At 45.9% G+C, this 252405-nt stretch overlaps 11 protein-coding genes, 3 long non-coding RNA genes and 7 other non-coding genes across 61 annotated transcripts; 8 read left to right on the top strand and 13 right to left on the bottom strand.

Annotated features, from left to right (window-relative positions):
* Positions 1 to 5869: 5869 nt before the first annotated feature.
* On the bottom strand, positions 5870 to 6802 carry LOC115246638 (uncharacterized). Its single transcript, XR_003885747.1, has 2 exons — positions 6744 to 6802; positions 5870 to 6181 (listed from the first exon to the last, which is right to left on the bottom strand). It is a non-coding gene; the product is annotated as an uncharacterized lncRNA (long non-coding RNA).
* A 361-nt stretch (positions 6803 to 7163) lies between these two features.
* On the top strand, positions 7164 to 15611 carry LOC101066823 (uncharacterized). 6 transcript variants are annotated; one of them, XM_029825581.1, is made up of 24 exons: positions 7164 to 7575; positions 8433 to 8465; positions 8526 to 8635; positions 8749 to 8853; positions 9063 to 9158; positions 9282 to 9392; positions 9752 to 9875; positions 9956 to 10394; positions 10649 to 10716; positions 10902 to 11148; positions 11234 to 11412; positions 11499 to 11721; positions 11802 to 11947; positions 12040 to 12355; positions 12429 to 12577; positions 12661 to 12913; positions 12987 to 13102; positions 13173 to 13407; positions 13470 to 13600; positions 13674 to 13920; positions 14023 to 14153; positions 14237 to 14489; positions 14623 to 14729; positions 14883 to 15611. In XM_029825581.1, the coding sequence occupies exons 1-24, from the start codon at positions 7536 to 7538 to the stop codon at positions 14900 to 14902; spliced, it is 3879 nt and encodes a 1292-aa protein (XP_029681441.1). In that variant the 5' UTR covers positions 7164 to 7535; the 3' UTR covers positions 14903 to 15611. The 6 variants fall into 6 exon arrangements, with proteins under 6 accessions (XP_029681441.1, XP_029681440.1, XP_029681443.1 ...); XM_029825582.1 differs by having other exon boundaries at positions 7173 to 7575; positions 8433 to 8635; positions 12040 to 12128; positions 12198 to 12355; XM_029825580.1 differs by having other exon boundaries at positions 8433 to 8635; positions 14065 to 14153.
* A 10798-nt stretch (positions 15612 to 26409) lies between these two features.
* LOC101068410 (putative homeodomain transcription factor 2) lies at positions 26410 to 44041 on the bottom strand. Of its 5 annotated transcripts, XM_029825611.1 has the most exons (23): positions 43917 to 44041; positions 43535 to 43826; positions 38208 to 38305; positions 37469 to 37549; positions 34398 to 34454; positions 34144 to 34155; positions 31830 to 31899; positions 31604 to 31762; positions 31356 to 31521; positions 30711 to 30872; positions 30054 to 30270; positions 29844 to 29987; positions 29606 to 29762; positions 29463 to 29533; positions 29264 to 29392; positions 29100 to 29185; positions 28836 to 29028; positions 28609 to 28740; positions 28304 to 28390; positions 28069 to 28224; positions 27890 to 27985; positions 27690 to 27815; positions 26410 to 27616 (listed from the first exon to the last, which is right to left on the bottom strand). In XM_029825611.1, exons 4-23 carry the CDS (start codon positions 37511 to 37513, stop codon positions 27596 to 27598), a joined length of 2286 nt encoding a protein of 761 aa, XP_029681471.1. In that variant the 5' UTR covers positions 37514 to 37549; positions 38208 to 38305; positions 43535 to 43826; positions 43917 to 44041; the 3' UTR covers positions 26410 to 27595. The 5 variants fall into 5 exon arrangements, with proteins under 5 accessions (XP_029681471.1, XP_029681469.1, XP_029681473.1 ...); XM_029825609.1 differs by lacking the exon at positions 38208 to 38305; XM_029825613.1 differs by lacking the exons at positions 30711 to 30872; positions 38208 to 38305.
* An 11-nt stretch (positions 44042 to 44052) lies between these two features.
* Positions 44053 to 45534, top strand: LOC101068029 (transmembrane protein 60). 2 transcript variants are annotated; one of them, XM_003972810.3, is made up of 3 exons: positions 44053 to 44195; positions 44440 to 44531; positions 44676 to 45534. In XM_003972810.3, exons 2-3 carry the CDS (start codon positions 44448 to 44450, stop codon positions 44991 to 44993), a joined length of 402 nt encoding a protein of 133 aa, XP_003972859.1. In that variant the 5' UTR covers positions 44053 to 44195; positions 44440 to 44447; the 3' UTR covers positions 44994 to 45534. The 2 variants fall into 2 exon arrangements, with proteins under 2 accessions (XP_003972859.1, XP_029681474.1); XM_029825614.1 differs by lacking the exon at positions 44053 to 44195 and adding an exon at positions 44216 to 44327.
* Positions 45535 to 45719: 185 nt separating this feature from the next.
* On the bottom strand, positions 45720 to 63014 carry LOC101066603 (round spermatid basic protein 1-like). 2 transcript variants are annotated; one of them, XM_029825603.1, is made up of 10 exons: positions 62222 to 63014; positions 58386 to 58614; positions 58113 to 58256; positions 56806 to 57311; positions 56573 to 56731; positions 53357 to 53494; positions 52639 to 52781; positions 49734 to 49904; positions 49548 to 49656; positions 45720 to 49338 (listed from the first exon to the last, which is right to left on the bottom strand). In XM_029825603.1, the coding sequence occupies exons 4-10, from the start codon at positions 57202 to 57204 to the stop codon at positions 47734 to 47736; spliced, it is 2724 nt and encodes a 907-aa protein (XP_029681463.1). In that variant the 5' UTR covers positions 57205 to 57311; positions 58113 to 58256; positions 58386 to 58614; positions 62222 to 63014; the 3' UTR covers positions 45720 to 47733. The 2 variants fall into 2 exon arrangements, with proteins under 2 accessions (XP_029681463.1, XP_029681462.1); XM_029825602.1 differs by lacking the exon at positions 58386 to 58614 and having other exon boundaries at positions 62222 to 63002.
* Positions 63015 to 64206: 1192 nt separating this feature from the next.
* On the bottom strand, positions 64207 to 87719 carry ptpn12 (protein tyrosine phosphatase non-receptor type 12). 5 transcript variants are annotated; one of them, XM_029825605.1, is made up of 18 exons: positions 87124 to 87719; positions 78771 to 78879; positions 77951 to 78027; positions 77751 to 77846; positions 77191 to 77229; positions 76807 to 76878; positions 76594 to 76653; positions 76378 to 76520; positions 75589 to 75655; positions 75419 to 75496; positions 75051 to 75149; positions 73873 to 73958; positions 71219 to 71399; positions 70170 to 71121; positions 69014 to 69085; positions 68214 to 68267; positions 67792 to 67864; positions 64207 to 67265 (listed from the first exon to the last, which is right to left on the bottom strand). In XM_029825605.1, the coding sequence occupies exons 1-18, from the start codon at positions 87223 to 87225 to the stop codon at positions 67256 to 67258; spliced, it is 2370 nt and encodes a 789-aa protein (XP_029681465.1). In that variant the 5' UTR covers positions 87226 to 87719; the 3' UTR covers positions 64207 to 67255. The 5 variants fall into 5 exon arrangements, with proteins under 5 accessions (XP_029681465.1, XP_029681464.1, XP_029681466.1 ...); XM_029825604.1 differs by having other exon boundaries at positions 67796 to 67864; XM_029825606.1 differs by lacking the exon at positions 69014 to 69085 and having other exon boundaries at positions 67796 to 67864; positions 87124 to 87718.
* Positions 87720 to 89195: 1476 nt separating this feature from the next.
* On the top strand, positions 89196 to 91897 carry LOC115246538 (uncharacterized). Its single transcript, XR_003885663.1, has 2 exons — positions 89196 to 90927; positions 91059 to 91897. It is a non-coding gene; the product is annotated as an uncharacterized lncRNA (long non-coding RNA).
* Positions 91898 to 92488: 591 nt separating this feature from the next.
* Positions 92489 to 95408, bottom strand: LOC105417754 (uncharacterized). The gene is made up of 4 exons (XR_003885662.1): positions 95194 to 95408; positions 94954 to 95060; positions 93403 to 94800; positions 92489 to 93213 (listed from the first exon to the last, which is right to left on the bottom strand). It is a non-coding gene; the product is annotated as an uncharacterized lncRNA (long non-coding RNA).
* A 3671-nt stretch (positions 95409 to 99079) lies between these two features.
* Positions 99080 to 111567, bottom strand: adipor2 (adiponectin receptor 2). The gene is made up of 9 exons (XM_003972809.3): positions 111417 to 111567; positions 106350 to 106390; positions 106049 to 106275; positions 102611 to 102766; positions 101660 to 101831; positions 101178 to 101364; positions 100911 to 101098; positions 100647 to 100840; positions 99080 to 100566 (listed from the first exon to the last, which is right to left on the bottom strand). Exons 3-9 carry the CDS (start codon positions 106124 to 106126, stop codon positions 100438 to 100440), a joined length of 1104 nt encoding a protein of 367 aa, XP_003972858.1. The 5' UTR covers positions 106127 to 106275; positions 106350 to 106390; positions 111417 to 111567; the 3' UTR covers positions 99080 to 100437.
* A 3686-nt stretch (positions 111568 to 115253) lies between these two features.
* On the bottom strand, positions 115254 to 158942 carry wnt5b (wingless-type MMTV integration site family, member 5b). Of its 8 annotated transcripts, none has more exons than XM_029825821.1 (8): positions 158822 to 158908; positions 152833 to 152901; positions 123806 to 124150; positions 122998 to 123085; positions 122593 to 122752; positions 120515 to 120807; positions 116852 to 117010; positions 115254 to 116760 (listed from the first exon to the last, which is right to left on the bottom strand). In XM_029825821.1, exons 3-8 carry the CDS (start codon positions 123979 to 123981, stop codon positions 116461 to 116463), a joined length of 1176 nt encoding a protein of 391 aa, XP_029681681.1. In that variant the 5' UTR covers positions 123982 to 124150; positions 152833 to 152901; positions 158822 to 158908; the 3' UTR covers positions 115254 to 116460. The 8 variants fall into 8 exon arrangements, with proteins under 8 accessions (XP_029681681.1, XP_029681684.1, XP_029681683.1 ...); XM_029825824.1 differs by having other exon boundaries at positions 123806 to 123969; XM_029825823.1 differs by lacking the exons at positions 152833 to 152901; positions 158822 to 158908 and adding exons at positions 124772 to 124834; positions 124899 to 125156.
* On the top strand, positions 132498 to 135923 carry fbxl14b (F-box and leucine-rich repeat protein 14b). Its single transcript, XM_011613369.2, has one exon. It carries the CDS (start codon positions 133133 to 133135, stop codon positions 134333 to 134335), a length of 1203 nt encoding a protein of 400 aa, XP_011611671.1. The 5' UTR covers positions 132498 to 133132; the 3' UTR covers positions 134336 to 135923.
* trnak-cuu (transfer RNA lysine (anticodon CUU)) lies at positions 156750 to 156822 on the top strand. The gene has a single exon. It is a non-coding gene; the product is annotated as a tRNA-Lys (tRNA).
* Positions 158943 to 159490: 548 nt separating the features above from the next.
* On the bottom strand, positions 159491 to 159604 carry trnal-caa (transfer RNA leucine (anticodon CAA)). Its single transcript has 2 exons — positions 159567 to 159604; positions 159491 to 159536 (listed from the first exon to the last, which is right to left on the bottom strand). It is a non-coding gene; the product is annotated as a tRNA-Leu (tRNA).
* Positions 159605 to 159713: 109 nt separating this feature from the next.
* Positions 159714 to 159824, top strand: trnal-caa (transfer RNA leucine (anticodon CAA)). The gene is made up of 2 exons: positions 159714 to 159751; positions 159779 to 159824. It is a non-coding gene; the product is annotated as a tRNA-Leu (tRNA).
* Positions 159825 to 160172: 348 nt separating this feature from the next.
* On the bottom strand, positions 160173 to 160287 carry trnal-caa (transfer RNA leucine (anticodon CAA)). The gene is made up of 2 exons: positions 160250 to 160287; positions 160173 to 160218 (listed from the first exon to the last, which is right to left on the bottom strand). It is a non-coding gene; the product is annotated as a tRNA-Leu (tRNA).
* A 1246-nt stretch (positions 160288 to 161533) lies between these two features.
* Positions 161534 to 225413, bottom strand: LOC101063319 (ELKS/Rab6-interacting/CAST family member 1-like). Of its 12 annotated transcripts, XR_003885788.1 has the most exons (26): positions 225136 to 225412; positions 223888 to 223927; positions 219988 to 220687; positions 218690 to 218767; positions 218409 to 218564; positions 209616 to 209872; positions 209364 to 209535; positions 207092 to 207166; positions 206495 to 206650; positions 206103 to 206195; positions 205015 to 205182; positions 204733 to 204900; positions 203073 to 203210; positions 201491 to 201631; positions 200500 to 200640; positions 199034 to 199227; positions 198631 to 198741; positions 195909 to 195920; positions 191179 to 191314; positions 189201 to 189332; positions 185436 to 185596; positions 175612 to 175759; positions 173313 to 173420; positions 170023 to 170208; positions 163007 to 163233; positions 161534 to 162975 (listed from the first exon to the last, which is right to left on the bottom strand). XR_003885788.1 is itself a non-coding variant. In XM_029825814.1 (25 exons), the coding sequence occupies exons 3-25, from the start codon at positions 220471 to 220473 to the stop codon at positions 163096 to 163098; spliced, it is 3555 nt and encodes a 1184-aa protein (XP_029681674.1). In that variant the 5' UTR covers positions 220474 to 220687; positions 223888 to 223927; positions 225136 to 225412; the 3' UTR covers positions 161534 to 163095. The 12 variants fall into 12 exon arrangements, 7 of the variants coding, with proteins under 7 accessions (XP_029681674.1, XP_029681675.1, XP_029681677.1 ...); XM_029825814.1 differs by having other exon boundaries at positions 161534 to 163233; XR_003885789.1 differs by lacking the exons at positions 161534 to 162975; positions 163007 to 163233 and adding an exon at positions 172923 to 173000 and having other exon boundaries at positions 170071 to 170208; positions 225136 to 225413.
* On the bottom strand, positions 173654 to 173726 carry trnak-cuu (transfer RNA lysine (anticodon CUU)). Its single transcript has one exon. It is a non-coding gene; the product is annotated as a tRNA-Lys (tRNA).
* Positions 219208 to 219280, top strand: trnak-cuu (transfer RNA lysine (anticodon CUU)). Its single transcript has one exon. It is a non-coding gene; the product is annotated as a tRNA-Lys (tRNA).
* On the top strand, positions 219412 to 219484 carry trnak-uuu (transfer RNA lysine (anticodon UUU)). Its single transcript has one exon. It is a non-coding gene; the product is annotated as a tRNA-Lys (tRNA).
* Positions 225414 to 226445: 1032 nt separating the features above from the next.
* LOC105418465 (E3 ubiquitin/ISG15 ligase TRIM25-like) lies at positions 226446 to 229794 on the bottom strand. 5 transcript variants are annotated; one of them, XR_003885773.1, is made up of 4 exons: positions 229713 to 229794; positions 229615 to 229643; positions 227174 to 228302; positions 226446 to 227105 (listed from the first exon to the last, which is right to left on the bottom strand). XR_003885773.1 is itself a non-coding variant. In XM_029825755.1 (3 exons), the coding sequence occupies exon 3, from the start codon at positions 228298 to 228300 to the stop codon at positions 227236 to 227238; it is 1065 nt and encodes a 354-aa protein (XP_029681615.1). In that variant the 5' UTR covers positions 228301 to 228302; positions 229615 to 229643; positions 229713 to 229794; the 3' UTR covers positions 226446 to 227235. The 5 variants fall into 5 exon arrangements, 4 of the variants coding, with proteins under 4 accessions (XP_029681615.1, XP_029681616.1, XP_029681618.1 ...); XM_029825755.1 differs by having other exon boundaries at positions 226446 to 228302; XM_029825756.1 differs by lacking the exons at positions 229615 to 229643; positions 229713 to 229794 and adding an exon at positions 229509 to 229608 and having other exon boundaries at positions 226446 to 228302.
* A 323-nt stretch (positions 229795 to 230117) lies between these two features.
* LOC101066147 (ninjurin-2) lies at positions 230118 to 246115 on the bottom strand. Of its 4 annotated transcripts, none has more exons than XM_029825761.1 (4): positions 245886 to 246113; positions 232351 to 232487; positions 232194 to 232273; positions 230118 to 230308 (listed from the first exon to the last, which is right to left on the bottom strand). In XM_029825761.1, the coding sequence occupies exons 1-4, from the start codon at positions 245979 to 245981 to the stop codon at positions 230145 to 230147; spliced, it is 477 nt and encodes a 158-aa protein (XP_029681621.1). In that variant the 5' UTR covers positions 245982 to 246113; the 3' UTR covers positions 230118 to 230144. The 4 variants fall into 4 exon arrangements, with proteins under 4 accessions (XP_029681621.1, XP_029681620.1, XP_029681619.1 ...); XM_029825760.1 differs by lacking the exon at positions 230118 to 230308 and adding an exon at positions 230323 to 230873 and having other exon boundaries at positions 245886 to 246115; XM_029825759.1 differs by lacking the exon at positions 230118 to 230308 and adding an exon at positions 231027 to 231703 and having other exon boundaries at positions 245886 to 246114.
* Between the last annotated feature and the right edge of the window lie 6290 nt (positions 246116 to 252405).

The following is a 252405-nucleotide window of genomic DNA, read 5'->3' as shown; positions in this document are numbered from 1 at the left end:
AGGATTTGCACCTGACGGCAGCAGTAATGTATTGTTTGTGTACAGTAATGTACGGGTGCCGTGTTGTGCCGTATCCGCCCCCGCGGGCTGCGCTTTTCTCCGTGTAATAAATAATGCTCTTTCGTGTTTCCTGCTTCATTTGTTCCCTGTTGTAACATCCACGCAGCTCAATAAATTATGAATGCCGCCTGTTCAACCTGCCACATATCTGGTTTAATTTGGCTGTCAAACTCTCTGGATGTTGTTGCTTTTGTTTATCGAATGCCGCACGAGCGCTAGTTTACAATTTTACGGGAGGGACGTGAACGTCTCAGCGGATCTGAACACTTCAGGTGTCACATGCGTTAATATGGCGACCGACCGAGTGCTTCATTGGTGGATCAATAATCTGGCGGTTTAATTAACCCTGTCTGTGACACGTGTTGAATTCGCCACCGAGTTGCTACAGATGACGCCACGATTGCGTTGCGGCTCATTAAAGAATAAAGTTACTCGCTATTCCCACGCAAAAATGGCGTGACAGCAGGCAACCGGCCGATTGTTGAGGACCAACTTTACAGGCGTGGTGTGATTCTTTGGTTTTCTTTTCTCAGAGATTTATGTTTTGGGGGGCAGACGAGCTCGCCCACACACACCAGCTGGCCCCTGTCTGGGGGAATCGCCTCAGCCATCTTTATTCTGATGAAATCAGAGGAAACCACACCACGCATCCTGAATAATTCTCAGTGATGGAGGCCCTCTTTGAGCTCTGGCACCGCTCTTCCTTCCAATTAACACAAGGCAAAGAGCCCCACCCCCCACCCCCACCCTCCCCTCTTGTTTGCCGGTGCTCAAGCGGTAATTGGATAATCCCCGAAATTTGAGCGTGCGCACAAAAAAGAATGTAATTAATCCTGAAAGATGGTCAAATATTGACACAGATGAATCCTGCAGAGCGGAGATACAGAATGAGTCAACAAAAACACACAGAGGGAACTTTATGACAAGTCAGGCGCCAATTTTAAATCCCATAATAGAATAACTGAGAAAATCAACACATCAGGAGCATTCCTTCCCACCATCCCTTTGTTAATTAGGGTCACATCCAGCTCATCCTCTCTGGCAGATGAGGAATCAACACTTGTGGCTCTTAACATCTGGGTTTTAGGCCAGGACGCTAACACCGATGAAGGCTACTTCGACACTAGGTGTCGGATCTTTATCCAAAGGTTGTTAGTGTGCTAGCTGAAACAGCAGGTCACAGTGTAGCATCGCGCCCTGTCAGGCCTTAGTCCTGAGTCTCCGGACTGGTTATTAAGACCTTTCGCAAGCGCATCGCATTATCTCAAATGATGAAAACCGGAGAAGCGCAATGCTAAAATACGTCTTCACCTGAGTCACCAGTTTTTGCTACATCTGAATAATAGCGGGAGCCGACGTGGCATTTTGGAAACGATCTAATCCGGCGCTGTGACCCGTAGACGTCCCGTTGTGACACCAGAATGCTGAGCCTCCAAGATTTTTCTCAGCGTCTCGCTAAAACCCATCACCGGTCGACGTTCCCCCCTCTCGGAGTCCACTTAATGAGATTGTGGCGTCAGCGTTCTGGCTGCAGTTTACAGCGCTGAGGACTCTTTAATGATATGTTAATGGCTTGGCTGTATTACCTCTCAGCTGCCCAAACAACATTAAATACCCCGCGGCTGATTAATCTGGCTTCCACAAAAACACCCAATTAGCGCGAAAATGTTTGTATTGAGTTCTGTCAACAACTTGGAAAAAACTAAATGGACAAAAGGGAAAAAAGCCAATAGACAGTGACCAAAAGTGGCAGCTCGAATTATTCCGAGTTAATACCCAAATAGGTATTATTGTAGATAAAGCCTTCTTGTACACAAAACTTCAAATAACTTCTGGCTCTTGTTGCTCAAGGGCACGTTTCCAGCGTGGACAGCTGATGGTAAACAGCGGAGGTCGAACCCGTGACCTCTGGGTTGCGTAACGGTCTGTCCGAGCAGCAGGCCGCCCAGCCGGCATCAAAGTGAGATTATCACTAATTACCTCACTGGTCTTGTTCCACTTAGAACAATCAAACTGGTCAAACAGCGCCGGTCAAATTAGCCTGGCTGCAAAACAACCAGAAAACAAGCTTTCTTTCAAGCTTCACAGCGGAGAGGAGGGGAGGACCTGGCCCGTCCAGACGACAGTAAACCGGGGTTCCGAGATGGGCTCCGTGTCCGAGCGCGTGCAGATGGTGGCAGAAGGTAAAATTCAATTCCACTTGATGTCGCATCTGTTTCAGTCAGGATGTTCCAGAGAATCCAGAGCCTGGCTCCTGAACAAGCAGCAGTGGCAGGAAAAGCTGGCTATCAACAGGGAGAACCCTTGAGTAGGACCCTCCTGCTGAGGAGGGAGATGGAGCAGAATCACTCCAGCCATCAGCAGGAGCTGCCCTCTCTGTGTTAGCCTGGTTTTGCTCAAGGTTTCTTCCTGTTAAAAGCCAGTTTTTCCCTGGCCACTCTTGCCCTGGGTTTCTGTAAAGCCCCTAGAAGATGTGTCAGTGGGGTCAGAGGTCACCGATGCAGGTAAAAGTAGCTAATGTCATCAAAGACTGAATTATAAACAAGGATAAAACGATGTTTTTTTTTGAGGATTGGTGGAGCTCACTGCTCCCTCTGGAACCACCCACTCCTTCCCGCCATCCACCCCGGCCTCCCGCCACACACCTTTGATGTTCCCCTTAGTCTTGGTCCACCAGGTTGCATTTTTGATACCCTGCCAGACCATCCTGCAGCTCCTGAGATCCATGACCCTCTACCCATCAGCCAGCTTGGTCCCTTTTCCTACCTGTCTCCCCCCCCACCCCCACTTCCTGCCCCCATCTCCATTATCTCGGTCCGCAACCTTTCCACGGAGCGATTACAAGCCCTGATTGTATCAATTTGTGGTCTTGTGCGGTTTATAAAGATCGTGTGCACTACTGCTCTGTAACCAGGTAGAAACGATTTCACCAGCCGCAGTTTTGGGCCGAAGACACCGCCCTGTCCACACCTCAGGTCCCCGGTGGCGTGTGTTCCGGTCCTGTCTTAACTTCTGCTGATCGATATCAATATTCTCTTTCATCTATATGTGGCGAAGAGCTCAGCTCTAACCCCCGAGTGGCCATCTTTTTTTCTTCCTTTTTTTTCCTCCCGGCTCAGTCAGTGAAAGTAGATTTGTGCCGCTGGAAACACACTCCCAGACTTTTGCGGTTTAAAGTCAAAACTCGGATTTGTGTGGAAAATCTGTCAGCGGAGGGGATCTGTGGCTCGCCTCCTCCGGTGTTGGTGCCCCTCACATCCGTCAGATTCTGCGGAATCGCGTCGCTTCCGAGCTCATCGTTAGATGCCGATGCCTCCCACGGCAGAGTAACTCGTTTCATGACATTCAAAATGGGAAAAATTCCACGAACAAATGTGCTCCGAGTTCATTTACCGAACTCCACCGAGGCCGACTAATCGCCGGGTTTTGGCGCTAATCATCAGAACGCGAGTAAAAGCGGACGGGAATGGCTCCTGAACGTGCTAAAGTACAAACATCACGCAGGTTTGTGCCTGTAGCTCCGTCTGTTATCACCTCATCAGCAGTGGGGGTGGAAGAACTTGAGGTGAGAGGAAGTGAGGCGAAGGGAGCGGGGGGGTCGCTAAGCCGAAGAGGGGAGCCAACAGGAGGCAGCATCCTTATCAAAGGCCCAGGTTTCCGAGCGCGGGTTAAAAATAGCAACGGAGGGGAGATTGGCATCGATTTCTGCAGGCGTTGACGGCCCGATTGACAGCAGCACCGCGGCGTCGGGCTGTAGAGCCATCGAGGGAATCCGCCAGACTGCCTATGATGAGATGAGATGGGGAGATAACTTCTGACAAGCCCTCCACCCACCGCCCAACTCTAATCACCCCGTCTGCACACACAGAAAAAGTAATTACCACACACGGCCACACACACACACACACACGTGCGTGCACACGCACGTTTGTCTGCCCCTGAGCAAATAATAGGACTTTGGCTGGCTGAGCACCCACCTGTCCGGTGTCTTCTGCCAGGCCAAAGCTCAGACATTCACGCACATACCAAGCACCTCTGGACGTCCCTCAGCAGTCGGCGGCCACCGTCCTTCAGGGTTATGGCATTAAATTATCCTCCACCGGTAAACAGAAACATAATATCCATGAGCTGTCCCGAGCGGGGGTGTCACTGACCTTTATTTTACTGCTTTAATGAACTCCATTAAGTGATTACTGTTGTTACACTCTCCGCTTTACTGCACTTCATCTATTTGATGAAAGAGCAGGCGGGTCGGCGGAGGCTCGCTCGTTTACACTACCTGGAGCTCACACACGTCCTTCCAGAACATTCATTTCGGAGAAAAGATGTTTGTTTATGGAGCTGAAACAGGCCAACGGTGTTTTGTTTTTTTGTGAACTGGGCTGCAAAGAGGCAGCTGAAGCTGAAGCTTGTCAGCAGCCCAGCGTGTGAGGATTTTAGCTGATAAAAGCTATTTGATGACACAGGCATCTTTTGTTTCTACATTGAATTCAATTCTTAGACTTTTGTTGCCATTCAGGCTAAGTTAAGATAGCAATTCTTCCCCTTTTGAATTCAATAAAAGTACACAGAGCCCTTATGTTCCAAGCTGAAAGTCAAAATATCAGATATTAGCAGCTTCAAGAAGAAAAAGCTGCTAACATCTGGGACATTGGTATGCATGAACCTCCCTCCATCTCTCTGTAGATCATTCAATTTTCCCAAATAATTGCCGTTTAACACAAAAAGTTTGTCTTTAACTTATAATGAGACGATTTGGAGCAATCCGCCACCAGGACTCTGTCAATCTGTCAGTGTGATGCTCCTCTTGTTAGAACCGCCTCAGAGACAATCACTCTGGGCTCCTTCTAATTAGAAACTCATTGCAATTTATGAGCGCCCGTTATGAATTATTAAGCTCTGTTTCCTGTGGAGTGATGCCATTAGGGAACTTTAAGCAAGTGAGTGTCTTGCTGGAACCTTCATCATCGTCACCCGGGGTCCACGTGCCAGAGGCTCATGATCAGGTGTTTGCTTCCCCCTAGCGGCGGGGAGTGGAACCTGTAAATTTGAACAATTGATATAACACAATTCAACGATAGTATATTTTATAAACATGAATCCATTGTGGCCAAAGTTGAGTCAATCGGGTAGTTGAGATGAAAAAACATGAGGGGGGACAGTCTAGAATAAACGAATCAGATCCTTTTTGTAGGTTACTAGTTGTAATTATGCGTGAATGTGTATTTTCTCTTTGACACTTCATCGTGAAAATTCTTCATAGTTTGACAAGTGACGAGGCTACAATTTGTGATGGTGGGTGGAGATATTAAATCAAATGTCTTTCACCTGGCTCAGGTTGTTGGGAGAGGTTCAGAGATGTGTTTTTGCCCTCTCTTCGAGGCTAAACAGCAGCTACAAGGTTTGGGCCACTGTAGTATGTGACTCTGCTGGATTTTGTTTGTTTGTTTGTTTGGTTTTTTAAATATCTACAACCCTTATAGTCTTGATGTACCTTAACTGTCGTCTGACCTGGATTATTTGGTTAGAGCGTCATCTAGTGGACAGTGTGGGTTAGCTGCCCGATCATGTCGGGGAAAAGATATTTGATGACCAATTCAAAATGTTCCACATATTTGCAGTATATTCGTTTGGACTTTTTAGGAATAAAAGTTTGCACAGTTGATCAAAAATTATTGAGATAGACATTTACAATGAATGTGATTAATATATCATCAAAACAAAAATGAATGTTGTAATACTATGCATGCTGAAATAATACGAATCGTTAGAAATCAATAGCTCATTCCAGACAAATAAAATACTCAACACCATTGAAACTATTTATTTAAGAACGAAATAAGAATTGCACCAGGATTTGGCTTGATATCCTTTCTACGTACCAGAACTGTGATTTACTATATTTGACTTTTAAACTTTTCTCAGACATATTTAGTCCCCCAGCTGGATCTTATTGTTCCCCAGTGTGGGAGCGACCTTGTCCCGGCTGCTGATATCTGCGTCGCTGTTGCAGCAGCAGCGGTCAAACAGATGTTGACGTTCCTGCTCCGCCAGCTGGGAACATTCTTCTTCTCTGTTTACCAACATTGTCGATTTCCGCCCCATGCTGCCACCTGCTGGTCTGATCATATAAATACAAATAAAACGCAATCGCCACTTTTGAAAACAACTGTTTATGTGGTGATAATCCTATTTATTATTGTCTCAAAAGAAATTAAAACTGTTAAATTGATGACATTTAGCACATTAAGCACCTGTGTTGAAAATTCAATGTGGACAATGCTGTATTAATTTACTTAATACATTAATCAGCTTTAAAACCCCAAAAACCCAGAACTACGGTGAATAAAATATGCAACATAATGTAATGTACAAAAGCGACATCATAGAAATATAGATAGACATTTTTTTCCTCTAATTATTAAAAACGCAACAAAATATTATAGAATAAACAGACATCTATATTTGTTTTGTAAACATTATGTGGAGTCTGTGTAAATTCTCAGTCATCCAGGTCATTGTATCCAAGGTAGTTTTCTCTGTCAACTGGACTGGGTTTCTTCTCTTGAAGACGTTTCGCCTTCTATCCAGAAGGCTTCATCAGTTCTGAAATCGCTGGGGAGAGAGCTTGAAAATATATAGCCCCTGTGGACCATTTGTATGCTAATGATCTGGGTGGTCACCTGAGAGTCGTTAGCAGGGTCGTTGGTCGGGTCGTTCACCTAGTTTCTGTTGAGGTGTCTCCCCTTTGTCTGCTGGGTCACATGGTGATGAGTCACTGGGTCTCTTGGAATGGTGTGAATGTTTGTTTTGCTGTTGGAAGGAGTGGAGGACTGCATTGTATGTGGGTGACAGGAAGTGTCTCAGGCCACCACCTCTGTTTAAGGATGGTTTCTCCAATTTAACATGGATAGCTTCCTTGACCCCCCTTTCGAACCAGCGGTCTTCTCTGGCCAGTATCTGTACTTGGCTGTCCTCGAAGGAGTGCCCACTCTCCTTTAAGTGTAAGTGGACTGCTGAATCCTGACCCGAATTATGTGGAGTGTTGTTTTAATATTTTACAGACCGATAAGTACAATAAATCTTAATTTGTGAACAAATTCGCAACTATTATTATGCTGCGTTCCACTTTCCTGGGAAGTCGGAACCTTTTCTTGCGGTTCGCTAGCGCCACCTAGCGGCGAGTCGCCGGGCTGATCCGGTCTTCGTCAACCAACCAGGAAAGAGGGCTTGCCGTGATCTGGACTGAAGCGGATGAGACCGACAGAAACCTTTGTTCTGCCGCTGCTCCGAGCCCGTGAATGCAGCCTTCCGATCCGCACTCGCGACTCACGCGCTGGCGATCGCATATCGATGCTTTATCGACCGGAAAATTGACAGAATTTATTCGTTCCGCGTTGCCGACTTCCCCCCCACAACGAACGCGACAACCCGAGGTGGACATCTGCACGGGCTGCTTGTCGGTGAGCCGCTAAATGGAAATAAAACGAGGGGCTGAGAATGGAAGCAACCGAGGTGCGTGAACCTTAAAGATCAATTCTTTTTGATAGCGATTTTAAAAAAAACACCACCAGTAAATCCGAACATGTTTTCTCCTGGAGCTTCTGACGTCGGCAGCCTGTCGGGCTGCTCGGCTGTGCTGAGTTTGGGTCTGAAGGCTCCCGGAGCACCTGAACGCATCACGCTCCTATCATCCGTGCACTTGGCTGCCGTAAACAAAGTTCACTCGCGCGGCTTCTGGCGTCAGACGCCTCCCGTTCGCACTTTTTGGTTGATCTGGGCGCACAAAAGAAGCCACTAAAGGGTCAAATAAATGTCCCATCAGCCTCCGCAGCCTGGCCTTGTCCTTGGCAAGGCAGCGGCCGAGCAGATGGTGGGAGAGGACTGCCCCTGGTGGGTTGAAGCCCATCAGCTGCTGCAGGAAGTGCATCCTCTGTGGCACAGATGCGGGGGGGGGGGCGATGGTTGATGCCTCGCCAGAGTCCAGAAGAGGACTTTTCTGGGTGTGCACGAAGCTACGGTGGCATATTTAAGACCTTTGAGAGGTGATCAGCAGCATTCAGGGAGGGAGGCTCTTCCTCCTGAAGGCTGGGGTTGTGGAGGGGGGGGGGGGGCGACCTGGATGTGTGGTCGGAGAGAGCCCCGGGCTCCCCTGGAGCTAGTGGAGCTGCTGGAAGGAGCGATGGGGGATGGTGGAGGCTTTCTGTGCCACGGTAACGGTCATGATGGTTCAGAGATTAGGTTTGGAGTTGCATCAGACCGGCTTTTCAGGCATTAAACCAGGCCGCCGACCAAACGGATCACATGTATTGAACTGGGTTTTATTATTAGAGGCCTCGCACTCAAAAACGGCCTCCTGGATTTGTTTGCAGGTAACGATCTTCCAGTCCAGTATCTGCGCCTCCTGGCCCCGCCTTTGCAGCTCCTGTCAGCTGCGGTGTGGCAAGTAGTGCAGCAGGGACTTGTGGACCACTACGGGATGCTGGAGGAGTTTGTTACCATGGTGACGGAGCTAGTCCCAGAGCTAATGAGCTACAGTCAGAAGGCTCAGCTCATCATGGGCCTTAGGGCCAGGGTGAGTAGAAGCAGCAGCATTCAGGGGCTCGGTTTAGGTTTTCCCTCTTCGAATGACGGCAATAACAGCAGAAATTCAGCGTTGGTGATGGCGATGCTTCGCTTTGTCATCAGCTGGTTCTGGAAATGTGCCGCGGAGAGCACCCGGTGGACATGCAGGCCATCCAGCCCCATCTGGACAGAATTAAAGCCCCCGTCAGCACCGCCAAGGACCACCACGTGAGTCTCCACAGGCCAGGCTGGCCCCCTCCGCGCTATTTTAGTGCTAACGCTGAAGCTAATGTTGCTTAAAAGGAAGAAGATCTGATGTTCTGTTGGTCGGGGATTTGCTGTTAAGGACAGTCTGACCTGTGGGGTTGTTCAAATCTGCTTAACCACATCAGCACTGGTGAACTTACACCCCCCCCCCCCCTCTCCATGTGTGACAGGACACCATTAACCAGGTGGAGGAATCTGAGGTGAACTTTGTGGAGCTGGTGCACTCGTTGCTGGAGGATCCCGTGCAGAGAAAACACTTCTTCCAGGTGAGACACCGTGCACGCCGAAGCGAGTGAAACGAAGCCATATATTTCATGTCCTGTCAATCAAACTGAAGGCTGAAGGCTGTAAATTGCTCAGTGATCCAGAAGTATCTTCATCTGTTACAGGAAATCTTCCCCGCCTACTTTGGCTCAAAGTATGACGCGTCTCTGGAGATGCTGGTGTGGGAATTCATATCAAGGCTGGACGAACTGCTCCCAGTTCCAGATTTCACACAGGTGGCGTGGCTCTTTAAACTCTTTTTGTTTTCCTGATTATTCCTGACGCCAAGCAGGAATGTAATATTTTGGCTCTGGGTTGAGCCGCATTTTACCGCGAGTCTGTCGAAGGTGCCGTCAGAAGCCTGCGTTTCGTATCACGCTAATAATAAAGCAGCGCTCAAAAGGGCCCCAGCTGTCTGATCCCAAGACAGATCCAGAGGAGGGTTAACGAGGCTCAGGTGCGGCACAATAAATCCTCCCCCTCCTCTGACAATCTGCCAAAAACGAAAGCTCGATCAACACGCTGTAAACAGAAATGAGCTCATTTGTGTAGGAAATGTTTCATTCAAATCACACGAATTTTGCTCCTCTCCCAGCTGACGGGGCTTCTGGGAGACGCTCCGACGCTCCTCAACGACTGTTTACGATCCTCTTTCCAGCCGGGGGACATGAAGGCCGTGCTGGAACACCACAGGAAGCTCGGCCATTTTAAACAGAAAGGTGGGATTTTCCAAGCACAAACCCTCATTTATCCTTTCAGTCCTCCGTTTCCGTATTTGTGACCTGATGTTTATCCGTAGATCCTCGATTCTTGCCGATGGACGACTGCATCCTGTCCTCATTGTCTCTGCCTCCCGGAGCTAAACCGGTCATCAGCTCCGCTTCCTCGCCCCAACTCGGAGACGCCTCGGAGCCCAAAGGACACGCCGACGCGCCCATCAACGGTGGCGGCAACGAGAGGTCGGGCAGGAAGGGCCCTGGGGCGGCGAGGCAGAGACAGAAGGACCCGGGCGACTCAGAGGACTGGCAGCTTGGAGACGGCGGGAGCATCTCCCGGGACAGGAAGCCACCGTGCGACGAGATGATCGACCTCACGACATCCGGGGAGACCACAGACACTGAATCAGTGGCTGACGACAGCGGCCAAAGCACGAGGATCGCGCGACTTCTCAGGAAGCGGAAATTGAGCGATGGTGTGGATATTCCCGCAAAACAACCCACGGAAGTGTCAGCGTTCCTGTAAGGATTGCGGATATATCTATTCCTTAATTACTGGTGTGGGGAAATTTTGTCTGTGTTGAATGTTTGATTTGGCTCAAAAGCAAATCCAGACGATAATTCTGCCTGGATTATTCTTTGGACCATGAACATTTAATCCCATATAAACCGTGCAGCGTTGCTGCCATCCATCAGTTAAACCCAATTGCAAAGAAATCTGGGTAATCTGCATCGATAGTCAAATAATCTGTCATTTATTTCCCCCTCCGGTGCAGAGATCCGTCCCTGGATGACGAGAATTCTGGCGAATCTCCTCTGATCTCCATATGGGGAGAGTATACAGGTTGGTAATCTGACAGCCAGCCTGAATCTTATGATCAAGTCATACGCTTAAGTTGCGGAAAGACGTCAAAAACAATCCGAATGTGCCGCTGACCTGCTTTATTTGTAGGTATTTGTAGGTCAAATTGGCTGAAAAGCAGATTTTAATCTTTGTTTTTTATCTTCATGCCACTGTTCCTGTGTTAGATCCCCAGGAAGGATCTTTCTCCGTCATCAAGGACGCTAAAGTTCCCTGGTCTGATGAGGAGACGCTCCACCTGCTGGACATCTGGGGGAAGGACACGGTGCAGAGGGCTCTGAAGGGCTGCCTGAAGAATCGGCACATTTTCACGCAGATCGCGCAGAAGATGGCAGAGCGAGGCTACATGCGGAGCGTGGAGCAGTGCCAGACCAGGATCAAACGGCTGAAGAAGTACTTCCGTCAGAACCACAAGTGGGTGTCAAACGGACCGCACGTTCGCGTCGAGTCACCCTCCATTCCCTGAAATGTTTTTCTTTCCTCTTTCTGGGATCTAAAGAGCCAACTCCAAGATGGAGTACAGGTTTCACGAGCAGCTGGAACGGGTACTCGGCTCGTCGCGCACGTCAAACGCCAGCGAGATCACGTACGACGTGGAAGAGTTCAACGACGACGAGGAGTCCAGAGACGGCGACGAAGATCTGCAGGTTCTCGGCCAAACGATCCAAAGAGAAGTCGGTACGCCCGCCGCCTAAACGGCTCCTCTCCATTGGCCATTTTTCGCCCGCGTGGGTAGAAATGAAAATCCTGTTTGATCGTTTAAGGGACTCGGAGCGTTCCGTGGACGGACTCGGAGACGTTGCTCCTCATCAACACGTGGGGGGAAGACACGCTGCAGCAGGAGCTGAGGATGACGCACAGAACCGGACACATCTTCACCATCATATCCAACAAAATGGCTGCCCAGGGCTTCTCCAGGACGCCAGAGCAGTGCCAGACACGGCTGAAGAGGCTCAAGCTGAACTTCAGGCAGAGCTACCACAACAAGTGTGTGTGCTGGAGGCAGGAAACACCGAAGGAAGGATTCAGGATGCTGATGAATTACTGCTCTTTGTTCCTCTGTCCAGCCTGAAAGAACTGGAGCAAGTTCACTGCAAGTTTTACAACGAACTGGGGCAAATCTTGGTGAAGGACTTCGTTCCGGTGCAGCAGGCAGAGGAACTATCTGGAGAGCTGGACGAGGACCTTTCCTCCTTTACCCCTCAGGACGGGGGTAAATGCTCTCCACCTGTTTAGACCGTCACCCATCAGGCTGCATCTTTCTCTTATTTTCCTGCTCAGAGCTCGAGTCTTTTGTCCCTTCAGAGTCTGTCGGTGCCGTTGAAGACAGGAAGAAAGTGCCCTGGTCTGATAAAGAGACAATCATCCTTCTGGAGATTTGGGGAGACACGCAGGTTGGTAAAGATTCTCAGGTAATTCGGACATGCGTCCGTGTGGAACTCTGGGATGTCTCCTCCATTCAGGTGCAGCGGAGCATACGCCGGTACCCTCACAACGGCCACGTTTTCACCGAAATCTCCGAGAAACTCCGGGCCAACGGCTACTCCCGAACACCGGAGCAGTGTCACTCCAGAATCAAACGCCTGAAAAGCAACTACCGGCAGTGCCGGGAGAGCATCAGGTAGGAGCCGCACGTCTCAGATGCTGTTGACGGGACCCGGGTGTCTGAACCCCACGGGCTTCGCTTTCTTCAGCGCAACCGGCTCCGACAGAATCGACTTCAAGTTCTACGACCTGCTGGAGCAGATCCTGGATAAGCAGCCGTCGACGTCGGCGTCCGCCGTGGAGACGGACGCCATCGAGATATCGGAAGACTCCGACGGCGACGGAGGAAACGACCCGGGTAGATTTGAAGTTTTATGGCGCTAATATCACTTAAATGTGCCTGTAAAGTTGGAAAACCGGGACCTTTTTTTTTCCCGCCAGAGGCAGTTGCCAGCGTGTTGGTGGAAAAGCCGCCACCGAGTTTGTGGTCAGACGGGGAGATCCTGGCGCTCATCGAGATCTGGGGCGAGGAGGACGTCCAGAGGGCGCTGAGGGGATCTGTCCACAACGGCTACGTTTACGCCGAGATCTCGGAGCGAATGCAAGACCTGGGCTTCTCCAAGACCTCAGAGCAGTGCCGCTGGAAAGTCAAATCCCTGAGGAACAACTTCCGACAGTGTTACGACAAGAAAAAGTGCGCTCGGACCGTCAGTCGCTGTCTGACCGTCCGTTTAATCCGCTAACGCGCATCACGTCCTCACTTCTAGGTGCGGGAAGAAAGTGGATTACAGATTCTACACCCAGCTGGAGCAGATACTGGGCCAGGAGGCGGTCTCTATGGACGAGTACGACAGGAGAGACGAGCAGGCAGATCAGGATGCGGGTACGCGTGTTTTCCGTCCACCTGCGATGGTGCCAAGGTCGTTTTCTTTTAACCGCTGCCTCCGCGCCAGCAGCTGCAGATGGCGTCAACTCTTCCTGGACGGAGCCGGAGACGGTGGCCCTGGTCGAGGTGTGGGCGGCGGACGACGTGCAGCACAGCCTGAAAACCTGCGTGCACAACAGCCACATTTTCGCCGAGATAGCGGAGAAGATGACCAGCGTGGGGTTCCCCAAGACGGCGGAGCAGTGCCAGTCCCGGATGAAGCGGCTGAAGAAGACGTACAGGCGCTACTGCAACAGCCGGAGGTAGAACCAAAGAGCTTCGTTCCACCTGTGGGGCATCGCTAAGTTGCTCTTCCCTCCTCCAGAACCGGACGCCCCGTTTCCTTCAGGTACTTTAACCTCCTCGCCCCGGTTCTCGGCGACACCTCCGAGTACGTGGACGAGGACGGTTCCGACGCCACGTCGCAGCCGCTTGTGGAAAAGGGTCCCGACGTGTGTAGGTTGAAGGACGGTCAATTGGACTCGGAGGTAAAGAACCCATCGGGTGAACGTGTCGTTTCTCTACCCAGACGAGCAGGGCGGCCACTTCCTCCAGGCTGACCTGAGTAGAAAGACGCCCTGGTCGGAGCAGGAGACGCGTACCCTGCTGGAGATCTGGGGCGAGGACCCCGTCCAGCTCACGCTGAAAGGTTCCCAGAAGAACCGCCACGTGTTTGAGTACATTTCCGAGAAGATGAGCAACCGAGGGTACTCGCGGACCACGGACCAGTGCTACTCCCGCATCAAGCGGCTCAAATACGGCTTCCTCCATGAAAAGTGAGTGCTGTTTGTTTTAATTTTGGGGGGGGCTTTTTCACGCGACGCTCCTTGCGTGTCGCTGGTGGAGGTTCGTTGTTTTAATCTTTTCGTTGGATGTAGGCAGGATTTTAAATTTTTCAGCGAGATGGATGGAATTTTCAGGAAGCAGCTGAAAGTGGACGACTCGGACTCGGACTTGTTGGTGCCAGAAGAGGCAGAGGAATACGGGGCCGAGGCTGAACTCGGCAGAGGTGAGATTTTAAATTGAAATAGAGGTGATTTTTGAGGGTCAAACCAAATAAGCTGTGGCTTCAACCCCATTTCATGGCTGTAGCGACAGCAAGTGCTCAGTGGATGCCGGAAAATTCCAAGCAGATCTGGACGGACAGCGAGACGGAGGCCCTTCTGAACATCTGGAGGAGCGGAGACATCCAGCAGATGTTGAAGGGCTCGGCGATGAACAAACAGATCTACTCGCAGGTGTCCGAGCTCATGGCCAGCCAGGGTTTCCTGCGCACTCCTGAGCAGTGTCAGAACCGGATAAAGAGGCTGAAGGCTAATTTCCGACAATTCCTGGAAGGGAGAAGGTAGGTTCCTCCGTCCTCTGTCAGGGGTGACGTTCAGGCGGTCTTATCTGTGTTCAAGCGGCGTTGTCTTGCACGCGCGCCAGTTTTTAAAGCTCGTATCAAACCAGCGGCGGCTTTTCCCTGTCGTTTCCAGAGGGGAGAGACAGGAATTCAAGTTCTTTGACCAGATGGTGCAGCTGTTTGGCAAGAAATACGTCATCAACTCGGAGCCTGTGGCCGAAGACGCAGACGACGGCGCAGGTAAGAAGTCGCATCGCTTCAGCCCAGACGCCCAATGATCTGGAATTCCATCATTTTAAGTAATTATGTCAGTGACGCACACACTCATGGACGTGCGGCACTTTTAAAACCGTGTTCTCAGGAGACTTTTCTATTTTTTCTGCCCGTCTACAGACCCGACGCAGCCGTTATGAAGACAAATGGGCCGTGTCCTGACGGCTGGGGGAAGTGTTCCGGTTCACTGGGATTTGTACATATTTCAAAGCCATGACAACCAGGAAGCTCAGGGCTCGAGGAACAAAACTGAACTTCTGATCCTGACTCGGTGGGAGTCACACAAAACGTCCTGTTCTGTCTCTGTATTTTCTTTGCTTTTAAAAGGTCTCACCGGGCACCGCTCTGTCACAACGGTCAACATCTGGCCACACATCTGTATTTAACATCAGGTCATCAGCGTCCAAGAACTACAGAACCCACTTTTCTATTTAGCTCTGCCAATTTTTATAGGATTACTTTTACATTTGCCTTACAAAATATGGAACGATGATCTGGAGTGGACCACTCGATCCCAATGAACTTTTTAATTTCCTGCTTCACTTTTCTAGAAGAGTGTAAAGCTCGAGTGAACGGAAAGTTTGTACACACGCGGATTTTACTTCAAGCTCATCGTAAACTCTTGTCTTTCCAAAGTATGGCGACCAGACTCCAGAGACAAAACTCTTTTTTTACCAAAACACGCAGTACATTTGTTTTTCCGTAATCTACTCAGATCTTCTCTTTTATACAACTTGACTTTGTATAGAACTTTATTTATTTAAATTATTGACTTTGTTCCTTTAAACGTTAATGTGACATTTTCGACATGTTTTGTTTGACAAATAAATTAGTACTGTTAAAATCGGGGGAAATGTTCAGTCAATTCTTTAAAACTGACATTATTCCATTTCCTGTTCTGAGGGAGCTGCTTTAGTAGGGGAATTTGCCCCAGACGGGGTGGGAGGACCTCCAAGGGTGGCTGGAACTTGGCTTTGCTGCAGGAGCTTTGGGTCAACGTGGATGCGCCTGCACCTGCAGGACGCCACCAGGAAGCTGTGGCAGGATCCGCCTTTGATGGAGGCCCTCCTCATCCGGAAGAGAAGGGCGGCGCCGGGATCACCGGACTCGTTACCGGGATCTTCCAAGAACCAAAGGAGAGGAGGGAGCGGCCCGGCCGGCTCTGCTCCCATTCAACCTCCACTTTTATCTCTTGACCTTGGACCTCAATTAACAAAAAGAAAATCCTTTGATTTATTCTGGAACACAATAGCCCAAACGTCTTAAATGTGAGCGCACTTATCGAAGATGCACTTGGGTGAATATTTAAGAAACAAAAACCGTGTTAAGAGTCATTTTCGAGTTTGTTCAGACGTCGGACAGCGAGGAAGTTCTCCAGAAGTGTCGTTACGCAGAAGCTGCTGGAAGGAGCCGAAGTCTTGTGAAGAAAACCATGGACCATGTGATGGGCAACAGCTGGAATTTTACACCACCCTGGGAGTTGATTAAATAATGCATGTTAGCTTAGCATGATCACAAAAGGAAGAAGATGAAAGCTGCTGGACAACTTTGAGTTTTACAAGCAGGAGTTGATTAAATAATGCATCTCGCCTTTGCATGTTAGCTTAGCATGATGACAAAAAGAGGGCGAAGCTGGACAACTTTGAGTATGTGGAGGCCTTTTACTTTCACTTTTTGGATGGAGGCATCACATCAGATTAATGAGACAAAAATAGGCACTAGACACACAATTAACATTGCTTTTTAAATCGCTGCTGAGGTAGGAAAGTAGCAGGAAGTTAAGTTATGAAGAGAATTACTTTATCTTCTTAGCATCTTTTATCTGATTAGCATGTGTTATACTATATGTTTTGTTTTATGTTACAGTTAGTTTAGAAGTTAAGAATACTATATACTCTTTAGTAGGAATACACAAAAGCAAGTCAGTTGACCCTTCCTTGACCTGAAGACTGGTCAGACAGTTGGAGCCAGCCAGACAGGAAAGGGTAGATCCCCATCGTAAAACATGACAACGTAGTTTACTGGTGTTGATAAGTTCCTTGGCAGGAATATGACTTAGGACCTGGCCATCTGGAGAAGATAATGGACAAGAAGGACCACACCAACACCAAAGGAGGCTGGAAGAAGAAGATGGGGTCATCCAAGAAGAAGGACTGGATTGGACTGAATTAGCATCAATAATTTACATATGTCTTTCTATAAAAGACTGGGTCAAGGGATAGTTAGGTCGTCAGACTTCATGCCCTGACAATTGACTTTGTTGTTGCTAGGGTTATGAACTGGCCCAGAGCTCTGTAATATTTGTATCTTGAATTGATTCTGTTTGCTAAATACATTTTGAAATTGACATTTGTTTACTTGAAGTCTTCATTTAAAGAACACGCGGATGGGCAGTGACACACGAGAGGTACTGCAATCCAACAATTTGGTGACCCCGACGTGATGAAGAGAGAAGTCATCTGAGGCAAAGAATTCAACAACGGTCACTTCGGAGGACAACTGACGACAATGGGATCCCTAATAAAAAGGTAAGCAGACACCTGTTTAATCAAGCTCTGCACATTGGCAATTTCTAAAAATTTGTCGTCACTGTCAATTGAAGTGTCCTAGTTATAAATTCCAGATACAAATATAGAAAATATTGAAACGACTGCAGGAATTACGGTTAGAGTCCGGAAGTACTGTTGAAAAAACAGGGAAATACGGTTAGAGGCCGGAAGTACTGTTGAAAAAACAGGGAATAGACGGTTAGAGTAAACCGTAACTAGTACAGTGCTGTATTGCTGTATGCAGTGCACTGTATATCAAAAAGATGTGGGTTGGGACTCGGAGCGCAGTTGACGGGACGGACACTCCCGACGCCCGAGATTTGTGTTTTTGTGTGGGTTGGAAAAGTGCCAGAGTGAACGTGAATTAAAAGGCTCTTTGTCCTTGGGAATTAACCCCCAGAGTGGAACCGGATCAAAGACGTTTGATCTAGAAGCTTGTTTCACTGAGGCATTGAGTTGACCGTTGGAGTCATTCACATTCAATCTCACTTGGGAGCATAGTTAAAGATGGAACTGGAATGTGGTAAAGCGTGTTGGGATCAGGGAGAATGTTCTCCCTATCCTCGGTCTGTGGAAGAACAGTGGAAGTGGACTCTTGATCAGGTGGTGAGTGGCATGAAAGAAGAGGACAGGGAAAGAGAATTGGATGCAATAAAAAAGTTGTGGAAGGAAGCTCGGAAGCAGAAGATACTTCCCTCTCCAGAGGTGAAGGTTAATTTAGCTGAAGCATTGTGTAAGTGGGAGTCAGAAACTCACACCATATTACAGGATCATCTTGATAATCCAAAATTAGGTTTTATAGCAGGAGAATCGTGGCAAAAACAGGGTAAGGAGTTAGAAGATAAGCGTCGAAGGATACATGTTGTGGCTGTGGCATGTGCAGCAGTGCACTATTTCAGATCTAGGGGGGTCACACGAGTGCCCAATGAAGAGAAGCCTTTATTAAAAGATCTAAACCAGACACTGACACTTAACACCACTCTTTATCCATCATTACCTACTACCTCTTCCCCACCCCCGTATCAATTGCCAGTTTTGACTAGTAACAGTGGTCAGTTAGATGTGGACAGAAATGAAGAAATGCAGGAGTTACGTGAGACAGTGGGTGAACTTTGGAGACAGGTTAGAAGGATCAAACAGGGACAGGAAGAGGTTGAAGATAACTTAGGAAAAATTGAATTTAGAGAAGAAGCTCAGGTGGTTCGCCCTAAAATCTCCCAACAAACTATATTTAAAAAACAGGACAGTCAAAAATCAGCATTAAATGTCTTTAAAATACTTAGCAATCAAACAAAACAAGTGAAAAGAGCTGATCCCTCAGGAGGATCTGCCAGGGCTGAGCACAGGGAGGAGAAGGCAAGATTGATTTATGGCAGTGATAAAGAGGAGAGTGAGAGTAAGACAGACACCTTCAAAATTCCGGCTACATTTATTGGAGAATTGGAGGTTCAGGAGCCTGTTGAAACTCAGACAGAATTATATGAATTAGAATCATGGGAAGAGAGTGAGTGTGAGTATAGAGGTGTACCGTTGACAGGGACCATAAATAATGAGGAGGCGAGTCAGATAGGAATACACACGCGGAGTAAGGGGCCTGTTTTAGGAAGACGGCAGCTACAGGCCCCTCTGATACAGAAAAGAGGAGGACAGTGAGTGGGAGGAAAGTGAGTCGGCACATGGATTCCTTACGAGGTGTAAAGAGGAATGGATGTGTGCCACAGGGTGCCATCCTGGTTCTAAACAACAGGGAAAGAAAGAGGAGGTGATGACAGCGCAGGAACGGCTCCTAAAAATGCAGTTAGATGAAGCACTGAAAAAGCTTAATGATAAACACAAGGAAGAGAAACAGATGGTTCAGCAGTTTTCTTGGCAGGTGCAGCCAGATCCGTTAGGTCCGCAACAGGATTTTGCTCTGATAAACCCATATTGGGTCAGTCCAAGGGGAGGCATGTGTGGGAGACGCGGCGGGCAGGGATACGGCTTGATAGGCGGGTACTTAGGCCGAGATCAGTGTCACGCCTGCAAAGGGTATGGTCATTGGCAAAGGGACTGTCCATATCGCAACTACCCGGAGGTACCAGGCAGTGTTCCACCATCTCATGGAATTTAACACCGGATCTGATTTCATTTGACACCGTCGAGCTTGTGGGGTTCTCAGGAAGCCCGGAGAGACTGCCGTTTTCTGGGCCATTAGTGACTCATTTTGCCGGACAGACTGTGTTGCACCCTTTTTTGATTTCACCACATTGCCCTATCAACCTGTTGGGACAAGATCTCCTGGTGAGGACAGGAGCAGCTATTCTGTGTGGAGACAAAGGTCTGGTGGTGCAATTTCCTAATGGAATGAAATTGAATTGCTGTATTCCACACCAAGGGGTGAAGGGACAAATGCTGATGAGTGTGACACCCTTTCCAGAACAAGGGGTGTGGGCGGACATTTATTGGGGAGAACTTGAGCCTGAGACCTCACCTGGTGTCGGGGTTGTGGCATTGTTTCAGAGCTGGAGGCCCTGGCTGTCGATGCTGAGTCCCTTTGCCCCGCCAGTTGATCCCTATCATGTCACTCTATTTTATGACCGTGAGAATAATGAGGTCTATGCTGTGTGCTGAGCCCGTTCCTCTACTCTCTATTCACCCACGACTGCAGACCTGTACATGGATCCAACTCCATCATCAAGTTTGCAGACGACACAACGGTGATCGGTCTCATCAGCAACAACGACGAGACAGCCTACAGAGAGGAGGTAGAGCGCCTGACCACATGGTGCGCTAACAATAACTTGGTCCTCAACACCAGCAAGACCAAGGAGCTCATCGTGGACTTCAGGAAAGCAAGAGGAGGCACACAGGACCCCATCCACATCAACGGGATGGCCGTCGAGCGTGTCTCCAGCTTCAAGTTCCTGGGGACCCACATCTCAGAGGACCTGTCCTGGACCACAAACACCTCCAGCATCATCAAGAAGGCTCACCAGCGCCTCTTCTTCCTGAGGACACTGAGGAAGAACCAGCTATCCTCGGCTGTCCTGGTGAACTTCTATCGCTGTGCGATAGAAAGCATCCTGACCAACTGCGTGTCAGTCTGGTATGGAAGCTGCACTATCGCTGAGCACAAGGCCTTGCAGAGGGTGGTGAAAACTGCCCAACGCATCACAAGGACTACACTCCCTGCCATCGGAGATGTCCAGAGGAAGCGCTGCCTGCATCGAGCACGCAGCATACTCAAGGACTCCTCCCACCCCGCCCACAGACTATTTTCCCTCCTGCCCTCTGGGAGGCGCTACAGAACCCTCAGGACTCGGACCAGTAGACTGAGGAACAGCTTCTTCCCCAGAGCGGTGTCCCTGTTGAACTCCTGCTGACCCTTACACACTCCACACCTCACTACACTACAGCAGTTTACACAACAACTCACTAGCTTAGTAACCAATGTAGCTACTGTCTAAACCTGTCCTGACTCCCACTTACACAATGCTTTATCATCTGTATCTGTATACACGTAATTTATAATTTGCACATCTCCTCTATCTTATGTAAATAGCTAAATAGCTCCTGCACTTATAGTCCAAGGCATTTAATGTAAACACCATCTGTAAAATATGTTTATAGCACAACCTGGTAAACAATTGTAAAATAACCGCCATACTGTATTTATTAAGTTATTATCCTCACTTGCTGCTTCTTTTGCACTTCTGGTTAGATGCTAAACTGCATTTTGTTGCTCTGTACCTGTACATGTGCAATAACAATAAAGTTGAATCTAATCTAATCTAATCTAATCTAATCTATCAGGATGCGTTTAGAGAAAAGTTACAAGGAAATTTCTGGATGATTACATCACCGTGTTTGTTTGTGGGGCCTGAGGGTGTGGCTGCGCAGGTTGACCTTACTGCTGAACAAAATGAGTGGTATGAGATGGCTGAGGAAGCGTGTCCCCACGTTACCCTTGCCATCCATGCTGAACATCAGGCAAAGGACCTTGGTCCTATGATAAAAAGGTTAATGAGTGTCACAGATTGGAGCTCTACTCAGATTCCTGGCCTGTTATATTCTCCTTTAGAAAAGAGTTACAAGATAATGCATACAACTACTAACTAGTAATCTTACAACATCGACAGATTCAGAGGTTTCATGGGAGAGAAAAGACTGATCATCCGGACAGTGCAAAAACTTTAAACTCACTTCCAGAAACTTTATGGTCCTCTGGCCCGACAGATGTGGGGTTGTGTTCTACTGTTGAGCCAGTGACATTCAGTGTCTCGGATTACAACCCTGTCTGGCAGAGTCAATATAAACACAGACCACCTGCTGAGAAAGGTATTCAGGAAACAATAGAAGGGCTGTTAATTTCTGGGGTTCTTGAGTATTCCACTTCAGCATGGAATACTCCGATTTTGCCAGTGAGAAGCAGGAAAAAGGGAAATATAGGATGGCTCATGATTTGAGACGTATTAATTCTATTGTGACAACACCCACAGTGCCAGTTCCCAACCCATATACTGCAATATCAGCTTTGTCTCCTTCCCATAAATGGTTCACATGTATTGATCTGGCTAATGCATTTTTTGTCTCCCACTGGACTCTGCTATGCGTGACATCTTTTCTTTCACATATAAAGGCAGACAATTACGATATACACGTTTACCACAGGGATTTATTTTATCCCCTGGTATTTTCAATCAGACATTACGGAAGTTGTTGAAGGACCTCACTCTACCAGAAGGGGTGGTCTTGATTCAATATGTTGATGACATTTTATTGGCGGCTACATCAGCTGAGTCTTGTTTGCAGGCAACACAGGCACTCCTTACGCATTTGTGGGAAAGGGGATTTAAGGTCTCTAGAAAGAAGCTTCAGTGTTGTCGTCGCCCTGTGAAGTTTTTGGGTAGGGTGGTTTTTGCTCAGGGTACAGGTGTATCACCAGCTCATAAATCCTCTATCCTTGAACATCCTAAGCGAGAGACTGTAAAGGAAATGTTGTCATTTCTGGGTCTCGCGAGCTATAGTAGACACTTTATCCCTGCATATTCAGAAAAGACTACGCCCCTACGTGCAATGGTGAATGAACAGGGAATTCCCGGTTGACATGGACAACTGAGGGAGAGAAAGCGTTCATTGCTCTTAAACAGGCACTCACGACATCTGCATGTTTTGCCATTCCGGAATATAAAGATACTTTCTTTTTGGATGTTTCTGAAGGAGAACATACAGTAAATGGTGTTCTCTTTCAGAAAAAAGGGGGTGAAAGGAAAGTATTAATGTATGCAAGTATAATGCTGGACCCTATTGAAAACAGGCAGACCAGGATGGACAAGATTTTAACGGCACCACACATAACATACACACATGAAGGGATCAATATGGCAGATGTATCCAAGGTAGTTTTCTCTGTCAACTGGACTGGGTTTCTTCTCTTGAAGACGTTTCGCCTTCTATCCAGAAGGCTTCTTCAGTTCAGTTCAGAACTGAAGAAGCCTTCTGGATAGAAGGCGAAACGTCTTCAAGAGAAGAAACCCAGTCCAGTTGACAGAGAAAACTACCTTGGATACAATGACCTGGATGACTGAGAATTTACACAGACAATATGGCAGATGGCATGGGAGAGGGTGAACCACACAGATGTGAAGAGAAAGTGAAGAAAGATGAAAAAATCAGAGTAGATCTTAAGACGGAGCCGTTAAAGGATCCAGATGAAATACTATTCACAGACGGCTGTTGTTTCAGACACCCACAAGAGGGGCTGAAAGCTGCCTATGCAATAGTTAGACAGTCAGAAGAAGGCTTTGAGGAAGTGGAAACAGGAAAGATAAAAGGTAAAGAGTCAGCACGACTTGCAGAATTGAGGGCAGTTATTAGAGCATTAGAAATATCAAAGGGAAAGAGAGTGACCATCAATACAGATTCAGCATATGTAGTGGGAGCAATTCACTTAGAACTTTGTCAATGGTTGCGGGCAGGTTTTATCACAGCATCAGGATCTCCTATAAAACATGAGGTAGAGATGAGGCAATTGGCACAGGCACTCATGGAACCAGCAGAGGTCGCAGTCGTAAAGTGCAAAGGTCACAGCAAAGAGAACTCTCTGGAGGGAAGAGGTAATGAGGCTGCAGATCAGGCAGCAAAGAAGGCTGCAGGTTATAAACCAAGTTACAATTTGTTGTTGGCAGAGAAAACAGTTCATGAAATTCTTCCAAGATACGATAGGGAAAGACTTAGTTGTGATCAAGAAGAAGCTTCTCCACATGAAAAAACAGTTTGGAAGGAAAGGGGGGCTGTGAAAGTTGAAGGAATTTGGCGGGGCCCAGATGGCAGACCTGTTCTCCCGCCCGGTCTGGTAGATGCCGTTCTGGAAGAGGCCCACGGCCTGACACACTGCGGGAAACCACGAATGATGCAGAGAATGTTCAATATGCACACGATTTAATGTGAAATCAACAATTCGATCACACGAGGGCAAGTTTCCAGTTGCCCCCATGGCAGGGCAAGAAATAATTATAGATTTCACTGATATGATAGACAGGGTCAATGGGTTCCGATACCTCTTGGTCGCAGTGGATGCATACACTGGCTGCCCAGAGGCGGTTCCCGTAAAAGCAGAAGATGCAAAAAGTGTTATTAAATTTTTGATTAATCCGATACATGGTTTCCCCAAACAAATTAGGTTTGATAATAGAACTCATTTTAACAAGAAGTAGAAAACCATTAGGCCTTAAACATGCATTTGGCACCGTCTATCATCCACAATTACAAGGGAAGGTAGGAAAAATGAATCAAACACTGAAGAGGCAAAATTGGCAAGATATGTGCTCACAGTGGAATGAAATGGACACAGGCACTTCCAATAGCCTTGATGTCAGTAAGAAGCTCTGTTAGCTCCCGAACAGGATTCACTCCCTTTGAGCTCGAGAGGGGTGTTCCCTTTCTGGGACCAGGAGCAGAAAATCCATAGGCCAGCCCAGCAGTTGTATGAAATATAAATCTTATTTTGTTCAACTAAAAACAACTCTCTCAGTTTTCTCCCAACAGGCAACCTCTGTAACAACAGTCAGGAAGGATCCAGGAACTCAACACACAGCTGAATGGGTTCTTCTGAGAGTCATCAAGTGAAAGTGGTCAGAGCACAGGTGGACTGGTCCCTTTGAAGTTGTAGAGTGAACATTACATGTTAACCCTAACATACTAACATACTAACACTCTAACACATTAACCCTAACTCTGGTATCACTGGAATCAATGTAGCCCAGCAGGTAATTCACAGAGAACACTTGGACAGATTCGGAAACATCTACAGGAGACGGCACAATGATTACAGTTCTACTTTTGTGTGCATTGTGGGGAGGATCTCAAGGCAACGTGGGAGAGATCTGACTGGGTTACACAGGGGTGATTCTTGATTGCACCAAAGGGAGTGATACAACATTTCAGTTTGATTTATCATAGGTGGCTGTAGAGACCCTGGAATTTGGAGGAACATGGACACATGTATGATCCACTTTGTCAGCTCTTTTTCCAGTGGTCTCGAATAAGACAGCTCCTCCTACATTTGTTTCAGTCAGATCCAATTTTACCTGCTTGTCACGAATGGGAAGAAGGTTGGTAGGTGACTTGCCTTCAACATGGTGTAAGTACATGGTAAATGTCACTACATAGAGTAACGCTTCACACTTTCCAGTTCATCGAGCTGATTTGTTTTGGCACTGTGATCCGCACACTCTGATGCCAGCAATCCCACCCGATTGGTCAGGAACATTTACTCTGGTTCGTCTCCTACTCCCTATCACTTTATTAAGTCCAAAGGGGGAGCAGGTGCTACCTCCAATTAGACATAGGAGGGGAACATCATTTGATCTCACACAGGGATCCCCAACATATATTGATTCAATTGGAATTCCAAGGGGAGTCCCTGATGAATATAAATTAGTGGACCAGGTATCAGCTGGATTTGAAAATTTACCTTTAATCTCTGCACTGTTTCCTATTGCTCCACTAGAGAAATGGATGGATAGAATGTTTGGTAAATGGAAAGTGATCATTCTATCTGTTTTGATGTCATTAATTTCTGCAACTGCCGGCTTAATTTTGTGTGGTTGTTGTTGTATTCCTTGTATTCGTTCTCGATGTAATTGTATAATCGTAACTGCAATTGAAGGAAAGCAACCTCCTCCTTACCAGATGGCTCAAGTTCAAGGGAAACCATTCCCTTGATGGGAGTAAGTGATGGAGAGATTTAAGGGAATTGACAATAATTTGGTAGTATTGGCCTAGTTTAGGCTAGGCCAAAAGGGGGATTGAAGAGAATTATTTTATCTTCTTAGCATCTTTTATCTGATTAGCATGTGTTATACTATATGTTTTGTTTTATGTTACAGTTAGTTTAGAAGTTAGGAATACTATATACTCTTTAGTAGGAATACACAAAAGCAAGTCAGTTGACCCTTCCTTGACCTGAAGACTGGTCAGACAGTTGGAGCCAGCCAGACAGGAAAGGGTAGATCCCCATCGTAAAACATGACAACGTAGTTTACTGGTGTTGATAAGTTCCTTGGCAGGAATATAACTTAGGACCTGGCCATCTGGAGAAGATAATGGAGAAGAAGGACCACACCAACACCAAAGGAGGCTGGAAGAAGAAGATGGGGTCATCCAAGAAGAAGGACTGGATTGGACTGAATTAGCATCAATAATTTACATATGTCTTTCTATAAAAGACTGGGTCAAGGGATAGTTAGGTCGTCAGACTTCATGCCCTGACAATTGACTTTGTTGTTGCTAGGGTTATGAACTGGCCCGGAGCTCTGTAATATTTGTATCTTGAATTGATTCTGTTTGCTAAATACATTTTGAAATTGACATTTGTTTACTTGAAGTCTTCATTTAAAGAACACGCGGATGGGCAGTGACACACGAGAGGTACTGCAATCCAACAGTTAGCAGGTCAGTCAGGTGACGCTAATTAGTTCAGCAGACAGGTGAATGCTCTAATTTCTTTGGTAGCATCTAGTTGACTCAAAACAAAGTGGAAACACTTGTTTGTTTGTGTTCAAATCTGGTGTGTGTGTGTTATTGTGCATGTGTTATATCAGAGACAGACACCAGGATGATGAAGCTACCACAAGTTTTTTTTTAATTTTTCTTATAAAAATGTAGCCATATGGACAGTTCTGTTTAACTTTTTGTACAAATCAAGTTCTGTTCCATGAAAACACACTAAAACGTGCCTCGTCTCTTCATCACATACAAACGGTGAAAGACCCAAAAACAAAATGGACGCGGCTCAACAATGGTAAACAAATCTTAAAGCACAAACGCTGCAAATACATTCTTCCTCCATTAGAGACAAGTCATGTAAGCACTTTGGTCTTCCTCCTCGAACACACCAGACATGATTCAGACCTGATTATGCCAGCGGGGTTTTCTTTCACGTACCGTGAGGTTGACTTCAGTTGATGCAGAGCTAACACGGAACAGCAGACGGTACAGTGAGGTACTAAAAAGCCTTAAAACAGGATGTAACTTCTGTATTTTTCTTTTTTTAAAGTGCATATATTCGCTTGCTTTCAACACAGTCTAACTGCAGTGTTTAGAATTCTCTGCTAGCCAGCAGGTTTCTGATAAAACACACCAATTTCCACGGCGACCAGACCGTCTTAGCTGCTCTAATGATATGCAAGTTAAAGCAAACGTCAAAGAAAGTTGATCAACTACGTCGCAACAATCAGAAATAAGCTAGGAAAGCTGAATTTCCACCGTTAAGCCAAAAGGTCCAGCTGAGAATCTACAGGAAGGTGACATGGGGTCACTCGAGTCTATAACATGTTGCATGGTGGACGTAGCCATGCAGGAAACAAGAGGAATGTGGGTCACTAGCTGTGTACGAGAATACTGTAACAGTAGCTGTTCGGTGATGGCGGCCGTCAGAGGATGCACAGCTTCTTCATGCAACAGTGAATATTTTACCGCCTCATATTAACTGTATTTTTTTTCTTTCAGCAGCCGACGGGTTGTGTCACCTAGAGACGGTGAGTTGACAGACTTGAATGGGCATAATTGAGCTCGTTAGCTTTAATTGTCCTGAAACTTGTTATTGTCTGAGGCGGTCACCTTCGCGTTTGCTTGAAATAACTTAATACTTGTAAAATATGTTCGGAACACAAAAATGAGACTAACTACGATTCAAAAAAACTCAAACTTAAAAACACTGAGTGGGTAAAATAAATAGCTTGAGGATTGCACAAAGTCGGAACGTTGAAGGTCGAGGTGTGACGGTCGGGCGCCTCCTCGCTGTCATGATTTGATCTTCCACAGCTGCACACAGAAAAGAGTGTTTAAGGTCCCCCCCCCCTCCTGGTGGGGTTTGAGTGGAGAGCAGCACCTTTACCTTCAGGTTGAACCCCAGCAGGTCCGAGATGACCCCCGACACAGCAGACAGGATGACCACCTGGGTGATGTTGTAGAGCAGAGGGTTCATGGTCAACCCGTAGAGCCTGAAGGGAGTGTCTAGTTCCTGGAGACGGGCAGAGACGCACGTCAGCCGGGCTCGTGATGTAGGTGAAACCTTGCTTGGAGAATGACGCGTACCTTGAGTAGTTTGGTAGCCAGTTTTAAGACATTGTTGACCAGCGTCAGCTCCTCTTTCTTGTTGGGCTTCTTCTCCATCTTCAGATACAGGTTAATCTGTCCAAAAGCAGAATCCAGGGTCACATCTCCAGGGTCAGATTGGCTTTAATCTGCTTTAATCTGACCCCTGTTGTTCTCACCTGTTCTGTCAGCAGGATGGAGGTGTTGCTGTACTTCTTGCTGGTCTCGGAGCCCAGAGTGACGAACCTGAGCAGGAACAGGGACAGACTGGAGCACCAGATCACCAGCTCCCAGTTGTAGTGACACTCCAGGAAGGTCTCGTGGACGTGCAGCAGCTGGAGGAAGAGAGGCAGGCGAACCGTGTGAGTGTTTAGGCGTTACATATGCAGCGTGGGCTCCTCCCCCAACTGTTACCTGAGCACAGCAGATGAAGACCACAGACAGCGTGAGCAGGAAGGCGGAGGAAATGATGACGTCCACCGAGCGCTGGGGGCCCCTCCTCTGTGACATTGGAGGGGTTTAATTAGTGGAGCTCTACCATCACTTTAGAGCAGGCATGTCCAAACCCAGTCCTCCAGGGCCACGATCCAGCCCGGTTTTCTATCCCACTGAATGCATTTTCAGCCTGGTAGGACAGAAAACCCAGCTGGATTGTGGCCCTGGAGGACTGGGTTTGGACACGCCTGCTTTCATCTGGGGGGGGGGGGAGGGGGTCCTACCTTCAGGTAGGAGCGCAGCGACAGCCACATCTTGATGTTCTGCACCTTCTTCAGTCTAAAATGAGGGACTTCAGACTTGCGGGCTCTGCGGGCCGACGTCAGGTGGCCAAAGAGTTTGGCGAACAGCAGTCTCTGAAACAAACGTGCACAGGTTAACGTGCACAGGTTAACGTGCACAGGTCAACGTCTGGACCCAACACCTCCGAACGTGCTCGCGTCTCTCTCACCTGTTTGTAGGTCCTCTCTGCCACACTCAGCAGGAAAAAGAAGAGCCAGGTGAGGCAAATGCGCACCAGGAAGCTGAGCGTCACCATGGTGATGACCAGGATGTCCGAGTCTGGCCCGCCCCCCAGCGCCACGGACAGCAGCTCGTTGGCCGAGAGCGAGGGCAGCTGGTCCAGGTCTCTGTACTGAGCCAGCCTGCGGGAGGTAAAACAGCCGTTTGATTTAAGCGTGACAGTCCGAAGCTGTCGCGAGGCTGCGAGCTGTACCTGTAGGCAAAAGGGGTGAGACCGAGGGTGACGGAGACCAGGTTCCCAAAGACCTGGTAACCGATGCCTGGGGTGTACAGGTTCACCTGCGGGGGGCAGCAGAGAGCCACAGTTTAACCACATGTATTGAATTAAGCCTTGAATTAAGTTAAATCTTTGCTCACTCTGTTCATGATCATGCCGCTGATCTCCAGAACGGACATGTCGGCCTTCTTGCACTCGTTTCCCTCCCAGACGATGGCGCTCACTCTCTCCAGCCCAGGATTGGAGCTGTGCAGCCACGGGACGTGCCCCTGCAGGTACAGGTGGGAACATTTAGGTGCGGGCCTCCAGAGGCGAGTCTGGTATTTGTGCCTTCCAGACCTGATGGAAAGGATCGTCTCTGTATTCTTTCTTCACAGGAGGACAGATGGGCGTCCCTCCACCTTCCCCTTCTGTAAGAACATCAGCGCGTCAACTTCCCGACTATTCCAGAGTCTGAGGAGAATTCCGGGCTCGAGTCTGACCTGTCTCGGAGGTGCAGGACGACCGGCACTCGGCGCAGTGCAGGAAGTCTTCCCACATCAGGTCCTCCGTCTCGGACTCGTGCCTGGTGCTCTCGGAGTCGTGCGTCCTCAGGCTGGAACACCTGGAGCTGCAGCTGGTGCCCGACTTTGGCACTTCCTGACGGCGAGAGCGGGATGATGCTCGTGAGATAAACGGGGCGTGTCCCTCTGAACTGCGTCAGCAGGTGTGTGTCCTCACCTCCACCGTGTAGTGTTTCTTGTAATGAGAGTTCTTGCGGTTTCTAAGCAGACAGTCGCTGTTGAGCCTCTCCGCCCCCCTGCGGAGGGTGCTGTAGCTCGCCTCCGGATCCTCCTCGCTCGATGCCTCGTCCGACTGCAGCTCCTGCGGGACACGGCTGTCAGATGCGTCGGTCCCGACCGCACTGGACTCGGCCGATCACGACGTTACCTTATTGCTGCTCGCCAGTGTCGTCGCCGCCGTGCGGGGGGGCTGGCACTGCGTGGCTTTGACCTGATGGTTCCAGCCCACCTCGTCAGGCCTGGGCTGCGTCTCGTGCAGCTGGAGCCCCTCCTCGCTGCTGCGGTTGGTCACCCGGCCGTCCAGGGACACGTAGCCGTTATCCGTCTCTGTGGACTTGTCAATGGACAGCTTGGACTTTTTGGATCTGGGGGGGGGCGTCGAGACGGAGGAACGATGAAAGGCGAGATTAAAGCGAACCGCGACACAAATCAGCAGATGGGGGTTCAGAAACGGTTCAAACAGCAGCAGTAGGACAAGGAAGCAGTTTTAAAAACACCACATGCTGCTTCTGAACTGCGATCATCTAAATCAGCTGCAAACTCTGGTGAATTAAAAGCAGTGATGCTTTTCTCAGCTGTGTGTTTACATCAAAGTGGAGCCGGAGCTCAAACTGAGAGCAATGTTTCAGTTTGAAGTTCACCCAGACGTTTGCAGCTGAAGCTCAGGTCAAAGCAAAGCTGGAATTCGGTCACCTGTCAGTGAAATATGCTCATTTTGTTGTCATCTACTTCAACCGAACTCCAGCTTTACTGTATATACACGATCTAATTTAAAATGGATGGGAAAGAAACTGAAAATACACACCCAGCTTTACAGATATCATGCCAGAAATCTTGGAAGAGAGTGCCCAGGCTGTATGTACTGCAGGCTGAATGGGAGTGTGGCGCCCCCTCCTGTGTGTTATCGGTAGTGCTAGACCCGTCGCCTTCCCTATGCACCTCCATCTGAGAGGCTTTCCTCAACTTCCTTCAGTTTGGAAAGAATAGAATAGGGGTGGGGAGAGACTTTAAACTGAACCTCAGTAATAATCAGGTGGCACAAGAAAAATAAAATGACAGTAACCCTAAAACCAATTATCCCCCCGCTGCCCTAACCCTTTCCAAAACTGTGGCATGGTCCAATTTTCTTCCTCGGAGTCTGAAAATTGTCTCAGGAAAAAGCAGCCAAACAGCAACAAAACCAGCAGATCCAGCAACACACACACACACACACACACACACACACAGCAAACGCCTCATCTCGACCCCGTTAACTTGGATTTATCATGGAGATGCCGGATCAAACAGCCTTGCTGGTTGGACAAAAGTGGCCAATTATCAGTCTGGACTCGGGCGCCATTGAGGTCCGAGCCAGACCAGATCTCCATGATAAGACGTCACCCTTTGGTTTTCGGTGACAGAATTGGGCAAATGCAACCGAGCGCGGGGGCTCACCGGCGCCGCTCCTTACCTGCGTCTCTTCCCGCCCGTGCTGGAGGCGGATTTGGGGGTCCTGGTGGAGACGATCTGACAGTGGACGGTGCCCAGCAGCAGCATGAGCCAGATGGCCCCGAACACCTCGGTGGCCGGTATCCCATGAGGCCGCGGGATGGTCACGTAGAGGACCGCCGCCACCACTGCAGGAGAAGACCGGACTGTCAGTCCAACGGTTCCAGTCCATGCGTCACATTTGATTCCAGATCGTCACACCACCCCCACCTTGCAGCAGATAAAGAGCCAGCAATAAGAGGAAAATGGCTCTGGAGGTGACCTGAATCCACCATCGATAAAAGAAGGGGAAGAAGACGGCTCTGACGATGCCCTTCCTCGTGAGAGACGTCCACGGGCTCTCTGGTTTGGCCTTGGCGAACGCCGAACCTGCAGGGAGCCAAACAATTAAAGCCAAGGAGCCGGCACGTCGCCGCGACTCGCACGCACGTCTCACCTCTGACCAAGTCCACGTCGATCAGGTCGGGTTTGACGTGTCCCGTTTTCTTTGGCTTATTCCTCAAGCCCTGCAGGGGGAGACAGAGACGCGGCGTCAGCCTCAGAACTCAAACGCGTCGCAGCTACGGAAGCTCGGCTACAAGAGGACTACGTGCAATTTCTGCCCTCAGCGCACCAACACACGCACATCTGTGCAGGCACACCGTGCATCCGTGTGGCCGTGCAGCTGCGCAGGGCGATAAACGGCAGCTCGTCTGTGCGGTTTCCTCTTCGACGGTGCTGAGGAAAACCTCCCCTGCCGCGCGCTCGTTTCCTGTGGGCACCGGTTTCTCCGAAGCATTGAAATACAACATCTGCACCATTTGTTCCACTGACATCTCTTCTGTTTTAATAACACCCGTCATCGCGCACGCAAAACACCGCAGCACGCGCATCAGCAAACAGGCCAACTTTCCCACGACTTGTCAGTGGGAGAGTGAGCGAGTGTGTCAAGCCCAAATATTAGTTCTTCAAGCTGTAAAATGTCAGGAAGAAAATGGCTGCCACCCTGAAAATACTTCCTTATCAGTGACTGAAGCCTTAACTCGGGTGAAATATTGGACGTTTAAAGCGGAGTCACAATGCGTAACGAGAGGGGACGACAGGCTTGTGTTAATATTTACCTGGAGGCCACTCAGTCTTATCTGAGAGGCCTGATAAATGTTCTTATCTTTAAAAAGAACATGAATCAAACTAATACAATGACTTCCCAGTCGATATCCCCCCCCCCCCCCCCCAAAAAAAACCTCAGGGTTGTTATTCACTCATCCCTGAGCTATTCTGTTGTATTTCGTGCTTATAAATGGGAGCTGACCCCACTTGAGTTGACCTTGTGGTGTTTGATGAGTTCAGATCAATTCAGCTGTAGTTTCTGGGTTTAACCGGCAGGTGGAGACACCGCCCCCGAAGACAAGGGTGCTTCTGCAGGATCAATAAACCACTAAGAAATAAGTGTACATGATGCATCTCATCAACAATGATGATCAACAACAATGATGTTACAGCAATGGTACAGTTTAACACTAGATTTGAAAATAAAACCGCTCTTTCTAATAAACTAATGCAAAACCAATAAAATCCATGCTGCTGCTTTTCTGAATTTACACTTGTTAAAATATAAAAATGTCACAGCCGTGTGCATAAGGGCATGAAAAAACCCCAGAACTTCTCAAGATGGGAAAGTTTTTTTTTTTTTGAGGTTGAACAAGCGCATTAACACTTCACAAGGCTGCAGAGATGGTCACACTTCTGTAAATGCAACACCAAAGAAAAAGAGAGAAGAACAGCCAAGTTCACACTCCCGTGTGGGTGGGTAGGTGTGTGGGTGTGTGTGTGTGTGTGTGTGTGTGTGTGTGTGTGTGTGTGTGTGTGTGTGTGTGTGTGGACTTTGAGCTCATGAAAATGTGCCACCTGTTTACAGGTAGAGACAGAGGTGGTGTCCTGGACACTGACAAAAATAAAATGTTCTGTTCAACATTAACAGCTGCTAAACACTGTAAATCTCATGGAATCTACAGAGGGAAAGGTCAAACAGTCACGTGCAACGTGCACACACACACACACACACACACAGTAATTGTGACTATGTGCCTCTGCCCTGGCCCTTCCTGCCCCAAACCTCTAATGCCTCTAATATACATTTAAGAGCGCTCCAACACCAAAAGCACCTCTGTCTGTGCTGTATTAGCTTCCATAGTTGCTGTCCAGTGTTGAAGTTAATCTATTCCAATAGTAGAAGTAGTAATACATTACATAGTCCCCTTAAATCAAAGCTCCTTTGATATTTAAGATTAAACTCCAAGGTATCGCCTACGTCTTTTTAAACTTATGCCTGATGCCCTTTAGCAGATAGAGGCGAATCAGACCTTCAGCTATGAATAAATATACACTTGTCAGCATGTTGGGGGGGGTTCATACTCATTCATACCCCCCACCGCGCTCCTAAATTTAGCATCAGTCGCAGATGCGTAACGTCCAAATAACCCCCAACGCGTTGCACAAGTGGCACAAGAGAGTAAATAACCTTTAAAAAAAATAGAAGTCTGGAGGAAAATTTAAAAAGAAAGAATATTTCATGCTGCACGTGAGCTTCTCTTAATCGGGAAGCAGCGGTGCCACGGACTCAATGCAGAGTGGAGTTATTCAACATAGCAGGGTTCCACGTGGCCATCACACCAACCAATCACAGCCTACTGAGGCACGACTACACTGTGGGTGAGCTGACGTGCACTGTGGAGACACCGAGAGGAACGTCCTCCCTACTGGATACTCACCAGAGAAATAAACTGCAGAGGAGGAAAACAACGGATGAAGAAGGAGGGATGGAGATGAGAGGAGAGACGGGCGCATGCCCCCCCCCCACCCCGATCAAAGAGGAAAGAGTTAAAAAGAAAAAAAACACACACACTGATAACAGAAAAACTGAGTAACAGGATAAATGACAAGGAGAGAAATCTGAAATGAGCGAAACAAGGAAGGGAGAATGGAAAAGGACGCAAAACGAAGACAAGCAGGACAAAAAGGGCACCTTTATTTCCCGCTGCTCCACAGATTTCTCCCAGATCTGCTGGTCGTAGGCGCCGATCTGGAAGCAGAACAGGAGAAAAGAGGATTAATGATGAGGATTGAACGATCCTCCATGTCAGATAGACCGCCGGTCTTCAACATCATCCTCGTCATCGTCCAGCCAAAGTCCTGGTGTTGTTGCACAACTTCACAGCCTCACAATTTATCTGGATGAACCAGAATCAATTTATTTCGTGGTAAGATCATTAAACATGATCTTTTAATCTTGGTTTACAGCCTTTGGAAACTGCATGGATGATGCAGTTTAGGAGTCCTTATCAGTCCAGTTGGAGCTAAATCAGGTCTCAGAAGAAGCTGGATTGTTATTACGGAAATAAGGGCGAATACATCGCCCCCTGTTGGTCTCTTCTGGAAGGACAAGCTTATAAAACGCATTGCTACTTTCGCCTTTTACACACTGAAATAAAAAAAACAACCTGCTGGGCCTTCAATTAAAGCAACATTAATGTCCTTAATAAGGCGTGAATATGGCTCATAGAAGGTCTGGTTTAACCACAGTCACCTATCTAATCTGGGCCTACAGCCAGTGTTTATCAGTCACTCACACACTGAGGGAGGAAGAACGCGTGCAGAGATCTGTGTGTGTGTGTGTGTGTGTGTGTGTGTGTGTGTGTGTGTGTGTGTGTGTGTGTGTGAGAGAGAGAGTGAGAGAATGAGAGGCCATGGGAACCACAGCTGTCCAGATATTTCAAGGTCAAGCCAGACTGTCAGCTTTACTCTCCACGTGCAGACGTGGACGGGTCTGACCTGTTTCAGCGGTTCACACTCAGCCGAGTGTGTCCGAGCGCGCTGGTGATAACGCTGCATCTTTAATGAGGCTTCATTAAAGATGGATATGTTGACGAGAGGAAGAGAGGGGGAGAGACACACGAGACAGCCAGAGCAGGCGGGGAATCATCTGACTGCGCGCCTCCGGGTAATTAGACTCTTATACATACTAATACAAAGGAAAAGAGCAAAAGGAAGCGCGCTCGTCCGTGCTGGGGAGCTCAGATGATTCCCTCGTGTTTATCCATCTGACAGCAGCGTGAGGCAGGGCGGGAAGGGGGAGGGGGGGGGGGGTCAATGGAGGACAGGCGGACCACAGGGAAGCTGGTGAAGAAGAGAAGGATGGAGGGCAGGTGGGGAAGAAAAGAGCAGCTGTGGACCTTCTCAGGGAGAAACGAGGTCACGGAGGTTTGACCGATCCACACCGCTGTTACACGCACGCTCTGGAAGCTCCACCACCACAGGGTCTGATGAGAGGGGGCCAAAAGTGCCAATGCGGCAGTGCCAGGGTCACCATGGCGACCAACGGAGGGAACGATCCGAGTGGGAGAGAGAGCGGGATTACGTTGGCGGAGCGAGAGTTACATAACGGCCTCTCTGCAGTGGAGGTCTCAGCTCCCCCGACACACACCGGCAGCATCGACCGCCATCATGTGGCGTTCCTGTAATCCTTTCATGGCGACGCCCCGGCCTCCGCCAGTGAGGAACGGGAAGGCGCGCTTATTCCACGAGCACGTCGAGGCGTGGTCGGTGTTGACAGGAGGAATTTGTGAGTGAAACCTCAGACAAGCCCCTCAAAGATATCGAACCTCTGAACATCTCTGGTGTCCATTGGCTGCTCCGTACCTGGTGACTAATCCTTTTGCTTTCAGGCGCGACCATGGAAACAAACATACACGCGGGAGCGTTGCCGTAGAGCGTGTGAGCTCAGGTGTGCCGATTGGGTGCGTTTGAATGGGTGAATTTACTATAAAACACATGAAAACAGCCACTTTTAATCAGTGTTTTCAAAACTCTGCCTGGTTTTCCTGCTCTCTGCACAACTATAAATAAATAATAGGAAGTTGTAAAGTACAAGCTTACAGGCTGTTTGAGCATCTCTGGCTATAACAAACCAAAAGCTCTTCAGGAGACTGACGTTGGCAATAGGTGAAACTTTAAAAACAGCCTTAAAGCCACCGCGAAGAATTTGTCAGCTCAAATGGGCTCATTCCAACGTCAACAACAACAACAAGCAACAGAGCGACAGCTGGCAGCAAACGTGATGTGTCAGACATTTAAAAAAAGAACGGGGAAGTCTGGCACAGCAGAGGATGAAGACACTGCAGATTTATGAATACAGCTGCCCCCCCCCCCCCCCCCCCAACTCATAATGAGCAGCTGTCCTCTTCACTCATGGACGAGGCCGAACATTCCACAGACTGTTCCAGCTCATGAACCTAAAGGTTACCCATGATGCCCCGGGACTGATACAGACCCTGTATTTGTCATAATATTGTGGCAGCAGAGTCTTGAATTTGACTTTGTTGTAAATACGTTATGCGGTTTCTCCATTGAGAAGCATTTTCCTGCTCTAGCCTGGTCCTGCTCAAGGGTTCTTCCTGTTAAATGGCACTTTCTCCTGCCACTGATGTGGGTTTCTGAAACTATGCAAGTAAAGTTTGGTTGAATTCTAATTTTTCATGGTCTCCTTGACCTGTTAGGTTCTCAGATGTTCTGCACTCAGAACAGAACACAGATCTGACATCCAGCTAATGACATGAACATGAACCCAGCATCAGGTGGTAAAATAAGCCCCGGTTCTGCTGCTAAATGCCTGATAAACACACGACGGCTAATAACACCCACTCATTTCCTGTTGTTAATGTTTAAAAAAACAGAAATTCATCAGGGTGACACTGTTTCCACTGAAATCTGAAGTAAACCCCTTAATCAGGGAGGTTGGGTTCAGAACCCGTAAGCTGAGAGGTAAAGGGGGGGGACCGGAGTTCCGTCCAGCAGCGGATCCGATATCCGAGCTCAAGGAACAAGTGGACACACAACACCGCGCTAGCTCCTGAACGATGACCAGACATGACCTTAAACAGGTAAAAAATGATGAGCTGAACACACAAAAGGCTCATTTTCACCCCCCCAACTCAGCCTAAATGCACAGTTTCTGGGTTTGCATGTGTGGCCGCCAGAAACGAAGCTGCAACCATTTCCTCCTGGTGAAATGAATAAAGACAAACAGGCAGGTCTTACCTTTTTCTGGTACCACACCACAGCATCTTTCACTTTGGACGCCATTTACATTTCCCTCCTCCTGGCCTAGGGCATCTTAGTCTGAAATCACAGGGAGAGGGAGGATCGGCGTGAGTGAGGGAGTAGCGCGGAGGCACGGGCGGCTATATACCTGCTGGGAAGGTGTGTCACAAACCGCTGACGAAAGACAGCGGGAGGGAACACGCACACACACACACACACACCTTTTACTCATCTCCCTTAACTCCCATCCCACATAATAAACAATTGGTCTCACGATTATCACCATCAACAGATGCTAACATTTGCCACAAAAATAAGATGGTACGCACGTGAATCACGCAAGCGGGTAGCGGTAACCAGAATGAACCATAATAACCAGAACCAGCGGCGTAAGAACGGTAACAGTGACCACCGCCGGATGGAAGCTGGTTCAGTTCCTTCTTCACATGAAGGGAAATTTGTTTTGCTGAGCAAATGAAGTGAAGGGGGAGGAGATAAAGCGATTAAAGCAAGGGTTAGTTAAAGCAGTGATCATCAACCCAGCCCTTCGAGTCCAGAGTTTCCTGTCAACCTGCTGTCACAAAGGAAACTAGGTCGGAAGGGAAACCCGGCTGGACCACAGGACTTCTAGGACTGGGTTCAAGACCCTGATTTAAAGTGCGTTCCCTTCAGCAGCCACTTTGTTTCCTGTGTCCACTTTAGGTCTTTACATTCAACACTTCAGGTGTGTTCCCACCTGGAGTTCCTGAAACTGTTTCGATTACTTGGCGTCTCCACAGCGCGGTCGGACCCCTTGGCGATGTCACGAGGGTTGGGTTTAGGCCCTGGTGTCACCTGGGCGAGTCGCCAAAAGCAAAAATAAGAAAGAAAAGACGTGAGAGCAGCGGTGTGTGCTAGGCCGCTACCGCTGGGTTTCACTCTAGTTTTAACCAATCGGTGCCAAGGAACACTCAAAAAAGGACTTCTCAAAAAAGTCCTAGAAGTCCCTTTTGGGTAAGGCCCAAAAAGGTTCCTGTAAATGGCCGTCCGGGGGCGGTTCCCGCAGTAGAGAGGCAAGCAAAGAGCCCCGGCACGGTAAAATTACCCCGAGCTGGGCGCAGTGGAAACACACCCGAAAATGTCTCCCCCTCTTTCTGGGTTGAACCATCAAATACGAGGCAGCTGCCACGTTCATCAGGTACTTCTGGGAATCACCCATCATCAGTCAGATAACTGGAGAATAGATTCAGCGCGTCACACTGCGACGTTGGCGGGCGGCCCCGCAGCCTATCTGCCAAGAACCGAACCGCAACCACGAGGAAAGCACCACTTCAAACCATCAAAGGGGTGAGGTGTGCTTTTCCACGCCAAAAAGGTAGAACTACCTTTGTCAGAAACAAAAACGTGGTTTGGGGTTAAAAAGAGCTGATTTTCTTCAGAAAAAGACCCCAGAGATACTGTATAAGTGTGTGTGTGTGTGTGTGTGTGTGAGAGAGAGGCAGGATACATTCTTAACAACCGGAAGAAGATTACGATCGTCTCCTTCCACCGAATTCTGCTGAATCACTCCTATACAGCTCCACACACGTTTGCGCGTCACCCTCCGAGCATGCTGGGAAGAAAACATGGCCGCACTGAGAGCGAGAAATAAATGTCTTAATAGGAAAGAGTGCGAAGCTTGACGACAAGGAAACGATCTGCCCGTCTATATAAATAGAAGGGCTCTTCTTTATCACGCGGGTCGAACACGCCCACCGTAAATTCTCGTTATCTCCGAGACGCTTCGACGGGGGAAACGCTTCATGCGTATGATCTGTGGCTGCGGTCTCAAGGGAAAAGGAAATATGAGAAACGGGCGGCTAAACTGAGGCCTTTTTCAATGCTTTTATCATATTAAACTCTTGGATGACACCTAAACAGAATCATTGTTCCGCCCACGCTCGAACGCAGCACAGACCTATATGAACGACACCCAGTCATTAGTGGTTTGGACCATAATTACCAGTGTTTTCTGTTTTTTTTAACCTCCAGAATGTTGACACGGGGACGACGGGCAGGTCTTCCCCGTGTGAAGTGGCGGCGCGCTGATTCACACACGTGAAAAACATACAGACCCAGACGCACACTGTTGCCTCACAGGCGGGATTAGCTGGAAACAGCCAGGTTATTATTTATGCTGGGAACGATGACAGGCGGAGAAGGTCCGGGAGTTCCCTCGCATACTTCCCAAAACACAGGTTTCTACGGCGACAGACACACAAGCTCTCCCCGTCAGCTATATTTAAACCTCCAGGCCCCGTTTTGATGAACCGCAGAGTTCTTAAACGCAGCTGCAACTTTGTTTCATATCAATCCAGACAAATCACAGCACGCCTTATTCACATCGCCGTCGGGATCGGGAGGCAAAATCCCAACAATGGCGATGGGAGCGAGCGGTTGGGAGCGAGCGGTTGGGATCCCTCCGGCTCCCGTCGCGTCACTGTCAGAGGAAAAACTCGCTGACACGCAGTGACTTGCAGAACCAGTGGACTGTCTCAACTGACCTGTTTACACGAGAGAGCGACATGAACGGAGAGAGAGAGAGAGAGGGGGGGGGGGGATTATGTAGGCCAGTTATTAGAAGGGTATTTTTGTGCCAGTGACTGTTCGTGTGTGTGTTTCAGTGTAAACAGCCGTACGTCTTGTTCAGCTACATGACGCGTTCGCTGGCGGGGTCAATAAGATGGAATTTGGAGTGCGCTGCTCGCTCGAGAGTCGGCAGCTAAATGACTGAGCGCCGTCGCTCGAGGCAAATGGAAAATGGGTGTGGGGGCGGTGCGAGCCTGTGTCGTAGCATCTCTTTAAGCGGCGGCAACCACACATACGTTTCATAGTTCTGGTCGGGTTTTAAATCTGACAGCTCGAACAGCCGCTTCTTTTTTTTCTGAAACTGCCGGCGGGCCTCAGATATGACGGCGACGTTAAACCCTCCATCAGTCAAAAAAAAAAGGGTTCGAGGTGTACCAGTGAAAACAAGAAGCAGATTATCAGCCATCAGGTTATCAATGACGTGCTTCTTTCTGAAATAACGACCAATCTTCCCGATACGACAGTTACATCCATGTGCTCCGTGAATAGAAGGATGTCTGAAAACCAGCTCCACCCGCGTAAGACGAGCTGTTCTCGCTCTATATTTCATGAAGGGCGCAGGTTACAACCCCCCCAGTCCGACAGGGGAAAACGTGCACGTGTTTTTAAGCTAATTGCGTGCTCTCGTGGGCCCTGGGGAAATGTAAGGCTATTCTATTGACAACAGAGGTGTGAGGTGTTTTTGCGGGGGGGGTGGGGGGGGGGGGTGGGGGGGTTGGGGACAGTGAGGGTGCGAGGGGGGGTGACACCAGATGTGGCCTAATCATATAGCAACACACGCCACCACAAGCGCTTTTTTCAGTGTTTGCTAGTGACCTTAAAAGCACCAAAACAAACAAACAGCGTTTTGTGTAGAATTTGAGTCAATAAATGTACATTTACATCAAGGAAAAAAAAGCACGAATACGATGAAAATGAGCCGTTCCTGCCAAGCGAACGGCCGCTGCTCTGGTAAACAGTTCCAACCCGAATACGGCGCCATGAACAAGATAAAGGCAGCGATAAGACTGCGGTGAACAGCTTTAAAGCGCGCACAACAGGGTGCCCATTAAACACTTTTGTACGAGAATTAACCACCTTCGTGCGGGTGCTGGCTCAGAAAACCCTGACCTCAGACCAGCAGGCGCAGAACTGTAACTCTAAGAGGAAGTTTCTCTCTTCCATCGTCTTCAGACACACCGGCGATTGACCAGATCAAGGACGTCAATATTTCCCACAAAAGAAGAGCGAGCGCCTCAAAAACTAGAGAATGACGGAAGAGGCGACGTGGCTGCATCTGAACGCACCTCCAGCCTGGCTGCGCTCGCCGACAGCTGCCGCGTCCGAAAGGACCAATCAGGACAGCGGGGACGGTCGGGACGCAGAGCGACGCGCGGCGGCGAGCGTGTCCAGTCGCTGAGCAGCACCAGGCAGCGAGCTGGCCGTGCACGCCGTTAAACAATCACCGCCGCCACTATTTTCCAACGCTGCTCATCTCAAGGGAAAATTTGTCAGCTCCAGGGGACCAAAGTCCTTCGGACGCCTGTCCCCGAGGCCAGAACAACACGGCAAGTTCAAAACAGTGCAGACGAGGGTTTCGGGGGTGGGGGGCAAGTGGACCGTTTGTGTCTTTCCCACGACGGCGATGGCAGAAGGCGCACAGGTGTTGGTGAAAGCACAAACGCCGACTCTGTTCTATTTGCATCCCGCCGAGTCAGCAGGGTCGAGGATGGGAAGGCGCGCTCGCTCGCTCTCTTACTCGCAATCTGACACAGAAAAATCGACATTTAGAAGAAATAGCGAGAGGCCCTCGGAACACGTGACAACATGAAAAAGAAGCCTTTCTCGCCGGCGCCGCTCCACTTCATCATTGACAAAAGACGGCGTTCTGCCTCGGTAGAGAAGCTCTCGGCGCGGCGCCACTCCGTAAAGCCACTTGACCTTCGTGCTAACGGCCTCGGAGGCCGTTGAGCGGACTCAACGTGGCCAGATGACACGGCGGCCGCGCTTGTGATGCAACATCGCTGCAGACGGGTGACGTAACCGCCTCTGTGGGCACCGCCGAGCTGCAAAGGGACGCAAAGAGAGCTCGGGCGACGCACTCAATCGGGGGGGCGCTCTTCCACTGCAAGCGGCTTTGAATGCAAATGAAAAATGCTAATTTCCCTGGTGGACACCCCCTAAAGGGATCAATAAAGTACTCTTGAAAACATTCCACATACACATCAGCCGCGCTGAAAACGAACCTGTCCAACGGCACAAACAACCCGGGCGCCGTGTCGTGGGCAATGTAGACGTGTGATGAGACACCCGCCAAGACAAGCTGGTCAGAGATAACATGCAGGAGTCAACGTATGGAACGCAACAGTGATTTGAGAGGCCCGGCCCGGCCCGTCCGAGACCCTCTGGTCAGCTCTTCACTCGTCTGCTTCATGACACAAAGTAATCTGATATAGTTTTTTTCCCCATTTAGGGCTCTCACCCGAGACAATTGCCGTGTTAATCTTTAAATTCAAGCGTCGCCATGAAGCCTGAGAAGGAAAACTAAACGCCGCAGAGCTCCAGTGAACCAAAAATAGATTCGCCTTGACATTCCTGCGCGTGCACCCCTGGAATCCAGAGGATCCGAGCCCGTCTGACAGCATACCTGCCTGCGCCAGACCCAAAGGCCACGGTCCCGGTCCGGGGCAGCCCCCAAACTCCTGCTGTCAATTATTGTGCATGGACACAGAATGGAAATCTAATTTACCACAGTAGGGTGGGAGGAAGGTTCGTGGGTTTCAGTTAGGATGGTCAGGATGGTGGTGGTGGGGGTTGTTTTACGGGGTCAGATTATGTCTTTGGAAATGAAGAACGGGGGGGAGGGGCCTCATGGGGGGTCATGACCCTGCAAAAGCCTGAGCGTTGCAGGCCGACAAAAACACTGGAAAAATAAATTTGGTGAAATGATGTTGGGGCAGTAGGAAACTTAACACACCAAGTCAGGAAAGTGTCATTAAATTGCAAAAAAAAATTAAAAATAAAAATATGCAAAACCTATCAAGTCTAATTTAGTTAGGCGACAGCCAGCAGCAGACGCGATGGGAAAACTTTGGACCAACAATAGCTGCAGCTCTGCATTTTAGGCGACAGGACAGAGCCTCAAGATGTATCAGGAAGCCGACGGAAGCTTCGAGTTTAATGGTTGTTGCCAGCGTGTGAACGCCGCTCCATTAAGGCAAACTGCAACGTTACTCGCCGTTTTCACTCCGTACAAGGACACCGACCGTGGAGCTACAAGGCAGCTAATCCGCTAGCTAATCGGCGAAGATGCACCCCCGGTGTGTTCCGACAGGCTGCCCCCCCACCCCCTCCTGCTAGCTCCTACCATGCTAAGTAACTAGCCGAGCTACCAGCAGCAGGCACAAAGAGCCCACACAGCTGACCCCGATACCCTTAACTACTGTCCGAACCTGCCGCGGAGCGTATCAATCTCACCTTTTCTTGGCAGCGAGGGCAGCTCCGAGTCCCCGCACTTTGCTTTCCGGGCGCGGCGGACGCGGCACAGAGCTCTAACCGACCCCGTCGAGTGGCCAGAAGGGATGTTTGGTCTCTCCTCCGCGATGTTTGAAGCTGGCTTTTCCCTTTCTGCCTCTCCGTGTAACCGATACAACTCCAGCCCGCTACCGTAAACTGCGGATCAAACGCGCACGTTGATTCGTTACCGCGGGCGCGAATGGAGGCGACAACCAGCGGACCGGCACGTCGCCCCTGTCAACTCCATCATTCTCTAAAAAATAAAACAAAGACGCCGGCATTTAATATTGCGTTTTGATATAATATGTTGTGATGTACTGTGGAAATAAAGACCTATACTTACCTCTGGTGGACGATGTACGTCACTGCAGGAGCTTTCGCCTCTCCAGAAAACGTCCGGTTAAACCCCGGAAGTGGTGACGCCAATCCAAATCTGACCAATCAGCTGTCAGCACGGCCGGGACTAGCTGAGATAACGGAACCAAAATCTCTGCGTCTGTTATTGCTATTAATTGTCACGGCTGCAGATTATTCTGTGAACCACAGCATGGGTTTTGCGATTTCCAATCTTCGCCACAAGTGGAGAGGAATGTGCTGTCCACAGATATAAAGATTCTGTAGAGTAGGTCAATCTGTCATCAGTAGAATACTATTCGATTAGCCACATGCTAGCTAGCTGCGGCTGGATTATAAAATTCCAAAAAGCGATTGACTTAATAGTGCTGATTGCTGATATAAAACCAGCAATGAAATGGTGAAATGTTTTTTTTTTTTTTAAATCTCGCGCTTGAAATCTCAGTCGTGTTATAACGCACAGTAGACTATTCTCTATTTCTGACCTAATTTTGTCTTTTGTGTGTGCCAAGTCGCCGAGATGTCCCTTGCTCAGAGGGTTTTGTTGACCTGGGTCTTCACCCTGGTCTTCCTCATTACCCTGGTACTCAAACTAGACGGGAAGGTAGTTGCTTTTCGGAACCATGTTTTTTTTTTTTTTTTAATGATTCACATATGATTATTATCTTTTACAATCATTTAAAAAAGTTTAACATCTCTGGAAAAGTGGAAAAACTTTTAAAATGATATGGTCATTTTCACCCACCAGGTGCAATGGAGCTGGTTCCTGATCTTCCTCCCAGTTTGGGTCTTTGACGGTATCCTGATCCTCATGCTGGCCATCAAGATGGCCGGCCGCTGCAAGCCCGGATACGACCCACGCAACGGCTCCCCCGACCTGCGTCTGCGCGCCTGGTACCTGACCGCCATGCTCCTGAAGCTGGCCTTCTGCCTGACACTGTGCGCCAAGCTGGAGAAGCTGGCAGACATGAAGCTGTCGTTTGTGTGCATACCTCTGTGGACCATGTTGCTGGGAGCGCTGGTGGAGCTGGGCCTGAATATTTTCCCCGAGAGGAGAGAGGCCTGATTCAGGGGCGTCTCGATCACCTCAAAGCGAATCATTCCGCTATAAACAGAAGTCAGATTGTGAACCGATGAGATTTCCAGAGAGGATTGACTCTGTCATCACCACTCAGGAACCAAATCATCTCAAATATCAGTGTCCATTTTGAAAACAACGTTCAGCAAAAAGACAAACTCGAAAGCTGCTATAAAATCACGTAATTCAGACGTCATCAACAGAGCTCACCCCCTTCCTTTAAAACTGGAAGCATTTTAAACTACTGTGAAGATTACACTGGAAGAACCTCCTTTATTCCTTCTTTATGTTCAATTTTACGAGCTTCTGCTACTTAGAATATTGCCGGCGAATTCTGACTCCATCGAGAAGTTGTGGGCACAGTAAAAGCAGAGCGTAAATGGTGTCAAATCTGGATATTTTTGCACTTTTTCATTCCAGAGAAGCCCGACGAACATTTTCACCAGTTATGATTTAGCTTGTCCCACAAAAGTCTGCGGAAACTGTTCAAAGCGACTGATGACCAAAGTGATAATTACAGACAGTATAAGTGAATTTAAGAGATTCTACGGAATAACGATCACTGGTTTTGTGCCATTTGCTTCTATGTCATAGGCATAATTTGGTTTTGGGAGCTGTGGGGAAATTAAAGTTTTCAAATGCTGAATAAACAGTGTCTCTATGACTAATTGGCCCAACACGGCGACGCTGGAAATTAGGCTCAGAAGAAACAAGTCCATGTTCTCAATACACTGAACCTTTTATTAGCTAGGCTCATATTTAAAGTAGAAACCACACTACAATTTCTGTTTCCTCCTTACAAATCAGTTTATGTACACTACAGTGCTGACAGTTTAAAAAAAAAAAAAAAAATCACAGAAACAAAATAGAAAAACTGTATAAATTAACTCTGAAAACAGCACCAGCTGAAGGGTTTTCAGCTGCACTTGTGTCACATTAATACAAAAAAGGACAAGTTCCTGCCAATTTCTGTAACATTTGAAAGCGTAAAAAGAGCTGCCAAAACTGGCCTTGCGTCAAGTGCTGACTTATTTCACCCCCCACCCCAAAGCCATGGAGGAAAGAGTTCTGCCTCTAAAAGACAGACTTGAAGAGCAGACACTTGTTCTTCTCTGCAGACTTCTCCGGGCTGCTGGGAGAGGACAGGACTCTTTCCCCAGCGCGGCCCTGGACCATCGAGTAGTTCACAGTTAAAGACAGGCACTGGGGGAACACCGTGAGCTACATTAGCGAGTGGGCCGACCTCCAACACAAACAGTAAAATAAAGGCGTCGGCGTTTTCAAAGCAGCGATAAAACAGCGCGACGCTAAAATCAGATATAAACTCTTCATAGTGTACGTCTAAAAAGACTCCAGCCGCTGCTTGATAAATAAAACATCTGTAATAGACTAGAATGCTCCACACGGTAGAGAAACTGGACTTTAGGTCAATAGATAAATAGTGCTTTGGGACTGAAACAGTGTTCCTTTAGTTTGTTTGGAGCGTGTGCTCATAACGCTCGTCCTAAAAACCAGTATCAAAGAGGTGCCGAGGCCTGGAAGAACCTGAAACGGTGGATAATCGGACGTAATCTGGGAGGAGCGGTGCAGAAGTGCTGCCGTCTGTCGCCTTTGGGAGGATTGGACCTTAAGCGTCGTGGGTGTTTATCAGTTTTCCTGAGACTCTGAACGCCCAGCTGTCTGCTTCCTCTCTAAAACTACCTCCGTCTGACACTGGCTCCGACCCGGGGCTCACCACAGAATCCCAAAGTTGGTGTCTGTACGATAAATAGGAAGGCATCCATCGAACGGAGGCATCGGGAAGTGTAAAACATGCAAAGTGGGGACAACACTGGACAACCGTTCCTTTTTAAACCCCCTAGAATAGAAAATATGAAGATCGGGGGGGGTCTCCAAATCAGATGAGTGGAAATAATAACAGCACAAGGCAGACATTTATAACACAGACACGAGTCTCTCTGAGGAGCTCAAACTGCATTCGTATTCTTCTTGGACAACAAGACCCTGGAAGTCAGGGGGTAAAGGTCAAATCAACCACATGTCACTGACATGAAAGCACTCTGCAAAGGTGGCTCGGTCATCCCTTACAAAGACTCCTGCTTTGTGTCAGGCGGCGTTTAAATTTGGATTATTGCAGAGCGTTATTGCTCGAAATACAATATCGAGGAAAAGTACTGCAAAAACACTGGTCTGAGCGACGTTTCAATACATTAGAAAGTGTAGCAACGACACAGTTCTTTTGGATAAAATCATTTGGCCCATCGGTGATCCGCAAACAGTCTTGGGCACAAAGGACACTCTAAAAAACAGAAATGGAAGCATTAGCTGCAGGTTTAGAGGAGGTGGCGATCCAGATTTAGATAAATCAGACCCAAAGTCTGTGCATTTGTTTTCCCTTCATACCTCAGATTGGTAATAGATATGCTGACATCTGCACACTTCAAATAAAGCTGCCACTGTTTACTCCAATTAGGAAGCTCATTACCACCATGAGTCTGGGTCGATGGGGTTCATTCCGGCCTATTTTTGAACCCAAACGCAGCTAAATGTATCAGTATAAATCTAAACCGGGCCAGCTGAGGTTAAATAAATTCACCTGTATAAACTATTGTGTTCAAACTGACACTTCAGCCTATTTTTACATCGACGGCACAGCCCAAATAAAAAATTTGATATATACACTTATCTTTTTTTTTAAAAACAAAAACATCTTTCTGTACAAAAAGCACTATAAAATCTGTTCCTGCTGCTCTTCATGCTGAGAGAGAGACGAAGGGGAATGCAGGGGGGGAGGGGGAGGCGGCGGGGGAGGAGAAGAGGAAGGGGGAGGCGGAGGGTAAGGGTAAGGGGGCGCTGGAGCTTGGTACGGGTGCTGAAGCGGGTACAAGCCCGGCGACTGAGAGAGGAACGACTGCGGGGGTAGAAAATGGTGGGAGGGGAAGTGAGGCGGCTGCGGGGAGGGGAAGTAGGCTTTGGGGTGTGGGCTCATGTAATGGTGAGCCAGGTGAGGAGGGAGGCCCTGGGAGCTGCAGGGGGGGGCGTTCGGCTGAGATGGACAGGCCATAAGAGGAGGCTGGTAGTACGACTGGGACTGCGTGGTGATGCTAGGCTGGTGTGGGTGAAGGTGCAGCGGGCTCAGGTGGGAGAAAGAGTTTAGCGGCTGGGCCTGCGCCGGGGGGGACGGGTTGGGAGGGAGCATGGGATGTCTGTGAGGGAGGTGGGAGGGCGGCAGGAGAGGAGGGAACGAGGGAGGCAGCATGTGAGGGAGGTGAGGGTGGGGAGGAGGGAGCGGCGGGGGGAGGTGCTGGGGTGGGTATTGCTGCATGTAGAGCCCCTGCCTCCCCGCGTCCTGCGGCGGACGCAGCGCTAAGTCCATCCGGGCGTCCAGGCCGCACGTCCAGTTCACCTGAACGTCGCGCGTCCGCAAGTCCGTCTGCATTCGGGCCGTCGCGTGCGGCGTCCGTGCGTCATCGTATGACATCGCAAAAGACGCAGGCGACCCGCGAGGGGTGCAAACGTCGAGCCGAGCGTGCGGTGGGTCCTCGCGGGTCGGCGGGTCCGACGCAGAGGAGGAAGGCAGCCGGGACGCCGAAGCCACAGCAGAAGGCGTGAGGGTGGAGTCCAACGCAGGTTCTGGGGTCGACAGGGAGGAAGGAGCCGAGGCCGAGACAAAGGACAGTGTGGACAGACCGCGGGACGGAGACGAGGTAGATGAGGGTGCAAAAGAGCACAGAGGTGATGATGAGGAAGACCTGGAGACGGGAGATGTGGGAGCAGAAGTGGAGCTGGAAGACATCCTGGTGCCTAAATGATGGTGGTGCTGGGGGGCCGTGCACGCTGCCTGAGCTGCAGGGTGAGGAGAGAGACGGGTGGGAGGGGAAAGCGTCTGACTTCTGTGGAGAGGAAGCGAAAGCTGCTCTTTGTGCTTGTCTCTTTCCACCCCCTCTTTCTCCTCCTCTTCCTCTCTGGTACTGCTCGTGTTCGAGTCCACTGAGGGAAGAGGTTTTTTCTCCTCCTGAACAGCTGACAAAGTCCGGTTTTCTGCAACACAAACCTCTGCATCCTCCTCCTTAAACTTTGTATCAGTTTCTTCCTCCTTTGATTCCTCCTCCTCCTCCTCTTCCTCCTCCTCCTCTTCTTCTTCTTCCCCCTGGTGGTACTGTTTTAAGCGGACGTGCCACGCCAGGCTGCACACGGATGAGACAGTCTTGAACTGATGGACCACATTGCGTGGGATGAAATAGACGTCGTTGTGGCAGAGGCGAATGCGGGCGTAGCGGATTCCCTCTCGGCGCAGCTGGTTAAGTTTGGCGTCATCCACCCACTGCACGCACTGGAAAAAAAGAGGAGGGGCTTGATTTAGGACCACTTCCCTTTTCCTTACATTAAATGTGTAAAGCTATTTAAAACATCGATTTCTTGATCATTCAACTTGTAATATACATGTCCGTCTACTGCAGTTCAACTTATCGACGCCAGGGGGCATCATCGCGCTCCAGAAATCGACACTATTAAAGGAATGATCTGTGTTGGGTGTTAGACCTGAGACAGCGGGGGTTCGTGGAGGTCCAGTTGCAGCCTCTGAACTACATGAGTGAAATCAGTAGCATGGAAACACACAACGTCTTTGGTTACACGAGGAGGCCCCGAGCTGAAAGGAGGAAGGACACATTCAGAAACATCTTTTCCTGAATGTGGCGTATCCCCAGACCTCGCATGGTACCGTACCTGTCGCCGGCGCGCACGGCTTTCAGCACCCCCACGGCCGCCGTGGTGCGACGCTCAAAGCCCTGACCGATGTGATCGGCGTGGGCCCGGGTCCGATCCTCAAACAGCATCTCTCTGGGTTCGCTGGTCCTGGGCAGCGACTGCAGAAGGTTCTTCACCTCATTAGTGGAGCTACGACACAAAGAAAACAAGGGCATCTTCAGAAAAACAGGCAGCACCTTGAAGAATGTAAAAAAAACAACAACACGTCAACGAAGTACAAAGAAATCCCTGCGCTTCCCCGCTGCCTAAACACAGGAGACATGAAGCGAGTGGGCAGTTGGCTCCTCAGCTTTGTTTACAGCCTCATTTCCTGTCTGCAGCGAAAATAAAAAGGGATGCAGGATTTATCTGCTGGCTGAAGCAGTCCAGATGACACAGCGGGTGTTCTGGAGGAAAGAAATGTGTATATTTAAAACTACTGACGTAGTTTTAATGTTTTAAGAATGAAAGAATATTGAAAATAATGCACAAGAGAGTTTCAGGTCTACCTGATAACATACTCGGGAATAAAGACATTTGTTTTTGACACTATAATCAGCATTGATTTTAAAACACACTTCTCTTGTTTCAGTTTATTTTAACATTATTTTTGTTTTACAGTGTTTCATAAATAAAGTTGGCGATAATTATTTAATCTACCAGAATCATTGGATGCTTCCAAGATCTTTTTTCTACTTGTATTTTTTTTAAATGGCAGCAAATTTAAATTTATATATATATAAAAAAGAGTGTATATAACAGAGGGAAAATGAGGCTCCATTTTTCGCGCAGCCCATTTTATGCTGTTCGCTTCTCATTCCGAGTGCATTAAACCCAAACAATAGAAGCACTGCAGTCAGCTCACTCCTGGATCAGTGACTCACGCTGGAGCTGCGGTGAGTCGAACGGTATAAACAGACGTGCACGTCGAGTCTGGGAGACGTTGCTTTGAGAGTGTAACAACCAAGCAGAGAAGGGGGAAAAAAAGGGAAAAAGGCGACGCGCTTAACACTTAATTGTGCATTCGTTCATTCATAGATGAGGCAGAAGAAACCGTCTTGAGGGTAACACACACACACACACACACACACACACACACACACACACACACACACACACACACACGCACACACACACACACACACGCGCACGAGCCTGGGCTGACTGCAGGCTGACAGTAATGAATGTAAAACCATGAAATCTGCTAAATCAAACGGTTTGAAGGGGAGAGAGTGCTGAAAGGGCAATATTCCGAGCAGCATTTGAAGCCCACATTCTTTTCTGTCCTGCAGGTGGTTCAGCCGGGCTGCTTTGCATTATGGGCAAATAAAAAGGGGGGAGGAAGAAGAGGAGGACGAGAAGAGGGGCAGACGGGAAGAAAATGAGGAGATAACAGTCAAAGACAAGAGTGGAGTTGGGGTTGAGGCAGTAATAAAGAAAGAAAGTAAAGATGAGCCAGACATGAGTGAGAGAATCGGGGTTTCTGGCAACGACTGGGGTAAATGCACATTTTAAAGGTGCAGCATACTAAAGGACAGCAGCAAAAGAGCGTGAAATTAACGATCCACTGATCAAATTTAATGAGTGTGTTGCTCCTGGTGGACGCAGCGTCCACACGATGCGTATGGAACAGCAGCAGCAGGTCCCCGGTGAGCTCAGGCTGCTGCGGAGAAGGTGTCCCCAGCTTTATATTCATTGTCTGACCCGTTGGGCGGGGGTCTGACAACTCCAATCAAGCTCAATTCCCAGCTCAGAATCTCTGCGCTGACAGAAAACGCACAAGCGGTCTGACCTTTCCGCCGAAAACACGGCGAAGAACGGGCGGAAGACAGAGGACGTTCCCCCACGCTGCAAAAAAAACACGACATCATCTCGGGAGCTCTCAATAAACTCTCCTCCAGTTCCTGTCAACGACGTCGTAAATATACCTCAGGATGTCAACAGGAGGAAGCGAAGGGCAACTCGTCAGAGAAACGGAGAGAAAACAAAGGGAACATTCGATATTAGAAGGTAACGGGGGGGGGTCGGTGACACAGGGACGAGGCATGAGAAGAGTGACAATGAGGGATTAATGAGAAAGGAGGGAGCTGAACGGAGATGAAATCCACCTTCGCTGTGATGGGACGAGACAGGACCCACATGGAGGAAAAGACAGGAATAGTTCAGCCACCTCTTTCTCTCCTTTTCTCTCTCACTCCATCCAACCGATTCTTTCAGCTCCAGCTGTTACACAAGTGTTTCTGACAGCGTACACACACACACACACACACACACACACACACACACACACACACACACACACACACACACACACACACGTTTTCCACATGCTTTCTGGTAAAAACACCAATGTTCAAAAGCAGGTGCAGAAACTGACGCTGGCAGGAACAAATCTGGTAATAATCAGTAAAACACCGTCACTATTTGATAGTCTGGCTTAAAATTGTAACTTTCTGTGAAAGTAAATAAATAAACAAACAAACAAACTGATCAATAACAAGGATCTAACAGATTTAGGGAATGCTGCTCTCTTGGCCAGCTGCCTTGTAAAGCGACGTCTGATACGGACCATTTATCTGACAAAACGATGATCTCATCGCACACACACACACACACACACAGAGCTTGTGTGTGTTGACGTATGCGAGAGCTCGTGAAAGCACCAAAGACAAAACAGAGAGGGCATAATCGCATCATCCAGCTCTGTCGGCTCTGACAAAGCTTCACGCTGCGACCGTGGTTGCCGCTTCTGATCTCAATGTTTGGGATGTTCCTGCCCTTCCCAGCTGCGCCAGCGAGACCTCATGCACGGGTAACATCCCCAAAATGACTGGCAACTCAGTGTGCATCCAACAATTTGTCTGCGGGTTGCTGCCGGACTCACCGTTTTCTTTTAAAGGGGGACTTTGGTATATCGGCTACAGGTATCATCTGCTCTCCTGGTCTCACCCACATTATAGGACCGTCGTCGCTCTGAGTGGGATTCATCTCATCCAGGCTGGAGAAGGACCCCCACGGAAGCGTGAGCTGCATTCAGACAGGCAGACGAAAGAGGACACAGTGAAAATAGAGTGTGTCAGAACACCCTGTTGTTTTTCTATATGGCGGCCAATTCAAGGATCTCAACGCCACCCGTCGCGCAATTTGCCACCGATTTCCACGACGCGCTCGAGAGGGTTCGAATGGGAGCCAAATCCCTCCGCAGACAGGGAATGCCAGGGGATATTTGTCTATTGATAGTCTGTGTACTCCCACACTGGCATTCAGGAGATTTGTCTGAAGTGTCAAAGCGGAGAAACCAAAAAAAGAGAAGCCTGACGTCTGTGTTTCAGAGACAGCTGTAAACAGTGTTTTGGTGGCTGCTCTTCCTCTGCTCACATTAAGGGAGCAGAAACCAATCACTCAGACGCCGCGCTTAGCGCTACGCCAGCCATCACTGACGAGATCAGGGGTGGTTGATGTGTCCCCCGGTCTCCATCTGTTCGCTTGGTGGGATTTTCCAAATAAAGGGCACTTTGAAATGTTTGCCAGCAAAGTTTGGAGTCGCAGAACGCCACAATTAGGCTAAATAAACTGGGACCGACACATCACTGCAGCCTTACTTTCAGGAAGGGAGACTCCTCCAGCATGCCGAGGAATTCTGGGAAATAATCCCCGACCTCTTCGTCCACGGCGCCCACCAGGCTGATCTGCCTCATGGCCCCGGCTCTGTACGTACCGTTACTGTACGTTCTCTTAACCTGCGGGAGAAGAACGGCGGAATTAAAACCATAATCCCAACGGTACAAACCCAACGGTAACATTTTCATGTTGAAGGTTTAAATAGGTTCCCAAATCCATCCGTGTGACTCAGGTGGAATAAAATGATGCCTGGAGTGCAGAGAACAGAAACTGACGCAGGTGTGTGTGTGTGTGTGTGTGTGCGTGTGTGTGTGTTTCCTCCAATGTGACTCAGACTGTTTGCCGCCTTTCACTTGGCTGACAGAGCATAGGCGTGTGTGTTTAACTCGTCTCCATACCCTGGTCCCTCAGTGTGTGTGTGTGTTCAGCATGTGGCCTGCTTGCTTCGTGAGCCCGCGTGTGTGTGTGTGTGTGTGTGTGTGTGTGTGTGTGTGTGCGTTGGCTGCTCGTCTCTGGTGAGTCACCACTCAACGACAAGGCCGAGATAAGGAAAGTGAGAGAGAAAAGAAAGAGGAGCGGAGACAGATGGAGCAAATACTTGAGATGGCCTGTTTGCGAAGGAGAAAGGGATACGAAATAAGTTCAAATACTCGCACGTGCACGTAAACCCGCATCTTTAAATAGTCTCCTTGAATCGATGACCTACATACTGGCGCAAAAGTTAGCAGAACCGCGCAAACGCTACCATGCGTGAAGGTATTTAAATGTACGCGTGCTCTTTCTCAGCCTGCATGTACGCCTGCTACCCCCCCCCACACACACACACACACACACACATCTTCCTAACAGGGTTATGTCTGTCTGTGTGTGAGTTTATTTACACACTGAATTATTCAAGGGGAGAATATAACCAACGTGCCATCAGCACAGCGTCAAGTCTCAGCAGCACAGGAGTATCGGGACACTGACAGCTCACATAAACACTATTTACGCGTTAAACAGTGATCGAATTTCGCCAACAACACGACGACAGGGCCGTTTTTCAGGCATTTAATCTGAATTTAATGCGTCTCATTTCATATTCCACGGAATTTTAAGCATAAAAACGCCACCGTTATTATCTATAATTATAATCACTGTCATCTCCGTGCTTGCCGTTCACAGATTACCCGTGTCTCTCTCCATCTCCCCCTGAAAACAGCCTCTTTCCCAGCACGAAGTCTATTAGATCAGGGCCGTCTCTGTTTCCTGCTCTCTTCTCCAGATCAGCTTCAGCCGTTGGAAAATGCTCTTAATTCAAAAACAGGCTCCCCTCGCCTCCTCACCCTCCGACTTTATGCAGCGGCGGCGTGGCAAGACTCTCTCTGACCTCGTTCTCTCCTCTATAATCCCGTCTTCTCCCTCAAATCGCTCTGTATCAGCCTTTAAATCAAATCCAGGGAGTCACTCCAGTCTATTATTGTGTCTGCATCACCTCAGAGCTGCGGAGCGCCGCCTCATATTGGGTCGTTTCCTTGATTCGCTCCAACAAAACTCACAGGAAATGCACAAACACCATGAATTATTGTCATTATGCAACAGGCAGCTGGAGTAAAGCTGCACATTTCTAATTCTCTGTGGTGTAAAACAGCCTCTCCTGAAGTCACATGACACTTTACATGGTTATGGCATCGTTGTGCCCTCGTTTGTAGCTACGAGTGGCCCACAGCAGGGACTCGGGTTAATGTGTCATTAAAACTGAACGTCTCTTCTGTCATTTCCTGATGTTACTGCCCTTGCTGACCGAACACAAAGTCCAAATTACCTCACGTTCCAAGCACCTTGTGAATGGCCTGTCAGGCTGCGCTTGCCCCAGAAAACAGAGCACTGTAATCTTCTATAATCCTCAGCGGCACTGAAAACACCTCCAGTCAGGGCCTGAATAGAGAATACTCACACAGCAGGATCAGCAGCAGTAACGCCGATACCTGAGATTCTAATTGAAGCTTCTAATCAAGTTAGAAATGTTGAAATACGTGGGGACGGCAAGCAAACGCTGCGGGAATCAGCGGGGCAAATACGGCGGTCAAACATGGCGGTCGTTCTTCTCTGCGCACGAAACCCCGATGCAACAACAAATCGCTAACGCAGAGAGCGTGGAAGATGGAGAGGAATCGACCGACGGGCGCGTTGGGAGGGAGATGGCCAGGCGAAGCCCGCGGAGGGAAACGGGGAGGAAACCGCGTAAATGGCAATCATTAATCCAGCCTGTGTGTGTGTGTGTGTGTTTGTACACCTGTGTTACGTGTTTATCCGTGCGCACGCTCGCATCTGTAACTGTGGGCTATACATCTACTTCCCAAGGTCACTGCCGAGAGCCAGGAGGGAGGGAGGGGGGGGTGGGGGCAGGACCAGCGGACAATGACGTTAGCCCTGCAAGGAATGCTACTCTTAAAGGGGCAGCTCAGGACGCGGACCCCAAGTCTGAGGACGAGTTTGAATTGGTTATCATCTCATTTTGTTCAGGCTGAAACACAAGTGATCAAATCCGTAATCCGGAGTATCGGGTGGATTATGAATATTTAATAAGACTAGCCAGGAGAGTGGTAGCGAGGGTAAGATGTTAAATCCCCTGTAGAAACACACACCCTTTCCCCTACGAGTCCTCTCAACAGCGCAGGTAGTTACCCTTTAAACCCTTCTTCTTGCATCCACTCTGCTTTTTTAACAACTTCTGCCCTCACCCACCTGCGCCACTTCCTGCCAAGAGAAAACCCTCTTTGCTGTTCAGTCTAGAAAAGAGCAAAAAAATAAATAAAAATCCAACCTCAGACAGCACTAATCCAGTCTGTGCTTAACTGGGTATCTGCCCATTAATCTGTTCTACTTAATCCTTTCCCTCGACCTGCCCTTTCAAAGAAACTCTGTTATTGTGCAACAACAAGCCAAGAACGCATCAGCGTATCCTCAGCACTTCCTGTCGTGCCACTTCTTCATCTTTATCTGAACAGGAAAGAGGTTTATAGCCCTCAAAACCCCCTTTTCCGTGAATGACACAACACAACTGGACAGTTGCAGCGCTCAAAAGCAGCAGACAACAGCGCCAAAGCCCGCGTCGTCGTCTCGGGACCGTCTGCCTCTTCGCATCCAGACAGGATTAAACGAGCCCCATTCGCTCTCTGCCCGTTTTCTCCGCCCCAGCGATCGCGCCCACTGACCTGAGAGTAAAAGTTAGCCATCGTGGTGGTCTCTATGTCCTTCTTTCCCAGTATTTCCATTTTGACTGGCGCCGTGGAGAACCCGGTTGAGAAGTACTCCAAGAAGTCAGGCAGGTAACCGGCCTCTCCGTGGACGATCCCCATGACGTAGTGAGCTGCCTGAAAAGAAGCAGAAATAAGTAAGTGCTTGTTTGCGAGCCCATCCGGCGGCTGGGCAGCAGCACGGGACGCACCTGCGACGAGTCCTCGCTGAAGGACAAGGTCACGAACTCCCGGGCGAACCGCTCCCTCTGGGCCTCGGACAGGGAGGAGAGCTGGGAGGCGTAGGCGTGAGCCACCAGGGCCCCTCCGTTGGGCTGCTTCTCTATGTGAATGTACGGGGCGAACTCCAACCCCCTCGTGCCCGGATAGGGGTGCTGGGGCTGGTGCTTGGCTGGGTAGGGGTGTAGACAGTTGAAGACGCTTTTGGAGACGAGCGGAAAGGACGAAGGCAGGAGATTTTTATTGATGCACTGCGGCGAAACTGGGAGCGGCGACTTGAACGGGGACGTGGAGGAGGAAGCAGGATGGGGTGAGGACGGGGGGAGGAGGAGGAGGCCGGCACAAACGGTTTGGCAGGACCGGTGGTACATCTTCACTTGTTTGTGCTTCTCCCCCTCTTTGTGTTTTTTCTTCTTTTTCTTCTTGGCCTTTTTGATTTGAAGCTCCTCCGAGTTGATCTTTGACTTCTCTTTCTCGCCTGAGTAGAGAAGAGACGACTTTTAAACGTCGGTGGACAGGCGATCAGCCGGGATTATCTCAGAAAACAGATGAAAAGGGGACAAATCCACCACCCTGAAGTCAAATTCTTGTGTTGTACATCAGAGGTACCGTAGCGCTACAAACCAACATGCTCCTTTGTGTACATTATCTGTGTACGTGTATATCAGAGCTGTCTGCATCGCTCTGCAAAGCTGCTTTGTGCTGCTTGATTTCCGCCCACTAGATTGCTTTTGGTACGTGCACGGGAGCGCGTGTGTGCCTTTAATAGAGCTGCTGCTACCTCAGCACATTTCAAATATCAGCTATCATCTCAGTCACACAGCCTCTGAGGGCTCCTATAACAGGCCTTCAGCGCGCCAGATAAAGGGGGAAACAAATGACACAATAAAAAGAGGACCGAGATGCTCGGCTACAGCTTAAACGCGCAGGCACATACGTGCGCTCATAAAAAAAAAATCAGTGTGGTGGAGTGAATACTCAGAGGCCTCAGAGGGTGAAAGCGTGCCGTCTGTCAGAATAGTCGTTTGCTGCTTATTGATTGGCTCTCCGCTCATCCTCGGGCCTCCACTCTGTCCCAGAGTTCTTCTCAACCGTTGGCGTAACAGTTGAAACGCTGGTTAAACATCTGAGCGCCCCCGTTAGACTCTGTCACTCCCGGCAGTGGGGGACTTAGACGTCCATTATCCAATTCTACGACCCGAGAACTCCTCCCTGGTGGAGGGAGCCTCTTCCTCTCAGTATCGAACACGTTTTCCATCGGGCGCATGTTTCCACCAACCTTTAATGGGCTGCTTGACTTCTCCGTTCTCCCTTTTAATGTTGTTCACCACTTTGTACTTCTTTTTCTCCTTCTCCCTGCCCTTGAACTTCTTCTCCCTCTCGTCTCTGTCTCGCTCTTTTGCCTTTTCCTTGCCGGAGTGCTCTGTGGAAGGAGAGAGGGAAGTTTTCAGACATGGTGAGTGCCCTCTCATGCAGCTCGCGGGTGTAAATATCGCACTCAAACACCCCTTCAGCTGCTGGAGTGTTTTCAAAAAATGCACAGCAAGCGTACATGGATGAAGAATCAGCTTTCTCCACCTCCTTCCGACTCTACAGATTTCTATGTCCAATCTTTGCCGGCGCTCCTCTTTTGATTCTTTATTTCCTCCCTTTTCCACAAAAGGAGTCTAAAGCCTGTTATTGTTCCTACTTTTCTGTTAGAGATTCTCTTCAAACTTTTCCTTTGAACTCAGCCAGATCCACCCTTGAAAGGAAGCAGCGTTTTCAGACTGTTCACTCTCCTGTGGACGCAAAAAAAGTGATCACAGTGGGGTCGCACTCCCGGCTGGAGGCACAAAGGAGAAAATGCTTTGAAAGTGAAAGGCTAAAGGGAACAGGAGGAGAATTAGTGGTGCATCGACTTTTAATGACTGTACTGGAGTGAATGCCGGGTGTTCTTTACTTAAGCGTGTCATTTTCATTGCAGCGCCGTTCCTCGCATTCCCATAGCATGCAGATATTAACAAAGCTGTTTAAGGAGCTTTAATACTGTAAATGCTGATAGTGTAAAGCCCTTTGGCGAATAAAAACAGTGTGTTGAAAACATCAATTTAGCTCCACAGGAAGCTACAGCCAGGCCTGAAAAAAAACACGTCAGGCGGTGCTGGAGGAGCGACGTCCATAACCTGCGAATTTAGAGGAGACGGGAGTTGAATTAGCCAAGTGAACAAACTGCAAATGATCTATCCAGCAGCAGGGCAGCAGAACATTGAAACCCAGCAAACAGGAAGTGGTTGGATGCTTGTATCGGACTCCTGCGTTAACCGTTTTTTCCTACAGTTTTGTCGCAAACACAGCAGGTGGCTTTTGTGGTTTATGTGATCACCAGAAATAGGAGCACTTTGAAAGCCCTAAAGGCCACATTCTGCTACAACTGCAAACCCTAATGTGAAGATCAGACTTTATTGTCCAACTACATGTGACCTATAATAATAAAAACAATCAATTAGTATCAATCTTTGCAGGACAACATAACAAGGATCGCCCAAAGTAGATTTAAAGAATAAAAGCAGCTACCAGGTACAGTGAGAGCAACTGGAAATGAAAGAAACTGGGGGTTTTCACTGTTAATCCCCATAACTTATGCTTATTTTATGTATTACGTTTGTGTTCATTGTGGCATGTACATCCACTTAGATTTTATTCCCACAGAATAGCACCAAGTGAGTAATGAGTAATGTTTCAGCATTTGAGAGAGCAGATTCGGGGTAAAATGGTGCTGCCCAGCCAGGCTGGAGATAATGAGGCACTCGATTTTTAAAGTACCGCACAGGTAAATCTGCCCTCCAGGAGAATTAGACCACTCCAGATGGTCGACCTGACCCTGCCGACGCACCAAGCCCCACCATCTACCCTCATGTTAAAGTAAAGCGGCTGGCAGGGTGAAACTCGCCGCCCCCGTTCCGCTGCTCCTGCAGATGCAGAGTTAAGCATCTTGTAAATTTAGGGACTAAACAAATGAGTCATGACCCAGCTGACAGTAATGTAATTGGTTGCCGACTGCAGCTTAGTCCCGATTCGTCAGCAAACACGTCAGGGATTCCACCAGAACAGTGTTTCCTAAAAAGAGACGATGTCTTACAGCCACCAGGAAACACAAATTCTTTCCTCGCTATCATTTTATTGCTAGCTAACTTGTTTGTAAACTGACTGGCATGTGCCGTGATGTGATGAGATAAGACACTATTCACACAGTTACATCAGCAAAGGCCAGATAAAACAAGATAAGAGGGGGGGGGGAAAGAAACGGAGTACATGTCTGAGCTAAAGTCTGACATTCTCGGGTCAAGAAATCGAATCTCCTGTGCGTGCCGAGGCAAGGACAGCAACCGAGTCAAGCTGGACTTAACAACGCGTGCAAATATATGGAGTGTGTAAATATGCATGGTGTAATACTACAGCTGGACCCTGGGAGGATTATCTGACCTCATGAGCAATCCTGTTCGTGGACCAGCCTGCCCCATAGGAGAAATGTTTCCTTGTCCCGGTCGCCGCACTTATGTTGACTCACATCTCTTATTACAACGCCAAATGTCACCAGAAGAGTCTGTTTCTTGGCACTCGCCTTCCGTTCTCTCTCCAACAGCAATCCCAGAACTGATATGACGTGATGACATGATACTCTTTTGGCGGCTGGAGGGGATTTCTTCCCTTGCAGGAAGGTCAGAGCATAAATCTGATTTGGTACGGTGCCTCTGAAACCAGCAGGACTCAAATTCTTGTCCTTGTGGTTTACACAAGCCCCGACAAGCACCGGCCCGGCCAGCCACCGAACACATCAGAAAAGCTCTGGTTAAAATGGTATTATTGCTATGCACTGTCAAATAAAAATAAAAATAAAAACACCCGACAGACTACTACAGAAAAGGGCCGCGTGGAATGACGCGATTTAATCCCTGCGGCATTTTACTAAGGATTAATGTTTTTCCCCGACACTCTGCTCCGTTTCCTCATCTTCAAATTCAAAGCTACCCAAAATAACTCCATTTTCTGACTACTGGGCATTCAGCAGCTTACTTCAGCACTTAGAATTGCACTATTCTAACAAAGAGCCCTTCACTGAGGCTGCTTTTCAGGTTTATAGTTGTGAAATGAAGGGTTTTGGGGGTTTAAAAAAACAACAACAATGGGCTGGTTTATAAGATATTTATCTTAAAGTGTTCTCATGCCGACCACATCAGAAACTGCATGTTCTGTGTTCCTGCCAGGGCTCCGGACCGCCGGGGCCAACATCCTCGTGTTCCCACTGAAGCAGAGACAGTCGGGAGCGTGTTATGACCTCCTAAACTACCCAACTGGAACAGGGTGACATCATGCAGTCACACGCCTGCATCGATCCGCTCTCGAGTCAAGTGAGCGTCTCCAACACCGACACAGAGGCGACGGGACGAAAACAAGAAGACAAAACAAGATTTTGAGGCAGTAAACAGACATTTCAAATCTGGCAACAGCCGCCACGAAAACAGACAATTACTGGTCATCTCGGGGAACAACCCTAGTGCAAATATCAGATCTTGTAGATCATTAATTTGCCGTTCTATTCGAAAATTCCAGATGCAGACAGCATGGCAGCAACCTGGCATCACCGGGTCCAAGTGAACTCACGCGTTAATTATAGTACAAGTATAATTAGCTGAGCGCCATTTTACAGGTTACAGTGGTAAAATAAATTAAGTTGTGGCGGGGGGGTCCAATGAATTGGCTCTGCCTGTAGAGCTGCAGAATAACGACGCTACAGCAGGTTAGAGGGGGGCGTGGTGCTCCACCAAAACAACACTTGCCCCATAATGGCGGGCGGCTGTCATGTTGTTATGACAGAGACCGTAGTTATTAAAGGCGATAATATGAAACGTCAATGTCCGCGACGTGCAAAAAAAATATTTCCGCCCATCTTTCTTGTTTGTGACCGCGTTCCTGGCGCACACAGGCGGATTTGACAGTTTCACGCGGCGGTCCGCAGACGCACGAGACCGGATGGTGGCCACGCAACAACCAGGTCGCGCGACTTTTGTGGAACTCGAGGGCTCACGAGCGGCGGAAGCTGGCAGCCATATCCCGCGGATACATCGCCGGAACTCGGATCTGCGGCTGTCAAACTCGATGAAAAACACCTCCGTTCGCGCTCGGCTGCGGGTGTAAGCGGCTCCCGAGCAGCGCCCGCGTCCCCCCGCGGCGATTAGCGACACATTTTCCCACCCGAGAGCGGAGTAAATGTGGGGGCAGACAGCTGCACTCTTCGGGGCCACATGTGACGCCTCCACACCGCGGCTGGAAACGACAGAACTGTCGACACGGCTCAACTTTGGCGACAACTAGTTTTGAAACAAATCCAGCATTATGGTGGCCTACCTTGGGGTCGCGCCGTAACCTCCCCGTTCTCCCTCTTCATGGTAGAACACCCTATCAAATTTGCAGATATCTGCGGGGCTGCTCGCATCACTCCGGGGTCCAGGGGTCACGCATAGTTTATGTTTCTTCCTCTCCTCCCCGTCCCCTTTTACCTTTTCCCTCTCCTTGTCTTTATTCGTTTTCTTGGGCTTGAACGAGGATGAAGGCGCTTTGTGGAGGAAAAAATCGCTCTGTTTGAAGAGTTTGTGCGTGTTTGACGGCGGCTGCGAACCACCGGTAGCAGGCACCGAAGGGCTGCTGCTGCTGCCGCTCGTCTTCCCCGGGCTGACGCTCCACGACCCCGCGCCGCCACTGCAACTCCTCGCGGGCTGCTGGAGTTTCTCTCTGACACTACCGTTGCCTCCCACTCCTCCGTCCCTGAGGAGTTTCTTGGTTTTATTGCCCCTCTCCTCCACTCGGACCTTCTTGGGCGGCGGCGGTTGGAAATCTCGAGAGGGCTGCGAGCCGCTGTCAGGTGTTCCTCTCGCCCCGCTCGGCTTGACGAGCGGGCTTTTGACGGAGGCGGCCGCCGGAGCTCCCGCAGAAGCAGCAGCGGGCGCTCCGCTGAGGTGAGCGGAGCCCAGCGCGGCAGCCATCTTGAGGCTTCTCCCTCTATTTACTCTTTCCCCAACGGCCGTCGCTGCTGCTGCGTTTTTTTTTTGGGGTTTTTTTTATTTTGCACTACGCGCAAGCGGGCAGTGGAGTGGGCGGGGCCGGAGTTTGACTGACAGGGAGGACGGAGGCGGGGCCAAGCATTGACTGACACAGGGGGCGGGGCCTAATAAATATTACGTAAGTCGGCCACGTTAATTGTTATTCAGTTCTATAAAATAAACGTGTAAAATATGCTTGTTTTTTTTTTAAACTTAGATATTTTGAGAATATATATTATATATATACATATATCTTAGGTTTGATTACATTAAAAAGGTTGTCAAGCCTTTAAATCAAATGGTTTGACATTAATACCTGCAAACAGTGAAGCCAAAAATGACCCCTTGCTGATATTGTAAATGTAATAACCACTTTATTTCCTTCTATTTAGCAAAAAAGTTGGGAATTCATTATGATTAAATAAAAAACTTCTTAAAGTGAAGGAAGTCTGTCAGGTACATGTTAGTGTCGATATTTCTGATTCTGAATTCAGGGTTCAGGTTTGACCTTCTTAAACCTTTAAACAGTTTTCCCTCCCGTGCTTTGCCCCTCACAAAGAAACCTCTGTGAAAACATAATGTCCCAAACCGACAGAAAGGCTTTTAGTGTAAACACCCACAACTGCACGCCGTAAAATATCCTGACAGGATTATTGCACGAAGCAAATCACGAGTAAAACTCTGGCATCGTCATAGGAGAAAGAGTGAGCCTGTAAAGCTTCTCCCCACACTGACTGCAATGACCAGGTTGCAGCTATTGTAATCTACACTTTGGCCTTCAGAAACAGAGCTGATGCAGTTTCCACTTTCTTCAGCCGCAGCTCATAAATGCTCAACACTGATTGGCTGCATCTATAAGCATTGCATAACAGGTTAAACTGCTCTGTGGGAAAACTGGGGTGACCCACTTAAATCAGCAACCTGGCTTAATTTACACATCAGATGAGTTGATGCCCAAGTTGGACTGGTGCAGAGGAAGGCGGGGGGGGCATTAATATTTTTTTTTTTTTTTTTTTAAACAATTAACGCCAGGGCTTTGCATGTTTTATTTAACTTGTGCATTTGCATGAGTTTAATTAGCTCTGGGTTCAATTTGAGCAAAAATGATGTAGTCAATCACAGTTGTGAGTGTGTGTGTGTGTGTGTGTGCACGCGCAGTCATCTTTGTCAAATTCCAGGCCATGATTGACACGTTCAGATTCTGAGATTCGAGATAAAACTATAATTAACTGTTATGGAGGCCAGTCATGAAACCCTGATGATTAAACCAAACGCACAAAAAACAAACCCCGATGGACATTTTCATTTAATGTTGATCTTTACTGATTGATTTCTGCAACATACAAACATTTTGGGTGGGTGGAGGGGGCGTCTGTGTGTTCACGTGTGTGGTGAGAGGGGGGCTGCTGAGCTGAGGAGAGTCCCAGGAGGGGCCCACGAGCAGGAGGCAGCGAATGGTATCGCTCACACCCAGGCCGCCGATGACGATTGGAGAAAGGTAGAGGAATGGGGGGGGGGGGGGCTCTCTCGCTTAAAGGCACAGGTGGGTTCTTATCTGAGATTGTGGCTGAATGTGCGTGCGAGGGGGTGAGGTTTAAAAGACCGAGTTAAAGACTGAAAAACCTGTTAGAAATGTAAAAAAAAACAACAAAAAAAACCCCTAAGGATGGAGGAAAACAGGGAGGCATGGAGGGAAGACAGTGGGGGTGGGGGTGGGGGGTCAGGGTGGACCTGTGGTGCAACAAACAACTACGTATACAAAAATAACTTTTAAAATACCATTTACAAAAACACAACCATTATAATTATTATTACTGTTATCGTCATTAACATTATTACAATCTTTTTCAAAGCCCAGTTTTGCCATCGTTCCTCTGCCGACCAAATTCAAAAAATATTTTCTAAACCCTATAATTCAAAAGGGAAAAAAAAAAAAAAAACAAAAAAAACAAACAACAACCCTGAAATATTTGCCGGAAGCCAAAAGAAAGGGCAGAAGAATAATTTACACCGACGGGAAAGAAGGAATTATCGTCATCGCCATGCACTGACTTTCTTACATCTTCTGTTAATAATATTCAAGACACAACAAAAGAAAATATGAAATATTACAACCCCAATGGCCTGTACAGCTCTTAATCTATATAAAACAATGCATATACTGTGTAGGTATGATGGACGAGGAGAACGACAAGCTGCTGTGACCCGACTGGGTCTGATCTCACACATTCGAGAGGACGATGGATCATCTTTTGTTTCAGATGAGAAATGAGATTTTACTACAGAAGCCTAATCTAAAAGGGCCGCATTTAAGATAAGCTCATTAACCCAGAGAAAACATCTGTTCAGAAGCGTGGCTGACTATCCAAGAGTTTGCAAATGAAGAAATGTGCATAGGATGTTTAAAATCATGTCATTTTAGTGTTGAAAACATGCCGCTTTAAATGCACCTGCTTTTAATATGACTGGGGGAGACTCTTGCTATGACACAGAAGAGGATTGTGGGTCATAAACCTGCACACGTGGCTGCTGGGGGTCCCGATTACAAAAGACGAACCCCAAGGATGAGCGACTTTGAGTCCCAAGTAAAGACCGAGATGTATGGAGAGAGAAAAGGGGTGAGAAAAGAAAGAACAGTCATTGGCTGTCTTCTCTGAGGCAGACTAAGGCATGGTCCCAGCAGTGAGAGCCAGAGACGCACACCTGGAGAGTTTGGCCATTCCAGATGTGGCGCGAGCTCATTCGAACACCAGCGTGACGGTCGGCTCCATATTACAGGTGACTGATTCGCTTTAAAAGATACACAGGGCGCCTGAGCAGCTACAGATCCAGGCGCTTTTACTTAATTCGATCAATAAAATCCAATTAGGTCCGCTTATGGCAGCTCTGCACGTCATCGGCTAACCTCACAGCTTATGCAGAGCAGCACCAAGTGGAGTTTGGAAGAGAAAAATGAGAGCTGCCCTGGCTTTGTGAGGACTATCGCGCTGTTATAACACAAACAAGGAGCAAATGTTACATTTTTTAAAAACTAAAGGGTTTACAGCAGCACAGAGAAGGTGGTTAGGCGAGCTAGCTTTAGTTTGTTTATGCTGTGCGCGGGTGAAAACTGCACTGACTGCAGAATTCAGAGCTTCCTGGTGTCTACTCTGACCCTCTGCTGCCAAATTAGCAACTATTGATGGGGTCAGTTCTACTAGATTAGCTTTTTTGGGTTAGTTAGTACTATTTTTGGGTTAGTTTGTTCCATTTTAAAGCTTTTCTTTTTGGACCGTCTTTGAACGGCTACAGTCACCTGGTCCTAATGCAAAGCTAAAAAGCTCCTGGACAAACTAGGAAATAGCTGGAAAGTCCTCTTTTCGACGTGCGAACGTGTTCAATTGTCAGAACAGCACTTTGAGCGAAGAGGAACAGGGGCCAAACTCCGGCAGGTATACGACTCGGGTGAGGAGGTCAGCATCAGGAACGAACAATACTGCAACTACACTCAGCAAGAGAGCTTTTGTGTCACTGCTGATCTTCTGATAGGTAGCACCAGCTCACAGAAAAGGGAAGGAAAGAAGAGAGAGAGAGAGAGAGAGAGAGAGAGAGAGCACCCTAGCAACCTGTACACTGAACAGAAAAGGTTGCATTGTGGGTAAGTGATTATCTGGCTTTGAAGATTGTTGTTCATTCAGTAGGAGGAAGCAGACACCTTCTGGGAGTTGAGTTGAACCTCGGGACTCAGCTTTCCTACAGCGGCTTTCCTGATTAAAGCGACTTCCTGATTAATAACAATGACTTTTCTTTTAGAAGAAACTGTTCTCCTTGGTAACACTTGTTGTATTGAATAAGAACGTCTACATCCCTCTTTGTTTGATATCAGAGTGGACAAATAGCTCTCAGATAAGAGGAAAAACTGCCCTGAAAACAGGGAGAGAACTGGAATTACCCTTTAACCATAAATTTGGAGGAGGGGGGGAGGGGAGGGGGGGGGGGGGCAAAGTCAAAAACTCCTCTCTCAGCAAGTGGAGGGAGAAAAACAGAGTTTTTGTTCTAAGACAGAGAGGCCACTTGACCAGCGTCCTTTTGCTCCGCACAGTGGCGCTCTGAGGGAAGGAGGAGGAGCTCAGTCTGGAGAAGGTGGCAGCACAGAGTCACACAGGAGCCGCTTCTGTGTGAGGCTGTGCCGACCGTCTGTGTAGCGTCTAGCTACTGGTTTTTCTTTATGGGACCAATTGGAGGAGATTGGCCGGGGGAGTCCATCTCCTTTCAACGCTGTCGGCGGACCACAGGGAGGGTGAAGTCCACTCAGGTCCAATCCGCTGGGGGTTCTCGAGGGCCTTTGGGCTGGATGTAACGGTTACCGAACCCTGAAATGAAGGAATAACCTGTTAGCCGGGGTTGTTTTACAGTCGCTTCAGGCTTCCAAAAAGCTAAAGAGAAACCTGCAGTTTGCTGTCGTTTTTCAGGTTTTTCAATAAAATAACATGTTGGGAGTCTGAAATATCCAGAACATTAAAATCCTGCGCTGGAGTTTCTGTCACGGCGGAATATTGGGTGTTTTGAATCTCAAGTGTTTTTAGTGCAGTGTGTTCGATTCCCATTTGAGCTGTAAATGATGTAATTGCAGCCATTTTTAAACATTACAGCCCTGCTGCCACGCACCTCCAAAGAACAGGATGTCTAATAATTGGTCAAATTTGCATAAAAGATACCTGGATGAGACATAATGGAGGGATAATTGGATGGATGTAATAGTGGTAATCGCCCGAGGACATGATTCCAATTCCACCTGTGTATAATGTCACATTAATAAACATGCACGCCAGCAATAGTTTATTAATAAGGATCCGACACCGAGTCGGGGAGCAAAAGCAGAGAAGAGGGCAGACTCACCCACCCAGGTCTGTCTTGCTGTCTGCAGCTGCAGGATCAGACGGAGACGCCTTCTTCACGCAGTCCGACGCGTCTGCACACACACACAAACGGGGGCGATGAGGTGGAATGGATCATCCACCAGAGCGCCTCGCTCGCTCCTCGGCCCGTCTGCATCTCTGGGTTAGCTTGTACCATTAATACGCAAATACGTCCGCCTGCAGGCTACACCCGCACTCCTCTGAAGAAAAGTTCATCCCCACTCTCCTCGCTCTCCCTCCCTGAAACTACTGAAGCACTAAATTGGCAGCGGCTGCCATCGCTGCGTGTGGAGGAGCGCGCGTGCACATGTTCCGCTGCACCTCCGCGCGGGCCAGCTTTTATTGGCTCGACATTGAGGGCTCGACACAAACGGGCGGGTGGGAGGCGAGCTTGGCTCCTACCTGTATGAGGGCTGCTCCATTCAGTGGAAGCCATTGTTTTCATGTCCACGGGGTCTGATGGAGAAAGTGTCAGAACGTTCGTGAGAAAAGCAAAGAAAGACGAACTCGCTCGCACTCGTGGGAGGAAACATGGAAGGGTGGTTTGAATGAAAGTCATGTTTTGGTATCCCGGGAGGCGCAAAAGTTATGCTGCCACCTGACGTCAAGATCCATTTCGAACCCGAGTTGCCCTCAAACACATGATAACGGCTGAGCGTAAACAGGACAGAGGAAGGAAGAGCAAACTGTCAGCACACAGCTCTCACTGCCTCCTTTATTGACTCACCAACTTAATGAGGCTTCTATTTCTATTCCAACTACGTCTATGCAAAATACTACAACTCATTTTTCAATATTTCTGACCATATTCAGACTTACTAGAACAAGTACTGCATACATGTTTAATTAATAAAAGATTTACAGTGTTAAACAGCCCACAAAGCACTCAATTGAATGAATGCCGCCGATGGCGCCCCCGTATGGCCTAATGCGGTAACGTTTATGAGAAACAAGTAATTTAGTTGTCACTCTCTAAAAATGAAAGCTGTGAGTTGGAAGATTATTAAATGCTAATCTCTTCTACCATTAGGGTAATAAGCAAAAAAAGAGACAATTAGTAGATGCTGAGGTCATTTTAATCTGGAACAAGCATCTGCTGCTGCTGGCTTCCATCACACCACAGATACACCCACCGTAACCAGCCCGAGACTAAACCAGTTGGTGACTGGAGGGGGAGGAAAAGCAGCTCAGAACCAACGCACCTGTCGCCAGAATGAAGGACTCAGGGGTTCTCGCAGGGAGAGGGGGAGGGGACTCGTCACTGTCCCAGCAGTCTGGGTCAAAGAGGTCAAACATCAAATAATGAGAAGAGTCGTATGCTAATAATAAAGACAGTAAATTATTCTTTCCTGAATATTTTACTGATTTTTCAGCAACGCACAGATTATTCAGAAGGATTAGCAGCTGCACGGTACTGATTTTAGGATTCATTCTGCCTTAGATTTGATTTGATAGAGCCACAAATCGCAACAAAAGCCTGGAGGTTTCCCCTAATGCGCCACAACAGCCGATTCCTCAAATCAACAAGCAGACGCATGATTCCTGCATCCAGTCAAAACAGAAGGCAGCCATCAGCATTCCGTGCCCGATTACAAAGCCCGACTGCAGCCCAGATAATGTGCAAAGCAGATAAAAGGCCGCATTTAGTCCTAAATATCTGAAAAACCACAGAAGTGCATGATGTACGATACCTGTCAGAGCATCAAACTAGAGTCAAAATAAGACACTTATATTACATTTATTGTCTCTAGGCATCGATCAATCAAATGAAGCTCGTCAAGTCAGCCAGGATCTCATTACTTTTGGAGAAACAACAGCAGAGCGACAACATTTCCAGGCTTTGGTTGAGATTTTATTTATTGATTTATTGATGCCTTACAGCTATAAAACGCCCTGATCATCATCATGCACCCTCGCGGTTAAATGCAGATATTTCTAAATGCAATCAAGCCGTATTTGATCAAGCTTCAAACCCCCTCGCAACCATCCCAAGCTCTTCTCACACCATTCCGTGTTAGATCCGAAACACAAGCGGGGAATCAGATTTGACAATCTCGGACGTTGAAGTGAAGCTCAGCCCCCAGGAACACGAACGCCACCGTCTCAACCGTGAGAGTGAGGCCAAACCGATGCACAGACGGCGTGACAGCGCAGCCATTCCTTACAGTCCCCACACGTGGACTCATCGGTAACATGCAAACACACGCGCGCGCACACAAGAAAAGCACATCCACTGACAAACATGATGAAAGATGGAGATCAAAGTGGTCTGACGGATTCATATTTGCAAACCAAACATGCTGTATATGTTGTAAATATGTGTGTTGACATGGGTAGACTGTCAGGTGACCGACATACTTGCTGTGGGTGCGGGGGGCGATGGAGAGCTCCGCCCTGCGATCGACATGGGCGTGACCTTCCGCACGGGCAGCGGGTCACCGTGGTTGGCAGATGCGGAAACTACTGCCGTTGCCGTGGACACAGTGGTGCGGAATCCTTCCTGTCCCGCGGCCAGCTCTCCCTCCCCCTCCGCGTCCGAGTTGTCGGAGTGAAGGGGGTTGGTGAAACTCAGGGCAGTCCTAACGGGAGTAGTGGAGGAGGAGGAGGAGGAGGAGGAGAGGTGGGAGGAAGACGAGGAAGACGGGGCGATGCGGTCCGAGGAGGAGGAGGAGGAAGAGGTTTTGGGGATCTGTCTGTCCGGGCTGCTGCAGGAATGCTGCCACGCTGCGAGGCCGGTCTTCGCCTCCACTCTCTCGCCTCCCGACGGGTCCTCCTTCTCGCTCCTCACAGGAAGGTGGTTCGGCCTGACTGGGGCTGCTGCCTCTGCGTCCCCACAGCCTCCCGCTCCTCCCTCGGTGCCGGAGTCCTCCGACAGCGAGGAGCTGGACGTGAGCAGAGACTGGCCCGGTCGGGCCTTGAAGGCGTGGCTCCGCTGCAACATCCCTCCGCTATTGGCCGAGCTGCTGCCGACGCCCCCGGCCACGCCCATGGAGGAGGAAGTGTCAAAACTGCGAGGGCCTTCCTGCAACGGCACCTTTTTAATCTCAATGCTCAGCTTCCTCTCGATCCGAGGGCCACCGGAACTTTCAACCCCAGGGGACAGCGGCGAGGAGGGAGTTTGGCTTTGGTTGGATTCTGACTTTGTCGACGCCGATGACAATTTATTGTTGTAGTTGTCGTTGAGATCCAGATTTGAGACCTGCGTCTGTTGTTTTTGACTTTGTAGGTCCTGGTCTTCCAGCTCTGAGGGATTCATATCTTTGTTTGGACTCACTTCTGACTGGTTCTGCTGTGAATCCACTCCTTTAATCTGCAAGGAGCAGGAATAAATCTAGATGAGACAAGTAGCCACAAAATACTCATTACTTACAGTAAATGTATTTTAGCACAGGACACGTGTGATTCACCTGTGCCTGGTTTGTTGCCAGGACATGGATGACAGGTTTGGGGTGGTAGCGGTCGTTGTCCTGCCGGACGTTGGTGACGGTGGGGAAGGCCGAAGGAGGAGACGGGGTCAGGATGGGGGGTACAGGCTGGGGCTCCGGAGGCTGCAGTATCTCTTCTTTAACATCACCTTCTGTCTGAGAACTAAAGACAGCGACAGAAGGGAGAGTTTAAGATTAAAATGTTTTTTGGGTACAGACAGCACCACCAACAAGAAACTTAAACTGACAAATCTAAATTCAGCAGGTTTATATCTTAAACCACAGATTAAAATCTTTAAAGTTTGCGTTTATTTTGCAATGCTCCCTTGTGTCGCCACAAGGGGGCATAATTTCAAACCTCAGCGTCTATTGATTGTGTCTGAAAGTCCATATCCTGTCATTTAGGTGGATTGAGATTGATTCTCTGATTGGGCATGATGTTCTCAAATTTAGAACTTGCATGAAATATATATGCAGTGTAGGTGTGTAAAATACATCCAGGATGTGCAGAGACAAACCACACAGCGATGGAAAGTTTAACATATATCAGCGCTTCACACGGCAGCGTACACGTTTACATAGGAAAGAAACTATAGATACAGACAAAAAGGCAGGAGAGGAAGTGGTGGTGTTCTACAGAAAGTGGGGCTGCGTGAGCGGCAGTTTTTTCTGTATTGTCTGTGGAGCCATAGGCCCAAGATCACAGTATAGCCGCCAGTGCCTGACACCATGAAGATGTCTTTCACGTCTCATCTACTGGCAATTTCTGGCCTGTAAGTTGAGCACTTCCAATACTTTTAATCCTTTAGAGATTTCTCTAATGAAAACATTTAATTATCCATGAGATTTTTTCCCTCCCCCCTCAATCTTCATTTCCTCAGCAGTGGGAATATTTAATAACACAAATCGGGATTCCCCACTGGTGGCGACCGATTTCCGTGGGGGGCACGATTCATTCACAGAGAGTTCATTCCAGCTCAGTGTCTTTTTAAAACTGGATGGAGCTTAAATCGTCCCAAAGGCTGGGGGGGGGAGTTATTACAGAAGCAAACATAAATCAAAGCAAAACAAATAAGCAGCAGATACAGGGAAGTATTGAGGTTACACAAAAACCACACAGGGATCAGGAAACATTCACATAAATGCAATAAAATTCATTCTGAGGGTTTCTGTCAAACATTTGAGATGAGGACTGAATTTTAACCATTAAAAAAAACACCAATGGCTCCATAAGCATCTATGAAATATCAAAGAATTTAAATAAATGTGTCGGAAAAAAAACAATATTAAATTATCAATATTAAATCTGTTAATACAGCTATTTTAACTATTAAAGAAGAGATGTAATCTACAATACAGGGATCTTTACCCAGTAATTCTATGGCCAGGATCAGAAACATACACAACTGTGTCTAACTGTGCTTTAAAGCACTTCCTCTTCAGTGGAATTTCTCCCCTGAAGCACAGAAACACTGGTTTAGAAAGCTGCTGACATAGCTGAGAGCTAACCTTGGTCTGACAGACACTGTAAACCAACACACACACAAAATAATACACAACCCCAGGGTGCCCTCCACATGAACACTCCAGAGGCAAGATGCTGCATTTTTAATCCGAAAGAGGGCTGGAAGTGAAATGAGAGGCTTTCTAGGTTGTACGGACATATAGATTCACAGAAACTGAAATCACAAAGCTTCGAAACAACAAATTAAACACGACCGCGAGCTAAAGAAGTGATAACAAGCTGTTTTAGAATCCTGAGGGCGTTGCTGTGAACGTGTGCACCGAAGCCCTGTGACTCAGTTCCTGTGAACCTGATGCCAGTCTGAGATTCTGCTTCTTTCCCAAATACATACGGGACTGAAATTCCCCCTCATGTACACTCCTCAAATGACCCAGAGGGAGTGTGGCTGGGAGAATGTGGACTATGTTGCTAAAGTTAGCTTTACCATGGCTAGAATACACTTGGGGCTAAAGTGGACCTTGGCATTTTTTCATTAGGAGACTGTGGGACGACACAAACTGTGATCTGAGAGTCCTGAGAATAGCCCCCATATTTCTGGAGGTTCCTGGCAGCAGCTCAGACGTATTTATTTTACTTTACGAGGAAAGAAGCCTTCAGAAAATAGACGACAGGCAGCTGCATCTGAAAATAAGGACCTTCGGAAAAATGTTTGCTTTCCCGTCAATAACTCAAGGAGCCAGAGGGTCGGGTCAAAGGTCAAACGAAATGAAAATGCGTAAATCACAATCCTCTCGCCCACAGTACAAGTACAACACGATCGAGCTCGGAGCAACTCGCTTGAGTCTCCCAGCAACGATGTCAATGAGGAGAGGGAGCAGAACTCAGAAAGTTTGCCAAAGGCTGATGACAAAGGGGCCGATGTTTATTTCTGCATAAGAGATATGAAGTTTGTGTCGGAAATGCAAAGTTGTGTGTGTGTGTGTGTGTGTGTGTGTTATTGGCTCAACAGACAACAGAGATGAAAGATACAGCAAACTATTTCGACTGGCCCTCGGGCTGTATCACACGCAACGCTGAAGCGTTCCAGAGGGCTGAAAAGTGTTGCAAAAGGATCTATAAAGACAGCTCCTCCCCGGGCCACCGCAGTCGTTAACGGCGATGGCTCATGTACCTGCGGACGCGGGGAGGTTTCGGAGGCGGCGTGTCCCACCTCTCGTCGTCCGACTGGTGGCCTCTTTTGACTGGGCTGCTTTCATTCTAACACAAAAGGCGATAAAGAACACACATCAGCTCAGGTTACTGCGCAGCAACACCACCAAATAACACATTCCATGCAGCAGAGGACGGATGTCAATACAAGTCATGGTGTCATGGAAACTTTATTCTTTTTTTTTTTAAAGAATTTCTCCTTTTCTTCTTCTTCCCCTTACTTCCTTTCTCTGACAACAAGGAAACGGTGATTACAGTCATAAACATCTGGTTCAAGTCATTGAGATCCTCTGGGTTTCCTCTGTCTCACACCTAGCAACATACCTTGCTAGGAGGGCGCACGTCCCTCAAATAAAGCACAAAATGGTGTCTGCGGTGGGTGCACGTGCACGCTTATTGTTCACACTGGCATTGAGAGCATTTAAGTGGGTGTATTTAGTCACCGAAAGTGGTCGACTGGACAGGAGTCAATGAGTGAACGGATCGAATCAGTACAGCTGGCAGAGTACATGTCCTTATGTGGCCTTTTATCATTTGCAGTCACAAACTTAAGCCTGTTTTCTTTATTCCTGTACTGATAAAACACAAGCAATTAAAAAAATATTTGAATAAGACGGGAGTGTGGGTCTCCTCTCTGATGAACACGGATGCCCAGGATGCAAGCGCCTGTCTTTCCCAGCGGATGTCTATTCTCAGCCTCGGTGCATTATGGGAGGGAGATGATGTCATCAGAGCTTCCACAAGCAGGAAGTGAAGAGCTGGAGCGCTGCCAGAGCGCCTGTCTAACGTCTGCGACCTTTGTGCCTTTAAGATTATCGATGTGGTGAAGTCTCGCTGAACCTTCTTTGCTCTGTAATGGTCTCACATATCTTCTGTGTCGACCCAGTTCAAATACAAACAATGGATAAGTAGGAATAAAGGGTCTAACTGTCACAGTCCTTCAGAACTAGAATTCTTTCAGGCACAAGCTCCGTAAGGGTTGCTGCAAATAGTTTTCTGAAGGCATTGCTCACGCTCTGGTCTACCCTTTCCTCCCCTGTGGCTAATTATTTCTGTTTTTCGCCACTCCGAGCATATTACTCAGCGACATCCTGTCTTTCTGCCACGCCACAAAGTGCAACACGAGCGCGTGTGTCGTACCATGCTGTCGTGTATCTGTGCGTTGGTGGGGCTCTCCAGGAGCTGCAGTTGTTTCTCAAAGAGCTGAGCGATAGCCTTGTGGACCAACTCGTACTGTTCCTGGAATGGGACAGGAGGAGAGGAAAAGGTTGACACGCTTTGATCCTGAGGTGACTGTCCACCCAATTTAATTTAAACACCAATCTGTATCATGTTCGGACTTGGGGAACGCATCAATCTCACAGGCAGACAAATATCCTGCTGTTTGTGTGGATTGAAAGACAAATCTGCCTGCTGCTTTGCCTTTTAGTAGGTCTGCGTCACTAATATGTGGGTTTACAAAGCCTCCCTTCTGAGCTAGCATAAACTAGCATAAACTTAAAACAAACCTTTGTCTGAACCGCAGAGTGTCGCTGGGTCCTCATTTCTTGGATCAACCGGAAAACATTAAAATCTTCAGGGATTTTCTTTGAAAGCAAACAGCACAACAAAGAGGTTAATTCATGCCGGAGTTGCTGTTTTTAGTGCAGGTACGTTTTAGATCCGTGTGTTCGCATACCCCAGCTTTGAGGAGGTTCCACGTGTAGTCGATAGCGCAGATAGCGCCCGTCCTCCCACAGCCTGCACTGCACAATCACACACATTCGTTTAAAATGGTCTGTGGGTACAATATAAAGCAACAGCAGACAGGCCGGACTGAAAACGGCTGAGGTGGCCTGACATCATGTCTGACACATCATATCATAAAACCTCATCTCTGTTGTGAACCGCATGAGGCACCTTTACAGAAGCTGAGCTTTAAGTCCTGCTGTGTAGCAGAGGAACCAGGAAACGTCCTCAGGCTGCTCATAACAATTGTTTACACAGTACACATGTGCGGTAACTGCGTGTGCACCTCTGCATACGTGCGCTCGGGCTCATTTCTGTCCTGCTACAGACACAGACCCGAACCTTCACTCCAGTTAATCGCGGATGCTAATCTGCTCCGATCAGATGCTGCATGTGAGCTTAGCATCTGCTCACCATCCATGAAATAAACATAATAAGAAAACAGAATGGGATTTGAATGAATGACTTAAAGCTCTTCTAAGATGTTTCTATCAGATCTAGAAACGGAAACATTTCCTCACTGCTTAGAAACTTTAAAAAAAACAAAAAAAAAACATCCTGGCCACCTGTTGCACATTTCTTTCAGCTTCCTCACTGAAAATCTCAAAGACCAGTGAATCACTGAGCTCCCTTCCAAGACCATAAACTATTTTATGCATATCACATATAGGCTATTTTAGTCCTGCTCCATTTCTACTGCCTACGGCGTATCTGCACAGAAGGTCTAGAGCATAGCTACCTGCAGTGCACACAAATGGGAACGTCGTTATGGTCTTGATATTCTCTCATCAGCCCGATCATGTCCAGTATCGAGTCGAACGATGACGGTACGTCGTGATCCGGCCAGTTTAAGTAATGGAACTGCGTTATCCTCCGGGTTTCCTGCAATGGCGGATGGCTTTTTAAAAATGCGGCCGTTGGGATGTTGCTGTGGATGGAGTCAGTGAAAACTTACATTCTCACACTCCACCGTCAAAGCCCTGATGAGGTAGTCTGTCCTGGCCTGCTCAGATTCCTAGAAAACAGGAAGTGGGGGAATATTTACACAATCCTGGACTAAAATGGTCATTAGAACAAAATGTGAGAAATGCAGCAGTCATAGAGCACCCCTACCTCTTTACAAACACACACACACACACACACACACATCTGAGATTTATTTACTCACACAGGAGATTCTGAAGGGGCCGAAAGCTACAGGCTCCTCTTTAAACTGCGGGTAATACCGCTCGCATTTTTTCTGGAGGAGAGAAAACAGCTTAGTTTAGGCTAGAAAAACACCACGGCTCCCTGCGAGGGCTCCAAATGAAACACAATTAACTCAAGATGAGCAGCACAGGCAGCGATCAAAATGGTCAGCTATTAAGTTTTAGTTTGTAATATAAGCTGATAATAACTAATGTCATTATCCAATATCTGCAGTTTTAACATGCCATATAGAAATAATATGCTATAATTGGCCTCGAACAAAACAGCCTAACAGAATATATTCATTTGTGTGTGTACGAGCACATGCTCTGTCATACAGGAAGGGATTAAATATCAGTCTTACCCTTCCCATCTCGAACTCACGACAAGCCATAACAATAACCTGCGGAGGCACAAACAGGCAGGATTATAACAAATATTCATGCCAACAGCTGAATCCGTTACGTCCCCGTTATGTTGCTGCAGACGCGTGGTCCAAGATTCACGGCGTTACACACTAACAGGACTATTTTAGCAGCAGACCATTCGCATGCCTGGTTAATTGTGCTGGAATGATTTGGAAAAACCCGTTTTTGCAGCCCCAGACATAAAAATAATGCAGATTTGTGTGGAGAGGGTATAAAAACCTCCCACTGCCCACTCTCTAATCATAAAACTCAGTATCTCAGTAAGCCTCATCCTTCTCTGTGAACCTACAGAACCCTGACCCACCTCCTCCCCTGGTTTAAACATAAGCAATCCCCATCTGGCTCTTAATTCCGACATCTAGATTAAATATTTATTTCAATTACACTAATTATTACACCCGCTTTTTCTTGAAATAGCAGCTCTGATAATATCCAAGTTAAAACATAACCGCTCATCCAAAATAAATTGCAGCTCTGGCAGTTCTGGCATACTCACAGCTACATTATACTCCCAGTTCATCCTCCAGAAGTCAATGACGGTGTTTGGCAGTGGGCCCTGCGTTGCAATATAGGTCTCAGGGCCGTCCATACCCTGAAAGAAGAGATGGTCTTCTATGACCTCTGGGCTATGTCAAAGCACTCGACACGGAACGCCTCGCCGTATATCATTTCAAGGGCATTAGAATCAGGTTTTACCTTAATAAAGTTGGCATTGATGTAATCTGCATCCTGATTGCTTGTTTTTAATCCCAGCTTCACCCTGCTGTGGTCAACTGAGCGGAGAAGCGGAGGGAGAAACGTTTATTTCGCATGAGAAACTTTCACTGCTGGCAGAAACAGGCCAGTAAAGAAAGAAGAAGGAGCAGAAAGAAAGATTGATGAGGAGAGAGCAGACAAGGAAACGCAAAGAGGAATGGGATGTAAAGAGGTTAATGGACACAGAGCGATATCCTCATTCCTTAATACGCCTACGTGTGAGTACAGATCTGTTGGGGATGAACCAGTCCTTCCTTTCCCTTATCACCAGCTCATTCACCAAAGGCCTCATTGAATGCTGGGGCAGAAGAGGATCAAGGTGGGGGGAAAAGAGGACAGCTGTTGTGTCAGCTTCCATCCGGGGCATTACATAAAACTCGAAATATGTGCAGCCTTCTGCTCGGACTATATGCAGGATGCATGTTCCTACGCAATGTACGGAAGTTCATTAATCTTTAAATTTATGCACCTAAGTGCTGCCGTCATGCGAGCTCTTATTCAGATTATACGTGCGGCCGCGTTAAAACCGAGCAGAACACTTGGTTCAAATCAAAGCGCTGTCGTTATTAATAGCAGCAGAGGAAAGCTCTCGCAATCCGATTCAGCTGCAGGCCGAGCGGCAGATACGGCGGCTGCTTGATGAGGCTTTTTTAAATAGTTACAACATTGATGTAAGGTTGTTGTTTTATGTATTACCTGCTCACAGGCTGCGAGCTGAGCGACTTAAATAATGGATGGCATACAATGGGGCGGGACTTACATGGCAGTATGTCTTTGTATCTGTTCTTCTTGACGTTCTCCTCCTTCTCTCCTGCATTGGTGGGGTAAATCTTCTCTGTCCGGTATTTTGTTGATAGTCTCCGTAACCGCTGGAATAAAAAAGGCATGAAAGGACGGTTAGTGTCCATGGTGTAATCAAGAGAGCAGGACAATGTTCTTGTGCAGGCAAAAATGACCTGTTTAATTGAAGCTTTATGTTAGAACTGATGAACAGAGCCAATCAAAGCAGAGATTGAAACCACAACTCCATCACAACGGCGCGGCCCCTCTGCGACACTGTCGGCACAGTGTTGCCCCAGTAACACTTTATTCAGAAGAGGCTGTTTCTCTCAAACACCATGTCTGGGTCCCCTTATGTGGTTTGCGCTTTCCTCTTTCTTAGACTGCGAGGAAACTATACTTGAACCGAGTTTTTGAAGCTGCTCTCACTACCCCCACCTATACCGCTGACTCCTGAGAAAGTGAGCGTGGGTGTTGGGGCAAACTCCGTATCACTACAGAAGCTCTAAAACGAGCTGCAAGAGGCGCTGTGAAGACTCACGCTGACCTACAGTCTGTTTCTGACGGGACAGAGGGCCATTCCCTCACTTTCCACACGGCATAGCTTGTCTTCCAAACCAGGATGACTGATTGAGATGAAGGACAGGAAATGAGGCAGAGAAGAGAAGGTGCACAGAGACTGTGGGTGGTAACACAGCTGTGTGTGTGTGTGTGTGTGTGGGGGGGGGGTAATAGCATTACTGCTCCTCTGGCCTCAGCTGAATTACATTTCCAGCAGAGAACTGCTCCTGTGCTGGGCCAGATCCCGGGAAGACACACACACTCGCACGCACGCACACACAAACACAGGCACAAAAGCCAGCAAGCGAAAGTAATCCTCTCAATCCACAAAATATATGTTAAGGAAAGACATGTAAACATTTATGTGTCCTAACCGTTCTTAGGAGTTTAATACCGATACAGCAGCAAAAAGGCAGTCATTTCATTTAAAAATAGGGATGTGGAGATGTAATTCCATAATGTTGTATATACGGTGTGTATTGATGAAGCTGTTGCGAATTCCGTTGCCATATCTGGTCTCTCGTGTGACCCAGGCCACCTTTGCATTACCTAACCCCAAAAGAATGAAGTGTTAAAACATCTTTCAGACCAGTCTTGCACTTACTTCCTCTAATGTGTCACAACACACAATCTTACACAAAGAAATGTACACGTGTATTTGCGTGTGCTTACAAAATAAAGCGCGCAGGATGCAAATAAACAGAAGCAGGGAAGCAATATAAGATAATTCTTTGGTGGCGTTTGGTTCTGTGACACCGCTCTAACTGACCCAGCACCTCTGACTTACTTCCTAAACAGCCAGTGGAGCTAAACAACATTCTGAACTAGTCAGCTTCCTGTAAATGTTGGACTTCCAGTATATCAGACAGGGTGTCGCGCCCTGCCCAGCCTCGCGTTGCCTTCACTGACACGGGTCAGTAAATAAGTGATTAAGTAAGTCATTAAAAACAAGGGATATAGAGAGTGGAGGTAGAGAGAGGTCAAAAAAGGGTGTATTAGTGCATCTAACCTACTTTTTATCTCCTGTACTGCTCTGGTATATTGAATAATTCACTCACAAACACACGCTCCATCTAGATTTTAGCCAGAAAGAAAATATGCTCTTCCCTCTGAACGGGTCAGGAAAAGGTATTTGTGCGTGACCAGGAAGTGGGAGCGTTGAGCACCGGCGGTAGCGACAGCCACCTTCCGTGAAAGCACATGCGAGTGAAAATAGGTCACCCCCGTGTAATGCTCTCAGAAAAATCCATCTCCGGCGCTGCGAGCGCGCGGGGGAAAGGATGCATCACCCCGGCAGAGAGGACGCACGGCCCTGCTGCTCCGCTCCTAATTGTTGATTTAATAAACCTGACTGATGCCCTTTATTACCGTCTGTGTTTTCGTGGAAACGCTGAGTGCACGAGCAACGGCAATAAAAGCGGGAAGAGTCATATTCGGTTCAACGGATAAACGGTGGCGCCCAAATCGAGGGAGCGAAGAGCTGCATTAAGGAAGGTTGTAAAATATGCGCCATTAATTTTGCAAAATGTACTCACTCAAGTTAAATGAGAGGGTTTATACTAAAGCACGGCCATCAGCGACTAATCAAGTGGTTCAATCACAGGAAATCGAGACCCCACCCTGACCACGAGTGTGCGCGCGCCCACGTGCGCGTGTGCCTCCTTGTGTGTCCATTAGCAGAAAAGATCAGAGACGATGATAATGTCTGACGATCAGCATCAACCGCCAGGCTGGATAAACACACTCGACCAGGGATACATTCATGCATTGTGCAGTCGTTTCCAGTTTATGGCTGCTGGCCAATATAGGTCAATGGAGCACTGATAGCACGAGTGGCGTAAACAGCTACTCAACACATGCCAACAGCCCGGCTGAACGCTCGGCTCGGACGCTCAGACTTTAGGCTGCCGTTTTGCTATTTCCAAACCCATCCTGTGTTTTCCTCTGGTCCGAGTCCCGAATTAGCCGGTGATGCCAAAACAAGATAAAATCAAATGTAACTAGATCCCAGTTGCAGAACACAGTGGTTTTCTCTCGATGTGTACCATGGAGCCGCCTCGGACTTGCTGCACTCGTCTCCGGATGGTGAGACAAACAGAAGAGAGGAAACACCTGGTCCGGTGGTGGGAGTACTGGTTTCAGCGAGCTGCCATCGCTTGGTTTCACGTGTCCTATGTCACACTGAAATCTCTCACCTTGTGTGTAACCGCAACAAAAGGTGTCAATTTTTTTTATTGTGCGCTTCAGAAAGAGACCGGACGTTAATCGCACAGCAAACAAGCCTCTGCCGGGCGGGTTAGAGGGCAGCTGCAGGCACGGACGAGCTCTTTGGGAACATCATTATGTGCTGTCGTGACACAGACGACATGTATGAATTAAATACGCTAACAATCAGGAGCTGAGCATGGTCCAGCCCTGCATGCATGCAGTTAACCTATTAGGTCTTGTCTGTGCGCCCGCGTGACTCTGATTTCTCACAGACGTCCATTTGTCTCCTCGTCCTTTGATTCATGAAAGCCGAGTTCCCGCTCCGACTGATCTCACGTATCAAAGACACAGAAACAGAATCCGAATCAGAACAGGCAGCCAAAATAGTCTGAAGGTGCAGGAAAACGCCTGGGTTGATCAAGCTACACGCAGAAGTGCTCAGACAGCCCACTGCTGACTCGCCGTGTCTTCACCATAACGTACGGACACGGCGTGTTGCATCATTTCCTGGAGGTTCGGGAGTGAGGTCGGCTTATCTCCATCAGTGAAGCCGTTTCGACTGGAGAGTTCATCTCATAAAGCTTCACATACGCAGACACAGAGGGCACACAGTGACTTCAGAGTGGAAACTCCCAGCTTCAGGGCCCAGAGGGTGATTTCTGGGTTGAGCCGTGGGCGGGCGACAGAGGAGCGGTCCAGCAGACACACACACACACACACACACACACACACACACCAAAAAGCAGATGATCCATGTAAATTACAATTCTAGCAATGCAATGCATCATCTTCCCGTTTGACCTTTGGCTTCCTGGTGAGTTCACGTTGAACACGGGAAGTATAAAGACCTCAGCGGGTGTGCAGGTACTTAAATATCACATGTGATTGGGGGGGGGGGGGGGGCACCCTGAAGACAGTGAAAACTGTACATAAACACGGTCCAGTGCTCACATTCCATTTTCTCGACTCCCCTCAGAGTGTTTCATGTCTTCCCAGCAGGACACTTTTAAAAGCGTCTTTATGCATGTTTTCTTCGCCTCCTTTGATGTGTTGCCTGGGAGTAATCTTCTTACAAAGGTGGAGCACAAACACACCCATGCGCTCCCACACACACACACACACAGCGAGGCTTAGCTTCTATGGCTAAATCCTGTCTAGACTACAGCTGAGCCGAGTATTCGCATTTGAAAGTTGGTGCAACGGCACAGGTAAACACGCCAGGGGTGAGGATCACAAATATTTCGGGTTTCCTGCAGTATGGTCTTCGACACGGAGCTCATCCGGCATGCCTTTGTTCTCAACTCAACTCTTTAGCGGTTAAATGCGCTGAAACTAAAAAATGATTTTCACACCTACGCAAACCGCACTCCAACTCCTACATCACGCTGAATATGCAGCTACCGTCGGCTGGTGTGAATCTCAGGCATCAGGCAAACAAATGCGGAAGATTTACGCTTTTTAAAAGCAATCTGCCCCAACAGGTTGCACCGAGTGGGCAACGATTCCCGCTGACTTCGACCAAAACCAGTAAACAGAAGCTCTCGGCCTCAGATGTTCAGCAGCCGACGCGCTGCCAGTAGGAAATTGAGGCTGCGTGTGACGGGTCATGCGACGTCTCCCGGCTGCATCTGGAGTAAATTTGGGGTTAGATTTTGCGTAACACTGTCGACACAGTAGCGCGGCTTGGACATCTGCTATCTGTGAGAGAACGAGGCTGCGAAGAAATACAGGCGTGAGATTTATGGGGTGTGTGTTGCTTCCAAGCTGGGAATGGTGTGCAGTAGGGGTGTCCAGGCCCGACCCTTTCACAGGGATCCTTTAGAGCACTGGTCCTGGGCACCCCCCGAGTGCTACTGTGGTGCCACCATTCCACAGCATCACTGCTTATTTAGGGACATTTTGGATTACGAACGCCACGGCAGCGTCAGCGAGGCATCAGTAACTGGAGCGCCCCGGTCCAGCAGCAGCAGGCATGTTCATGAGGAGCCAAGCGGGTCTTCTCAGCGCTCTATGGAGCTTCAAATCAGCAGTAAAAAGGCAGCACTTAGTCAGAGGTGGCTCTGTCGTCGCCATACCAGCAATGTGGACAAGAACCTCAGAGGTTACACAGCCTGAGCCTAAACGTAGCATCAACCCTCTCATTGCAACGATACTGGCTATAGTCTGTGTAGCAGCTGAGTCCAACATATAAGAACTCAGAGGTGCGACAGATTCTATATTAAGCTTCTTCAGCGTACTCTAAAAAAAGATTAATGCATTTTACTTAAAAACAAGATTCTTCTGTTACGCTCTAGAAATATCCTGTGACCCAGTGGTCCATGATGTTGCCTGCGTCGCTGGATAAAATTCTGACTCTCTTACATAAGTGCAGTAATAACAGGTTCTGGAAAACCGTGGGTCGACGCAGCCAGTTGATAACAACTTCTGTGAATCCAGCGAGATAACCACTGGTTGGATATGTGGCACCAGCAGCTGCAGAGATGCACCGTGAGACAGAACCTATGTCTTTCCAAACCTTTTCCCTACCTAATCCACCGGTTAATGGTGATGCCACATATGAAAAAGCTTTTAATTTAGCTGATTTTTAAACTTTTCTCCACAAACAATGTATAGATAAACTGACTTGGGGGGGAAAAAAAGGACAAAAACAATGTCAACCAAGAGAACGCCGCCTTCTTTCTGTGGCAACTTTACGATGTAAAGTCGTGACTGAACTATATTTTCCCAAGACGGCGGCGGACAAACAGCTGAAAGTGCTGAACACACACCTCCACAACTTGGACTATTTCAACCTCCGGGCATGTTTAAACAGCCTCAGCTCGATGGCTCCCAACCCTAAAATGTTGAACAAACCTAATCATCGCCGACTCATTGCCTTACCGGAGGACTGAAATTGTTCCAACATATTCTATATACATTGACGAGAAAGCCGGATGACTCAGACTGCGAGGGAGCCGACCCGCGCGCCATTTCTGATTTGGAAAGCTTTGCAAGTGGTTTGAAACGGGAACAACGGACCAGCAGCAACCAGCTAAAGTGCTTTGTTGTAGCAGCCGACTCCGACACGCCATCATGGAGGCCATCTGTGCTCAAGTTTTCTCATCTACAAGCTGGTAACTCTCCTGAATAATTGATGTGGATCTCTTAATTCTCAGGCTGATGTTGCCAGAACATTTACCTAAAGGCCATTTTACACAGATGCCAAATGAAACATTCTGCAACGATTGCTGCGAACAACCGACCGTGCAACCCGTTCAAACTAAGACGGTTTATAAGAGGGAGTTAATCGTAATGATACTTTTGGGAGGACTAACACGGAATAGAATTTGCTCCAAAGATGAATCAGAGTCCTTAATGGCAATAAATGTAATTTGAAATGCTGATGAAATAACATAAAGCCATCAAGAAAGCAGCTCGACGAGCATTGCATGGAATCCTGTAATTTTGAAAAGGGAGTTTCTGTTTGAGGCTGCCATTTTCTGCAGCCACAAGGCCTGAAGGGGATGTTTTGTCCCAAAAAAATACGATAGAAGAACACTTTTCATCTAGAACCATATGGATTGTGGAGCCCTCTGATGTACAGCAGCGGTGGAAAAGGTGTTGACGTGCATGAAGCCGCGACTGACAAGTGACAGTCGGTAAAGAGTTTTCCAAAAATAGAGGTTTGGTTGGACGATTTTACGACTATTTCATATCCATAACATGAATTACAGGAAAGCCAAAAGAAGACCTGTCTGGGCTCTGTCATCCATAAAGAACTTCCTAAATGCCACTCGTGCTGCTTTACATCCCTTGTAGTGGGTTTTCTATACATCCGCTGCCTGTGACGGAAAACCAAATCAAAAGGAGAGGAGCAGGGTGGACCCTACATCATTTTATCATTCCTTGCTGATCTCAATTGAGTCAGAGATGACTGTCGAATTGTGTAACAGTTGCCAGCCCTGTGCTCATTTAGAACTGTTAAAGCTCAGACTTTAAAGCCAGGACACAGTGTTATGAAATGGTGCGAGAAAGAATGTTGCAAGCTGCAGCAAGCAGCCCGAACGAAGCAGCGGCGCGAGGAGAGTGACGTTTGGACGTAGAAGAAGAAGAAGAAACCTTTGAGGCTCACAGCGAAACATTTAGGTCATAGCTTAATCGGTCATAGCTTAATCGCCTCAAAATGCAAAACTGTCATTTAATGCAAAACTGTCATCTCATTTAATCTGAATCCGTTAAACATGCAAATATCGTCTCAGGTGAACCCCGCCTTTTTTTAACCGAGCGCCTCTTATCACACATTCGGGCCAATGTAACAACAACGGCCATATGTAGCACACACACGTCACAGGAGTGCCATTCCCAATTAGGCTATTTCACAAGCCTTAGACAATTCCTATTTTGAGTATGCAGTTGCAACACAATAACATCCAGTGATGTTATTGCAGCGCGGCAAATTCTGGGTCAGCGGTCACGATGCGGCGCAGTCAAACAACACAAACGCCCAATAGATGTCTCTTTTCCTCTTCAAAAGACTCCTTCCTCATGAATGGAATGAGGGAAAAAAGAAGTCTCAAGACCAGCCAAGGAGACAATAAAGAATATAAATAAGTTTTGATGCAAGTTCTGCACCCTCACTGCTACCTCATAAAACATGGCTTAATTGAAGGATGCGTTCGCCTCAGATGCTGTAATCTTCTGATTTATTCATGTGCTCCTGAAGGTCACTGCCAGGCTTTTCTAATTTATGTGCCGCTGCTCCTTTCTAGATTTTAAAGTCTTAGCTGCATCCCAGAGGTTTCCTGAAAACCTTCTACAACCAGCAGCTGAGGGGGATGGATGCTCGGAACTGATCGTGGCAGTCCTGAGATGACCGACGGTGAATAACACCACCATAAACAGTGTGTCACACTGTAAAAAAAAACAGAAGAAAACCATCAAAATGCTTTAAATACTTGTGCCTCCTTTTTATGACACAAGTAGACCAGGTTTTTCCTGGTCACAATTATTCCCCAGAAATGGGTAGATAAATAACACGATTTGTTTTTCTTATCGAGTTCCAACAAAACCGTACTGGGTGGCTTGTCTTCATCCCCGATTTTAATCAAGCTGCATGGGGCAGAACTACTTCAGGCTCTCAATAAAGGCACTGGTTTTACTGGGACGGGTGTTCAAAGCCTGTGACCGAGACTCAGGACGGGAATCGTGCAGGTACATCACTAAATACTTACTCCTTTCCCAAGCATCAGGGCTGGTTTGTGCAATAAGTTCTCATAACACCCCAGTAAAGTCTCACCCCACGGATGAAGAGCGACATAAATGGGTCATATTTCCTATTTAATCTTTACTTCAAAGAGACAAGAGTCGCCTGTGTTTTGGGAGACAATGCTAGGCCGCCATGTAAAGCCTGGAAATGGGAGGAAAAGGAAAAGGGCAGCGTGGCCGCCCCAACCTCACCTCCTGGGGCAAACACGGAAACAAGAGACGGGAAAGGGGGGTGGTACGGTGGGTCAGCGCGGAAGGGAAAGGTGAAAACTATGAAGGAAGAGATAGGAAGCTAGGTGTGTTCTTTCATTCCGACCCACCATAAAGTCGCTGCCGAAGTTGTCCTCTCCCCTCTCCTCGTCCCCTTCGCTCATGGCCTTCACCTCCTCGGTAAACTTTCTCAGGATGCCGGCTTGGTCCATCCTTCGGCTGGCTTGTAACGTATCCCGGTTCCTTTTTTTCTTACCCCCCTCCTTCAAAACCAACCACCCCCGATTCGCCGGGGTGCACAGCGCAAAATAAAACGCACGGGTCGAGGGAGGATGAGCAATAAATAAAAATAAATTAACTTCAGGGGTCCCCCCAGACAGTCATCGTCGCTTCACAACACCTTTTTTTTTTATCATCGCCCCATGTTGTTCCGTCTCTTCCTTCTTTCTTCTAGGATGTATTGAGCTGAATGTTATTCCCTCAAAGAAAGGCAGCGGCAGACGTGCTTCTTCTCCAGCACAAACAGTTTCAGCGCCGTGGAGTAAAATATACTTTAAAAGCCTGGATCTGTAAAATAGGACAAATAAGGACAAAAGACCCCCAAAATCCTAGCCTGGCAAGTCTATGCACCCCTCCCTGTCTTTCGATTGCCACATTCACACACTACTGCTCGTTATTCGCTACTGGGGAACATCCGGACTGAGCTGAACCGTGGGATAAAAAGTCCCGCCCCTTCCACCCCATTAGCCCCTCTGATTGGACGTGCGGAAATAGGTATTCTAATTTAATTGGTTATTGCGGTTGTATCTCAACCAAACCCCAAAGTCTGATTGGATAGAATACATGTCTGTTGTCTCGACACGGAAAGACATCAGTAACGCCATCATCCGTATATTACATAATAATAATGATAATGATTATCATCAGTATGGCACATTGATTTATTAAATTATATTGATTTTTCCATTAGCCCAAAATAAACATGATACGGTTTAAATTAGTAAATGTTATGTATAGCAAGAATATAAAGCATTTAAAAAAGAATTTAAAATGCAAATAGACTAAATTGAATATAATTGCAGTTTTTTCATGACTAGCAACAGTATAAATTAGGATTAATCATATTAATATAACCAATTGCTGACATGATAATTTTTAGATTAGTATGTAACCTTTTCTCCTGTAAGGGATGCAGTGCTGATTAGAAAAGAGGAAATGTATGTCGTGGTCATGTCAACTCATTCCTGAAAGGTCATAAACTGTGAATCAACCACAGAGACCTCCTGTTGTGGAGCTGTTGGCTGTTTACCACAGTGCTGCCTGTTAGTTTCACACTTCTAGAATGAGTAGATAGATGTCATGAGTGACACTTTTCATGTAACTTTGGGGGGACACAAACAATCATAATTGAACATTTGTAAATTCAACACGTCATTACAACTATCACGGTTGTAAGCGGTTTAGTTGTTTACTGTTTTGACATTTTAAACATACAAATTAAACCACAATGTGTAACTGGTCATCCGGTCACATTTTAATAATTCAAGAAAAAGAGTTAGACTGCACACCATCATTTTTATCTCCTTTCGGTCTCGGGACAGATGCAACTACAGTCTTTTGCCTTTGACGACAAGAATTCTCCATTATTGTTTGGTTAACCACCATAACTCAAGTAAGCGGCAGATGTTATGCAAACCTTTTAAGATATTTCCAGGACAAAAGTCAGTCAATTCTAGCAAAACACATTTCTATTGCTAGAATGCACTGGGGTGATGTCTTATTTCTAAATCTCAGAGGCAAAATAGTCTCATAAAACTTTATACTCCTTTACTGTAAATGTATACACTCTTCATCTGATCTGCCAGTGTCAGTTACACATTTGAGAATCTACCCAGCTCACCAACATTTATATCATCTATATGATAAGCAAGAGAGAAAAGTTACATTAATCTTTAAAGTAAAACCGGAATGCTTCGCTGATCCCATCAAATAGATAGATGAGTCACGCACATAATCTGGATTAAAAGATTGAAGCAAACATATTTATTATGAAATATCTCTGCTAATGGTCACATGTGTGAATGGAAGCAGTGCTGCTTAAAGTGAAGACAGTATTAAATAGTTGCAGCGGTGAGATTACGCTCCGTGCACGTTGCGTAACTCTTCCAGATAATCCCCATCATTTAATTTCATCATGCCAGTGACGATCTGTTGTGAAGGAGGCAAGCAGAGGGTGGACTGGTGCTCTGGGACGGTTGTCAGGAGCCTCATCAAAGACTTAGTTTCCCTTTCGTTCTACCAGTGGCAACAAACAAACCCTTCCATTCAGCGGGCTGGAAAGACGCTGTCGCAGAGCCAATGAGCTTCCACACACAGGCTGCGATTGTCCTTAAACGTAAACTCGTTACCCTCGGTTTATCCTGGCTCTTCTTTGTGTCTGTCCCCCTTGTCCATTCACACGTCGCGGGAGTGTTTTTGTGTTGTTGGTGAGGTTTGATTCTTTCTTTTACGGCTCAGTCGGAACATAGCGGGATAAATGACCCAAGATGGCGGCGCGGACACACGCAGCGGCCCCCCTCTCTCCGGCGTCGGCGCTGAAAAGTTGCGTGTGTGGATGTCCAAATGCTTTTTATTTACGCCATAATACGACATAAATGCCGCCGTTGCCTTTTGGATCTACGGGAGAACTCAACAAACTTCATCCCAGTCTTGGGAGGGACTTCGGAACCTCGGACTACTCCGCCGGCCTAGCAGAGCAACGGCCTCGCCTGCTGCTTCCCAACCGCCGAGGAGACGCCGGAAGCGGCGTGAGGGAGAGCAGAAGCGGGGCAAGCGCGGAGGTACCCGGGCTAGGCTAGCAGCTAGCCGACACAAACCCGCGATACCATCTCTCATTCTGGCCGACGTCAGATCACAGGACAATAAAATGGACCACATACAACTCCTGAGATCCAGCGTGATGTGAGGGACTGCTGTGTTTTTTATTTTCCCAGAAACATGGCTTAATGACAACATTCCATTCATCACTGGTGGAGTTTATTATCTTGAAGTGCCGGCCCTTTTACCTACCGGGGGAATTTACGGCGATGTACGGTCGCTGTTTACATCCCACCCAGCTCGAACACCAGCGGCAGCAGCGAGGCACTCGGCGTCCTCCATCAAGCATCAATGACCAACAGACAGCGCATCCAGGTGGGTTTGCAGATTTAAAGGTTCGCCTGCCTCAGCTGCATCAGCATGTGGACTTTCCCACTAGGGGAAATAATACACTGGATTTGGTTTACACTAACAATAAAGGAGCATACAAGGCCTCCCCCACCTGGGTCTCTCTGACCACATTACCATCATGTTGAGACCAGGTACAGACCGAGGGTGAGAGTCATCAGACCAACCCAGAAGGAGGTACGGCTGTGGCCAGAGGGGGCCCTGTTCTGCTCTTCAAGACTACTTCAGAAAAACAGACTGGGACACCTTAAAACAGGCCGTCGAGGAATATACGGAGGCAGTCACAGCATACATCACAAAGTGTATCGAAGGTGTCACTCATAACAAAGCCATCGCCATCCGTGCTAACCAGAAACCGTGGTTGACAGGAGACGTCCACAGGCTCCTGAGGGCTCGAGACTCGGCCTACAGGGATGGAGACACTGTAGGGCCAGCAACAGCCAGAGCCGACCTGTCCCGTGGAATCAGGGACACAAAACAATACAGCAAGAAAATATCAGGACACTTCAACACCACCAGAGATGCACAGAGCCTGTGGAGGGGCATCCAGAGCCCGTGGAGGGGCATCCAGAGCCCGTGGAGGGGCATCCAGAGCCCGTGGAGGGGCATCCAGAGCCCGTGGAGGGGCATCCAGAGCCCGTGGAGGGGCATCCAGACCCTCACTGACTACAAACCCCCTCCGAAAACATGTGAGCGACATCACAGTGCTAAACAGCCTTAATGAATTCTTCGGGCGCTTTGATACACTGAACACACCAGCACAGGACAACACCTCCTCCAGATGAACAGACTGTGTGTGTGTGTGTGTGTGTCTCTCCAGTCAGTGTGAAGAGGGCCCTTTCCAGGATTAACCCACGGAAGGCGGCGGGACCAGACAACATACCTGGCCGGGTCTTGTAGGACTGTGCTGGAGAGCTCAGGGATGTCCTAACATCGTCAACATCTCCCTGAGCCAAGCAGTTGTTCCCAAGTGTTTCAAAGCCACTGAGGATGCCACCTCTGCTGCTCTGCACCCAGCCCTCACACACACATGGATTCTCAAGCCTCTGCTGTTCCTAGATTTTAGCTCCGTGAGGCAGCCTACAGATGTGAGCCAGGTGAGCCAACTGGTCCAGTGGTGTAGAGATAACAATCTCTTCCTGAACGTAGAGTTCCGTACTGTGTGGAGTGGAGGCTGCGCCGCTGCTCTCCCTCGCAGACATTTTCCACCCCCGCCTCACCCAAAGAGCCATCAGCATTGTCGGGGCCGCTCCACCAGACTGTCAAACAGTTTTAACACCAGGCAGGATGCTGAACTCCATCCACTAACCCCCCCCAGCTGCTGCCCCCTGCCCCAGGACCGTAACTCTGCTGAAATACAATTGCACTCCACAAAACCCTTGAAATTTGCACATAGAGGGAAATTTCTGTGTTATTGACTGTTATTATTCTATCAACCTGCCTCACTTCATTGTATTTCACTATATGCACATTTATGTCTTTGGCACCTTATTTTATCCCCTTTTTTACCTTATTTATAATGTTATTCTATTCATTTTTAAATTTTCATTTCAGCTGTGCAGCCCGATAAGCTAGAGAGAAGAGAAACAGTATTTCGGTTCAACTGTATGTTCAAAACATGGAGTGAAATGGCAATAAAGTATCTATAAAACCGGTCAAGCACGCGCTTCGTGCACTGATATTTGGAGAGCGGCATTCTTCACTTTTACTGCGCTGCTGCTGACCTTTGACCTCGCTGTGGACATTTAGGATGAATCACAGACCCTATGAACTTTACCAAACTATACATCACATGTTTCGAGTTGCACCAACCCCAAAAACGACCTTTAACTTCTGGAATTGTAATGTTTACAGGGATATATATACAGATCTAAACTTAACCAACTTAATAGCACTCACCCGCCTCCTATTGGGAACATTTCATATTCAGTATTCAAGTTTCATTAGTTACGCAACCACATACTTGTAATCTCAGTCTTACCCGAATCTGCCCTCTTTCTAACTTTGATTTTACACCCTTCTTTTACCACCCCACCTTTTCACTCACTCTTTTGTCTTTCACTCTTCTCCCTCTTTCTGGAATGTCCGGCTCTGAAGCAGCTGAGCAAAGGAATGTTGCAGCAACAAGCCCATACACAGCCCAACGGAGGGCGTCTCGCTTTCTGTATCGACTCAGAACTAGATAAGCAAACATAAATTAGATTTAAAAAGCAGCCAAGGCAGAAAAAGGAGAGGAATAGACAAAATATGTAAGATTACGTTAAGAGAAGAATACAATAGGATTTAATCACTGTGTGTTCAAATGGTATTTCAGATTGGGAATTATTTAAGACAACCTTCACCAGTGTTTGCACTTTTTTGGCTACTTGAGTGCATGTTAGCAGTGCAGGGTGCTAACCTGTTGCCCCCCCTCCCAAGGGTCCCCCTCCATCCCTGTTCGTGCTCGAGGTTTCCTTCGAGCTGCTGGTGAAGAAGCAGGTGAAGCACCTGGAGGAGCCCAGCCTGCGCTGCGTGGAGCTGCTCCACCAGGAGATGCAGCGGATCCTCCAGCACGCAGGTGGGCGGAGCCATGACGGCGTTAGCCCCGTCTGTGCCCTGAGGAGGGGAACCGAGGCCTCCTGTCTGTGCTGCAGGAGCTGCACGAGGCCATCGTGGGTGGTGACGTCCCTCCTGAGGAGGCGGCGGCCCTGGTAAAAGAAGCGGCGTTAGCGCGGACCCATCTGTTGTCCACATTTCTTCTCAGTGCTGCTTTTCTTCCGACTTCCTGCTCTCGTATCCCGGCTGGTCTGTTGGCAGAGGCCTGGCCGCTCCTACAGTGGTTTCTGGTGATCCCTCCTTGGCAACGGTGCCAAGGAGGAAGCTGCCCCCCCCCCCGTGAGCAGAGGGACCGCCTCATCAAATGCTACTTCCTGATTGTTCGGAAGAATATCCAGGACAGGCAGGCGGGGTGGAATTCCTGATTTTCACATCAGCCGCTGTGGAAAATACTACAACAATTAGGCAGCTGTTCTGCAGCGAAATCATCATGTAGCATTAGTGTTTATGCGCTCTGCCTTCATCATTACCCCCCCCCCCCCCCCCCCACAGCTCTCTGGGGCAAAGTTCTGCCTATTACAAAGTAGAACACCTCCATCTGGTGGGTGAGACCTCAGCAGCCATCTTACCTTCTTCCCCCTCCGCGTGGCAGCGTTCCCAAGGCCGTGATGCTCTTCCTGGTCGACCTCGTGAAGGACAGCCTCCAGAGCGAGCTCGTCGGGCAGCTCTACAAATCGGCCCCACAGTTGCTGGAATTGAATGAAAATGTGCCCTGAGGCTGCAGGAATGACGCAGTGTTGTGTTACACAACACCACAATCCCTCCCTCAGCCGCTTCAGAATTGATTTTAAAAATATAAAGAGTGTGTGCGTCAATCATGCACGTGTGACAGACATATCGCCTCATGCTGCGTGACAACACTCTTTCCTGAATATGACGTCAGAATTAACGGAGAAAAAGCTATTTTGAACCTTTAATCGTCAGTTAATCTCACACATCGTCCCGTGTTGAAACGGAGGGGAACTGAATTGTGCTGCTAATTAGGCGCGAATCCACCTGTCGCTCATCACTGAGCCAAACCGTCCCTAGGGACCAGACCGCCACCCGGTGGCGGGGAGGACCAATTACAACAACAATGGCACATTTTTAAATTTGAAATGTTAACAGCCTAAATTAGCTCACACGCCTGTGAGGTCAAAATAACTGTTGCTTTATTCCTTTTCAGGCTTTTAAAGCTACAAAATAGGGTTATTTTATTAATGCGTCCCTGCATTAAATGAGATGTGGATAAAACCCAAACATTTTCCCCGACTTTAACAGTACTAATTTATTTGTCAAACAAAACATGCTGAAAATGTCACATTAACGTTTAAAGGAACAAAGTCAATAATTTAAATAAATAAAGTTCTATACAAAGTCAAGTATAAAAGAGAAGATCTGAGTAGATTATGGAAAAACAAATGTACTGCGTGTTTTGGTAAAAAAATGAGTTTTGTCTCTGGAGTCTGGTCGCCATACTTTGGAAAGACAAGAGTTTACGATGAGCTTGAAGTAAAATCCGTGTGTGAAATCCGTTCACTCGAGCTTTACACTCTTCTAGAAAAGTGAAGCAGGAAATTTAAAAGTTCATTGGGATCGAGTGGTCCACTCCAGATCATCGTTCCATATTTTGTAAGGCAAATGTAAAAGTAATCCTATAAACATTGGCAGAGCTAAATAGAAAAGTGGGTTCTGTAGTTCTTGGACGCTGATGACCTGATGTTAAATACAGATGTGTGGCCAGATGTTGACCGTTGTGACAGAGCGGTGCCCGGTGAGACCTTTTAAAAGAAAAGAAAATACAGAGACAGAACAGGACGTTTTGTGTGACTCCCACCGAGTCAGGATCAGAAGTTCAGTTTTGTTCCTCGAGCCCTGAGCTTCCTGGTTGTCATGGCTTTGAAATATGTACAAATCCCAGTGAACCGGAACACTTCCCCCAGCCGTCAGGACACGGCCCGTTTGTCTTCATAACGGCTGCGTCGGGTCTGTAGACGGGCAGAAAAAATAGAAAAGTCTCCTGAGAACACGGTTTTAAAAGTGCTGCACGTCCATGAGTGTGTGCGTCACTGACATAATTACTTAAAATGATGGAATTCCAGATCATTGGGCGTCTGGGCTGAAGCGATGCGACTTCTTACCTGCGCCGTCGTCTGCGTCTTCGGCCACAGGCTCCGAGTTGATGACGTATTTGTTGCCAAACAGCTGCACCATCTGGTCAAAGAACTTGAATTCCTGTCTCTCCCCTCTGGAAACGACAGGGAAAAGCCGCCGCTGGTTTGATACGAGCTTTAAAAACTGGCGCGCGTGCAAGACAACGCCGCTTGAACACAGATAAGACCGCCTGAACGTCACCCCTGACAGAGGACGGAGGAACCTACCTTCTCCCTTCCAGGAATTGTCGGAAATTAGCCTTCAGCCTCTTTATCCTGTTCTGACACTGCTCAGGAGTGCGCAGGAAACCCTGGCTGGCCATGAGCTCGGACACCTGCGAGTCCACGGAACGCTCCGAGTCCCTTAAACGATCAAACAGGATTTTCATTTCTACCCACGCGGGTGAAAAATCGCCAATGGAGAGGAGCCGTTTAGGCGGCGGGCGTACCGACTTCTCTTTGGATCGTTTGGCCGAGAACCTGCAGATCTTCATCGCCGTCTCTGGACTCCTCGTCGTCGTTGAACTCTTCCACGTCGTACGTGATCTCGCTAGCGTTTGACGTGCGCAACGAGCCGAGTACCCGTTCCAGCTGCTCGTGAAACCTGTACTCCATCTTGGAGTTGGCTCTTTAGATCCCAGAAAGAGGAAAGAAAAACATTTCAGGGAATCGAGGGTGACTCGGCGCGAACGTGCGGTCCGTTTGACACCCACTTGTGGTTCTGACGGAAGTACTTCTTCAGCCTTTTGATCCTGGTCTGGCACTGCTCCACGCTCCGCATGTAGCCTCGCTCTGCCATCTTCTGCGCGATCTGCGTGAAAATGTGCCGATTCTTCAGGCAGCCCTTCAGAGCCCTCTGCACCGTGTCCTTCCCCCAGATGTCCAGCAGGTGGAGCGTCTCCTCATCAGACCAGGGAACTTTAGCGTCCTTGATGACGGAGAAAGATCCTTCCTGGGGATCTAACACAGGAACAGTGGCATGAAGATAAAAAACAAAGATTAAAATCTGCTTTTCAGCCAATTTAACCTACAAATACCTACAAATAAAGCAGGTCAGCGGCACATTCGGATTGTTTTTGACGTCTTTCCGCAACTTAAGCGAATGACTTGATCATAAGATTCAGGCTGGGTGTCAGATTACCAACCTGTATACTCTCCCCATATGGAGATCAGAGGAGATTCGCCAGAATTCTCGTCATCCAGGGACGGATCTCTGCACCGGAGGGGGAAATAAATGACAGATTATTTGACTATCGATGCAGATTACCCAGATTTCTTTGCAATTGGGTTTAACTGATGGATGGCAGCAACGCTGCACGGTTTATATGGGATTAAATGTTCATGGTCCAAAGAATAATCCAGGCAGAATTATCGTCTGGATTTCCTTTTGAGCCAAATCCTTGAGAGCAGAAACATTCAACACAGACAAAATTTCAGCACAACAGCGAGTGCACCAGCTCCACAAAGTTCACCTCAGATTCCTCCACCTGGTTAATGGTGTCCTGTCACACATGGAGAGGGGGGGGGGGGGGGGGGTGCAAGTTCACCAGTGCTGATGTGGTTAAGCAGATTTGAACAACCCGACAGGTCAGACTGTCCTTAACAGCAAATCCCCGACCAACAGAACATCAGATCTTCTTCCTTTTAAGTAACATTAGCTTCAGCGTTAGCACTAAAATAGCGCGGAGGGGGCCAGCCTGGCCTGTGGAGACTCACGTGGTGGTCCTTGGCGGTGCTGACGGGGGCTTTAATTCTGTCCAGATGGGGCTGGATGGCCTGCATGTCCACCGGGTGCTCTCCGCGGCACATTTCCAGAACCAGCTGATGACAAAGCGAAGCATCGCCATCACCAACGCTGAATTTCTGCTGTTATTGCCGTCATTCGAAGAGGGAAAACCTAAACCGAGCCCCTGAATGCTGCTGCTTCTACTCACCCTGGCCCTAAGGCCCATGATGAGCTGAGCCTTCTGACTGTAGCTCATTAGCTCTGGGACTAGCTCCGTCACCATGGTAACAAACTCCTCCAGCATCCCGTAGTGGTCCACAAGTCCCTGCTGCACTACTTGCCACACCGCAGCTGACAGGAGCTGCAAAGGCGGGGCCAGGAGGCGCAGATACTGGACTGGAAGATCGTTACCTGCAAACAAATCCAGGAGGCCGTTTTTGAGTGCGAGGCCTCTAATAATAAAACCCAGTTCAATACATGTGATCCGTTTGGTCGGCGGCCTGGTTTAATGCCTGAAAAGCCGGTCTGATGCAACTCCAAACCTAATCTCTGAACCATCATGACCGTTACCGTGGCACAGAAAGCCTCCACCATCCCCCATCGCTCCTTCCAGCAGCTCCACTAGCTCCAGGGGAGCCCGGGGCTCTCTCCGACCACACATCCAGGTCGCCCCCCCCCCCCCCTCCACAACCCCCCCCCCCCTCAGGAGGAAGAGCCTCCCTCCCTGAATGCTGCTGATCACCTCTCAAAGGTCTTAAATATGCCACCGTAGCTTCGTGCACACCCAGAAAAGTCCTCTTCTGGACTCTGGCGAGGCATCAACCATCGCCCCCCCCCCCACGCATCTGTGCCACAGAGGATGCACTTCCTGCAGCAGCTGATGGGCTTCAACCCACCAGGGGCAGTCCTCTCCCACCATCTGCTCGGCCGCTGCCTTGCCAAGGACAAGGCCAGGCTGCGGAGGCTGATGGGACATTTATTTGACCCTTTAGTGGCTTCTTTTGTGCGCCCAGATCAACCAAAAAGTGCGAACGGGAGGCGTCTGACGCCAGAAGCCGCGCGAGTGAACTTTGTTTACGGCAGCCAAGTGCACGGATGATAGGAGCGTGATGCGTTCAGGTGCTCCGGGAGCCTTCAGACCCAAACTCAGCACAGCCGAGCAGCCCGACAGGCTGCCGACGTCAGAAGCTCCAGGAGAAAACATGTTCGGATTTACTGGTGGTGTTTTTTTTAAATCGCTATCAAAAAGAATTGATCTTTAAGGTTCACGCACCTCGGTTGCTTCCATTCTCAGCCCCTCGTTTTATTTCCATTTAGCGGCTCACCGACAAGCAGCCCGTGCAGATGTCCACCTCGGGTTGTCGCGTTCGTTGTGGGGGGGAAGTCGGCAACGCGGAACGAATAAATTCTGTCAATTTTCCGGTCGATAAAGCATCGATAAGCGATCGCCAGCGCGTGAGTCGCGAGTGCGGATCGGAAGGCTGCATTCACGGGCTCGGAGCAGCGGCAGAACAAAGGTTTCTGTCGGTCTCATCCGCTTCAGTCCAGATCACGGCAAGCCCTCTTTCCTGGTTGGTTGACGAAGACCGGATCAGCCCGGCGACTCGCCGCTAGGTGGCGCTAGCGAACCGCAAAAAAGGTTCCGACTTCCCAGGAAAGTGGAACGCAGCATAATAATAGTTGCGAATTTGTTCACAAATTAAATTTATTGTACTTATCGGTCTGTAAAATATTAATTTTGTTGCGTTTTTAATAATTAGAGGAAAAAAAATGTCTATCTATATTTCTCTGATGTCGCTTTTGTACATTACATTATGTTGCATATTTTATTCACCGTAGTTCTGGGTTTTTGGGGGTTTTAATCTGCGTTAAAGCTGATTAATATATTAAGTAAAATAATACAGCATTGTCCACATTGAATTTTCAACACAGGTGCTTAATGTGCTAAATGGCATCAATTTAACAATTTTAATTTCTTTTGAGGCAATAATAAATAGGATTATCACCACATAAACAGTTGTTTTCAAAAGTTTGGCGATTGCGTTTTATTTGTATTTATATGATCAGACCAGCAGGTGGCAGCATGGGGCGGAAATCGACAATGTTGGTAAACAGAGAAGAAGAATGTTCCCAGCTGGCGGAGCAGGAACGTCAACATCTGTTTGACCGCTGCTGCTGCAACAGCGACGCAGATATCAGCAGCCGGGACAAGGTCGCTCCCACACTGGGGAACAATAAGATCCAGCTGGGGGACTAAATATGTCTGAGAAAAGTTTAAAAGTCATGCCTAACCCTATAGCAAAATATCCTCAACAAAGAACATAAACCATTGTTTTTATTCAAAGCTATAGGCAAAATTTAAGGGGGGGAAATCAGACTAAAGGTGGCTTGGATTCCAAAACTTTTTTTTTTATTAGAACAATACAGCAGATATAAAGTTCTATTGCGATCAAACACTCCCACCAGAATGAAGGAACGTGTGCTTCAACTGACAATATGCGCTCCCCAAAAGAAATAAATTAATATAAATTTGATTAAATAACAGCAGAAAAGAAAAGAAAATGAAACGATCCATCAGTATTTCAGCCTCCTCTTCATCACCAGACCAAAAATTCCATCTTAAACCAGAAACGGGCAGTTTGGGATACATTTTGGTATTGCCCCGGAAACATTAATTATCCTTTTATTTTGTCCTTAGCTGTTTCTAGGAGAAAGTATTTCATCTTATATTGAAACAATGATAAATGAGATAGAAATAAATGCGATCAGAAACAAAAAGAGAGGTAAAAGTGACTTTAAAGCTGGCAAATGCAAAAGCAGTGGATAAATCATAATGCGGTCCGATCGGAAAGGTAACAAGAAAGGAGGCAGGAAATCTTTGAAGCGAGGAGGAGAATCCAATCAAGTATCATAGAAGGAAGACGACAATAAACTGCATCTTATTAACGCTGATATGAAACTTTTATCAAATGAACACCCATGACTCAACCTTTTAAAAAACATTAATTTAGCAGCAGGGCTGCGATAGAAAACAGGAAAACGGTGCCGTCTCCTCATTTGCGATGAACGAAGTGGGAGAAGTGTTTAATAAGATTCAGAATTTGTGCCTTTTTCCTCCTCGTCTCCATCTGCGAACGTCACCCCCACAAACACGGAGTGCTGTATTGCTCCAACTCACTCACCTTTCATGAATAACTAAATCATCATTTATTCTCTCTGTCATCATTTTTTCATACAAATCTAGAACCCAAACGTTAGAAATCTTATTTACACGAGGGATTTTTTTCCCCCAAACTTCAACATTTCGAAGCATTTTCACAATCCTCCTCCTTCCATCTTTCCAACTAGTGAAGAAACTCAACACCTTTTTTCAGTATTTTCCCCATCTGAATGCTATGAGTGTAAAAACAGCATTGAGGAAACAAAGCCACCAAACTCTTAAAACTCAAAACAGAAATGTGAAATCGCTGTTGAGCAGTTGAGACGGGCTGAGACGCCTCCTGCAAAGTCTCAAAAAAGTATAAAACGCACGTCTCAGAAGTGGTTTCAGAGGTGGGCAGAGGAAGAGGGAGCGGAGAACAAAAACCCCGGCCCGTCTACTTAATAGCACCCCCTGGAGGATGTCCTGGGTGTCACACACACCAGACAAGCCACTTTGGTCATCAGTCTGGATGGAAGAATGTGTGTGTTCCGATGCTTAGTGCCTCTCCACGTGTGTCAGATTGAGTCAGGGTGTGTGTGGTGCGTTAGAGAGCGCCGTCCTCAGTGCAGCCCCCTCCCGCCGTATAGCGGAATTCCTGGAGGTTGGAGACTCCGTGGAAGTGCACGAACGCTCCCGCGACCACCAAGATGTGGAACAGCTGGTGCGAGTGGAACTGGGAACGAGACGGAGAGACCCGTTAAACGCGTGTGAGGGACAGACGGGGCAGGAGGAGGAAGAGGCGCTCCCACTCACCCAGATGTCGCACTTTCCTGGGAAGAACCGTTCAGGGATGCGAGCGGCGTACAGACAGGCTCCGGTGATGTAGAGGGTGGCCATGAGCAGCAGCCAGCCCATTTGCCCCATGGTGGTGGCTCTGATCAGACCCTCGCTGATGACAAAGTGAAGGGTGGGAACCACGCCGCTCAGTCCCAGGCCGACAAACACACCTGAAAACAGGCGGAAAATGAGCAAACCGCCGCTGCACTGACAGGAAAGCAGGGGCGGCGTCTGTCCTACCGGCTCTGACTCCTCTGTACTGCGGCGTGGCGAAGAAGTCGCACTGGGAGACGGTGATGGCGGCCAATCCCAGTATGCAAACCACGATCAGGTAGATGAAGCAGGGCTGAGGCGAGCAGTAGAAGGAGTAGTACAGCCAGGGGACGAAGGAGCCCATGATCAGAAAGGCGATCCCGCTGTAGTCCAGCCTGCACAGACAGAGCGTGTGACGCCCTCCGCTGCTTTTTTAAAATGCTACATTCAAACTGGAACGCCGCAGCGGCTTACTTGGAGAAGACTTTGGAGACGCCTTCAGAGTGGCAGTAAACTGTGTGGAACAGCCAGGAGAAGGACAGGCAGAGGATGGCTCCCAGGAAAAACACCCCGATCACCACCTTCTCCTGAACCGGAGCCACGAACGACATGTTGGGCCTGAACATGTACATGAGGCCCAGACAGAGGAAAAAGAGGCAGCCTGCAGGAAGAGATAACTCAATATTATTGTCATCTAATCAGACAATGAATACACTGAGTTTCTACACGTTTTAGCGCAGTACGTCGGTTTCGCCGCTAGGTGGAGCCCTAATCTCGCACAATGAACACAATCAAGTTCACAGGCGTAAAAAAAGATAAAAATAAATGACAAAAAGCTTAAATTAATCAGCAAAGAATGCCGGCTATGAATGCTAATCTGTTCTTAACATTTAGTATTTGAATAACAGCAATAAAGATTAATGAGGTGCGTTTGTGAGAGCATCTCTGTGCGTTACCCAGCAGGTGTGTCCAGATGTTTCCCGTCTCCGTGTGGATTCTAAAGATGCTCCTGAAGCAGGCGCGGAAGGAAGGCATCGGCGGCCGGTGCCCGTGGAGAAGGAAGTCGTTGTCCTTCAACCAGTCGGGGAGCACATCATGAGGTATGACCCGCCACCGTCCCTCCCACACCTGGTGGGTCGAAGCAGGCGTCAAAACCACCTCAGAACTAAATCTGGACCAAAGTCTGGTGAGCGTGTGCGTGTCAAATCAACCTTAACGAGTTTTTCAGAGATGGAAATAAATAAAGTAAATCCAGACAGGCTTAAAATAGGCCGACAGAAGGAGCAGAAAGTGATTCATTGTCTAATTTACAGCCTGCTGGGTGCAATCTGAAAACTTTGGTGTGTTCTTGTACGTGTTACATGTTGAGCACCGAAATACTTATTCTACTAGAAAAGTGAAGGCATCTTTGGGGAGTGAGGATGTTTTGGTTGGTCCTCACAACTTCAAAGGACAGTTGGAGGGTCAAGACAAGGTTTTAAGGTTGAGGTTGGGTTAAAGACAGGGGCCAGGGCGTTGGGATGGTGAGGGCAAGAAGCTGGGCAATGCATTGTGTCTATGAAGGTCCTGACAAAGATACATTTACAAGGGTGTGTGTGTGTGTGTGTGATAGCCTCACTGGGCTCCACGTTCCAGCAGTTTCACCTTACATGCAGATGCTTGGACCGTGAAGATCGGCCAACTTCTTCATCAATAATCAATAACAAATGGCTGTAAACTGTGTTTTCCATCCCGAGTATGGACATGGGATGAATACATAAACCTTTATCTCCACTATATATCTGCTATTGGGGGGGGTAAAAACAATATCTGCCCTTTGAATGGGTTTATTGGTTCTATTCGCCTGGTTTGATTGACTCTGCGGGTGTAATAACACCAATAAAAGAGTGAGAGTGAGAGCTCATTACCTTGTGCACAAACTCCTCCACCTTCTCCATGGCGTGGTGAGCCTGCAGCAACGGCGTCATCCCCATGAAACCTTCATCCCTGCAACTGTCATCCTCTTCCTCCTTGTCTTCTTCCCCATCGTCGTCTTTGTTTTCTCTCCTGTCCTCCGGGACGTTCTGACGAGACAGGAAAGACAGACACAGTTAGGAACCCAACAGTGGCGTGATCACCATTATTGTGCGGTTTTAACTGTCTTTTCAAAACAAAAAAGTCAATTCTTTGTTCAGCATTGGGAGTGAAAAACACCAGATTTCTCCAGCGATCGCTTCTGTCTGTGAGGAGGTTGGGGAAGCTCCAAAGCTGGAGCTGCAGGATGGTGGCAGGCTGCTTGAACAGGCTGAGAAGTGAATCAATACTGATTACAACCCTGGCTGGTTCCTCTGCTTCTAACTGCATGAGTGTCATAAAATAAAAGCACACACTGGGAGCGTTTTCCATGGACCAGATGTCGGTTAGAAAAGACGCTTCCCTCTTCCTCCACTTGAGGAGCGGGTGAACAAAAGTGAGTGAGAAAATTAGCACGAAAGCAGCAAGACAGAGAGAGAGAGACATAGAGAGAGAGAGAGAGAGAATGTGTCATATAATAAATGACTAACTCATTTTAAATAACCACTAATAACTCCTAACTGACTGGACAACATCCTTCCACTCCTAATGTCAGAGCTGTAGTGTCAATCATGAGGAAATAAGAGTGCATGACACATGCACACCGAAGTTCCTCTTATCAATCTAGTCTGAGCAGGCAGATAACCCCCCCCCCAAACGCTCCTGTGTGGGTCAGCACCACTGATGGAGTGTGCTATGTTAGCACAGAGTGTGGCCAATAGCCAAGGAGTCACATGTGCTCTGCAGTCTGCTGGTACATACAGTAGATGTGAGCTTAAATCCAGTTGTGTCCGGTTCTGTGCTGTGTGTGTGTGTGTCCTCTCAACTGTATCCGTGTGTGTGAGCACAATAGTCCCACATTTGTACCTGCACGGATGATACGGCTCTAAATGGAGCGCGATGATGTGATACAGAATATGTATTTCCAGCCAGGTTTCGCTGTGGTCATGCTCCATTTGTTGACCTTTAGGAAGAATTCTTGAATTCTTTGTTAGGTTTAAACTATTTCACAGCCACTTTGTTCAACAATTGAAATATTTGCGTTTCATTGAGTTTATCTTGGCCAATAAGTTGGTTTTTTGGTTAATAAAATTGTAATAAACTATTTCAAACGCGCTGTTAAAAAAAAAAATCAACTCATGACTCATTTTGCTGTAGTTTTGGTTCTGGTCGTAAAAAGACAAAACTTTTTGGACGAATGGAGGAAGCTGTGGGGGGGGGGATGAAAAAGAATGCACAGCTGTCACTTCAGAGGCAGAAAAATATCTGCTCAGTTCGACTAAATTAAATCCAGACTGAGAACTCTGCGGTCTGAGCAGAGGTTCTGTTCGAGAGTCCGCCTCCATGGCCAGGAGGTTCTGCTTCAGAAGGGCTCCACCACACTCCCACCAGTATGTCCGCCGCACATGACTCGAGTCAAGTTCCGAATGCGTGCACGTGCGTTTGGTAACAGGATGCCGTCCCCTCGGGGGAATGTCGACCATCGTTCCGTGGAGCTCCGCTCACCTCAACAGGATTGAGTGAAACTGTCCAGACCGGCGTTTCGGGGTTTTTTTTTGTCTGATACGCCGCCGGAGTCTTGCGCTTAATCGCGGCTGCAGCTGCCGTCACGCTTCAGCAGGCGCTGGTTCCAGATTTTCTAGGAAACTCGGAGAACATTGCAGCGTCACCATAAACACGTGGCTCCCAGGCGAGGTCTGGAGGAGCGTTGTTATCAATATTTACGACGCTGAAAACAACACCGATCCAGAGCTGGCGGTTTAAAAAGTGTCGACGGATGAAACAAAACAGGTGAGCTGTGCTGCGCCTCAACGAAGGAAGCAACCCCTCGGGACCCCCCCCCCCGTCTGCTCCAAAACAAATGAGGCAGCTTTTCTCTGAAGTCCCTAAAGAACAATCTGGGCCTGTCTCACACAACGGTGAGAAAAGAAAACCAGCTCACTAATCTCTCAGGGAAAAAAAGAAAAGAAATGATACCCCTGAAGAGTGTCTGGGTGAACTTTACTCTTGATGTAAACACTGACACGTGTCTGGAGAAGGTGGATCCAGGAACCTGTGAGCGGCCAATGGGAGCAGGCGCTAAACTTCTAGCTGCCCTTTGTACACCATGACCCCTGCAGACGTCCAGCATGTGACCGGAGGCATGAACGATGAGTTCCTTGAACAGACACGGAGCCAAGAGCCTCAAAAAAAAAAAAATAGGACAGCGTGCTGAGGCGAACCGCTCGCCCTGTTGTTGACAAGGACGGTGTGACAGGCCTGAACCGGCGTCGCTGATTTTTATCATGCAGGCTTAAATGTTTCATTTCCCCGTGAGGTTGGAAAACAGGCCGAGGCGAAGCCAAGTGTGGGATGGAGTTTATGAGACATTAACCAAATGTGCATCCTGCCATAGCAGTATAATCTGTCTGTCTGGAGTTTCAGAGGGTCGAAAGCTCTAGAAGGGCAGGAAGGTTTCAGAACCGAAAGATGTGTTTTTGTGAAAAAGGGGCACAATAAGAGGAAGTGAGACTGAAAGATCCACCTGACAGACGAGAGGAAGCTATTCAAAATAGTAGGACAAAGGGGGGATGTTCAGAGGACTCCCAAGGACCCAAATCTCCAAGTATTGTTCACTCTCTATAAGCATTTCCTCTGTGGTATTTGGGTGGATCAAACATGCGCAACCTTCATCTCTGATACCGGACCTCTGAACACACCTGGTTTCTGGAGAGAAAGAGCCCCGTGAGGTGACGAAGACCTCGCCGTCCAGCACGAGACTGCCTCTGCTGTCCTCCCAGCCAGCGGTGTGGCATTTCAGCGGGTTAAGCGTGCGCACGTACACCACCAGAAAAAAAACAACGTGATTGTGCTTCGCCTCAGAGGCTCCGCCGCCGATTGCCTTTGACAATGAACGAGAGCGCTGGCTGGCGAACGTCTGGGCTCCTGCAATTTTCATCCATCGACAAAACAAACGTATTTTTAGACGGGCGCGCTCCACATCGACATCCATTTGGAGTCCTAAACGTGAGCAAGAGCCGAAGCCCAGCCCCACCAGGCATAATGCACAGTTAATTAGCCGAGCACACAATGACTCACCGCGGAGCTGGAAAAGCCTCGAAGGTGGCGAGGAAGTCGATAATAAGCGCCTGAGAAATGGGTTCCTGATCAAACCAGGCAAAATTGCTAAATCAAGTTCCGGGTCTCGGCTGAGAACCGAGTTATTTCAGAGTGAGGGCGTGTTTGAGGGGATAGATTTACTCCCCGGTCGTTGGGTCTAGAGAAGCACTTTGTGCTGTGGGTCAGATACTCACCGCATTGTGTGAGGAGCACTCTGAGGTGCTGAGGGGACTGGTTGAAGGACCTGTGTTGGGCGTCTCCCGGGGACTCATGGGATCCGTTGTATGGCTGTTGAGGTTTCTGTGGCGCAGTACAAAGGCCGGGCCCTCGGCCCCACTCGTCTCTCCTCCGTCCAGTTTGAAGTGTCCAGTCACAAGAGGTCTTGAATGGGTGAAGATGATCCAACCAGAAGGCACCGATCCTGAAAGAAGGGGAGCGTGTTGAAATTTTAGAGGATATACTATAATGTTCCACATTAGGAGGTAGATCACCAACCTGCACTCTTCAGAGTTGACCTTCAGTATCTTCAATCCGTCCTGGAACGGTAGAAACAAAAAAAAAAAAGGTCTTGAAAACCGAATTAAAACAGTGCCGATAATGTGTCAAAGCTCCATAACTCCCATTAAACTGGAGTTTTAAAACAAATCTCTGGAGCAGCATCGGAAATGATGCCTTAAATCCAAGGTCACGGGATAAATGCACACTGAGAGCACATAAATCAACGCGAGCAGGACGGAAACGTTGCTGGGGAAACGCGTGAAAGCGCATTCTGTATCGTCTTGTCTATGAAATAAAACAGCACATTTGTTTACTCCTCTGTCCTTGTGCAGACATTTGGCCTTTGTGAGTATAAATTTGCCCATGTGTTCCTAAAGCTAACATATCTGCATGTGCACACAACAGCTTGTTTACTGTCTCTCCAAAACACACACACACACACACACACACACGTGTGCATAGCTCCAGTGGGTCCACGTCAGTGTAACATTCCCCTGAGCAATCAGCTGCTTCATTTAAACCATCCACCCCCTGCAAAGACCCCTTATGGGATTACCTACAGCGACCTTCACACACACACCTGAGAATCTATTCAAAATAATCCAGATAAAAACATCTGAAGTCACTGAGCTGGAACATTTGCTCCTCGTGCTAAACTTGCAGTTTGGTTCTGATAAAGTGGGTTAAAAGAAAGTTCCCAAACAACAAAGACAGACAGAAATCAATCATAACAGCCAACATGCTGAAGGTCTATTGTCCGTAGCAGCAGCTCGCCGGCGTTCTGCTGCAGAAATGAAAAGAAGCCGAGCAGAGCCGAGACGGCCGGTGTCGAACAATCGAACGGACCCCCTTCTCCGCTCACAACGTGCCATCGATCTCCACGTTTACTGCCTCGTCTTACCCGCCTCGATCGGAAACTTCTGAGAATCACGCTTTGAGGAGCTCCACCCTCGTTTTCGGTCACAATGAAAGCGACGTCACAACTCTAAAGGCCGAGAACGGGAGGAATAAATTACTCATGACGGCTATCTGCAGCTGGCGCCTGTTTCCAGTCACGACGGCTCTTCCGTCAGCCAACACGATTATATATTCTATCAGCATTATTTTGTACCTCTATCTAATACTAAAGACAATTTCCCTGAATAGATTATGAAGGCTTCTCGGGTGCATACATCACAAAATGCACACTCATCTGCGCCACATTCAACGTCCATGTGGACAAACACAGAACAGGCTGCTTGTTCAAACTGTGACTCAACCCCAAATGTTGAAGTTTCTGTTCTCACTAATCCATTAATACTGACTCATCGGGGCAGGGCTTTTTCCTGCCGCAAATTGGTTGATTGCAATTCTCCTGCTCTGTAAAAGCTGTGAATGTCACATAACCCCCCCCCCCCCATTCCTCCCTAATTAAACTCTCTGTATGCCTTCCGCTATCAGGCCACGTGACACAAACCAATTACGCCAACAAGTCGACCACCTGCTCGTTATTTCCTCCTAAAACAAACAAAACCAGCCAGAAATGGCCATAATCTTCCAGTCCTTTCCTGGGATAAGCATTCCATCAATGCACATCGTCTCCCTTTAAGCTCGGCTTTTATGGAGCTGTTGCCGGTGCCGTCCATCTGAGCCATAGGTCAGCACCAGGTCAGCGAGGGTGAACGCTATGATCTGATATTGACCCTCCAGGCTGGAGAATATGGATGAGTAAAACAACACAACGGCGAGAAGAGCCGGTTTTACTGGAACTAACGGTGCCATGGGAGGAAGTGGAAGAGGAGCAAAAGAGAAGAAGAGGGCAAAGTTCCGGGAGCTTGTGGAGGCCTGCCGCTGGAGGTGCGCTGCAGGGGTGCGCCAGCCACACTCTCAGCGAGGCCTACGCCACCCTGGGCGTCACCTGTCTGAGAAGAAGTGCCGTTAATAACAATGTTGAGGCAGGAGAGAAGCCGTCCAGATGGCTGTGGCTGAGGAGGGGAGACCAGAGGGCTCAGCAGCAGTGTACTTGGACTTGAGGGTGTCAGAACTAACAATTAGATATTAGATCATGACGTGAGCGTGTCATCCTGGGTATGCTAATAAGCAGCAGTTCATTGAGCAGTCACGTTAAATATTTATTCTCTGGGAAAATACTAGAAACCTAAATGCAACTGGGGCATGATGGCCTCCAACTGGATTTTCAGGTTACATCCATCATGAGTCATTTAACAGACAGCGGCCTTTTGAAACTGGTTATACTGGTCTGTTGCTATGAAATAGGTCAAAGGTTTTCAGACACCTCCGACGGTGGCAGTTTCAGTTCATGTTAGGCAGATCTGTTGCCACATCAACTAGCCTCTGCCCCGACAAAAGCAGAGACGAGGAGGAAAACAGCTTTTCGAATCACCAAATGTCCAAGACTTCTCCTAACAGCACTTTTCATGCGTGTTCTTTCAATAAGCTGATGTCTGCAGCCTCCCCGGGCTGCCTCTCCTCTCACCACTTCCCAGCATCGGTACAAATCTAACACACAAAGTGAAAAATTGAGGGAAAATTGCTTGAGAAATCCCTTAAAAGTCCGATTTTATCCCCTGACGACATAATAAGGATTGCTCAGTGTGCGTTTGTGTTGCGGGTGTTGGTGAACAAGCCCCCCCTTTGTATTTACGAGATCATTACAATGATGCAAACCTGCTGCTGGAGACCACATGACTACTTTTACCATCCAGCGGGAGCGTGCCTTCGTACCGAGACCTGTAATCGCCACGGCCACACACGCAAAAACCAAACGCGTCCCCTCTAAAAACACCCCTCGAGCACACCGTCATTTCTTATTTGTGTCGATGGAGCCGGAGCTCTGCTCTCGAACCCAAGACTTGACATCTGGTTTCTTTTATTTCTGGACTCTTTCCCACTGCGCCATCAACTGTGTAGGTAGTTGTTTTTAAACCTGGAAAAAACATGGGCCTGTTAAAGCTGCCTTCATATCCTTCCACCACTTATCAGGAGGGACTATTTCTTGGTATATATATTTGCCAAGTTCTGCCTCATTTTCCCATTTGTGACTATATTTAATGCTGAAATGAATCAATAGGTTGTTACTATTGCGTAACATACTAGCGTGTAAGCATCTGCATTCCTGGTAAAGGAGTCTGATACGGCCCAAGTCTTATGATGGCGAGATAAAGAAGGCCAGTGTAGCCGTCCACAGTATTTTTGTCCATATTTTTCAACTAAAAATATCCTCTGCGTGAGTGTGTTTTTGTCTGTAACAAATCAATCAAGCCGCATGAATTATACACTCAAACTCTTTCTTTAAATAGACTTCATGTAAGGATTCTATCTCTTCTCCAGCCAGATTTAATCTTTCCCGGTTTACCATCCTAGAATATTAAAACGCACGGGTCTCTCAACAGACACAAACCCCGACAAGGTCACTGCGCCGCTGGCTCTGAAGCACAGCGCGACTAAATGCTGTGGTTTGGCACTGGGTGGCTATCCCAAAGGTAGGTCACACACAGACAAAAATAGACCCCAAAAATCTTCTGATGAAAAGGCTAACAAAGCCTCTGATTATACAACGCAAACTTGGGAAAGACGGCAGCAAATACAGAGTCTAAAATAGCGAAAGCTGTTTGGAGAAATAAGGGACACACGTAGTAATATAAAAGAAAAAGGAGTCAGTGATCAGTGAATTTTGCTAAGACACTTCGCTACTATTCTTAGAAGCCTCTCTGACCTGGCACACCGTCAAAGACTTACTTTAGTGCACGATGAAGACTTTATGTAGCTGTAGTTTCAGTCACAAAATATGACGTGCAGAAAAAAAAAAACAGGGTGTAGATGTTTTCAATCCATAGGAAATTACCCTGCAAGCAGCAGATAAACCGAGCCAGTCATTGGACCATCCGGTTTGGACTTTCTTTTTAAACTTTTGCCCTAGAAAACAACCCTGAGCTTTTATCACGGCCCAGCCTGAGCAGGACGTGATTGCGAAATGACAGTTCCTTCCATCCCCTGAAGTTGCAAGGGCACAAACGGTGGATATAATGGCATTCCTGCTGAGCAAAACAATAACAAAGAGAGAGAAAACTAAAAGGCATGACCTTACGCTTTGCAGCAGTGTGTCGGGGATTTGCTACAGGTTGAATTTAATGTAAATTCTTGCTGCAGCTACAGTCTTTCACACTACAACAGCTCATTTACACAAAGGAATCAGCTGATGTCAACATAATGGCATCGTGCACATAGAGCACCAAAGGACAGATTCTCATTTTACCACCACTATATTAGCAAAGGACGGCAACGTTGCGGGGGGGGGGGGGCAATCTTGACGGCAATGGTCGTTACAGCGTCTGTAAACATTGAATCCTGTTCAGGAAAAAACAAGAGAAGCTGAACCAAAACATACCCGAGCCCTGGCAGCAGAAGCCGTCCTATCCAGGATCCAGAATGCAACTACCTGCTCGAATTAGGGGTAAACTCAGTCATGATAAGCGGTGTCTAATGCTCAGGTAAATAAAGAGGACTCAACAAACACAGCGAGCAACCAGGACAAAGAAAAGCCCCAAACTCCAGCCAGTCCGCCCCTTTATGAACAGCAACGAATCGAACCTTCTAACGCGAGTCAACCGCGACGGCTCGTTATTTCCAATCTCCAATCTCAAAACGTCGCCGAATTCGGGAGCTCCTCTGGATCACACCAAAACGATCGCAGCCCACGATGACGGGTTTGTTTACGCCGAGTTAGCGTGTAGGCTAGTCGGCTGACGAGCGCTGCTAAACCCAAAAGAAAGAAAAAAACTCTTTAAAAACGCGGTTTCGTGTGTTGACAGCGTCGACAAAGTAGTAGCCGTCATTCCGACGCCCCAAATACGACCCCCATACGAGTGCCGACGCCTCGTAAAGAGTAAATTAGGCTTTCACGCTGCCTAGCAGACTCCGGTTGCCTGTTTTGACAACCAGAATTAGCCGCATAGCAAAGCGGTTAGCGGGCAGCTTCAGCTAACGCGGCGCTCGGAAAGTCCTGGCTCCGCTCAACAATTTATAACAAGGCAAAACAAAAATAATACCACGCCAAACACAAACCTGGTGAGTGTCCCGAGTGTCCCGTCCCTAGTTTTCCTTTCGCAGAGCGTAAATTCGCCCGCTGGAGAGTGTCGCTTCAAGCAGTCCGGGGAGAGTTGTTGACACTAGCCCGCCTTGTGCTTTTCTACTCGGACTGCTTTCATCTAGCGGACTGGACTCGGCGACGCGTGACGTAGCTCGCATGACGGGCGTGAGCCAATCAGATCGCCCGATAGGGCACCAGGAAGCGGAAGCGCCTGCCGAGAATTTGGGCAACGTTGTAGTTTCTTTCCAGAGATGTTTTGAAACGCGATAAACAGAATTCTGAGGAAGGGGGGGGGGGAGTACGTCAGAAAAAGAATGCTTTGTTTAAAATAAAAGCATTTTATTGAAACAAAAACAGTGTTTTGTTATTATGCCCTCGGCAACTTTATAGAAATTGATACACCCTCTTTCTACTTGTTCAAAAGTAAATGTAAAAACGAAGCTCAAGAAAATCACCACATCGTCGCAAACATGGATACAATATGAACAAAACGTGTTTATATGTGTTTGGTATAATTGATTTACAAATGAATTATTTGAATTTTAATTCATTTGAGATCATTAATTTGTAACGTGTGATGTTTGAACGCAGGAAAGTGGTGACTGAAGTGAAAACACCCCTGTGCCTAATGTGATCAGCTCCAACGCCCCGTGGGAATGTAATACATGTGAGAATGGATCATTTGTTGAGCCAGAAGTATTATAATGAGAATTCCAGCACAACTGGCTGCAACATGGCAGAACACCCTCAGACACACCCAGCTGTGGTTGCAGGTGAATGGGATGGCATGGTTGTGCAGATAGATAGATTAATTGTGATGCAAGATTCTGGCAGCTGGGTCCATCAGGTCCGGTTAATCAGGAACACACTCCCACAATTAAACAAGTCAAACCACGTTTTCAACAGATACCGTTTTTGTGCCAAGCAAAGGCTCTGAAATTTTTAAATCTGGCTGCAGTGTTAATGCTAAGCTTTAGCTCTCCCTCAAATTTGCCCCGAAACTCTGGGTTTATCTTATCGCATCTTAGCTGATAAGAGATGCTGACGGTTAACTTTTGCTGACTTTGAACCAAGAAGTGTTGATTTAAGTGATCAGGACACTGGATCTGTGCAGCAAATGCAGCTCACACAACTCATTTTAAACTTCTATTTATTCACAACAATTGTACAACCAAGCAAGTGCATCCGTATTCACTTGACCTGTCCTCACAATCTAGAAACCTGTTTAAATAACAGGGTTTTTGTTTTAAAATGTAACTAATGTGTGTAAATGCTGCGTTCCATGTTCACACACGAACATAATGCAACCCTCGTTGCATCTATTCATTGGTATTAAGACTCATTGAGCATGTAATCTGAACGGTCTTAAAAAGTTGTGAAATGTTGCGTCCTATAGGCAGACCTGGGTGCTCAGCGGTAGTGACTTGTCTCAGGGCACAGCTGACTGCTCGTTGCACCACATTAACGTGGCTTATGTGGAATTCAAATGTCTATTTTGTACTGAGTTACCATATTCATTTTTGCTCCACTTCTCTGCAAGCATTGTGAATGTCCTCTTGGTCAACGTGGCCAGTTGGGAAATCTGAGCTGAGTGAAACACAACTGCCAAGCTTTTGCAGCTGAAACATCTCTTCCCTTCTCTTTCTGAAGAATCAAACCAGATTTTAGAGTATTAAATGCAGATTTTTTTTCCCGTATTTATTATGATCTCTCATTCAAACATTGCATTGTGTTGAATATCACACTGAGTCATGGACGCTAATATCAATTATTGGTGCTTAAAGCAACTATTAGCTTTGGGAGACCATCAATAAAACACTGGAGCTGATTGAGTGGCTGTTGTTGTGCAACAATGGAACACGTCTTTACACTAATTTCATCGTAAACAGGCGGTGTTGGAGGAGCACCGCGATGCCGCAGCTTTACAGCCGCCGCGCCTCATCCCCTCTTACAGGCCGTAAAAAATCTTATCGCCGCTCTATTTGGCGTCCAGTCAAGCAGAAGAGTGTGTGTGAAATATTAACCGGGTTGTTAATTATGTGGAAGTTCAAAATGTTAATAATGCAGCCCGTGCAATATGCTGCAGCGCAGGAGAACATTGATGACGAAACAATTTTCACTATTCCCGTTAAACAGGCTATACATGCTCAGCGTCAGCTAATTCCTCATTGTGGTTGGGATGATGCTTAAAATCTGCTTTTCACAGTTTGAATGGAATGTTACAGAACTGAGGACTTAACTCGAGTCATTAGGTAACTTTTTGCATAAGGGAGACCACAAAAACAGGTTATTCAGTGTAATTCTGTACGCAGCTTTGACAGAAATAGCACATTAGTCTAAATATTGTGTTTTAAAAGACCTGAGCCAGAAAGATTATGATTGATTAATCTAAATAAATGAACACAGAAATGGCACATTCCTCTACATAAGGGTTTACAAGCAGCTGAGCACTCAAAGTTCCTGTAGGTGGGAACCAGAGGGTCAAACCAGGGCTCTCATTAATTCTCCAGCAGGTCTGGGCAGATTTGTAAGGACCATTGTAACTTTTTAAGACATCTGACTGCACATTTTACCCCTCATTAAATGCTCAAGAGGAGCTGTCATGTCCACAATTCAAGCCGCAGAATAGCTTCAAACTCTACATTAAAGAGATCTGACTCATGTCAGTGGTTATTACCAAATAAATGTTGGTAACATCGCACAACGATTCAAATTGATTCCCTGGAACCAGAAAACAAACCTGCTGAAATGACGGAACATCGGTGTCAGTGTGATTACAAGAAAGAGAAACCTGACTTCCTGTTTGTTTGCTTGGAGGATGAGCCGTTATTAGCAGCGTCACAGCAGCAGATGGCTGTCAGGTGGAGAGGATTAGAGAAGCTAACAGGATACACTTTCACTGGTGTCATACCTAGCACACACAATGAAAGAGACTTTCTACACAGAAACAACCCAAACTGAGTCTGGTTTTAAAAACCTGCAGCCACCTGACTCGGGTGAGGCGGGTCGCCGTGTGTCGGTCAGTTGTGTTGTTCTCCTTTGAGGTTTAATTCAATTAGCTGTAAGGAGCTGAATAATGAGATTGTTAGTTTGGCCTCCTGAAGTATACAATATGTTGTTTTGCTGCCGCCGCCGCCACTGGAGCGGTGCACAGAAGTCGCAGCGCCGCCACCATAAATTATCAGGTTTAATAAATTGGAGAGTTAAAAGCACTCTGGAGCAGACGAGGAGTCAAGGAGAGGGTAAACACATTATGAGGCTGGTGGAACCGAGGGCGTGATGGAGGCAGAGGAATATGTGATGAGAACGTTAAAAAAGACACCCACACGTGTACGTGAGAGTGGGGTAATCTTTCACAGAAATCACAGATCCTCACCTCTGACAGGCAAAAATGTCAGCTCCAGACTCAAGTGAACGTGTCAATTTATGCGGCTGAGCGCGCCACAGCGGACGTGCAGTTCTGAGGATGGGGCAACCACAGGTTCAGAGAAGCATCAGAGAGTTCCTGATAACTTTATAGCGAAGAGTCAGATAACAGCAAAAGAAAATGCTGAGAAGTCAGTGTGGAGGATCTACTCGCAGATAAATGAGATAAAGCTGTGTCGCTGCAATGAAGTAGGTGGAGACCCACAGTTTCCTTTCTTATAAATATGAATGTCGCCATTGTGAGCCGAGTTTTTGGGGCATTTTCCAAAACACGGACCCCGAAGCCACAAAGACGCGTCTGTAGATGTCGGGGGAACAGAACAAAAGTGTTGGCCTGGGTCAGACTTTTCCAGAAGGGCAGACGACTCAAAAACAGAACACCAGGCTCACTGTCCAGACTAGTTTATCAAAGGAATACACATTAATACTAATGTACAAAACATCAAAACAGGAAATGAAACAAAATAAAATATACGTTCTCTTCTCCTCTGCTACTTGTCTTGAAGTAGCCTATAATAAATCTCAGTCCTCTCTGTTTTGCTCAGTCCTCTTCTGTTGGGGTTCGTCGCACGCTCTGGGCGTCCACCGCAGAAGTCATGGTGGAGCTGTTTTTAACGCGTGTAATCTGGGCGGCGACGTCGCTGGGGCGACACCAACGAGGCTTTTTGTTGACTTAACAAGTTGCATTCCAGCGTGAGACGAAGGGGCCCCGCCGTCGCCGCAGGTCGCCGCAGGCAGACGCTGCAAAAATGACCTCGCCGCTTCTGATAAAGGCCAAGACGGCGGCACGCCGCGAGCCCCATTAACCCGCACACCTGTCAGCGGGCAGATGCTGCAAATCTGCCCGAACAGCGGCTGCACGGAGACAAACGGACGCCCCGCGTGTCGTTAGTCCTGTCTGACACGGAGGTTAAGTATTTTATCGCGGCTATTTAATGCATCTTTAAACAGAAACACAAGGCTGGAAACGCAGCGTTAGTCCCCCCTCCCCAGCCCACCCCCCCCCCCCAAACAGGTCGCCTCATCAATAGCCGATCGCTTTGCTGCTCATTCTCCTGCTTCTGGATTTTTCCGCCGTTCTCTGTACACGCTGCAATTGTATTTGAGCAAGGTCAGCACAGCGCACGTACGCCTTGCGGGGGTTAAAGGTCAAAGGTTCTTCGAGAGAGGCACAGCGAGGCCATTCATCAGGCTTCAGTGTCTGAAAAACAGGCCCATCTTTATGAGTTCAAAACCTCACCTCGCCTCTGCGCGGGCCCCTTTAAATACAAATACGAGCTGTGTGATTATTTATTATTTAATTATATATTTATTTCTCCGCTCATATTTCATCAACTTGACTGGATGTGGTCGAGTCGCTCCACCTCAGATGTCCGTTTCTGCAGTACATTGGTTCTGTTTGCCCTTTAGCCCTGACCGCCCTCCTCTCATCTGGATTTTGATCAGGATACTTTTACAAAACTGCTCTAATAGTAGCAAAAATGGTTATGAGAAGGCAGGTTTATAAACCGAGGATGGTGTGGAAAACGTAACATGTGTGTTGTGACTGATCCCGAACAAATCCTTGACTGTGCCTCTCCTGCGTATATAGTGCTATTTACATACAAACTGGTCCACGAGCGACGTGCAGCGCTTGCACTTGACGTAGCAGCACCAGTGGAACTTGCAATGGCACCGCTCGTGCTTGTAGGTCTTGAACTGGTCGTAGCCTCGGCCGCAGCACATCAGCTCGCAGCCGTCCATGCCTTCCGAGGTTTTGTTGCACATGCGGCCCTGCGTGCCCAACGAGCCCGTGGTGTCGTTGCGGAGGCAGTAGTCGGGGCTGGTGTCGATGTAGACCAGGTCCTCAGATGTCGGGGCGTTGAATCGCTTGTCCACCAGCTCCAGTTTTCCCTGAGCGAGGCAGTTAGGGAATGATTAATGTTTATTTGTGAGGGAAAGACCATTCACTGTCTTGCATAATGAGATTCTCTCCGCTCTGTACCTTGCGTCCGATTCGCATGGCAGCTGCACTGTCATATTTCTCCTTCAGGAATTCCCCGACTCGCCTGAAGTCAGCTAACTGGAGCCAGCAGGTCTTCAAACTACAGGACCCTGAGACGCCATGGCACTTGCAGGCCACATTTGCAAGGTTGTAGGCCGCCTGGTAGAGGCAAAGGAGAAGCATATGAGGACATGTAGAGAGTTTGTTTTTTCAAACGTTATTTTTTTTGCAGTCATTCATTCCTTAAAAACTGTTAATTAAAATCAAATAAACATATAAATACAATAGTGCTTTATGTTTGATGCACAACTACTGCCACTTAGCGGCCAACTAGTGTAATTACAACTGCATATGAACTAAGTCCTTAATGATGAACTGCAGCCGTTTAAATGGTTTGCCTTAATGTAAACTAACTTAAAGTTCACTATGGGCACTGTTTCAGGAATTTGTTTTTAAATTCCGAAAAGCACATTATAAACTGATAGCCACGGTGAGAATTCACACAGCTAATGGCTGAAAATGAAAATGTTAAAGAAAGCAAGGTGCGTGTTTTTTAATAAAAATTCTTATGCATTCTTAAATATAACACTACTTTATTACAAGCAAGGAGTCATTGACAACACTCTCATTTTAATTTTAATTTTCCTGGTTAAACCGTACTATAAGAAAAAATGTTGTCATTAGCTGTGAAATATTAAATGACTAACCCAAAAATCGACAAAATCATTTATTTTCCACCTATTTAAAGCACGTTTTCAGCTATTAGGTGCGTCAGAAAGGAGCCGAAAATGTAAAGTTTACGCTGTTTTAGAGTGCGAGCACTAGGTGGAGCTGTTCACTCGTGTAAGAATTCCGCGATCAGCCCCTCAACACGCACTAAATACCCATCAACTCCGCCACTAATGAAGTTTTATTTTGTTTGCAGCCGTGCTACCGTGACACGGTGCCACGCACGCCAGACTCGCTGAGTCAGCGCTCCCTAATTTCCCCCCTCGCACAAATGAAACCCTCCGTTCTGTCTCCTCAAATTTCCTGATCCCAATTACCTTCTCACCTCTGTTAACCTCTGCATCCCAAACACCCCTGACCCTCACCCTCACCCCCTGTGTCCTCTCCTTTACTACCCAGCAGGCATAGCACTCGGCACCCTCCAATCATGAGACGTGAACCCTGTGACCCCCGAACCCTGTGAGCCCAAAGACAATGATATTTTGTTGAGGTAGAAACTTAATGTTAAGGGGGTTGTGCAATACTTAAATGAGAAAAATCCAAACTGGCTCATTTGTGTGACTTTTTTAAAGAGCTTCCTGGGATTCATTTAGCATCATTCCAGAGAGGAAACCCCCATTTAATGACTTCTTGTTGTTTTACAAGCCTTCACACTTCCTGTGATTCCCCGATGAGGTATTTATGGAGGGTTCAAATCCCCCAAAAAATGAGGGAAAGAAAAACATTTTCCCATCCGAGCAAATTGCTGTGATTTAACAGATTTACTTTATTTTACTAAGTGGAGCCACAGGGACCAAAATTCTGATTATTAGAACTATGATCCACCAATAACCTCATGCTGTCAGATGAAACCATGCATGTAGTGTCACACACACGAGTGCATGCGAACACACACACACACACACACACACACACGCACACACGGCTCCTGACTCTTATCCTTGTCTGAGCTGAAGTTATTGTGCCTGACAGAGACCATGTCTTGGCCATGGATGACTGACCATGTGTGCGTGCGTGTGTGTGTGTGTGTGTGCGTGTGTGTTGGTACAGAATGGGGCAGAAATAGAGAAGATAGCCCACCCTTTGTGTGAGGATCAGCAGTAAAAAGGAGCAAACGATATCTGAGAAGTGGCGAGGCTCCTGAGCCTGGATCTCTTGTTACAATTAAAACTGTTGTTCTAAACCGTCTAAACTCAAGATTTCCACTTTTGTTGTTGGTCTAATGTCCTCAACCTCCTGCAACAACTATTCTTTGATGTCCTTCTACACGCGGTTGCACTCTTGATGTGCACGACAAGATATTTCCTCACTTTTTGGAGAATTAAATTTAACAAAAGTTGAAAGCGTTTGTGCCATTCTGATGGAACCCTGTGCTTTGAGTGCAGTTTTCTTTACATCCGAATGCATGTAAAAACATTTAAACACATATTTTAGTATCATAACATCCCTGGGCTGTGGCCCACAGGCCCAAAGGTGGTCTGTTATTGTCTTTAAACAGGGGAATGTACATCAGTTGTTTTGGCCTCTGTGTGACAGGAGCTGCCTCATTTGATTTGTGTGAAACAGAGACAGTGAACCTAGGTGGCTCTGCATGTCTGTGTGTGTGTGTGTGTGTGTGTGTGTGTGTGTGTGTGTGTGTGTGTGTGCGATCCTTTTCAGAGTTCGGGGAGTGTGACGGAGGTCTATCCCTCACCCTGCGTCTCTGTCTCCAGACACCCCTCCAGACGACCATGTTGCCCGCCTTGTACACAAATCAAATGAGGCTGAGCATGGCAGCACACACACACACACACACACACACACACACACACACACACACACACACGGCACGCCCCTGTCACCTCCACAAAGGCCCTGTGGTTTGCCTTGTTCAACCAAGCAAAACAAATCCCGCTTAGGACAAACCGGCGTGTCCGTGAAAAAGAAAAGGGGTTAGAGAGAGAAAAAGCGAGGAAGGGATGAGGAAGGAAAGGAAAAATGTCTTCCTGTCCTCTTTTTTCATCTCTCTCTTCTCCTCTCTTCCATTTGGCTAGACAGGCAACAAAGAAAAATGGGGATCAAACAGGAGAGAGTGGGAAAATCAATCAAAGGAGTGTATGATGCAAAAGAGGTGTGTGTGTGTGTGTGTGTGTGTGTGTGTGCGTGTGTGTGTGTGTGTGTGTTGATACAGGCTGCAGTGGTTGGTAGATCTGTCTCCCTCATACACACTTCCACAGCCCCAAGGGGACCCTCGGCAGTAACACAACCTCTCCAGAACCTCACCTTTGACCCACAAGCTGCACGCACAAAACCAGGCTCACTGTCTCTCACACAAATCAAATGGCGCACACGCACACACACACACACACACACACACACACACACACATACAGTCTCTGTCTCGCAAACAGGTTAAACAAAGCTCCTCTAACTAAAGATAAACACATTCTCCTGATTCACTGTGAACCAGAACGGGGCAAATGGACTTTTTACGAGAGTAAGTGTAAGTGTGTGTATGTGTGTGTGTGTGCGTGTGTGTAACTTAACTATCATACCCAGGCCGAAAGGGTTCCTTCAGCGCAATCTTTGTAATACTTGTCTCACCTATTCTCATTGTTAGATGAAGCTAAATCTCCGAAACACACACGTCTCTTTAATTTCAAATGTGGAATTTCCATTACAAAAAGACCTAATTTATGGGGTCCAGGCCATGCATTTAAAAATGTGCATGACCTTGCGAGTGTGTGTGTTACTGCACCGGAATGTGCTTTGACCTAGTGACCTAGCCAGACTCCAAGGGCGTTAGCAGTTATACCATTTGGACCCTCCTAATAAATAACTAACACACACACACACACACACACACACATCTACTGCGAGGTCAGGCAACCAGGGGCCACCTTGACTTACACACACATTCCTCCCAGATTTAACGCTGGGCTCTGTGCTCCGTACCTGTCTTCCTGCTTCATTATTCTGGATGTTCATCAGCGTCCGGGCGTGCTCCGTAGAACCTCGCGGGTAATTCTTCTCCCTCTCCCTGGCGTCCACGAACTCCCGGGCGAATCGATAGCCGTAGTGCACGTTGTCGCCACAGCCTCCCCACAGCCAGTCCCTGGGCAGGTCGCGGGGCCGGGCGGAACGACTGCACCCGCAGGTGGAGAGCTCGCCCTCGCGGCAGGCGCGGCTGATGGCGTTGACCACGCCGGCCGCGCTGATGGAGTAAGTGAAGGCTGCCTCCCGGGAGCCTGACGGGGACGGAGAACAGGTTTTCAAAACCGCCTTTTATCCATAGCTCATGTTCTAAACCCAGGAGTGTGTTAACGCACATGTCTCCTGGTAGGAAACATAAGTGGTCAGCTTAAACACCTGGCGCCCCCCCCCCCCAACACAGCCACACCCACCTGACCAAACAATAGACAATAGTCGTGAATTCCGGCTGTAACTTCATTCACTCCCGGCCTGGCTGTCCACACACATCTGAAGCATTTAACACACCATGCTTCTACTCTTTTTACCATCATTGTGGGGACTGGACACCTTTTTTTCCCCCCCTCCAGCAAAGGTGAATGGAAGTTGTGCGACTTGCAATGGGGAACGCAACGTGTTCTGCCAGAAAAGGTGTTTTTGGACCGGCGTGGACTCTACAGTAGAGCGCGCCAACATCAGAGCAGAGGAGTCAGCAAACGGCAACGCTCACGTCAGCTCCAAGGGGGGAATTTGGAACGTCCTCCAGACCAGACGCGGCAGCTTTACAGCAGAATACGCAAAGGAGCCGGCGTGTCGTCCCTCTGCATTAATACATAAACCATTTCAAAGAAGAAAAAGAACAAAGACGACGATGAGCCCACAGATAGGAGGTCGGGAGCTGTGAAGCTGAACATTTGCATGTGAACAGCAGGAACAGCTCTGCACTGTTTTAGGTTGACAAAGACCACAGTTGAGTTTTGTTGCATTTAATGCTCAAAAGGTGGAATTTAAACGCTGCCTTTGCCAGTGAATGTTAGTCCAACACAAAGATACACATAAAATGGTATTTTAATGTGCAATGCTGCTGATTTTACACACTTTTCCAACGTTTCAGCACCTTGTTAACTGATTTTAAACCCTTTTTAAAACGTTTATCCACCCATTCATCCCACGCGTTGTGCAGGTATGCGTGCAGGACTCAGGCTTAATGCGAGTTTTTCTCCATATTAAGCGGCGCGATAAAGAAAGAGAGAGGCAGAGAGGAGGTTTATGGGACTTCAAATAGCAGGATCCGGATCTGCCGACTCGGTGTCAGCTCATCGGCGCATTTCAAAAGAGGGGCCGCGGGGACAATGGAGCGACTAACACCTCGGTATAAACGCGGAGATTGGCCGACTGTCAATACGCAGACGGGCAGGCAGAGGTGGACGGAGACAGGACGGGCGGCAAACACCTCGCCTGGCTGCCCGCAGCGGATTTGACACTTACTTGATGATGAGCGCTTTCCCACATTGCCTGCTGGGAATTAGACGCCAACGATACCGATACAGGAGCTGGGATACAGCTGCGCATTTACCGAAACCGTGTCCTATGATTCCTTTGCGCTGCGCGTTTTTTGCGCATATGGAGCGACAGAAAGTTCCGGGACTTTCAATCAAATTTGTAAAACCTAACTTTTATCATTTAAATTTGAGGGCAAACTAAGACCTCTTATGTCTCCCCAATATCACAACACGATACTTTAATGATACAAATAATATTTGGAAATTAATGGAAACGTCCAATAATGAACTTATCTTCCCACACAGGAGAAGGTGTAGCATGATTAATGTAATTTTAACTGGATTTTATTCTAAATATTTGACATTACTGCCAATGTCTTATTCCAGGCATCTTTAATCCAGTCAGATCTGTTGACAGCGCACCAACCAACCACCAGTAATCCACAATCACTACTTTAAATTTAAAATGAGCTTGCAGTAAATAATGCCGCTGATATGAACTCGCTGCTGAGTTTAACTGAGCTAAAAGCTCCACCCTCTTGAAGCCTTACAGAAACTCACCGATCTGAATTACCCGTCCGAACACGGAGGAGTTGTCCACGGTGCTGCAGTTCCACCTCCTCTGCCTAAACTGGTACTGGCACTCCTTGATGCCCATCCTGGCGCCCTCTCCGATGTATGAGATGTGGTCCTGGTACAGCTGGCACAGCTTCCTCTGGCCCTGCGAGGCAGCGCCAGAGAGATTAGCCCGGATTAGCACGTTAATGGTCCCACACTTAAAACATCTCCTGTAGTGAGAGGCTCTGATTCATTTTCACCACTTTCTCACAGGGGGCACAAGAAGAGTTCAGAGCGGAAAGCACATAAAACCCAGAAAAGGATCCTGTTCCTGTAGAATCCAGAGATTCCTTATTGATTTAAGGTCGGGGAGCAGTAAAATTCTCAGACTGTCTGTCGGGAATTTACCTGAGATAGACCAGACAGCTGACTGCAGCTTGGCTGAGCTCCGATGATGTACATCTCTGGTCGCTGGATCGGGGTCAGCGCAAGCGACCTGAAAGAAAGAAAAACCCAGTTAACTTCAGAATTCAAAGCAGCCATCGCCGCCCAGTTCAAAGTGGCAGGATTTGTATGATTTCTGACTCAGATTAGAGCTCCCAGGCAAACCCAGGATGGTTAACTCCACTTGTCTGGTGTATTTTACAACACTGGGCCTGAGCTGGGTCACTATTGTGCTCCATGTTGCTGGTTCATAACAACAGCTGAAGGGAGATGAACTATCCGTCGTGGGGTTGTGACAGAAACCTCAACTACTATTCGTAAACCCTCCACATTACCACAAATGGAACTCTGCAGCATCGTTGCAGGATTGTTTTGTAAAGTTTGAAAATAAGTGTGGTTAATTGACGACCATATAGGCTCAGCAGCAGGTCGCCATTCTGCACCATTTGGGCCCCAGCCAGGGTAAATATTGTGACAGAGCCTTCACATTTGTTCCATTCACTGTCAGTGCTCCACCACAGGACTGGAATACCCCCCCCCCCCCCCCCCCCCCCCCCAAAACACACACCAGAGGCAGCACAGAGCCCGTCGTTCACATTTGTCATCATAATCAATAGCAGGACACAAGATTTTGCAACCAATGTGTTGCGCCAAAGATATGAGATCACTTAAAGCCTACTCTTACAATGACACTTTAGGTCGTGATTCACAACTTAAGCGACTATTCGGGGGTAAAGTAGTTGTCTGCGCGTTATTTCTGAGCTAAACTCACCACCATGAGTTGGCATTCACCACCAGAAGTTGGGAGCTGCAGGCGAGGAATGCGACCGACAGCAGCAGATGTCGCGCAGCGCCGCTTCGCCGTCTCCGCGCAGGGCTGTTGTCCATGATCCGCCGCGTCACCGCGTCCCTACCGCCGCTGGGGAAAGTGCTCCGCTGTTGGGCCATGGTCAACGGGAGGAAATGAAAAAAGAAGAGAGAAAAGAGATGTGCTGCTGAGGCCAGTTGGATCTCTGAGACCAAAAGTCCACCGGACGCGTGAGTCCTCCCGGTTTATTCAGCGTTCAGAAACTCCAGTTTTTCCCTTTTTCACTGACATCCAGCCTAAAGTTCAGATCTGCAAACAAGTGCCATCAAAAAAAAACCTCGATGAAGTCACAGAAAGAGCAGTCCTCAGTCAAAAAAAGAAATGAGGGGAGGGGGGAAAAATCTACTTTTTCAATTAAAAATCCAGTTAGAAGTGGCGCGTCAGTGGTTTGCGTTTATGCTAATTGCGAATGGATTTTTCCTCCCTGTCTCCTTCAGAAACAAAGCTGAGGAGAGTGTCGTCCCGTTGTAAACATGACTGAGGAGATAAAATCCCTAATTATGGAGTAGAGCGGCTGCTGCTGCTTCCCTGTCCTGCCCCCTCACAGCCACTTTACGTCTCCCTCCTTCGTTTTCTGCTCCACACTCCTCCTCCTCACCTCAGAAACCCCTCCTGTCCTCTCCATCCGTGGTCATAAATTATGCGCGCATGTGCGTGCGTAGAGGGGCCACGGGCTCTGGCAACGTTTAAAACCTTAACAGGAGACACCTGATGTGTTTAGATGGGGAGGGAAGCATGTTGGGACAACAGCAGGATGGGTTACAATAGAATAGAATCGATGCTCACGTTCAAATATTTGTGCGTAAAATTCCTGCGAACAACCAAAGCGATTAAATGTGTTAGAATAAAGGGATAAAATGACTCAGTCACCTCTTCTTTGGTGTGTTATGAATAAAATGTTAGAGTCCGCAAATGGAGGTGAAAAATGGGGGTCTGAGGAGAAGAAAAGGCGTGTTGAAGCGAATTTTCCTCCGGTCAAAGAAAGACTGCGGCGAACCTGCAAAGAACGGCCTCTTCGATGGGATTCGAGTGCTTTTCAAATGAGAATTGGACGCAAGATTAGTCCGGACTCCCAGTACCGCTTAAAAATGTATCTCAGAATGAGCGCATTCCACAATCCACGAATCAGCGATTTACTAACACAGTCCTGCTCACTCGGACAGAAACTATGAAATTCCGAATGGGATTGTTCGGATTTATGCGCATTCTTATTTATGAGACGCAATAAAACACTGACGTTAAACAGGAACACGACACACCTCTTGTCCCCAAAACTTGTGAAGTGATCTAACAGGCTGCTGTCAATATACATCTGACTGTGCTGCCGCGCTCGGGTCAAAGTCGAGGGAATCAACAATAGCACAAAGAGAATGGGGGGGGGGGGGGGGGGGGGGGGGGGCACAGACACTGAAACTGGACATCCACACCCCACAACGACCCCGAGGCTAAAATCATTGTCCGCGTTGGACCGCGCGCTGAAACAGTTACACCAGAACAGATCTCACACCTTTGCAATACACTAAAAAGTTTTGGTTTTTTTGCAAGTTAAACTAATAACAACCGTTGTCATTATAGCTACAATAATGACCACCTGAAGACACCACATAGTTAATTGCTGAAATATAGTTTTGGTACATTTATTAACTTTTATTTGCTGTTTTCTCATGCTAGAATGCAATGCAAACCTCACTCACACAGGACCATATCAAAATGGAAGAAACAATGACAACGACACTTTCCACATTTATTAATGCTGTCTCACCCACACTGCGATCAGAGAGCCTGAATCTAAAATGCCATCCTTTAATACGTTTTGCAATGACAATATTAGCGTGAGCCTGTGATATGCCCCGCCGAACACAGGGTGGCGCAGTTGAGCCGCGGTCAGCCGCTCCAACAAAAGAAGGGGAGCGAGAGGACTGAGAAAAGTTGGACCCGGCGCGCTGATGAAAGAGAGAAACAGGAGGGAAAACAGAGAGAGGGAGTGTCAGCGTAATAGATACACAGAGGCGGGGAGGGAAATGGAGAGAGCGCTAGAAGCCAGGTCCCTAGAGGAAATGAGCAATAGACATGCAACAGGGAGCAATGCCTGAGAACGTCAGCAGCTCCCCCTTGCACAAGCAGCCTCTTTACTGCATCCAACATCAGAATCCAGCCAGAGAACCTGCCAGCTTCATCCTGCAGGGACACCAGCTGCAGCCGGCTGATGGAGTCCAAGATGATCCACAAGGATACCGTTCTCATTCCTGCAGGAATGGTGGCGAATTGAGTAAAGACCAAAAATACGGCTTGGGCTGGACAGAAAAAAAAAGGTGGTTTTATTCTGTGACACGACTCTACACGGGGACGTGGACATGTGTGTTTTAGCTCATAAAAGGGACAAAATGTAGCCACAGGAAGCCCTCTGGGATGACAGGACTGGATCTGTTCGTGCTGTCCTCGTTTGCCTTTCCCCATGACTGTTCCTTTTCCAGAAACTCACACACACACACAGACACACACACACAGACACGAGGAGAGGAGATGAGCTGCCAAATACAGCTGGCAAGCACGCAAACACACCCGCACACACACGCACAACAAAAATCCAGTGGCATGAGAGGTCGTGTTTGTTTTTATTTTACATGTGCGGTTGCACGACTGATCACCCCTCCTTCACAAACACACACACACACACACACACACCCCTCCCCCATCTTCACGACTCTCTTCTGTCTCTCATCTGTCCCTCTGTCCATCTTCTCCATTCTTCCCTCCATCTATCCTTCCTACTGTCAGCTGGCAGAAGATGAGTCATGCCTTTAGCTGGGAGGCTAAAACTCTCTCTCTCTCTCTAAATATATCCCCGCTACACTTCTCCTTCTTAGTCATTCCTTCATTCTGCCTCACACTTCTTCCCGCCATGGATCACCATCTGTTTGACAACGTCGGACTAAGCGCTGAGCTTCTCCCTCTCCCCAAACTCTTCCTCACGTCACCCTTTCACCTTCCCCTCCTTGCTGTCATCCTCCCCAAAGTCCAATATTTTCGTCACCGTGTCTTTGCGGCTCCGTTCTGGAAAATTCTTTCGGTCACTTAACGAACGCTGGACCTCTGACCTGCAGGGGGCAGTCACGCCCCTAGCAGCTGCTCCACTGCCGGCGGAGGCATGGATCAATTTGAGGAGGACGTCCTGACAGCAGCACTACTGAGGAAGAAACTGTCAACGTAAGATTTTTTCCTCCGAGTCTCATTCAGCCATCACGTCCTCCAGGGAAATGCTGGGACATTGCCAGGAGGGTCGCATGGGCATGAGACAGCATTTTTCTTTTGCTCTTCTGCTGACATGCTTTGCTTCCTACGACAATCAGGACGCATCGCGCAGCACTCAGACCTCATCGGAAATTCCCCGCGAATGCAACATACTTTAAAATCCATGTCCGCATAGACAAACACGCAGAGGTTTGCCTGACGTTTGGGATGGAAATCAGTTATTGTGACAAAGTGGGAGGACGTTTTCAACGCTGCCCAAGTGTTCCACTCAACAGAATTCCTTGAGTAATCTCAGATATTGGAAGATTAATTTGTCAGATTTGTGCACGTTGTCTATGTTAGACACCTCAGTGGGAACACAGGAAGCTCCGGCTGGAATGGAAAGTCAAAATCCCCAATGAGCAGCCAGGGAGGAGTCGTCTCCCTGATGTCTGCTGGTCACAACACTGGCCTCCTGGGCCCTGGAGAAATTCCCTCAAGAACTAGAGCAACCTGATGGAATGTGTGAAAACATGGGTCTACAGCTACCATCACCTCCCCAATTCAGTTTTTACTTCTTATCGATGACAAATATAGTTGAAAACCAGAATTTTAGCAGCACATTTAATTAGTAAGTCACATTTCTGATTCACATGTGAGCCTATTTGCATTTTCTTGTGCTCTGAATACTGGATGAATCACAAGACACAATCACATATGTTTCCTTTTATGATGACAGCACGTGTACACCCTCATCAAAATGTGCCTATAGTGCAATTAAAATAACAAGGAGTGACAAGCGCACACACACATGCGTGCGAGAAACACACACGTGCCCCCAATTCATGCCAAAATGCAGATGACCGTGGGCGAGCGAGAGAGAGAGGTTGAAAAATCTCATATGTCAGACTGCAAAGCTGGCAGAAAACACACACACACACGCACACACACACACACACCTGTTTGATGCAGAGCAACAGTGCATTCAGACACAGGGTTGTGCAGAGGAGGGAGCTCAGACGAGCTGCCAGGTGGAGGGAAGGAAAACCAACAGAAAGATGGTGAGATTGAAGCATAGAGGGGGAAAAAGGAACTGCTGGCTTCAGCCTCCTTGTGAACGCCTGCTCTGCACCTCCTCCGGTTGCGCCGTCACCTTTTGTCTTTCCCTTCTCCCATTCACCGAGCTCGATCCCTTCTGATGTCATTGAGATGTTCAGAAGCCGTGGATGGATTTGAAAAAAAAAAAAAGCAAAAAAGAAACGAGGAGGGCGAACTTTAGTGGGTTTTAAAAAGCAGCTACCCAAAGGAGCAGCAGTTGAAAGATGTCACTTTAGCTTTAGAAGATTAGACTAGCCTCCATCTGGTGGCCACCCACTGATATTGTGAGATTAGATCACTTTCTTTAAGTGTAACGATTATGGAAATATATCTGAAATGAAAAAGTCGTCTTCATTACAGCAGTGTTGCCCGACCACTGAGCAAAAGGCTCATTAAAAACAGCAGCTTTAAAGGCAGGTATGCACAGATGCGCGCGCACACACACACACACACACACACACACACACACACACACTGATGCTACCTTTGGTTTAACAGACATGTCTCTTATCCTCCCATCTGTTTAGCAATTAGCAACCCTGCAAGAACAGGACTGGACATTCAGTTCAACTTTATTTGTATCTGTTACAATCAAGATTGCCTCTGAGGACCAGAGCCTGACCCCTGAGAACAGGACAGGACAGGAGAGGGGAGGACAGGGACAGCTTCGCTGCAGTAATGTAGCATTAATGAAGCGTGAGCTTTATGAAAGAGGAAGGTTTCCAACCCAACCTCAAAGGGGAAAGCCTCCCATACCGGGACAGGGAGCCGCATCTCCAGTAGGGGGGCTGATAGCTGCAGGCCTGGCCACCCATTTTCCCACCACCTAACAGGAGTGGTTAATAACTGTTACTGCCAGATTTAGCTGTTGCTCGATGCACACCAACGCACCCCAGAAGGAGCACTACAAAAGAAACCAGGCCGTTGCAGAGAAATATCCTAAAACTGAATTGTAGAATCAGGTTTTATAGCAAAGCTCCTCATATGGTGATAGTTTCTTTTAAAACACTGGGAAATACATGATCTCCCTCCACATTTACCTCTGAACCCTGAAAAATGCCTTGCACAGGTGTCGGGCCTCCTGTGGAAATTTCACAAAACATCATCTCGCATTCCTCTTTTAATTGCGGACCGATGGTTAGCTGTGTGTAATCACACCGTGGGCCTGCTTTAGGCACGACGGATTCGAGTAATCCATGACAAATAAAGCGTGGAGGGTTTTTTTTTGGGGGGGGGGGGTCTCCCTGATGGGTATGGAGGGACATAACGCACGCTGTAACTGTTAGGACAAGAGTCCTAAACAATCACACCACCTCCTAAAACAATGCTGCTTTAACTTTAACACACACACACACACATGCACACACACACACACACACACAGCTCTGGTTTTATTGCTGCACAGGTCAAGCCCCTGTGAAGCAAGGAAAGACCTGAAGGAGCATAAAAGATTAATTGCTGTAAGCGGGCGCTACTGTACGCAGTATTTTGCCTTTGCGGGTGAATAGATTAGGGAACAGACGTCTCCTTTAGGAAAGGTGTCGACTTTCAGGGAACGTGTTGACACACGCCCACGTAACCCTGGCAACCAGCTCTCGCTGCAGGTGCACATTGTCGAGCAGGGCCAGTTATCCCGTTAGATCCCCCGGCCTGAATCATCGCGTGAATTAATGCAAACACAACGCGTGTAAAGGGCTGGCGTCATCGCCACGTTTTTATAGTTAATAAAGACAGCATGCGGCTGTTCTAAATCTCTCTCTCTCTCTCCAGGGCTCCACTGAGACACTCTAAAAATACTCTTCCTTCTTTCCCTCTGACCCGTTCCTTATTTTACCCCCTCTCACTTTGCCCGCCCGTGCATCCATCCTCTTTTCCTGCCTCTCTCACACAGCGTGAGCTCGGGCCCAGCAGGCTTTCTGAAAGGTATGACACACCACAGCAGGACACACACACACACACACACACACACACACACACGGAGGCAGGTCATGCAAAGAAAGGCTGCAGACCCACTTTTTGTAAATCCTGCCATCTGTTTTCTGTGCATTTTCTATAATTCACCCTGCCTGCCATCTTCTGCCTCTCCCACTTCCATCCAAGAAAGAAGTGGGGTCAGTCTCTTACATATAAACCAATTATCAAAACAAATCGTGGGAATATTTCCATGTCCCGCGTTTGTCCCAGGAGATCTGCCCTGCAAATGGTCACAATTTAACCCAATGCTGGGAGCCGCTGTTAATCTTCAACGGCGTTTATGACTCAAGGTGTTTGCAGTATCATTACACAACTTGGTATTCATGTCAGGGTCTCTGTTTTGAGAATGCACGGCACACTCTGCGCCCGAGTACCAAGGACGTAGGTGCCGACAGCTACAGGGGACAGAGCAGTTAACCGCTTTGTTTTTGCCCTTGATGGAGTTACATGATGTAAAAGGTAAAAAAGAAAAGAAAAGAAAAGACCTGGGTGTTTATTTGGATATTTAAAATAGCCACCAGACAATGTGGGTCCAGCAGCTTTTCTGACTACAGCATTTATGCAGCTGCTTAAATATTTGTGTCAGCACTTGCCCCAAAGACTCGGGGGTTATAAACGACTACATCAACACAAAATGTGTTTTTTTTCCCCCCCTTGCTTCCTTATGGTTGTGCTCCCAAATTCCCAAATGTGCACATCCTGAATTTGTGGAACAGCGTGGAAAAGTTATTCTGGGTCAAGACCTGCTGGATAAAGCAGTGAGGAGGGCAGCCGGGGCAAATCTTTTAACAGGCTGATGACAGCTAAGCTAACCAGCACCAGTCTGATCAGCACGGGGCGTCGAGGCATTTCCCAGAATTCTTCGTGCGACCCATCATGCAGTCACTTCCGAGATAACTTATTACAATAAACTGATCCATTTCACAGTAAAAATGTGATATATTATACATTTATTTCAACTTTATTAAAGAATATGTAATTGTAGCACCCTAGGTTAGTCTTGCCATATGAGAAAAAGATGGTGGCGAGTAAAGCCAGTCAAAAAAAAAGAGAAAGGGCAGAAAAATGGACCAAAATGTGGAAAACCGGAGTTTTGTCACTTGTTTTGAGCATGTGTAAATGGCTGTTTCCGCAGCGCCGCGCTCACCGTCTTATCCTCACCTGATCGCTGTTGCCTCTCCACTCTTTCTCACCCACTCTGCCACACTCGGCTGGCTTCAGCAAACGGCTCCCCTGTCACATTATCTTTCTCTCTCTCACACACACACACACACACGCGCGTGCACACACACACTCACATATACACATACCATCACACAGGAGAATGAACATGGAGAGGGAGAGATGCTAGATGCCGTTTACTTGCAAAAGGCAGGTGTGTGCAGAGACAAATTCTCCTGTCTGTGCACGCATACACGTGCATACACGTGCATGCACGTACGCACATACACACACACACACACAGACCAAGGCTACTCTGGGGTTACGAGAGGCCCACTGCAGGGGGTGAAATTTGCAGTCCAACATTAGACTAAGGAAATAGCTTCACTATTTCATATAATCATTTTGACCATTTGATACAGTGACAAGAATTTAGGAAGATTTGTGGCAACAGCCTCTTAATAAATAAAGGTATACCTTCATAAAACTATAGTTGTTTTTTTTTAGTTAGGTGGCTTGCAACAGCCATGTAACCATTTTAATTGTGTTGTAGATTCTTATTCAGCCAGTTTAACCCTGGCATGCAGGGCAGATGAAATTTTATTCTTAATTAAGGAAAATTGAATTTTAAAAATACAGCCGTTCAGAGGCAACTATCGCCGCATAATTTTAACGCCCACTGAGGTGACACAGGTGTCAAGTTCTCTTTTCACAGCAGCATTAGGAACGACTGTAAAAAATGTCCAGTATAGTCACTAACAGAACCCCCCCCCCCCCCGACCCTGTTTCCTGTGTGGTCCGCTCAAAGGGTTAAAGCCCAAAGTGAACTGAATTGTAAGAAGTTGGTTTCCAAGGGAAACTGTTCGCACCGTTCCAGCTGAGGGGGGACAAACCAACGGCCTGGCTGCCAGGGGGGTGCTGCTAATTCCACACAACCGCGAACAGATCCGGCACCGCATCGGCTGTCGGATATTATCGTAAATATTTCACGCCAGCTCGCCTCGGCGAAGTTAAAACAAGAGACGGCGTTTCTTATTTCCGTATTCTTTAAAAAATAAACACGGGCGCACTTCTGTGATTTGCCCGCACCCCTCCCGCTACAGCAGAGTGCCGGGGTCCCTGCCAAGTCGGTTTGAAAAGACCAGACAAAGGCTTTGAGCTCCGAACGCCCCTCTCTTAAACACAGTCCGCCCGTAAAGACAACGGAGTTCTCGCTTTTTCTCCCGCCCCCCTCCCGCTCTTACATCGCGGACATGTTTTTAAATAGGTGATGTTGGCCGTGTGGGTTTGATTTCAACTTTATCCTGGTGAAATGCACGACCGTCTGGATCCCCGCTCGGCCGAGAGAGGACGGCTTTTCCCAAGTATCGCGCAAGGAAGCGTCGTCTGAGAGAGGGAGAGAGGGGGAAGGATTGAAGCTTTTTCCCTCCTCTCCGCCTCCTCCTTTGGCTCCCTTCTCCTCCTCTTTTTTTGGGGGAGAGAGGTTGAGATAGGAATAAACGCTTTTTTGTTTCTTTTTCCTCTTACCCCCCCGAATGCATTTGAATCCTACTGCGCAACGAGACCGGATCACGTGGGGCTCGAGAGTTGGATCGATTTTGCACAGTTGACTGTGAGAAAAAGAAACTATTTCTCTCTTGTACTTATGTGGATAACCGGGACTTTTGATACTTTTGCATAATTTCAACAGAAGCTTGTTTTTGAGTTTCTTCTTCAGCCTTGGAGGTATGGAGTATTAATTCTTATATGCCTGGGGTTTAAAAAACAATGGAGACGCACATTTCGTGCCTCTTCCCGGAAATTTTGGCCATGATTTTTAGCTATCTGGATGTGAGGGACAAAGGCAGGGTAGCCCAAGTGTGTATCGCTTGGAGGGACGCATCCTATCACAAGTCGGTGTGGAGGGGGGTAGAGGCTAAGTTGCACCTCCGACGGGCAAATCCCTCTCTGTTCCCCAGCCTCCAGGCCAGGGGCATCCGGAGGGTCCAGATCCTCTCCCTGCGCCGCAGCTTAAGCTACGTGATCCAGGGAATGCCAAACATCGAGTCCCTCAATCTGTCCGGCTGCTACAACCTCACAGATAACGGGCTGGGTCACGCGTTCGTGCAGGAGATCCCATCGCTGAGGGTTCTGAACCTGAGTCTTTGCAAACAGATCACAGACTCCAGTCTCGGTAGGATAGCTCAGTATTTGAAGAACCTGGAGGTGCTGGAGCTGGGTGGCTGCAGTAACATCACCAACACTGGGCTTCTGTTGATAGCCTGGGGCCTCCATCGACTCAAGAGCCTCAATCTGAGGTCCTGCAGGCACGTCTCTGATGTGGGGATCGGGCATCTGGCGGGCATGACGCGCAGCGCTGCTGAGGGATGCTTGAACCTGGAATACCTAACGCTCCAGGACTGTCAGAAACTAACGGACCTGTCGTTAAAACACATTTCCAAGGGGCTGACGAAGCTCCGGGTTCTGAACCTGAGCTTTTGTGGGGGGATCTCGGATGCCGGGATGATCCACCTCTCTCACATGACCTCTCTGTGGAGCCTCAACCTACGTTCCTGTGACAACATCAGTGACACGGGAACCATGCACCTTGCCATGGGCACCCTGAGGCTCTCTGGGCTCGACGTTTCATTCTGCGACAAAATAGGGGACCAGACGCTCGCCTACATAGCCCAGGGACTGTACCAGCTCAAGTCCCTGTCTCTGTGCTCGTGTCACATCTCCGACGACGGTATCAACCGCATGGTGAGGCAGATGCACGAGCTGAGGACCCTGAACATTGGACAGTGCGTGCGCATCACGGACAAAGGGCTGGAGCTCATAGCCGACCACCTTACCCAGCTGGTGGGCATCGACCTGTATGGATGTACCAAGATCACCAAGAGGGGACTGGAGAGGATCACACAGCTCCCCTGCCTTAAAGTGTTGAACCTGGGACTCTGGCAGATGACAGAGAGTGAAAAAGTGAGGTGATTGGAAATGTTTAGTTCTGTTCTTTTTATTTTAGGGGGTTTGGGTTGTGGACGTGAGGGCACGGGGAAGAGGATGTGATGGGTAAATATGTTTAGAAAAAGAAACCCTCCCTTTTTTTTTCTTTTTTTTTACCCCCCTTCCTGTGTGTTTGGTGTGCTTCTCCCATGTGACCAGATGTTTTTCTCTATTGGCCATGCGGGGTTCCAATTAGCGTTTTTGATACGGCTTAATATTCCGCTTTAAAGGAAGCAACTGTAAATTCTGTCGCGAGCTCACGAGAAGAAAATCCCGTCCAGACTACTTTTGACCTTAGGCAAAGTGTTTGGTAAAATAATTTGTTCGCTTCCAGGAAACCAAGTGAAACTTGCCTCTCGAGTGGGCTTTGACAAGGGGAGACTTTTTTTTAATTTTTTTTTAATCGTTACTATAGATTTACGTTAACAGTCTGAATGTAAGATGTTCACGACTGCTTTTCGCTACAGCCATCACGCCTAAAAAAAAAAAAAAAGAAAAAAAATTGGCTACCTCGTACGTGGTTGTTTTCAAAGGGTGTACACTGTTTTAAGGAACAGAAAGAAAGCGAAAATGAGAGACCGGGAGAAAATGTGCCTAAAGGGACTGTGTCTGCCCCCTCCCCCATCACCTCCCTCCCTCCCTCCCTCCCCGACTTCCCCATGAGCGGAGCTGGAGAACACGGAGCAGGACACAATCACCCCACCTTTGTTAATTTACTCCCATAAACAGCTACAATATCCTACAGAGAGAGAAAAGGAGAGCGGACTGGACAATCTCTTCCCCAGGGCGACGCGTTGTTTTAAAAAGGGAGAAACCGACGCGGCTTCGAGCGGACGGCGTTTGTGCCGCCGCCTTTATTTTCGAGGGACGAAAAAGTCCAACTTCGACACCCTCTTTTGCGCGTCCTCCACCTCGCCCTCATCGCCCTGCAGAACTCATCAGTGAAGGAGAAGGTGGTTTGTTTGTTTTCTTGACTGAAACAACGCTAGCGGACGCGCCTGCGAATATCGGTACTTCAAATTGAAGTGAATTCTATCAATATTGATCGAAACGAGTCAGGGTTCCTCTTCTCGGCTTGATTTTCCCACGTCGTTGCCAAGGCGTCGGGGTTCGTCTCACCGGGGAGGGGTGGGTATCCTTTCCTTCCTCTTTTTCTCCACCTCTCCTTGAATAATAACAAAAAAAAACAACAACTCTAAATTCGTTTTGAGGCGCGCTTGGAAGGAGAAATCGATTATTTGTTTTCTCTCCCTCCTTGTGCAGCTCTGGTTACAAGCAGAATGCGCCTCCGCGTCTCGCTCTCCCTTTCTCTCAAGCCAAACGCGCACATGCGGACGCGCACACCAGAGCCCGTGTGCGTGCACGCGTGTTAATGTAATGCAATGACCTGCTCGAAAAATTAATATAGGGATGTGCGACCTGCTGACGAAGCTGTGTATGAGAAATGAAAGATGTACTGTATATCATGTGTTTGTAAAAAAAAAAAAAAAGAAAAAAAGCAGAATCCCAAAATTAAATTGTTTTATATTCTTACAAGGTTAAAACAATTAAAGATATTTATATAATGAATGAAGAAGACTGGTATTTTTCCTCACTGCTGTCACTGTTTTGGTCAAAATAGCCCCGCCGACGTCTGTTTTCAGGCAACATTTCCAATATTTCATCCAAAAGAGCTTTAATTTGCAAAAGGGAAAAAAAACCAGCCCACCCACATATCTTTCAGTATTGTCCCTGATCAGTCTGGTCTTGTTTTTTAGAAGGGCTGGGGGAAGAAAATCTGTTGTCGTTTTATTATTTACGAGGTGATTCAAAATGGATGCTTGCCGCCTTGATTTGGCTGCAGTGTCTGCAATTAATTATCACCGGGGTGTTTATTGTAGGAAGCTCCTCCAGCCTGCTGATTCTGTTTGGTTTCAAACAATTAACCTCTGTTTCTCTTTGGAAAAAGAAAAAAAAAATCTTTTGATGTGGCAACAAAGGGTTGAGGTGGCGAAAGGTCCGATTCCGCTTTTTGAGCGACTGTTTTTTCGGGGTTCTGGGGCTCTCGGCCTGCATGTGTGGAGCAGCCAGATCTAAAGTTGGTTAGAGCAGATTTCCACTCTCTCTGCTTTCCATCAAGACGTGTCCTGTGTGCGAAGTGACACCCCACACACACACACGCGCACACACACACACACACACACACACACACACACACACACACACACAGTTACCAGACCAGTCAGTAGCCATTGTCTGTCTTTAGAAGTTAGGAAGGCAGATTTTGGTGTGGGATCCCCCCCTGCTTTTCCGCTTTTTCTCCTCCTCTTGTTCAGTCACGCATACCAGATCCCAGGGCAGGAGACCCCCCCATGTGCACACACACACACACACACACACACTTCCTCGCACCCCCACTCCCCCTCCATCCACACACATTTTAGCATTCCACACCATCATTCAGAGCGTTTAAGCATTCTCTCTCCCCTCTCGCTCTGCCCATGGGGATTTGGGGACAAAGGCCAGTAGTTGACCACAGGGACAGAGAGGCAGAAACAAAGAGGACGGAGAGACAGAGAGAATGTCAGTGTTTGTGGCTTTCTTAAGTTTGCTTTTGCTGGCTTTTGGTTTTGTGTGAGGAGATCAGATTTTAGAGAGAGTTTACGCCGCTTTATCCCGCCGGCGTATCCGAATCCATGTCAAACCCACAGAAAGAACAACATGTAGACTCAGATTTCGCCGACTGCTATTGTCAAGACGGCCACAAACGTGGGCTCGTCTGCATAAACACGAGCGGCGAGAGCAGATTGGGAAACGCGTGTTGTGCTGAATTTGGGCTTTCTGAACTAGGGACGCGCCACGGAGAGGTCACGCGGCCTGAAATCAAGGCTGACGGAGAAACAATCACCTGCATTCAGATGATAATATAATACTTTTCTAATCCCCATAGGGAGAATCTTTGTGTCTGGCCTCCCTCCGCGCTGGGGTCAGGGGGTCGGTCCCAGCTGCAGGGGACTCCGAGTCTTGGTCAGTGTTACTTTGGGAGCACTTGGGAGTTGTTTTTGGTTCATGTGAATCGCTAATACCAAATATTCACTCAGCCAAGCTGAGTCACTCCTAAGAGTCTTAACATATTTGGTTGGTAGCGCGATTGAAATGAACCAAAGGTCACATCCACAGGTCACAGGTAACAATAAGCAAACTGGGACGGGCTGCCCTGCAAATTCGGTCTTTTTCAGCATTTCACAGGGACCTTAGAGAAAGATATTATTGCTTCAGAGGTGCCTAGTTTCCCTTGATTTCTGCCCCCTTTCTAAGCTAGTCCAATATTTCAATGTTGTCAAACTCTCAAGGACCTCACAAGGGTAAATCAAGAGCTTACATGGACCGGTTTCCAAATACTTTGCTACAAGGGTTTCCTTTTCCTGCGTAACTCCGGCGGGTTTATTGTAGCAGCCTCTAAAATACGCGTGCTCTCATTTCACTGGGATCAAAGTACTCGCCAAATGGTTTTGTGTTAAGAATAACTGTTTGTCTCGGTGTAATTCTCTCTTCAAAACTGGCGTCTCCAGCCCGCCTGGATGATTGACAGCTGCTAGACAGAGTGACTCCAAATCACACGGCACCAAAATTAGACCAAGCAAACATTTTTTGCCCCATGTAGGTCAATAAAAAGAAACCTTTCTTGTGCTTTAAAATGACGCTTGACGCTGAGCGAGAATGTGTGCGTCAAAGCCTGTAAGCTGTAAAAGTTAAATTGTGACTCGTCACGTTGTGCTCTAAACCACATTTCCTGTCAGCCAGAGAGGAACAGCAGCATGTGTGTACGTGTGTGTGTTTTACTGCTCTCATTAAAAGAGTAGTTCACCATTAAAAGGGGAACTAGGGTTCTTCACAACTAAGTTGCAGGGTTATTAGCGGCAGAGTGTTACTGCCCTCCCCCATATTTATCTGGATCTGGCTGCAGCTCCTTGGTGCTTGTCTGTCTGGCCTTCTTTAAGTCTGATTTCTAGTGTTCTTCTCATTTTTTTTCTTCCTCAGTTGTGCTCTTTCCCTGAGTCAGGCCTTCTTTGCCTCACCTTCATACTCGTGGTTTCCCGCTGTAAACCCACTGCTTCCGTCTCCCTTGACCTTTACCCACCCCACCTCCTTTCTACTGTCTGTCACACCTGGTGCAAAGGTGTTGCTATACAGTAGACGGCTCTTTGAATCTCCCCGGGGGTGGGGTGGAGGGGGTGGAGGGGGGGGGGGTGTCTGAGTTTGTGTATGTGTCCAGAAATATCCAATCAAGAACATTTGGCCCTGCTTTTGCTTTGGGCACTTTGAATCCTGCACGAAACTTCATGAAACTTGAGTAGAACTAAGGATATTGCGTTGAAAAAGAGTTAAGGTAAGATGGGATTGAGTGTGTGTGTGTGTGTGTGTGTGTGGAGGAGGGGGGTGGGTGGGTGGGGTGGTAATGACCTAAAAATGACTAGCAGAGTCGCTGGCAACTTACTGAGTTCGGCTCTCGTGCGCTTTGACTAAAAAAGGGGCAGAAGTGGAGGAAAAAACCGCCTCGGTCCAAAAAGTCTGCCGTCGGCACCCAACCTGGAGCGAGAGAGAGCCGGAGTGGGGGCGATCGAGCAGGAAAAACCAGACAGGGCTGACAAAAAAGGCAGAAAAACAGAAAAAAAACAAGGTTGGTCGAGAGAGAAGGAGAGGAATCTGTGAGTCACGGTTTAACTGTGGCCTGCTAGAAGTCGGTTAGCGATGTTAAAATACCATGTGATACCCGCACACCCACACACACACGTGCAAGCCCATACAGAAATCTGCCCAAAACTCAATACCGGCTGGCACCTTAGCCATATTCACAGTTTAAATAGCCAAACCGGCTAATTATTTCACTTGGACGTTCCTGCTTGCACTCAAACACACACTCGTGTGCACACAAACACACACTCGTGTGCACACAAACACACCCTCCACCACACATTCCTCAGGAAGTAATGAGCTGCTTTTCTACACAGGTATGAATTTTGGCAAAGATCGAAAATAAACCTTTCCGATTCAGAAAGTCCGACTGCGCAGTTTCACCGCCGCCTCACAAATCTGAGGATTAATTGTAACAATGGTGCCACGAGCTGACGATTTTAGCGGCTACGATTTAATCGGCATAAATTTTACGACGACCCAACGGCGGAGAAACGAAGCTATCTGATAGCTGCAGGGGCAACATTAAAAAATAAAGCAATATTTACGACTTTAATACCTGCCAGTTACACAGTGAAGACAGCTGAACATAACAGTGCTACAGTCCTAATCGTTCCGACTGTAGAAACGGCCCATCAGTTCCGTCATGCACAGTCTGAATTGACCATAATGGTGTCAAAGCATCGAGCGAGCATGTGCACTGCCTAATAACATTTATATAATGAGCTATTATTGTGCAGAGAATAGAACACACCGAATAGACGCAACATTACATCAACACATTTCGAATTTGTGCTGTTGCATAAGATAATTCTGTCTTGGGTCTTTATTAATCCATTTGTTATCAATCCAAGTTAAAGTTGGCAGATTCGGTGATTGAGGGCTCCATCTGGATGGACCCTGAGCACCGATTCCATCTGCCATTTTCTTTCTGTGGACCATCTGAAAACCCAAACGCCTTCAGTTTTGCGAAAATAAAAGAAATCCGACTAGAAAACTAGAAGAAGTGAATAATAACACTGGAATGCTTTTGTTTCGGGACTATCTGGGTTATTTTTTTCTCTCAAAGGTAGGGAGGGAGCACATTCATCAGCTCTTCTGCGTGTTCTGCATTCATCACAAAGCTTCCTGTTATCAGGTCGTTTACAGCTGTAGGCGCTTTGCTCATTAGACACAGGAGAGATGCCATATATAATTATTTATTCCCAGCATCGTTTGTTTATCACAGGACCTGTTCTGGTGATTTCAGCTGCTAATTCCGGCCTCATCTGATCCCTGTTTTTGAATTTCTTTCACCCAATATCGGTCGGACATCCTGCAGAACGTTTACAAGACGCAACCCGGTGTTGCTTTCCTTTACGACTTTAAACGTCACTGGCAGCCAAACCATGAACTTTTGTTGCTGAATATTTCATAAAAGCCCCAGCAATTACGGCGCCGGTCGGGGAATTATGCAGCATGTGATGTTGACTTTTGCTCCATATTCCTGCTTCATTCTACAATACCCAGAGGAGAGAATGGACAGGAAGAGAGAGAAAGAGAGAGATGACACGAGGGTTCATTTTGGGTTTCTTTGTCTCCACGAAAAAACCAACATGAAGACAGAAATGTGACAGATACCTGCGATGTCAGAAAGCTGCGGGCTCTCACACATTCTAATTTGTCAGGTGAGGAAGTGTTTTGGTAGCGTGGGAGGTGAGGTGCGCTGGTGTGCGCTTCCTGCCTGTGCACGACTGATGGATGTGTAGAGCAGAATGCCTTTGCACAGGCGCAGGCTCTCTCTGCGCCGTCCTGTCATATCCACTTGTCATTCAGGCATCAACGGGGAGAAACTTTTTTTTCTTTCTCTTTACTCTGTTTAAAATTTGTCAGACTGTCCTCAAACGCAGGGAAACAGGCGAAGGAGACAGAAACTGCCACAAAAAGTCGGATTTCTTGTGTTTTTGACAGGAAACACTACGCCGGAACAGAGAAAACTTGCATTTTTAGGGCAGGTTTCGCTGGGTGGTAGGTGCTAGCGGGGACACCAGAGAAAAAGAAGACTGAGAAATAGATAAGGAACTCTGCATTATCAGCCCCATCTTAGCGAAGTGTGGAAACTATCATGAGGTTATATCCCTCCTACATTATATGCAGTGTTACAAGCCCCGGTTTGGGTCATTAATGAAGGAAAGGTAATAAAAGTGGCTTTTATTGATATTAAAAAAGTGTCGCAGAGTGTCAAACGCTAAAATGTGCCACCAGCAGGTGGTGCTTCCAAACCTCACTGTCATTTTTATCCAATAGCAGGGGGAGCAGTAAACATTTGTTCAGAACCGAGAGCTGTTAACAAGCATTCTGTTTGTATACAGGAAATGGTGCGTGCCATTCTGAATTGGTAATTTGGTTGACTCCGACTTGTTGGGCAGCCAACCACAGCGTGAGCGCGCCCCTCTCATGCGTGACACGTGCACGTTCAACACGCTAGCAAATAAGAAAATAATCCGTCAAGTATGTCAACAAAGTTGAGCTCAGTTATCGCCAACAAGGCCCAGCAGCCTTGAAATGGTGATCTACAAAGTAGGAAGAAAAAACATTATTGAGATCTTTTTTTTTTTTTACAGTTTTCTTGGAATCGGTGGGTGGGAAAGTCATAGATTGCTTCCGAAACCTGCGTGCCATCACAGAAACAAATAAATGATCAATAATCACACACTAAAGCAGAAAAATGAAAAACCCACCGCGCGTGTGCATGTCTGTCTGTGATCGTGATGAACAAGAGGAAGCACGAGGGAATTTATAGAAGTCAGTTGTTTGAACCCACAGTAAATTTATCCCAGGTACAGTAGGTGTCGGGTCAGTTCCCCGTCCCTCTAAATAACCCAGCAAGTGGACACTGAAACAGGTATATCCTCATCAAAATAATATTCAATCTTTAAAAGGAATTATTGCGACCAAGCAGCACCCTTATCTCAGAGTAAATGAATTACTTTTTCAATTTGCATATTGAGTGAACTGAAGTGCCTCCGACTCAAGAGCCTCCGCTAGCGCTGCGGTTTACAGGCCTGTCTGATTCCCAGAATCCAGGATTCGCCTAAAAAATAAGCAAATATAACCTTTAGTGTCCGATGGATGCCGCAGAAGGGATACCATGGATCCTGCCGCAATGATCTTTAAGCGCGGGATAATGAATAATTCAGTCAAATGAAATGGTTTAAAATGTTGAAAATTTAATTTGCGGTGTAAAAAATGCATCGCTGGTGACACTGAGATGCAAAATTACCATTTCACCCTGTCAGTTCCGTGACAGTCTCCCTTAATTTGTCAGCAATGGAACGTACAGAAACGGTCCTTAATCTGTAAAAGATGTGTTCTGGTGCTGTAGGTGATAGCATGTGGGCCCAGTATGAGAAACATTTGTGTTTCTTTGCTTCCTGCACTGAACACATGCGCGGGCAGATGAGCTTCCCTCCTGGAGAGCAGTCCAGACCTTATCTTCCCACCGCTGCATCCCAGATGTGAGCAGGCCTGGAAAAACCTGGGTTTATTTGGGACTCGAATGCAGCATGTTGGTCGAAGATACGAAAGAAAAACCGAGTAAAGGTGGAGGGAAAAAAGGCCTTAACAAGTGAGAGGAAAAAAAAGGAAGATAATAAGTGTGTTATTAAAAATAGATGAAGAAAGAGGCATGGAGGAAAAGATGTGGGAGTTAAAAAAAACAGTGATGGATAGAATACAAAGAAAGCGATGTGCATGTACGTGTGTCTGTGAGGCTGAATCAATATGAACTAATCAATAGGAGAAGACAGCTAGAAGGACCTTGGGGACAGGAGATACACACCTGATTTACACTCACACACGCACGCGCACACACACACACACACACACACACACACAGCACGGTTGACTTGATTTCGCCGGGCTCTGACAGTGGGAATATGAGCCTACACTGTTAACATACGAGAGGACACGCACATACAAACCTCCCCAGGTGACACCGTGTCATTTCTGACACACCACATGTGCATGAATACAACGATTTCTGTAAAGTTATACGCATGTGTGTGTGTGTGTGTGGGTGTGTGTAGGCCGTCTGACCAATGGGCAGAAGAAACTACAGTATCAGAATATAAACTCAAAGTCAAGAAATTACTAAAACAAATCTGCAGTTTCCACAACACGCACGCAGGCAACGCTGCGCATTTTGAGCCCAGATTGACTTTGGGACGCCACCGAAAATCCCGACTGCGGGAAGAGGCGCCTGAAGGCATCCACATAAAAGCAACAGGTGACTGCGTGTTCGAGGGTTCCTGGGAAGAACGAGTTCCTCCTAAAACGGATGCAGAAAGTCAAATCAAGGTGAGTGTGGTTGGCCGGGGCGGATCTGAAAGGCGGGGGCAACGGTGACGACGTGGCTGCACGTGGACGCGTGGCTCATCAGACGTGTTCTCCACCGCTCACCTCGGTAGTATTTGTCCTCCCTTCTGTCCCCGATTGGGAAGAAACATTAGTGTCTGTCTCTGCCTGTTGTGTTCTATACGCACTCATGCACACGCATGCACGCACGCACACACGCACACTCTTCCTTCTGCTGCTGTGATGGCTCTGACCTGTCAAAACATCCTTGTTTTCTCTCAGCAAAGCAGCAAGGCTGAGCTTGCCTGTGCATGTTTCTTTCTTTCTTTCTTTCTTTCTTTCTTTCTTTCTTTCTTTCTTTCTTTCTTTCTTTCTTTCTTTCTTTCTTCTTTCTTTCTTCCTTTCAAGGCCTCATGTTTATGTGATCTTGACCTAACTGACGCTACACTGGCCACGAAATCACGGTCTTCACGTGAAAAGCAGTGTTCTTTTTTCTGACATTTAGTGCTGAATTGGTGTAGGGCTGCGGTGTGCAGAACACTCTGGCCCAACATGCACTTCCTGCGAAAAAGGAAACGCACAACGCAGACCGCATCGGCCCTGATTGGCCCGTCCGATCACGGTGCACTTCAACCTACATATTTCTGTTTCATTTCACGCGAATGTGGCATAAACATGGACGGTGTTACAGGAACGACGGCCAAAATGTTCGCAAATCTGCTCCCAGAACCGGGTCTTAAAACGCAAAGAAGTTGGAAAACGTGAGGAAAGAACAGGGCTGCGTTCGCCAGCAGAGGAAAAAGGAAGCATGAAAATGGAAATTAGTTGCATCCTGCCTGTATGGAGGGGTGGCAGAGTAATTACAGAGCAATAAAGATGTATACAGCGCTCAGCATTGTGAGCCCCACAGACACCGCAGTGACCTAGGCAATGGTTGTTATTATTATCATTATTCTCTCCTACAAACCTGGACACTGAGCACCCTCAGTCTCCCTCCGAGCATGAGGTTTAGTCTGGATGCAGAAGGGTTCTCTTGACGTGGGCCAAAGAAATGATGCATCACAGTCACAAAGAGGCTTTTTAAAAAATGTTGTTTTTTTAAAAGAAAAATGTAGTTTGTATGAAAATGTGTTTTATTTATAGTCTCTACCTCTCATGTATAAAAGAAATGACAGTGGGAGAATAATTCGGAAGGAAATGATTTAATTTCTGCTTGAAAACATCTGGCGAGGTGGTCTTTTCTCATCTGTTGGCTGCGGATTCACCTCTCCTTTTGCTTTCTTTTCTCCATAATGCTCTTTGTCACGCACGCACGCACGCACACGCAAGCACACCCACATGCGCACATAGACAGAGTTCTGTGTGTTTGGCCTGCAGGGTGTACACAGTGGGGAGGAATCAACCGTATGGCAGACATGAGAACAGCGCCAAATCTGGCTCGTACACATGGTGTGTGGCCATGTTGCCCTGGAAGTGTGTGTGTGTGTGTGTGTGTGTGTGTGTGTTGCTCCTGGAGGCCCACACTTAAATATATATGAGCAGCAGTGGCTGACCAAACGTGGAAGCGACGTGTTTTTTCCTACGTGCTTGAAAGGAGTAACGAAAACTTCTCTATATTACCTTTACCAGCGACTGTCGTTGTGCCCTTTAGCAAGGCACCACAAGTGTGACTGCTTCCAGGCAGCAGAGCCGAAAGGTGAAAGAAGTGTGCGTGTCAAGTAAGTTCACGGTTGCCATATATTTTTTTTAACAAAATCATGTAATTTGCTTGGAAGAATTAAAAAAAACAGCAAATGCGACAAAAATATGTTTCTCGGATTAGAGCCGTCAAACCAAAGTCTGAACTAATGTGACAACAGTTTATGTTGATTGCATTTTCCCGCGCCTGCATCTCAGGATAGCTGCGTGTCAAACCGTTTTTGTTTGTTTGCGTTGTTGCTGTTTATATGTTGACTTTTCTTGACATCTCATCACAGCCACGTGGCTCGCGTTGCCCCGCACCGCCGTCGTAAATCAAGCCTGATTTATCCCCCCCAACCTCCACGTGGAAACAAACCTACTTTGCATTTATTTCTCACCACTTTTTGGGAGATCTGTGTAGCACGTGGGCAGAAAATAGGCTTGCTTAAAAAACCCAGGAGATATACAGTATATTTTAAAAAAAACATCATGTAAAAACTAAAACTGTGTACGTGAATATTTAATAATGCTTGTTTGACATGAATTGCTCCCTGTATTGTACATATACTGTATATACTGTGATAACTGTGATAAGCATGTATGTGCATATACTGTAATGTCTCAGCTTGTTAGCATGCGCATCTGCATGTGTCCACGCACACATTGTTGTGTGTGCAGCTGCTAATGGCTTTTTTCCAGCCTAAAACATTATTTATTTAAGTTTTACTGAGCGTCCTGCACACACGCTCGGGCTGATGGTTTTGTGCTGAATGCTGTCGTGTTGTGTCTCGGAATAGAAAACGCTTTATTTATCTTCCTCTTACTCATCAGTTTCTGCTTCTTTTAAACCTCTCTGACGTTCTTTTTCATGCTTGTCTCCCTTTTTCCTATCCTTGACTCCTTCTTACAGCTCTTACGCGTTGAACACAACCCAACACACGGCTTCGTTTTTACTGGAGTGCGCGTGCGTTATTGTGTGTGTGTGCGCGCGTACATGAAGGATGGTTTTTAAAAATGCATATATTCCATAAGACGCAGAAGGAAACAGAGCGTGGTGAAAAGAGAAAAATGCAGCCTGTGTGTGTTGTGTCAGTTGGGTTGACATCTGATCTTGCTGAGTATGGTAAAGAAGAAAGTGCTGAAAGTCCTCTGTGTGTGGGGGATCCTCTCTCTCTTTCTGTGTGTGTGTGCGTGTGTATGTGTGTGTGTGTTTTGTGGCCTGTATGTCCTCATTTCTGTGTGGGTGGTAAGAGGAGGGAGAAAGGGAATAGGGTGTGTGTGAGTGCACTTAGTTTAAGTGTCAGCATGCCTTGGTTTGTGTATGTGTGTGTGTGTGTGTGTGTGTGTGTGTGTCTGAGACAGGCAGGGAGAAAAGAGGGGGAGTCAAAGTGAAACAGAGGATGAGAGATGGATGCCAGCGAAGCTGATGATAAGGAAAAGAAGACGAGGGAAACAAGCTGATAAGGTAACCAGAAACATGAACTCTACATGCAAAATATCAAAAGTAGCTACTTTTAACTGCTCTGTATCACTTCCTGATGCTCACTGCCAAGGAAGGCTGTCTTATTTACCTCTGTCTCCACTCTCCGCCGTGTCCTTGTCTTTGCTTTATGTTTCATGAGTTTTGTCCTCACCGTGGGGTACATCAATAAACATGCATATCCCTGAAGAAAATCTATCAATATTTCATTCCGTAACTGCTGAAAATGCATCACGGACCAGCGAGCGAGGAGGAAGGCGGGCGAGGGAAGAGGTGCTGGGGGAACAAATGAACACGCGCCGCCCCGTAAGCGGGAGAAGGAGCAGGTTAGCAAAGCTGTGCTTATTTTAGCAGTTTATACAGTGAGCTGGTGGCTGGAAATGCTGTTTTCCTGAATAAATGATGCAGACGGGCTGAGGCGGAGCTGTTGTTCCAAGTTTGGAGCCCATGGAGGCGTGTAAATGTGTAAAAATAGCGAATAAAGGATACCAAAACACAACAGACGAGATCATCCTCTCTAAATCCTGAAGCCCATTTACTCAGCAACTGACACATCGACTCATAGAAGCAACAGTTTGCGCCAGCAGCCCCTGAACGTCTCGTAGTCTGCGTTACTATGGCGCTGACGCCGGACTTCAATTACAGCTCAGATCCGCTGGCCACACACAGTACAGACAGGCCTATTGATTTTTGTGGTAACAGTGTCCTGTCACAGCTACCGTGACCTCCCCTCCCCTACCTCACCCACCTCCTCTCTTTCTATACATGTGTAAATGTGACACATGACACCTCTCACCTCCCCCTCGCATCTCCGCACCCCCTTTTCTCACCAGCTCATTATTATTATCTCGACTTCCCATTCTCATGCTGCTACGCCCTCCTTCTCTCTCCTCAGATGCTCATTTTCTGCTCTCCTCCCTCCCTCACACCTTGCTCTCGCTCCTGACTCCCTTCAAACGTGTATCGCCTCACTCCCCTTTTCTCTTTAAGGACTGTTGTCAGAGAGAAAGCTGTTTTCTAAATGGTTCTGAGGGCTGTTTGGGTGAGGGGGGGTTGTTTTACTGGGGCCACGAAGGCGATACAAGGCTACATTAGGAGGTTTTTAAAAAAAAAAAGAGGACAAATACAAGAATGTCTCACCATTCCCTGGAGAGCCAGGCTGGGGAAGAAACAGAGACTTCCTGCTGTGTTTAGAAGCTTTGGCAATGCTGCTCGGCAGTAATGCCAATACGTAAACAGAAAAGAACAAGAGCGATGGGTGTGTGGGGGGGGCAGATATGAAGAGGAACAAATAGACCAAAGTAAATTCACTAAGGCAGAACAAGGCTTAAAGCACAAGGTTGGTCTGTTTAAAGAGCGATCAGAGTGTTGCTAAAGAGCATATTTGTACTCTGAACCCTTGTTTTATAGGGCTCAGGTGACCCCATGACCCCTGAGTCATGTCGATCGGGTCTAAATCCAATAATCTTCTGAGTTAGATATCACATATGTAGCAGAGGTGTGAGCCACAGAATCATTTTGCACATCATCTCGTGCACAGGACGGGTTAAAATGTACACGGGTGTTCTCCCCCCGCCTCCCTCCCTACACTTCTTCCTCTACTTGAGACAAGAGCTCCTCCATTCCCTGAATTCCTCTGACATTCTGGCTTTGCCTCTGCCTCGCTCCACATCAGCATCACCTCCTCCCGTTCAGCCTATGGAAGTGGTGCTATTCACCTCTATCCTCTTCCTCATTTGCTTTCTCTCTCTCTCTCAGCTCTCTCCTTCACCCGCTGGCTCCCTCCCTCCTCCTTCTCTCTTTCCCAGCATGCTCCAGTAGGCCGATGAAGGCAGGGGGCTCGCCTGAACCCTCCACCCCCAGCAGGGGCCCTCCAGCTCAGCCTTGCTGGCTGGCAGGCTCCCTGGCACACCTCCAGCACACACACATACACAAACCTCTACTACGCAACACACACACACACACACACACACACACACACACACACACACACACACACACACACACACACACACACACACACAGAGTTTTCTTTCCCTTTCCCTGTCTCTTTCAGGATTACAGTGTTTTGCTCCATTCTCTTTCTTTCTCCCTCAGAATTTAATTAAATTTTAAATGACGGTCTGATGTTTATCGTTCTTGTTTCGTGCTACAAGGTTCCTTCTTTACTGTACACAAGACCTGGACATTTTGCAGGAAGAATAGTTTGAGACTGTTGTGGGAGTTTTCTGTTTCCAAAATACAACAGAACCTCCTGCATAGCTCCCAAAAAGGGCCTCTATCATGTACTGTATATTCATTGTAAATAGGCAATTTTTATATTTAATTCATGATGTTGGCTGTATGTTCTTGACATAAAACTTTTACTTTTTGCCACAATAGTGCGTCCCATTATATAAGTATAATGGAACATGAAGAGAGCAGAAAGTTGTGGCCTCGGAGAGAAAGAGAGAAAAAAAAGAGAGAGGCCCTCAGTAATTTGGTATTTCCTTTTTAGATAGCGGGTGGTGGGTAGGAATTACCCTCACTTTTACTATGAAATGCACATGACTCTAATGACCCTTACATCCAGACCAACACGGTCCCATGGATGGATGGATGGATGGATGGATGGATGGATGGATGGATGGATGGATGGATGGATGGATGGATGGATGGATGGATGGATGGATGGATGGATGGATGGATGGATGGATGGATGGATGGATGGATGGATGGATGGATGGATGGATAGATAGATAGATAGATAGATAGATAGATAGATAGATAGATAGATAGATAGATAGATAGATAGATATGGAAATTCAACTGGAGGTTAGACCTTCAGGCTCCTTGGCAGAGAGACAAAGAGAGGGAGGGAGAGAGAGAGAGAGAGAGAGAGAAAATTCATATGCAGCTGATTCAGCAGCTATTCGCTTGCGTGACTACTGCAGATGCAGGAATGAAACGGAAGCAGGAAATTCTTTTGGAATATGGATAACTGGAAAAAGCCAAACAAGATATGGTTGCAAGATCAGATAGTCCAATCGAGGAAGTGTGTGTGTGTGTGTGTGTGTGTGTGTGTGTGTGTGGGGGGGGGGGGGGCAGCACACTGATGACTCTTTTTCAGCAACAGCTGAGGATGTTACTGTGTCTCCAGAGTGTCTCTCCAACAAACGCGTATGCTAACGCGCATGGATCTGACCTTGCTCATGGCAGCTGTTGACGTCACTCTGTAACACACACACACACACACACACACACACACACACACACAGAAACCCACATCCTTGCTATGGTTAATCATGATGGAGAGGGTAGTATTTGGACCCAGTATTTGTCTCCACTCAGAGTCTCGAATCGGCCTAGTCGCCACCCACGGAGCTAATATATGGACAGTCTGACGGTTCAGAGTCCGTATGACGGGTCAACCACACGGACATGATGGTCGCGCTCGTAACTTTCATGATCGTGGTCCAAAAACGGTGGCCCGGGCCGGCGAGCGTGGTCTGCCAATGTTTGATTAACCTCTCCCTCTTCACCTGTGTCAGGATTTGGCAGCTTACACGCGAGCATTTCCAACAGGAGGGATGAATCAGACTAAATTTCATCCAAGGAAAAAAGCGGTTTAGCCCAGCGTGCAGCCTTCTTAATTTAGCCACGACAATCACGACTACAAATAGATACATATTTTTTCAAATGGCTGGAAGTTAAAAGAACAGGAACAAAATTAGACGGCATTCAAGGAACACGGCAGGGTTTTGGTAAAGCAGAGTCCCACCGCTGCTCCATCTATCTCTATCTACCTGATAGATGAGTGGATGGACTGATGGAAAGACAGATAGGTGAGCGATGGATGGAGGGGGTTGACGGCTTTGATCCTCCCACCAGAAATAATCAACAAAGCCCTGCAGCAGGCCAGCCAGACCTAAATGTGTGCGTGGGCGTGTGCGCGCACGCGTGTGTATGTGTGTGTGTGTGTGTCTGTGCCGCAGGGTTTTCTGGCAACATGCCAAGACCAGCTCCCACCAGGAGAGAGATCAAAGACTCTCTCTCTCTCTTTCTCTATCGACCTCACTCTCTCATATTTCTCACACTCCTTTCTCCCCCCCCCCCCCCCCCCCCCTCCCCCATCTCCCTCCCTCCCTCCTCAAAAACACTCGTTATTTCTTCTTTTCTTGATTTCTTCAACCCTCTTTTTTCACCTGAGGGCAGAGCAGTAAGAACGCTTTCCTATGCAAAACAGGAAAACAGAAGTGGAAGGAGGGATGATGGCACACACACACACACACACACACACACACACACACACACACACACACACACACACACCTGCCATAACAATTGCTCCCATGACGACCTGGTAACCAGGAAGGCTTTGATGTACAGGTCAATAGCTTTGTTCTGAGTGTGCGTGCGCATACTTGTCTCTCTTTAAAATGAACACGTCTCATTAGAACATTTAAAATGTAGACATGCTCAGACTGAATTAGCCCGAAACGCCGAGCAGCTGCTGTTTCAAATGAAAAGTCTTAGCTCTCGCTAAAATGTGCTGTTTCAGAATAAAGTGCTGCGGTTCTCCTCCTCACATGATCCCTTTACGCCCAAACAGCACGGGTTTGTTTCACCAAAGGTGACTTTTTCCCACCAAAAAAGCCAGAAATTTTGGTTTCCTGGAGCTTTTGCCATCAATGTCGCTAAATTAGCCAAATCACAATAATGAGCTCGGACAACGCTGTGGAATAAGGCGGAACCAGACAGAAGAGTGTGAGCTTAGAGAAGGGCAACGTAAATCCACAGCTGTTTCAAGACTGATAAGTAGGACCCAGAAAAAAAGGATAAATAATGATCCATAATAACGAGGTAAAGCAGTATATACATAAACGTCTCGCAGCATCGCTGTACTTGCTGATGTTTGTGATTCATCAGGCACATCTGCCCCCCCCCCCCCCCCCGCCCCCCCCCCCCGTCTGTTCTCTGCAGACACCTCCTCAGCTAAATATTGAAAAATGGTAATTTAATCGTGGAATCGTGCTCCTTTTCTGCAGAGACCCACAAAGTGCGGCACAAACGAGCCCCGTTCCAGTCTGGAATGAAAGAAAACTGGGATGCGGAGTTTAACTTTCCCTCCATCTCTCCCTCATCCATCCCTCATTTCATGCCACGCGACCATATTTTCTCCTTGTCCGCCTGTCTTTCTGATGTAAATGAGCACCTAATCCCGTCCACACAATCCCAATCAATTCCCTCTCTCACCGTGCTGTCTGTTTAGCTCTGTCAGTCTCCTTTCTCTCTCTCCGCATCCCCTCCTTCTGTCCATCCCTACTGCACTTCTCCATCCCTCCGCCGTCGTTCCTCCCTCCTTCCTTCACTCTCTCTCTCCCCCTCACTAGAGCGGTAGTCATTCTACTTATAGCCCCACCATAAATCAACCTGTCATTCTCCGTCATGCTCTCTGGATCTCACTTGGTCTCACACACACGCGTGCACACACACACACACACGCATGCACACACATATGCTTAAAACACACAAATGCTGATGCTTACAAGATGGACAAAAACAAATACAAACACACATATGTAAGACAAGTCGACTGTCTCTCCACTCCAGATTGATTGAGTGGGCGGGTGAAACATTAAGGGAAAAAGAGATGTAGATGAAGTCAAGGGGAAGATGCAGCACACACACACACACACACACGCACACACACACACACACACACACGCACACACGCACACAGAATTCACCTCATCCCATCACCTCATCCCATCTTTTGAAATCAATTCTGTGTAACTTGAGATTCAATTTGATAAATATATTTGCATGTAATTATTTATGAGAGCCACCCGGGTCAGCTGTACTCTGACTACGGTGGTGGCGACAGTGAAAGACAATTATATTAAAACTGGGTCTTGATATCAGTCACAAATCTTCACTGCATTCTAACCAAAGCTGATGCTTTTCATCCATCAAAAGAACATTTGGATGATTATGATTATGTTCTTTTTGAGTATTAGTGTATGAAAATGTATGTTATCCTGCTGATTTTAATTTAAAAAACCCCAAAAGTGCTTATAAGCATAGTTCTGCACCTTAACAATTGTGAAAAATGAGCAGCTTCTTCGTCTCTTCTCTGCCCACTTCTGACTCTTCCTCCCAGAACTCTCCATGACCGATGCAAGAGCCTCATAAAGACCCTGAGGAGTCAGAGGATTTCATGGATCTTTGTGCGTGTGTGTGAGAGAGTGTGTTCAATGGACTCTGTGGAAGACAAGACAAGAAGCACGCACGCACACACACACACACACGGTAGCAGAAAAGCACCACTTACTGTTGTGCCAAATAGTTCCTGCGTCAGTAAAGTTGCAGAGGACTGAAACTGTTTCTGACCAATCACAGCCTGAGGTTTGGATGATGAAATCAAAAAACAATAATTAAACTCTGGCTTTTTGCAGTCCACAGGTTTATAAGTGCTAATTGTAAAGATAGAATGCCAAACAATATGATAAGAGTTTGCAGTTCCAGTTTGGAGAATAATGGTGGTAGATGGATATTTTATTAAAGATATTTAGTAAAAAAAACAAAAACAAACCCAAAACAATAAACATGTTTTAAAATCCGTTTCTGCAGAGGGAGCCAACGGGGAAGGAAAGATGAGTGATAAATTTAGAGTTTCTGTTTGATGAATGCGCCAGTGTGTTGCTTGTAGAACACGCATAGATATAGATCGGTATAGATTTTCAAGGTCGCATTCCAGGTTTTAAGGATGCATCTTATACAAGTCATCCTCTCTGCTGCTGCGCTCCACTGCACTCCTCCTCCGTCTCCTCCTCTGTATTCATCTCTCCTCCTCCCTTTATCTCACACGGCTGTCTTTCACACACGCACGCACACACACGCACACGCACACACGGACACACACACACACACACACGCGGTCTCCAGAGATGTGTCCCTTGCTCTGACCTCTCTCCCTCTCGTGGGAGAGATGGCTGGCTGTCTGCCTGGCTCTCTCTCTCCCTCCCTCTCTTGCTGCCTTGCACTTTCCACTATTCCTCTTTCTTGTTCTCCTTTCTGCATCTCTCCATCTATTGATCTATCTTTTTAATCTCCTTTTGTCTAACCCTCTTCTCTCTTATCCTCTCTGTTGCATGTCTCCCCTGCTTCAGCGGACTCTTATCTCTCCATCCTCTCCACTCGATTCTCAGCGTCTCAGCTTTCTTCCCTTTGCTTTCTTCTGTTTTAAACCCTCTTTTTCCCCTTCTCTCTTTTCTTTCTCTCCTTTACTATTTATTTCTATGCTGTCTGGGTCTTGGCAGGGCTCTGCCTGAGGCTACTTGCCCAGCTCATGCTGCAATGTGTCTGGGCATGGTGCCCACAGAGGGATGGGCAAAGCTGGTGGATGTGTGTGTGTGTATGTGTGTGTGCGTGTTGTGAGGAGAGTAAGAGAGACTAAAAAGACCGATAGAAAAAGGGAGAAGTGTTGAGTCATGGTTTGCTGGCTAGAATATGAGTGTGTAAGAGAGAGAGGAGGTTTGTTTTTCCTCGGTTCCAGTAAGTTGTGTAAAAAGGAACGATGCTCACAAAAGAACAATTCTTCGGTCAGAGTTTTTAATGATTGAAATACCTGTTAGCAATCGGACAACATGCACGGGGTGAATAGGGAGGAAACGTTAAAGGACGGCAGAATAGATGTGTAACGAAGGTCAGAACGCAAAACCTAATGGCGCCGTTATTAATCTCAGTTGCAGAAAATGCGCTTGTGGTTCTATCAGCATCAGCACAACTCGAACCCGTCTATTCCCCTGCTGGTTGCTAATGGTGCAGCCCCGCTGGAGTGGAAGCCAATGGACTGGACCCAACCATGCATGGTGGGATGTGGGGAGGGAGGAGAGGAGGGTGGGTTGGGGGGCGCGTGGTCAGACAGCGAGAATGTGGCGGCGTTCTGTGCTTTGTTAAATTAATGTGCTGGAAACAACCCAAACTCTGCTCACTCAGACCCCTCTTCCTCTAGTTCTCCCCCCTTTTCTGTGCTCCTTCTCCTCCTCTCTACCTGCTCCCTTCTTCCTCTCATCACTCCATCTCCTGTCAGTCTGTCGCTGGTCAGTTTCAGGGAGGCAGCGCCCTCTGTCTGTGTCAAGACTCACTGCAAGAGCATGTTCCATAGTCCCCCCAAAAAAGGTTTAAAACAAAACACCCTGAAAAAAAAACACAACAAAAATCATGACAAACGAATCACATCTGCCTCCATTTAACGGCACTTTGGCCAAATTCAACATGTTCTCACCACAAAAACTCCCTCATAAAATGTAAAATGTTTACCACCAATATGGCACTCATAGAGTATCATCATATATTCAAGATAAAACACTTTGACACCATGAAATGTCCTGTTTGACCTTGTTAAAAGTAGCTGTTCTCACACGCGGGCGTGCGCTGTAAACACCGCAATGATGATTTACACTGAGAGTGTCCTGCTGTCGCTGCACCGTGCCAACAAAACGCCCTTGCAGGCGACACATCCCCGTGCATTTGGGAATGAATAACGGCGCTCTCGTCGAGATTCAGGCGGCGTGCAGGTTTGACAGACGACACAGTTGCTGATGTGAAATATGCGGCGCTCTGCGTGTTAAAATATGCAGGATGAAATTCAGAGGATGTGTTTTTAACCCTTTCGTGTTGATTCTGCGTACAGAATCGTTAAAAACTCAAGAGCTTCATGTAAAATGCAAAACATGATTCCTTTAGATATCATTTTAGAGGTTTTAAGGATGCGGGTGTTGTTGCTAAATTAGCACTACAATGCAAATTCACATTTTCTGCAAGGCTGCATCATGGTGGTCAGGTTCTTCTCAGCCCTTAATACAATTGAGCTGTACAGTACAACTGGATTTGAATTGGCAGCTTCCAAAAATGCTTACATCACTGGTTTAGTCCAGCGTTTATGGAACGGCACCGTGGCTGCAGGAGGGAGCAGCCCAGGACAGAGACGCCAACAGCCCTGTGGTTCACCAAAATAAGCTCATTTGGCAGCGAGCCCATATCTTTATCTTTTTTTAAAAACGCATTGCAGTTCTCAGAAGAAGCCAGGCTGGTTCAAAGGCAATTTTTATAAGAGTATATTTAAGACCATTGTCCATTTTTTTGTTGATAAGAGAGTACAAAAAGACCCCATGTTGAAAAAAGAATAGCAACAAAAGAATTAGTGACTGAAACAACAAACAGCAGCTAGACAGTATCAGGGATTTGCAATCAGAGACAAGATGGTGGGAATATATTTAATTTAGTGCACTCTCTCTCTCCCTCTTGTTCTCTCTCTCTCTTTTTATGTGTGTGCTGACACATTGGGGATTGCTTCTGTTGAAAAGCTGGTTGCAGAAAAACACACTCAGTAATTACCTAGAAAGAGCACCTGGGCACCAGGAATCTCATTATATTATAATCAAACCTTCAATGCACGAGTGGCAAGAAGACGAAGAAGGAGAGGAGGAGGGAGGCTGCAGGACGGGGAGAGGAAACAGATGCAATAATTAAACCTAAGGATTCTGAAAAAATATGCCTTATGCTCTTCTAATCATTTATTTCGGTGAATTTAATTCGCCACCCAATGCTTGAAAGCATTGACTTCTCATGTTTTTGACGTGGATCGCTGCGCTCCTTTGTAGTAGCCAACAGTGACCAGTAAGAGGCAATGTTTCCTCTCATCTGACCGACAAATTTGAACTTTCTGAACTCTTTTTGTTCTTTTTTGCTCTCTCTCTCTATCTCTCTCTCCGTATTTCTATGTCTCTCGCTCTCTCTACCTGAATTTTGATGAAAAGTCGCGGGGCCAAAACCTTTGGCCTCACAAAGACGATGGGACCACAGATTTGACTATGGAGGATAATTATGGCCAGTTTATTGTCGATATCTGAGACTCTGAGTCTAAAGACAAACTAATCTTATACATAAATCTTGAATTTGATTCGAGCCGCAAATGTTGACAGACACGTGACGTCTCAGTCTGGAGAAAGGAAAGTCCGAAGTCAGGGTTGTGGGTGCGAGCCCCAGGTTGAACAACTGGCACAGACACACGTGAAAATTAGTGTGTCTAAACTTCTCACCGTGTCATGAATAATTGTACTAATAAAGCGAGTTTATAAGCTTTTTGTAAGTTGGGTTTGTTGAGATGGAAATTTCTAATTCTATTTGTGTTTGTAGTAGAATAGATGGTGCAACAAAGTTGGAAGAAAAATCTCGTGGAGGCAAGCCCGGCTAGCTCAGTCGGTAGAGCATGAGACTCTTAATCTCAGGGTCGTGGGTTCGAGCCCCACGTTGGGCGCTGATCTTTTCCTCACAAGACAATCGACCCACTCAAATGCACAGCTGCTCCTGATGTGATCTGTGTCTGAGAAGCTTTCTTTAAAGAACTTCCAGTAGATTAAATAGCTGCTGGTGTAATTCATAGAAGTGATGAAGCTCAAAAATTATTATCTTTTTCTAACTAAAAATGCCGGTCGGGAAAGCGTGAGACTTTTAATCTTGGGTTTTGGGTTTGAGCCAACCTCTGGGGTGTTCCTTGAACATTTCATGCATTTATCGCTCTGAATGCATCATTAACTGATTCTGTCTGTCTGGGATCCAAAAGCACAACTGCAAATGCCCACTTTTACTGTCCTGTTGGGACTTATAACACGGCTCCCACATCTATATCGTACCCAATAAAGTATTTTTACTATAAGTGGTGGATGCGGCGGGCACAGAAGTGCTGACCACCACCACTGACCACTCGCACAGAGAGGCTAACATGCTTAAACTCCCGCCCGCAGACAGTCACACGCTTCCTGATCAAATATATTCTGGGAGTCGCTGCAACCAGCAAGTCTTTTCTCTGAGCTCCATCAAAATGACAGACGGCAGAATTCTTCTGTCACTGGATTAAAATAAAAAAAGTGACAATAATCAGTTAAAGCCGGTCATGGAAGGAGAAACTAGTCTAGAATCCAAACACATGCAAATAAGCTTCAAATTGGCCAATCAGAACAGAAAACTGGCTGCTTGAGGGGAGAGTCAACGAGCTCATCCCAGTCTCTTCAAAGGGATCATAATGTTTGTGTGTGTGTGTGTGTGTGTGTGTGTGTGTAAACCCTGAGTGCTCCCAGTGGCCCATACTACACACGCGACACACCAAGTCTCCCCTCTCCTCAGGTACTTAAAAGACACACTGTTGACACCAGTTTAACCTCTTTTATGCTAATTTTCACTTTCAGTCCTAAAGTATTGTCTCAGAACCTACAGGACACACTTAAGGATTACAACACGCCCTTGAGTGACCTTGAGGATCCATTGAAGCTTCCAGACGAACCATCTTCTCAAATATCTACACACTCACTGCCATTGCCCACTTCTCTAGGGACAGGACTCTTAAGCAGCACAGCTTTCCTCCCCAGTTAGACGACAGGCAGGGAAATGGAAAGTGGACAGTTATTAAGTGAAACAGAGGTGAAAAGGAAACAGGAGACGAAAAAACAAAAACAAAACAGCTGAAGCACCAATTGGCAGGTTCTGAGCTGTCACATGTCAACCAAAAGGTATTCCTTTCCAACCTTTCCAGCAGCATCCGAGGGGTGTTTGTGAAGGAACCGTGGTCGGTCACCATCATGACGACCAGCCATTACAGCCTTTAGGACCGGGCGTCATCAGAAGCCCCCCTTCCCCGTTAGGACCTCTGAAATTGTGGCGATCGCTCCATTTGAACTAATCTGATCTGCAGCTGCCACTGACCACCAACCGCCCGGAGGAGTCCTGGACACTCGTGCAGAAAACATGCACCGTTGCACCTTTTCTCAGACGCCACAGTCCAACAGCAATGCCGCCTCTCTGTGCTGTGTGTGTGTGTGTGTTTGTGCAATAGTTCTACCAAAAATAGTCCTGGTCTCCACCGCAAAGCGAGAGAACTGCCTTCATTTGGGCCGATTGAGTTGGCAGATCTCACACACACACACACACACACACACACACACACACACACACACACACACGCACACACGCACACACACACACACACACACACACACTTCATCACTGTCATAAGGCAGCCAAAGTCATGAAATAAGGCCATTCTGTAAGCAGACTGTGACAATGGAAACCAGTGGCGACAAACTATCAGGTTTTAAAAAGGATTAAAGTCCCAAAAATAGTAAAAATGTTCTTCCATGTTGGCTCAACCTGCTGCCGGGCAGACTCAGTGTACACCACAAATGTATGCATTTATGTTGGAGTGTTTTAAAATGTAAACCTCTCAGAACTTTTGAAACATTAAAAAACCAAAACCCTCTTACCTAGACTGATGAATGACGTTCTTTCTTCCGTAACCGTGCACCATTCGGAGCGCTCGAATCCCCCCCAAAACCCGCGGCTCTCAGTTCAGCTGTGCGACTACAAACATGTCGGAGTTTGTAACTTCTTAAAGGGCGGAAAAGCCCTTGATTGAACCCCCCCACGGCGTTCACCAGATTCCAACTTCGTGGACACGTCCAGAAATAAAAGTTCAATCACACGCACAAAATAGTCTCACATGCAACAGAAGTGGGAGCAGTCAAGAAAAAGTCCAGGTTCCTCCAAATAAAGTAATTACGGATTGTTGCGCACAGCTGTCCTCGGCAACAGGTGTCAGAAATAAATGCAGGGTTCCTCATCACAAATTTCCAAACACTCCTCAATTTATTGCAAGAGGGGGGGTGGGGAGCGGAGGGAGGGTGCTGTCCAAAGTTTTTACTCCGTCGAGTAGAAGCGAGAAGAGAGAGAGCGAAACAAAGGAGCTGCAGAAGTTCGCTGTGATTCTGAAGTTATGTGTGACGAATGTGATGTGAGAACTACCGGACAGCCCACCGGCGCAGAGAGGGACAGATGTTCCACACCAGGACAGACGGAAGTAAAAGTCTGCTCTTGCGTCACGGCCGGTTTTTTTTAAAGTAGGATTGAAGCAAATAAAGGTAAAGTAAAACGTATGTCAGGAGTGGGATTTGAACCCACGCCTCCATTCGGAGACCAGAATTCCCGGTTCATGATAGGAAGGATATCATCCTTGAGTCTGGCGCCTTAGACCGCTCGGCCATCCTGACTACGACGACACATTCGATCAGAACAAATAGGTTAATGAAGGGACATTAATATTAGAAGAGTAAAGAAGTCTAACTATAAGTTCAATACTATGGCCATCGGTTCGCAGTTGTCAGGATGGCCGAGTGGTCTAAGGCGCCAGACTCAAGGGGAAAACCTTCCACTTAAATGGGGATTTCTGGTCTCCGAATGGAGGCGTGGGTTCAAATCCCACTTCTGACAATGCTTTTATCGACATATATGTGCGACAACTCTCTTCCTTACAGTCTCTATATTTCTTACTTTTGACTTACTAATTTGTACACGCACTCTTTAAAAAGCATATTTATCTACAGAAATGGCGAGAAGTATAGTGAGGGTGGCGAGTGGCGACACCCGCGTGATTGCGTCATATCTATGCGACACCTGATCGGCATCAGCAGCAAACAGTGAGAAGCTTTTTGTCGAAGTTCGCAATTGTTTTGACTTTACTTTGTGCCATTCGTGTCATGTCTCACGAATTCTATTAATAGTTAACGTGTCTTACAAAACGTCTTCCAAACTACAAAAAAATAACTAACGAAAAAGTAGTGTCAGGAGTGGGATTTGAACCCACGCCTCCATCTGGAGACCAGAACACCCATTAACCTGCCGGGGAAGGATTGATCCTTGAGTCTGGCGCCTTAGACCGCTCGGCCATCCTGACGACACGTTCTAGCTTATTTTATCCGTCTGGCTATCACCGATCCCGGAGACACGACACAGGGTTCGGTGTCGGCACAGCTGTCGAAAAACGTGCAAAAGGCTGAGACAATGGCGTCCGAGTGAATCAAAGTGGAACTGATTTATCTGAAGTAAAACACAAACACATTTTAAAGTGCACATGAAAACTGCCCCATCCTTGGTTGGGCATCCTTATCTGGATGCCATAAAAGCAGCAGATAATGTCCTCTCCTTTGTTTCCTCTTTAGATTCTCTTTTAAAATGTTTAGACAAGCCTTCTTGGTTGAAGTTTGCAAATTTCTTGTTCTACAACCCTAAACCGAGACATGAGGATGATGAAGTGATGCCTCCTTCCCCGCTCAACCTTCTCTGTCACATAAATCAGCCAGTCATACATGCGTGTCTCTTCCTCCTCCTGCTCCGTCCATCCCTCCTGTCTCCCTCCACTGCCTTTTATTACCACGGTCGATGGAGAAAGCAGAGCAGCTTCAGGTACCGACCCGGACGCGTCGCCACATGTGACAGTGACTATTGAGTTGATTTTTATTACGTGACTAGCAGGAATGAGTCTAATGACCTGACCAGACATGTCCCCAGGTGGAGGTTAAAGGTCAGGTCAGGGCCTCAGTACAAGATCAGATGGATCAGATTTTCTAGTTAGATAGTTCAAACATTGTTGACCTGTGGTCATATCAGAAGGGTGAACATGAAGGAGAGGTGCGTGCATGTAATTGTGCGTGAAATCATGTGTTCCTGCAATAAATAAATTCAAAATGACAAGAAAAAGAGTGTCCAATTCTTGAACTTTGCCCTGCATTGAAAAGTACATTTAGGCCCAATATGTCTGCATTTTACAGAGCTCTATTAAGTAATTGTTTATTATTTCTTTAGTATAAATGTTCATTATTTGAGCTATCTCCATATGGCAGCTTGTGTTTTAATTAAAGTATTGAATTTCAGTAAATCAGCTCCCAAATGCCTGAATTGAGACAAAAAGTGGAATAGGATGAGGAATAATATGGTGGGTGGAAAGGAATATAAACATAAAGTGACAAGATAAGCAGCAGAGTTTAGTCTGTGTGTGATAGCGCACGAGGGAAAAGAATAAAAGGAAGGTTCTTGCTGTTATCCTTGCGATTGGTCTCATAAAATGTATGTTTGTTGAAAAAAAGAAGCCCAGACTTCTCCAGTCTTACAGAGGCCAACGAAAACAAAGATAACGCGTAAAATAAAGACAAATTCATGTTTTATTCCATTCTCTCATTCCAATCCTCGATAAACGACGTCAGCATTCCCAAATATTGTCCGTAATAACATAAGTTACTGAATTTTCCACATAAGCTCTGTTCATTCCATATCAGACATACATTTCATGATTGTTAAAGCTTTTCGATCAGCTTCTCGCAGGTTCCATTCAGGGAAACCTGCTCTGGAAAACCTTAAAAAACAGGCTGAGGGTCAACATGGAAACTTTGCTTTGATCTGCTCGTCCTTTACACCCGTCGTTTTCCCAACTTGATCGAGTACAGACGCAAAACTGAGTCTACAGTTTGGTGTAGATCCGCGCGCTGAAGGGCACCTTTATCAGCGGAGGACGCGTATTCAGATATACGACCGCCTGTTCTGTACAGACACAACTTAAAAGGGATCAAAGAGAGCGCGATGTGAATGTAGTCCATTCACAAAAAACCATCTTAACGTCAGGTGTAAAGGAGCGCGAGTTCCCATCGGACCAGTTGCATCTGGGAATGTCACTCATGGATTCCATACGGCGCAAAGAATTAAAAGCTTAAAGGAAAAAAAAGAGAGGGCCTTTTGATGGAAGCGGCGAGTCTTCAGTGTTGTGTTACGCTCAAGCTGTCAGCGCTGTGGGAAACGCGGACCCGTGTCAGTTCCATCGTAAATTACAGAACAAAAAAATCATTCAGACAAAAACGTTCCCGGCGGACACGTAAACTCATGCAGGTGAAATATAGGATCCCGACAACAGCCTCCTGCTTGTGGAGCACATCTTTCAAATCACAGAAGAAAATATTTCGACAGGTTACGCAACATACCGACCTTTACACGACAACATGGTCAATTAAAACAAGATTTCTAGAATATATATTAAAAATATAGAGCGATACTTTTATGTTTCCCTCCCTCCTGGATAAAAATGCAGAAAGGAGAAACTAAAGGGATTGTCACAGAAGCATTTGTTGATTTTTAATAATAAAGGGAGAAATGCGAGATTTACCGTCTCTCTGCCCATTTAAAATCCGCTCTCCATACATCTAACACTAGTTTACTGCTCAACGTTGGGTCTTTTGTCAAATACGAGACAAAAATCACAAATGAAGTATAGCAGCGAAATGATGTGGAGAATCAAAGGCAGCTGAAACGAACACAAATTTGTGTCTGAACTGATCAAATAATATAGTAACAGTCTGGCATCAGAAGCAATGTGGCCACCTCAGCTCCCTCCCAGCCTTTTTTAATACAGTTTGAAAGAATTTTTCCCTCCATAAAACACATGAAGTCATGATTGCAAATCCAACTGCCACTTAAGGGGTGTCACAGATGGTATAGTGAGGCCCGCTGGAAAATACGTGTTCAACTTATCAGAAAACATTCAAAACTCTTCCAATTAACTCACGCAACCGCCAAGCATGGTGGGCCGAGACGTGTCCTTCAGCCGGCGTTCGGCTGGAGGACGCGTCTCAGGTAGTTTTAGATGAGTGAAGGTGAAATACTTGGTAACTCTTAAACATTTGCTTGTTGCTAGCAGTTGTGTAGCAGTGCGTGTGTGTCAGCAGCTGTCTTCCAGAGCGTTGACCACTTGTTCCAAAATATCTGGGCATCGGTCGGCGATCTGCTGCAGGACCTGGTTGGCGTACTCCTGAAGCTCCGCCCCCTCCCTTTCGCACAAGGCTAACTCCGCTTCCAGCTAGAAGAGAGGAAAGCAGGGCTTTTATCTCATGAGAAAAGCAACGCGGCAAAGACACAGGTTAAAAGCAACAAATAAAACAAAGCAAATGAGATATTCTGGCGAAACTCAACATGTAATAACCCTTTTATTAGTTATGTAATAGGCAACTCAGATTAGCTTTTGGATTCCGCGCCATTGGTGTGGTGACGGGACATGAAGGAAAGAACGACAATCACCGTGTTGGAGCTCACACGCACACACACACACACACACACACACACATATAAATGTCCCACTGTAATCTAAAAACACCACAAAGTCGTTCTTAATGCCCAGACCAAGTGGAACATTTCTTTGAGGGGGCGCTGATGCTATTTTCTTTGGCGGCGGACGGGTTGAGAAATCAAATCCGACCGTCTTAATGACCAATACATCTGTATCAATAAGGGCTGCGCTCAAGCCCTCGTGTAACACAAGAGTGTGGTTATATCTGTGTGTGAATGTGTGTTTTAGAGACCCGGGTCAGATAGTGGCAAAATATTTTCTATTTAACCTCTTCCCTCTTCTCATCTCTCCGCCAGAAAACCCCTCTGTAGGTCCTCCTTTTTTAATACAATAGCTTAATTCATGCGTAAAACTGCAAGAGAGTAAAAACAAAGCTAACGATTCCTGAAAGTCTGACCCATAAATCACTTATAAATAGATCATCTATTATTTGCCTCCTAGCCGCTGTCTCTAATGATGTTCCAAGTTTAAAGTGTTCGCACATTTCTGGCAACGGTTGGGTTTCCTGTCCTTCCCTGACGCTCACAACATTAATTATCTTTACAAGAGGCCGTCATTTGGAATTTTGGTTTGAGTAAACTGACGCGCTTCCTACGTGCCACCGCTGTTTGCAGGTACTTGAAAGGTAATGGCTGTGCCGCTTCGCTGCAGTCGCCCAGAAAAAACACGGCTGTAAAGATAAAAGGTGTGAGATAGCCGGGGAGAGATAAACGCTCCGGAGCGTCTGCTGTCTTCCATCTGCAGGGTTTGGACCTGCACCGCGGAAGGAAAGAGCCAAAATAGGTCAAATACAGGAAGACGAGGACCAAAAAGGGTCAGAAGTGGTGCGAACCCAGTAAATATATGTGGTGGTTTAGTGTGTGAGGTTAGGAGATGTTCTACAGGGCGGATTTTTATCGGGATTGTGGCGTCCGAGGCCGGCGTGTTGCAAGCGCTCCCTATCTTATAGTGAGTGACAGAGAGAATTGTGGGAAAGCGGAGAGATAGAAGTGCAAGAGATCGAAAAGACAAACAGAAAAGAAAGGGGCCAGGAGAGGGCCGGTGGGTCGAAGATGATTTTTACTGCAGCCATTAAAGCTCCATTATGGTGATGGATCATTATCTGCCTTATCGAGGGTTTGGCCTGCACAAATGGACACACTCGGAGCCTCACGTTTGTGAACAAACACGTGTGTGTACATTCACACACAGGTTATCAGCCTGACAATGAGTTATGTGTGTGTGTGTGTGTGTGTGTGTGTGTGTGACCCCCCCCCCCCCGACACAGATTGCAGGGCCTGAACTTCTTGCCCAGGAATGCTAATGTTTTCCAAAGAAGCCGTAACTCAGCAGAGAGAGAGAGAGAGAGGACAGAATAAAGGACAAACAGGAAGGAGACAAACACCAGCATGATCAGCATTAGTTTAGATGTCAACTATTGGACTCTTAACCGCACGTAAGCTGCATTTTCTGCCTTTCACTGTGTCTTTACTTCTATAGGTTTTATGGCCTCTAAACATCAGGACAAAGTCTATACTGACTCTTATTGTCCCTGTCTCTTGTTAAACCATTGGGGTTATTATGGGTTGTATGTAAACGGCTTTAAAAGTGGGCTGGAGTGCCAGAGCTGAATGCCTGTGCAGCCCAGCTAACGAGCTGCACGGGGAATAGAGCTTAAGGATTTGTACCTTAAAAACTGCTCCTGGATGACCGAAATAAACCGGACTAAAGATAGGAAATAAATCAAAGCGATGAGGGTGCGGAGGGCACTTGGAATTTTTATCATCGTAGATTATTTAATCAGCCACCCTGACAATAGCTATACATCCATATTTACAGGCCGGGCCTCAGGGAGCAGACTCTTAAATGCCAACGCGTACCCCCACCCACCGTTTTACAGAAGTCTGTTAATTCTCTGACATTAATGTGGTGCAATAAGCTCATAAAGACCCTTGCTAAGGGTGGTCCTGCAGGAGCGAGCACACTGCACTAATGGCTGCAGAAATAAACAACAGGAACCATTCAGCGGGCCTGTGTGCAGCCTCCCAGTGTGGCAATCTGACGCGAGTGTGAGCGAATCAGGGTTAAAATGGAACAGTGGTGGTAATGATGGTGGAAAACTGAGAAGTTAAAACACCCTCTGGTGCCTCTGAACCCTCACTGCATGTCCACCATAGAGAATCTATGGGCAACAGATGAGTTGGCAGACACAAATCTACTGGAGTTCAGCCTAAATCATCTTTCAAGACCACTGCTGAGCAAATGAGGGAGAACTTTACATAAAACGAACTCCAGAACGGACCCATAATATCTAATATCACGTGACTATTTTGCCCGAAAACAAGAAGCACAATTTTTTTAAATATCATAGAGAAGCAGTAAATATTTCAAAATAATTTACTCCGTAGGAGTTGAGGAATTTGGAACAATTTAATATACTTGACAACCAGGAAATGTAAATTTTTGACCCAGGTCTTGGACAAGTTTCGTTTCGTTTTCTCCCGCTTATCCGGAAAGTCTTGGACAAGTGTTGTGGTTATATCATGATAAGCTGCCTGTCCGGCTGCTTCTCTGAACTACTGAACCAATCTCAACCCCTAATCAGCTGTGAGATTAGATTATTTTGACTCTAAAACTAACGGTGGAGACAGAGACAGTGGAGAACAATTATTCCCGTCCTTCCCTTTGACTGCAGACGACAGAGATGGAGATGCTGGAGAGCGAGGGGAGACAATGGAGAGACAACTTTACAAGCATGGAGGGGTCAGAAGGACAGAAATAGGCTGCAGAGAGAGGAGAACGATAGGAAGACAGAGGAAAGAAAGGACAAAAACCCGTTAAAAAGGATGGTGAAGACATTAAGCCTGGAGTCAGTAAATCATAAAAACCCAGCAGTTAGTCCATAATGACCAGTGTGTGTGTGTGTGTGTGTGTGTGGACATGAAATGGGCACCGAGGGCTCCACCGAGTGCACGTCTTCCTTTGTCTGTGGGTCTAATGGTCGTTGAGCACCTCCGAGTCGAATACAGAGAGAAAACAATCATCCTTGGAAGGAAGCAGCGCTGCTTAATGAGAGCCCACGGAGACCCCAGACCACAGCACATCACAAGCGGAGGCTCCTGATGACTCCCCGATCTGCACTTTCAACCTCCACCGTCTTCAGTCCGACCGTAGAGCTTCACGCTCGTGCAGGAAAATGCGCATTTTCTAAAAGACGCTCCCCAAAGCGGGCAAAGACGCGACAGGCGCCTCTTTAGCTTCTCCGTAAAAAAACGCGAGTTGATGCTGTATTTTCTTTTCTACGACTCCCGCCTCCGTTTTAGAGATTATCACAATAGCAATAATTACAGTGTGCACGTGTGTGACGCCCAGGGGAAGCAGGTACTATCATCCCGGTGGTAACGTCTCGGCCCCTCGCTCTGTTATCAGCTGTGATGTTTGAGTTGCAGCGCCACCTTTTCCTGTTTTTGTACAAGCTGTCAATCAAAAGTCACCCAATCACTGACCTTGAGGAACATCCGCCGTCACACACACACACATACACACACACACATTCCCTCTCTGTGGTCTACAAAGAAGGCCTGAATGAGCTTGGAGGTGCATGAATATTCTGATTCATCCACAAGTGGGAACGACTGCGACACCCTCGGCTTCGCTGCTAGCGTCTCTGCAAAATGGCCTCTAATGGCTGTCCGCCTCGGTTTGCTCTTCCTCATAAAAATTTCATGACGGCTCTTAGATCTTTATGATGTTGAATCTTGTTTTTCTGCTGTTTTCATAGCAGCGTGGATCCTGGGTTTTGGAGGGGAGTTTAAAGCCACCGCCGCTCCGGTTTGTTTTCTCATGTTGGACATCGTTTCTCTTATATCGTTTGGCTGAACAGACTCCTGGAAACCTGCTGCCTCTGCTGCCGGCCCAGAGAGAACGCACCCCCCCTTCCTCCCTGAGAAACCTTTTATTTGGAGATTACACTGAAACAACAATGGCAATTGAAGTCTGTAATTGTGTGGTATTTTGCTGCGCTGCAACGGCTCGCAGAGTTGTAAATATGCGGACTCGGTTTCGCTGAGGTTTCGCCAGTTTTAGTTGGCTGGAAACACCTGCAATCATTTAGAGGGAGCCGTTTTTCTGGTTTTAACAAATGCTGCCGAGGGTCACGGGCTGACAACTCGTGCTGAATTCACAAAAGGAGTCACATAAGACCCGGCTCTGCCAGTAACACAGAGCACGCTTTCAAAAGGGCCAAACGCACACAAAGCTGACGGCTTCTGCACGTAAGAGACAAGATAAAATAATGGCAAATGTCATATACCTTAACACCAAAGACCACAGAGAGGGCTGGGTGGGGGGTGGGGGAGGGTTCCTGTGTGCAGGAAACCAAGCCAGTTCTTTTCCGTGGTCATTACAGATGTCATTGAGCCATAAAGCTTATTATTATGACGATAGTATATAAAACAGCTCTTTTAGTAAAACCTCACTTTTGGAACGGGTCTTAATTTTTGCAGTTCAGTTGAGGACAAAGACACACACGGATACACATGCCCAGGAGGCAACGACCAGCAAATCCATCACATAAAACATCCCTTTTTTTTTCTCTTTCTGCGCAAAATTATGCCATCAAAGGCCCGATGAGACTTCTAAGCATCCCAAAGTTTCACTGAGGTCGGTCCAAATGGCTGTACAGAACAAATACCGGCGCGGTTTTGTGCTCAACACTTCAAATATTCCCTTAAATTACACGGCGGATCGATGTTTAGCTTCCTGTGTCAGCTGGGGGCCTTGAAGAGTGACACCAGTTATCTGTACTGGGAGGTGCCCAGCTGATAAATTCCTCATTTCCTGTTCTGTCTCCTCTAATCTGAGGACCAGCTTCTTTTTCAGGGCTAGAACTGACATTATTCGGGCCTCCAGTGGTCGCTCACGGTTACTGTGCCTTCAGGTTAGTGCATGTGTGGGAGCGGAACGTGCGGGACTATTTTAGCTTGATCCTGATGGCTTGACACAGCACCAGGCAGCTTCACAGAGCCAAAGAGAGGCTTGTAAAACACACAAAGACATGCACACACGCTCGCCACAAGACAGAGCGGAGGCTGGCACGCTGCGGCGTGGTCATTTCGAGGGAGCGCGCGTGCGAGCGCATGTGTGCATAAAGAGGCTCAGCCAGGGCGATGGTGACACACGATGAAGGGAAACGAGGAGCCCTGGGCCCTGAATGAAAGACGGGCTGTGTGTCTGCAATTGTGAGTAGGCCGGGTCGGGGTCCAGGGCAGACGCACGGCGCCGAGTGGCACTACCCAGCTATCGGTGGGTTTGGACGGAGAGCCCAAAAGATTCAAAATTATGATGTTGTTCGCAGAAGGTAATAAAAATGCTAAGAGTTGCTTAAACACCTACTCTGACATGGATTAACGAATGCCGAAAAATGACAAAATATGACGGAACGTTTCCAAGAGGCTCAATCCAGAGCGACAGAGACAAATAAAGAATAAAATTGCTACTATGTGTCGACACAACGTCTCGGGTTGTTGTCAGCTCGATGTGATTTGTGGTGGAGAACTGGTCGGAATGGACTGCTAAGATGTTTTCCCTCAGTTCTGGCCATTAAAAGTCAGTTTTGAAAGGTTTTCAACCCTTTTTTGACATTTAACAAACATCACAGGGACGTCGGCCAAAAGCATGAAATCTTTTAAGAAACGTGTGACATCAGCCCGCGTGATCAGAGCCCAAGCGTGGACTTCTTTCGGAGCGAAAATCTGGGCGCTAAAAAGCACGTAGGCTCCGTTACCATCGCCCGGACCATTTCTCTTTGTTTTAAATGCGTATTTAATTAAATGACAAGTGAATTTGTTATTTTCCGAGTTGATTTAAAAGGACACCATGCTGCGGTCTATCCAAAGTGCTCGGACGTGCGGACATTTCCCAGCATTAAGACGCACAATAGCTCTTTCATGAAGACTGTAGAGATCCGTAACCGCACACTCTGTCACATCGCTCTTTGAGCGCTCGTCTAGGGTTACGGCTTTTCAATGTATACCACATGTAGCAGCCACGTATTGCCTGATAGGTTTTCAATGTGGAGAGGGAAAGGAAGGCAGGGACAGTTTGGAATTTGTTTTTTTTGTTGAATAATATAGTGTTTATAATCTGTGCCTGACAACACAAGTTTATAACCATTACTAATGAGCTACAGCCTCGTTTCGCCTCACTTCTCTTTTTCTCCTCCCACACACGGTTGACAACTCTTTTGACAGTTAAATAAATATACTCTTCATCTCCCCTTCTTGTTCTACACATGAACCCTCCTACTTCTCCTCCTGCTGCCAAAAGGTGGAATTTACTCCCTCTTAAGTTAAACCCCTGAAAGATGTAGCCGCGCCACCGCCAGGAGCTTGTCGTCAGGTGACCCGCCGGAGTAAATCTCTTCAATAATGTCAAAAAAAAACCCCCACAGTGCCAAAACCCTGCTGGGTTCAACGTGTTCTGCTCCTGCGCCTGTGCTAGGATCTGCACGTAAAGGACCGTCGTCACCAAACGCACGCTCACCTGTTCCTGCGTCATGCTGCGCAGCTGCACGTGCCAGGAGGCGGAGTCAGAGCGGTGATAGGCGGGAGGCGGGCTGAAGTCCTGCAGCGTGATTGGGTCTCTCTCTTGACACAGTGAGGTCAGGTGACTGATGTACAGCTTCAGTTTGCTGCGATTCTGATTGAGATCCAGGAGAGAAGAGAGAGTCTGGAAGAAGAGAGGGTGCACGGAGAAGGATGGAGATGAATTCGGTTTAAAGCTGAGCAACAAATATTATATAAAAGTTTGTCCTTTTTAATCTCTCTAGAGAGTTAGTACAGCAGAACCATTAACTTGATGAGGTGAAGGAAAGATTCCCTCGTTAAAGCTGCAACAGCGGCCGTGATTAATGTACGGGAAGCTTAACGGACACACACATTCTGGAGGGCAGAGACGGGACCCCCCACGAGGCACGTGCACAATGAGACACAAGGACACAGATAAGACAGATCCTTCCCCTCGGGAAGAAGATGGATTTAAGTGCAGAGGAAGCAATGTTAAGTAGAATGACAGAGAGGGAGAAAGAGAGTTTGTTAATTTTATCCCCTCTGTCTGCAGCCATACTCATCATCTCTCTCTCTCACACACACACATACACACACACACACACACACACACACATACACACATACATATACACACAGGCAGAATCTACTCAGGAAGTCTGACTGGATCGCTCCCTCTTTTTTCAAAGCAAAAGCTTCATAGTTATGATGCAATATAATTATAGCGAATTATAATTAAATTATTGTGTATAACAAAGTCTGGAGATTACTTCGGTGACTTCGGTGGCCTAAAGAGCAAGAGACAATTTAATTTAACACACTCCGCTGGCACCCAACATCGACTTCCCTTCATTTCTACCTTGATGTCTTAAGCTATTACATCATAACTGTCTGTTTTTTGTGCAGTATTTGCAATGATTAAAGCAATAAACTTTCCGTCCTCAGCATTGAATGGCAGCGTCAGCTGTCAACACACTCTCTCACACATGAACTACACAAAGCGCACGCACTATAATAACTGTGCATAGATGCACAGACAACATTCATTATTCACTCTCTTTGTTGGTTTTTCCACATTTTTGAAAACTTGGTGGCTGCGTTATGGTGGGGGGGGGGGTCTGTTGCATACATTTCACTTCTCCAATAGCAGAGCAAAAATAAAAGCTGGCAGTAGATAAAAGCGACTGTCACTTTGGATTCCGATCCTGCTCCTTGTTTACCACAAAGACAGCACGCGCTTCAGATATCGTGATGTAGTCTTGGTTTTTGTCAGAATATCTTGTGATTGCAGCCACTTGAGATGTCATACATCTGTGTACACACTGTTAAACACACCATCAGTCGGTACACACTCATATGGGCTTATTATTAAAGTTGTAAACTGGGCTGGGGACGATACTGTCCAGTCTGGACAGACAGTTACAGTTACTGAATGTTTCCCTCTGATAGACTGAGACGGAGAAGAATAGATTCCAGGTGATGCTACAAGTGCCAAAGTGTCCACAAACACAACGAACAGGACACATCAGTCACTTCATAACCTCTCGTGTGGTCCGTCCTGCTAGATTGCTTGAAAAACTCAAGTTTGGTTTGGTTTGCAGACCCGCTGTGCAGCTATGTGGTGTCATGCAAATAAAAAACAGGTCAAAACAATAAAAAAGGAACTACCTGGGTGTGTATCCTGTAATAGAACTAATAAATATGAATGCAATTTTATTCTATAGATGAGTTTTGGTTGCCTTGCCTGCTTGTTTTTATATTCCTACATGGCCTGCAATACTGGACTCACACTAGCGTCCAGAATGAATCCAGAGAGTTTTCAGGTACCCAAAGGCACCGTGGAACAATCCCAGCAGAGAGCTAATTTTATAGAACGCTGTATGTGTCAGAATGTGCAGAATGTGTTTTTGTGCTGCTTTATTATCCTCCTCAGTCTGCCCAGCAACACTCTTACTGCAGTATGAAACAACTTCAAAGAGAGACATTCGGCTAACTTAATTCATTCACCACATATTTTAAAAGCCTTCCATGGCACAGACGATACTGTATAGAAACACACACACATACACACAGAGACACACAATCGTACACTGTTCTGATGCAATGTGCTATGGCAAATTACCTGCTGTACACTATGGAATATTTATGTAAAACTGCAGAAAGGAACTTTATGTTCTTTTTCCGCCTGATATCCTAATTTATTTAAGCTTTAGGACTACCTGGAAATGCCACGGGAACTGTGGAATGTTGTGGCTGTTGTAAAACGACAACTTTTAAAACATGGGTAACAAGTTAACGTTGGTTGTCTCGCACCAATGAGGACTATTTTATGTTGCTAATTGTGTACAGACGACATCTTCCAGGTGAACTTTCAAAGTAAATATAATTGAAAAAAAGAACATTTCTCCAATTTCCCATTGGCATGTATTTCCTAAATCCTTATATTACTAAAAATAATATGCATAATTGGAGTTTAATAAAATTTTATGTCGAAACTAGAAATGATCTTTTTTCCACAGTGAACAAAATGAGAGGGAACTTTCACATTTAAGAAAAACTGGAACAAGTTAGAAGATGGATGAGAGGGGACAAATTTGGATACATTCGTGAGATATCCAACACACACACACACACACACACGGAGCAGTGACTTTACAAAAAGGCTGTCGTGGAAAACAAGAAAGATGGAAAATCAAAGAAAATCAAAAGATGACAGACTTGACAAGAAGAGCTTGAAAGAGAAATGAACGGATGAAATAGATGAGTCCAAAAGAAATTTGTGAAAATCAGCAAAAAGAATAGAAGGAATGACGGTGGATGGAATTTGAATGACGAGCACATCCGTTAGGGTGTGATCCAGAATAAGAAGACGCTCACCCTTCTGTACAAAATGATGGGCGGAGAGAGAGAAAGGCGGCATGTTATTCGCTAGGCCCAAATGCCCTCCTCATCATCCTATTGGTTAGTTCAGTCCAACCGTAGCATGAGTTTGGAAAAAGCAGGAAGTTAGTGTGTCCAGTTGGAAAATTGCTGACCCAGTAAGCACAGAGAACCTTTTAAAAGAAGGCTATGCAAGGTTTCATAAATATACATTAACAAATTCATTTACGATTTACTTTTTTTTTTTACGGGAAAAAAGTCTAAGTAACAAAAATATTTTTGTGCATGCTGACATCGAAATGAGAACGATAAAGGTGGTTTTGTGAGGATGGTCGGGGTCTGGTTCTGGTTTAAAGGTGGTTTAGCCCAAAATGGAGGCATTGGTACCTGGTCTGGGGAGGGCTTGTGGTTATTGGGCTGCTCGGTGTTTGGAGAGGAGACCTTCAGATGGTCGTCGTCATAGTTCTCCGCCATTAGCTTCATCCTGTTCTGAGTCTGCAGAGAGAGAAACAGAGAGGTGGCATCTTTACAAACTATTTTAGATGTGTGTGAGAGAGAAAAAGGGCATCAAAACCAAGCGAACGCAACAATGTTGTTAATTTTACAGGCCCTCAAACACTGGCTATTGCATGCATTAGAATAACACAAATGTTTCAGCAGATCTTAACTCAACTGCCATAAACAAAGCAGGACATGAGTGTAGCCTGTGTACATGTAGAAAACAGCAGCGCCCAACGTGGGGCTCGAACCCACGACCCTGAGATTAAGAGTCTCATGCTCTACCGACTGAGCTAGCCGGGCTGGGTGCTGAACAAAGAGCTTGTTCCAAAGTTCGAACCCGAGACTCTATGCTTAAGAGTCTGAAGAAAATATGCTTCCAATTTAAGTGCTTTGTCAACTCTTATGTAAAAAACATCTTTGTTGGAAGATCAGTATCAATATAGACTTACTGGCTGTTTCAAGAGGCGGACCTTGCTAGTACTGGGCTGGATCCCCCTTACCTTCCCGACAGAAGCATGTAACCAGTTTGCTCTTCGGCTGTGGGAGCCCATCTGGTTTAAGGTTTGATGTGAAGCTCATCTGCAGAGCTTTGTCGTAACAAATGGTGAGTTATTTTACTGTTGCCTTCCTATTAGCATCATCTGCTCTTCTCTGACCTGACGCTCACTACACTTTTGCTCTTTCTTGGAGAATTCTGTGTCATCCCTGGAGATGGTTGTATTTTTTCAAATTAGCTCATCCTACATGAACAATCATACAATACACCATTTTTGTGTGATATCTGGGGATTGTCTTAAAAAAGCTTCACGCCCATGACCCTGAGATTAAGAGTCTCATGCTCTACCAACTGAGCTAGCCGGGCTAATACTAATACGTACTTTATTATTATACTAAACCATATATCCTACATACTTATCCTACGTACTTTGTGGCAAAGAAAATCAGTGGCAAAGATATCACAGGCAAAGCTAAAAATACTACAAAACCATGCCAGTATTCGGAGCACACACACAGAAAAACACACAGAACAGAATATTGAGGAAGTCTCAGCTGTGATCAATCATTGATAGGCTGCAAATTATGACACCACAAAGAGAGAGGGGGGAGCAAATTCTCTCTCCTTCATACACACACGGAGCAACACAAGTCTCTTTCTTGTCAGGAAGCACCTTCAAGACCCAGAGGTGTCATAAATGACTTCAAACAGGATGGAAAAAGAGATGGAGGGATGGCAGAGAAAGAGTGATGCATACTATAATGACTTCATGTGACACAGCTTCTCTATGACACCTTCTACTTTTTCAAAAAAAACTATTCAAACTCTCTGACGTGCACATTAGAACCATCTATCACAAGTGTGCAAACTAAATCTTCCATTGAGCGTCTCAGATTAATGATAAGGGGTTTTAGGCGATGGCGAACAGCTGGGAATTTTACATTTTTGGCCGATCTTTGAGGAGGACAACTCCATCAGTAAAAATTTGGCTGTTCCAGAGCTGTCAGATATCAGAAAAACAAGCCGCGATTCCCAGCCGAACACCTCAAATGCACAGAAAGACTCGAGAAATTAAGGAGATGGCGAATAACACAGAGAGGCGCGAAGAAGAAATCCACCAGACTGCAAGTAGGCTCTCTGATGAAAGGGCTGGTTAATTCACGAGACCCAAGAGAACCTCAAGCGTGTTTCCAAGTGTGTGAATAGACCTCTGTATGGAACCACAGAGGCATTTGGTTGTGTTTATATCCTTGTTTTTGGCTTGGTCCATGTGTACATATCGGTATACAAGCTTGTGAAGGTGTACCCATCCAAGTGGAGCGCCTGAGGTCAACGCCAGTGTTTCTGCTGGCAGAAAAATTAAATAAATACAAATTGATATGAAAGTGTTGTCACCGGAGATTTGCAGAACATTTGAACTCTGTGTGTGTGTTTGTCAGTGCGCGTGTGTGGTAAGCGTGGGAGGGGCGGGTTAATCCTAAATTTACCCTCGGTGGTTGGAGGACTGCGGTCACATCTGGACTCGGTTTCTCTCCGCCTCTTGTTTTCTTTGCTACGCTTGTCATTGCCACCTCACCTGTGCTGTCACTTTTTCACCCCTTCTATGTTTCTTTCCAACCCGTCTCAGCTTTTCTTCCTTATATAACTCAACCAAAAGTGTGGGTGTTTGTGGGTACACCTTGACCCTACCTGTTGTTTGAGCTGATGGACCAGACTATCCTTTTCCCTTTTCAGGGCTGCCACCTCTTCCTGCGTTTTCTTTTTCTTTGAAGACGACAGCTCCAGCAGGGCGATGTTGGCGTCTTTCTCGCTTATGGCCGCCAGCAGTGCCTCTTGCCTATGAAGAATAGGAGAATCACGCATCTTGTTAGCAATGTGAGGCATTTCCGTAAGGAAGTAACATCTATGGAAAGCAAAAAAGAAGTAAAGACTCAAATCCTTCAAGTCAACACATTTTTAATGTATCAAAAATGTACATGAATAATAAACAGAAATTCCACAAGAACATTCCAGAGGGTTCCCTTATAATCTGTATGGAAGCAAACATCCCAGAGACGAATACCCTGAAACTCGCACCTTGTCTTCAGAAGGTATTTCAGAGCTCCACTGAATCATCTCTACGGTTCTAAATGGAGCTCCGCTGATTTACAGAAGGATAAAAATGAATTCCTGGTGGAATACCAGTAACAGTTGGTTCTTGTTTTTAGGCTGTTTTGTCTTTGGCTGCTCTCCACACCAGCTAGAATCTGATAAAAATAAACTGGCATTTAAGTGTTGTTGTGGCGGAGCGTTTTCAGCTGTGAGAACAACCAAAACAGGCTCGGGTAAAAAGCTGGGGGAGGACAGCGTCTTGCTGCTGGACAGGGACTGTTTTAGAAGCCAGGTGGCTTAAAGCTCGTAACCTCACATGAGTGACTACCCAGCTATCAACAAACGCTCCAAACTTAATCTCACGTTAACTGTGATTTACAGCATGAATACCTTCCATTCTCCCTTTTCAGACAGGCATGAGCTTGTATTTTCTAACTGTCTTTCCAGCTTTCTTATTTGTATCCCCCCCCCGCCCGAACGGTCGGTCAGGTTGACAGATATATAACATTCCGTGTGGTCAGGAGGCAAAAACCCGCATCCCATCCATCCCCTCTGCCGTAGAACTGGCTGAGCCACAGCCGAAGACACCCAAGAATCTCACAATTCTCAGAAATCTGCGCGCCTCCTGTGAGAATCTAAATCCCGCTGGTTTACATCCACAACCCCTTAAAAAAATGACCACACGCATTTAACAAAAAGACATAATGCAGTGAGAAACGAGCGTCTAAAAGCAGATAAATACATGTCGAAGGATTTGAGAAGTAGCTTTACTGTTCAGGAGCCCAGCATGGCTGACACCCGGCCTCCTCATTTATGTATTTAAGACCACTGTTTCGGAGGAAACGGGGTCCTGGTGGCAGAAACCAGCAGGACCTGGAACGTTTGTCACAGACGCCATTCATCAGTGTGCAGAGCAGAAAGTCCAAGGCCGCATTCCTGTCTGATTACTCTGTGAAATGAAGAGCGTATGTCCTCTTTTAAAATGATGACGGCTGTGGTAATTGTAATGTAACGTAATAATGGCCTAAAGGCAGAGGGGCCACATTGACGTGGTCACATGCCGTCCCTCACCAGCCACCTACCCACCTCTCCCTCCCTCTGTTTGTAAAGAGGACCCCGGGCATTCCTCCTGTCGTTCGGCAGTCGTGCGCTATGATGTCATCGCTGTGGCGACAGTGAGCAGATGCACACAAGTGCACCAGGCACCTGACCCCAACCCCAACACAGGGGCCTCTCTCCTGCTTTAAACCACTCGAGCCCCCTCATTTTATCACAAACACTAATGCCTGGTCTGAGATCACTCACATATTTCTACACACACCGAGGCAGCTTCCTGCATGAGTGTATCTGTGACAGTCTGTTTCTAAGTGTGTATGTGTCTGTAAGGGTGTGCTCAATGCACATCGGAGTGCTTGTGGATGTTCGCAGAAGGTCGGAGTGTGTGTGTGTGTTCAGGGCTACAAATGCGTATAAGTGTGTGGCCACTGTGACACTGTCCAGTCTCTTTACAGAGCTATTTTAGAGATAATCACGTCTCTCTGTGTTGTTTCTGACAGAACAAGCAGCTCACAGTTGTTTTTAGTGACACTGTCACCTTATATATTTTAGTTTTATGGAAGGTTTTCCTAAGTTTTCACTGAGGGGAAAAAAATCAGTCAATTGTGAAATGTGAAGATTAATCTTCCTTAGGTATGATTGGTGGATCTTATTGAATTTTATTTGCCGCATAGTAAAATTGATGGATTTCAGCTATTAAAAACAATATAACAGCATCCATACATTGCACCTTTTTGATCAGAGTTGCTCCCATCTGGCTAGAAGATGTGTTCATATAAGCCTCAGCTGGATCGCCAGCGGGAAGATTACAATTGTTTAAAACATGCACCAGAACTAAATGTACGTGCACTTGATATTACAGCTCGTAGAACATTTGTGTTTTTTGCATTTCAGTCCTGTTTTTTAGCTTCTTTGTAGTGACTTCAAGTGCAACTATCCTGCAAGTTCTAACAGTTATTATAGTTTAACCAGATGTGTTTGAAGCCAAAACTGAGACACACGAAGAAAAAAGGCAGAGCGAACAGCCTCTGAAGGGTGTAAAAATGCGATGGTGCACTGACATTCGCTGAAATCAAATCAATTGATTTTCATTTGCGAGGGCTTTATTTTTTCTACTTTGTTTACTGTTGTGTAAATCAGTAAGAAAAGGGTTGTGGGGAATACAGGAAAATACGGTTGGCTCTCAGTTATAGCTAACCATGCCAGAAGGCACACACACACACACACACACACACACACACACACACACGCACAACACAGTGCTACAAGTTTAGCTTTTGACTCTTTATAATGGGGCCCAACAGAATAGTATTTTTTCTCCCAGCTGACAGCTTCTGTCTTGGGGCAGACAGCCAGTGAGCAGTGGGCCCCCAGTCTCATCTAGTTAATGCTTTCACTCTCTCTGTTTGTCACACACACACACGCACGCACACACGCACGCACACACACAAACACAGACACAGACACACACACACACACACACACACACACACTCTTAAGAGTCTTAAAAGCAAGCTAAAATAAGTTAGGAGGCCTCATTTTAGCACCCAAACCTACACACATAAATGTGTACTTTAAATATAGGATACACAACATATGGTATATGCATCTAACATGCAGCGCAAGTGCTCTTTATGTCTGTTGCCTCCAGCTGTATTGGAACACACGTACACTTACTGCTTTAGGTTTATGGCCCTTTATAGCCATACAAGAGAAAACACCAGGCAGTGCACGCACACATCGGAGCGGGTTTTATGAAACATTTGTTCGTGCTCGCCTGCCATGTGTGCAGCACCAGCTCAACTACAGCCAATAAAGCCACAGTTTATGGTGAGACCTTTTACTGCTGGTCTCGCTCTCTTTTTTGCGAGAGTGCCCACACAAAATTTTACTTCACTGGGTTACAACAGAAGTTTATTAGAGAAAATGACTGACACCTACAGTAGTTGCTGATTTCAAACCTTTCTCACACTCTACTTCTTTGTGGGACCATGCAAAAACAGCAATTACCAGGATTTACTGTTGAAAGATATCGAGGCTTTGCTTTAATGCTAAACCCCAAATTGTCCTGGTCGATGGGATCTGGTTCAGTTCTGGCTCTGATTAAGCAAAAAAAAAAAAAAGAAGCTGTGTTTTATTATAGCTGCTTGTATACTGTAGCTATACAGAGAAGAAAAAGATTTTTGGAACAGATTTTTGTGCCTTATATTATATTAAAATTGTGTTAGGCACACTAGATATAAATGATTTAGTATGGAGAGAATACGGGATGAGAGACCATCACAACTGGAAAAAGTAGGAGTTGAGAAAATAGGTTAAATCTTGTGCAAAGGATAAGTGTGCGCGCATGTATGTGTGTATGTGTGTGTGTTTGCTCGTGCGCGTGTGTAAGGGAGGAAAAAACTCCCCTCAAGGAGCTGTTGTACATCAGAGAGGCTTAAAGAAAGACAGCGAGCAGGCTTACACACCCTCACACACACAGAAAGAAACAGCATTGACAGGAAAGGGAATAAAAAGACTGGAGAATTTGGGGGGAAAACAAATCAAAGAGACGTGAAGGGAGGGAGAAGGAGAGAGAAAGAGAGAGGGAGATGAGCGGAAAGAGCAGCAGGAAGGGTAGGCAGAGAGACAAAAGCTGAGGGGGGGGGGGAGAGAGGAGGGCAGGTGGGACTGCTGCATGACAGAATGAGGATCTGTTCTTGACACATCTCGCCTTTTTCCCCATAAAAAAAATCTCACCCCACTTGCTCCCTCACCTCCCTCCGCCTTTGTCTCTTGCTCTCCCTCACACCACAAAAACACACACTGTGACTAATAAGAAAGGTGGAAAAAAATGCATTATCCATGGTCTGCAGGAGTCGGTTCCTTCAGCGGGACCACACACACACTTTTTTGAGATGTGTGACTAAAGACGCAGCCGTGTCTTCACTCTAGTTTTTCACAGTAAATCCATTTTTATGGTGCGCTACAGAGAGCAAGAAATCTGCCTACGATCTGTCGGCACAAGCTCCCGAAACACTTACTAATCAGCTCAGTGGACACCTGCAACTTCCATGTTTACAGGAGAAAAATTCAGAAAACGGTCTTCTTGTCATACAGAGAATGAAAAGTGTGTTTCTGGACCTGCACGGCAGCTTTTAAAGGTGTGTTGCTTGAATTATGGGAAACTGCACCGTGAACAGTAAGATTTTAGGGACTCTTGGGGAAAAGCACATAAAAAGCATCAGAACATGTTCGAAAATCTTTCAGAACTGTATTCTTTTCCACTGTTTTCATTTGTTAAAATGAAAGGAAACCTTTGCAGGCATCCTTTTTGTTTTTATATCTTCTTGTCCTCCTCTGAACATTGCCTAATGCTTGGCTTCTTGTACTTTTAAACCATTAAGTCATATTAAGCGCATTTTATTGTACTTATTTGATATAGTTCAGGAATAAAAGCGCGCCCAACAAAACCAAATGCTGTAACGAGAGACTTTATGCTTCTTATAAGGCTTAATAGATGTTTTAAGAAGAGTATTTGTGATTTAAACTTGTAACCAAAGCTGATTTTAATTGCTGGTTGGGCCCCTCCTCGTGTCTCTCATAGGAGGGGATGAAAAAATAAAGGAAAGAGGCAGACAGCCAGTGTCAGAGAGGGCAACGAAAGCAAACACATGCAGACGATGCTAGAAAAACGGGAGGAAGAAAGAGGAACGGAGAGATTTGAGCTTGTAACAGTGTCAAAACTGTGCCCCTTTGTGCTGTGCCAAGCTCTGAAAACACTCTGTAAAACACAACCACCTCCATGTGCAAAGCTGCTCTGGCACGCTGTGAATTAATCTCATCGCTGTCTGCGGGGATCAAAGCACTTTTCTCAGATTTACGACAGCGCGCCACACACGTTTCCACATAAATTGGTATGGCGTGCTTTAGTCAATGCCTATAGGCATGTGTGCACGTGTGAGTCTTCTGATCCTCTTTACTGATATTAATATTTCTCTCCTGTCGCTTGTTTAGTACAAATGGTCTGATTATAAAGCTATACCATAGATGCAACATGGAATTGTTAACAGTCCAAAAATGACAAGACGTTTGTAGCAACAGCTATTAACCGGCCGTCCTCTTCAAGAAATATGATGCGAGTGAAGAATGTGTAACGTTTTGTCAAACGCTCGCCAAATGATTTAAAGAACTGGCCGAAGTTAGCAGCGAATACGAAGGAGACCTGCGACATCCAGGAAAGTTTGCGAACTGGTCGTGCCTGTATTCAGATGTGGGACAGAACGGTGTCCCGCCGGGGCGACGCTGCACAAGTTTTTCAGAGCTTGTAAATACAAATATGAGGTTACCAAAAAATCCAGCCGTTGATAAATGTGAGATAATTCAATGAGGGACAGCCTGTCTGAGAAAAGCCAGGTGATAATAACCTTTCCAGACAGCAGTGAACATGAAAGAATGAAGAGGAAGAGGAAGGGTGGGAAGATCCGAAGACAGGAGTGAGGTTTAGGAATAGTGGAGAAGGACGGACAGCAGGAATTAGGAGAGGAGAGCTGGGTAGGAAATAAAGCAAGGAACAGAGGAGCAGAGGGGAAATAAATTGGATTTACAGTGTTCACCATGAGGCATAAGCCAAGGCCCTCACTGCAGGAGGGCAGCTCACTTTTTCTGCAGACTTTCTGCTCAGTGCAGAACACAGTTGGAATATTCACAATGTCTGCTAAATCTGAAGCTGCTTTAGTCCAAAAGGACGCCTAAAAGGCAAAAGCATCACTATTATAATCTTTATTATTACTGGTTTGCTGGTATCATGGTGAAAACTGTGTTTTCGTTCTTAATAAACAGCTGTAGTGACTTAAAATCCTCCAACTTTACAAATAAACACAAAGCAGCGTCGCACCGCTTTGTGTTTCAGGACATTTGCAGCGGATGAAATTTTTATTTTAACGCTCGTAAAATCTTTACGTGCATCGTTTTGTCCTGGTAAAAATAATGACCAATAAATCACTTTTGTGTGCGTGCAGGGGAGGGACGTCGCGTGAATGAAAGCCACATACAAGGGCAGCTATGCACTCGATAAACTGTGTGCAGTCTGAAAGATTGATGGATGAACAGAAGGAGCGGGGGAGCAGGAGTTGGAGGTGATATCATTTCTTTGAGACATCACACAGCTTTGTTGGCTTGACTGAGTTATTGTTGGGCAGCTGTCTTTCTCCTCTTCCTTCTTTTTTGCATACTTCTCACGTCTCTCTGTTGTTTAAACCCACTAACGGTCGTTTTATTTTGTTGTTTTTCCTCGCCTATTTTCAGCAAATCTATTCTCTATTTGTTTCAAATGCTCACAAATGTTTTTGAATGCTGCTGCTGTCGTGAAAACAGCAGATGAGGAAAATAAATTTCAAAATTCGAGACCTTTTTACAGTTTTAGGGCCAGTGGTTGTAAATTGGGATTTCAGACGTGCCTCCCTGCTGTTCCACACCCTGTCAGCATATTCCTGCAGCTGGTTGCAACACACAAAAACACCTGCCTGCTTCAAACTGTGCACGTCAAGTTAGGACATATATCTGCAACTGCGGGATGGGAAAAATGGCAAACATGTGCGAGATAAACTGCACCTGTGGGTGCCTTACGTGCATGCAAATATCATCATCAGTTTACCGATGAAAACGCAAAGAAAGACATAAAATGTGTGTAAATGCGCGTGAGGAGCAACAGGAAGGCAAAACGACAAAAGCAGGACAGCAAGGCAGTTGCGTGCATCTGAACGTGCGTTGATATATTGTATATTCCACATAAATATATGCTCCACAAACCTCTGAAACCTGTCTTGCCGTAAATCACAGCTGTGGGTACGTTAAACCTCACAACAGTTTAAAATAGGGCAACAAATCAGATATCAAACTGCAAAGAATTATGGCAGCCAGAGCATGCAGAGACAGCTTGATGTGCATTACACTGTGGACACATGGGACGTGGCCACCCTTAAACCTTAATCTTATGTTTAACATGTGGGGGGAAACCAGCGAGACATGATGCATGTGCTGACCAAAGCTCTTTAAAAAAATAACATGAAATCATGTTATGTGGATAACTTCCAATAAAACAGCTGCCTTTAACGTTGTAATTTTCTGCTGGGAAAAACGCGCAATGTAGAATATCTGAATTCTGAAACTGACCTGTACAATGCAGAGGAGTTTTTTTTCTTTTAACTAAATTAGTTGATTACAGACGCAAACTCTTGGGATTAATCACTGTTCATTTACGATGTGAAATGTCATACGCATGATTAAAGAAGGCACAATCAGATCATGATAACAGTGGGAAATACTACAAACAAAGAGCAGTATTTAAATGTATTAGCTTAATGATAAGCCCACGAGATCATTGCTGCAATACAAATTCTGGCTGTACGAAACGGTCATATGGTTTTACTCTGCGGTCAGGAATGACCCGTCCCCAACTCCTGAGCCGAGAAGCTGTGGACTCAAAATATGAGGCTCCTCACAAAGCAGTTCTCTCTGCAATAAGGAAGTTTTTAGCTAGCACAAACCTCGCCCTGGAATCAAGCTGGGAAATTTAAAACGTTTATTTGAAACTAAAATGCGCAGAATAAATGGGCATCATTCGTAACAGCGAATGACAGGATTGATTAAAACTCCCTCTAGAGACTCCTCAATGTATTACTTGTTAATAATTACTTAATCAAGCCCAAAGCTTTGTTCAGTGCTAAGGTCTCGGCGTGAAATCAGTCAGAATGTTGCAACAATGAAAACATAAAGCCACCTATTAAATTTTCATAAAGTTAAAGCATTTGCATGAACGCATGTGGCTCTCTGTGCGTGTATTCGATCATATCAAGAGCTAGACAGCGGTACACGGTTCCTGCATTAGCACACTACTGACTGAGGAGAGAGGCGAGGAGATAAAAGAGGACGGGAGAGGAAAAAGACAAGAAGGAAGAGGAGTGAGAGTTTATGAGGTGTCAGGTGAAGCTCACATCAGTGTGGAGACTGAACCTCTTCCTGGAACATTTTGGAACGAGGTCAGGCTGGAAACTATACTGAAGATATCACAAGTGTTGCTAATTTCAGATTAAGTGCTGCAGGTTGCGACTGAGTTATAAATTAGAGTAACAAAAGTGCCTGGAAACTTCACACAGTAAATATATTAAGTGAATGGGAAACTGAGGAAATGCAGTTTCGATGTAGAATTTACTGTCAAAGGTTATAAAACGTTTCATATTTCAGATTCGGGGACGAGACAGTGAGCCAGTAATGTCGTCATGTTTCCATCTGAAATTAATTGAAGAGCTAGAGTGTAAAATTTGGTGGCCTCTAGTGGCTACAGATCACAAGAAGTCAAGCTCCAACCTCATTGTTCCTTTTATTAACTGTCAGGAACATGTTTCACTGACAAGGTTAAGACGATATATATTTGAGAGCATGTTCTTATATATATATATATATATATATATATATATATTATTTATTTATTTTTATTTTTTTCTGTGTATATAATCTGTGTTCACACTGAATTAAAAGCAATGAAAGGATGGCGACAAGGGCGACAATGCCACAGTAGCAGACTGGCCTCCCCAGGGATACCATTTAGCTGACCGATGAGAAAAACGAATCCACGTCCATCCAATCTGGTTTTATAACACATGCACGGCACATGGCTTCAGCATGCACGTTTGCAAACGTTTGGAGAACTGTGAGGACACGGGTCAGTGACGCCACGCGGATCCTTGAAAAAAACACGGAACGGTCTGGAACTGCTAAAATATTCCCCGACCAGGGCCGCAGGAGCCGCGGTTCTACAGTTTTGTTGATGAGCCCTTGGATGAGGTCACACTGGTTAATTTACAGTCATAATGGGACGGAGGCTAAATGCTTTTATAGCACATGCTCTCCATAATAACATCATATAATATGCCAATCTCTATCAGAAACAAGATGACGACCCCTATAAACTGCATGTAAAAAAGATTTTGAAAAGCGACCAACTCTAAAGATTCATGACATCCACATAAACCATGTCTAAGTGGTCTGTCCAGCAGGTCCAAACGCTAATATTTCTGAAACAAGAGATGAATGTTTTTGCATTTTTTTGTTGCAAATGAAGCCTCGATGACCACAGAAAGGTCTGGGAAACATCAAGATGACGGCTGCATTCTGACTTTTGTGATTTTATGGCTCCAAGAGGCACGCACACATTTGTATTTGGGTTGAAATGGTCCAAACAATGAGCATGTTGTTGCAGGAATGTATAGGCCGTAGTTGGACAAATGAGTTTTTCAGTTGGGGATGGGATGTGTTTGTCCGTGTACATCTGCTTTACGTGTTATCATAAATAGAGGTAATAAAACGTATGTTTTTTGTTGTCTTACTTCATTTCCAGGACCTCCTCCAGGTGCTTCCTCCTCTCAGCACGCAGGGCGGTCAGGTGACCTTCCTTCTCAGCCAGTGAGAGCTGAGTTGACGACAGCTTGGCTTTCATCACCTCCAGTTCCTGTTTCACCTTGTCCATGGCAACAAGCAGGTCCTCCACCTAAAGTATACATTGCACCATAATTAAAATATGGCTTTTTATTCCCGACTTCCCTGCTTTTAGCTTTCTTTTTCATGCACTTTGGCAATGTCCCGTGCGCTTTGTTACATACGTCATATTTTTTCTTTTTATATGAATCTGCCAAACGTATTTAAGATGTTATCTTTGCTCTCCTCGGGTTATTTTCTGTTCTCTCCTCGACATAAGTATCACTCGAGCTTCTCTCTGGATGGACCGTACATCATTTTGTCCATGTTTGTCTATGAGGTCGTAGGGCTGAGGTTGCTGTATTCCTCATGTTGTGTTGACAACGCAGCCTGTCTGCAACACACTCACACTCACACACACACATTTTTGAGTGCAAGTGTGTGTGATTGAGTGTTTCACATCAAACAGATCTACCCACACAATACAACAGCACACAGTCAAGTCCTCTTTAGATAATTCTTTCCCTTCTTACTGATTTGATACTCCTTGTTTCTCTGAAGTGTTGAAGTTAACAGAAAACAGGACTGCCAGAAAATATATAAGTCTGAGCAATGCAGATAATTCCTACAAACGCTGGCGTCGACCCAAAAGTGGATTAAATCTAATCTGAAAACAGCTCCTGATGAGACGGGAGTGGGGAGAGAAAGTCATTTTTGTTGATGAGTGATGGAAAATAAAGAATGAAAACAGCGCGGAGACAAGTAATAAGTAATACTTTCCTCACTGAGTCTATTTGGTATGAATGAGTCCGAGCCCAAGTCAGATAAAAATACCTTCTGTATATATGGACAGTTTATTTAACCCTTAAACCAAAATTCTGTAAAATCATGTCATAATATTTCTTTTTATTTAAAAAAAAAATGGCTTAAATAAACTTGTATGCAATGTGTAATACCTAAAAGAAATAAAGGAATATTTTAACAATAAACAGTAAATGAGGATTTCTTTTTGCTCCTTCCTCTAGTTATATGACACAGAATCGAAAGATGGAAAACAACAACAACGGCTGACACAGATGAGGGATGAATTGGGGAATATTATGGTTTTGTTACCTTTGACCACCTAAAGCCGGCTGTGGTGAACTCATGAATGTGACAGAGCTGCATACAAAAAGATCAGCAAGACAGTGAGAAGAGTCGGGTTCGGGAGAGAAAAAGGTCAGAGGAAAAGGGGCGGTAAAGATTAATGGACGGGGAAAGGAAGGGGGAATTTGAGAAAGTGGAAAGTAGAGATACAGGAGGGAGGGAGGGAATAATCAAACGGTAAAAACAAGGAAGATGAGAAGGAGAAGTTGGAAAATAGATTTTTTAAATGCTCAGCGAGGCTGTGCAGCCAAAACAGAGACAACAAAAACGCACATTAAAGAAACATTATAAGCCAGTCAGGAGGCGTTAACATGCATCTGAGACAAGAAGCTTAGCAACTGAAAGATGATGGGATGTGGGAACGAACAAAGAGCAATAAGAACTGGGTGGAAGACAAGGAGCTGGAGGAGGAGGAGAGCTATTTCTTCAGTCTCTGCAGGGTTATATTAAGCGGAAGAGAGGGAAAAGAAAGTGCACTGAGGTCAAAAGCGAAAACTGTTTAGTCACTAAAAACCGGAGAAGACAACGTGGACAGATGGAGTGTGTCGCGCTGCTGACCTATTCCTGGCTCCCTCTCCCACCCACACACCTTTCTCCAGTAATCACACGGCACTGACTCACGTCTAGTTGAAGAAGTTTTGTATATTTTCATGTGGTTTTGGTCAACTGTCCACAGGTCAGCCCCTCACACAAATATGCGGGCTCTCGTTATAAGACTTCAAACTGAAAGCGCGCACGACGCCACCGATGTGTAGTTTGTGTGTGTGTGTGAGTGGTTTGGCTGCATTCACGTGTGTGTGTGTGTCAACACTAAAATAAGCAATGTGTGTGCCTTTGAGCAAGCTGTCCTCATTAAGAGAGGAAACTGTTTCTCTCTCTCGGTCGTTTTGTAAATCATTATGTGAAGGGTTAATTGCAGCAGAGAAAATACAGTTAGAAAATAGGAACACAAAAATATTTATTTATGATTTATATAGGCCCACTTTTTTGGTTCGGAAAAACCAAAGTCGCCCCCGTCTGGCTGCTGCTGAATGCGGCGTTGTGCTGCGCTGGCGCGCTGTTTAAATACGAGTTCTTTCCTTCACGTTTGTGTGTTAGGAGGAAGACGTGTGTAATATGTCGTGTGCTATGGCCCACATGCACATGTCTGCATTTGTGTCTGTGCTGAAAGGCCCTGCCGGTGTTGTTGATGTTGGGTGAGGACCGCAGTGAGCGTTTGGCCGCCATCTCCGCTCGTTCACCACACGCTGATGTTTCTACTCCTTCCTCCTTCACTGAAGCATTTCAACACATAGGAGGCTTTCCAGCACCCTGTCCTGGTCTGAATGGCCTCGGTTCTGTCTAATTAAAGCTGCCACTGGCAGCATTTTGAAGCATTTCAATGTATCTCTGCCAAATTAAACGCGATTGCTTGGGGCAACAGCTGTAAACAAAGTCAGCTTTGGGAGGATGAACATGTTGGATTTGATTATTTCTGTTCTTTTTTTTTTGCTCTTTCTTGCGACAATGTGATCTCAGACCCTCTGTGCAATTATGTCGGTGAAACAGAACGATTTCACTTTAGCATGAAAGTTTTCCAGGCACAAAGATCTAAAAAATTAAGCTAACACTCTATATTTGCTTTGAAAAATACATTAAAAATGAGTATTACATTTTTGATTCACTTCTTCTGCATTTTAGAAATTATATTTACATGACAAAAAGCCAATTTAATTTTCCTTTTTTCCCTCCTTTATTCATACAGTGCTACTATTAGTATTTTAAATGTTTTTGACAATTGAATTACTGCACCCATCTTGACTGTATTATAGCAAAAGGCCCTGTAGTGAATCATTTTGGGCTTCCTGTCCATAAACATAAGAAACATAACGTTATTCATGACTGACTAACATTCACCAATGAATGAATAACATTTACCAATGCACCATTGTGGTTTGTGTCCAGATGTCCATTATTTACAAGCATTAACAACAATATCCAGCTATTTTTATTTATTGTTTGCCATATCTGGGTTTTCTTTGAGCGATTTCCCCCCATCTATGGGTTTGTTAGTCATGTATCCATGGGAAGACACGCGTAGCGTCTGCTAATCCTTTACTCTCTGAGCCTCCTTTAACACCTGTATGACCTTTCCTGGTGTCTTCATACAGAATTAAAAGAGAATGATTTTAAAAACGTGTGGTGTGCTGCAATCCAGAGTGGAGAAAAAACAAGCTGTTCACTGAATAGCAGTGTTTATATTTCTCCTCAAAGGTTGACCCCGCACGATTAGCGCACATGCAACGCCACCTCTGAATGAGCTCAGCTGGCAAAGGATACGTTGCTATTACTGAGAACCACAACTGGCACAGCCGTGTTTACCTATGTCATATTTTTCATGTCTCACACATAAGGAAAAATTAAATTAAGGATTTGGGATTGGCAAGGATTGAGTTTAAGGAAAACAGTCAGAAAGGTTGAAGTTGAATGTACTGGCTGGAAGTCCGGGTTGTCCTTCAACATGCAGGGAACTAACACGAGGAAGACGGTACCTGTTTTTCCGACTGTGCGTGCGCCTGTTCCTCCTGGGCGAGCACCACTTCTCTCTCTGCTGTAATCTGAACGCTTTCCCTCAGCGCCTCCTCCAGCTCTTCGATGCGCTCTTCTTTCTGGCGGAGGGTATCCTGCAATGAGAGGAGATTCAAGTACTGCACAGTGACCGTCAATAGCTCCTATATCGGATGGGACTCGAACCCACAACCCCGAGGCCTTATGCTCTGCCAATCTGAGCTAGCAAGTCAAAAAAGGCTCGGTTGTCATGGGAAATTCACTTACTGGCAGGGACCAAAACCATTTTCAGTTTTAAGGGATAACAGATTTACAGCATTTAGTGCAGTTTAAATATTTTCTTATATTATTTCTCTGGCATGATCCATGTGATTTGTTTAAAAAAAAAGTGATAAGAAACAGATGTTTTTGAGTTAATACAGTGTGCATGTGAACAGTAATGTCATAAAAGCGATGTTGAACTATAACACTAAAATTGACTGAATGGTGGAATATCCATTGTAGAAAATAAGCTGGAATTTTAAGAAAGATTTCAAAACCTTTTTATGTAGTGGCTTGAAAGGATTTTTATATCAACTGTTTTTACAGAAATTCACTTGACGTGCTTAAACTTTGCTAATGTAACATCTGTCATATCTGAGAGACAGTCCATCACATTAGGGACTCGGTCATATGCTGTTAATGTGTCCCCAAAGTGAAAACACTCACAATTCCAGATTTCTGTTTCCAGTAACCGGGATAAGGAGTCGACGATATGATTTACATCTGCCCCTTCCAATCATACATGAAGCTGTTTTCCCTTAAAGGGCTGTTTGCCTTCCTGCCAAGGCATCTGCCTCTTCAAGTTAAATTAAAGCTGAAGGTGCCGATGGAGACAGAGCAGTCGGGAGAGGATGAGACATTACAGTGGCCATCGTCAGACCTCCAGCTCATCACAACACGTGTTATAAATCTGGTCCTGCTGCAGCTCCGACGTTAGTTCTCGTCTAGCTATGCAGACTGAGATTGACTTTAATTAGATTAAATCTTGTTGTATTCAATTGCAGTCGAGTCTAAATTACGCTCACATTTCATTTTCACCATTGAGGCCCGAACTATGCAGACAAAGATGACAATAGACACATGGTTCCGACCGCACTCCTGCCTCAGATGTGACTCACGTAGCCACAAGCCAATCTTTTAACCGCAGTCATCCACCAAACCACAACATCCAAACTCGTCAGCAACAGGCAGAATATTCTCACATGCACACACACACACAGACACACACACACACAGAATGTCTCCAATCAACAGTCCTCCGAGGTTAATGGCTCTGGGAGGAGGCTGCAAGAGGAGAGGAAGGAGAGACAGAGTCATCCAAAGTTTACCGGAAACTAAGAGGTGCGAGGAAAATCAAAGACAGATATGTGGAGGTCATGGAAAACTTTAAACCTGAAGAAATACAAAGATATACTGTATATATATTTTTTTATTTTTTTATTTTTTTTTAAATCCTGTGAGCCTTTGACACTGAAGCAAATATTTTCAAACCAGAGGAAATGTTCTAAAATCCACAGAATCCTCTTGCTGGTTGAGTGTGTGTTGTGTGGAGGTTGTTGCAGTGCTCTTTAATCACCTCTCCACCAGATTCCCTCGTACTCATCTGACCATCTTAGATCTGCTCTCCCTGTCAATCATCCTCTTTCGTTATCCCTCATACAGTCCCTGAGTGAGAACTGGTGTGCGTGTGTGTGTGTGTGTGTGTGTGTGAGAGAGAGAGAGAGAGAGAGAGAGAAGAGAGAGAGAGAAGAGAGAGAGTTTGACATTGCCTACGGCTGCTTCCTGTCACAATTGTCAAGTTATGATGAATCATTGTTGTGATAGGAGACAATATTGAAGCCACGGCAGAGAGAGAGGAGAGAAACTTTCTGTGCCTCACCCTCTCCTAGATCTCCCAGTTCTTCCTCCCTCTCCACGTACCTTTATCTGCTGGGAACTTTCATTCAGATTGTCCTCTCTCTTCTTAGCATCCTCCATCAGCTGGGCATTCCTGCTCTTCTCCAGTTGCTCCTTGTGCTTCAGGTTGGCCATTTTCTTCGACTGTTCTTTCACCTGCCTGCACATATGAAGACAAGCAGCAAACAATTAACACAAAAACTACATGCCAACGTTGGTCATACCAACGCACAGCAGACAACGCACACAAAGATAAATACACGGGTGTTTTATGGAGATTCCTTTTTTGGGGGAAATAAATAGTGCTCAAGACTGTAAAAATGCAGAAGAATTTAATTAAAATACAGCGTAGCGGTGGTCTCTCTAAAGATGCTGACCGTAACAGATCAAGATCTGCAGTTGGAGTCCAGAAGGAGATATTTCTTACATGTTTAAATACAAATTAAATTAGAAGGATCAGCAAATACGCTGAATTGCTGGATTCTTCTTTTTTTTTTAAGCATTGAGAAGATAACATCTGAGGTCGACCAGCCCTGGAGAAACATGTTTAAAGCTGCCTGACACCACAAGTGAGATGATTGTTCATGATTACTATGATTAGTAACTAATAGGTGCAATTTAATGCCATAATGAAATCGCTCAAGATGGCTGTAATGTAAAGATCAGTGCAGGAATTCATTATAGACTTATGACTTAATGACTATATAATATCTGATAGTTCAACATAGAGAAAAGAGCTGTTCACTGAGGGATTATTGGGTGTCTGGAAGCAGCGTGTAAATCATCATTGGGAAAAAAGAATGTGTGAGCAATAGAGTATGATGAGAAGGGGGGTGACGGGGAGAGGGAAAGATTCCTCGTGGGAGCAGTGTGGAGAGAGTTTAATCCATGTTTAAGCAGTCTGGAAGCTATTGTAGCTCTGTCACAGACCTATCAGCTATCACACAGCCTGACTAAATTAGAGTCTTTTACACACACGCGCGCTAAACCAAGCTAATGCCAGTAAGATTTGACAATGTCTACCGAATCATGGCACAGATGTAAGATGGGATATTGATGCAGGCCGTCTTAAGACAAAGCTAAACTGCTGACTAACACGTTCGAATGCATTAAGGCTCGGCCAAAGTCATCCTTGTCGCTCTGTGAGTCTTTTGTCTATTTGCTTTTTTAATGTGTCGGTCTCCTGCAAATGTTTATGCACATGTGCACACTCCTGCTAGCATAACTTCTTACAGGATCATAGCTAAATCCATTTTTGTCACTGCTTCCAGTAAAAGAGCTGATCCCTGAGCTGAAATAGTGATGGGAAACCTGTAGCAAACTTCAGCTGGAATGCACGCACGAAGGTCATAAACTGCGGCTCTTAACAGGTTCCTATCTCTATCTGCACTACGTGTGCACAACAGAGCTTTAGTATGTATTAGAGTAGTCTTATTTTTCACAATTTCACACCTACGGGTTCAAGCGTCTCATTAATATAGCTTTATTGCTTGGTTGTTGTAGATATGTGCGATACACGTAAAACATCCTAACTTTTATCTTTCTTGTTAACTTCACTAACATCGGGTAATGTAAGTGATCCATCACAAGGCTTACACGAGAGGCTGACTGCCAGAAAAGTTGAGCAACGCTATTGGCTTGGACGGTAAAATAAAATCCTCTATGTGTTTGCGAAAAAAGGTCCAGGGGGCCCAATTCCAAACCGTCCAGAGAATATCTGGAAAGCTGGAGGAAAACTTGAAATATGACGACGGGGGCCAGAGCCGCTCTGCAGCACCTGGTCATTCAAACCTGACAGAATAATATCAACTGCATTCAAAAGTGTGGTTTGGACTTGTTATTGTAAGGTCTTTTAAAGGCAGACGTGCTGCATCATTATCACATCCAAATTGAGTTCAGGAAAGATGAAGTGAGAGCACACAGAGTTTCCTTTGTTCAGTGATTTGCACCACGAAACGTACGGTCATTTGAATATTTGGGATCAATTTTTTATGCTCGTTACCCGATGTAAGTGTGTAACAGGTCATAAAGATACAGGAATGTTCCTATTGGAGGCTTTCCAGTAGGCTCCCGCCATCTGGTAAGCTCTCTGAGGTTTCCACCTTTTCTGCTACATTGACTGTGTACGTGATCGTATGTGGGATAGTCGCTCTTCTTACTCCCCTCTTTCTGCTGTATGTCACATTTTAAATGAGAAACGATAATTGCGCCAGACCGCTGAAAATGGACGAATGTGCTAAACTTTAACCCCCCAATGCTCGTTATTTCGGATGATATTCCAGACTCTCATCAGACCCTGGGTGGTTTCTTCTCTCCTTTCCTCCTCATGATTCTGTGCTTGTTGACTTTTTTGTGCTTCCATATTTACTGCCGACCTGCCTCTCAAAGCTATCACAAATTCATCATCTGCATATGAAGAAATTTTATCAAGCACTGATGGTCTTGGATATTAGCTCCTGATGTAACAGCTGTCTATAATATACTTTGTCTGTTCATCCTCAACTCGAGGCATTTCATGCCAACAAAAGCAAAAATAACCAAGAAATAAATTTGATGTATTGTTTGGTATCGAAAGTACTTGACCAGTTTCATTTACACATTTTATTTCTTTAAATTCTGATCATCGTTCATCTACACTACTAAACAAGTTTCTTGTTGAATTTCTGTCCTTGATTCTGATAATCAAACAGTAAGTGGTGTAAATAGTTTTTATTAAAAACAACTTGAGAATGAAACTCTTCACTGCTGCCTAAAAGGGCAAAACTTTCTTGGTGAACTCTGGGACATGGTTCAGAGGAAGCAGCGTGGCATTTGAAGCTGCTTTTATGTCCTAAATTCTCCCTCAACTCTGCCTCTCAAATAACCAAAAAGTGGCTGCAAAACATCTTAGATGAGGGACCAGCAGCTATAAAGCTGCAAACGCTGCACATAAATGTGTGATAAGACCAAACCTACAGATAAATTCCAAACAAAGGCTCGACTTTGCCAAAATGGTGCAGATGACACAGCAAATGCACATCTAATCTGTGCCGTCATGTTTCAAACAAATACGCAACCATTGTGGAAACACCATGACGGCTCCATGAACCTTATAAAACCACAGAAATACGATACCCTAATCACCTGCTCGTACGTAAAATAAACATAAATGCAAATACAGCCGTTACAAACTAATGTTCAATATATAGTTGGGCTACTGTTGGCAACAGCGTATACTCTAGTAAAGCTTTAAGTCTGAACACTTAAATAAATAAATAAAATTAAACTCACTCATTAGCATGTTGCTGATATTCAGGGACCCACATAAAGGTAGTATTAATATTGCATTTGGAGCCTTTTATAAATATTTAATCAGGAAAGCTCGGGGGTCTGGTGTGTTTATGACACAGTTCGACCAAAATTAACATCAAGGATTTCTTTCAAACCACTTGGAATTCAGTATTTCCTTTGAAAATACAGGAAATATTAGTTTCATTTACTCAAGCCATAACATTTTAAAAAAGGAAAACCAGATCAAAACGTAAGCACAAGTAAGGCTTTTAAAAGGAGTGAAATTATTATTTTTTATATAATGAGGAAAATCTCCTAATTCCTAAGTAAACAGGGAGAAAAGTTTAAATGTGTTTATGTTAAAACCTGCCTTCACTAACAAATGCCTGTTTCCATAACAGTTAATTGTCTATTAATGTCTATTTGAACAAATATGACATTTTTACAACATGATAACAAATCACATGTTGATGGAAGCATGTTTCTACTGAAAACTACTTAAATATTTATCACACTTTGCTTATGTTTTGCAATATGAAAGTGCATAGAATGATTTATACCCAGCAGCCCTTTTGTTTGTGTACTTGTGAAAATGTGTCAAAAAAAGCATGTTCCCTTATTTCTCCTGCAAATATTGTAGGTGCCTGCAGGTATTTTAATTAGGCGACTCTCAACAGCCGTCACCTCAGCAGAATTGTCACCTTTCCGCTAAGAAAGACTTTCCTGACTGTGCAATCGTGCGCGTTATGCGCAGGTCTGCTGGGCGAGCCCGCTCGTCGCCACCCATTAGCTGACAAATCCCTGCGCCACCTCGATGCAAAGTCATACAGAACCTCAAAGTGAGGTTACGCGCGGCAAGAAAATGCAATTCCTTTTAAAGCTGCAGCAACCCTGCTGTCACACAGCTGACAGTGGATGAGGAGTTCCTCAGTCTAAGATCACAGCAACAAAGGAAGACACAGCACAAAAAGCACCAGAAAGGACAGAAGCAGAAAAAGGACTCTTCTGTTTTCTTCCAGGCGGCAAATTTTCTTTTGTTGTTTCCCCCTCTAGAGTTCAATCACAAAACAGCAGAACAACACTGAAAAGAGGCTGCCAAGACAGCAGGGGAAGAGTGGCTGTGGAAGTAGAAAAAAAAGGAGAGAGCAAACAAAGAGCTGGCACTGGGGAGACCTTCACAGCAGAGAGGCTCGCACACACTCCAACCACCAGATTGATGCAGGAAGCAGAAGGGAGAGGGAGTTATTATGTGGTCGATTACAATGGTCAAAAAAAGGTTCTAAGTTTGAATTGAACAAATTCAGACTTTTGCTGTTTTGCACGCTGAAATGTGATCACGGGGCCATCTCCTATTTCCCATATTAGGGAGAAGAAAAGCCCCGGTTTTAGGACTCGAAGGGAACTGTAAGGGTTATACAAGGTAGCACTTAAAATGAAGCAAATGCGGTTTGATATCTGGGACAATGAAGGGACACGGTACTCACCTTGAGGTAAGACTGGGTAGAGAGCAGCGTGGGGTTGTAAAAAAATAAAAGAGGGAGAAAGGCAGAGAAGAGGCAAAGGTGAAAGAGAAGACAAGTGTTGGTTTGGCTATGATATAAGCTTAAAAGCAGAGACATAATTAGATATATAGAGATAGTGCAGGCAGACAGAGGTGTGATCAGGCAGGCAGCGAGGCAGGCAGGCACACGGGTTAAACACAAGCAATTAAAGTCTGATCTTCTCACTATGAATCGCACAGTTTTGTTCTCTGTAGTTTGAGGACTGCAGACCAGAAGACTGGAACGTGTGCGTGTGTGGTGGACTCTCAGCCATCTGGCCTGCAGTCGTTCAGTGTGAAATCTGAAGACAGTCCGCTTCCTAATTTGATTGAGTATAATCACTACTCATACTTTTGGTTAAACTGGCAGAGCTCGGAGTTTGGGTCCAGCGATTCATGCCCGGGAACCTGTGCCGATGATGGCATGCACAGCTCGATTGTCCATAAAAGAACAATAAAATACACAATAAACTTCTCCAGCGTCTCTGGTTCTTCATTTCCTAATTATTTTTTTGTTTCTTTTCGTTCCAGTTCTTCCCCCATTCTGTTTTTCAACCTCGACCACCAGCACCATCACCACCACCACACCTTCTTTTCCTTATGCCCCCCTCCTTTCTCCGTTTTCCACTCTTCTGTCCAAATCCTTTATTTTGGCCATCAGGGCAGATTTTCAGCTCCATTTCCCCTCAGTGTGAAGTCACTCCGTCCGCTCCAATTACCATCCTAGTTACTGAAATAAATAACCTAGTAGCACTACAGCTGGAGTTAAAGTAGGAGGTGAAAAAGGGAGGGATGCTTATCCCCCCTTCTTTTACCCACATGTGATATTTTCATTTGTAATGTTCTTGCTGCTTGTTCATTCGAAGCTCCTAAATCTAATTTGAAGATAGTTTAGCACAAATTTGCCACAGGCAAGTGCGTGTGCTGGGACACACACATTTCCTTCAGGGTAACAAGCAGCCTTTAGCTATTATTACACTCGATTTGGGGATTTTAACAACATTTAGCCACTGAATCTGATGCCATAATCTTTAAAATGTTACTGTAAATCAGTGGCCTAGTATCAGTTTAAATTTTGCATCAAAATATAAAAGCTTTCCATCATAATTCATCTTAGCTCAATTACTTTTTTGCCTAAAAATTGTAAAGGGGGGGGGGGCTGAGTCAGTTCTGCCATTTTCATTAGTGTTTCACCATGTCAGAGTTTCACCGCAGCCTTGGCCAAGCTTACTTTCCCAAATTATACATCTAAAAGTTAAATTAAACCACCCGCTGTGGGGATGTAGAAACTATTAAAGGGCCTTACGCTCTTTAATACGACCTCTACGAGCCACTTATTTCACAGTAATAACTGTCTGTGTCCCAGTGGGTGAAAGGAAGTTACATTAATGTACATCATAAAAAAACCTTACCCTTGTTAATGCAATATTAATTATACTTGTGCAAAATCCTTTTAAAATGTATTTGCAACTAAACACAGATTAATTTTGTACCGGTTTTCTTTGGGGCTGCCTACTGAAATTTCTCACTTAAATGGCTATAAGATCTAAAATAGAGATCATCTAAAAGCTCCTCTGTTAGACGCACAAACACAGTCTGTAGTCCGTAGGTTTTTAATTATTATATTGATTTTCTCGTATTTCTCGTACATCTCCCTAAACTCATTAACACCTATTAGTCTTTTATTTGAACAAAAAAGAGGGAGACTGACAAGACAGAAAGAAAGAGAGAAATTTAAAGGCATCACAGGGGCACAGACAGTCACAGACCTGCCTAACTCCTGCAAAAATCTTTGGTTTCATGTTACTTTCTGAATTTAAACAGCCTGCCAATTGTTTTTCTGACCCAAACCAACTCTTAAGACAACGAAACAGACAACACAAATACATCAGAGAGGCAGTTAGACACAAAAGCAAGCAGGCGTGCAGGCAGAGCGATCAGATAGACTTGAAAATACAGGACAGATTAAGCTTCATTAAAATACTGTGTACAAGCAAATAATGAAATCAAGAGGAGAAACCTTAGTTAGAAACAGACAATCGCTCCTAATAGCAGAGAGCAAATTAAAAATGTACAGTTCAGATCCCTAAATAAAGAAAAAAAGTGCATTAAACTCTGCAAGTTAGAAATCCCTCGGCTGAAAGTAAAAGAAAATTGAAGCGTGAGGAAAATCAAAACGGAGCCACGAAACGAAAGAGTTGCATCATTGACGAGGACCGGAGCGTGCACAGCAGAGACTCTGATGTCAAACTGTGCCTCCATTTGACAACTTTAGGGAGAAGTTTGGCGTCCAAGTATAAGAGAAGAGAAAAACATTACATCTCTCGTGAGTCCAGACGACCTGTCGAGGTCTGCTGGATACTCAAAAAATGATGCAAGTCTGTGGTGTTGGTTATTAGTAAACACACAACGCTCGGCCCCATGTGGAAAAGAGCGAGAAACACCAAAGATCAAAAGGTTTCTGACTTTACTGTCTACATTTTTCCATTTTTAAGGGATTGCCACTACAGATATCGATAAAAATGCCAATCAAACTAAAGTTTTCAAACGCGTTTGACACCTTAAAACTCTTCCACATGGCGCTGGACGCTTCAGTTGCCCTTCTTCAGACAAGCAAAGTGATTCTTTGTCCATCTACGTGACAGACGGGGCCGCCAGCCACTCACGTGCCCAAGTAGTCCCACACCAGCCCTCCCATTGGCTGCTGACAGCTAGAGGGGGGAGGGGCCTGTTTTCTGGACTGCTGAGAATGCCACAGATGAGAGGCAGAGGGGTTTCTGGGGTTTGATGGCCACACACACATGAAATCACAAGCACGCACTCACGCAGGTAAATTAGCACATGGACGCAGGTGTGTTTATTCACACACACAAATGCCAATGAGGTGAAGATGATGACGCCCAAATGGGGTGGGGGAGGGGGTAGGGGGTGGGGGGGGCAGAGAACTAATGGATTAGTCCTGAAGGAAGGATTAGTCAACAGCAGATAGTTTAGTCTGACTGGAGATTTAAGAATGAGCAGATTTAGATTTTTCACCCACTCCACCTCATCGTTCCACCCTTGCCTCACCTCTCCAGTTCGTGGATCTTCTTCTCCCTGTCGTTCTTCTCGTTCTCGGTCTCCTTGAGGATCTCCAACAGGCGTTCCACCTCGGTCTGTGCTTTCCCGGCATCCTCTCTGTGCTGGGCCACTTCCTGCTCCAAACATGCTATCCGTATAGAGAGTTCAGCACTGGCCTGGGACTCCGCTGCTGCGCTCTGAGCCTGGAGCAGAAATTTGATATTCTAAATACACTGAGCATCTTCAAATCGGGCAAACACAATGTGGAAAAAGCAGCAAAATCTTGGATCTTGGATATAATCTAACAACGCTGACATGCTCGAAATAACAATGAGTGTATTGTTTTAAAATTTTATTGTTTTAATGTGTGCTATTTACAAGATGTTCTGGACAAATCATAACGTTTGCCACTATAAACGTTGAAGTTTCTTCATCTTTCATGCTTTTAACTGTGTTTTTCCAACTTTTTATTGTGTTGTTTTAGTGGTGAATCTGTGTTTTGCAGCTTTTCTGTGCAGCAAGTTGTCCTGCTTTATAAATACAACCGTCTTGCCTTGGTTTGGCATGCTGGAGACGTTTAGATTTGAGCGACGGCTCACCAAAAACTGGCAAAAAAATGCAGCTACCCACTTGTTTTTTACATGAAATGAAAAATGAAATAAAACAAAAGAGGAAAATAAAACCCTGCTTAGAGGTTAGAACAGCTGTGCGTGTTTCCCAGAAGTAAATGTTGATCTTGGGACGCGCTGACTTTGTGTCTACGTGCACATGCCTCGGTCATACAATACATAAACCGTATTAGTCTTGGAAGTGTGCGTCGGTTTTCACAAGGTTCTATGTAGAGAAGAAATGTTTGGGTGTCTGATGGAATTATAAGTAGTTCTAGAAGAAAAGAAAAGAGAGAGAGAAATATAAAAGGGAAACATCACACGCCATGTCAGCAAGTTCACACCTGAAGACAAGTGTTTTGTCTTTTCCATTCATAGCAGCAAAAAGAAACTGAGAAATAAAATACGATGAGAGAACAACCACAAACCCTCTGACACCTTCACGCACACACAAACGCGCTTCACATGTGTACGGCTGTCAGCGAGCCGTCGCCGCCACACCGTTTTTACTGGCTGCTGTGTGAAAGAATATGTGATATGGAAGCGCACATGCTCGCGCTCACACAGTCGCCCTCTTTCAAAACCCTCAAGGAAAACAAGGAAAGGGCAGAAAGACGAAAGGTTCGGGAGGTTAAAATCCTCCATTGGTGCCGTGTTTCTCTCTGAACTGTATGTGTGTCCCCCCATTGAGATTTAAGTAATCCGTGTTTTATTATCGGTTCACGATTTGGGATCAGGATCGGTGCCAAACTCGGACAGTCACGTCTCATTTCCAGGCGATTCAACATGACTGATTTCACACCCCCTCGGTCCAAAAAAAACATGCGCTCAGGGGGTAATTTTCTAATAGCAGTAATTCACTGTAACCTTCTTGAGCTGGTTCTCAAGCTGGACACACTCCTCCCTCTTCTGTTCCAGGCCGATTTCGAGACACTTCAGCCTGCTGTCCCTCTTCACGCTGGATGAAGCCAGAGAGGAAGCCTTCTCTTTCAGGTCCAACACAGAAGTCTGAAAAAGAGACGGGAGGAGTGAAAAAAAGCTCCCGCACGAAGCTGCTTCGAAGGGTAATTACGGTTTATAAACATTATTGTTTCCTTTTCTGCATCATTCTCCAATAAAACAATTTCCTGTGTCCTGTCTTCTCAAGCCTCCGTCCCTAAAGGCTCTCGCCCTTTCTTTTCTGGGCTTTTCCTGTTTTGGTATGTCCGGTGCAACACAAACCGACACGGAGACACGCTCAAACATGTCATTTTACACTTGACTGACAACACCAGCTCTCTACAGACTGCACATCATTATTTTTGCTTGGGCTTTGGTCAGAGAAACGTCCATGATTACACAGTATAGCCTGTAGGGGTATACACACGAGGATACTGCACACGTTTATTTTGAGAGTTACCACTAAACACAGCGAGATTTATTTGATGTAATAAAAGGACTTGAGTTGATTTTCTCTTACTCATTGCATTAAAGTTAATTTTGTGGCTTTTTTTTATTTTTTTACATTTTTGTCTAGTTCTAAATTATGGGAGGAAAAACACTGGGCTTGCACCTGCCTTCACTTCCAAAGGTAGAAAAAATACATAATTATACTACATGTTGGTTTTCCGTCTCACATGTGGCATGAATCATAAAGAAAGGAGATTTCGGGTCCAATCACTGTTTTCTTAGCCTCTGAAGCGTACTGTTGTTAAGGAAATATGACTGTTCTTGCTGTTGTCCTTCATTTGGGAGGATCCAGGGTTCTATTCTACAGTGATAGATCAATCACATTTGCCTGACAGGCACACAGAGTGAGCGTGTTTTTCTAACTTATAGCACAGATATGAATTGGTGTGATTATATGTGTGTTTTCCACCTCTCGGTCGGCTAGGTCAGCCTGCAGCTGGGAAACTTTCTCCCTCAGCTCCTTCAGCTCCTTCTTGCTGGTCTCAATCTCCTCTCCCTTTTCCCTGTCCTCCTTCTCCCGCTGCTCCTTCAGCCGCTCAATGATTCTCTCCTGGGCGCCAAGGAGTAATAGAGATGGACAGAAGGAGTTCAACAATTATTCACAGTCACTTAATATCAAGTTTCTATGCCAATAAAAGTTGCACTAAACTTAAAGTAGATGGCAGTGTTGACAGGATGTAACAGCCAACAGGAATTTTAGACACATAATATTTTGGCACAAAATGTGACATTCACAACTAATAAAAAGAAGTATAGATTATAGAAAAACACTGACACAGTTTAATAAAAACCAAGAAAGTTCACACAACACAAACGCAAATTAAATAAATGTGTGGCTCGATATTTAAGGTTCAATCTAAGTGTTCAATTGACCAGCAGAATATTTCTTTTGAAAGTGATAAAAAAAAATTAGCTTGTTTGAACCAAAAAACAGTAGAAAAAATGTCTATTTTGACCCATATAAATAAGTGTGTTGGTAATTGATTCGTGATTATTTTCAATGAAGATGCAACCATAATAAAATGCATAAAATAAAGCACGAGGTGTGTGTTCAGCCGCAGTATTCTACTTGTTATGAATGTACTGTATTGTTTAGTCTTGCAGTGACATTACAGTAGGACCTGCCTTATTAATTACTGGAGAAGGGTTTCACACCTTTGTTTCCTCTTTCTGGCATTGAGCAACACTCATTAAGTGAAATGATGTATAAACAGTGCGCAAATAAAGAGTCACTGAAGTCACTTTCTCAGTAAAACATGCTTTAACACAACAGTTCGCCACTGCTTAGAGGCCAAATTACGATGGTGTGAACGCCTGTGCTCATTCTTTAGTTATTGATTTAGTTGGGGGCTACTTAAATAGAGGAAATTGAAGCACAGCTCGTGATTTAATTGGGGAGTTTAATAAGTCTGTAAAGCCAAACATAGTGATGTAGCATGTGGTTGGCAGAGGAATACAATAAAGAAAGCAAGCGATGGAAGCACAAAAGAGTGTAAAAAGGGGGAAAGTTAGAGTCCAGACAGAGGTCTGCCAACACACCTCTGACTGACACCCTGATTATAAATCACTGGACAATTAATGGCCCTTTTTCCTCTGTGCGTGCGTGTTGGTGGAGGTGTTGCTGGTTGTCTTCCTAGAATCTGGATTTAGTGTGGAAAAACAGACCATGTCCGGAGTAACGTTTCAGCCACCACTTTTTGGCTCTAGCTCACATAAGTGAAAAGCAAAAGTGTGATTGTTGGTTTTATTCCCATCAGTCGGAGCCACGTGAGCAGAGACACGGATGCTTCCGCACCCGTTTTATGATGGCAGGAAGAAAGATTTAATAATGAAACAGCCAGTGTAATTACTGCTTCATTTCCGTTTATGATCATTAGGCTATTGCTGGCGCGCTCCATGACTTCGCTCATAGTCACTTTATTAATATAACCTTGGTCACCGGGGTTGACCTGAGGGTGGAACGCATCAAATGTGTGTAAGAGTGTGTGTACCTTCTCAGCCAGAGCCTCCTCAAGCGTTCCCAGAGCCGTGTCAGTGTTGGAAGTGTCCGTCTGTAAAGACTTGACTCTGTCTTTTAGACCACTCAGCTGTTTCTCTTTGTCCTTTAGCTGATCTTGAAGGTTCTCAATCTATATGGAAAAATGGGATAACAACACGGGGCGTGTGTGAGCAAAACATCTTGGATAAGTACTTTACACACTTTTTGTTGACGGCATATAGATAGAACAAATAGAACAAACAATATCTCATTTAGAGGTGAGCTGGAGATATTACATCTATTGAAAAAAGAAGACTAACATCTGTGCGTATATGTGTTATATTTTAATAAATGTAATTAAAAGATTTTGAGAAACTAAGGAGGACACTTGGGGGGAAAATGACAAAAGAAATCAATCTTTCTCTTCTCTATCAAGAAAGTCAGATTGGTATGTAACCTCTGACTGCACCGCAGGTGAGAAACATCTACAGTAGTGCAGAAATGTGTGTGTGTGTGTGTGTGTGTGTGTGTGTGTGTGTGTGTGTGTGCATGCGCGTGTGTATGCGTACATGTGTATCCACAATGTAAAACATTTCTAGCACCTCATTAATCAAATGTTCCCCTGACAGCTTGACTGACATAATCTCTCTCTCTCTAACAAACACACACACACACACCCACACCCACACACACACTTTGACATTGAGAGAAGGGGGTGACTTTGATGTCGTCTGCACTTCTTGAAACTGACAACTGCTGGATGAAGCGGCATATTTATTATATGTCTATTTAAGGCCACAAATTGTCTGTGACAGTATATTACAAAATGTTTGCTTATATTTAAGGAATAATTTAAGTAAATCTGAGACCAATTTCCACATCATTATCCTTAAAGTAACAAGGAGATGTCGAGGTTGTGTTTCAAAGAGCACATTTTAAGGACACACAGAAAACAGGGAGTAAAAGGGAAGTCAAAGGAAACAGAGACAAAGAGAGGCCATATTCAGTTTTTTCTACTTGTAAATAGAAGTCATGAGTAAATCATCAAGTGCAGATTAGATAACGAGGAGTTAGCGGCATCTCTGTCTCCCACTCAGACAGTGGACTCTATTCTATTTGAAGAAAGCAGAGGTCATCATTTATTGAACATAGGGACCTCATTAGTATGCATCTGATTTTAAATGCACTCTGTCTGTCTCCTTCCCCTCCTTCCCCTGTTTAATGTCTGACTGCTTAATTGTTGCTATCAATTATCTGCTCACACTGTTCTGTATTTTTTGGGGACAGCTGGAGGGGTGAAAAAGAAAAAGGATGGTGTCCAATCTATATAAAGGCAGTGTAAGAAGAAAAAAAAATGTTTATACGGTTGTTTGAACCCAATTATCTAAAAACTGAGCTTCTAGGTTGGAGTCTGTATGTGTATGGGACCATAAATACACAAATATACAGAAAGCAACTGCAATAAATTGTGTGCGTTGTACAACAGAATGAGGATTTGTCTGTCCTGTATTCGGTCCCCGCTGACATCCACAGAAACACAGCCCCATCTAGTGGTTGAAATTTAAAATTACAGCAAATGAAAGGACCAGAGCTGAGTCGCTTGTGAGGAACTGGGGCATTGGGAGACTTAAATCACCACGGATGTATAGTGCAAATAAGAGATATTTTCTTGCCTTCTTCTGCAGCACATTAACCTTTCGTTCCTTGACATCCAGCATGTCTTTGAGGTCGGTAATCTCCCCATGTTGAGTGCTTTTCTCCTCCGTCAGCTCTGACATCTGCTGGCTCTTTTTGGAGAGGAGTGATTCCTTCTCCTCTAGACGCAGACGAAGAGCATCGACCTGTGTATTCCCACACATTAAAACACTTAAAGTTAATGCAAACCAACATTTAGTTGTGACCTGTGATTGGAGCTACGTATACAGCAGAAAGTACCAGTAACATAGTGCCTGTACCTCCGTCTGTAATATAGCTGCTCTCTGCTCCTTAGCAGCAAGTGACTCCTTCAATACATCAACATGTTGTTTGCTGTCAGAAAACTGATTGGTCAGAGTTTCTAGTTTGGTCCTGAAAGCCAACAGCTCACTGTCCTTACGACTCAGATCTTGCTTCGCTTGTTCAATCTGACAGGAAGAGGATGAAAGGAAAAACAAGTTAGGCTCTATACAAGATAGGAGCCAATGATTCCTGTTTAGATCAATATCTTTACTAGAATCTGCTACAAGTATTAGTAGGTGAGCAAGAGACAATGTCTTCATTCTTGACTGAAGGCCAGAGTGAACTGCTCCAGTTCAAACAGACTGTAGAAATTTGAATTTGACCTGGTTCAATAATACTTGAAAAACTGAACGCTCCTTTCACACGTGGTCGCTCTAACAGGAGAGCCATGTGGGCATTAGCCAAAGCTGAAAATGTATAGGTCCCCAATGTGTGCTTACGATCTTAAATGTGCACAGGAGAGCCTGGGAGGACCTGAAGTGCTTCAGATAACCCTCGTACTAATGTGGCTGATCCATTGGGGTGCTGAATCATAAGATGGTGTTATGTGTTCCGTGACAGTTCGAGTCATGTTAAATTCAATGATTTGAGACTGAGAGAAGCCTGTTGTAGATATTTGCATGCATAAATAGTCCCAGTGTGCAGCAAAGGAAGCATGAACAAAACTGTCTTTTGTGAGTGACTTCTAACTACAGGACTGGACAGAAACGTGCCCGCGGAGTATTTAAAAACCCCAGCATCCTCGCCCACACCACTGGTTGAAAGATGCCTCATGCAAGGATCAGAGTAGGTTAGAGATCTACGCTTTTGGTAGCACAGCAGGGCTGAAGGGTTGTAAAGCTCCCTCCAGATCAATCTCAAAAGTAGACCGTAGTTGGTGTCTACTGCTTGGAGCTTGTAGCTTTTGGAGCTTATAGCAACTCTACTGTGGTTCTACTGTGCATCTACTCAAGCAGCAGCCACAAGCCGTTAGTCAACCCGGGAAAAAAAGGGTCAAGAATAAAAACTAGGGAAGAAAGAGGGAGCAGAGAGACGCGTCTCTTACTCCAGACACCTCCTGCTGAAGCGCATTGACTTGCTTCCTCAGTTCTTCATTTTCTGACTGGTTTTGGGTGAGCTCGTCCTTCAGCTGCTCAACCTGACAGGAGAGGAGGGGATCACCGAGATAATACGTCACTGGTCACATAAGCCAGAGCTAAACACCTGACCCTTTGCAGTCAGAGACATAAGATATTAGGTTCTGGGTTCAATGCTTTTCTCAAAGGTCCAGTGAGGGAAAACTGGAGGCATCTAGTGGTAAAAATACAGATTACAAGAGCTGCACCAGCTCCTCAGGAACCTGAGAAAAAAAGGATTTTCCAATGACTGCATGAAAACCTATGCTCCTTTATCAACCTATATAGTGAGGGAATATGAATGAATGTAACTGTGCGACACCTTGTTCTTCATGAACTTGGAGTGGGATCTGTAGACCTCCATCTGCTTGATCTCCTCCTCCCTCTCCTCGCTGCTCAGAGCTCCGTTCGACTTCAGCATGTTCACCTCCTCCTCCAGCTCTCTCATGCCACGCTCCAGTGAGCTGATTTTTGCATCCTGACAGGACATCAATAGGCTTGTGTTAGCACGCTGGAGCTCATTAGGAGTTTCAGGGTCAGAATTATGACCAGAAAACAAATTGCTTATGATAGAAAAGTAGAGATGCTAATGCTAAAGCAGCGTTAAACAGAATTAACTGCCTTAGATTTCGATTAGACATTAAGAGAAAGTGGACAAATGAAGTAAAAGATGCACTGATGTAAAAATGCCTCACTTGTTTAGCCTCTCTGAGAAACAAGTGCGTCAATGTTGCGTAATCTGTGACTGGAGACAAACCTCCACTAGGTGGCGCAGTTAATTATAATAACAAATAAAACTAAAACTCCATTTTGTGTTGAGTTGTGATATTAATGTTATATAATAGCATTAATACCAATACCATCACACTACACCCAAATGTGATGTTCAGTTAAGACTGACCAAAAAGAGCACATTTACCTTCATTTCAATAACTGTCTGCAAGGCTTTAGTCTTTGTTGATTCTGGAGCTGCTTCGTATCGCCTGTGCAGCTCCTGAGGGACACAAACACCACGGCGGTCAGTAGACGGCATTGAGATGGGATGGAGGGACTGATGGTGGTGAGAAGTTCGTGAGCTGGAAGTGTGAGCCACTGCAACTGGTGGGAAGGCATGGAGGGATGGTTGAATTGAGGGTGTGGGCCGCGGCGTGGGAGCGGGGTAGGACGGAGAACGATGGATGGAAGGATGAACAGAAGAAGCGATGACAAATGTGGGGTGGTGGGGAGGACATGAGGAAGCCAGGATGGCAGGATGGAGTGAGCGGCGGTGAGACGGAGGGGACGGCGCAGGGAGTGAGGAAGGTGGCGGGTGACAGCGTGAGGGGAGGAAATTAGGAGAGGGGTGGAAAGGGGGGGACACATGGAAAGGGGGAGGAATTGTTACAGGGGGAGAAGCAGGAAAAGAGAGAGAGCTCGGGGCGCCTCTCGCGGAGGCACTGGCTTTCAGTCTCCTTGGGTCGATCCGTCCATCCCACATTCTTCTAATTTCCAGGAATTCCAATTTTTACGCAACCTTTACTGGTCCGAACTGAAGCCAACGCAAAGAATCAGCTCAAAGAAGAGATATGGACAAAATCCAAATAAATCCAAACTATTCAGATTAAAAACAAGGCATAAATTAAAATGAAACTCTCGAGCTACGCAAAGTAAAATCCGAGATGTCCTGCTGCTGTTGCCACATCATCAGTCCGTATGTAAATGAAGGAAGAGAACACACGGGGTTGAGAAAAGGGAGTGCTGATGTAAAGCAATGAAGAGAGTTGGGGGGGGAAGAAGGAAGTGAAAGCAAAAAGAAGGTCGTAGCAGTGAACGCATCACTGCTTTTCTGTGGGGGAAAAACACATTGAGGCTAAATGGATGTGCTAATGCAGGAGCCAAGACAGCACAAAAACATACTTATGTGAAAGGGATCGTGGGATATGGCTTAAGGCACGAGCAAAAATAAAATCAGCGCTCTTAGTTTAATGCTTCCTCTGCCTACACGCGTCAACTGCTATATGTTGTAAAAATATGAGAATATGTTTGTCATTGATTATATATTGTTGAAATTGACCCCTAACGAGTGAATAAAATGCCTTCTAAGATTGACAAATCAGTAGATTGATTCTGCTCTCATTTGCTTATATTTAGAAAACCAGATGCAGCAGTTTCACTTATTTTCATCATGAACAACAGCCGACAAGAACATTTGATTTATTGAGATGGATAATTGATAATATCTCTAGCAGCAACTGTGAATTAAAGTTGTCTGCCGCAAATAGGATGCAAAGACGATGAAAAACAGCTCTGTTGTTTTCTCTTTTCACTTGTTAAACAATTTTGACATTGCCGCTCTTTTTAGCTGCAGGAGAATTACAGGGATCGGCCTGTGAACCAGAGAAATTAACACGTGTCAGCACAGCACCACAGGAAAAGTGCAAGGCAAATAGCAACAGACACTTCTGCATAATTCACTTACGTAATTTTAATTTAAACCTATTTTTAAACTTTGGTCCAGATATTGCACGGATTAAACTATCTAATTATTATTTGTGTAGAAGTGTATTTTTCTTTTAGTACACACTCATTTGCTATTGTCAAACTGATGTATTGTCAAGATGAGCGATTAATACTCTTTAAAAAGACAATTTTGCCTCCCAGTTGTCTCATGCGGTTCCCAAAACACTTATTTTTTGCAACTACAGGGAGACTGTATGATCAACTGTATGATCAAAACTTTTTTCTGCAAAAAAAATAAATAAAACTGTACCTCCATGTTGTTTTCCTGTGAAATTAATGGCATATTCACTATTATTAAAATAAACCATGTAGTTCATCTCGCATACCAAAAGGTTAACGTCTTAATTGTGTTCTTTTAATCCACCACTAGATGGAGCTGGCGCATCACCAACGTGTGCATTATGTGGAGCTAAAAGAAACAAACAAGCATGAAAGCAAAACCTACAGGATAAAGTGTTCCTTCCTGAGTATTTGTATAAGTGTTGAGGTTTCTGTTTTTTATTAAATTTGAATTATGAGCTATTAGGGGAGTGAGCCAAAGGGAGTTTCACATGAAACACTTTGATTTGCACAGACTCACATCTGGCTTCACACAAAGACACACACACACCCATGCAATGGAATGCTCAAATGCACTTTGTTCCATTTTTGTTTCTGAACAGACAGACACACATACGTAAACATATCCACACCTCTCTAAGCTGCAGCATCTCCTTGTCTTTTTGCTCCAGCAGGCCTTCCAGCTGGTGGATGGTCATCTCAGCATCTGCCAGTCTTCTCGTTTGTTCATGGTCCTCCTCGGCTGCCCGTGAAGACAGACCTTTACTCTGTAACATTTCCAGTAACTTCTTTATGGATTCATCCCTGTTGTAAGAGAACAGAGTCAAATTGTCGCTGTAGCACCAGAGAATCCAAATTTCTAAGCTTAACTCGTTTATCTTTACCTGGCAGTTAGAGTGTGCTTCTGCGTGTCTATCCTCAGCTCCATTTCTTCCAGAGTCTTCCTGAGGAGGAACAGCTCTTTGACCTGACGCTCATACTCGCCGTGAAGACGCAAGAAGTTCTCCTCTGTCATTTCCTGAGGAGGGATGGAGCGGTTTCCGAGGTGAGCCGACTCAGAGTAATCGGCCTGCAGGAGCTGGTTGAGGTCTCTCTGAATCCTGAGCTCATCTTGTAAAGCCTGCATGGTGCGCTGGAAATGCTGCAGAGACAAATGTGCTTTATTAGCTAGATTGTGCACAGACAACATCGCCGGTGGCCTTTGAGACCATAGCTGGCACTGGCTGGAATTAAGGGTTTTGCAGATAACCATAATATCAGATCACAGACGGGAGTCAAATTCTAATATTGTGCCTCCCTGCTGAGTTTACAAAAGACGGTACGTATAATCTAGTCGAGATCAAAGTGAAATCATGCCCTTATTTCTCAGGTAGGAATGCAAAACCTGGCGTTCTTTAGGAAAACAGAAACAGATGCAGCTGTGTGCACAATCCTGGCACTGGTGCCAGTCCAATGCACTGGATATCATCAAATTCTCAAAGTTGCGCAATCTTAAAGAGATACTAAATAAGGGGTCGGCAGATGACTGTGTCACTATTAGCATAGGCGGGAGTGTCGGATTGACTGCTGTGAGTGAGTGACTGAAACCGCGTCTGCATGTCACCTTACATGAGGAGCAAGTGTGTTATAGAAGCGTGCTGACAAGTTTGTAACACCACCGCCATGGCTGAGGACAACATGGCCTGACTGACTGTGAGTCATGCAAAAACACAGTTTTAACTGTGTGTGTGTGTGTGTGTGTGTGTGGTCATTATGATGTCCTCAAGCATCGTTAAAATGCGTCAGACATAACGTGGTCAGCGCCACATGAGGAACAGATGAAATCTAGATATAATAAAGCTACTGTAACTGGAGAAAACCGCGAGTAGGGGCAGCCAGAAAATCCACCTCAAGAAAAAGAAAACCACAAATAACGTGAATGGATTAAAAAAAGGTAGAGACGATATTGTGTGTCCCCCCCCCGCAGCGATCATTAATCAACACTGACAAGGGAGAGAACAACATTAAAGGGGAAGAGGAAAGAGAGAGAAGAGCAGCCATGCAAAGAAAAGCAACTCTTTAGTCTCTTGCAATGCAAAAGGTATGTATACATTTAAAAAACTAACATTTCACAAACATATATGTTAACGTTTATGAGACTACATAAAACCTCAGGCTCTTTGTCATCACAATGATATTTTGTTTTAAATAAAACAAGTATTAATTTGCTTATCAGCATGACAAGCCCTTTGGGTCGAATGATAATTATTAAAGAAAGAATCATTAGTTATGATCAATTTTCACCACCAAACGACATGAAAACAACTCAGTAGCAGCAGAAATTGTGATTATGAACAGAAAATAAAATGCTTTTGTGCATCTAAAGGAAGGGCAGAAAAAGAAAAAAAACATGTCTATTCATGATCATGATCCCATATAAGTAGCATTTTATTTCATTTATATATTATGAATGCAGATGCACGCCTGCAGCTATCATTATATGCTGCAATAGGTCAGAGAAACACAGTCACAGACCTTCACATCAAGCATCCAAAAGTATGTCACAACACACACACACACACACACACACACACAAACAGCCTCATTAATCTTGCTCACAGATACACAAATCAGGGTGTATCTGCATCCAGTCAAGTAAATATGTAATGCACACACACGCGCGCGCGTGTACACACACACACGTCTCTGAGAAATGACATTTTTAAAACAACACACAAGAATGTGAGCCAGAGAGTCTCCCCTGACACACACGCGCTCGCACACACACACGCGCTCGCACACACACATACGCAGGCACACACACAGGCAGGCACACAGCTGGAATGTAGAGCAGAGAAATGGCAGACCATAAAAGAGAGGAGGAAAGAGACCAACAGAGGGAGAGTAAGGAAGGGAAATGGAAGAAAACGGAAAGAAAGATGATAAGTTGGAAGATAAGAAAAAGGAAAAGAGAGAGAAAAGATAAAGAAAACAGGAGAGAGGAATGATCAAGCGGAAGGTTGGGGAACAAGTCTGTTCCTCTCTGTTGTGTTTTGCTCTTTGACCTCTGACCTTGTCAATCACTTCCTGGGGTTCTGCTACTGCTAGAAAGAAAAGCAAACATGAAGAGAAGAGAAGAGAAGAGAAGAGGAGAGAAGAGGAGAGGAGAGGAGAGGAGAGGAGAGGAGAGGAGAGGAGAGGAGAGGAGAGGAGAGGAGAGGAGAGGAGATGCTCACCACTCCCCTCAGGCCACTTTTCATCTGTCATTCAATATTAAGCATCTATCTGTTATTACACCTCCATCTCATCCCTCACTTATTCAGCATCCGTTGGTTGAGTCATGCTACCTCCACATGCACAACACATACACACAAGCACACACCATGTGCACAGTAATGCCCACATGCAGACATTTGAGACAGCGGTCATGCTCTGTTTCTGTGTGTGTGTGTGTGTGTGTGTGCACGAGTTTGTGTGGGTGCGTGTATGTAATGACTGTGAGCAGTTTGAAGGCATCGCCCACTCAGACATTAGACAACAGCCAGATTAGCACACTCTCTCCTTCCTCTGAGGATAAAGGTGGAGGATGGAAAACATAACGGAGAGGAGGAACGAGAGGAAGAATGTAACACAAGAAAATCCCTCCGCTTCAAAAAGGCCGCTCCAAACAAAGCCAGCCGGTGGAGGGAAATAGCGTCAGACTGAGCGTGTACGCGAATGAAAACGTCTATTTCTGGATAAAGTGTGAAAGAACAACAAGCAGCGGTCGCTGCTACATTTACACGCTAGTTTCAGAAATGCAAACACAGTCTGCCTCTTCCATTGATGAAGCAGTACTCGCTGATTTAATTTCCTGGATTAGGACAAACCAACTCCTTAAACACAGACAATAAATTGAATGTGATGGAGTCCTTCCTGTCAGGCATGGTTGTACCCATGAGTTCTGCTTTTGATCACACAGCAACTGCATGTATACATAGACGTGCCATTTGTTGACTGGTCACAAGACAAGCGTCTCCCACCTTCGAGTTTGGACAGAGATTTAGGTTACATTCCAAACCTGCCCTTATGAATGGTTGCATATGCCATTAAATGAGACTTGGGCACACTATTCTGCCATATACATAGCCTTGATCTCTGCTCACGATGCACTGGTCCTGGATAAATATAGAAGAAAAAACTGAAAATTCTTCCATAAATACATGAGAAAGAGAAAAAAGGACATCTACAGATGGAAAGAACAACTTACAACAAAGCACTTATGTAAGTAAGAACCTTAAACACAGAGACATTCTTGTAGACAGGTAGATTTTAGAAAGACTGCAGGAGGAAAAAGAGAAGAAAAAGGGGAGTGACCCTGCAGTTATTCTGTTCATTCCTCATCAACTCTTTCCAAACTCAGTCCTTTTAAGGAAAGACGTGGCTACTGTAGGCCAGCACACAAACACGCACACGCACACGCAGAAAGGCAGAAGGAGAAGTGGAGAGCAGGAAGGGAAATCGGGTGAAAGTCACAAAATCACAGCCCTGTGCTGAGAGAGGGCGAAAGTGACACCGCGTTTCCTCCCAGCCTTAAAAACTGTCCTTTGAAAGGAAAGGTGCAGCGAGCAGGAGTCTCCCGTTGCATTCATGTTAAAGTTTTATCAGACTCCACTCTGATGACTCCTGCATTCACTTCTTTTGTTCATTTCTTATTCAATTTAATTCTGCCCTGGCCCTGTTGAGCCCATTTTACACAGTGGCCTTTTTTGTTCCCTTCCTGCCTCTGTCCATCTGCCCCTCTCTCCCCTGCCACCATTGCCCATATTTACCACCCCCCCTCACTCTTCCAACCCAGCGCCCTTTCTCTTTCTCACCTATCACTTCATCCTGACTAAATAAACACACAGGACTGAGGACCATCTGTTACTGACGAGCACCCATGCGTGAAAAACACATGCAGAGAACAAAGCAAACACGCCCAACAAAGAAAATCCAACTATTTTCAAGTTTTAAATGAAGGAAATATGACCTTGAAGATGGGGAAATGCACACACACACACACACACAGTACATTATGCTGACCTGAGCACACACACACACACACATGGGAGGAATAATGAGTCATGGGTTGGTGAGCAGAGAATGGAGAGAGGTGCAGACTGCAGGCAACAGAAGGAGGATGACGAGGTCGGCAGAAAGAGTCGGGGAGATGGCCGACACACACAGTACAGTAGCTTCCACAATGCTGTATCAAAGACTTTTTAATGTCTTGCTGAGCTGGCACGCTGTCCAGCGCCATGTTCGCTCATTTCATCACATCCGCTCACGTCAGGCGCAGAACCGCCAGCTTCTAAAGGAAATAACAACACGATCAAGCTGTTATCACTTTAATTATAGTCCATTATAGTCCCGCATCCTTCATGTCATCGCGCATTTTGTTTTTTTACATTTAATTTATCTGCTATTTACGCACACATACTTAAGCAACACACTGTGCTGCTGTTACAGTCTTTGTGTGTGTGTGTTGTGGGGGGGGGGGGGGGGGGGGTCATGGGATGGCAGACTGCCTTCAGTGCTTTCTTATCCAGATAAATGATCAGAATGGTTCATTGAACTGTGTTGAAAACCTCCTGATGCTCAGATGATCATCCGTAAGACCACCTCAGCTACAACCTCCAGAGAGGATCTCTGAGTCAGGCTCTTATCAAGGAAGGGATCAGCTGATCAACCGAGCCAACAGACGGGGCTGTAAATCTGCAGTTGAGAAGCCTGACTCCTGAGGAATGCACAAAATGTGCACATCCCTGTGAGAGTGTGCATGTGCACGTGTGCTCGGCTGTCTTTTTTCCACAAACCTCTCGCTTTCCCCACTCCTGCCTCACGTGTAACCTCTGGTGGGGGGAGGGTTAATTTTCTCTTTGCAACAAGAAAACCCAGGAGTCGTCTTGTCTAAAAGCTCAACTTCATCTCAGATTAAATATTGAGCTCTGCGTATAATTGAAAGTCGCCGAATGTGTTATCACCAGTTTCCCTTCTTCCTTCGTCTGTAACTTCGAGGCAATCTCTTCTATTTTTACAACCCCCTCCGATTTTCTTCAGCCATTTTTCTCCTGTCACATCAGCATCGATCGCTCGTTTCATTTCTCCATATCTGTTGCTCTCAGCTCAGTTTGCCCGTCCAATCCATTCATCTCCGACTTTCTCACGTCCTCCCCTCATTTGTCCCCTCTGCTCAACATTCATCAAAGCTTTACCTCCGCTTCTATCTACCTTCTCCTCTTTCTTCCAGAATAGCCTTACCCCATCTTTACATTTCAATCCATCACGATGATCTATACCCTTTTCCCGGCACATTCTCGCAGTTCTCCGGGCCGACTTTAGTGTAAGTATTGCCACCCAAAGCAATTTTGCAGCCAGCTGGCACAGAAAGTCCTAGTGGCCAGTTTGTTTTGTGTATAGTAAATGGAAACCTCACACAGAACGCAAGATTCAATTGAATCTGATCCCACGAGGACAGACTCGCTGCCAATGCGGATTAAAGAAAGTAGGTGTAATTACATTAAGTGCTACTAATGCTAAGTGCATAATCATTTAGCGACTCAAATTTAAATAAGGTACATTTACAGTCGATTGCAGTTACTTTGTATACTTTTGCTTCAACCAAAGGCCTGAGTAGAGAAAGCAAAAATTCCTCTTCTCCAGCTCTTTTCTCCATCGCTGCCATCCCAACCTCTAAACGGACATCACCTCTCCTACACTCACAGTGCTGACTTTAACAATGCTTTCCTTAAATTTGATCATCAAGCTGCTGCAGAGTTGTGCAAGCAGATAATCAAGTGACAAAAAAAAACACGACAAACTAAACAGCCGCCATGAAAAACCAGAGGGAAAGAAATGCACAGGAATCCCTTCCTTCTCAACCAGCGCTGCAACTATTAGGTTGAATTATTTAAAAGAATGAAAACATTTCAGCGGCCAATGCAACTGCTGCACTTTCTCCACAACCCAACCTCATGCAAATGGGACTTTCAACACACCAAGGCCACGCAAAGCCACCTGATAACAATGGAGACGCACAAATATATTGCATATCGTAAAACGGCGTACATCTCCGAGAAATATGAAATCAGGATTACACAATCTAACACAGAACAATAAACTGTAGAAATACAACTCAAGAGTGTGTAGGATAGAAACAACCTTTGTATTATCCCCTTTTTCAACACAATATCCCTCACAAATGTCACAACACGCGCGCCACACATGCCTGTGCTGATGTCATTTTTTTTTTGCCTGGAGTACAGTCGATGATAAATTGAAACTAGCAGCCCCAGAAATAGACGTAGAGAATGGTTATATTTCAGGTGGGATGATTCATCCCAGGGACAAACCAAACCCAACAGAAAATAAGAAAGCCCGCTAGAAAAGAAATGCAAGGTGCATTTTGCTTTTGAGTAAGAAATTATTGAATGAGAGACTTTCTAAAGCTTAACTTTAATATGTATTAGTGTAACAGTCATAAGATGTACGAAGTGATGACAATGACTCAATAGCTGGCAAAGCAGCATGTGGTGGTGTCCTATTCTATTTAATCTAATTCTGTGACAAAACTGCGCAGCAGGCCCAGATGGAAAGCAAAGAGAAGGACAGGAAAACATGGGCCAGTGTCCGAAAGTGGGAGTGAACCGAAAAGACAGAATAACAACAAAGCAGGGAGGGGAAAATTGGCAAGTTTGGGTAGAAGAAAAGTTAGGAGATAATGAATGTGAGCAGAGGGAAAGAACATTAGCTAAAGTCTTAGCAATGCAGCAAAAAAAGGCACTGATCAACGAAAATGGTGTTCACTTTTCCTGATTCCACAAAGCAATGACGCAATGAAGTGCCTTCCCCCCATCTGAATAGCTGTGATCACGCACTTCAGCCTGAGAAATGTTAGACTGCCTTCCCTCCTTGTCAGTTTGGTATATTTTAGTCGCAGCATTGCCCACCCACGAGGCTGGCTGACACGAAGAAGCAGAATTTCCTGATGCCAGCCTTTATGCTAACAACACTCCCACAGTTCTCGTGTATGCACAACACCTGGCTGTGTTACATATGTTTTGAAGTAGAATGAAATTTAAATAGAAATGATAACATTTCACTCTACTAAAATAAGCATTGCATTCCAAGTATGGCAGAGCATGAGGAGGGTTGGAAGTGACACACCGTTTTGGTTTTAGGCCTCGAATGAAGTAGATGAGTTGTACTAAAGTGCCAAAAGCAATTAATCACTGGAAGATATTTAGGTGTATTTTAATTTTTTGTCATCACTGACAAGATTTGAAAGTGTCAATAAGGAGTTTGCGGAAGATGGCGCTTCACTGACCACAATCATGAATCTGCAGCTAGCATGAAACATGACAATAGTCATACCGGATCCTGCTCACAAAATGTTGCAGACAAGTGTAAACCTGTGAATAGAACAACCAGTTATTCTGGATTTATTTGAATAACGGAGACTCGCATTAAGCTCTGTGAAGACACGAGGAGCACAAGAGACAATGCTAGCAGTAGCAGGAGGTGAGCAAATGAAGGAACGGTGGAGGAAAGACGGGAGTGAGGGAGGAGATGCGATGTAAATTCCTCAGCGGGGACATGACACAGCCTGCATGCGTGTGGCTGCGCTGAGAAGTAACTTCATTTGATTTCTAACACAAAGATGATGGCAAAGGCAAAGAGATAAAGGGTAGGAGGGAGAGAGAGAGTGGAGGACCACTAGAGCTGACTCACCAAGCGCTGACGGAAATAGAAGAAGAAAGAGAATGAGTAAGAATGGGGGGAAAGGCGTGAGGGGAGACAGAAGAAATGAAGGAGCGTGATGGGATAATGAATGTATAAAATGAAAATGACGCCTGGGGGTAAATGGTTGTGAACTGTCTCCAGGAATGAAAGGAAATGAAAAGTGAAAAAGAGAGAACGCATCCGCGTTTTTCCTCAGCAAGAAAATATTCTTGCGTGTGTCAGCATGTGTATCCATTCACTATAACGCACAGCTGGAGATGAGCATGTATACGTGTTCCTAGAGGTGTCAGGAGGCCGCACATATGCGATTTACCAATCATCCCTTCTTTTGTCGTCTCGTATTAGCGTCAGACTGAATGAGGGCATCTTTAATTCCCATATTCATGGATGTGCACACACGGGCAGAGACATTCCAAATACCTAAAGCAGCAACAATGGCTGTAAATCTTTGTTGGATGGGCTTGGAATGGCTTTCAACAATAATTGCTTTCCACCAGGAACCAGTGCAGCGAAGAGTGAACCCTGTGTGGTTTGAAGACTGCAGCGTGTCAGGTCCCTTTGAGGCAGCAAGTGTGCGTGCACGTCATCGCTTGTATAATGCTCCGGCCTCGTGCCAGCTGTATCCTTGTTTTCCAGATGGCTTCGGAACAACCAGGCAAAAGTCCCGAAACCAGTCACCCCGCTTTCAGATAACACATCTTTAAAGATTTCTTTTTCAGCCACAAAACTGGAACGTTACACATGGAGGTGTGATTTTTAACAATTGACAAAGCAGCATACGAAGGAGGAATAACATAAATAAATAACATAATGTCATTTTAGATTTAGAATAAAAGTCAAAGATAGAATAAAATAAAGGGTCACGTTAGTGATGATGATTCATCCTATGCGTCAACATGACATAAACATCCAGTCATAGAAAGACTAAAGCGCACCTGTGTTTCCTCTTGGACCGCTCGGTATTGTTCCTTCCACACTGCAACTTTTGTTGCTTCATCCTTCCTTAATGCTCTCTCTTTCTTCAGCTCTGGACTCCAAAAGGTCTTAATGGAATTCATGGAGGAGCTCAACTTGGACTCTTTAGCCTCCAGCTAAAACATAAAATATTCAAAGTAATCATGTGATTAGATACGTGTCTGTTTAGGTTTTAATGCCGTGCAGCATTTGACGTGGGAACACCATGAAACGGAATCACATTTGATATTTGTTCACTTACTTCTCTTCGCAGTAGCTCATTTTCTCGAAGTACTTCCCTTAACTGTGTCTGTAGATCTGACATTGCTCCATCTCTAGCCTGAGAACACAAGAAAGCCACAATAGTTTGAGCGGAGTCATTTTTTGTTTCGAGGCTTTTTTTGTGTGTTTAGAAGCTGATGATGGAGTTGATAAACATGTTAAATTTGTAAATTCTGAAGGCTTTAACTCTGAAAAAATAAACACCAGACTCCCTCAACATCACAGATAGTAGAGCATGAGACCTTTTGTCTCAGGGTCATGGGTTCAAGTCCCATGTTGGGCATGATGCTTTCTGAAGCTCGGTCAAGTTGCAAGGACAGCAGAGTCCCGCAGCATCATTGATCTCATATTACAAAATAGGCTGTCTTTTAAAAGCCTGACTGGCTCAAATGACCAATGAAATGTCATGAATCCGCACTATTTTGTGTTCTGCACACCTTAAGCCCACATTACGTGATAGAGTTGCGATTTTAGAGGGTTTTTAATTTCCACGGAAAAGCCCGGCTAGCTCAGTCGGTAGAGCATGAGACTCTTAATCTCAGGGTCGTGGGTTCGAGCCCCACGTTGGGCGATATGTTTTCAGAACATGAATCCACAAGAGACTGACTTCTTACCAAATTATACCCCCAGGAGCTTCTTTCAAATTTAGCCTTTAGTAGTTCATAAAGTTGCAAATTCAGAGGGCTTTGACCTTGCAAACATGCCTGGCTAGCTCAGATGGTAGAGCATGAGACTTTTAATCTCAGGGTCATGGGTTCAAGTCCCATGTTGGGCATGATGCTTTCTGAAGCTAAGTCAAGTTACAAGGACAGCAGAGTCCTGCAGCATCATCGATCATTGATTTTGATTGTGTCAAATCAGTCGAGACTCTTAATTTCAGGGTCGTGGGTTTGAGCCCCACGTTGGGCGACATGTTTTCAGAACATGAATCTGCATCAATGGCTGCCCCTCAATGCATTGAAACACAAATCTGTGGTTATCTAATAAACCCCCAGGCGCTCATTTCAGCCTTTTGTCGTCGATAAAGCTGTGAGTTCACAGCTGTTTTTAGACCATAGTAGTTAGCGATGAAATGAGAGCAGTTTTGCTTGCCTAAAATGTAGGGTCCTGGGTCGGAGCCCCACATTAGGCAAGACCCCTCAAAACCCCTCCAAGGATGCAAAACTTAAGCAATGTGTCAATAAAGAAAAATGCCACCAGTTCAATTGTATGTGCTGTATTCCAACCCCAACTTTGCCCTCGAAAGCAGCTACAAAAAGAGGAATGTGTGTTCCTCACCTGTCTCATGGAGTGTGGAACAGTAGCCGCCTGTGAAGTCTGACTTTGCATCTCCCCTCCAAATGCTATTGCATCACTGGGCACGACGGCTCCGCTGTTGATGTTCGGGCTGCTTCCAATGATGGCCGCCCTGACCCCAGAGGGGACCCTGAACCCAGCTCTGCCCAGAGTCATGGTGCTTTTGGGCAGTGAGGGATTCAGTCCACTGCCCAAACTTCCAATGCCAACAGGGTCTTCAGCTGTGTCGGTAAAGTAAGTAGGACCACCGGCAGCATAGGCAGCATTCATAGACTGAATGTTTTCCATAGAAAGGGTTTTACCCGAGCCGGTGAGGCCTCCAGTGGAGCTGCTGCTGCTGTTTCTTCGATGTCCAAGGCGCGGGGAGCGAGGGAGGCGAGGGGACCGGCCAGGACTACCTGACCCCGACCCATTTCCATTGGATCCAACAACCTCCAGCTTTGAGATGGAACGGGAGCTACCGTACATGGTCAGAGAATATGATGTATACAGGAGTCTGATTCAAGCTAACAAGTTCAGCTGTTTAAAAAGGCATTTCAGCTGTAGTCGTTTGTGACTTCATTTATCCTAGAGCAGTGAAGACGGAGCTGTGACCTAAAAGGTAATCAACAACCTCTCTGTAAACATGGCATCAGATAAAAGGCAGCCAGCTAATCCTGAAGACAAGTGACGAAGAGATCATCTGAAAAAAAAGAGCAAAGAGACAAAGAGTGATTGGGTTAGCGCGATGATTTTGATTGGATTCAATCTGTGAAATAGATTTATTTAATTTTACTGCAATTTGAGAACAGAAAGGCACCAAAATGAGACATTTAGTTGGTTTAGAGGCATCGATGTACTCAAAACCCTGCAGGACTCATGCACTCCCTCCCAGGATGAACTGGTGCGTTGGTGATCCAAGAGGCTGGATCACACTAGTGATCACGCCATCTGATCATTCTACGGTTATTCAGATGAAATAGATCCCATCAGACAATCAATCACCTGATTTGATATTCAGACAAATAGGTTTGATTGTTGCTGCAATAATCCCATTCCACTCAAATAGAAAGCTATTTGCATTTTTCAAATGTATATATCAATCATTAATTTTGGATAAAAATATGGTAAGAACAAAATAATACAAGTAAAAATGAATGGATATGAGCCATACAGTTGAAAATGTTACATTATAGCACGTTAGTAGCATTCAAGTAATTTATTCATTGAAATTATTAGCATAATTGATGTAAACCTGCTTATTTCTTCGTTCCCGGGAGATTGCTCCACTTTCCCAGGCAAAAAGAAAAATACCAACAGTGCGCATAGAGCTAAAAGGTAAACTGTACAAAAGAAATGACCCGACTGTACATGAAACCCACACCTGGTCCGAAACAGCCCCAGACCCTGCCTTTTGCATGGTTGCATGCACAACTGAACACAATCCCACGCGACAATGGAGACAAAGAGATGTGGCGAAGAAGGATTCGCATTTACAAACGACACACTTACGGATTCACTCGTGGACATTTAAAGTCATCATCGAGGGAGTGATCGCGGTCACACACACGGTTCCCCTAATGGCTAATTTAAAATAAATACAATATATGTTTAGTGTGAGTGTGTGTGTGTGTGTGCGTGTCTGTGTCTGGACCTGCTGACCTGTATATAATCTACTGTATATGTTCACGTCCCAATTCTCTCATGATGATCAAACTCATTCACTATCTCTAGATTCTTGACAACCCTTTATTTAACTATAATTTCACATGACTCTATTTTAAACTGTCTCATTTTTATTTTTGGCTTTTGCCACTTCACCCTCTGCTATTATCAAGAGAACAGGAGGTCGATCGTCAATCAAATGATCCCTGTTGCTGTTCTCTTTGTGTTTTGTTGGGGTTTTTTTGCAGAGAGAGTGGGGATAATAAATACATTTGCACTTTTGCTTATCTTTATTTTTAGAGTCACTGTGAGCTGGAGCTTATCTCCACATGCAGTGGGGCAAGAGAGGGGGTCTCAACACAGCGCTACACAACAACACTGCTTTTATATTTTTATTGGCTGAAGGATTTCACAGAAACCACAACATGGAACCCTTTTGTAACAGTCTGAGGCTGCATGAATAAACCAGCATCCCCCACAGGTTGGGTCTTTATTTGGGGTGGTGAGGGATTCTAAGAGAGAGGAAGGTAAGAGACACAGCAAACCAGAGAGCCATTGAAAATAATATTAACCTCAAGGTTGGGATAATGTGAACCCAGCACTATGGCAAATAGATTTCAAAGAAAACCTCTCTGGGAAACAAAAAGAGAGGCCAGGTCGGAATCACGAGGGTGATAAAAAAAGACTGTCGTAGGTGATTAGCTTAGCTCCCTTTAATCGCTTACTGTATTGGACCTATCAAAATAAATATCCTCAGAGCACAATGCGTACTTAAGCAGATCCTGAAAAGTGAACCTAAGAACAAAAATAACCTCCCTTTTTGTCCACAAAACCCTCCACAGGAAACACCGTTACACACAACGCCCTGCGTTTCATCCTCTGCCTCCCTCTTCTCACTAACAGCTCTGCTATATGTCTTTTTCTCCACATTTAATGTCACTCTGAAGCCAGATTATCAGGGAAAATCTCTGCAGCGGAATGGCGAGCGCTTCCAACCAGTATCTCTCAGAATTTTAGTTATTCTCACAAAAAAGGCAGGATTATTGTTCCATTCAATGCCATCTCCATAGAAATGTTGCCTACTGCTGTTAATTTACTAACACAACAGAGCAGGAAGCCTGATTACAAACCCTAATCCCTAATTTCCCTCCTCGTCTCTCGCTCGCCTCCATGATGCGTTCACTTCCTCCGTCTCTCTGTTTATTCATCAACATTCCCAAAGGTGTTCGACCATGTTCTATTTATGTGACAACCCTACATCTGTCACCCCGCACAAAGCGACACACCTCCACAGCCAATGCGCGACCTATACTTAGCCTGTGTTCCAGTGCTAGCTTTTTACAAAAGTTTGGAGAAAAAACCCCCAACAAGCATCATCTGGATTCTGAATGTTATCATTCTCCTTTACTCCATATTCCTGCCAGGCCTGCTGTGACATGATGTGGCCAGAAAGGACTCTGGTGCTGTCTGGGGTTACACGGCTCACGGCTGTCTGGCTGAGTCTTTGCTGAAAGTCAAGCAGACAGCCCCGCTGAACGGAAAATAGCTCGTTGCGGATCGTCCAAGGACATCCACCAGTTTAGCTTTCTCAGTGGTTGCTGTACGAGAGAGGCAGGGCACATTTATCTAGATGCTCCTCGCGACTGTAACGTTTGAGAAAAACGCAACACCTGAAACAGGCAAGTATCAAAATATTTTATGCTGAGTATCGTGCATTTCCCAGGTCTCACTGTTAACTCATATTTCCAGGGCACATTTGTAATAAAATGGGATTAATATAACTTTCCTAAAGCCCCCACATGGGTGGTTTAGTAAAAAGTAGTGTAGCAATCAGGATGGATGGGTACTTACCTTCTTTTACTTGTATTTGGGCAAACTAGGACTCATGCAGCCTGGCTGCACAGTGCACAGATCATGCACCTTTGTGGTTTTGAGTAACAACAGGTCATTAGCGGTTCAGTGAAGCTCCACAGACAAAAGTTATTGTTTTCATGTCTGGGCGAGACAGTGAGGATAAATTAAAACATCAGGTGGCGCCGAATTATGGGTTATTATTTGAAGTGGGACACATGAAAGGCAATTTGCACAGCAGACTGGTCGTATTTGATTTGAAGAAAAAGCCTTTTGTACAGGAAATCAGCACCGCCTTCAAATTAAATAAAATTTTTATGTGACTACACTTGAGGGGGGAAATACAGGTATGAACATTCACTGTGATACTTGTAACGGTGCCCTTACCAGTCCTCCCAGCGATCAGACTTCTAACACCATTCAGAAACTGGAAAGCACAGCACAGATAAGAGTGAGATAGCATCAGCTCCAGTCTATTGTGCAGCACAGGAAATTAATCCGAGATGCAGGCTGGGCAAACAAAAAGTGCAAACACTGACTCACACGCACACACACATCCATGTCCAGACACACATTAATACCCTAAAGGTGCCATGATATTATTAAACACATACTGACTGCAACAAATATCAACCCGTGCCGTTGGGACTTCAGAATTAACAGAGTTAGCTGTGCACAAAAGTAATTCTGGGCTGTGCCGGCAAAGGGAAACAAAAGGGAAAGTTAATTTACCAACTTAAAAGAGAGGTAAAGTGAATCAGTGTCAGGACCTAGAAACACCCGACAAAAGTATGATTACATTTGAGTTCCTATATGATGACACACAGAGCACACACGATCATCCAAAGGATCAGAAGTCCACAGAGACAAATAGACGATATGCAAACATCGAAGGACAATTATTGAAGGTAAAAGCAAATAAATGGGGGGGGGGGGGGGGGGGGGCAGGAGAGCCTTTAAAACAAAGTGTTCAGCCAAGCTGCCCTGAGGTGTTCAGAGGCGCGTCCATGTGCCGAGGGTGGAAATAATGAGGGAAACAATGTCCCCTTCTTCATCCCACCCATGTCTCTTTCTGTCTCTGGCCATGGGACATTACTGGGAATTTCATCCCTGCTCCTTTAACGGAATAACGTCAGATTTTCTTCTGTCTGTGCGCTGTGCTGTGCTGTGCTGACAAGCATTCGGCCTGGAAAATGTTGTTAGTTGCATGCAATCTGTCAAGTGGAAAGGAAAGAACGTTAACAGCCCCGTGCGCGCAATCCGCACATCAAAATGCGCATGAAAGTAGTTGACCTGCGTGACAACAGGAGCAACGAAGTTAAGGAATAAATCTAAGAGCATTGTGTCACCATCCTCTCTCCGGCGGACATCTGACAATCGTATTTCACAGGTACAGATGAGTGACACGTTGTTATTAACCCGTTATTACTATTGGAGGGGATTTAATCCCGCGCCTAAGCGATGGGGTCAACGCAACTGCACCAAAAGCTGGTCATAATTATATTTTAGGCTCCTCTTGGTCCCCGTCACGCAAAACACGGAGCGTGTCACACATGGGTGTTTAGCAGCCGTGCGTTTAAACACACGAACGTACGCGCACGCACCTACGACTGCCAGCTAACTTTCAATACTCACCGCGGCTGTGTTTACGTCGCCCGGCCACGGTCGCTCAGTCAGCCCAGAAAAGGCTACCCGACTATCGTCTCCACCGGTCCTGCCGACGTCTTAAGTGACGCTACGTTGCGTAACCGGATCGAAGCGCTCCGTTCGAGGGTTGCCGTCCCGTTTTGTGTGCGTGTGCGTGTGCGTGCGTGTGTGTCGGTCTCCGTGCCGACGGGCTGCCTCCTCCGTCTCTTTCCCTCCTTCCAGTCTCCGACGGTTACGCCACTGGTGGCTTCCCCCAGCGCTCGAGACGCGCTCGTGACGTCACGACGCAGGGACGGCTGGGCGCGCTCTCTCGACGCGCGCGCTCCCGCTCTCACAGGCAACCGACCTACATTCGAGCCTATCGATAAACCGCTGTCCCTTTTTTTGTTTGTGTGTTTTCAAATAGTTAGTTCTGAATCCTGGAATAGTGTAAAGTTGTATGTAAACATTATCGACCCAGTATTTTCTGTTAAACATAAAAGATGTCTTTACAATCCGCCTTTAAGGGTTAATCTAATATTTTATAGAAGTTACTTAACTGAATTGAAGATTATGGCTGCAGTCTTTAATTTGTAAAAGTCAATGCTTCATTTTGGGACATTAAAGTAAAGAAAATATTAACTTTCTAGTACTACTAAATATGCATTCAGATACTCAGTCGCTGCTTTAAAACCACAATTAAACACAGAGTATCTGGAAAAGGCCAAAATGGTGCCAACATCCAGGTGTTGGATTAAAAACATGTTGACATTTCTGTGTGAGTGACATTCATATATCTGTGTTTTGTTTACTCTGTCTTGCAACTAATTACACATTGTCCAAGAAGTCACTGACCACAGCCATGCACACAGTGAAAGAGAGACACTGTCCCAGTTCCCAGGGCGCCAGTTGGCCAGACAGCTGAGGTATAAATAGTTTTACTGAATACCGTTTCCCCGCGCTTAGGGCCCCCAGATTAAAGCATTTTGGGGCCTCTCTCAACGTCAATTCATTGAACTGTCCTATTGATGGACATTTTCTCATCACTTTCCCTCCCCCAACATCATAAGCCCAATGTATGGTTGGAAGATTCTGCTTATATTTCCTTAATGTTGTTTATCTGCACCAGTCTTGTGCATTTGGTTTGTGTGTGTGTGTGTGTTTGTTGGGGGGGGTTCCGATAACTGATCAGGTGATTCAGGAAGGGTCGGGGCGCCATCTAGTGGCTACAGGCTCGAACGAGGTGTTCAGATACAATGCTTTTTTCATCGATCTTAAGTAATAATATAATAATTCCTCCCCTTTTCGGAAGCAAATATAAAACAGTGAACTGTTTTAAGGGATTTTTCATTTCTTTATTTTGTTATGGTGACAAAAATAAAGACATAAAAGAAAGAAGAAAATAATTGAATCAATTCTGAAAAACCTAAAAACTGAAAGAAAGAGAGCATCCACGACACTGAATATGCTCTTAAAGTTGCCGTGAAAGAGAAGAAACCAGTGCATGCGGTTGCATATTATATTGCATTTTACTGTACAAAGATTTGTTTTAAAATCAACCATTTTAATTTAAAAATGGTTATGTTTTCATTTTGACTTATGAACATGTCAGAGAATATTAGTAGTAACAAAAATGATAATTAGATCAACATTTATACTAATAATCTAATAATTTCTCCTAAAAATTGAGTTTAACTGCTCTGCGTATGTTTCCGTGGCTAAATACAAAAAAGAGAACACACACTCACAGACACAAACACACAAAAAAGGAAATTAAACTTTAGAAGTGGCCACAGGAGTGATGGCGAGGCTGTCGCCAAACTCGTAGGCACCAAAAATGGGGTAGAGTTTGGGTCTCCTAAGGAATTGCCAGCAATAGAGAGGAATAAATCTTTGATGGAGATGTGGAACTCAATGAAGACACATCCTGTGTGGGAGTAGAGGAGAGACCCAGTGTCGGCGTCGTCGTAGGACACTTCTTTTGTTGCGCAATCCACGAACACACCCACGATCGTGGGATCTCGCTGCAGTTTTATATAAGACGCCAATATATTTCAGCTGTATAGTTTTTGAGAGCCCTGGGTTGCTTTTATCAATGTCCATGCTGTCTCATGGAGGGGAAGGCAATATATGGTATTTTAGCATCTCCATTTCTTCACTGAGCTTCGCCCGCATTTGCTCAACTGATTTTTTCACCAAGTTCACGTCATTATTCAAACTGGAGTGGAATTGGCCCCGTGTGGTTTCTGGAACGTGTAGTTTCTTGCTGAGTGAAGCGAAATTCTGCAGGAGATACATTTGATCCCCTTTTTGTAAAACAAGCTCAAGTTCGCCCCGTTTACTCTGCAAGTTGGCGATGTCCTGCCCCAGACTGGCCACCAGGCGGTCATTCGTCACCTGTATAGCCTTCTGCCTCTGCTGCCTCAGCTCAGCCAGCTCCGTCTGGCCTCTCTGCAGACAGGCCGCCAGAGAATTCCAAGCTTGATCAATTTCTTCCACCTCTTTCTCCCACTCCCTCCTGCTCTGTTCAGCCAAACATTTCAGCTCCTCCATCCTGCTGCGCTGATACACTTCTATCAGCTCCATCGCTGATACCGCAGAGACCAGGACGTCCTTCTTCTCCCTGAATGCACGCTCTAAAGGCACAGTTTGGTGCCTCAAGTGATTTTCTTTCAGGCACGTGGCACAAACGCACGTCTGGTCTTTCTTGCAGAAGGATGTCAGCAACTTGTTGTGGTCCCTGCAAACGCGGGCTTCCAGGTTTGACACGGGGTCGACCAGCTGATGCTTCTTAAAGGTTGCCACCCTCTGGTGTTGCTCCAGGTGATGCTGGCAGTATGAAGCCACACACTTGAGACACGACCGCTGGGCCTTGAGCTTCGGCTCACAGCACATGTCACAGGTCACCTCCCATGCTTCGGCAGGGGTCTCGCCATCACTCACCGTTATGTTGCTGAAATGCTGCACCAAGTTTTGAAGTGCCGTGTTGACCTTGAGCTCCGACTGTGTCTGAAGAGCCTCCTTACACAGGGGACACACGGGCTCATCAGTGTAGGACAGGTACTCTGTGATGCAAGCTTTGCAATAGTTGTGTCCACAGGGAGTAGTGATCGGCTCGGTATATGTGAGCAGGCAGATGGGACACATGAGCAGGTCTTCGCAGGAGGAGGCCATGTCTAAGGGGAGAAGAAGTTGGTTACAATGATGTTCAATCCACAGTCTTAAAATAGAAAAATCCCCCAAGATACTGATATCCACTCATATAAATGATCTGATGTGTGAATAATTGGATATACACTCTGCTAGTGGGCAAACGGATCTCATTTTGGCCAACAGCAGGGGATTAGTGTCAGTATTTTCTGGCTACTACCATAAAATCCAACGAATTATTGGAGCATGTATTTCAGTACTCTGGCACTCACATATAGTTCTACATTTGTCTCACAACTTCCTGTTTCATTTTAAAATGGAACCCTCCTCTTGTTTCAGGTCGCTTGCTTTTTCTTTGTGACATCTGCTTGAATAGCTTCCCCGTTTCCTGACTTTCCACCTATTCCACATCGTCCACATGTGGATATCCAGTCCGCGTCTCCCCTTGTCCCCAGAGCGTTTTGTCAAAGTCTTTGTCTCACCATGCAGCTGTTCAAGCTGCCTTTGTCTGATTCCTTTCGCCCTGAGAAATCATAGTTTACCTCATTTTCCATCCAGGTTTGGTCAGCTTCTGTTTTTGAAGCAGTCATTTTGATTTGGTTTATCTTCGTGGTTTCTTCCTTCATTTGCCAGTTTGTGGTTACTTGCTTTTGTTTGATAAAAAGCTGGCACTTTCTGGTAATCTGCCTCTCCCTGTCCCTGGATCCTCAAATTACATTTTTCACATTCGTTTTTTATTTTTAAGCATGCTGTTGGGGTCCAGGGCTCCGGGTTGTGCTTGGTTTTTCCTGCAGGGGGCGTGGAGGAGCTGATTTGCTGCACCTGTCGGCAATTTATATCAGGCCACCTATTTAGAGACGGAGCGCCTGACCACCAGCGTCGGAGAGTTTTGCTGACTTGGACCAGTGCTTCCCTGCAGTTAGATTTGTTTAATAAAGACTAGTTTTTGGACTTTTTACCACTGCGTTTTGCCTGCTTTGGGTCCTGTTAAAACCCAAAACCTTAACACATGCGAGTGTTCGGATGCAAATATTCTTCATTACTGCATCTCAGTTGAGGAATTTCAGACTTTTTCCTCAACCACATTTGGAAGACAGATTATTTAATTATTTATATAGATATAAAACAAATATGCTTACAAAAGCAGAATTGCGTTGAAATAAGAGCTCTCACAAGTACAAGCCAAAGATGAAGGAACCAGCAAGATAGGTCAGTAAAAAAGGAAGGTTTACCATCGACGTTTGATCATAATTTTAGATTTGTCTTCTATTTTCAGATTTCCCCACACAAATCATGCAGTTACACAAAGTACACATTTTTAAAAATCAAGACGTTTACCTCGTCTGCGTTGTTCAAGAGTCTGGTTTTATATTTCAGTATCGTTTTCTGAGGCAAGCGCCCTGAACCACTACGTACGCACGCACGCACGCACGCACAGTCATTGAGTTTTGGAATGATCACGCAAAGGCAAAGATCGATGGATCGAGATCAGGATAACTTTTATTGTCACCACTTTTAATTAAAAAAAAAGAAAAGAAAAAAAAAGTCAGGCACGTCCAAACCAAGTCCTTGAATGGCGCAATCCAGCGGGTTTTCTGTCCTGCCAGGTTGAAAATGCATTCAGTGGGAGAGAAAACCCGGCTGGAGTTTTCTTGGACTGGGTTTGGACTTGCTTGCTTTCGATCGTCACAATCGTGATGACGGTTGTATGTGTGAACAGAAATGATGCACACTCACTTCAAACGATGTTATTAAGCTGGTTTGGGAAAATTACTATTTCATTTAATATTAATTAATGGTATGCTTATTTTTTTTAAACTAAATTACATTTAGCTCTGCTATCTGCCAGCCACAAGCATCGCCGTGCGTCAGTGAATGCGCATCATGAGCCAGGGGAAGTATCCAGTGCTCTGCATCCCGAAGGTGCTGATGAAGAAGTTGAGGACCGTGGTGAAGAAAACCACGACGGTTGTTACATTGTTCAGGTAATCCAGACGTTTCTGCTGGGCGCCGTTGTTCAGATCCCGACGGCCTGTGGTTACCACACAAGTCCAAACACACACACACACACCAATTGGGTAAGAAAGCACATTTAGTAATGCACAGATCACAAATGTTGCCTTCATTCAGCATCAAAAACACCCAGAGTCTTTAAAACACTGAATTTATTCAAATTTTCATGATGATTAACAGGATGTGGCTTTCCTTTCAAATGGTTAGTGCACGAATAAGAAAGAAAACACGTGAAATGTGCTTGACAGCACAGCTGCACATATATGGCACACTGATGTTATTGCACAATTGGATAATTATAGAAATGATCCGATAAAGTGAGAATATTTTAGTTGTATTACAGCTTAACTTTTCAAAGCAGTACTCTGTGCGTGTGTGTGTGTGTGTGTGTTTGTATGGGGGGGGGGGGGGGGGGGGTCAAAAGTGGAGTCGAGCCAGCAGCCAGCGGAAGAATCCAGTCCTCTTAGATCCGAAGAAGCTGACAAAGAAGTTGATCACCGCGGTAACGAAGATGACGCCCGTAGCAAGGTTATTCAGGTAGTCGAGTCGTTTTTGATTGGACACCACATTCAGGTCTCTGCGGGCTACACACACACACACACACACACACACACACACACACACACACACACACACACACACACACACACACACAATGCTCTCATGTACATACAATACAATAAATACTACTACCACTCCTGGAATCATAAGAGGAAGAATATTCGGGCACAACAACATTAAACGTATAAGAAATAGTTTATTTAATCATACATTTATGTTCTAAGCCTTCCCCAACTGCAAATGCCATGAAGGTAAAAAGAACATATTTAATAAGATGTAGACAAGGATTTGGGATTTCGGTGATGTGGCCGACACAAAAGTACCAAAAGCAAAAGTTTGCTGGTATAAACTAAAGGTTAGGAGCATTGTTTAACTTGTGTAAACCATCACTGAAAGTAATCAGTAAAATTAGCCAAAGAAAATGACTGCAACATGCACCTCTTGTTCGTTTCAGACCATATAAATCTACGAGTTAACTACCAACAGGAAGGCTGCATCTTATTTAAGCAGTAATACAAAATAAGCATTAAACGGACGACAGATCCGCTGTAATTGTAAATATATAAAAGTTAAAAACGGAATATCAAATCCTTGCGTTTGGCGTCCTCTAGTGGAAAATTACATGAACTTCATAACTATTTCTGTGTGTGTGTGTGTGTGTGTGCGCGCGCGCGCGCGCGTGTTCAAAGAATGAAACGCTGCAGCAGCCATCGTAGGAAGCAGCTGCGCTGTGTGCCGAACGCGGCTTTGATGACATTGATGATGAAGGTGAGGAAGATGATGCCAGTGGTCAGATTGTTGAGGAGGTTTAACGCCCGCTGACAAGAGTGAAGGAAGGCCAGCTCGACCCGAGCTGCACGCACACACAAACACACACACACATACACAGAGTTGACCCTTTGACCTCAACCATTTAAAGAGGATAAAAATTGGAAGTAGGTCCTGTGATACATGTTAGTATTTTGAGTGTAATTTAGACAAAGTTCATGTAACAAACCTTCCTAACATAGTTTTTTAAATAAAATTCAGAAATGCATCCTGGCAAAGAGGCCGGTGCGCTCCATCCCAAAGACAGAGATGAAAATGTTGGTGACAAAGACGAGGAAGATGACAATGGTCACGCTGTTGTTCAGGCTGTCTAGACGCTTCTGATTGGCCTCCTCAGTGACATCGCGCCGAGCTGCAACACACACGCACACACGCGCACGCGCACACACGCAGCAATAACAAAACAAAAATAACAATCCAGACTCCATCTGATTGATTATATTTAAGTGAATTAGTGGGTTAGTATATACGGTTAATGCATGGGTGTTTGGCAAAGCATAGGGTGAGGGACTCACCGATGATGATGATGAGGATCCCCGCCACTATCTGGAGGGCCAGGGAGAAGGAGATGAGTGTCAGCACTGCAATGTAGTACCTGAGGAGGAGGCGAGAGCACCGAGTTTATCATTATTTATTAAAGGGGATGAGTGCAGAAGCAGCGATGCTTCATACCGGTAGCCAGCTCCCTGCTCGATGACGGTCTTCATGTGTGTGATGTTAGCCAGGAACAGAGCCACGTCCAGCATGCCCTCGGCCACCGTCTTCTTTGTGGCATACAGGTTCATGTTCAGATTTGGGGTCGAACCCCCCTGAAAATGAGAAACGAAGATTCCAACCCATTATATATTTCTGTTTTTCTCTGCAGATTTGCGTCATCACAGAAATAAACTGCTGTAATTCATGGTTTGTTCTTGTGTTGTCGTCATAAAATAGGCCAGCAGAGGGCAGAAAAGACCGAGATGGCGCGGTTGTTTACGAAACTACAGTCGCACAGATTATACAAATATTGCCTGAATCGAATATAAAAGAAATAGATGTTTAGAGATAGGATGTAGGGAAAATTAGAATAGAAAAAATTAAGTAAAAAAATTAAATTAGAGCAGCCATTTACCACAACCTCAAGTGCACTTAAAGAAGACATATGTGCTATGTGAAGGCAGTCATATACACACTCAAACTTGGTACTCGTTGTGCTTTATGATCTCATTTGGCTGTAATGTGTTTCACTCTGAAATAAACAGCAATTATTCAAAGACGCAGCTTTACATTATCAGACGTCTGCTGCTCTGCTGCAGTACAGGTACTCCAGGTACTTTTTAAAAAACAAGCTAAATCAACAGCACCTACACAACCTATAGTGTCTGTTTTTGAGTGTAAAGCTATAATAATGGTTGAAAAGGGTCTATTTTTTCTGAAGAAAAACAGCAGAGCAACAGTTAACATGCCAAGTTAATACTATTGTAAATATATTTTGATTTCTTGATTTCCTTTTGAGGGAAGCATAGTAATTTATATGTTTTCATACACTCTTAAAAGTATTTACACGTCTATTTAAACTGATTTTAGACAACAAATCAAATCAGACACGTTAACAGTTAAGCTTGAGCAATAATGAGGCACTTTGTTGACGCCTCTAGTGGTGAAAAAGCGAAACTCCCAGCTCTCTTTTTCAGAACTTCTTTTATTAAAGCGAGATGATCCATAGAATGACAAAAGAAAACACACATTTATGGTGCCTGAACAAATACAAACACTCTCTGCTCTTTCATTTCAGGCTTGTCTGCACACAAGTGGGTTTCGCAACAGCGCCGCAATGTTTATGTCCATTCATCCTTTCAGTACTGGCGCACGGCCGTCTGTGGGCAGGATTTGGCAGGTGCGCTTAGCTAACAAACAGTTTTAGCTGATGGTTCAGAAAACGGTGCTACGATTCCTGGATCAAAACTTCAAATGTTGACGTTTTGGACGTGGGCAAACATGGGCCGAGCAGGAACAAGCGCATGTTTCTTTGGTATTTTAGGATAACCTGCACCTCCAGGTCTATCCAAATGTTTATCCTGGGAAATCTGATTAATCATCCCTCTGTGCGTCGCAGTTGGGCTGTACTGCTGTGACCTTCTCCGAATCAGAACGCTGTGCTCGTTGTGATCCGGGAACCCTTTGATTCGGCGTTATCTGGTCAATCTCCAGATCAAACCGTCCTCCATCCTGGCCTTTTCGTCACAGGCACGACAGCAGCAGAGTGGGGAAAGAAGGTGAAAGGGTCAAAAGACGACGAGTCGGGAGAAGAAGGAAGGAGGAAAGTAAAACCGACAGCAGAGCGGGAGATTATATACGTTTTCTGGATTGGCTTATTTCCACTGGGGACTCGTGTGTGTGTGTGTGTGTGTGTGTGTGGACACTTTATCAACATGAGCTGTTGGCTGGTGCCCAAAACACACACTTGTGCGTGCCCTCACACCACACAGACCAGATGTTTTCATTTATTTTCTGCTAATGTGTCGACTTAAATCGTCCTTAATTTACACGCGGTCGCTTCATTATCAATCATTTAGTGAAGTTCACATTGTTTAAATCAGCGACATTTTTCGACACGTACCAAAGGTCGATAACACCCAGTGGGTCTGCTAGGGTGGGATCTCTGAAAGCATCATCAGGGTGACACTGGTTGCTAACACAATCCTTGTTGCTAACACAATAACAATAACAATGTCTGACATCATCAAAATATAAAGCCACCAGTTGGATGGAAATGTGTGGGCTGGGCTGGCAAGATAAATACTCCTGTATACACAAATACAAGTAGACCCGGTTCGGGCTGATTCTCATAGATTGAAAAGGCTGATTAAAGAAACCGCTTGCACTATTGAACGCTGCTTTTTCCGACGGTTTTGAACGGACATGTCAGATTTAATAGAAACGCCCAGTCACACACACGTCCCCCGAGGCCTCGGTCACGTCTCACACACCAGCCCTGCACACGAGCGACACAAGTGCTTGATTATCTGTACGACGTAAGCACAGGTTTACGGTTGTATGTTCAGTTACAGTCACACACGCAAACACACACACACTACATGGGAGGCAATCACAGGAAGTGCTCCTCCCCAGAAATCCTATTGGTCTCCATTATACCCAATAGGAAGAGAAGCCCAACTAGGAGTGGAACCTGAGTTCTCTTTGGTATCCCACTGTTATGGGAAGGGAATGACATCAATAGCGACATAAAGACAGAAGTACAATAGTGCCACCTGTTATTACTACGGACAACCACAGGGGGCGCCATATAGACTCTCCTTTCATGCATTTGGGCCCAGTTGATTTTGATATTCCTTATACAGTATGTGACCTGGCTTGTGGAGGGGACGTAGGACAAACTGGGACGCTACATAACTAGTCCGACATGATAAATGACAAACACAGTTTAGCCTGTTGCTTAATCCAGGGAACGTGACACTCAGGAATGTCTCCACATTCTGTACCGAAGAAAACAAAAACATAGCCGACGATGGAATTGGATGTTTTGCTCGAAATGAAGCTGACGCAACACCAATGTAGCCTGAATGAATCTGCGTGAATGTAGTCCCGCCCCCCCTTGTCGACCAGAACTACCCCAACGAAGCGGTCCAGTCTGACAACAATATTATATAATGAGATTTGTTTACGTCATTTTTTTCACATCTGAATCCGCGGTGACCCAAATTGTGAATCATTCGGAAAAACAAACGTCACCTTCTGACGTTTTCCATGTTTGTTTGCCCTGGGGGCCACGGCTCAGCCGACAAAATGCTGCATTTGATGCTTGTCTCCGTGTGTTTTCTGCAGGTGGGGGGGGGGGGGGGGGGGGGTGAATGGGCTCATTATGTCCTGACAAACAAACAGTGGAAAATTCAACACACACACACACACACACACACGGGAGCACACTGGATGAACTTTGACATGGAAAGCGGGAAGACACATGGACGTCTGTCGTCTTTGTCCTCATCGTACACTTGTAGTAGGCTCAAAAATGACCTTTGACCTCTGATCCCAATGAATGGCTTTCCTGCCTCAGGCTGGTGTCTAATTAGCAAAAGCTGTTAAGCCACTTGAAAGCGGGGGCACACGCCGAGCGATGTTTCTTTTTTATCGCCGCACAGTGCGAGGACGCTGCTCGGCCTTTCATTTTGCCAGGAAACGTGTTTACAAGGGCACCGAATAAATCCGCTACAGTTTAAGCTGCCGTGAGTCTACAACCAACACACTTCCTGTGGTGTCATTTAGGTCACAACTGAGTGGACCCACATGTCCTTTTAACGCGTCGCTTCCTCCTTTTTGGTCCTTTACTCCTCGCTTACCTCTTCTATTACGTACAGCCACGTAAACCAGCACCCTCTGTTTTAACTATTGCCTCAATTTATAACTATTGCCTATAAATTTAAAAAAGGATTTCGAGTCGATGAATAGACGATGCAGGATGTGAACACAACCCAAGCTAAAAACCTTCCTCCTCCCTGACTCGTGATGATCATCCTCCCATTATGCTTTGGAGGGGCGAGCAGTTTCCCAGCGGGACAGACGCCGCTGTAGTTGCGGGCAGGATGCACACAGGAGCCACCGGAGCGGAGCTCGGGCGTGTTTGTTGTGTGAGAAATTTACGTCACGGAGCTTCAAACAATTGTGGCATTTCTGTTTTCCCAAAGTGTCCGTCTGCAGAGTTGTGGCGTTGCGGGTGACAACGCGGGTTTGTCTACAGTACGGGCGATCCCGCCGTGATGGTGGCTCAAGTGTAGCAATGACATGTTTAGATCAACCTGATTGCCAAAAGCTGAAGTTGAGATGTTTGAGGATCGCTTTCATTGGCTTTAACACCGAACCAGATGTTCGGGCAGATGTTCAAAAGTGGTTCTGGGCCAGCTCGTGTTATATAGACAAGTCTGGAATGTCCCTCTGGTGCCACATGCTATTATAAGGTAGCAGTATTTCTAGGTTGTTGTGGGTCTTACAAACCCACGATAACAACCGACACCGACCCGGACCACAGAAGCCTGAGGGCTTTTCTTCCATTCTTGCATTTTTACATTCTAACCACTAGATGTCACTGAATCCCACACACTGGACCTTCAAACTGTACATGATACACAATACGTAAAGCAATCGACAGGGTCATTCTTTCCCCCCTTAGCTTGGCCTCCCAGAGTGTGTGGTAACGAGTGCAGCGTGCGTACAGTTGTGTAAATCTGGGCTCGCCTGTGGTTCCTTGTGTGCACAGCTTTTATTAGCGGGTATTATTTTTAATTTACGCGTGTGCCCCGTAACTGTAGACTTTAAAGTGATTTGTGCCTAAGACACAAATGCACTGGGAGAATTTTACAACCCAGGCAGCCCCAGTTGCCTTTGACCCCCCCCAACAAACACACACACACACCACCCACCTCCAAAAAAGTGGTGCAAACTGCCACACACAGATCCATTTAATGTCACAGAAAACTATGACACACAAGTAAACACCATCTGAAGTATGAAAATGACTACAGGTAGCGATTGTAGCGTTTTCTTGCGTGTGTGTGTGTGTGTGTGTGTGAACTAGTACCAGAACCATGTGTGCCTGGTGGATATGGGTGTGTATCACATGTCAGGAGTGTGTTCATCGTTCCTGCTCTCGTGCTGTTGTGTCAAACACACGTAAGAGGTGTGAAAGTGCTGACAAGTGTGGAGTACCCACATTATTTCCTGTTTTTATTTACAGTATTTTCTTCGATGCGGAGCTCAGTGGTTTGATTCTGAAGGAGAGCTGCAGCGGGTTTGGTTTGAAAGACGGCAGGTTTGCATTTATTGCTCCTCTGGACGTCCCCGCTGCAGCTTGTCCTCATGCCTTCGCAGCTGTACGGAATTATATTTGTTCTGCAAAAACAGATGTAAATTTCAACCTTTCTGTGCTCAATGTGTGGAGATTAAGCAGACTTCGGGTTGTAGCTTTTGGAGATGCAGGGCACGCTCACTTCTTTTTCAAAAGAGGCCACTAAATTAGGCGATTATAAATGGGAGGTTACTAATTGATCTGCTTGATTTATTGGGTTCCATTTCCCAAATACTCCTTTGGTTATTCAACAGCTTAGGCCCAACTCTTGTCCAACTGGACCACCACGCCCTACAACAACTTGGGCCAATGTTAAGTGACAACTTAAAATATTCAGCCATAAATAATCTAATTTTAAATATATTTATAAAGACACACCTGTCTAAGTCTGTGCTTTTCTAAAATTAGCATGCTAACACCTAGCTAAAGCCCATATTTCCCACATGGTCCATGCATTAGATGTTACAGACCTCATCAGGCAGATAATAAAAATGAATCAACGTCAAACATCCTCCTTGTGCAAGTCTTCAGATGAAAGAACGAAGCTGAAACTTAAGCATCAACCTTTTAGCCGTGCTCCCCCGCCTCTCACCCACACAGTGCTGCGCAACCACTCGAGGAAATACATGTGCATGGCACAATGGCATGTAAAAAGACTTCAGTCACGGCTGAAATGATTTGTAGGGGTGTAAAAACATACTACCCATTGTAACGTGTTTGCTTCGGGCTTTTATTACAAGGAAGGCATGTTTGGAAAGTCGACGGACTGATGTCAAAGAGCCTTTGTGAGGGAGAAAACAGCAGCAGTAACTGGAATTCCTTGTGTTTTTTGTAGGGTTTAACGTGCCATAATAAGTGTAAGTTGGAATGTACCTTATATGAATGAAAAAAATAGTACCGCTAGCCTGTAGAAGAACATCTTGGAAAAGAAAATCGCCATTACTGCTATTAAACTCTTAAATATCTTCTCTTTCTGCAACCAGCTTTCAGGAAATTATGACCTGAGGATCCTTCAGGGTTGCAGATGTTTGCTCCCGTGGGAGCTGGCTGTAAATGATCCCTTTCAAGGAATGTTGTCTTTAAACGCGGCCTCGGTGCCCTGCCGCCGCGGCACAGGTCATTCTTCACCAGGCAACGTTGAAGCTGCGCGATGACTGAAGGGTTCGACTGAAATGAACCCCCCACCCCAAATGTAGCTTCGACTCGAGTCCCTCACTTTCGTTGTGATTCTCAAATTCAGCGTGTTTTACTGCTTTAAACAAGAAGACACTCACATCCTCTGTGTTTTCTATGGCTAAAACAGACACTCCTTATCTATTATGCAACAGCTGAAGAGGTATGTGTCACTCTGTTTATACTTTAAAGGTATCTGGACTATGTTTGAATCACATGCTACTAGGTATTAGTGTGTATAACAACACTTTTAGCTCATGCAATAGTTGACAGAGTATCCCTGTAGCCATGTGTCAGGGAACAGGGAAAGGCCGGTGTTAGCGGCTAAAGTGGACGCTGCGCTTGAGAGTGAGACGTTTCCACCGGCTGTTTCTCAAGAACAGACTGGAAAAGGTTCACGTTCAGCCCCAGAACATGATCACCAGTGCCCTCATGACGAAACCACAACCCGCAGGCCACTGTTAGAACTAACGCGTCAAGAAACAGCAATGAACACCGAGTCCAAGAAAAGAAAACTATTCGGTGTTACCTCTGAAACCGCCTTTATTGGGTGCATGAGTCGCCCCAAAAGTCGCCCCACAGGAGTGTGCGTATTAGCAATAAACTAACAGAGGTTGGCAGGATGTGTGTGAGCGTGTGTCTGTGTGTGTGTGGGGGGGTTGGTTGCTGAGTCGACTAAAGTTCAAACATCTGTGATGAAACATGCAAATAATATAAGATTGAAGGTGGCACGCTACTATAGTTCCTGCTGTCAGTTTTGTGGTGAGATGACTCAAAGTTATTGAGTTGTTTTGGCTGTAACTCCTCCCCTAACCCCCCCTGACCACCACCGCCACCACCGCAATCCTTCGGGCCTCCACATGTGTGACAGCTCAGGACATTCCTCCCATCGGCTTCCTGGCTTTCATGACTCGGCCTTCATCGCCGTCCGCCACACACGCTTCCTTCCTCTGCGTTTGTGTCTCTTCGCCCGGTCCAGCTCCGCCAGCTCTGCAGCTTTGTCACGAGGCTGAAGGCGCACGTGGGAGGCATTTACAGGAACGTTTTTGGTCTCTTGCGAAGAGTTAAAGAAATTTGTGGGTCCATAAAAACCCAAAACCCCCGAATGGGACTTTTGCATGCATCCACGCCCCCTTCTGTTCCTGGCCTTTTCATCTCCTCCACCAGCCTTACCTGTCGCTCCAGCGTGCTCATTTGCATGTGTGATTGATATGTTTATGCCTGCGTAACGGATCCCTGCCAGGGTTTTGTTTACTCGACGTGTAACAGGTGGAAATCTACCAAAGCTGGACACACCTCTTTCCACAACAGTGGCTCACCAAACCAGTCAGCCACGGCCAACCATGCACCAAGGTCACAGCTTCTTTATCTATGTGCATACATGCACCTGTGCTGCACTGTTGTACATATGCCCGAGGGTAAACTGTCTGCAGTCATTTTCAACGACAACACACACGCACACACACACAGGTATTACAGAGCGTTTGACATGTGTATGACTGAATTTACTGCTACTGAACAGAATCTATTTACCACAACACAGCATTTGGGATGTGAATGTGTGTGATCTCAAAGAGAACAACACCCATATAAAACTGTTGTTCTGTGAAAACTCATCGTGTAATTCAAGCCAAATCTAAAAATAAATAGGTACAAGTCAGTTAAACACTATGACCAAACTTCATCATAGTAGTAAATGAATGCCATTAATGTATTTACGTCTACAAGAAACAAATAGATGCCAAACACAGATAGATTATATATTTATACGGTTGTATACGGTTCCTGGGTGCTTCTACAGAGATTATTGCATCATCTCATCACAGCGTGATATCCAGCATTAATTTAAATATTTCTGTATGCCACATCCTTCACGTTATCATTTTAAAATTTCATTTATTGAATCTAAACTCTCGTTCCATTAATATCCTGCTCTTGTACATGGGTCTGTGTGATTTGACCCTCATCACATACACAGGAGGAGGAGGAATTAATTGTAATTTACTACGGTAGTAAAAGTCATGATTGGTGCTGATGTTACACATTCCCACGCTGTTATCGCTACATTTATCTTGAAAGAGAAGCAAGAAAACAGAGAAATCACATGTTATCTCCCCAGTTACCGTGAGGTTAGCTTGTTATAATCTACGTCCACATAATTTCTCACAACCACAAGGAAATCCAAGCGTTTTATGGTGACGTGGGATGTTTTCCACTGTTTCCATGTTTGCAACCACACAATCACAAAACAAATCCATCCATCTGAGATTTATTTGCTTTCTTTTTTTTTTTTAACAAGCCTCATGAAGATATATCCAGTTTAATTTCAGCATAAATCATTAGTCCTTTTGGAGTTCAAAAATGTTCTCATTTCATTTCATGGACAGTTAATTTGGCCTGGACACTGGCACTAAAACCCACGTTACAATCCCAGGGAGGACTATAATAACAAAAGAGAATCCTATGAATTTTCTTTAAAACTGACCAGCAACAGATACAGCTTTTAAGTTCTAATCATATATTATTTTCACAGGCAGAAGAAGGTAGACGAGTCCAGCCACAAACATAAATACAATGGTCCAGTAAAACTGACCAGTGCTCACAGCTATTGGCCCATAGAGGCTCCTAAACATGATGTTTACAGAGTACAAAGTAGTAAAAAGAAAAATGCTGTGAGACCTTTCCAAAGAGATTAGACCTTTTGAATGTACAGCCAATGATTGTTGCAGGTTAGAATCTGCAACCTCGTGTCTGACGTCACAGGTTAACAAGTGTAAAACTCTGGTGATGGCCGAAGAAGAGCGACCCTGGTCTCATAGCAACTGTAAAACCGCTCCGATGTGGCAGATTTCCCGCTGTCCCGAACGCAGTTAACCGCATTGTCACCGTGCTCCATTATTAAAGTATTGTGGATTTGGCTAAATTCCTACATCAATATTCAATTAATTTTCCACCAAAATGGAGTCTTCCCTCGTGCCTTCACTGCTCCGTGTGGAGGACGATTATAAAAGAGCCCTTTATTCACTAACGTGTGATGTCATTGCGTTGAAATTGACAACAGACCCACTGCAGGCACCCGGAGACATCAGCACCAGACTGGATGAGGTAAGGCAGAATCTCAACCCTCTTCTCTGTCCAACTGGTGCCCCCCCCCACCCCCCAACACTTTTAATCAAAAAATGACATCACAGAAATTCCCCTACTTTAAGGTACATTCTTTAATCTTTGGCTTCCCGTCTCCCCACACTGGTAATATGCTCAGCTCTATTTTTATGTCTCTCTCTAGATGAGTGGTACATGTGTGTGAATGTGGTGTTTGGCTGTGAACCAAACTCAGCGCGACCTCTGTAAGCTATAGTCTTAAATGGGGTGTACGAGTCCTCGGACCACTGCAGCTGATAAGCAACACTGCACATAAAAACAATTCTATAAATCTGAGAAAAGGGGGGGGGGGGGGGGGGGTAATCACACTATTGCTGCCTGTGCTTGTAAAAGCAGGGTGTGTGCACGAAGCCACATGGAAAACTTCTGGATTTATGCTGTAATGCTGGTGCATAGCTGGGAATTATGTGTGCGTGTGTGAGTTACAGTGTCCCAGCAGGACGGCCTGAGCACTGCAGAGATGGTTATCTGCTCACGCTTGGAAAAAGTAGGATGGATTTATGATTAAATTCTCTCAAACACAAGGGACACACAAACCAGGATAGATGGTCACGTTTTTTCTGGACACATTCAAACTTCTGAATCGGCCTTCGTGCACAGATGTTGGGCCGAGTGAGCCCTTTTCCTGTAAAGCTGTGAGTCTGCTGTAATTTCCCCCCCGAAATGAAAAGAAAACAACCCCCAGCTGAGAAGAAGGAGGAGGGACCGGAATAGAAAAAGTGTAATGGAGTAATAGAATAGAAGATTAGATGAGCACAAGAGGACGACTGAGGGACTGAAGTGATGCACCATGTCTTAACAGCTTTGAAACATATATTTTCTCCTAGGATCTTTGACTGGTGTGCATACATGAATACCTCACAACCACTCACGTGCATGCTTTCAGCCACAACCTGGCCATTGGGAGGGAACACACAAAGACACACACACACACACACACACATTCTTGGACCTGTAATTTTGTGAGGACATTCATAGACATAACACCTTGCCCAGATCTTCACCCTAATGCTAACCCTCCCAGCTAATCCACTAACTCGTATCCTAACACTTGGTAACACTCAAACACTCCTTTGAAGTTGTGAGGACAAGCCAAAGTAGCTTCATGTCCAAAAATGTCCTCACTTTACTGGTAGAATGTGGATTTTGGAACTTAATAAGTACAAGAATACACAAACACACACACACACACACACACACACACACACACACACACACACATAAACATCAAGACAGAGACAGAGAGAAAGAGAGAGCATATTCTAGGAATTGAAAGAAGTGGCGATGGGTGTGGAGGGACACAACTGCTGCCATGTTGTCGGTCTCAGGTACTCATTACCCAATGCAACACTTGCGTGATGTAAGCATCAATGCCGTTAGCATGTTAGCGTGCCGGACAGGTCTCAGTGCTATCTTGTCCTTCTGGTTTAATGGCCCGTTGAGGCTTGTTCATATGGGAGAGAGAATGTATGCAAATAACGGTCATGCCCCGGGGTGGGTTGGGGGGTTATTTGACACGTTACTTCACCAAAAGTAATACCAGGGAGTCGAGTTGCAGGCAAGCTTTCATTTAACCCTACCTTTTGGAGAGGTCACTTCCTGTTCAGTCACATGACTGTCACTTATCGCCACACCTGGATGTTTATTATGTCTCTTAGGGGACTTAATGAGACAATCATAAAGCTAGAAATGGTCAGGTTTAGGGCATTTAAAGTGTTTGTGGTATTGACCAACATGGGTTATTGTGGGGTGAAGCACAGGAACAGGAGCAGACGCAGCTTCACAATTAGATGGAAAACTAAATATGTTAAACACACAGAGGTCATTTTGCATGAGGGCCGCTGCATCTGTCACTGCTTTGAAGGACGGTGTGATTCTTATTAGCTGTGTGTCAGCTGCCCATGCCCTTTTTGCGGCTCTATACATAGAAAGTGACTAAGAGATGTAAAAGGTTTCACACCATAGAAATAGATTCATCATGGCAGCTTCACACACACTGCGTGAAAAAGAAGTCAGAGCTCCAACTTTATCGTGTGCCCCTCTCTGCTGAGCATGAGTCTATATTTAAATCTGACAGATTCAATTTGTGAACATATCAATTTCAATTTCAATTTTATGGAAAGGTCAAGGCGCCAACGTATAATGCTCCAAACCTCACACAACTTTGGTCGATAACAATAAACTGCAAGAAGAAAATGGAGCTTCTCCCCCACACCTGCTGCAGCTTGACATGCGAACCATGCATCACTCCTCCGTGTGTCTGCTACAGTAGAATAACATGTAAATACTCCACAACGTGCATCATATATCACTGATCGTTGGGGTGGCTGTGACATATCGCTGGCGGTGAATTCCATAACACAATGCTCACCTCAAAAACCACATGTTTTCTGGGATTCTCACCGACCTACGTCAATGTGATTGAGCCACCAGCCAGATGGTTCTACATTTCAGCTGTGACTGTTTGGCACCAACCCAGTCCAGTTGACAGAGAAAACTACCTTGGATACAATGACCTGGATGACTGAGAATTTACACAGACATCCGGCACCTCCTAATGTAAATGTTTATACATTGAGCCAACGCGATTGGCTGGTGGTGGCAAAATGGCGCCAAGAATAAGAGATAAATTAAAGCGTGGGCCAAAATTGGTGTGAGAAAACATGGCAGTTGAACCTAAAGGGCTTCAGCAAACTAGTATACATAGTAGTTTGTTTCCTTTATACAGGTAATGATGAAGTACATTTTTTTGCAGAAAATGTTTCTTTTTAATAACAGAGTGGTTGTTGTTCTTAACTGAAGTTAATTTGATCCCAATGTGGGGTTACTTTCAGACTGCAGACAGTTTTTATTTATAAAGGCAGCTCTCATCCATCTTTATTTAGTTGATTAATTTATAGATCCCGGTGTCGAGTGAGTTCAGGTAAATAAGGAAACAGAAGCCAAATTCATCTGGGGTAAACGTGGAAACGTGGGGTAAACGTGGTAAACAAACATGAAGCGCCCCCTTAACAAATCTGCCTGATAAAAAGGCAAATAGCATTTTAAATAATAAAGACAATCAAAGGGAAATGATGGAGATTTGGCGCTTCTTTGATGATATATTTCGTGTGTTGTACAACACAAGATACACACAGAATAGGCCACTATCACAAGTTCACCCCCACTAAGCCCACATTTTAACATCTGCTACGTTCTCACACACACACACACACACACACACACACACACACTGAACCAGCATAACTTTGTTCAATGGCAAGTGTGTCGCTAAATATACCAGTAAGCAATAGTCCTCCTGTTGGGGGGCAGAAATAATGACACTGACTCAGAAAATTAATTGTAAGACACCCCTGTGTGTGTGTGTGTGTGTGTGTGCCCTCATATTTGTTACATACTGAGTCCCAAAATAGCCTTCTTACTGGCAAAGTGGGGCCATTTTTGGCTGGACCCCACGTCTTCAAAGGATTGTTTGAGAGTCAAGACATAGCTTTAAGATTGAGGCTAGAATTGGGTTGAGGTTAGGGGGATATTTGGGATGTTTAGGGTTAGAATAATCCCCACAAAAGAGGGGGATATAATAATGCCAAATTCCAAAACCAGACTACTACATTTAAAAAAAATGCCTCAAGGAAAAGCAAAAGTGTCAGGTCCCTCACCCTAAACTCACCCCTTATTCCTGGCATTAGTGAGTACCTGCTCTGTTGACCCGCTGCTGCATTACAGCGCTCTATTAGTCTTTACACCCAGACCCTAATTGATATTTCATGGACGTTGCCATCGTAAGTTGATCTCAGAGACCGATCTGAACCCACAGAGCCCCACAGCCACCCTCTGATCCTCAACTCTCACATAGGCAGGACATACCACATCACTGTGGTAAAGCCAGGAAAGGAACAGTGAAGTTGAGTCACAGATTGAGCTGGGCTGAGGGACCGAAAAGGGACGTGAAAGCACAGAGAAGAGGGTTCGAGTGCTAACAGAGCCGACTAAAAGATTGCCCGTTGAAGGTCTTTCTGAATGCACTGACCTGCAGCGGTCCACCGGCTGGCATGGTGGATCTCAGCGATGTCAGGTCGATGTCTCGGCCCTGCTCCCCTCTCTCAGTCTTCCCGAGTCCCTGCATAATTAGTCCCGGAACAACTGAGTAACCAGGCTCACAACCAGCGTGAAAAATGCTAATGTGGGGACAGTAAGGCTTGCAATGGAGGAAAGCTACCCTGATGCCAGGCACCAGGCACCAAGCAAGCCAGGGAAGACAAAGAAACAGCTTATTCCTCCTATCATCTCTCCCTCTCTTTCTCTCTCAGCATCTCTGTGCACCCTTTCTCCCAGTCTTTCCTGCCCTATGGTGCCAAACCAAAGCTGCAAACCTGTTTGACTCAAAAGTTAGGAAGCTGAAAACCAGGTCTAGGTGAGAACAAAAAAAAATTATATTCAGGTTTTGCTTCTCTTCCTTCAATTTGTGGGAGTTTAGGAGTCATGATATGTACAAAGGAAGGGCCAAATTTCTGCAAACGGGTGAGCTAAAAGCCATGTTTCACTAAAAACATCTATTCATTAGCGTGATCCCACACCAAAGGAATCACTCTCACACTTCCCAGTTTGCCAGCTTCTACCCCAGTGCAGACGTTTAGTGAAAGACAGTTTTTCTGGTCACGTTACCACGTTGAACGCGAAAAAACAAAATGTTCTTTCCATCTCTCTCGCCTGAAACATTTGAGTGAGAACGAGATGAGATCATTCTTGGCAGCTGTACGTAAACACCGACAGTTCGTGATCCTCCAAAGAACGATTCGATAAGCCGGGCTGGTGGCTGGACCCACAATGAAACACCGAAGCAGGTTAAAGAGTTTCAGTGTTAAACAGTTCTGGGTCTGGGTCAGCGGCTGGGAACCAAGAGTGGATGGAGAGGACACACAAGAAGAAAGACTCAAGGCTGGCGCAGCTTAGCTGATTAGGTTGAGATGATAAACTGCAAACTGAGGGGAAAAAACATCAACCAAATCACCCAGGAGACGACCACAAACACCCAAGCCTGAAAATGAGGAGACTTGTCTAAATGAGCCAAATGTTACCACATGTAGGTTTGCTGAATGGAATGGTTAATGAACCGGTCTTTAAAGGCGCTAGGATAGGAGGTGGATTCACTGGTCTAGAATGATGATCTTCATCCCCTTATGTGCATTCAATATGTCCATAAATTAAAAAAATCTGTTGCCCTTTTTCTGTTAAGCTAACTCCAGAGATACGTATTAAACAATTTAAACCTTAATAGAAGTAAATTTGAGAAAATGAATAGCACAAAATATTTAAATCAAACCATTTCATGAATTTTTGTTTTGAGTTTTAGGGCCAGCATGTCGTTTTTTAGTGCTTTATTACCAGAAATCACATATACCAGCAGCAGGTCACTGGTGGTCACCAGAACTGCCGAAGTTGAATATGAACGTAACCAAAAAATACCCGTCTGAAACTTTGCGATAATTGTGGAAACATTTATCAATCGACTTGTGGAAACAACCAGTTTTGGTCCTTGGCAGCCACCATAGGTCCCCTGGCTCTCTTGGAATAGGAATATTGACAAAAGTTATTGAACTGATCATCAAATCATGCACACTGATTCTTAATTCAGGAAGCTGAACGTCTGCTCGCTCCAGTTCCTTTAACCCTCCTTCAACTGACTCTGTTTGGGAATGATCCAGATTTTGCATCCAGGTCAGCTGGCAGTTTGATCCCAAAATAGATCACACATGTGGGGGGTCATTTGGGAGAAATTTTGCATGCGGATTGAGGGTAGAACAGGGTCCAATTGTTTAGGGCACGACCCAGATTCTGGATCTATCTGTATTGTTAGTGATACATGCAGAAACTTCTGTAAAGACTTTGGTAAAGTTTAGCATCTGATTTAGATCTAATCCGAGGATAAGCCCTCCAGGTTCTACTGGCGATTGTGAGGGAATGTTTGTTTTCGAACTTGGTTTTAACAGTTCCTGAAGTGGTTTTCCAGAATGTAGCTGCATCAATCTTTCAGGGATTTGGTTCTTATGTACTTTGGCGCATAATGTGCAATTTCACTGGTGTGTGGCTTTTACTGTTTATGTGCTGCACTTATGTACTATGCTTACAAGTAAATCCACAAATGAATGGTTGAAACAGAAAGTCAAACCCACAGGGATTTTTTCCCCCTAAAGAATTCCTAGAAACTAAGATTTTAATAAGATGCCCCAGAGCCCTTCATTCTTGGGTTCGTAGAAACAGGATCTATTGATAGCTGTGTTGGCAGTTCTTGGAACCAAAATCTACAGTGCAGAAGAAAGACTTGAGCTATTTTAAACAACTTTGGTTTAAGGTGTTTTAATAGACTGAACAAAAGCTTTCTCTAGTTTGTGCATGTCAGGGTGTATAGAGCAAAGGCAGCATTCATCAAGAGCATTCTTGACTGGTTTGTGCATGTATATGTGGAAGGTGTAAACCCCTTAGATTCACGTAATCCCCAAGCACCGTTTGCGCTGTATGCTCCGGACTCACCTCTAAAGCCTTCTGCAGCTTCTGATCTTCATTTAGCAGTTTTGCATGACTGGGAGCGAAAGTAACAAGGCGTTGCGAAATGCCAGCCCTCTTATGCAGGCATTTCTGTTTACTGTTCTGAATGGCTACTGTGGTCATTTGAACCCATTAAAACAGTGACTCATGCAGATTTTGGTGTAGGGGAAAGGTGTGTGAAATAATGCGGTTGCTTGAGTTATTGTTCTGTTTCGAATTTTCTTAAACAGGAGGCATCGCTTTAGGCGAGGGCATAATTATATGAATTCCCAAGCTGAATCACTGAAATTGCTGTGGCAAAGTGATGGCATTTTTACGGCGATGTTGCTATGTTTTGTTTAAAATGGCCAGTAGATTAGAGAAAACACGCTGAGGCATATTTGCACTACATTCTGGCCTTTAATAGTTTCTTTAATGTACCTTGCAAACATTAGTACCATTTGAAAAGCTAGCTAACATGCTTTTATCTATTCTCATCCAAGATTAGGACTCAATGAGGATTTTTGTGCTGAAGCTATCAATGTAAAGTCCACACGTGTCTCGGTGCTTTGTTGACAGTTAGTATCTCTTTCTCTCTCTCTGTCACACACACACACACGCGCACACGCACACACACACACACACACACACACGGAGAATAGTTGGGTACCAGGCTGCGCTGACCTCATGCTTTCTACCTTTGTTATGCACATACGAACGCTCGCTAACCAGACAGAGCCCGCATTCTGGTGCAGATAAAACAGGCCCTTTATGCTCCATCATTGGGACACAAACACAAGTACGCATACATATGCGTGCGCTCGCTCGCTCGCTCAACAGGTAGCTGACACCAGCTGATAAGTTTATATTATCTGATCAAGTGGTCACACGCCTGCAGATACTTACAGATGGGTACAACCGTGCTCCCATTCACATGCAAATTCTTTGCAGTGTTGCCTGAGGATGAGGGTGCAACTATGGTGGCAGAGGCTCAAGAAAGGTTTTTATCAATGGCAAAAGAGCAGGTGCACGTGTACTCACAGACAGATCGTGATGCAGTTAAAATATTGATCAACAGGGCTAAATGAGTATATTTTGCAGTGAAATTACTTTTGACAAAGTCTTAAATCAAAGTAAAGTAATTGAGCATAATTTGAGTATAGCTGCATTGTCAGCGAACCAAACGGCTCTAATTTTAGAGCTGTGATGACAACTTAAGTGAGATATAATTTTTTTGTGGGTAAACTTCACAGTGGAGAAATGTTGGGTTGGAACGATTAATCGTCTTATTCACTCACAGTCTTTCAATAATGGCAAATTTCTCTCCTCTTCCTCGTTCTTCTTTTAAATTCTTACTCATTTACAGATCTGGCTTGAGCCAGTGCGTCATATTTAACCTCCTCTCTGGTCCACAAGGAGCCAGATCTAATTTATTTAAAGTGTCTTCTCTTTGGATGGTGATCAGGTGGAGGAAGATCATGTGCAGATATGTTTTGCTTGGCTCCTTGCTAGTAGATTGGATTTCTAAAGAATGTGTTGACATTTACTGATCACAGTGGCAGTGGCAGAGAACATTAAATGGGGAAGAATGACTCGTTAAAATGAGATTAGGTGTGTGAAATATGACGGTTTAGGTGAGCCCGAACTGGGAACTACAGAGTGGACTCTTTACTGACATGGTCTGGTAGGAGGAGGTACTGCAGCATCATGGTGTAACAGTCACTGATCACCATGCTGCAGCTTCTCTAGTATAAAACATGATCCTGTTTAACATGAAATCGAGAGAAGAAAGTGATTCGTTTCAATTTTGTGTGCCTGTCTAATAGAGCAGTGCTATAAATGATGTCTGAAATTCGTACACTGTATGTCTGTACAAGTTAGGGATGCAGTCTTGTGTTGGTAATATTATTGTATATTTGAAGTAAATGTCAGAATTATCAACTTGATTGTATGTATTTATACTATCACTATTGGTTTATTAGCATTCCTAGATTTCCCCCTATGTTAATCAGCACATCTAACCATTCTTTTTCATTTTTAATTTTCATTTTCATTGATGAATAAATGTACACCAAAAACCTCTTTGCGTGCAAAACAGAGAGCTATACGTGCAGCATCACTGAAAAGGGAAGTGACACGTACGTTGTTGCAACATGAGCAATATTCAGACACATCCTCTGACACATACTGGCATGCAAAAGAACATGCACGAAAAGTTACTGGAATTCAAGTCAAGAATTATATATTTTTTTTCTTTTTGCCCACAAACACAGCAAAGAAATGCTACAAGAATCCCCACCCTGAAGTTCACAGCTGCTTCGCTTTAAAGCTTCTCGGTGCACGTTTCCCCAAACGTTGCACGAGGGCAAGTCAAGTAATACCCTCTGATCAAGCACAGGAAAGTTAATAACTGGATTTGATTTTTCTGCAAAATGGAACAGCTTTTGGAATTTTGCAGCTTGTTAGGAATTAAATAAAACGGTAACGTTTCAGCGACAAACTTTTATTTGCGTTCTGCATTTGGTTTGAAGTGAAGCATGAAAATTCATTCATCCAGGACTGAGTGATGACAGCTGAAAACCATGAGAGGGGGCAGCATGATTGCATGCCTGATACACACACACACACACACACACACACACACACACACACACACACACAGCCTCTACTTTACTTCATAAAATCTCTATATGTAAAGGCATATGTAAATTCAAATTAATATCACTTGTGTGACAGCAAACCTTGTTACCTTATTAAAAAGAGGCAGACTAAACACAAAGCAAATGACTAAAGCAATTGGTGAGAAGCAGTGTGACTAATTGGTCCCGCTGGCTCTTTACCCCTCTTTCTTCAGACCTTGTTAGGGTACCCTGCATAACAGTCTGATGTGAGTGCCAGGCTGAATGCAATTGCAGCCATTTCTCAGCTGATTTTAACCTTTTGCCACTGAGGGGGAACTGTGGATTTTATCTCATCTGTGGGAATCCTGTTACGGTAAATCCTACGCCTTGACTTGCAGCATTGTTGACAGCAGCTGCCCCAGGGTGACTCTGTTGTGCTGCCCTTTGAACTTTGAATGCAAAAAAATGGGTCAGTAAAGGCTTTAGGTGTATGACAGTACAAGACAAGACAAGAATTTCTATCTATCTATCTATCTAATCTTCGTATATGCAACAATCTAACAGGAGCAAACCTAACTTATGCATTCCATCATGTCTTTCTTGACTTATGTGTTCAGTTCTGACCTGCTTGGGGAGCTATGGCAACCTTGCAGTTAGTTTCTCTGCCTTAAGCAAAAGTGTAGAACCATGAGAAACATGTGTATACATAGGCAAAGAAAGACTAATACATTCATGCGGCCCCTGACGCCGCTGGGAAAACCAAGGGAGTTGCAGGTAGGAGGCTACACATGGCCTCGTTATCAAGTGAGTTTCCTATGTGACAGCAACACTAGGTAAATTAGCTTGCCATCAGCAATTGATGATGGCTATGTTTGCTATATTTAATATTTACCGGTAGCAAGCTCATAATCTAGATGTGATATTTATGGTTTTGCACCACAGTGTATCCGGTAAATAGTTGCTGTCAGGTCTCCCACAGGTCAGTCTTTATTAAAGGACTATTATGAATTGCTCTAATTAGATAATCTCTCTTTTGTATGTAGTTCATTTTTTGTGAGATATGTTGAACTACATCAGTCAAATATAAATATAAACAACAAGCACCAAGGAGGGGAAAAAAAAATCACTGGAAAATGTGATTCTTAAGGCTAGTTAGGCCAATGGACCACTTTGGATGGATATCATTGACAAATGTCTGGGTATCTTAAATAGAAGGAAAAGACATAAATAAAACAAATATTTAAAAAAATCAAGCCTTTGCGACTTCACTGTAGATTTTAACTGTATCTTCACGTTGTAAGCGATAAAAAATATGTTTAAAGCAATGTAAACAATCTTTTTTCTAGATGCGTCAGACATATCAAGTTCTCATTAAGAGCAGACATGAGTGTTTCCTTTTAACCC

This window comes from Takifugu rubripes, chromosome 18 (assembly GCF_901000725.2).
Source record: "Takifugu rubripes chromosome 18, fTakRub1.2, whole genome shotgun sequence".
NCBI classification, from domain to species: Eukaryota; Metazoa; Chordata; class Actinopteri; order Tetraodontiformes; family Tetraodontidae; genus Takifugu; species Takifugu rubripes.
Note: the sequence above shows the minus strand (reverse complement) of the source record. Positions and strands in the feature narration are given on the sequence as shown.

Excerpts from the sequence above, each read along its gene's own strand:
- fbxl14b (XM_011613369.2), top strand. The coding sequence starts at position 133,133 with ATGGAGACGCACATTTCGTGCCTCTTCCCGGAAATTTTGGCCATGATT.
- adipor2 (XM_003972809.3), bottom strand. The coding sequence starts at position 106,126 with ATGAGTCCCCGGGAGACGCCCAACACAGGTCCTTCAACCAGTCCCCTC. Across the intron at positions 102,767-106,048 it reads AGTGCTCCTCACACAATGCG|AACGTCCCGGAGGACAGGAG; the intron begins GTGAGTATCTGA and ends CTGTCTCGTCAG. Across the intron at positions 101,099-101,177 it reads GTCTCCAAAGTCTTCTCCAA|GCTGGACTACAGCGGGATCG; the intron begins GTAAGCCGCTGC and ends CTGTCTGTGCAG.
- LOC101068410 (XM_029825611.1), bottom strand. The coding sequence starts at position 37,513 with ATGGCGTCCAAAGTGAAAGATGCTGTGGTGTGGTACCAGAAAAAG. Across the intron at positions 30,271-30,710 it reads CATGATATCTGTAAAGCTGG|ATCCAAAAAGTCCAAGCTGT; the intron begins GTGTGTATTTTC and ends GCCCCCCCCCAG. Across the intron at positions 29,534-29,605 it reads GTCCTGCACCTCCGAGACAG|AAGGGGAAGGTGGAGGGACG; the intron begins GTCAGACTCGAG and ends ATGTTCTTACAG.
- wnt5b (XM_011613370.2), bottom strand. The coding sequence starts at position 123,981 with ATGGCCCAACAGCGGAGCACTTTCCCCAGCGGCGGTAGGGACGCGGTG. Across the intron at positions 123,086-123,805 it reads GTGAATGCCAACTCATGGTG|GTCGCTTGCGCTGACCCCGA; the intron begins GTGAGTTTAGCT and ends TCTTTCTTTCAG. Across the intron at positions 116,761-116,851 it reads CCATGCGAATCGGACGCAAG|GGAAAACTGGAGCTGGTGGA; the intron begins GTACAGAGCGGA and ends TGCCTCGCTCAG.
- LOC101066603 (XM_029825602.1), bottom strand. The coding sequence starts at position 62,309 with ATGCGAGCAGCCCCGCAGATATCTGCAAATTTGATAGGGTGTTCTACC. Across the intron at positions 57,312-58,112 it reads AGTCAAGCAGCCCATTAAAG|GCGAGAAAGAGAAGTCAAAG; the intron begins GTTGGTGGAAAC and ends TTCTCTACTCAG. Across the intron at positions 49,905-52,638 it reads TCCCCCTTTAAAAGAAAACG|CTCCACTAATGAGGTGAAGA; the intron begins GTGAGTCCGGCA and ends TTTGTGTCGTAG.
- LOC101063319 (XM_029825814.1), bottom strand. The coding sequence starts at position 220,473 with ATGTACGGTAGCTCCCGTTCCATCTCAAAGCTGGAGGTTGTTGGATCC. Across the intron at positions 207,167-209,363 it reads AGATGCTGCAGCTTAGAGAG|GAGCTGCACAGGCGATACGA; the intron begins GTGTGGATATGT and ends TGTGTCCCTCAG. Across the intron at positions 189,333-191,178 it reads AAAGTTCCCAGCAGATAAAG|GATACCCTCCGCCAGAAAGA; the intron begins GTACGTGGAGAG and ends CTCTCATTGCAG.
- LOC101068029 (XM_003972810.3), top strand. The coding sequence starts at position 44,448 with ATGTCCCTTGCTCAGAGGGTTTTGTTGACCTGGGTCTTCACCCTGGTC. Across the intron at positions 44,532-44,675 it reads TACTCAAACTAGACGGGAAG|GTGCAATGGAGCTGGTTCCT; the intron begins GTAGTTGCTTTT and ends TTCACCCACCAG.
- LOC101066823 (XM_029825578.1), top strand. The coding sequence starts at position 7,536 with ATGGAAATAAAACGAGGGGCTGAGAATGGAAGCAACCGAG. Across the intron at positions 11,149-11,233 it reads TACTTCCGTCAGAACCACAA|AGCCAACTCCAAGATGGAGT; the intron begins GTGGGTGTCAAA and ends TGGGATCTAAAG. Across the intron at positions 12,578-12,660 it reads CGACGGAGGAAACGACCCGG|AGGCAGTTGCCAGCGTGTTG; the intron begins GTAGATTTGAAG and ends TTTTCCCGCCAG.
- LOC101066147 (XM_029825759.1), bottom strand. The coding sequence starts at position 245,981 with ATGCAGGGACTCGGGAAGACTGAGAGAGGGGAGCAGGGCCGAGACATC. Across the intron at positions 232,488-245,885 it reads CAGCCGGTGGACCGCTGCAG|GGGGGTTCGACCCCAAATCT; the intron begins GTCAGTGCATTC and ends TCTCATTTTCAG. Across the intron at positions 232,274-232,350 it reads GAGCAGGGAGCTGGCTACCG|GTACTACATTGCAGTGCTGA; the intron begins GTATGAAGCATC and ends CCTCCTCCTCAG.
- ptpn12 (XM_029825604.1), bottom strand. The coding sequence starts at position 87,225 with ATGGACCAAGCCGGCATCCTGAGAAAGTTTACCGAGGAGGTGAAGGCC. Across the intron at positions 77,847-77,950 it reads TCAATGCCAACTTTATTAAG|GGTATGGACGGCCCTGAGAC; the intron begins GTAAAACCTGAT and ends CTCTTCTTTCAG. Across the intron at positions 67,266-67,795 it reads AGACAGCAAGACAGACCTGG|GGTTCGGTAACCGTTACATC; the intron begins GTGGGTGAGTCT and ends CCTTCATTTCAG.
- LOC105418465 (XM_029825755.1), bottom strand. The coding sequence starts at position 228,300 with ATGGCCTCCTCCTGCGAAGACCTGCTCATGTGTCCCATCTGCCTGCTC.